General features: G+C 44.3%; 126 non-coding genes and 13 pseudogenes across 126 annotated transcripts; 31 read left to right on the top strand and 108 right to left on the bottom strand.

Moving 5' to 3' along the window:
* The first annotated feature begins 13,834 nt into the window (after positions 1 to 13,834).
* On the top strand, positions 13,835 to 13,998 carry LOC135027013 (U1 spliceosomal RNA). Its single transcript, XR_010223555.1, has one exon. It is a non-coding gene; the product is annotated as a U1 spliceosomal RNA (small nuclear RNA).
* A 152-nt stretch (positions 13,999 to 14,150) lies between these two features.
* On the top strand, positions 14,151 to 14,313 carry LOC135026980 (U1 spliceosomal RNA). The gene has a single exon (XR_010223529.1). It is a non-coding gene; the product is annotated as a U1 spliceosomal RNA (small nuclear RNA).
* A 674-nt stretch (positions 14,314 to 14,987) lies between these two features.
* Positions 14,988 to 15,151, top strand: LOC135027037 (U1 spliceosomal RNA). Its single transcript, XR_010223578.1, has one exon. It is a non-coding gene; the product is annotated as a U1 spliceosomal RNA (small nuclear RNA).
* Positions 15,152 to 15,302: 151 nt separating this feature from the next.
* LOC135026914 (U1 spliceosomal RNA) lies at positions 15,303 to 15,466 on the top strand. The gene has a single exon (XR_010223476.1). It is a non-coding gene; the product is annotated as a U1 spliceosomal RNA (small nuclear RNA).
* A 14,335-nt stretch (positions 15,467 to 29,801) lies between these two features.
* Positions 29,802 to 29,964, bottom strand: LOC135026975 (U1 spliceosomal RNA). Its single transcript, XR_010223525.1, has one exon. It is a non-coding gene; the product is annotated as a U1 spliceosomal RNA (small nuclear RNA).
* Positions 29,965 to 30,116: 152 nt separating this feature from the next.
* LOC135026900 (U1 spliceosomal RNA) lies at positions 30,117 to 30,280 on the bottom strand. Its single transcript, XR_010223462.1, has one exon. It is a non-coding gene; the product is annotated as a U1 spliceosomal RNA (small nuclear RNA).
* A 674-nt stretch (positions 30,281 to 30,954) lies between these two features.
* LOC135026916 (U1 spliceosomal RNA) lies at positions 30,955 to 31,117 on the bottom strand. Its single transcript, XR_010223477.1, has one exon. It is a non-coding gene; the product is annotated as a U1 spliceosomal RNA (small nuclear RNA).
* A 152-nt stretch (positions 31,118 to 31,269) lies between these two features.
* On the bottom strand, positions 31,270 to 31,433 carry LOC135027048 (U1 spliceosomal RNA). Its single transcript, XR_010223588.1, has one exon. It is a non-coding gene; the product is annotated as a U1 spliceosomal RNA (small nuclear RNA).
* Positions 31,434 to 32,107: 674 nt separating this feature from the next.
* LOC135026956 (U1 spliceosomal RNA) lies at positions 32,108 to 32,270 on the bottom strand. The gene has a single exon (XR_010223510.1). It is a non-coding gene; the product is annotated as a U1 spliceosomal RNA (small nuclear RNA).
* Positions 32,271 to 32,422: 152 nt separating this feature from the next.
* Positions 32,423 to 32,586, bottom strand: LOC135027046 (U1 spliceosomal RNA). The gene has a single exon (XR_010223586.1). It is a non-coding gene; the product is annotated as a U1 spliceosomal RNA (small nuclear RNA).
* Positions 32,587 to 33,260: 674 nt separating this feature from the next.
* On the bottom strand, positions 33,261 to 33,423 carry LOC135026922 (U1 spliceosomal RNA). The gene has a single exon (XR_010223483.1). It is a non-coding gene; the product is annotated as a U1 spliceosomal RNA (small nuclear RNA).
* A 149-nt stretch (positions 33,424 to 33,572) lies between these two features.
* On the bottom strand, positions 33,573 to 33,737 carry LOC135026976 (U1 spliceosomal RNA). Its single transcript, XR_010223526.1, has one exon. It is a non-coding gene; the product is annotated as a U1 spliceosomal RNA (small nuclear RNA).
* A 670-nt stretch (positions 33,738 to 34,407) lies between these two features.
* Positions 34,408 to 34,570, bottom strand: LOC135026906 (U1 spliceosomal RNA). The gene has a single exon (XR_010223468.1). It is a non-coding gene; the product is annotated as a U1 spliceosomal RNA (small nuclear RNA).
* A 152-nt stretch (positions 34,571 to 34,722) lies between these two features.
* LOC135027045 (U1 spliceosomal RNA) lies at positions 34,723 to 34,886 on the bottom strand. Its single transcript, XR_010223585.1, has one exon. It is a non-coding gene; the product is annotated as a U1 spliceosomal RNA (small nuclear RNA).
* A 972-nt stretch (positions 34,887 to 35,858) lies between these two features.
* Positions 35,859 to 36,022, bottom strand: LOC135026897 (U1 spliceosomal RNA). The gene has a single exon (XR_010223460.1). It is a non-coding gene; the product is annotated as a U1 spliceosomal RNA (small nuclear RNA).
* A 674-nt stretch (positions 36,023 to 36,696) lies between these two features.
* On the bottom strand, positions 36,697 to 36,859 carry LOC135026984 (U1 spliceosomal RNA). The gene has a single exon (XR_010223530.1). It is a non-coding gene; the product is annotated as a U1 spliceosomal RNA (small nuclear RNA).
* Positions 36,860 to 37,011: 152 nt separating this feature from the next.
* Positions 37,012 to 37,175, bottom strand: LOC135027022 (U1 spliceosomal RNA). The gene has a single exon (XR_010223564.1). It is a non-coding gene; the product is annotated as a U1 spliceosomal RNA (small nuclear RNA).
* Positions 37,176 to 37,845: 670 nt separating this feature from the next.
* Positions 37,846 to 38,008, bottom strand: LOC135026907 (U1 spliceosomal RNA). The gene has a single exon (XR_010223469.1). It is a non-coding gene; the product is annotated as a U1 spliceosomal RNA (small nuclear RNA).
* Positions 38,009 to 38,160: 152 nt separating this feature from the next.
* Positions 38,161 to 38,324, bottom strand: LOC135027017 (U1 spliceosomal RNA). The gene has a single exon (XR_010223559.1). It is a non-coding gene; the product is annotated as a U1 spliceosomal RNA (small nuclear RNA).
* Positions 38,325 to 38,998: 674 nt separating this feature from the next.
* Positions 38,999 to 39,161, bottom strand: LOC135026969 (U1 spliceosomal RNA). The gene has a single exon (XR_010223519.1). It is a non-coding gene; the product is annotated as a U1 spliceosomal RNA (small nuclear RNA).
* Positions 39,162 to 39,313: 152 nt separating this feature from the next.
* Positions 39,314 to 39,477, bottom strand: LOC135026891 (U1 spliceosomal RNA). The gene has a single exon (XR_010223454.1). It is a non-coding gene; the product is annotated as a U1 spliceosomal RNA (small nuclear RNA).
* A 671-nt stretch (positions 39,478 to 40,148) lies between these two features.
* On the bottom strand, positions 40,149 to 40,311 carry LOC135026985 (U1 spliceosomal RNA). The gene has a single exon (XR_010223531.1). It is a non-coding gene; the product is annotated as a U1 spliceosomal RNA (small nuclear RNA).
* Positions 40,312 to 40,463: 152 nt separating this feature from the next.
* LOC135026898 (U1 spliceosomal RNA) lies at positions 40,464 to 40,627 on the bottom strand. The gene has a single exon (XR_010223461.1). It is a non-coding gene; the product is annotated as a U1 spliceosomal RNA (small nuclear RNA).
* A 668-nt stretch (positions 40,628 to 41,295) lies between these two features.
* On the bottom strand, positions 41,296 to 41,459 carry LOC135026961 (U1 spliceosomal RNA). Its single transcript, XR_010223513.1, has one exon. It is a non-coding gene; the product is annotated as a U1 spliceosomal RNA (small nuclear RNA).
* Positions 41,460 to 41,611: 152 nt separating this feature from the next.
* LOC135026989 (U1 spliceosomal RNA) lies at positions 41,612 to 41,775 on the bottom strand. Its single transcript, XR_010223533.1, has one exon. It is a non-coding gene; the product is annotated as a U1 spliceosomal RNA (small nuclear RNA).
* Positions 41,776 to 42,445: 670 nt separating this feature from the next.
* On the bottom strand, positions 42,446 to 42,608 carry LOC135026968 (U1 spliceosomal RNA). Its single transcript, XR_010223518.1, has one exon. It is a non-coding gene; the product is annotated as a U1 spliceosomal RNA (small nuclear RNA).
* A 152-nt stretch (positions 42,609 to 42,760) lies between these two features.
* On the bottom strand, positions 42,761 to 42,924 carry LOC135026978 (U1 spliceosomal RNA). The gene has a single exon (XR_010223527.1). It is a non-coding gene; the product is annotated as a U1 spliceosomal RNA (small nuclear RNA).
* A 702-nt stretch (positions 42,925 to 43,626) lies between these two features.
* Positions 43,627 to 43,761, bottom strand: LOC135026977 (U1 spliceosomal RNA; annotated as a pseudogene).
* Positions 43,762 to 43,913: 152 nt separating this feature from the next.
* On the bottom strand, positions 43,914 to 44,077 carry LOC135027038 (U1 spliceosomal RNA). Its single transcript, XR_010223579.1, has one exon. It is a non-coding gene; the product is annotated as a U1 spliceosomal RNA (small nuclear RNA).
* A 3,025-nt stretch (positions 44,078 to 47,102) lies between these two features.
* Positions 47,103 to 47,266, top strand: LOC135026905 (U1 spliceosomal RNA). Its single transcript, XR_010223467.1, has one exon. It is a non-coding gene; the product is annotated as a U1 spliceosomal RNA (small nuclear RNA).
* Positions 47,267 to 47,418: 152 nt separating this feature from the next.
* LOC135026973 (U1 spliceosomal RNA) lies at positions 47,419 to 47,581 on the top strand. The gene has a single exon (XR_010223523.1). It is a non-coding gene; the product is annotated as a U1 spliceosomal RNA (small nuclear RNA).
* Positions 47,582 to 50,886: 3,305 nt separating this feature from the next.
* Positions 50,887 to 51,050, bottom strand: LOC135027016 (U1 spliceosomal RNA). Its single transcript, XR_010223558.1, has one exon. It is a non-coding gene; the product is annotated as a U1 spliceosomal RNA (small nuclear RNA).
* A 692-nt stretch (positions 51,051 to 51,742) lies between these two features.
* LOC135026938 (U1 spliceosomal RNA) lies at positions 51,743 to 51,884 on the bottom strand (annotated as a pseudogene).
* Positions 51,885 to 52,036: 152 nt separating this feature from the next.
* Positions 52,037 to 52,200, bottom strand: LOC135027014 (U1 spliceosomal RNA). The gene has a single exon (XR_010223556.1). It is a non-coding gene; the product is annotated as a U1 spliceosomal RNA (small nuclear RNA).
* Positions 52,201 to 52,892: 692 nt separating this feature from the next.
* On the bottom strand, positions 52,893 to 53,034 carry LOC135026937 (U1 spliceosomal RNA; annotated as a pseudogene).
* Positions 53,035 to 53,186: 152 nt separating this feature from the next.
* Positions 53,187 to 53,350, bottom strand: LOC135026944 (U1 spliceosomal RNA). The gene has a single exon (XR_010223500.1). It is a non-coding gene; the product is annotated as a U1 spliceosomal RNA (small nuclear RNA).
* Positions 53,351 to 60,093: 6,743 nt separating this feature from the next.
* On the bottom strand, positions 60,094 to 60,209 carry LOC135027011 (U5 spliceosomal RNA). The gene has a single exon (XR_010223553.1). It is a non-coding gene; the product is annotated as a U5 spliceosomal RNA (small nuclear RNA).
* Positions 60,210 to 60,484: 275 nt separating this feature from the next.
* Positions 60,485 to 60,600, bottom strand: LOC135026999 (U5 spliceosomal RNA). Its single transcript, XR_010223542.1, has one exon. It is a non-coding gene; the product is annotated as a U5 spliceosomal RNA (small nuclear RNA).
* A 274-nt stretch (positions 60,601 to 60,874) lies between these two features.
* LOC135026997 (U5 spliceosomal RNA) lies at positions 60,875 to 60,990 on the bottom strand. The gene has a single exon (XR_010223540.1). It is a non-coding gene; the product is annotated as a U5 spliceosomal RNA (small nuclear RNA).
* A 264-nt stretch (positions 60,991 to 61,254) lies between these two features.
* LOC135027006 (U5 spliceosomal RNA) lies at positions 61,255 to 61,370 on the bottom strand. The gene has a single exon (XR_010223549.1). It is a non-coding gene; the product is annotated as a U5 spliceosomal RNA (small nuclear RNA).
* Positions 61,371 to 61,640: 270 nt separating this feature from the next.
* On the bottom strand, positions 61,641 to 61,756 carry LOC135027003 (U5 spliceosomal RNA). Its single transcript, XR_010223546.1, has one exon. It is a non-coding gene; the product is annotated as a U5 spliceosomal RNA (small nuclear RNA).
* A 144-nt stretch (positions 61,757 to 61,900) lies between these two features.
* On the top strand, positions 61,901 to 62,028 carry LOC135026987 (U1 spliceosomal RNA; annotated as a pseudogene).
* Positions 62,029 to 62,620: 592 nt separating this feature from the next.
* LOC135026896 (U1 spliceosomal RNA) lies at positions 62,621 to 62,784 on the top strand. The gene has a single exon (XR_010223459.1). It is a non-coding gene; the product is annotated as a U1 spliceosomal RNA (small nuclear RNA).
* Positions 62,785 to 62,936: 152 nt separating this feature from the next.
* LOC135026963 (U1 spliceosomal RNA) lies at positions 62,937 to 63,099 on the top strand. The gene has a single exon (XR_010223515.1). It is a non-coding gene; the product is annotated as a U1 spliceosomal RNA (small nuclear RNA).
* A 9,746-nt stretch (positions 63,100 to 72,845) lies between these two features.
* Positions 72,846 to 73,009, bottom strand: LOC135027021 (U1 spliceosomal RNA). The gene has a single exon (XR_010223563.1). It is a non-coding gene; the product is annotated as a U1 spliceosomal RNA (small nuclear RNA).
* Positions 73,010 to 73,664: 655 nt separating this feature from the next.
* LOC135026962 (U1 spliceosomal RNA) lies at positions 73,665 to 73,827 on the bottom strand. The gene has a single exon (XR_010223514.1). It is a non-coding gene; the product is annotated as a U1 spliceosomal RNA (small nuclear RNA).
* Positions 73,828 to 73,979: 152 nt separating this feature from the next.
* LOC135026904 (U1 spliceosomal RNA) lies at positions 73,980 to 74,143 on the bottom strand. Its single transcript, XR_010223466.1, has one exon. It is a non-coding gene; the product is annotated as a U1 spliceosomal RNA (small nuclear RNA).
* A 674-nt stretch (positions 74,144 to 74,817) lies between these two features.
* Positions 74,818 to 74,980, bottom strand: LOC135026948 (U1 spliceosomal RNA). The gene has a single exon (XR_010223504.1). It is a non-coding gene; the product is annotated as a U1 spliceosomal RNA (small nuclear RNA).
* A 152-nt stretch (positions 74,981 to 75,132) lies between these two features.
* On the bottom strand, positions 75,133 to 75,296 carry LOC135027036 (U1 spliceosomal RNA). Its single transcript, XR_010223577.1, has one exon. It is a non-coding gene; the product is annotated as a U1 spliceosomal RNA (small nuclear RNA).
* A 659-nt stretch (positions 75,297 to 75,955) lies between these two features.
* LOC135026928 (U1 spliceosomal RNA) lies at positions 75,956 to 76,118 on the bottom strand. The gene has a single exon (XR_010223489.1). It is a non-coding gene; the product is annotated as a U1 spliceosomal RNA (small nuclear RNA).
* Positions 76,119 to 76,270: 152 nt separating this feature from the next.
* On the bottom strand, positions 76,271 to 76,434 carry LOC135027031 (U1 spliceosomal RNA). Its single transcript, XR_010223572.1, has one exon. It is a non-coding gene; the product is annotated as a U1 spliceosomal RNA (small nuclear RNA).
* A 655-nt stretch (positions 76,435 to 77,089) lies between these two features.
* On the bottom strand, positions 77,090 to 77,252 carry LOC135026971 (U1 spliceosomal RNA). The gene has a single exon (XR_010223521.1). It is a non-coding gene; the product is annotated as a U1 spliceosomal RNA (small nuclear RNA).
* Positions 77,253 to 77,404: 152 nt separating this feature from the next.
* LOC135026903 (U1 spliceosomal RNA) lies at positions 77,405 to 77,568 on the bottom strand. The gene has a single exon (XR_010223465.1). It is a non-coding gene; the product is annotated as a U1 spliceosomal RNA (small nuclear RNA).
* Positions 77,569 to 78,242: 674 nt separating this feature from the next.
* Positions 78,243 to 78,405, bottom strand: LOC135026947 (U1 spliceosomal RNA). Its single transcript, XR_010223503.1, has one exon. It is a non-coding gene; the product is annotated as a U1 spliceosomal RNA (small nuclear RNA).
* Positions 78,406 to 78,557: 152 nt separating this feature from the next.
* On the bottom strand, positions 78,558 to 78,721 carry LOC135027052 (U1 spliceosomal RNA). The gene has a single exon (XR_010223592.1). It is a non-coding gene; the product is annotated as a U1 spliceosomal RNA (small nuclear RNA).
* A 671-nt stretch (positions 78,722 to 79,392) lies between these two features.
* Positions 79,393 to 79,555, bottom strand: LOC135026949 (U1 spliceosomal RNA). Its single transcript, XR_010223505.1, has one exon. It is a non-coding gene; the product is annotated as a U1 spliceosomal RNA (small nuclear RNA).
* Positions 79,556 to 79,707: 152 nt separating this feature from the next.
* LOC135027034 (U1 spliceosomal RNA) lies at positions 79,708 to 79,871 on the bottom strand. Its single transcript, XR_010223575.1, has one exon. It is a non-coding gene; the product is annotated as a U1 spliceosomal RNA (small nuclear RNA).
* Positions 79,872 to 80,530: 659 nt separating this feature from the next.
* LOC135026930 (U1 spliceosomal RNA) lies at positions 80,531 to 80,693 on the bottom strand. Its single transcript, XR_010223491.1, has one exon. It is a non-coding gene; the product is annotated as a U1 spliceosomal RNA (small nuclear RNA).
* A 152-nt stretch (positions 80,694 to 80,845) lies between these two features.
* LOC135027030 (U1 spliceosomal RNA) lies at positions 80,846 to 81,009 on the bottom strand. Its single transcript, XR_010223571.1, has one exon. It is a non-coding gene; the product is annotated as a U1 spliceosomal RNA (small nuclear RNA).
* Positions 81,010 to 81,707: 698 nt separating this feature from the next.
* Positions 81,708 to 81,843, bottom strand: LOC135026981 (U1 spliceosomal RNA; annotated as a pseudogene).
* Positions 81,844 to 81,995: 152 nt separating this feature from the next.
* Positions 81,996 to 82,159, bottom strand: LOC135027040 (U1 spliceosomal RNA). Its single transcript, XR_010223581.1, has one exon. It is a non-coding gene; the product is annotated as a U1 spliceosomal RNA (small nuclear RNA).
* Positions 82,160 to 90,231: 8,072 nt separating this feature from the next.
* Positions 90,232 to 90,395, top strand: LOC135027047 (U1 spliceosomal RNA). The gene has a single exon (XR_010223587.1). It is a non-coding gene; the product is annotated as a U1 spliceosomal RNA (small nuclear RNA).
* Positions 90,396 to 90,547: 152 nt separating this feature from the next.
* LOC135026913 (U1 spliceosomal RNA) lies at positions 90,548 to 90,710 on the top strand. The gene has a single exon (XR_010223475.1). It is a non-coding gene; the product is annotated as a U1 spliceosomal RNA (small nuclear RNA).
* Positions 90,711 to 91,381: 671 nt separating this feature from the next.
* Positions 91,382 to 91,545, top strand: LOC135026908 (U1 spliceosomal RNA). The gene has a single exon (XR_010223470.1). It is a non-coding gene; the product is annotated as a U1 spliceosomal RNA (small nuclear RNA).
* Positions 91,546 to 91,697: 152 nt separating this feature from the next.
* LOC135026911 (U1 spliceosomal RNA) lies at positions 91,698 to 91,860 on the top strand. Its single transcript, XR_010223473.1, has one exon. It is a non-coding gene; the product is annotated as a U1 spliceosomal RNA (small nuclear RNA).
* Positions 91,861 to 92,533: 673 nt separating this feature from the next.
* Positions 92,534 to 92,697, top strand: LOC135027049 (U1 spliceosomal RNA). Its single transcript, XR_010223589.1, has one exon. It is a non-coding gene; the product is annotated as a U1 spliceosomal RNA (small nuclear RNA).
* A 152-nt stretch (positions 92,698 to 92,849) lies between these two features.
* LOC135026920 (U1 spliceosomal RNA) lies at positions 92,850 to 93,012 on the top strand. Its single transcript, XR_010223481.1, has one exon. It is a non-coding gene; the product is annotated as a U1 spliceosomal RNA (small nuclear RNA).
* Positions 93,013 to 96,299: 3,287 nt separating this feature from the next.
* On the bottom strand, positions 96,300 to 96,463 carry LOC135027015 (U1 spliceosomal RNA). Its single transcript, XR_010223557.1, has one exon. It is a non-coding gene; the product is annotated as a U1 spliceosomal RNA (small nuclear RNA).
* A 692-nt stretch (positions 96,464 to 97,155) lies between these two features.
* Positions 97,156 to 97,297, bottom strand: LOC135026954 (U1 spliceosomal RNA; annotated as a pseudogene).
* A 152-nt stretch (positions 97,298 to 97,449) lies between these two features.
* Positions 97,450 to 97,613, bottom strand: LOC135026921 (U1 spliceosomal RNA). The gene has a single exon (XR_010223482.1). It is a non-coding gene; the product is annotated as a U1 spliceosomal RNA (small nuclear RNA).
* Positions 97,614 to 98,305: 692 nt separating this feature from the next.
* On the bottom strand, positions 98,306 to 98,447 carry LOC135026936 (U1 spliceosomal RNA; annotated as a pseudogene).
* Positions 98,448 to 98,599: 152 nt separating this feature from the next.
* LOC135026933 (U1 spliceosomal RNA) lies at positions 98,600 to 98,763 on the bottom strand. Its single transcript, XR_010223493.1, has one exon. It is a non-coding gene; the product is annotated as a U1 spliceosomal RNA (small nuclear RNA).
* A 6,742-nt stretch (positions 98,764 to 105,505) lies between these two features.
* On the bottom strand, positions 105,506 to 105,622 carry LOC135027012 (U5 spliceosomal RNA). Its single transcript, XR_010223554.1, has one exon. It is a non-coding gene; the product is annotated as a U5 spliceosomal RNA (small nuclear RNA).
* Positions 105,623 to 105,897: 275 nt separating this feature from the next.
* LOC135026995 (U5 spliceosomal RNA) lies at positions 105,898 to 106,013 on the bottom strand. Its single transcript, XR_010223538.1, has one exon. It is a non-coding gene; the product is annotated as a U5 spliceosomal RNA (small nuclear RNA).
* A 274-nt stretch (positions 106,014 to 106,287) lies between these two features.
* LOC135027004 (U5 spliceosomal RNA) lies at positions 106,288 to 106,403 on the bottom strand. The gene has a single exon (XR_010223547.1). It is a non-coding gene; the product is annotated as a U5 spliceosomal RNA (small nuclear RNA).
* A 264-nt stretch (positions 106,404 to 106,667) lies between these two features.
* LOC135027005 (U5 spliceosomal RNA) lies at positions 106,668 to 106,783 on the bottom strand. Its single transcript, XR_010223548.1, has one exon. It is a non-coding gene; the product is annotated as a U5 spliceosomal RNA (small nuclear RNA).
* Positions 106,784 to 107,053: 270 nt separating this feature from the next.
* Positions 107,054 to 107,169, bottom strand: LOC135026991 (U5 spliceosomal RNA). Its single transcript, XR_010223535.1, has one exon. It is a non-coding gene; the product is annotated as a U5 spliceosomal RNA (small nuclear RNA).
* A 144-nt stretch (positions 107,170 to 107,313) lies between these two features.
* Positions 107,314 to 107,441, top strand: LOC135026986 (U1 spliceosomal RNA; annotated as a pseudogene).
* Positions 107,442 to 108,034: 593 nt separating this feature from the next.
* Positions 108,035 to 108,198, top strand: LOC135027023 (U1 spliceosomal RNA). The gene has a single exon (XR_010223565.1). It is a non-coding gene; the product is annotated as a U1 spliceosomal RNA (small nuclear RNA).
* A 152-nt stretch (positions 108,199 to 108,350) lies between these two features.
* LOC135026934 (U1 spliceosomal RNA) lies at positions 108,351 to 108,513 on the top strand. Its single transcript, XR_010223494.1, has one exon. It is a non-coding gene; the product is annotated as a U1 spliceosomal RNA (small nuclear RNA).
* A 675-nt stretch (positions 108,514 to 109,188) lies between these two features.
* Positions 109,189 to 109,352, top strand: LOC135026895 (U1 spliceosomal RNA). Its single transcript, XR_010223458.1, has one exon. It is a non-coding gene; the product is annotated as a U1 spliceosomal RNA (small nuclear RNA).
* Positions 109,353 to 109,504: 152 nt separating this feature from the next.
* On the top strand, positions 109,505 to 109,667 carry LOC135026979 (U1 spliceosomal RNA). Its single transcript, XR_010223528.1, has one exon. It is a non-coding gene; the product is annotated as a U1 spliceosomal RNA (small nuclear RNA).
* A 9,741-nt stretch (positions 109,668 to 119,408) lies between these two features.
* On the bottom strand, positions 119,409 to 119,572 carry LOC135027020 (U1 spliceosomal RNA). The gene has a single exon (XR_010223562.1). It is a non-coding gene; the product is annotated as a U1 spliceosomal RNA (small nuclear RNA).
* Positions 119,573 to 120,227: 655 nt separating this feature from the next.
* LOC135026941 (U1 spliceosomal RNA) lies at positions 120,228 to 120,390 on the bottom strand. Its single transcript, XR_010223497.1, has one exon. It is a non-coding gene; the product is annotated as a U1 spliceosomal RNA (small nuclear RNA).
* A 152-nt stretch (positions 120,391 to 120,542) lies between these two features.
* LOC135026902 (U1 spliceosomal RNA) lies at positions 120,543 to 120,706 on the bottom strand. Its single transcript, XR_010223464.1, has one exon. It is a non-coding gene; the product is annotated as a U1 spliceosomal RNA (small nuclear RNA).
* A 674-nt stretch (positions 120,707 to 121,380) lies between these two features.
* Positions 121,381 to 121,543, bottom strand: LOC135026946 (U1 spliceosomal RNA). Its single transcript, XR_010223502.1, has one exon. It is a non-coding gene; the product is annotated as a U1 spliceosomal RNA (small nuclear RNA).
* A 152-nt stretch (positions 121,544 to 121,695) lies between these two features.
* Positions 121,696 to 121,859, bottom strand: LOC135026894 (U1 spliceosomal RNA). Its single transcript, XR_010223457.1, has one exon. It is a non-coding gene; the product is annotated as a U1 spliceosomal RNA (small nuclear RNA).
* A 659-nt stretch (positions 121,860 to 122,518) lies between these two features.
* LOC135026927 (U1 spliceosomal RNA) lies at positions 122,519 to 122,681 on the bottom strand. The gene has a single exon (XR_010223488.1). It is a non-coding gene; the product is annotated as a U1 spliceosomal RNA (small nuclear RNA).
* Positions 122,682 to 122,833: 152 nt separating this feature from the next.
* Positions 122,834 to 122,997, bottom strand: LOC135027039 (U1 spliceosomal RNA). Its single transcript, XR_010223580.1, has one exon. It is a non-coding gene; the product is annotated as a U1 spliceosomal RNA (small nuclear RNA).
* A 671-nt stretch (positions 122,998 to 123,668) lies between these two features.
* Positions 123,669 to 123,831, bottom strand: LOC135026945 (U1 spliceosomal RNA). Its single transcript, XR_010223501.1, has one exon. It is a non-coding gene; the product is annotated as a U1 spliceosomal RNA (small nuclear RNA).
* Positions 123,832 to 123,983: 152 nt separating this feature from the next.
* On the bottom strand, positions 123,984 to 124,147 carry LOC135027033 (U1 spliceosomal RNA). The gene has a single exon (XR_010223574.1). It is a non-coding gene; the product is annotated as a U1 spliceosomal RNA (small nuclear RNA).
* Positions 124,148 to 124,806: 659 nt separating this feature from the next.
* Positions 124,807 to 124,969, bottom strand: LOC135026926 (U1 spliceosomal RNA). The gene has a single exon (XR_010223487.1). It is a non-coding gene; the product is annotated as a U1 spliceosomal RNA (small nuclear RNA).
* Positions 124,970 to 125,121: 152 nt separating this feature from the next.
* On the bottom strand, positions 125,122 to 125,285 carry LOC135027029 (U1 spliceosomal RNA). Its single transcript, XR_010223570.1, has one exon. It is a non-coding gene; the product is annotated as a U1 spliceosomal RNA (small nuclear RNA).
* Positions 125,286 to 125,957: 672 nt separating this feature from the next.
* Positions 125,958 to 126,120, bottom strand: LOC135026943 (U1 spliceosomal RNA). Its single transcript, XR_010223499.1, has one exon. It is a non-coding gene; the product is annotated as a U1 spliceosomal RNA (small nuclear RNA).
* Positions 126,121 to 126,272: 152 nt separating this feature from the next.
* Positions 126,273 to 126,436, bottom strand: LOC135027032 (U1 spliceosomal RNA). Its single transcript, XR_010223573.1, has one exon. It is a non-coding gene; the product is annotated as a U1 spliceosomal RNA (small nuclear RNA).
* A 659-nt stretch (positions 126,437 to 127,095) lies between these two features.
* On the bottom strand, positions 127,096 to 127,258 carry LOC135026942 (U1 spliceosomal RNA). Its single transcript, XR_010223498.1, has one exon. It is a non-coding gene; the product is annotated as a U1 spliceosomal RNA (small nuclear RNA).
* A 152-nt stretch (positions 127,259 to 127,410) lies between these two features.
* LOC135027028 (U1 spliceosomal RNA) lies at positions 127,411 to 127,574 on the bottom strand. Its single transcript, XR_010223569.1, has one exon. It is a non-coding gene; the product is annotated as a U1 spliceosomal RNA (small nuclear RNA).
* Positions 127,575 to 128,245: 671 nt separating this feature from the next.
* Positions 128,246 to 128,408, bottom strand: LOC135026974 (U1 spliceosomal RNA). Its single transcript, XR_010223524.1, has one exon. It is a non-coding gene; the product is annotated as a U1 spliceosomal RNA (small nuclear RNA).
* Positions 128,409 to 128,560: 152 nt separating this feature from the next.
* On the bottom strand, positions 128,561 to 128,724 carry LOC135027001 (U1 spliceosomal RNA). Its single transcript, XR_010223544.1, has one exon. It is a non-coding gene; the product is annotated as a U1 spliceosomal RNA (small nuclear RNA).
* A 7,553-nt stretch (positions 128,725 to 136,277) lies between these two features.
* LOC135027007 (U1 spliceosomal RNA) lies at positions 136,278 to 136,441 on the top strand. The gene has a single exon (XR_010223550.1). It is a non-coding gene; the product is annotated as a U1 spliceosomal RNA (small nuclear RNA).
* Positions 136,442 to 136,593: 152 nt separating this feature from the next.
* On the top strand, positions 136,594 to 136,756 carry LOC135026925 (U1 spliceosomal RNA). The gene has a single exon (XR_010223486.1). It is a non-coding gene; the product is annotated as a U1 spliceosomal RNA (small nuclear RNA).
* A 671-nt stretch (positions 136,757 to 137,427) lies between these two features.
* Positions 137,428 to 137,591, top strand: LOC135027050 (U1 spliceosomal RNA). Its single transcript, XR_010223590.1, has one exon. It is a non-coding gene; the product is annotated as a U1 spliceosomal RNA (small nuclear RNA).
* Positions 137,592 to 137,743: 152 nt separating this feature from the next.
* LOC135026960 (U1 spliceosomal RNA) lies at positions 137,744 to 137,906 on the top strand. Its single transcript, XR_010223512.1, has one exon. It is a non-coding gene; the product is annotated as a U1 spliceosomal RNA (small nuclear RNA).
* A 674-nt stretch (positions 137,907 to 138,580) lies between these two features.
* Positions 138,581 to 138,743, top strand: LOC135027051 (U1 spliceosomal RNA). The gene has a single exon (XR_010223591.1). It is a non-coding gene; the product is annotated as a U1 spliceosomal RNA (small nuclear RNA).
* Positions 138,744 to 147,986: 9,243 nt separating this feature from the next.
* Positions 147,987 to 148,149, bottom strand: LOC135026912 (U1 spliceosomal RNA). Its single transcript, XR_010223474.1, has one exon. It is a non-coding gene; the product is annotated as a U1 spliceosomal RNA (small nuclear RNA).
* Positions 148,150 to 148,301: 152 nt separating this feature from the next.
* On the bottom strand, positions 148,302 to 148,465 carry LOC135027024 (U1 spliceosomal RNA). Its single transcript, XR_010223566.1, has one exon. It is a non-coding gene; the product is annotated as a U1 spliceosomal RNA (small nuclear RNA).
* A 696-nt stretch (positions 148,466 to 149,161) lies between these two features.
* LOC135026935 (U1 spliceosomal RNA) lies at positions 149,162 to 149,303 on the bottom strand (annotated as a pseudogene).
* Positions 149,304 to 149,455: 152 nt separating this feature from the next.
* Positions 149,456 to 149,619, bottom strand: LOC135027044 (U1 spliceosomal RNA). Its single transcript, XR_010223584.1, has one exon. It is a non-coding gene; the product is annotated as a U1 spliceosomal RNA (small nuclear RNA).
* A 695-nt stretch (positions 149,620 to 150,314) lies between these two features.
* LOC135026964 (U1 spliceosomal RNA) lies at positions 150,315 to 150,456 on the bottom strand (annotated as a pseudogene).
* A 152-nt stretch (positions 150,457 to 150,608) lies between these two features.
* LOC135027042 (U1 spliceosomal RNA) lies at positions 150,609 to 150,772 on the bottom strand. Its single transcript, XR_010223582.1, has one exon. It is a non-coding gene; the product is annotated as a U1 spliceosomal RNA (small nuclear RNA).
* A 674-nt stretch (positions 150,773 to 151,446) lies between these two features.
* Positions 151,447 to 151,609, bottom strand: LOC135026939 (U1 spliceosomal RNA). The gene has a single exon (XR_010223495.1). It is a non-coding gene; the product is annotated as a U1 spliceosomal RNA (small nuclear RNA).
* Positions 151,610 to 151,760: 151 nt separating this feature from the next.
* Positions 151,761 to 151,924, bottom strand: LOC135027027 (U1 spliceosomal RNA). The gene has a single exon (XR_010223568.1). It is a non-coding gene; the product is annotated as a U1 spliceosomal RNA (small nuclear RNA).
* A 674-nt stretch (positions 151,925 to 152,598) lies between these two features.
* On the bottom strand, positions 152,599 to 152,761 carry LOC135026924 (U1 spliceosomal RNA). The gene has a single exon (XR_010223485.1). It is a non-coding gene; the product is annotated as a U1 spliceosomal RNA (small nuclear RNA).
* A 152-nt stretch (positions 152,762 to 152,913) lies between these two features.
* LOC135027026 (U1 spliceosomal RNA) lies at positions 152,914 to 153,077 on the bottom strand. The gene has a single exon (XR_010223567.1). It is a non-coding gene; the product is annotated as a U1 spliceosomal RNA (small nuclear RNA).
* A 672-nt stretch (positions 153,078 to 153,749) lies between these two features.
* Positions 153,750 to 153,912, bottom strand: LOC135026919 (U1 spliceosomal RNA). Its single transcript, XR_010223480.1, has one exon. It is a non-coding gene; the product is annotated as a U1 spliceosomal RNA (small nuclear RNA).
* A 152-nt stretch (positions 153,913 to 154,064) lies between these two features.
* LOC135026901 (U1 spliceosomal RNA) lies at positions 154,065 to 154,228 on the bottom strand. The gene has a single exon (XR_010223463.1). It is a non-coding gene; the product is annotated as a U1 spliceosomal RNA (small nuclear RNA).
* Positions 154,229 to 154,902: 674 nt separating this feature from the next.
* LOC135026918 (U1 spliceosomal RNA) lies at positions 154,903 to 155,065 on the bottom strand. Its single transcript, XR_010223479.1, has one exon. It is a non-coding gene; the product is annotated as a U1 spliceosomal RNA (small nuclear RNA).
* Positions 155,066 to 155,217: 152 nt separating this feature from the next.
* LOC135026893 (U1 spliceosomal RNA) lies at positions 155,218 to 155,381 on the bottom strand. Its single transcript, XR_010223456.1, has one exon. It is a non-coding gene; the product is annotated as a U1 spliceosomal RNA (small nuclear RNA).
* A 674-nt stretch (positions 155,382 to 156,055) lies between these two features.
* Positions 156,056 to 156,218, bottom strand: LOC135026940 (U1 spliceosomal RNA). Its single transcript, XR_010223496.1, has one exon. It is a non-coding gene; the product is annotated as a U1 spliceosomal RNA (small nuclear RNA).
* A 152-nt stretch (positions 156,219 to 156,370) lies between these two features.
* On the bottom strand, positions 156,371 to 156,535 carry LOC135027043 (U1 spliceosomal RNA). Its single transcript, XR_010223583.1, has one exon. It is a non-coding gene; the product is annotated as a U1 spliceosomal RNA (small nuclear RNA).
* Positions 156,536 to 157,206: 671 nt separating this feature from the next.
* LOC135026972 (U1 spliceosomal RNA) lies at positions 157,207 to 157,370 on the bottom strand. Its single transcript, XR_010223522.1, has one exon. It is a non-coding gene; the product is annotated as a U1 spliceosomal RNA (small nuclear RNA).
* A 152-nt stretch (positions 157,371 to 157,522) lies between these two features.
* LOC135027035 (U1 spliceosomal RNA) lies at positions 157,523 to 157,686 on the bottom strand. The gene has a single exon (XR_010223576.1). It is a non-coding gene; the product is annotated as a U1 spliceosomal RNA (small nuclear RNA).
* Positions 157,687 to 158,380: 694 nt separating this feature from the next.
* LOC135026959 (U1 spliceosomal RNA) lies at positions 158,381 to 158,522 on the bottom strand (annotated as a pseudogene).
* Positions 158,523 to 158,674: 152 nt separating this feature from the next.
* LOC135026909 (U1 spliceosomal RNA) lies at positions 158,675 to 158,838 on the bottom strand. Its single transcript, XR_010223471.1, has one exon. It is a non-coding gene; the product is annotated as a U1 spliceosomal RNA (small nuclear RNA).
* A 698-nt stretch (positions 158,839 to 159,536) lies between these two features.
* On the bottom strand, positions 159,537 to 159,672 carry LOC135026957 (U1 spliceosomal RNA; annotated as a pseudogene).
* Positions 159,673 to 159,824: 152 nt separating this feature from the next.
* On the bottom strand, positions 159,825 to 159,988 carry LOC135026966 (U1 spliceosomal RNA). The gene has a single exon (XR_010223517.1). It is a non-coding gene; the product is annotated as a U1 spliceosomal RNA (small nuclear RNA).
* Positions 159,989 to 160,603: 615 nt separating this feature from the next.
* LOC135026951 (U1 spliceosomal RNA) lies at positions 160,604 to 160,766 on the bottom strand. Its single transcript, XR_010223507.1, has one exon. It is a non-coding gene; the product is annotated as a U1 spliceosomal RNA (small nuclear RNA).
* Positions 160,767 to 160,918: 152 nt separating this feature from the next.
* LOC135026910 (U1 spliceosomal RNA) lies at positions 160,919 to 161,082 on the bottom strand. The gene has a single exon (XR_010223472.1). It is a non-coding gene; the product is annotated as a U1 spliceosomal RNA (small nuclear RNA).
* Positions 161,083 to 161,753: 671 nt separating this feature from the next.
* LOC135026958 (U1 spliceosomal RNA) lies at positions 161,754 to 161,916 on the bottom strand. Its single transcript, XR_010223511.1, has one exon. It is a non-coding gene; the product is annotated as a U1 spliceosomal RNA (small nuclear RNA).
* A 152-nt stretch (positions 161,917 to 162,068) lies between these two features.
* Positions 162,069 to 162,232, bottom strand: LOC135027019 (U1 spliceosomal RNA). Its single transcript, XR_010223561.1, has one exon. It is a non-coding gene; the product is annotated as a U1 spliceosomal RNA (small nuclear RNA).
* A 671-nt stretch (positions 162,233 to 162,903) lies between these two features.
* Positions 162,904 to 163,066, bottom strand: LOC135026970 (U1 spliceosomal RNA). Its single transcript, XR_010223520.1, has one exon. It is a non-coding gene; the product is annotated as a U1 spliceosomal RNA (small nuclear RNA).
* A 144-nt stretch (positions 163,067 to 163,210) lies between these two features.
* Positions 163,211 to 163,326, top strand: LOC135026996 (U5 spliceosomal RNA). Its single transcript, XR_010223539.1, has one exon. It is a non-coding gene; the product is annotated as a U5 spliceosomal RNA (small nuclear RNA).
* Positions 163,327 to 163,596: 270 nt separating this feature from the next.
* LOC135026998 (U5 spliceosomal RNA) lies at positions 163,597 to 163,712 on the top strand. The gene has a single exon (XR_010223541.1). It is a non-coding gene; the product is annotated as a U5 spliceosomal RNA (small nuclear RNA).
* A 286-nt stretch (positions 163,713 to 163,998) lies between these two features.
* On the top strand, positions 163,999 to 164,114 carry LOC135026994 (U5 spliceosomal RNA). Its single transcript, XR_010223537.1, has one exon. It is a non-coding gene; the product is annotated as a U5 spliceosomal RNA (small nuclear RNA).
* Positions 164,115 to 164,388: 274 nt separating this feature from the next.
* On the top strand, positions 164,389 to 164,504 carry LOC135027002 (U5 spliceosomal RNA). Its single transcript, XR_010223545.1, has one exon. It is a non-coding gene; the product is annotated as a U5 spliceosomal RNA (small nuclear RNA).
* Positions 164,505 to 164,765: 261 nt separating this feature from the next.
* LOC135027010 (U5 spliceosomal RNA) lies at positions 164,766 to 164,881 on the top strand. The gene has a single exon (XR_010223552.1). It is a non-coding gene; the product is annotated as a U5 spliceosomal RNA (small nuclear RNA).
* Positions 164,882 to 170,240: 5,359 nt separating this feature from the next.
* TRNAN-AUU (transfer RNA asparagine (anticodon AUU)) lies at positions 170,241 to 170,314 on the bottom strand. The gene has a single exon. It is a non-coding gene; the product is annotated as a tRNA-Asn (tRNA).
* Positions 170,315 to 191,251: 20,937 nt separating this feature from the next.
* Positions 191,252 to 191,430, top strand: LOC135026983 (U1 spliceosomal RNA; annotated as a pseudogene).
* A 3,251-nt stretch (positions 191,431 to 194,681) lies between these two features.
* LOC135026929 (U1 spliceosomal RNA) lies at positions 194,682 to 194,844 on the bottom strand. Its single transcript, XR_010223490.1, has one exon. It is a non-coding gene; the product is annotated as a U1 spliceosomal RNA (small nuclear RNA).
* Positions 194,845 to 247,532: the final 52,688 nt, after the last annotated feature.

The following is a 247,532-nucleotide window of genomic DNA, read 5'->3' as shown; positions in this document are numbered from 1 at the left end:
TTAATAGTATATTGACAGTATTGTTTTCTTTCAAAAATCCACTTAATTTTCTTTACCCTATTATTCAAATGGTAATTGACAAAAACAAACTACATTGTCACCAGAAGAGCAATACAAAATGTACAAGTGATATATTAAAATCATCTTTCCAGCTTGAATTTCAATGATGCATTGGGGCAACGATTTTGTGAGAAACCTCTTCACCCTTAAATAAAGATTTTCTTAATTCCTTACCTGTGTGCTAATTAGATATCACCTTGTTTTCACATTAAACAGACTTCCACATGAGAAAGCAGCAAGGATGCAGTGGCGTTAATGTTTCCTGGTGTCAACCTGTATTATTTCAGTAGATATTGAAATGAGGATGCATCTTGCTGCCTTTCCAATGAAGCATGTTTAATTTAGTAATAGGTGAAAAACCATCCCTACAAAGGTGTTAATCAGATACTTGGCTTTGTGGACTCTTTTCAGAGAACAAATTTGTTAGCATAAAAATAAAGCCAGAAAATGAAGAGCTGTTTAATCACTCAATTGGATTTATCTGCCAGCATATTTCTTTTTCTCTGCAACCCACTGCTAAATTGTGCTTCCTAGCTGTTTTTTTTATAAAATCACTTAATCAAATCTAACTCTGATTACATCAGAGTAGGCCAGGTACCCTACACCATAAGAGAGGGTTTGAAATTTTGACTTGTCTACTTAAATATCACCAAAATCTGATCACAAGGTCAATTACGTCCCTGGGTGGGATTGAACCACCAACTTTTTGGTTAATAGCCGTACACACTAACTGATTGCGCTACAGCGACACTTTGCAAAAGTACATACTGACAAAGGCTAATAAGCATTCATCTAGAACGTTTCCTAGAAAAACTTTAAATAGTCAATAATCTGGAGAGTTTTTGTAAGATGTTTCTTCCATCAACCAATGAAGAAACACATTGGTACTTTCCCATGATGAGTGAGTGCTTCAGGATCTCTTGCACTTACATGTGCAGCAGAGTACTGTAATGGAAGCATGCTGGGTCCATAACCCAGAGGTAGGCAGATTGAAATTATCCTCTGCTATATGCATTTTTTTTTTGTTAATTAAAGTAATCCAAAACTGGGATTGATATTTTTGCTCTTTTTATTTTACTTAAAGTACAATAACTTTTACCTTTTTAATTTGTTTTAATAGTATATAGACAGTATTGTTTTCTTTCAAAAATCCACTTAATTTTCTTTACCCGATTATTAAAATGGTAATTGACAAAAACAAACTACATTGTCACCAGAAGAGCAATACAAAATGTACAAGTGATATATTAAAATCATCTTTCCAGCTTGAATTTCAATGATGCATTGGGGCAACGATTTTGTGAGAAACATCTTACCATTAAATAAAGAATTTCTTAATTCCTTACCTGTGTGCTAATTAGATATCACCTTGTTTTCACATTAAACAGACTTCCACATGAGAAAGCAGCAAGGATGCAGTGGCGTTAATGTTTCCTGGTGTCAACCTGTATTATTTCAGTAGATCTTGAAATGAGGATGCATCTTGCTGCCTTTCCAATGAAGCATTTTTAATTTAGTAATAGGTGAAAAACCATCCCTACAAAGGTGTTAATCAGATACTTGTCTTTGTGGACTCTTTTCAGAGAACAAATTTGTTAGCATAAAAATAAAGTCAGAAAATGAAGAGCTGTTTAATCACTCAATTGGATTTTTCTGCCAGCATATTTCTTTTTCTCTGCAACCCACTGCTAAATTGTGCTTCCTAGCTGTTTTTTTTATAAAATCACTTAATCAAATCTAACTCTGATTACATCAGAGTAGGCCAGGTACCCTACACCATAAGAGAGGGTTTGAAATTTTGACTTGTCTACTTAAATATCACCAAAATCTGATCACAAGGTCAATTACGTCCCTGGGTGGGATTGAACCACCAACTTTTAGGTTAATAGCCGTACACACTAACTGATTGCGCTACAGCGACACTTTGCAAAAGTACATACTGACAAAGGCTAATAAGCATTCATCTAGAACGTTTCCTAGAAAAACTTTAAATAGTCAATAATCTGGAGAGTTTTTGTAAGATGTTTCTTCCATCAACCAATGAAGAAACACATTGGTACTTTCCCATGATGAGTGAGTGCTTCAGGATCTCTTGCACTTACATGTGCAGCAGAGTACTGTAATGGAAGCATGCTGGGTCCATAACCCAGAGGTAGGCAGATTGAAATTATCCTCTGCTATATGCATTTTTTTTTGTTAATTAAAGTAATCCAAAACTGGGATTGATATTTTTGCTCTTTTTATTTTACTTAAAGTACAATAACTTTTACCTTTTTAATTTGTTTTAATAGTATATAGACAGTATTGTTTTCTTTCAAAAATCCACTTAATTTTCTTTACCCGATTATTAAAATGGTAATTGACAAAAACAAACTACATTGTCACCAGAAGAGCAATACAAAATGTACAAGTGATATATTAAAATCATCTTTCCAGCTTGAATTTCAATGATGCATTGGGGCAACGATTTTGTGAGAAACATCTTACCATTAAATAAAGAATTTCTTAATTCCTTACCTGTGTGCTAATTAGATATCACCTTGTTTTCACATTAAACAGACTTCCACATGAGAAAGCAGCAAGGATGCAGTGGCGTTAATGTTTCCTGGTGTCAACCTGTATTATTTCAGTAGATCTTGAAATGAGGATGCATCTTGCTGCCTTTCCAATGAAGCATTTTTAATTTAGTAATAGGTGAAAAACCATCCCTACAAAGGTGTTAATCAGATACTTGTCTTTGTGGACTCTTTTCAGAGAACAAATTTGTTAGCATAAAAATAAAGTCAGAAAATGAAGAGCTGTTTAATCACTCAATTGGATTTTTCTGCCAGCATATTTCTTTTTCTCTGCAACCCACTGCTAAATTGTGCTTCCTAGCTGTTTTTTTTATAAAATCACTTAATCAAATCTAACTCTGATTACATCAGAGTAGGCCAGGTACCCTACACTATAAGAGAGGGTTTGAAATTTTGACTTGTCTACTTAAATATCACCAAAATCTGATCACAAGGTCAATTACGTCCCTGGGTGGGATTGAACCACCAACTTTTTGGTTAATAGCCGTACACACTAACTGATTGCGCTACAGCGACACTTTGCAAAAGTACATACTGACAAAGGCTAATAAGCATTCATCTAGAACGTTTCCTAGAAAAACTTTAAATAGTCAATAATCTGGAGAGTTTTTGTAAGATGTTTCTTCCATCAACCAATGAAGAAACACATTGGTACTTTCCCATGATGAGTGAGTGCTTCAGGATCTCTTGCACTTACATGTGCAGCAGAGTACTGTAATGGAAGCATGCTGGGTCCATAACCCAGAGGTAGGCAGATTGAAATTATCCTCTGCTATATGCATTTTTTTTTGTTAATTAAAGTAATCCAAAACTGGGATTGATATTTTTGCTCTTTTTATTTTACTTAAAGTACAATAACTTTTACCTTTTTAATTTGTTTTAATAGTATATAGACAGTATTGTTTTCTTTCAAAAATCCACTTAATTTTCTTTACCCGATTATTAAAATGGTAATTGACAAAAACAAACTACATTGTCACCAGAAGAGCAATACAAAATGTACAAGTGATATATTAAAATCATCTTTCCAGCTTGAATTTCAATGATGCATTGGGGCAACGATTTTGTGAGAAACATCTTACCCTTAAATAAAGATTTTCTTAATTCCTTACCTGTGTGCTAATTAGATATCACCTTGTTTTCACATTAAACAGACTTCCACATGAGAAAGCAGCAAGGATGCAGTGGCGTTAATGTTTCCTGGTGTCAACCTGTATTATTTCAGTAGATATTGAAATGAGGATGCATCTTGCTGCCTTTCCAATGAAGCAAGTTTAATTTAGTAATAGGTGAAAAACCATCCCTACAAAGATGTTAATCCGATACTTGGCTTTGTGGACACTTTTCAGAGAACAAATTAGTTAGCATAAAAATAAAGCCAGAAAATGAAGAGCTGTTTAATCACTCAATTGGATTTTTCTGCCAGCATATTTCATTTTCTCTGCAACCCACTGCTAAATTGTGCTTCCTAGCTGTTTTTTGATAAAATCACTTAATCAAATCTAACTCTGATTACATCAGAGTAGGCCAGGTACCCTACACCATAAGAGGGGGTTTGAAATTTTGACTTGTCTACTTAAAGATCACCAAAATCTGATGACAAGGTCAATAACATCCCTGGGTGGGATTGAACCACCAACCCTTTGGTTAATAACCAAACACACTAACCGATTGCACCACAGAGACACTTTGCAAAAGTATATACTGACAAAGGCTAATAAGCATTCATCTAGAACGTTTCCTAGAAAACTTTAAAAAGTCAATAATCTGGAGAGTTTTTGTAAGATGTTTCTTCCATCAACCAATGAAGAAACGCATTGGTACTTTCCCATGATGAGTGAGTGCTTCAGGATCTCTTGCACTTACATGTGCAGCAGAGTACTGCAATTGAAGCATGCTGGGCCCCTTAACCCAGAGGTAGGCAGATTGAAACTATCCTCTGCTATATGCATTTTTTTTTTGTTAATTAAAGTAATCCAAAACTGGGATTGATATTTTTGCTCTTTTATTTTTACTTAAAGTACAATAACTTTTACCATTTTAATTTGTTTTAATAGTATATTGACAGTATTGTTTTCTTTCAAAAATCCACTTAATTTTCTTTACCCTATTATTAAAATGGTAATTGACAAAAACAAACTACATTGTCACCAGAAGAGCAATACAAAATGTACAAGTGATATATTAAAATCATCTTTCCAGCTTGAATTTCAATGATGCATTGGGGCAACGATTTTGTGAGAAACATCTTCACCCTTAAATAAAGATTTTCTTAATTCCTTACCTGTGTGCTAATTAGATATCACCTTGTTTTCACATTAAACAGACTTCCACATGAGAAAGCAGCAAGGATGCAGTGGCGTTAATGTTTCCTGGTGTCAACCTGTATTATTTCAGTAGATATTGAAATGAGGATGCATCTTGCTGCCTTTCCAATGAAGCAAGTTTAATTTAGTAATAGGTGAAAAACCATCCCTACAAAGATGTTAATCAGATACTTGGCTTTGTGGACACTTTTCAGAGAACAAATTTGTTAGCATAAAAATAAAGCCAGAAAATGAAGAGCTGTTTAATCACTCAATTGGATTTTTTTGCCAGCATATTTCTTTTTCTCTGCAAACCACTGCTAAATTGTGCTTCCTAGCTGTTTTTATAAAATCACTGAATCAAATCTAACTCTGATTACATCAGAGAAGGCCAGGTACCCTACACCATAACAGGGGTTTTTGAAATTTTGACTTGTCTACTTAAAGATCACCAAAATCTGATAACAAGGTCAATTACATCCCTGGGTGGGATTGAACCACCAACCTTTTGGTTAATAGCCGTACACACTAACTGATTGCGCCACAGCGACACTTTGCAAAAGTACATACTGACAAAGGCTAATAAGCATTCATCTAGAACGTTTCCTAGAAAAACTTTAAATAGTCAATAATCTGGAGAGTTTTTGTAAGATGTTTCTTCCATCAACCAATGAAGAAACACATTGGTACTTTCCCATGATGAGTGAGTGCTTCAGGATCTCTTGCAATTACATGTGCAGCAGAGTACTGTAATGGAAGCATGCTGGGTCCATAGCCCAGAGGTAAGCAGATTGAAACTATCCTCTGCTAAATGCATTTTTTTTTGTTAATTCAAGTAATCCAAAACTGGGATTGATATTTTTGCTCTTTTATTTTTACTTAAAGTACAATAACTTTTACCATTTTCATTTGTTTTAGTGCAAATGGCATATCAGCAGTCAGCACTAACTGGTGACATGCCATTTGTACAAGTAAGCCATGTGTGACTAATATATAAACATGCTTTATTAAATAACACCTCAAACTATCATACCCAGGATTCAAACCTATAACCTGTTGAATTTTAATCAAACACCCTACCCATGGAGCTACTTGATCCTACATCTTTTCTAACCTCCAAAAACAGATTCAGTTGCATTTTCCAGCGTGTTTTGTTTGCGCCTTTGCAAATGTCTTACATCGACAAACTTATTTAGTACTATTTTGCAAACAGGGTTACATTGTCGCAACATTGTGTTCCCTAATTGCTTGATTTTTTAAATGCAACAATTGATAAAGACACCTGTTAATTGCTCTGTGGAGTCTTATTTTGTGTTTTGTGTTTAGTCTTTAGATCTGAATTTGAATGTACTTGTGAACTAACTTAATTTCCTACTTCTAAATTCATTCCTAAATTCACTACTTACATGAATCCTGTAGTTGGGCATTTTGGGACTTCGATTGTGGGCATTGTTTTGTGTCCAGACCAGCAGCAGGTGGTGTGCATTTGCTGGAAAGGCATCGAAGACCTCCGATATGCTGCATCTCCTGATGTGTGTCTCCCTCAAGTGGCTGTCAGCAAATGCCTGCTAGACACCCCATTCCAAGCTGATTGTGACATCATGGAACATGCATCATAGAACAGGCATGCTAAAACATGGGTCTTCAACCTGCGACCCTCCAGCTGCTGTGGAACTATACATCCCAGCATGCCCTGCCTCAGTTTTAGCATACCTTAATAGCAAAACTGTGGCAGGGCATGCTGGGATGTGTAGTTTCACAGAAGCTGGAGGGCCACAGGATGAAGACCCATGTGCTAGAGCCAAGCCGCAGGTACATTGAATGCTAGCAAGCTGAATATTTAAATCCTTTTTGTTCCGCAGCATTCCAATGCGGAAGATTCCATGGAACCAGAGATCCTTCCATTGAGAAGGACATGCTGCCTGGATGACTACACTGTGCAAATTAAATCACGGAGCCAGTTGGCTTGTGGGTGGCTCTGGTGACTGGGTGGTTGGGTGGGTGGTGTGTCGGAAGTGGAGCGCATGCAAATGATTGTGTATCATCCAGCTAGTGAGAGAGAAAACTCATGCAGGAGTGTGCCTGCTTGTCAGTGGGTTATGCACCTTGCCAGACGTTAAATCTACATAGAGCAGCTGGAGGGGACAAGAGCAGGTTTGCAAAATATAGATAGAAGAGCATATATGCTGGCGCATTCTCCATGATTGTGTCAGCTTATGTTTTGGTGCACTGCACTTTCCTCCACTAAGTTTTAGCCATTTTTGTTAAGCTCAAGTGTAGTTTCTTCTCGGCCTTTTGGCTGTGATCTTGTATCGTGGTTGAAGGGTCTGCTGGAGGGAGGGATTGTTTTCTTCATTGGCGAAAGACCAAAGATATTCCAGGATGGAAGGCTTGGGAACACTATCTGTTTTTCAGTTGTGGAAGAGCACAGAGGTCGGATTGGACTACATTCTATAGTAAAGGATATCTTTCTATTTATTGACCCTCCCCTTATATGTGTCTGTGTTACAATAAAGCTTCGGTTTTGTGAATCCCTCACCCTCTTACACTCCACACCCATAGCCTTATTAACTGTTGTATTATTGTATAGTTTAAATGTATAGTGCAGTTCATGATTTATAGTGTAGACTGGCCTGTGCTGTAGTTCTTGAACTGTACTATACCGTCAGCATTTGTATTGTGTTTTGGCTGTGCTGCAACACTGTATTTATGTGTGCAATGTTTATGTATGTTTTTTTTTATGTCAATAAAGACTGCTTTTTCAAGCCAATATCTGAAAACAATCAATGTTTATCTTTGATGGCAATAAAAGTGGTATGATATTTGATGCTTTTGAAATCCAATATCTGATATGTCCCCTATCTGGGAACCATATATTAAATGGCTTTTCAGAAAAGGGAGATGGGAGAAGAGCTTTCAGTACTTGTAGGACCGATGCACATAAAGAAGCAAAAAAACATACATAAACATTACACACATAAGTACCGCGTTGCGGCACAGCCAAAACACAATAGAAATGCTGACGGTATAGTACAGTTCAAGAACTACAGCACAGGCCAGCCTACACTATAAATCATGAACTGCACTATACATTTAAACTGTACAATAATACAACAGTTAATAAGGCTATGGGTGTGGAGTGTAAGAGGGTGAGGGAATCACAAGCCCGAAGCTTTATTGAAAGACTGACACATATAAGGGGAGGATTAATACATAGAAAGACATCCTTTACTATAGAATGTAGTTCAATCCGGTCTTTCAACTCTTCCACAATTGAAAAACGGATAGTGTTCCCAAGCCTTCCATCCTGGAATATCTTTGGTCTTTCGCCAATGAAGAAAGCAATCCCTCCCTCCAGCAGACCCTTCAACCACAATACAAGATCACAGCCAAAAGGCCGAGAAGCAACTACACTTGAGCTTAACAAAAATGGCTAAAACTTAGTGGAGGAAAGTGCAGTGCACCAAAACATAAGCTGACACAATCATGGAGAATGCGCCAGCATATATGCTCTTCTATCTATATTTTGCAAACCTGCTCTTGTCCCCTCCAGCTGCTCTATGTAGCTTTAACGTCTGGCAAGGTGCATAACCCACTGACAAGCAGGCACACTCCTGCATGAGTTTTCACTCTCACTAGCTGGATGATACACAATCATTTGCATGTGCTCCACCTCCGACACACCACCCACCCAACCACCCAGTCACCAGAGCCACCCACAAACCAACTGGCTCCGTGATTTAATTTGCACAGTGTAGTCATCCAGGCAGCATGTCCTTCTCAATGGAAGGATCTCTGGTTCCATGGAATCTTCCGCATTGGAATGCTGCGGAACAAAAAGGATTTAAATATTCAGCTTGCTAGCATTCAATGTACCTGCGGCTTGGCTCTAGCACATGGGTCTTCATCCTGTGGCCCTCCAGCTGCTGTGAAACTACACATCCCAGCATGCCCTGCCACAGTTTTGCTATAAGGTATGCTAAAACTAAGGCAGGGCATGCTGGGATGTGTAGTTCCACAGCAGTTGGAGGGTCGCAGGTTGAAGACCCATGTTTTAGCATGCCTGTTCTATGATGCATGTTCCGTGATGTCACAATCAGCTTGGAATGGGGTGTCTAGCAGGCATTTGCTGACAGCGCAACACGAAAAAAGAATGTGTGTGTCTGGCGCTAAGTTTTTCCCAACTGTAGCCTCTTAACATAGAGAACAACCCAAAGTAGGCTGCCTACACAAAATGGACCTGGAAATCCACTAAACATCAAATGTGTACCTAAAAAAAAATATGAGTGAAGGCGCACAATATGATAACCGACTGCTTCTTTGATACAATTTATCTAGTTTATTAAAATTACTGATTAAAAATCAATCTTATATAGACAGTAAGGCAAATTCATTAGCCAATAAATTTCATATTACCATAAAACAATAATTAAAACAATTACTCTATGAGCAAGCAAGTGTAAACTCCACACAGATTGCACTTTGATTCATATAGCTCCTTTAGAAAGCTTGCCACAGTTTTGCTATTAAGGTATGCTAAAACTGAGGCAGGGCATGCTGGGATGTATAGTTCCACAGCAGCTGGAGGGTCGCAGGTTGAAGACCCATGTTTTAGCATGCCTGTTCTATGATGCATGTTCCATGATGTCACAATCAGCTTGGAATGGGGTGTCTAGCAGGCATTTGCTGACAGCCACTTGAGGGAGACACACATCAGGAGATGCAGCATATCGGAGGTCTTCGATGCCTTTCCAGCAAATGCACACCACCTGCTGCTGGTCTGGACACAAAACAATGCCCACAATCGAAGTCCCAAAATGCCCAACTACAGGATTCATGTAAGTAGTGAATTTAGGAATGAATTTAGAAGTAGGAAATTAAGTTAGTTCACAAGTACATTCAAATTCAGATCTAAAGTCTAGGTAGGCCTCACGTCCTGGCAGCCGCCAGCATTTAAAAATGCCTTGATTAGAGGTACGGAATTAAATGTAGATAAGAAGTAGACACAAAATAAGACTCCGCAGAGCAGTTATCAGGTGTTTTTATCAATTGTTGCATTTAAAAAATCAAGCAATTAGGGAACACAATGTTGCAACAATGTAACCCTATTTGCAAAATAGTACTAAATAAGTTTGTCGATGTAAGACATTTGCAAAGGCGCATCCAAAACACGCTGGAAAATGCAACTGAATCTGTTTTTGGAGGCTAGAATAGGAAATGTGCATCGGTCCTACAAGTACTGAAAGCTCTTCTCCCATCTCCCTTTTCTGAAAAGCCATTTAATATATGGTTCCCAGATAGGGGACATATCAGATATTGCCTTTCAAAAGCAGCAAATATCATACCACTTCTATTGCCATCAAAGATAAACATTGATTGTTTTCAGATATTGGATTGAAAAAGCAGTCTTTATTGACATAAAGAAGCCATAAAACATACATAAACATTACACACATAAGTACTGTGTTGCAGCACAGCCAAAACACAATACAAATGCTGTCGGTATAGTACAGTTCAAGAACTACAGCACAGGTCAGCCTACACTATAAATCATGAACTGCACTATACATTTAAACAATACAATAGTTAATAAGGCTATGGGTGTGGAGTGTAAGAGGGTGACGGAATCACAAGCCCAAAGCTTTATTGAAAGACAGACACATATAAAGGGAGGATTAATAAATACAAAGATACCCTTTACTATAGAATGTAGTCCAATCCGGTCTTTCAACTCTTCCACAACTGAAAAACGGATAGTGTTCCCAAGCCTTCCATCCTGGAATATCTTCAGTCTCTCGCCAATGAAGAAAACAATCCCTCCAGCAGACTCTTCAACCACAATACAATATCACAGCCAAAAGAGCGAGAAGCAACTACACTTGCGTTTAAACAAAATGGCTAAAACTTAGTGGAGGAAAGTGCAGTGCACCAAAACATAAGCTGACACAATCATGAAGAATGCGCCAGCATATATGCTCTTCTGTCTATATTTTCCAAACCTGCTCTTGTCCCCTCCAGTTGCTCCATGTAGATTTGACGTCTGGCAAGGTGCATAACTCACTGACAAGCAGGCACACTCCTGCATGAGTTTTCTCTCTCACTAGCTGGATGATACACATTCATTTGCATGTGCTCCACCTCCGACACACCGCCCACCTAACCACCCAGTAACCAGAGCCACCCACAAGCCAACTGGCTCCGTGATTTAATTTGCACAGTGCAGTCATCCAGGCAGCATGTCCTTCTCAATGGAATAATCTCTGGTTCCATGGAATCTTCCACATTGGAATGCTGCGGAACAAAAAGGATTTAAACGTTCAGCTTGCTAGCATTCAATGTACCTGCGGTTTGGTTCTAGCACATGGGTCTTCATCCTGTGGCCCTCCAGCTGCTGTGAAACTACACATCCCAGCATGCCCTGCCACAGTTTTGCTATTAAGGTATGCTAAAACTGAGGCAGGGCATGCTGGGATATGTAGTTCCACAGCAGCTGGAGGGTCGCAGGTTGAAGACCCATGTTCTAGCATGCCTGTTCTATGATGCATGTTCCGTGATGTCACAATCAGCTTGGAATGGGGTGTCTAGCATGCATTTGCTGACTGCCACTTGAGGCAGACACACATCAGGAGATGCAGCATATCGGAGGTCTTCGATGCCTTTCCAGCAAATGCACACCACCAGCTGCTGGTCTGGACACAAAACAATGCCCACAATTGAAGGCTCAAAATGCCCAACTACAGGATTAATGTAAGTAGTGAATTTAGGAATGAGTTTAGAAGTAGGAAATTAAGTTAGTTCACAAGTACATTCAAATTCAGATCTAAAGACTAGGTAGGCCTCACGTCCTGGCAGCACCCAGCATTTAAAAATGCCTTGATTATAGGTAGGGAATTAAATGTAGATAAGAAGTAGACACAAAAGAAGACTCCACAGAGCAATTATCAGGTGTCTTTATCAATTTTTGCATTTAAAAAATCAAGCAATTAGGGAACACAATGTTGCGACAATGTAACCCTATTTGCAAAATAGTACTAAATAAGTTTGTCGATGTAAGACATTTGCAAAGGCGCAAACAAAACACGCTGGAAAATGCAACTGAATCTGTTTTTGGAGGTTAGAATAGATGCAGGATCAAGTAGCTCAATGGGTAGGGTGTTTGATTAGAATTTAACAGGTTATAGGTTTGAATCCTGGGTATGATAGTTTGAGGTGTTATTTAATAAAGTATGTTTATATATTAGTCACACATGGCTTACTTGTACAAATGGCACGTCACCAGTTAGTGCTGACTGCTGATATGCCATTTACACAAACATGCCATGTGTGACTGTATATGCATTTAAGGAGGGCACCCCTGCAATACCACAAACCATTGAGTGCCAAGTATACTAGATATATCTTCATATCTCATGTGCTTTCTCTGAGATCAATCTTGTTATGCCCCTTCCCCACAAGGCATGCGCCTTTTGTCCATATTGCAAAAATGGGGGGGAGGGCATATAATTCTCTGTCACAGGGCACCAAAAAGTCTAGTTATGGCTCTGGTATGCATTATGTAATCTGGCAGACCATCTCTCCAACACTGGCTGGTTGGAATAGAAATCCGGTTATCTATGTGAGCAAATGACCATCAACGATTTACTCTCAAACACTAAAAAATGGACAAAAATGGTCCCCTAAACAAATTGGTTAAATTTTGGGTTTAACCAATTTGTGTAATGACCATTTTTGACCACTTTTCTAGTGTTTGGGAGCAAATGGTTAATTGACATTTGCTCCTATACATTACCAGATTTTCATTCCATCCATCCAGACTGGATAGATAGCCTGACAGATAATTGTGTAGTGTACGCCCAGGATAACTGTTAGTCATGCTTTATTTTATGGCGGCACATAAATGGGTGGACAGATCCAGGGCAAGCACTGCCCACTCATGCATAGTTGTCAACTGATGTGAAGTTCCAGGGGGCAATCTCAGTTATAAAGAGAAGTATCTGGAAATTGTCCCTAGTTAAAAAAAAAAAAATTTGATCAACTCCATTTATTTAGTATGATATCCCAGGTGATAAGATGCCGGCAGTCAGAACAACATACTTTATTAAATAACACATCTCAAACTACCATACCCAGGATTCAAACCTATAACCTGTTGAATTCTAATCAAACACCCTACCTATTGAGCTATTTGATCCTGCATAAAAATTGTGAACATTATATGAAGCTATTGGTACTTTGCAAAAAAAAAGAATCAGCATTACAACGCAGCAGATCCATGCAGTTTGCAGCCACACACTACATGTATCTGCTCAGCCACAATGCTGATTATTTCTTCACAAAGTACAAGGTGAGCTCCAAACAGAATTCTCTAGCTTAGAATTATACCTTTCTTTGCCAAACCTAGAAGTCGGGCCCCCCACCCTGGGATCCCCCAGAGGGAGGCCTGCACCGTCATGCGGCAGGCTTGTCCGTTTTGGAAGCAGGCTGATGGGCAGCCCAGGATTGCTTCAGTCTGGGCTTGGCAGGTCTGGAAACATGAGCTTGCTTTGGGTATGCCTGACCTTGGGTACGCTTTACCTGGAGGATGAAAGGGCCAAGAAAAGTACTTTTAGCCTTCTGCGTGGTAGGAGTCATACTAGGTAGGCAAGCTGTTTTAGCAGTAGCCAGATCAGCTACAATCTTATTGAGGTCTTCTCCAAAAGGAGATTCAACTGAGGCAGCACAAGGGAACTCTCATCTGGGGACAACAACTGCAGGGAGAACACATATTTTCAGATGAACATGGTAGGGCAGAAGGCTGCCTAATACTGAAGCACCCCCAAACAACAAATCAAATGCAACTTACTTGACAGAGATGTGCCTGAGCAAGGGCCCTCCCCAGCCCTAGCCCAAATCATACTTATTTTGCATAGGAGATACCATGGTCATGAAGATTGTTCTCCCAGGGTTAGGTTCATTCATTGCATTCTGGGTATGCTGACCCCTGTGATTTCCCCAAATGTGGGAAACTCGACTGCATTATTTGTGGTAGTGGGGGACTGTGTTTGTGCTTTCCTCTGGTCAGCTCTGGTAAAAGTCAGATTTCTTTGTCTCAGATCTTCCTCTAGCCTTGTTCTTCTTTCGAGAGTTCCCTTGTGCTGCCTCAGTTGGATCTCCTTCACTTGACAGGGGGGTGCCCGAGCAGCGACCCTCCCCAGCTCTAGCCCAACTCCTACTTAGTTGCCAGGTGAGATACTATGATCATGAAGTTGCTTCTCCCAGGGCAAGGCTCACCCATTGCACTCTGGGTGTGCTGCCCCTGCGATTTCCCCAAATGTGGGAAACTTGACTGCATAATTTGAGTTTTCCCTGGTCGGCTCTCATGTAATTCAGATCTCTTTGTCTCAGGTCTCTCTCCAGCCTAGTTTGCTGTCTGGTTCCACTTCTTTTTTCTTGTGCCCCTCCCTTCTATACCCTTGTGCACTATCCTGACTTCTCCTCCCGTCTGCTTACTTTATGCCTCCCAATGCACAATGCAAACTACGGGTAGTGCTGCAGGGCCCACACCCTTTTACTTGCTTTACAGAGCAGCTCTGGAGCTGTTACAGTGCCCAGCTGCTGCAAGAAATCAGCTTGAATGCTTCAGGGGCTGGGGAATGGCCAACATGAGCCCCACACCGAAGGAGGGTGGGTGTGCTTAATGCGAACTAGGGGTCATCCAAGCACCACAAAAGGCCTCCATGCCCTGCACGCTCCTTTTCTCTTTTCATATGCAGACGAGGGTTGAAGCCAACTTTGACCCACTGCTTGGATGACATCACCATATTCAAATCCATCTGCTGCAGGCCATCCCCCAGGAATGCTTGCACTAGTTGTTGCATTTGGTTTGTTGTTTGGGGGTGCTTCAGTATTAGGCAGCCTTCTGCCACCCCATGTTCATCTGAAAATATGTGTTCTCCCTGCAGTTGTTGTCCCCAGATGAGAGTTCCCTTGTGCTGCCTCAGTTGAATCTCCTTTACTTGACAGAGATGTGCCTGAGCAGCGGCCCTCCCCAGCCCTATCCCAAATCATACTTATTTTGCATAGGAGATACTATTGTCATGAAGATTGTTCTCCCAGGGTGAGGTTCATTCATTGCATTCTGGGTATGCTGACCCCTGTGATTTCCCCAAATGTGGGAAACTCGACTGCATTATTTGTGGTAGTGGTGGACTGTGTTTGTGCTTTCCTCTGGTCAGCTCTGGTAAAAGTCAGATTTCTTTGTCTCAGATCTTCCTCTAGCCTTGTTCTTCTTTTGAGAGTTCCCTTGTGCTGCCTCAGTTGGATCTCCTTCACTTGAAAGGTAGTGCCCGAGCAGCGACCCTCCCCAGCTCTAGCCCAACTCCTACTAACCTGCCAGGTGAGATACTATGATCATGAAGGTGCTTCTCCCAGGGCAAGGCTCACCCATTGCACTCTGGGTGTGCTGCCCCTTGCGATTTCCCCAAATGTGGGAAACTTGACTGCATAATTTGTGTTTCCCCTGGACGGCTCTCGTATAATTCAGATCTCTTTGTCTCAGGTCTCTCTCCAGCCTAGTATGCTGTCTGTTTCCACTTCTCTTTTCTTGAGCCCATCCCTTCTATAACCTTGTGCACTATCCTGACTTCTCCTCCCGTCTGCTTACTTTGTGCCTTCCAATGCACAATGCAAACTACAGGTAGTGCTGCAGGGCCCACACCCTTTTACTTGCCTTACAGAGCAGCTCTGGAGCTGTTACAGTACCCAGCTGCTGCAAGAAATCAGCTTGAATGCTTTAGGGGCTGGGGCATGGCCAACATGAGCCCCACACCGAAGGAGGGTGGGGGTGTTTATTGCGAACTAGGGGTCATCCAAGCGTCGCAAAAGGCCGCCATGCCCTGCATATCCCTTTTCTCTTTTCATAAGCAGACGAGGGATGAAGCCAACTTTGACCCACTGCTTGGATGACATCACTTGCTGCCTTTCCAATGAAGCAAGTTTAATTTAGTAATAGGTGAAAAACCATCCCTACAAAGGTGTTAATCAGATACTTGGCTTTGTGGACACTTTTCAGAGAACAAATTTGTTAGCATAAAAATAAAGCCAGAAAATGAAGAGCTGTTTAATCACTCAATTGAATTTTTCTGCAAGCGTATTTCTTTTTCTCTGCAACCCACTGCTAAGTTGTGCTTCCTAGCTGTTCTTTTATAAAATCACTTAATCAAATCTAACTCTGATTACATCAGAGAAGGCCAGGTACCCTACACCATAAGAGGGGGTTTGAAATTTTGACTTGTCTACTTAAAGATCACCAAAATCTGATAACAAGGTAAATTACGTCCCTGGGTAGGATTGAACCACCAACCTTTTGGTTAATAACCGAACACGCTAACTGATTGCGCCACAGAGACACATTGCAAAAGCATATACTGACAAAGGCTAATAAGCATTCATCTAGAACGTTTCCTAGAAAAACTTTAAAAAGTCAATAATCTGGAGAGTTTTTGTAAGATGTTTCTTCCATCAACCAATGAAGAAACACATTGGTACTTTCCCATGATGAGTGAGTGCTTCAGGATCTCTTGCACTTACATGTGCAGCAGAGTACTGCAATGGAAGCATGCTGGGCCCATAACCCAGAGGTAGGCAGATTGAAACTATCCTCTGCTATATGCATTTTTTTTTTGTTAATTAAAGTAATCCAAAACTGGGATTGATATTTTTGCTCTTTTATTTTTACTTAAAGTACAATAACTTTTATTATTTTAATTTGTTTTAATAGTATATTGACAGTATTGTTTTCTTTCAAAAATCCACTTAATTTTCTTTACCCTATTATTCAAATGGTAATTGACAAAAACAAACTACATTGTCACCAGAAGAGCAATACAAAATGTACAAGTGATATATTAAAATCATCTTTCCAGCTTGAATTTCAATGATGCATTGGGGCAACGATTTTGTGAGAAACCTCTTCACCCTTAAATAAAGATTTTCTTAATTCCTTACCTGTGTGCTAATTAGATATCACCTTGTTTTCACATTAAACAGACTTCCACATGAGAAAGCAGCAAGGATGCAGTGGCGTTAATGTTTCCTGGTGTCAACCTGTATTATTTCAGTAGATATTGAAATGAGGATGCATCTTGCTGCCTTTCCAATGAAGCATGTTTAATTTAGTAATAGGTGAAAAACCATCCCTACAAAGGTGTTAATCAGATACTTGGCTTTGTGGACTCTTTTCAGAGAACAAATTTGTTAGCATAAAAATAAAGCCAGAAAATGAAGAGCTGTTTAATCACTCAATTGGATTTTTCTGCCAGCATATTTCTTTTTCTCTGCAACCCACTGCTAAATTGTGCTTCCTAGCTGTTTTTTTTATAAAATCACTTAATCAAATCTAACTGATTACATCAGAGTAGGCCAGGTACCCTACACCATAAGAGAGGGTTTGAAATTTTGACTTGTCTACTTAAATATCACCAAAATCTGATCACAAGGTCAATTACGTCCCTGGGTGGGATTGAACCACCAACTTTTTGGTTAATAGCCGTACACACTAACTGATTGCGCTACAGCGACACTTTGTGAAAGTACATACTGACAAAGGCTAATAAGCATTCATCTAGAACGTTTCCTAGAAAAACTTTAAATAGTCAATAATCTGGAGAGTTTTTGTAAGATGTTTCTTCCATCAACCAATGAAGAAACACATTGGTACTTTCCCATGATGAGTGAGTGCTTCAGGATCTCTTGCACTTACATGTGCAGCAGAGTACTCTAATGGAAGCATGCTGGGTCCATAACCCAGAGGTAGGCAGATTGAAATTATCCTCTGCTATATGCATTTTTTTTTGTTAATTAAAGTAATCCAAAACTGGGATTGATATTTTTGCTCTTTTTATTTTACTTAAAGTACAATAACTTTTACCTTTTTAATTTGTTTTAATAGTATATAGACAGTATTGTTTTCTTTCAAAAATCCACTTAATTTTCTTTACCCGATTATTAAAATGGTAATTGACAAAAACAAACTACATTGTCACCAGAAGAGCAATACAAAATGTACAAGTGATATATTAAAATCATCTTTCCAGCTTGAATTTCAATGATGCATTGGGGCAACGATTTTGTGAGAAACATCTTACCCTTAAATAAAGATTTTCTTAATTCCTTACCTGTGTGCTAATTAGATATCACCTTGTTTTCACATTAAACAGACTTCCACATGAGAAAACAGCAAGGATGCAGTGGCGTTAATGTTTCCTGGTGTCAACCTGTATTATTTCAGTAGATATTGAAATGAGGATGCATCTTGCTGCCTTTCCAATGAAGCAAGTTTAATTTAGTAATAGGTGAAAAACCATCCCTACAAAGATGTTAATCCGATACTTGGCTTTGTGGACACTTTTCAGAGAATAAATTAGTTAGCATAAAAATAAAGCCAGAAAATGAAGAGCTGTTTAATCACTCAATTGGATTTTTCTGCCAGCATATTTCATTTTCTCTGCAAACCACTGCTAAATTGTGCTTCCTAGCTGTTTTTTGATAAAATCACTTAATCAAATCTAACTCTGATTACATCAGAGTAGGCCAGGTAACCTACACCATAAGAGGGGGTTTGAAATTTTGACTTGTCTACTTAAAGATCACCAAAATCTGATGACAAGGTCAATAACATCCCTGGGTGGGATTGAACCACCAACCCTTTGGTTAATAACCAAACACACTAACCGATTGCACCACAGAGACACTTTGCAAAAGTACATACTGACAAAGGCTAATAAGCATTCATCTAGAACGTTTTCCTAGAAAACTTTAAAAAGTCAATAATCTGGAGAGTTTTTGTAAGATGTTTCTTCCATCAACCAATGAAGAAACACATTGGTACTTTCCCATGATGAGTGAGTGCTTCAGAATCTCTTGCACTTACATGTGCAGCAGAGTACTGCAATGGAAGCATGCTGGGCCCCTTAACCCAGAGGTAGGCAGATTGAAACTATCCTCTGCTATATGCATTTTTTTTTTGTTAATTAAAGTAATCCAAAACTGGGATTGATATTTTTGCTCTTTTATTTTTACTTAAAGTACAATAACTTTTACCATTTTAATTTGTTTTAATAGTATATTGACACTATTGTTTTCTTTCAAAAATCCACTTAATTTTCTTTACCCTATTATTAAAATGGTAATTGACAAAAACAAACTACATTGTCACCAGAAGAGCAATACAAAATGTACAAGTGATATATTAAAATCATCTTTCCAGCTTGAATTTCAATGATTCATTGGGGCAACGATTTTGTGAGAAACATCTTCACCCTTAAATAAAGATTTTCTTAATTCCTTACCTGTGTGCTAATTAGATATCACCTTGTTTTCACATTAAACAGACTTCCACATGAGAAAGCAGCAAGGATGCAGTGGCGTTAATGTTTCCTGGTGTCAACCTGTATTATTTCAGTAGATATTGAAATGAGGATGCATCTTGCTGCCTTTCCAATAAAGCAAGTTTAATTTAGCAATAGGTGAAAAACCATCCCTACAAAGATGTTAATCAGATACTTGGCTTTGTGGACACTTTTCAGAGAACAAATTTGTTAGCATAAAAATAAAGCCAGAAAATGAAGAGCTGTTTAATCACTCAATTGGATTTTTTTGCCAGCATATTTCTTTTTCTCTGCAAACCGCTGCTAAATTGTGCTTCCTAGCTGTTTTTATAAAATCACTGAATCAAATCTAACTCTGATTACATCAGAGAAGGCCAGGTACCCTACACCATAACAGGGGTTTTTGAAATTTTGACTTGTCTACTTAAAGATCACCAAAATCTGATAACAAGGTCAATTACATCCCTGGGTGGGATTGAACCACCAACCTTTTGGTTAATAGCCGTACACACTAACTGATTGCGCCACAGCGACACTTTGCAAAAGTACATACTGACAAAGGCTAATAAGCATTCATCTAGAACGTTTCCTAGAAAAACTTTAAATAGTCAATAATCTGGAGAGTTTTTGTAAGATGTTTCTTCCATCAACCAATGAAGAAACACATTGGTACTTTCCCATGATGAGTGAGTACTTCAGGATCTCTTGCAATTACATGTGCAGCAGAGTACTGTAATGGAAGCATGCTGGGTCCATAGCCCAGAGGTAGGCAGATTGAAACTATCCTCTGCTATATGCGTTTTTTTTTGTTAATTAAAGTAATCCAAAACTGGGATTGATATTTTTGCTCTTTTATTTTTACTTAAAGTACAATAACTTTTACCATTTTCATTTGTTTTAATAGTATATTGACAGTATTGTTTTCTTTCAAAAATCCACTTAATTTTCTTTACCCGATTATTAAAATGGTAATAGACAAAAACAAACTACATTGTCACCAGAAGAGCAATACAAAATGTACAAGTGATATATTAAAATCATCTTTCCAGCTTGAATTTCAATGATGCATCGGGGCAACGATTTTGTGAGAAACATCTTCACCCTTAAATAAAGATTTTCTTAATTCCTTACCTGTGTGCTAATTAGATATCACCTTGTTTTCACATTAAACAGACTTCCACATGAGAAAGCAGCAAGGATGCAGTGGCGTTAATGTTTCCTGGTGTCAACCTGTATTATTTCAGTAGATATTCAAATGAGGATGCATCTTGCTGCCTTTCCAATGAAGCAAGTTTAATTTAGTAATAGGTGAAAAACCATCCCTACAAAGGTGTTAATCAGAAACTTGGCTTTGTGGACACTTTTCAGAGAACAAATTTGTTAGCATAAAAATAAAGCCAGAAAATGAAGAGCTGTTTAATCACTCAATTGGATTTTTTTGCCAGCATATTTCTTTTTCTCAGCAACCCATTGCTAAATTGTGCTTCCTAGCTGTTTTTATAAAATCACTGAATCAAATCTAACTCTGATTACATCAGAGAAGGCCAGGTACCCTACACCATAAGAGGGGGTTTGAAATTTTTACTTGTCTACATAAAGATCACCAAAATCTGATAACAAGGTCAATTACATCCCTGGGTGGGATTGAACCACCAACCTTTTGGTTAATAGCCTTACACAGTAACTGATTGCGCCACAGCAACACTTTGCAAAAGTCCATACTGACAAAGGCTAATAAGCATTCATCTAGAACGATTCCTAGAAACATTTTAAAAAGTCAATAATGTGGAGAGTTTTTGTAAGATGTTTCTTCCATCAACCAATGAAGAAACACATTGGTACTTTCCCATGATGAGTGAGTGCTTCAGGATCTCTTGCACTTACATGTGCAGCAGAGTACTGTAATGGAAGCATGCTGGGTCCATAACCCAGAGGTAGGCAGATTGAAACTATCCTCTGCTATATGCATTTTTTTTTTGTTAATTAAAGTAATCCAAAACTGGGATTGATATTTTTGCTCTTTTATTTTTACTTAAAGTACAATAACTTTTACCATTTTAATTTGTTTTAATAGTATATTGACAGTATTGTTTTCTTTCAAAAATCCAATTAATTTTCTTTACCCGATTATTAAAATGGTAATTGACAAAAACAAACTACATTGTCACCAGAAGAGCAATACAAAATGTACAAATGATATATTAAAATCATCTTTCCAGCTTGAATTTAAATGATGCATTGGGGCAACGATTTTGTGAGAAACATCTTCACCCTTAAATAAAGATTTTCTTAATTCCTTACATGTGTGCTAATTAGATATCACCTTGTTTTCACATTAAACAGACTTCCACATGAGAAAGCAGCAAGGATGCAGTGGCGTTAATGTTTCCTGGTGTCAACCTGTATTATTTCAGTAGATATTGAAATGAGGATGCATCTTGTTGCCTTTCCAATGAAGCAAGTTTAATTTAGTAATAGGTGAAAAACCATCCCTACAAAGATGTTAATCAGATACTTGGCTTTGTGGACACTTTTCAGAGAACAAATTTGTTAGCATAAAAATAAAGCCAGAAAATGAAGAGCTATTTAATCACTCAATTGGATTTTTTTGCCAGCATATTTCTTTTTCTCTGCAACCCACTGCTAAATTGTGCTTCCTAGCTGTTTTTATAAAATCACTGAATCAAATCTAACTCTGATTACATCAGAGAAGGCCAGGTATCCTACACCATAACAGGGGTTTTCGAAATTTTGACTTGTCTACATAAAGATCACCAAAATCTGATAACGAGGTCAATTACGTCCCTGGGTGGGATTGAACCACCAACCTTTTGGTTAATAGCCTTACACAGTAACTGATTGCACCACAGCAACACTTTGCAAAAGTCTATACTGACAAAGGCTAATAAGCATTCATCTAGAACGATTCCTAGAAACATTTTAAAAAGTCAATAATGTGGAGAGTTTTTGTAAGATGTTTCTTCCATCAACCAATGAAGAAACACATTGGTACTTTCCCATGATGAGTGAGTGCTTCAGGATCTCTTGCACTTACATGTGCAGCAGAGTACTGTAATGGAAGCATGCTGGGTCCATAACCCAGAGGTAGGCAGATTGAAACTATCCTCTGCTATATGCATTTTTTTTTTGTTAATTAAAGTAATCCAAAACTGGGATTGATATTTTTGCTCTTTTATTTTTACTTAAAGTACAATAACTTTTACCATTTTAATTTGTTTTAATAGTATATTGACAATATTGTTTTCTTTCAAAAATCCACTTAATTTTCTTTACCCGATTATTAAAATGGTAATTGACAAAAACAAACTACATTATCACCAGAAGAGCAATATAAAATGTTCAAGTAATATATTAAAATCATCTTTCCAGCTTGGATTTCAATGATGCATTGGGGCAACGATTTTGTGAGAAACATCTTCACCCTTAAATAAAGATTTTCTTAATTCCTTACCTGTGTGCTAATTAGATATCACCTTGTTTTCACATTAAACAGACTTCCACATGAGAAAACAGCAAAGATGCAGTGGCGTTAATGTTTCATGGTGTCAACCTGTATTATTTCCGTAGATATTGAAATGAGGATGCATCTTGCTGCCTTTCCAATGAAGCAAGTTTAATTTAGTAATAGGTGAAAAACCATCCCTACAAAGATGTTAATCAGATACTTGGCTTTGTGGACACTTTTCAGAGAACAAATTTGTTATCATAAAAATAAAGCCAGAAAATGAAGAGCTGTTTAATCACTCAATTGGATTTTTCTGCCAGCATTTTTCTTTTTCTCTGCAACTCACTGCTAAATTGTGCTTCCTAGCTGTTTTTTTTATAAAATCACTTAATCAAATCTAACTCTGATTACATCAGAGAAGGCCAGGTACCCTACACCATAAGAGGGGGTTTGCAATTTTGACTTGTCTACTTAAATATCACCAAAATCTGATCACAAGGTCAATCACGTCCCTGGGTGGGATTGAACCACCAACCTTTTGATTAATAGCTGAACACACTAACCGATTGCGCCACAGACACACTTTGCAAAAAGTAAATACTGACAAAGACTAATAAGCATTCATCTAGAACGTTTCCTAGAAAAACTTTAAAAAGTCAATAATCTGGAGAGTTTTTGTAAGATGTTTCTTCCAGCAACCAATGAAGAAACACATTGGTACTTTCGCATGATGAGTGAGTGCTTCAGGATCTCTTGCACTTACATGTGCAGCAGAGTACTGTAATGGAAGCATGCTGGGTCCATAACCCAGAGGTAGGCAGATTGAAACTATCCTTTGCTATATGCATTTTTTTTTGTTCATTAAAGTAATCCAAAACTGGGATTGATATTTTAGCTTTTATTTTTACTTAAAGTACAATAACTTTTACCATTTTAATTTGTTTTAATAGTATATTGACAGTATTGTTTTCTTTCAAAAATCCACTTAATTTTCTTTACCCTATTATTAAAATGGTAATTGACAAAAACAAACTACATTGTCACCAGAAGAGCAATACAAAATGTACAAGTGATATATTAAAATCATCTTTCCAGCTTGAATTTCAATGATGCATTGGGGCAACGATTTTGTGAGAAACATCTTCACCCTTAAATAAAGATTTTCTTAATTCCTTACCTGTGTGCTAATTAGATATCACCTTGTTTTCACATTAAACAGACTTCCACATGAGAAAGCAGCAAGGATGCAGTGGCGTTAATGTTTCCTGGTGTCAACCTGTATTATTTCAGTAGATATTGAAATGAGGATGCATCTTGCTGCCTTTCCAATGAAGCAAGTTTAATTTAGTAATAGGTGAAAAACCATCCCTACAAAGATGTTAATCAGATATTTGGCTTTGTGGACACTTTTCAGAGAACAAATTTGTTAGCATAAAAGTAAAGCCAGAAAATGAAGAGCTGTTTAATCACTCAATTGGATTTTTTTGCCAGCATATTTCTTTTTCTCTGCAAACCACTGCTAAATTGTGCTTCCTAGCTGTTTTTATAAAATCACTGAATCAAATCTAACTCTGATTACATCAGAGAAGGCCAGGTACCCTACACCAGGCCTGGCCAACCTGTGGCTCTCCACATGTTGTGAAACTACACATCCCAGCATGCCCTGCTATCGTTTTAGCATTCCCTAATAGCAAAACTGTGGCAAGGCATGATGGGACTTGTAGTTTTACAACAGCTGGAGAGCCACAGGTTGGCCAGGCCTGCCCTACACCATAAGAGGGGTTTTTGAAATTTTGACTTGTCTACTTAAAGATCACCAAAATCTGATAACAAGGTCAATTACGTCCCTGGGTGGGATTGAACCACCAACCTTTTGGTTAATAGCCGTACACACTAACTGATTGCGCCACAGCGACACTTTGCAAAAGTATATACTGACAAAGGCTGATAAGCATTCATCTAGAACGTTTCCAAGAAAAACTTTAAATAGTCAATAATCTGGAGAGTTTTTGTAAGATGTTTCTTCCATCAACCAATGAAGAAACACATTGGTACTTTCCCATGATGAGTGAGTGCTTCAGGATCTCTTGCAATTACATGTGCAGCAGAGTACTGTAATGGAAGCATGCTGGGTCCATAGCCCAGAGGTAGGCAGATTGAAACTATCCTCTGCTATATGCATTTTTTTTTGTTAATTAAAGTAATCCAAAACTGGGATTGATATTTTTGCTCTTTTATTTTTACTTAAAGTACAATAACTTTTACCATTTTAATTTGTTTTAATAGTATATTGACAGTATTGTTTTCTTTCAAAAATCCACTTAATTTTCTTTACCCGATTATTAAAATGGTAATTGACAAAAATAAACTGATGAGGATACTACTGCAGTCTTTGTTTCGTCTGTACCCGCTGAAAGAGCAGCAAAAGGTGGAGATCTTGATGGGACAGTTGAAAGGGCTTGCACTTAGAGAGGTTACTTCCTGGCCTACTGAAGAGAAGAAGACTGTGGACCAGATCCTCAACAGGCTTGCTACCACATTTGACACAAGGACAGTGTCAGAACTTAAAATGCACTTCTTTGCTCGAAAGCAACAACCAGGAGAGTCACTACGGGGCTATGCCCTCAGCTTTCAGGAAGCACTCAGAGATGTTCAGCAAGCAGACCCTGAGGAAGTGCATGACAAAGAGAAAATGTAATTGGACCAGTTCACTGAAGGTGCAAGGGGCGAATTTGTAAAAACTCAGCTGCGACTATTGAGATTGCAGAAGCCTGGAAGCACATTCCTGGATTTTAAAGAGGCTGCGATTAAAGTTCTAGGCTCCAGTCTTACTTCAGGGGCTGTTCCACAAGAGTCTATTCCAGAGATGCCACGGTATCAAGAGAATTCTGATGCCCAGGAGTCAAGTTTTAAAGGAGCTACTTACCCACCTACAGTAAAAGGAGTGACAGTGCCATGTTCAAAGACATGCATATTTGACTCTTCTAGTGAGTTACGAAGTCTGCTGGCTGAACTGACACGTGGTGTGACAGAGATGCGCAGAGACCTGCAGATTCTGAAGAGACAGCAGGCACTGCTCCATGAAGAAATGGAATGGTGCCAGGAGAGGAGACCACTGAACAGTTCCCAATGGGACCTACATAGAAACAGGGAGACACTTTTTTCCAACCACTTTGCCTCCCAAAGGCGACCCATTTTTCAAAGCTGTGAAGGAAGCGGACAAATTAAGAGAGAATTTGAGCAGCCAGATCATTTAAACTCCAAATTCATGTGGTTAACCCGTTATGTTAGCCAATGCCCGGTGGTTCAAGTTTGCATCAATGGAGTCTCAATGCCCACTCTCTTAGACACTGGATCACAAGTGACCACAATACAAGCAACACAGTTTGAGCAGCATTGGACTGAGGAACAGATGTTTCCGTCAACTTCCACATTGATAAACCCGATTGCAAGCAATGGGCACTGCATCCCTTGCAAAGGATACTGGGAAGCTGAAATTCAAATCGGACGAACAGTGCTACCACAGCAAGGCATCACCACTGCCCAAGATGATGGATTGCCTCCAGTGATAGTGGGCATGAATGTGTTGCGGAACTGCTGTGAGGAGCTCGTAGCAGCACTCCAAGGAGAGTTTCAAACTGACAAGCTCCAGGAGAAACAAGGCCTTCAACCTGGGATAGCCAAACAAAAGGGAAGAATGATAACAGAATTATCTGTAAGAGAGGAACATGAAAAAAATAAGGCTAGCCAAATAATGATAGAAATGCCCATCTCCAGTGTCCAGATTATCCGAAAGAATGCTTCAATGTTAGGCATGAATAATATAGCATCCAGTTCTAGAAACTGTGAGCAACCTATTCAAGGAACCAGTTTTGACCACCTGCAAGATAAAAGTCAGATGATAAGACACCTCAAAGCCTTACTGAAGATTGGGAAATACCTGACCAAGCGACAAAGGCAAGAATCCTCGCCAGAACTCCTGAAGTTGTTGAGACAGCGAGAAAGGCTGTTTGAAGAGAAAGGACAGTTGGTTCGATGTAGTGTGGATCCTAATACTCATTATAGGATCAGTCAACTTGTAATTCCAAGACAAAGTGCTTGTTATGTGCTTGAAGAATATCACGACAAGTCAGGTCACCCTGGGTGCAAAAGGATGGAAACAAGCATCTGGAAAAAGTTCTTTTGGGTTGAAATGAGGGAAGACATCAAGAGATGGTGCCGAAACTGTCCAACCTGTTCTGTAAGAAGAACCTTGCTGCCTCTTTCTCTCCAGAATCCATTGTCCCAAACCAGCTGTGATACTGAATCCCAAGATGGAATGGAAGAGGCTCATAAAATGTATTTACAGCAGACTAAGGTGGTTTGTCACCGACAAGGAGGCAAGAAGACTAGGGCTTGCAAAACAGAAAACCACCATAGTCAGCTGCAGTTTTGTACAGCATGTCCCAAAGACAGTTTAGAAAGAGTTCAATACTCATCCATGGCAGGGGGGTTGAGGTTTCCTAGACAAACTTTTCAAGACCATATACTGTCCAGATTTCAACCGATTGCTCCAGGAGCATGTGTTAATGTACTATAGCACAAAAGGAATTATACCTATCAGATACTGATGTTAAAAATGTTGATAAATGTTAATGTTTCAGACATAATCTGTGTTCACTAATGAATGTGACTGGATATAGTGAGAAGTTTATATAGGGATAAAACCAAAATGCGTGAGGACACGCATGTTTTGGGGGGGGGGCACGTGTGATATCCCATAACAACAAGGACATTTTTGACAACAGTGTAGTTGCCTGTGCCATTTTAAATAAAGTTTATTTAAAAGAAAATTGAACAGCAGTTTGAGAAGTCAGTTGGAGCCATGGTGAGGAAAGAGCTGGCGACGCCATTACGCAGAGATGAGCAGCTGAGAGAGGGGAGACAAATAAGCTGAAAATTGCATGAGAGAGTAAGCAGTAGTGCAAAATACAGCAGTGGAAGTGCAGCAATTAACAAGTAAGAACGCCATGACACTCTCAGCCAAGAGAGTGCACAGCAAGTGTCAGAGACAGGAGAGTATAAAGCCTTTATACCAATGCTGACTGGCCTACATCTGAGGGGAAACTGCCTCAGAAACATCTATTGACTGGGTGAGATAAATCCATATTTATACTGAAACCTACTCCACTGCAAAGGACATTATCCTATATTTACTATACCTATGCAGCGATTTACATGGGAAGCAGCTCCAGTTTGTTTTAAACAATCATCTTTACTACACAGAGCTACAATATTTTGTTCACAGCTAAAGGAGACAATAGCTGCATATAACTATGTAACAACATAACCGGGCCCCAACGTGCACATAGAGACTCCCTGCAGTGACACCAATGTTATCTGGGACTTAAATATTGTCTGCATAAGTTGATTTCTATTACTAAGCAACATAGTATTAATCTCAGATTTAGTTATATTACCATTTGTGTAATGACTTAAAGTGTATATGGTGTCTGTGTTTAAGTTGCTTGAATCGAATCTTTCCCTTCCCTACTGTAATCAGTTCCTTTTCTGAGTTATGTGGTAAACCATTTATTCTTTCATACAAAGCCCTGCCTGCCTTTCTTTGTGTCTGGGGAAACCTTGCCTCTCTGCCAGGAATAGAGAAGAGCTGCTGCTGAAGGAGGAATAGTCCATCAAGGTATCCCTGACCTGTTCCACATAGTTTACACACTTGTTATACCGGGGTGTTACATTGTGTGTGACTGACCTTAGGAAGAAACCGGAGCCTCCGCTGCAGTGACCCAGCAACCAGGGCACGGGAGTATACAGTGCCGCTGGGAGTGATGAAGCTGCAGTAAAGATGTCTATTAGACCTAGCCTGCTGCAGCCCTTGTAGATTCTCATAAAAAAAGTTCTTCTTTTCTTGTCAAAATTAATAGCTAAGAATAGGCTGCTTGAGGCAGGCCCCTGTTAAGTGGCCTGCTACTGAAGGCAACAACTACAAACTGAGCTCCCTGTTCATGGAAGCGGGGTTATAGAGGAGAATGCGCTGAGCATCTTGGGAACAGTCAAAAGCTTTGAGCCGGTTGGTGCCTCAGATCAAGATCCTACTCTACACCCCAATGTGAATCCTTGTGGAGTCCAGTGTACCCCACAGAAGAAATTAATGTGTCACACCCATTGGCAGCAACCTTAGAATAGCTGCTGATGGGCACAATTGAGAAAGGAAGGGGGGGGGACATTTGAATCCAGCACATAGATGCAATTCAAATATGTAATTTGAACCTTCCTATTTTAAAATATAATGGATGAACCTCACCCTGTGAGAACAATCTTCATGATATAGAGATCTCATATGCAAAATAAGTATGAGTTGGGATAGGGCTGGGGAGGGTGGCTGCTCGGGCAGCCCCTCCCCCGTCAAGTTAAGGAGATTCAACTGAGGAAGCACAAGGGAACTCTCGTCTGGGGACAACAACTGCAGGGAGACCACATCTTTTCAGATGAACATGGGAGGGCGGAAGGCTGCCTAATACTGAAGCACCATCAAATATCAAACCATATGCAATAACTAGTACAAGCATTCCTGGGGGAAGGTCTGCAGGAGACGAATTTGCATACGGTGATGTCATCCAAGCAGTGGGCCAAAGTTGGCTGGAACCCTCATCTGCATATGAAAAGAGAAAAGGGTTATGCAGGGCATGGCGGCATTTTGCGGCGCTTGGATGACCCCTAGTTCGCATTAAACACCTCCACCCTCCTTCGGTGTGGGGCTCATGTTGACTATGCCCCAGCCCCTGAAGCATTCAAGCTGATTTCTTGCAGCAGCTGGGCACTGTAACAGCTCCAGAGCTGCTCTGTAAGGCAAATAAAAGGGTGTGGGCCCTGCAGCACTACCTGTAGTTCGCATTGTGCGTTGGAAGGCACAAAGTAAGCAGACGGGAGAAGTCAGGATAGTGCGCAAGGGCATAGAAGGGAGCGGCTCAAGAAAAGAGAAGTGGAAACAGACAGCAAACTAGGCTGGAGAGAGACCTGAGACAAAGAGATCTGAATTATACGAGAGCCGACCAGGGGAAACACAAATTATGCAGTCAAGTTTCCCACATTTGGGGAAATCGCAGGGGCAGCACAGCCAGAGTGCAATGGGTGAGCCTTGCCCTGGGAGAAGCACCTTCAAGATCATAGTATCTCACCTGGCAGGTAAATAGGAGTTGGGCTAGAGCTGGGGAGGGTCGCTGCTCGGGCACCCCCCTGTCAAGTGAAGGAGATCCAACTGAGGCAGCACAATGGAACTCTCGAAAGAAGAACAAGGCTAGAGGAAGATCTGAGACAAAGAAATCTGACTTTTACCAGAGCTGACCAGCGGAAAACACAAACACAGTCCCCCACTACCACAAATAATGCAGGCGAGTTTCCCACATTTGGGGAAATCACAGGGGTCAGCATACCCAGAATGCAATGAATGAACCTCACCCTGGGTGAACAATCTTCATGACCATGGTGTCTCCTATGCAAAATAAGTATGATTTGGGATAGGGCTGGGGAGGGCCGCTGCTCAGGCACATCTCTGTCAAGTAAAGGAAATTCAACTGAGGCAGCACAAGGGAACTCTCATCTGGGGACAACAACTGCAGGGAGAACACATATTTTCAGATGAACATGGGAGGGCAGAAGGCTGCCTAATACTGAAGCACCCCCAAACAACAAACCAAATGCAACAACTAGTGCAAGCATTCCTGGGGGAAGGCCTGCAGCAGATGGATTTGCATATGGTGATGTTATCCAAGCAGTGGGTCAAAGTTGGCTTCAACCCTCATCTGCATATGAAAAGAGAAAAGGGGCGTGCAGGGCATGGCGGCCTTTTGCGCTGCTTGGATGACCCCTAGATCGCATTAAACACCCCCACCCTCCTTTGGTGTGGGGCTCATGTTGGCCATGCCCCATCCCATGAAGCATTCAAGCTGATTTCTTGCAGCGGCTGGGCACTGTAACAGCTCCAGAGCTGCTCTGTAAGGCAAGTAAAAGGGTGTGGGCCCTGCAGCACTACCTGTAGTTTACATTGTGCATTGGAAGGCACAAAGTAAGCAGACGGGAGGAGAAGTCAGGATAGTGCACAAGGGTATAGAAGGGAGGGGCTCAAGAAAAGAGAAGTGGAAACAGACAGCAAACTAGGCTGGAGAGAGACCTGAGACAAAGAGATCTGAATTATACGAGAGCCGACCAGGGGAAACACAAATTATGCAGTCAAGTTTCCCACATTTGGGGAAATTGCAGGGGCAGCACACCCAGAGTGCAATGGGTGAGCCTTGCCCTGGGAGAAGCACCTTCATGATCATAGTATCTCACCTGGCAGGTAAGTAGGAGTTGGGCTAGAGCTGGGGAGGGTCGCTGCTCGGGCACCCCCCTGTCAAGTGAAGGAGATCTAACTGAGGCAGCACAAAGGAACTCTCGAAAGAAGAACAAGGCTAGAGGAAGATCTGAGACAAAGAAATCTGACTTTTACCAGAGCTGACCAGAGGAAAGCACAAACACAGTCCACCACTACCACAAATAATGCAGTCGAGTTTCCCACATTTGGGGAAATCACAGGGGTCAGCATACCCAGAGTGCAATGAATGAACCGCACCCTGGGAGAACAATCTTCATAACAATGGTATCTCCTATGCAAAATAAGTATGATTTGGGATATGGCTGGGGAGGGCCGCTGCTCAGGCACATCTCTGTCAAGTAAAGGAGATTCAACTGAGGCAGCACAAGGGAACTCTCATCTGGGGACAACAACTGCAGGGAGAACACATATTTTCAGATGAACATGGGAGGGCAGAAGGCTGCCTAATACTGAAGCACCCCCAAACAACAAACCAAATGCAACAACTAGTGCAAGCATTCCTGGGGGAAGGCCTGCAGCAGATAGATTTGCATATGGTGATGTCATCCAAGCAGTGGGTCAAAGTTGGCTTCAACCCTCGTCTGCATATGAAAAGAGAAAAGGGGCGTGCAGGGCATGGTGGCCTTTTGCGGCACTTGGCTGACCCCTAGTTTGCATTAAACACCTCCACCCTCCTTCGGTGTGGGGCTCATGTTGGCTATGCCCCAGCCCCTGAAGCATTCAAGCTGATTTCTTGCAGCAGCTGGGCACTGTAACAGCTCCAGAGCTGCTCTGTAAGGCAAGTAAAAGGGTGTGGGCCCTGCAGCACTACCTGTAGTTCGCATTGTGCGTTGGAAGGCACAAAGTAAGCAGAAAGGAGGAGAAGTCAGGATAGTGCGCAAGGGCATAGAAGGGAGCGGCTCAAGAAAAGAGAAGTGGAAACAGACAGCAAACTAGGCTGGAGAGAGACCTGAGACAAAGATATCTGAATTATACGAGACCTGACCAGGGGAAACACAAATTATGCAGTCAAGTTTCCCACATTTGGGGAAATCGCAGGAGCAGCACACCCAGAGTGCAATGGGTGAGCCTTGCCCTTGGAGAAGCACCTTCATGATCATAGTATCTCACCTGGCAGGTAAGTAGGAGTTGGGCTAGAGCTGGGGAGGGTCGCTGCTCGGGCACCCCCCTGTCAAGTGAAGGAGATCCAACTGAGGCAGCACAAAGGAACTCTCGAAAGAAGAACAAGGCTAGAGGAAGATCTGAGACAAAGAAATCTGACTTTTACCAGAGCTGACCAGAGGAAAGCACAAACACAGTCCACCACTACCACAAATAATGCAGTCGAGTTTCCCACATTTGGGGAAATCACAGGGGTCAGCATACCCAGAGTGCAATGAATGAACCGCACCCTGGGAGAACAATCTTCATAACAATGGTATCTCCTATGCAAAATAAGTATGATTTGGGATATGGCTGGGGAGGGCCGCTGCTCAGGCACATCTCTGTCAAGTAAAGGAGATTCAACTGAGGCAGCACAAGGGAACTCTCATCTGGGGACAACAACTGCAGGGAGAACACATATTTTCAGATGAACATGGGAGGGCAGAAGGCTGCCTAATACTGAAGCACCCCCAAACAACAAACCAAATGCAACAACTAGTGCAAGCATTCCTGGGGGAAGGCCTGCAGCAGATAGATTTGCATATGGTGATGTCATCCAAGCAGTGGGTCAAAGTTGGCTTCAACCCTCGTCTGCATATGAAAAGAGAAAAGGGGCGTGCAGGGCATGGTGGCCTTTTGCAGCACTTGGCTGACCCCTAGTTTGCATTAAACACCTCCACCCTCCTTCGGTGTGGGGCTCATGTTGGCTATGCCCCAGCCCCTGAAGCATTCAAGCTGATTTCTTGCAGCAGCTGGGCACTGTAACAGCTCCAGAGCTGCTCTGTAAGGCAAGTAAAAGGGTGTGGGCCCTGCAGCACTACCTGTAGTTCGCATTGTGCGTTGGAAGGCACAAAGTAAGCAGAAAGGAGGAGAAGTCAGGATAGTGCGCAAGGGCATAGAAGGGAGCGGCTCAAGAAAAGAGAAGTGGAAACAGACAGCAAACTAGGCTGGAGAGAGACCTGAGACAAAGAGATCTGAATTATACGAGACCTGACCAGGGGAAACACAAATTATGCAGTCAAGTTTCCCACATTTGGGGAAATCGCAGGGGCAGCACACCCAGAGTGCAATGGGTGAGCCTTGCCCTGGGAGAAGCACCTTCATGATCATAGTATCTCACCTGGCAGGTAAGTAGGAGTTGGGCTAGAGCTGGGGAGGGTCGCTGCTCGGGCACCCCCCTGTCAAGTGAAGGAGATCCAACTGAGGCAGCACAAGGAAACTCTCGAAAGAAGAACAAGGCTAGAGGAAGATCTGAAACAAAGAAATCTGACTTTTACCAGAGATCAGAGGAAAACACAAACACAGTCCCCCACTACCAACAAATAAAGCAGTCACGTTTCCCACATTTGGGGAAATCACAGGGGTCAGCATACCCAGAATTCAATGAATGAACCTCACCCTTGGAGAGTAATCTTCATGACCATGGTATCTCCTATGCAAAATAAGTATGATTTTGGATAGGGCTGGGGAGGGCCGCTGCTCATGCACATCTCTGTCAAGTAAAGGAGATTCAACTGAGGCAGCACAAGGGAACTCTCATCTGGGGACAACAACTGCAGGGAGAACACATATTTTCAGATGAACATGGGAGGGCAGAAGGCTGCCTAATACTGAAGCACCCCCAAACAACAAACCAAATGCAACAACTAGTGCAAGCATTCCTGGGGGAAGTTCTGCAGAAGACGGATTTGCATACGGTGATGTCATCCAAGCAGTGGGTCAAAGTTGGCTTCAACCCTCATCTGCATATGAAAAGAGAAAAGGGGCGTGCAGGGCATGGCGGCCTTTTGCGGTGCTTGGATGACCCCTAGTTCGCATTAAACACCCCACCCTCCTTTGGTGTGGGGCTCATGTTGGCCATGCCCCATCCCCTGAAGCATTCAAGCTGATTTATTGCAGCAGCTGGGCACTGTAACAGCTCCAGAGCAGCTCTGAACGGCAAGTAAAAGGGTGTGGGCCCTGCAGCACTACCTGTAGTTTGCATTGTGCATTGGAAGGCACAAAGTAAGCAGACGGGAGAAGTCAGGATAGTGCGCAAGGGCATAGAAGGGAGCGGCTCAAGAAAAGAGAAGTTGAAACAGACAGCAAACTAGGCTGGAGAGAGACCTGAGACAAAGAGATCTGAATTATACGAGAGCCGACCAGTGGAAACACAAATTATGCAGTCAAGTTTCCCACATTTGGGGAAATCGCAGGAGCAGCACACCCAGAGTGCAATGGGTGAGCCTTGCCCTGGGAGAAGCACCTACATGATCATAGTATCTCACCTGCCAGGTAAGTAGAAGTTGGGCTAGAGCTGGGGAGGGTCGCTGCTCGGGTACCCCCCTGTCAAGTGAAGGAGATCCAACTGAGGCAGCACAAGGGAACTCTCGAAAGAAGAACAAGGCTAAAGGAAGATCTGAGACAAAGAAATCTGACTTTTACCAGAGCTGACCAGAGGAAAGCACAAACACAGTCCCCCACTACCACAAATAAAGCAGTCGAGTTTCCCACATTTGGGGAAATCACAGGGGTCAGCATACCCAGAATGCAATGAATGAACCTCACCGTGGGAGAACAATCTTCATGACCATGGTATCTCCTATGCAAAATAAGTATGATTTGGGATAGGGCTGGGGAGGGCCGCTGCTCAGGCACATCTCTGTCAAGTAAAGGAGATTCAACTGAGGCAGCACAAGGGAACTCTCATCTGGGGACAACAACTGCAGGGAGAACACATATTTTCAGATGAACATGGGAGGGCAGAAGGCTGCCTAATACTGAAGCACCCCCAAACAACAAACCAAATGCATCAACTAGTGCAAGCATTCCTGGGGGTAGGCCTGCAGCAGATGGATTTGCATACGGTGATGTCATCCAAGCAGTGGGTCAAAGTTGGCTTCAACCCTCGTCTGCATATGAAAAGAGAAAAGGGGCGTGCAGGGCATGGCGGCCTTTTGCGGCGCTTGGATGACCCCTAGTTCGCATTAAACACCTCCACCCTCCTTCGGTGTGGGGCTCATGTTGGCTATGCCCCAGCCCCTGAAGCATTCAAGCTGATTTCTTGCAGCAGCTGGGCACTGTAACAGCTCCAGAGCTGCTCTGTACGGCAAGTAAAAGGGTGTGGGCCCTGCAGCACTACCTGTAGTTTGCATTGTGCATTGGAAGGCACAAAGTAAGCAGACAGGAGGAGAAGTCAGGATAGTGCACAAGGGTATAAAAGGGAGGGGCTCATGAAAAAAGAAGTGGAAACAGACAGCAAACTAAGCTGGAGAGAGACCTGAGACAAAGAGATCTGAATTATACGAGAGCCGACCAGGGGAAACACAAATTATGCAGTCAAGCTTCCCACATTTGGGGAAATCAGAGTGCAATGGGTGAGCCTTGCCCTGGGAGAAGCACCTTCATGATCATAGTATCTCACCTGGCAGGTAAGTAGGAGTTGGGCTAGAGCTGGGGAGGGTCGCTACTCGGGCACCCCCCTGTCAAGTGAAAGAGATCCAACTGAGGCAGCACAAGGAAACTCTCGAAAGAAGAACAAGGCTAGAGGAAGATCTGAGACAAATAAATCTGACTTTTACCAGAGCTGACCAGAGGAAAGCACAAACACAGTCCCCCACTACCACAAATAATGCAGTCGAGTTTCCCACATTTGGGGAAATCACAGGGGTCAGCATACCCAGAATGCAATGAATGAACCTCACCCTGGGAGAACAATCTTCATGACCATGGTATCTCCTATGCAAAATAAGTATGATTTGGGATAGGGCTGGGGAGGGCCGCTGCTCAGGCACATCTCTGTCAAGTAAAGGAGATTCAACTGAGGCAGCACAAGGGAACTCTCATCTGGGGACAACAACTGCAGGGAGAACACATATTTTCAGATGAACATGGGAGGGCAGAAGGCTGCCTAATACTGAAGCATCCCCAAACAACAAACCAAATGCAACAACTAGTGCAAGCATTCCTGGGGGAAGGCCTGCAGCAGATGGATTTGCATACGGTGATGTCATCCAAGCAGTGGGTCAAAGTTGGCTTCAACCCTCGTCTGCATATGAAAAGAGAAAAGGGGCGTGCAGGGCATGGCGGCCTTTTGCGGTGCTTGGATGACCCCTAGTTCACATTAAACACCTCCACCCTCCTTCGGTGTGGGGCTCATGTTGGCTGTGCCCCAGCCCCTGAAGCATTCAAGCTGATTTCTTGCAGTAGCTGGGCACTGTAACAGCTCCAGAGCTGCTCTGTACGGCAAGTAAAAGGGTGTGGGCCCTACAGCACTACCTGTAGTTTGCATTGTGCATTGGAAGGCACAAAGTAAGCAGACAGGAGGAGAAGTCAGGATAGTGCACAAGGGTATAAAAGGGAGGGGCTCATGAAAAAAGAAGTGGAAACAGACAGCAAACTAGGCTGGAGAGAGACCTGAGACAAAGAGATCTGAATTATACGAGAGCCGACCAGGGGAAACACAAATTATGCAGTCAAGCTTCCCACATTTGGGGAAATCGCAGGGGCACCACACCCAGAGTGCAATGGGTGAGCCTTGCCCTGGGAGAAGATCCTTCATGATCATAGTATCTCACCTGGCAAGTAAGTAGGAGTTGGGCTAGAGCTGGGGAGGGTCGCTGCTCGGGCACCCCCCTGTCAAGTTAAAGAGATCCAACTGAGGCAGCACAAGGGAACTCTCGAAAGAAGAACAAGGCTAGAGGAAGATCTGAGACAAAGAAATCTGACTTTTACCAGAGCTGTCCAGAGGAAAGCACAAACACAGTCCCCCACTACCACAAATAATGCAGTCGAGTTTCCCACATTTGGGGAAATCACAGGGGTCAGCATACCCAGAATGCAATGAATGAACCTCACCCTGGGAGAACAATCTTCATGACCATGGTATCGCCTATGCAAAATAAGTATGATTTGGGATAGGGTTGGGGAGGGCCGCTGCTCAGGCACATCTCTGTCAAGTAAAGGAGATTCAACTGAGGCAGCACAAGGGAACTCTCATCTGGGGACAACAACTGCAGGGAGAACACATATTTTCAGATAAACATGGGAGGGCAGAAGGCTGCCTAATACTGAAGCACCCCCAAACAACAAACCAAATGCAACAACTAGTACAAGCATTCCTGGGGAAGGCCTGCAGCAGATGGATTTGCATATAGTGATGTCATCCAAGCAGTGGGTCAAAGTTGGCTTCAACCCTCGTCTGCATATGAAAAGAGAAAAGGGGCGTGCAGGGCATGGCGGCCTTTTGCGGCGCTTGGATGACCCCTAGTTCGCATTAAACACCTCCACCCTCCTTCGGTGTGGGGCTCATGTTGGCTATGCCCCAGCCCCTGAAGCATTCAAGCTGATTTCTTGCAGCAGCTGGGCACTGTAACAGCTCCAGAGCTGCTCTGAACGGCAAGTAAAAGGGTGTGGGCCCTGCAGCACTACCTGTAGTTTGCATTGTGCATTGGAAGGCACAAAGTAAGCAGACGGGAGAAGTCAGGATAGTGCGCAAGGGCATAGAAGGGAGCGGCTCAAGAAAAGAGAAGTTGAAACAGACAGCAAACTAGGCTGGAGAGAGACCTGAGACAAAGAGATCTGAATTATACGAGAGCCGACCAGGGGAAGCACAAATTATGCAGTCAAGTTTCCCACATTTGGGGAAATCGCAGGAGCAGCACACCCAGAGTGCAATGGGTGAGCCTTGCCCTGGGAGAAGCACCTACATGATCATAGTATCTCACCTGCCAGGTAAGTAGAAGTTGGGCTAGAGCTGGGGAGGGTCGCTGCTCGGGTACCCCCCTGTCAAGTGAAGGAGATTCAACTGAGGCAGCACAAGGGAACTCTCGAAAGAAGAACAAGGCTAGAGGAAGATCTGAGACAAATAAATCTGACTTTTACCAGAGCTGACCAGAGGAAAGCACAAACACAGTCCCCCACTACCACAAATAATGCAGTCGAGTTTCCCACATTTGGGGAAATCACAGGGGTCAGCATACCCAGAATGCAATGAATGAACCCCACCCTGGGAGAACAATCTTCATGACCATGGTATTTCCTATGCAAAATAAGTATGATTTGGGATAGGGCTGGGGAGGGCCGCTGCTCAGGCACATCTCTGTCAAGTAAAGGAGATTCAACTGAGGCAGCACAAGGGAACTCTCATCTGGGGACAACAACTGCAGGGAGAACACATATTTTCAGATGAACATGGGAGGGCAGAAGGCTGCCTAATAATGAAGCACCCCCAAACAACAAACCAAATGCAACAACTAGTGCAAGCATTCCTGGGGGAAGGCCTGCAGCAGATGGATTTGCATACGGTGATGTCATCCAAGCAGTGGGTCAAAGTTGGCTTCAACCCTCGTCTGCATATGAAAAGAGAAAAGGGGCGTGCAGGGCATAGCGGCCTTTTGCGGCGCTTGGATGACCCCTAGTTCGCATTAAACACCTCCACCCTCCTTCGGTGTGGGGCTCATGTTGGCTATGCCCCAGCCCCTGAAGCATTCAAGCTGATTTCTTGCAGCAGCTGGGCACTGTAACAGCTCCAGAGCTGCTCTGTACGGCAAGTAAAAGGGTGTGGGCCCTGCAGCACTACCTGTAGTTTGCATTGTGCATTGGAAGGCACAAAATAAGCAGACAAGAGGAGAAGTCAGGATAGTGCACAAGGGTATAAAAGGGAGGGGCTCATGAAAAAAGAAGTGGAAACAGACAGCAAACTAGGCTGGAGAGAGACCTGAGACAAAGAGATCTGAATTATACGAGAGCCGACCAGGGGAAACACAAATTATGCAGTCAAGCTTCCCACATTTGGGGAAATCGCAGGGGCACCACACCCAGAGTGCAATGGGTGAGCCTTGCCCTGGGAGAAGCACCTTCATGATCATAGTATCTCACCTGGCAGGTAAGTAGGAGTTGGGCTAGAGCTGGGGAGGGTCGCTACTCGGGCACCCCCCTGTCAAGTGAAAGAGATCCAACTGAGGCAGCACAAGGGAACTCTCGAAAGAAGAACAAGGCTAGAGGAAGATCTGAGACAAAGAAATCTGACTTTTACCAGAGCTGACCAGAGGAAAGCACAAACGCAGTCCCCCACTACCACAAATAATGCAGTCGAGTTTCCCACATTTGGGGAAATCACAGGGGTCAGCATACCCAGAGTGCAATGAATGAACCTCACCCTGGGAGAACAATCTTCATGACCATGGTATCTCCTATGCAAAATAAGTATGATTTGGGATAGGGCTGGGGAGGGCCGCTGCTCAGGCACATCTCTGTCAAGTAAAGGAGATTCAACTGAGGCAACACAAGGGAACTCTCATCTGGGGACAACAACTGCAGGGAGAACACATATTTTCAGATGAACATGGGAGGGCAGAAGGCTGCCTAACACTGAAGCACCCCCAAACAACAAACCAAATGCAACTACTAGTGCAAGCATTCCTGGGGGAAGGCCTGCAGCAGATGGATTTGCATATGGTGATGTCATCCAAGCAGTGGGTCAAAGTTGGCTTCAACCCTCGTCTGCATATGAAAATAAAAAAGGGGTGTGCAGGGCATGGCGGCCTTTTGCGGCGCTTGGATGACCCCTAGTTTGCATTAAACACCTCCACCTTCCTTCGGTGTGGGGCTCATGTTGGCTATGCCCCAGCCCCTGAAGCATTCAAGCTGATTTCTTGCAGCAGCTGGGCACTGTAACAGCTCCAGAGCTGCTCTGTAAAGCAAGTAAAAGGGTGTGGGCCCTGCAGCACTACCTGTAGTTTGCATTGTGCGTTGGAAGGCACAAAGTAAGCAGACGGGAGAAGTCAGGATAGTGCACAAGGGCATAGAAGGGAGCGGCTCAAGAAAAGAGAAGTGGAAACAGACAGCAAACTAGGCTGGAGAGAGACCTGAGACAAAGAGATCTGAATTATACGAGAGCCGACCAGAGGAAACACAAATTATGTAATCAAGTGTCCCACATTTGGGGAAATCGTAGGAGCAGCACACCCAGAGTGCATTGGGTGAGCCTTGCCCTGGGAGAAGCACCTTCCTGATCATAGTATCTCACCTGGGAGGTAAGTAGGAGTTGGGCTAGAGCTGGGGAGGGTCGCTGTTCGGGCACCCCCCTGTCAAGTGAAGGAGATCCAACTGAGGCAGCACAAGGAAACTCTTGAAAAAAGAACAAGGCTAGAGGAAGATCTGAGACAAAGAAATCTGACTTTTACCAGAGCTGACCAGAGGAAAGCACAAACACAGTACCCCACTACCACAAATAATGCAGTCGAGTTTCCCACATTTGGGGAAATGACAGGGGTCAGCATACCCAGAATGCAATGAATGAACCTCACCCTGGGAGAACAATCTTCATGACAATGGTATCTCCTATGCAAAATAAGTATGATTTGGGATAGGGCTGGGGAGGGCCGCTGCTCAGGCACATCTCTGTCAAGTAAAGGAGATTCAACTGAGGCAGCACAAGGGAACTCTCATCTGGGGACAACAACTGCAGGGAGAACACATATTTTCAGATGAACATGGGAGAGCAGAAGGCTGCCTAATACTGAAGCACCCCCAAACAACAAACCAAATGCAACAACTAGTACAAGCATTCCTGGGAAAAGGTCTGCAGAAGACGGATTTGCATACGGTGATGTCATCCAAGCAGTGGGCCAAAGTTGGCTGGAACCCTCATCTGCATATGAAAAGAGAAAAGGGGTATGCAGGGCATGGCGGCCTTTTGCGGCGCTTGGATGACCCTTAGTTCGCATTAAACACCTCCACCCTCCATCGGTGTGGGGCTCATGTTGGCTATGCCCCAGCCCCTGAAGCATTCAAGCTGATTTCTTGCAGCAGCTGGGCACTGTAACAGCTCCAGAGCTGCTCTGTAAGGCAAGTAAAAGGGTGTTGGCCCTGCAGCACTACCTGTAGTTTGCATTGTGCGTTGGAAGGCACAAAGTAAGCAGACAGGAGAAGTCAGGAGAGTGCACAAGGGCAAGGGCAGGGGCTCAAGAAAAGAGAAGTGGAAACAGACAGCAAACTAGGCTGGAGAGAGACCTGAGACAAAGAGATCTGAATTATACGAGTAGCCGACCAGAGGAAACACAAATTATGTAGTCAAGTGTCCCACATTTGGGGAAATCGTAGGAGCAGCACACCCAGAGTGCAATGGGTGAGCCTTGCCCTGGGAGAAGCACCTTCCTGATCATAGTATCTCACCTGGCAGGTAAGTAGGAGTTGGGCTAGAGCTGGGGAGGGTCGCTGCTCGGGCACCCCCCTGTCAAGTGAAGGAAATCCAACTGAGGCAGCACAAGGAAACTCTCAAAAAAAGAACAAGGCTAGAGGAAGATCTGAGACAAAGAAATCTGACTTTTACCAGAGCTGACCAGAGGAAAGCACAAACACAGTCCCCCACTACCACAAATAATGCAGTCGAGTTTCCCACATTTGGGGAAATCACAGGGGTCAGCATACCCAGAATGCAATGAATGAACCTCACCCTGGAAGAACAATCTTCATGACCATGGTATCTCCTATGCAAAATAAGTATGATTTGGGATAGGGCTGGGGAGGGCCGCTGCTCAGGCACATCTCTGTCAAGTAAAGGAGATTCAACTGAGGCAGCACAAGAGAACTCTCATCTGGGGACAACAACTGCAGGGAGAACACATATTTTCAGATGAACATGGGAGAGCAGAAGGCTGCCTAATACAGAAGCACCCCAAACAACAAACCAAATGCAACAACTAGTACAAGCATTCCTGGGGGAAGGTCTGCAGAAGACGTATTTGCATACGGTGATGTCATCCAAGCAGTGGGCCAAAGTTGGCTGGAACCCTCATCTGCATATGAAAAGAGAAAAGGGGTATGCAGGGCATGGCGGCCTTTTGCGGCGCTTGGATGACCCTTAGTTCGCATTAAACACCTCCACCCTCCGTCGGTGTGGGGCTCATGTTGGCTATGCCCCAGCCCCTGAAGCATTCAAGCTGATTTCTTGCAGCAGCTGGGCACTGTAACAGCTCCAGAGCTGCTCTGAAAGGCAAGTAAAAGGGTGTGGGCCCTGCAGCACTACCTGTAGTTTGCATTGTGCGTTGGAAGGCACAAAGTAAGCAGACAGGAGAAGTCAGGAGAGTGCACAAGGGCATAGAAGGCAGCAGCTCAAGAAAAGAGAAGTGGAAACAGACAGCAAACTAGGCTGGAGAGAGACCTGAGACAAAGAGATCTGAATTATACGAGAGCCGACCAGGGGAAACACAAATTATGCAGTCAAGTTTCCCACATTTGGGGAAATCGCAGGAGCAGCACACCCAGAGTGCAATGGGTGAGCCTTGCCCTGGGAGAAGCACCTTCATGATCATAGTATCTCACCTGGCAGTTATGTAGGAGTTGGGCTAGAGCTGGGGAGGGTCGCTGCTCGGGTACCCCCCTGTCAAGTGAAGGAGATCAAACTGAGGCAGCACAATGGAACTCTCGAAAGAAGAACAAGGCTAGAGGAAGATCTGAGACAAAGAAATCTGACTTTTACCAGAGCTGACCAGAGGAAAACACAAACACAGTCCCCCACTACCACAAATAATGCAGTTGAGTTTCCCACATTTGGGGAAATCACAGGGGTCAGCATACCCAGAATGCAATGAATGAACCTCACCCTGGGAGAACAATCTTTATGACCATGGTATCTCCTATGCAAAATAAGTATGATTTGGGATAGGGCTGGGGAGGGCCGCTGCTCAGGCACATCTCTGTCAAGTAAAGGAGATTCAACTGAGGCAGCACAAGGGAACTCTCATCTGGGGACAACAACTGCCGGGAGAACACATATTTTCAGATGAACATGGGAGGGCAGAAGGCTGCCTAATACTGAAGCACCCCCAAACAACAAACCAAATGCAACAACTAGTACAAGCATTCCTGGGGGAAGGTCTGCAGAAGACGGATTTGCATACAGTGATGTCATCCAAGCAGTGGGCCAAAGTTGGCTGGAACCCTCATCTGCATATGAAAAGAGAAAAGGGGTATGCAGGGCATGGCGGCCTTTTGCGGCGCTTGGATGACCCTTAGTTCGCATTAAACACCCCCACCCTACTTCGGTGTGGGGCTCATGTTGGCCATGCCCCAGCCCCTGAAGCATTCAAGCTGATTTCTTGCAGCAGCTTGGCACTGTAACAGCTCCAGAGCTGCTCTGTAAGGCAAGTAAAAGGGTGTGGGCCCTGCAGCACTACCTGTAGTTTGCATTGTGCATCGGAAGGCACAAAGTAAGCAGACAGGAGGAGAAGTCAGGATAGTGCACAAGGGTATAGAAGGGAGGGGCTCAAGAAAAAAGAAGTGGAAACAGACAGCAAACTAGGCTGGAGAGAGACCTGAGACAAAGAGATCTGAATTATATGAGAGCCGACTAGGGGAAACACAAATTATGCAATCAAGTTTCCCATATTTGGGGAAATCGCAGGGGCAGCACACCCAGAGTGCAATGGGTGAGCCTTGCCCTGGGAGAAGCAACTTCATGATCATAGTATCTCACCTGGCAGGTAAGTAGGAGTTGGGCTAGAGCTGGGGAGGGTCGCTGCTCGGGCACCCCCCTGTCAAGTGAAGGAGATCCAACTGAGGCAGCACAAGGGAACTCTTGAAAGAAGAACAAGGCTAGAGGAAGATCTGAGACAAAGAAATCTGACTTTTACCAGAGCTGACCAGAGGAAAGCACAAACACAGTCCCCCACTACCACAAATAATGCAGTTGAGTTTCCCACATTTGGGGAAATCACAGAGGTCAGCATACCCAGAACGCAATGAATGAACCTAACCCTGGGAGAACAATCTTCATGACCATGGTATCTCCTATGCAAAATAAGTATGATTTGGGATAGGGCTGGGGAGGGCCGCTGCTCAGGCACATCTCTGTCAAGTAAAGGAGATTCAACTGAGGCAGCACAAGGGAACTCTCATCTGGGGACAACAACTGCAGGGAGAACACATATTTTCAGATGAACATGGGAGGGCAGAAGGCTGCCTAATACTGAAGCACCCCCAAACAACAAACCAAATGCAACAACTAGTGCAAGCATTCCTGGGGGAAGGCCTGCCGCAGATGGATTTGCATATGGTGATGTCATCCAAGCAGTGGGTCAAAGTTGGCTTCAACCCTCGTCTGCATATGAAAAGAGAAAAGGGGCATGCAGGGCATGGCGGCCTTTTGCGGCGCTTGGCTGACCCCTAGTTTGCATTAAACACCTCCACCCTCCGTCGGTGTGGGGCTCATGTTGGCTATGCCCCAGCCCCTGAAGCATTCAAGCTGATTTCTTGCTGCAGCTGGGCACTGTAACAGCTCCAGAGCTGCTCTATAAGGCAAGTAAAAGGGTGTGGGCCCTGCAGCACTACCTGTAGTTTGCATTGTGCGTTGGAAGGCACAAAGTAAGCAGATAGGAGAAGTCTGGAGAGTGCACAAGGGCATAGAAGGCAGCGGCTCAAGAAAAGAGAAGTGGAAACAGACAGCAAACTAGGCTGGAGAGAGACCTGAGACAAAGAGATCTGAATTATACGAGAGCCGACCAGGGGAAACACAAATTATGCAGTCAAGTTTCCCACAGGAGTATATAGGATACGACCCAGTGGTACCTGACGACATAGATACTAACAGCTATTTAATAACATTACGCTAGAAAGTGATTATTTGCAACATATATATCTATATAAACAACCCCGCCAGGGTTGTGCCTTCAAAAATAATCACACACGGACACGCTTTTTAAACCTTTTTTTCACATCTCTTTATTCTTCTTATGCACATGTATGTTAGTTCTGTGATTTTAACCTTTATGTTTCACTGCAGTTTGGGATAATAATATTAATATTTATCCAATTTTAATACATACTTAATAAAGGTTATATTTTATGATTCATTCATTCTGTCCAGTGCGTCAACAGTGCAGATTTCTTCTTGTTTTTTCTCCCAAATTCTATAACAATGACAGTAAATGTTGTTTCTTTTCAAACAGAACTTTCTTGACCATGCTTCTTGCTTGAAAGATCTGGGAGCACATGGAAAACAGTACAAACCATGCAGTATCACAAGAGCCTTTATTTGATATTTCATGAAGATAGAGCAGAATTGAGGACACGTCAACTATTTCTGCCGAAGGTGGTTCATCTTTCCACATGGTGCCTTTGGCCACTGACACCTTCGTTGAGTCAAAGTCTCTGGCTGTGGTCAGAACTTTGAAAATTTATGTCACCAGAACGGTTCAGATTAGGAAAACAGAGGCTCTGTTTGTCCTGTATGCTCCCAACAGGATTGGGTGTCCTGCTTCCATGTAGACAATTATGCGCTGGATCTGTGGTAAGATTCAGCATGCTCATTCCACGGCAGGATTGCCGTTACTGAATTAGGTGAAGACCCATTCTACTAGAAAGGTGGGTTCATCCTGGGCAGCTGGTCGGGGAGTCTCGGCATTGCAACTTTGCCGAGCAGCTATTTAGTAAACACTTTTGCTAAGTTTTACAAGTTTTAGAGTAAAGGAGATTCAACTGAGGCAGCACAAGGGAACTCTCATCTGGGGACAACAACTGCAGTGAGAACACATATTTTCAGATGAACATGGGAGGGCAGAAGGCTGCCTAATACTGAAGCACCCCCAAACAACAAACCAAATGCAACAACTAGTACAAGCATTCCTGGGGGAAGGTCTGCAGAAGACGGATATGCATATAGTGATGTCATCCAAGCAGTGGGCCAAAGTTGGCTGGAACCCTCATCTGCATATGAAAAGAGAAAAGGGGTATGCAGGGCATGGCGGCCTTTTGCGGCGCTTGGATGACCCTTAGTTCGCATTAAACACCCCCACCCTCCTTCGGTGTGGGGCTCATGTTGGCCATGCCCCAGCCCCTGAAGCATTCAAGCTGATTTCTTGCAGCAGCTTGGCACTGTAACAGCTCCAGAGCTGCTCTGTAAGGCAAGTAAAAGGGTGTGGGCCCTGCAGCACTACCTGTAGTTTGCATTGTGCATTGGAAGGCACAAAGTAAGCAGACAGGAGGAGAAGTCAGGATAGTCCACAAGGGTATAGAAGGGAGGGGCTCAAGAAAAAAGAAGTGGAAACAGACAGCAAACTAGGCTGGAGATAGACCTGAGACAAAGAGATCTGAATTATATGAGAGCCGACCAGGGGAAACACAAATTATGCAGTCAAGTTTCCCACATTTGGGGAAATCGCAGGGGCAGCACACCCAGGTGAGATACTATAATCAGGAAGGTGCTTCTATACCCTTGTGCACTATCCTGACTTCTATACCCTTGTGCACTATCCTGACTTCTCCTCCCGTCTGCTTACTTTGTGCCTTCCAATGCACAATGCAAACTACAGGTAGTGCTGCAGGGCCCACACCCTTTTACTTGCCTTACAGAGCAGCTCTGGAGCTGTTACAGTGCCCAGCTGCTGCAAGAAATCAGCTTGAATGCTTCATGGGATGGGGCATGGCCAACATGAGCCCCACACCAAAGGAGGGTGGGGGTGTTTAATGCGATCTAGGGGTCATCCAAGCACCACAAAAGGCCGCCATGCCCTGCACGCCCCTTTTCTCTTTTCATATGCAGATGAGGGTTGAAGCCAACTTTGACCCACTGCTTGGATAACATCACCATATGCAAATCCATCTGCTGCAGGCCTTCCCCCAGGAATGCTTGCACTAGTTGTTGCATTTGGTTTGTTGTTTGGGGGTGCTTCAGTATTAGGCAGCCTTCTGCCCTCCCATGTTCATCTGAAAATATGTGTTCTCCCTGCAGTTGTTGTCCCCATATGAGAGTTCCCTTGTGCTGCCTCAGTTGAATCTCCTTTACTTGACAGAGATGTGCCTGAGCAGCGGCCCTCCCCAGCCCTATCCCAAATCATACTTATTTTGCATAGGAGACACCATGGTCATGAAAATTGTTCACCCAGGGTGAGGTTCATTCATTGCATTCTGGGTATGCTGACCCCTGTGATTTACCCAAATGTGGGAAACTCGCCTGCATTATTTGTGGTAGTTGGGGACTGTGTTTGTGTTTTCCGCTGGTCAGCTCTGGTAAAAGTCAGATTTCTTTGTCTCAGATCTTCCTCTAGCCTTGTTCTTCTTTCGAGAGTTCCATTGTGCTGCCTCAGTTGGATCTCCTTCACTTGACAGGGGGGTGCCCGAGCAGCGACCCTCCCCAGCTCTAGCCCAACTCCTACTTACCTGCCAGGTGAGATACTATGATCTTGAAGGTGCTTCTCCCAGGGCAAGGCTCAACCATTGCACTCTGGGTGTGCTGCCCCTGCGATTTCCCCAAATATGGGAAACTTGACTGCATAATTTGTGTTTCCCCTGGTCGGCTCTCGTATAATTCAGATCTCTTTGTCTCAGGTCTCTCTCCAGCCTAGTTTGCTGTCTGTTTCCACTTCTCTTTTCTTGAGCCGCTCCCTTCTATGCCCTTGCGCACTATCCTGACTTCTCCCGTCTGCTTACTTTGTGCCTTCCAACGCACAATGCGAACTACAGGTAGTGCTGCAGGGCCCACACCCTTTTATTTGCCTTACAGAGCAGCTCTGGAGCTGTTACAGTGCCCAGCTGCTGCAAGAAATCAGCTTGAATGCTTCAGGGGCTGGGGCATAGCCAACATGAGCCCCACACCGAAGGAGGGTGGAGGTGTTTAATGCGAACTAGGGGTCATCCAAGCGCCGCAAAAGGCCGCCATGCCCTGCATAACCCTTTTCTCTTTTCATATGCAGATGAGGGTTCCAGCCAACTTTGGCCCACTGCTTGGATGACATCACCGTATGCAAATTCGTCTCCTGCAGACCTTCCCCCAGGAATGCTTGTACTAGTTATTGCATATGGTTTGATATTTGATGGTGCTTCAGTATTAGGCAGCCTTCCGCCCTCCCATGTTCATCTGAAAAAATGTGGTCTCCCTGCAGTTGTTGTCCCCAGACGAGAGTTCCCTTGTGCTTCCTCAGTTGAATCTCCTTAACTTGACGGGGGAGGGGCTTGCCCGAGCAGCCACCCTCCCCAGCCCTATCCCAACTCATACTTATTTTGCATATGAGATCTCTATATCATGAAGATTGTTATCACAGGGTGAAGTTCATCCATTATATTTTAAAATAGGAAGGTTCAAATTACATATTTGAATTGCATCTATGTGCTGGATTCAAATGTCCCCCCCCCCCTTCCTTTCTCAATTGTGCCCGTCAGCAGCTATTCTAAGGTTGCTGCCAATGGGTGTGACACATTAATTTCTTCTGTGGGGTACACTGGACTCCACAAGGATTCACATTGGGGTGTAGAGTAGGATCTTGATCTGAGGCACCAACCGGCTCAAAGCTTTTGACTGTTCCCAAGATGCTCAGCGCATTCTCCTCTATAACCCCGCTTCCATGAACAGGGAGCTCAGTTTGTAGTTGGTGCCTTCAGTAGCAGGCCACTTAACAGGGGCCTGCCTCAGGCAGCCTATTCTTAGCTATTAATTTTGACAAGAAAATAAGAACTTTTTTTATGAGAATCTACAAGGGCTGCAGCAGGCTAGGTCTAATAGACATCTTTACTGCAGCTTCATCACTCCCAGCGGCGCTGTATACTCCCGTGCCCTGGTTGCTGGGTCACTGCAGCGGAGGCTCCGGTTTCTTCCTAAGGTCAGTCACACACGCACCGCCCTTCCGGATCACGAGGCCGCTGATGAAGGGGAGCGTGGCCGTAGGGGGTGGACCGTGTGCGCACTGGCGTGGACACTGATTACTGGGCTGCCGCTCCACGAGCCACCAGGTACAGTTAAGGAGCACAGGTCTGGGGTTTTTTCTCCCATATTAAACCAATTTTGTACTGCCCGCAGCGCATTGTGATAGGTAATAGGGCCTGATTCAGGTTGGATTGCAATCACAGTAAGCGATCCAACTGCAAAAATTGCTAAGAGCATACGCATGTGCCTGCATTTTCTGCGGCACCCCGCAGAGAATGCGATCGCCTCTGCCTGTCAATCGGGGCAGGGGGGGAGAGGGGGGTCAGCAACACTCCATTTCCAAGTCAGGGATGGAGCGGTGCGGGGGCAAGGCTTCAAAATGGGGTCTGCAACGGAGGAGACACAGGGGGCGTGGTCACAGCGGCTGTATGACATCACATTCAGCCGCTGTGATCACAAAAATGGTGGCGGCTTCCTGCGCGCACATACAGTCTGCACCAGCAGGAGGCTACACCATTTTTTATGATCACGCTGAACTGCAGTGCGACTGCAATTACAGATTGGTCAAGAAGGGAGGCGTCATGCTGGGTGGCCATGTCCTGTCACTGTGCAGGAGCCAGCACCGCTCACACACTAGTCCCCGGGTGCAGCCCCCAACCCCCGGGACACCCGGAGCAACAAAATGTAGATTCAGGCCACCAGGCCACGCCCCTACCTATGAAACCATGCCTCCTTTTTACCATTGCGCTGCTTATCTGCGCGCACTGCATTACAATCTCCTTCGCCACCTCTCTGGGTGTCACCAGTGATAGTGACACCTCTGCCATGCTTGTAGCAGCTGGTCCTAAGATCTACGCCTCAAGCCCTGAGTGTTTGCCCTTGTGACTTGTTGATCATCATAGCGAAGCAGATGCTTACAGAAAACTGCAGGGGCTTAGATTGAAAATAAAAAAATATATGGGTATAAGGTAGAGAGGAGCGGGTTCGGTTCTCCGAGAACCGAATTCCCCACGAACTCCACGTGGTTTACACTGGTCCGAGGCAGGCTCGGTTGTTCCCGCCTGACTCGGAAAACCTGAACAAGGGAAAATGTCATCATCCCGCTGTCGGATTCTCGCGAGATTCGGATTTCATATAAAGAGCTGCGCGTTGCCGCCATTTTTACTCGTGCATTGAAGAGGGAGCGGAGAGGACGTGGCTATGTTCTCTCAGTGGAAATCTCAATATCAGTGCTCAGTATCAGTGGTTACTTATTGCTGCACAGTAATACTATTAGTGTGTCTCTCCTGCTCAGTGTCAGTTCTCAGTAGTATCCTCATCAGTGCTCAGTATCACTGCTCATTGTCTTGTGCTGCATTGTGGTGCTCAGCATACTACAGTACATTACTAATAGTCCAGTGCTGCATCTTGCTGCTCAGTGTCAGTTCTAGTATCCTCATCAGTGCTCACTATCACTGCTCATTACATTGTGGTGTTCTGTATACTACAGTAACATAGTAATATAGTAACATATAGTAATATAGTTTTTGAGGTTGAAAAGAGGCAAATTGCCCATCGTGTTCAACCTGTTTTAAGTTGTGATGATTCTACATACTTGCTGAATAATGTTTTATGACTAGTTAACTACTACAACTCATGTTACCCCCGGATTAACCATGTTGATATTTTAAGTATTATAACCTTGGATAGCTTTTTCATTCAGAAATGTATCCATTCCTTTTTTAAATCCAATTACAGAGTCCGCCATTACCACCTTCCCTGGCAGGGAATTCCACATCCTGATTGCCCTAACAGTGAAGATCATAGTATCTCACCTGGCAGGTAAGTAGGAGTTGGGCTAGAGCTGTGGAGGATTGCTGCTTGGGCACCCCCTGTCAAGTGAAGGAGATCCAACTGAGGCAGCACAAGGGAACTCTCGAAAGAAGAACAAGGCTAGAGGAAGATCTGAGACAAAGAAATCTGACTTTTACCAGAGCTGACCAGAGGAAAGCACAAACACAGTCCCCCACTACCACAAATAATGCAGTCGAGTTTCCCACATTTGGGGAAATCACAGGGGTCAGCATACCCAGAATGCAATGAATGAACCTCACCCTGGGAGAACAATCTTCATGACCAAGGTATCTCCTATGCAAAATAAGTATGATTTGGGATAGGGCTGGGGAGGGCCGCTGCTCAGGCACATCTCTGTCAAGTAAAGGAGATTCAACTGAGGCAGCACAAGGGAACTCTCATCTGGGGACAACAACTGCAGGGAGAACACATATTTTCAGATGAACATGGGAGGGCAGAAGGCTGCCTAAAACTGAAGCACCCCCAAACAACGAACCAAATGCAACTACTAGTGCAAGCATTCCTGGGGGAAGGCCTGCAGCAGATGGATTTGCATATGGTGATGTCATCCAAGCAGTGGGTCAAAGTTGGCTTCAACCCTCGTCTGCATATGAAAAGAAAAAAGGGGTGTGCAGGGCATGGCGGCCTTTTGCGGCGCTTGGATGACCCCTAGTTCGCATTAAACACCTCCACCCTCCTTCGGTGTGGGGCTCATGTTGGCTATGCCCCAGCCCCTGAAGCATTTAAGCTGATTTCTTGCAGCAGCTGGGCACTGTAACAGCTCCAGAGCTGCTCTGTAAAGCAAGTAAAAGGGTGTGGGCCCTGCAGCACTACCTGTAGTTTGCATTGTGCGTTGGAAGGCACAAAGTAAGCAGATGGGAGAAGTCAGGATAGTGCACAAGGGTATAGAAGGGAGGGGCTCAAGAAAAAAGAAGTGGAAACAGACAGCAAACTAGGCTGGAGAGAGACCTGAGACAAAGAGATCTGAATTATATGAGAGCCGACCAGGGGAAACACAAATTATGCAGTCAAGTTTCCCACATTTGGGGAAATCGCAGGGGCAGCACACCCAGAGTGCAATGGGTGAGCCTTGCCCTGGGAGAAGCATCTTCATGATCATAGTATCTCACCTGGCAGGTAAGTAGGAGTTGGGCTAGAGCTGGGGAGGGTCGCTGCTCGGGCACCCCCCTGTCAAGTGAAGGAGATCCAACTGAGGCAGCACAAGGGAACTCTCGAAAGAAGAACAAGGCTAGAGGAAGATCTGAGACAAAGAAATCTGACATTTACCAGAGCTGACCAGAGGAAAGCACAAACACAGTCCCCCACTACCACAAATAATGCAGTTGAGTTTCCCACATTTGGGGAAATCACAGGGGTCAGCATACCCAGAATGCAAAGAATGAACCTAACCCTGGGAGAACAATCTTCATGACCATGGTATCTCCTATGCAAAATAAGTATGATTTGGGATAGGGCTGGGGAGGGCCGCTGCTCAGGCACATCTCTGTCAAGTAAAGGAGATTCAACTGAGGCAGCACAAGGGAACTCTCATCTGGGGACAACAACTGCAGGGAGAACACATATTTTCAGATGAACATGGGAGGGCAGAAGGCTGCCTAATACTGAAGCACCCCCAAACAACAAACCAAATGCAACAACTAGTGCAAGCATTCCTGGGGGAAGGCCTGCAGCAGATGGATTTGAATATGGTGATGTCATCCAAGCAGTGGGTCAAAGTTGGCTTCAACCATCGTCTGCATATGAAAAGAATAAAGGGGTGTGCAGGGCATGGCGGCCTTTTGCGGCGCTTGGATGACCCCTAGTTCGCATTAAACACCTCCACCCTCCTTCGGTGTGGGGCTCATGTTGGCTATGCCCCAGCCCCTGAAGCATTCAAGCTGATTTCTTGCAGCAGCTGGGCACTGTAACAGCTCCAGAGCTGCTCTGTAAAGCAAGTAAAAGGGTGTGGGCCCTGCAGCACTACCTGTAGTTTGTATTGTGCGTTGGAAGGCACAAAGTAAGCAGACGGGAGAAGTCAGGATAGTGCACAAGGGTATAGAAGGGAGGGGCTCAAGAAAAAAGAAGTGGAAACAGACAGCAAACTAGGCTGGAGAGAGACCTGAGACAAAGAGATCTGAATTATATGAGAGCCGACCAGGGGAAACACAAATTATGCAGTCAAGTTTCCCACATTTGGGGAAATCGCAGGGGCAGCACACCCAGAGTGCAATGGGTGAGCCTTGCCCTGGGAGAAGCATCTTCATGATCATAGTATCTCACCTGGCAGGTAAGTAGGAGTTGGGCTAGAGCTGGGGAGGGTCGCTGCTCGGGCACCCCCCTGTCAAGTGAAGGAGATCCAACTGAGGCAGCACAAGGGAACTCTCGAAAGAAGAACAAGGCTAGAGGAAGATCTGAGACAAAGAAATCTGACTTTTACCAGAGCTGACCAGAGGAAAGCACAAACACAGTCCCCCACTACCACAAATAATGCAGTTGAGTTTCCCACATTTGGGGAAATCACAGGGGTCAGCATACCCAGAATGCAATGAATTAACCTAACCCTGGGAGAACAATCTTCATGACCATGGTATCTCCTATGCAAAATAAGTATGATTTGGGATAGGGCTGGGGAGGGCCGCTGCTCAGGCACATCTCTGTCAAGTAAAGGAGATTCAACTGAGGCAGCACAAGGGAACTCTCATCTGGGGACAACAACTGCAGGGAGAACACATATTTTCAGATGAACATGGGAGGGCAGAAGGCTGCCTAATACTGAAGCACCCCCAAACAACAAACCAAATGCAACAACTAGTGCAAGCATTCCTGGGGGAAGGCCTGCCGCAGATGGATTTGCATATGGTGATGTCATCCAAGCAGTGGGTCAAAGTTGGTTCAAACACCTTTGCAAAGTTCTATAAGTTTGATACCCTGGCTGAGGAGGACCTCCTGTTTGCTCAATCGGTGCTGCAAAGTCATCCGCACTCTCCTGCCCGTTTGGGAGCTTTGGTATAATCCCCATGGTCCTTACGGAGTCCCCAGCATCCTCTAGGACGTAAGAGAAAATAAGATTTTAAACCTACCGGTAAATCTTTTTCTCGTAGTCCGTAGAGGATGCTGGGTGCCCGTCCCAAGTGCGGTCTACTTCTGCAAGACTTGTATATAGTTATTGCTTACATAAGGGTTATATGTTAGTTTTCATCGGTCTTGGACTGATGCTATGTTGTTTTCATACTGTTAACTGGGTAGTATATCACAAGTTATACGGTGTGATTGGTGTGGCTGGTATGAATCTTGACCTTGGATTAACAAAAATCCTTTCCTCGTACTGTCCGTCTCCTCTGGGCACAGTTTCTCTAACTGAGGTATGGAGGAGGGGCATAGAGGGAGGAGCCAGTGCACACCCAGATCTAAAGTCTTTCTTAAAGTGCCCATGTCTGCTGCGGGGCCCGTCTATCCCCCATGGTCCTTACGGAGTCCCCATCATCCTCTACGGACTACGAGAGAAAAAAATTACCGGTAGGTTTAAAATGTTATTTTTTTCTCTGCAACCCACTGCTAAATTGTGCTTCCTAGCTGTTTTTTATAAAATCACTTAATTAAATCTAACTCTGATTACGTCAGAGAAGGCCAGGTACCCTACACCATAAGAGGGGGTTTGAAATTTTGACTTGTCTACTTAAAGATCACCAAAATCTGATGACAAGGTCAATTACATCCCTGGGTGGGATTGAACCACCAACCTTTTGGTTAATAGCCCATGTAAGTGCAAGAAATCCTGAAGCACTCACTCATCATGGGAAAGTACCAATGTGTTTCTTACAAAAATTCTCCAGATTATTGACTTTTTAAAGTTTTTCTAGGAAACGTTCTAGATGAATGCTTATTAGCCTTTGTCAGTATTGACTTGCGCAAGGTGTCTCTGTGGCGCAATCGGTTAGCATGTTTGGCTATTAACCAAAAGGTTGGTGGTTCAATCCCACCCAGGGATGTAATTGACCTTGTAATCAGATTTTGGTGATCTTTAAGTAGACAAGTCAAAATTTCAAAAACCCCCCTTATGGTGTAGGGTACCTGGCCTTCTCTGATGTAATCAGAGTTAGATTTGATTAAGTGATTTTATAAAAAAACAGCTAGGAAGCACAATTTAGCAGTGAGTTGCAGAGAAAAAAAATTATGCTGGCAGAAAAGTCCAATTGAGTGATTAAACAGCTCTTCATTTTCTGATTTTATGTTTATGCTAACAAATTTGCTCTCTGAAAAGTGTCCACAAAGCCAAGTCTCTGATTAACACCTTTGTAGGAATGGTTTTTCACCTATTACTGAATTAAACTTGCTTCATTGGAAAGGCATCAAAGATGCATCCTCATTTCAATGTCTACTGAAATAATACAGGTTGACACCAGGAAACGTCACTGCATCCTTGCTGCTTCCTCATGGGGAAGTCTGTTTAATGTGAAAACAAGGTGATATCTAATCAGCACACAGGTAAGGAATTAAGAAAATCTTTCTTTATGGGTGAAGATGTTTCTCACAAATTGTTGTCCCAATGCATCATTGAAATTCAAGATGGAAGATGATTTTCATATATCACTTGTACATTTTGCATTGCTCTTCTGGTGACAATGTAGTTTGTTTTTGTCAATTACCATTTCAGTAATAGGGTAAAGAAAATTAAGTGGATTTTTTAAAGAAAACAATGCTGTCAATATACTATTAAAACAAATTAAAATGATAAAAGTTATTGTACTTTAAGTAAAAATAAAAGTGCCAAAATATCAATCCCAGTTTTTGATTACTTTAATTATAAAAAAAAAAATGCACATAGCAGAGGATAGTTTCGATCAATCGACCTCTGGGTTATGGGCCCAGCATGCTTCCATTGCACTACTCTGCTGCTCATGGAAGTGTCAGAGATCCTGAAGACTAAATTGATTAAAGGCCTTAAAGTACTGGACTATAAGGAAAGACTTACTAGGCTGAATATTTATACACTAGAAAAGAGGTGCCTAAGAGGAGATATTATTAATATCTTCAAATATGTAAAGATACATAACAAAGAGTTATCAGAGGAATTATTTATTAAAAGAACACGTGGTCACTCGCTGCGACTGGAGGAAAGTTCAGAACGCAATGGAGGAAAGGTTTCTTCACTGTTAGGGCAATCAGGATGTGGAATTCCCTGCCAGGGAAGGTGGTAATGGCGGACTCTGTAATTGGATTTAAAAAAGGAATGGATACATTTCTGAATGAAAAAGCTATCCAAGGTTATAATACTTAAAATATCAACATGGTTAATCCGGGGGTAACATGAGTTATAGTAGCTAACTAGTCATAAAACATTATTCAGCAAGTATGTAGAATCATCACAACTTAAAACAGGTTGAACACGATGGGCAATTTGCCTCTATTCAACCTCAAAAACTATGTTACTATATTACTATGTTATTGTAGTATACAGAACACCACAATGCAATGAGCAGTGATAGTGAGCACTGATGAGGATACTAGAACTGACACTGAGCAGCAAGATGCAGCACTGGACTATTAGTAATGTACTGTATTATGCTGAGCAACACAATGCAGCACAAGACAATGAACAGTGATACTGAGCACTGATGAGGATACTACTGAGAACTGACACTGAGCAGGAGAGACACACTACTAGTATTACTGAGCAGCAATAAGTAACCACTGATACTGAGCACTGATATTGAGATTTCCACTGAGAGAACATAGCCACGTCCTCTCCGCTCTCTCTTCAATGCACGAGTAAAAATGGCAGCAACGCGCAGCTCTTTATATGGAATCCGAATCTCGCGAGAATCCGACAGCGGGATGATGACATTTTCCCTTGTTCAGGTTTTCCGAGTCAGGCGGGAACAACCGAGCCTGCCTCGGACCAGTGTAAACCACGTGGAGTTCGTGGGGAATTCGGTTCTCGGAGAACCGAACCCGCTCCTCTCTACCTTATACCCTATCAATTTTTTTATTTTCAATCTAAGCCCCTGCAGTTTTCTGTAAGCATCTGCTTCGCTATGATGATCAACAAGTCACAAGGGCAAACACTCAGGGTTTGAGGCGTAGATCTTAGGACCAGCTGCTACAAGCATGGCAGAGGTGTCACTATCACTGGTGACACCCAGAGAGGTGGCGAGGGAGATTGTAATGCAGTGCGCGCAGATAAGCAGTGCAATGGTAAAAAGGAGGCATGGTTTCATAGGTAGGGGCGTGGCCTGGTGGCCTGAATCTACATTTTGTTGCTCCGGGTGTCCCGGGGGTTGGGGGCTGCACCCGGGGACTAGTGTGTGAGTGGTGCTGGCTCCTGCAAAGTGACAGGGCATGGCCACCCAGCATGACGCCTCCCTTCTTGACCATGCTGTAATTGCAGTCGCACTGCAGTTCAGCGTGATCATAAAAAATGGTGTAGGCTCCTGCTGGTGCAGACTGTATGTGCGCGCAGGAAGCCGCCACCATTTTTGTGATCACAGCGGCTGAATGTGATGTCATACAGTCGCTGTGACCACGCCCCCTGTGTCTCCTCCGTTGCAGACCCCATTTTGAAGCCTTGCCCCCGCACCGCTCCATCCCTGACTTGGAAATGGAGTGTTGCTGACCCACCTCTCCCCCCCTTCCCCGCCCCGATTGACAGGCAGAGGCGATCACATTCTCTGCGGGGTGCCGCAGAAAATGCAGGCACATGCGTATGCTCTTAGCAATTTTTGCAGTTGGATCGCTTATTGTGATTGCAATCCAACCTGAATCAGGCCCTATTACCTATCACAATGCGCTGCGGGCAGTACAAAATTGGGTTAATATAGGAGAAAAACCCCCAGACCTGTGCTCCTTAACTGTACCTGGTGGCTAGTGGAGCGGCTGCCCAGTAATCAGTGTCCACCGCAGTGCGCACACGGCCCACCCCCTACGGCCTCGCTCCCCTTCAGCAGCGGCCTCGTGATCCGGAAGGGTGGTGTGTGTGTGACTGACCTTAGGATGAAACCGGAGCCTCCGCTGCAGTGACCCAGCAACCAGGGCACGGGAGTATACAGCGCCGCTGGGAGTGATGAAGCTGCAGTAAAGATGTCTATTAGACCTAGCCTGCTGCAGCCCTTGTAGATTCTCATAAAACAAGTTCTTCTTTTCTTGTCAAAATTAATAGCTAAGAATAGGCTGCCTGAGGCAGGCCCCTGTTAATTGGCCTGCTACTGAAGGCACCAACTACAAACTGAGCTCCCTGTTCATGGAAGCGGGGTTATAGAGGAGAATGCACTGAGCTTCTTGGGAACAGTCAAAAGCTTTGAGCCGGTTGGTGCCTCAGATCAAGATCCTACTCTACACCCCAATGTGAATCCTTGTGGAGTCCAGTGTACCCCACAGAAGAAATTAATGTGTCACACCCATTGGCAGCAACCTTAGAATAGCTGCTGACGGGCACAATTGAGAAAGGAAGGGGGGGGGGACATTTGAATCCAGCACATAGATGCAATTCAAATATGTAATTCGTACCTTCCTATTTTAAAATATAATGGATGAACCTCACCCTGTGAGAACAATCTTCATGATCAAGAGATCTCATATGCAAAATAAATATGAGTTGGGATAGGGCTGGGGAGGGCTGCTCGGGCAGCACCTCCCCCGTCAAGTTAAGGAGATTCAACTGAGGAAGCACAAGGGAACTCTCGTCTGGGGACAACAACTGCAGGGAGACCACATCTTTTCAGATGAACATGGGAGGGCGGAAGGCTGCCTAATACTGAAGCACCATATGCAACAACTAGTACAAGCATTCCTGGGGGAAGGTCTGCAGCAGTCGGATTTGCATACGGTGATGTTATCCAAGCAGTGGGCCAAAGTTGACTGGAACCCTCATCTGCATATGAAAAGAGAAAAGGGGCATGCAGGGCATGGCGGCCTTTTGCAGTGCTTGGATGACCCCTAGTTCACATTAAACACCCCCACCCTCCTTTGGTGTGGGGCTCATGTTGGCCATGCCCCATCCCCTGAAGCATTCAAGCTGATTTCTTGCAGCAGCTGGGCACTGTAACAGCTCCAGAGCTGTTCTGTAAGGCAAGTAAAAGGGTGTGGGCCCTGCAGCACCACCTGTAGTTCGCATTGTGCGTTGGAAGGCACAAAGTAAGCAGACGGGAGGAGAAGTCAGGATAGTGCGCAAGGGCATTCTTTTCTCTTAGTCCGTAGAGGATGCTGGGATCACATTAAGAACCATGGGGTATAGACGGGATCCGCAAGAGACATGGGCACTTTAAGACTTTCAAAGGGTGTGAACTGGCTCCTCCCTCTATGCCCCTCCTCCAGACTCCAGTTATAGGAACTGTGCCCAGGGAGACGGACATTTCGAGGAAAGGATTTATTGTTAAACTAAGGTGAGCATCTTACCAGCTCACACCTTAAACATGCCGCAGAACGTGGTATTCAACAGAACACAAGCCAACGGCATGAACAATTGCAGCAAAAAGCTGACCAGAACCATAACACAACATGTGTATAACCACAAGTAATAACTGCAGACACAGTATGGACTGGGACGGGTGCCCAGCATCCTCTACAGACTAAGAGAAAAGGATTTACCGGTAGGTATTAAAATCCTATTTTCTCATACGACCTAGAGGATGCTGGGGTCACATTAAGAACCATGGGGTTATACCAAAGCCCTTGAACGGGTGGGAGAGTGCGTACGACTCTGCAGCACCGAATGACCCAACTTAAGGTTATCATCAGCCAAGGTATCAAACTTGTAAAACTTAGCAAAAGTGTTTACTAAATAGCTGCTCGGCAAAGTTGCAATGCCGAGACTCCCCGACCAGCTGCCAAGGATGAACCCACCTTTCTAGTAGAATGGGTCTTCACCTACTTCAGTAACGGCAATCCTGCCGTGGAACGAGCATGCTGAATCTTACCACAGATCCAGCGCATAATGGTCTGCATGGAAGCAGGACACCAAATCCTGTTGGGAGCATACAGGACAAACAGAGCCTCTGTTTTCCTAATCTGAACCGTTCTGGTGACATACATTTTCAAAGTTCTGACCACAGCCAGAGACTTTGACTCAACGAAGGTGTCAGTGGCCAAAGGCACCATGTGGAAAGATGAACCACCTTCGGCAGAAATTGTTGACGTGTCCTCAATTCTGCTCTATCTTCATGAAAGATCAAATAAAGGCTCTTGTGATACTGCATGGTTTGTACTGTTTTCCATGTGCTCCCAGACCTTTAAGCAAGTAGCATGGTCAAGAAAGTTCTGTTTGAAAAGAAACAACATTTACTGTCATTGTTATGCAAATAAACTTACATTAAAGCTAACAAGAAAGCACACTCGTTCTGTCTTTAAACTGATAAAAGAAACCCCAATAATATGGGGCATGCAAAAATTGAGATAAAACTCAGTTTTGCTCCTCTCCACGGAAATCTTTAATAAAAGGCGAAATATTTGTTAGTTCTGAAGAGAAACCAGAGCATGACCAAGATTCCACCTGTCGCCTGAGTGCCATGCCAGCAGTTCTCATTCAGCTGAAAGTGAGCACCCAATTTGAATGAAAGAAAGCAGATTTCTCACCAGGCTTCCCCTTGCTATAAACATGGTTTGTACTCTTTTCCATGTGCTCCCAGATCTTTCAAGCAATTAGTGTGGTCAAGAAAGTTCTGTTTGAAAAGAAACAAACATTTACTGTCATTTCTATGCAAATGAGCTTACATTAAAGCACACTCGTTCTATCTTTAAACCGATAAAATAAAATCCCAATAAGATGGGGCATGCAAAAATTGAGATAAAACTCAGTTTTGCTCCTCTCCACGGAAATCTTTAGTAAAAGGCGAAAGATTTGTTCGTTCTGAAGAGAAACCAGAACATGACCAAGATTCCACCTGTCGCCTGAGTGCCATGCCAGCAGTCCTCATTCAGCTCAAAGTGAGCACCCAATTTGAAAGAAAGAAAGCAGATTTCTCACCAGGCTTCCCCTTGCTATAAACATGGTTTGTACTCTTTTCCATGTGCTCCCAGATCTTTCAAGCATTTAGTATAGTCAAGAAAGTTCTGTTTGAAAAGAAACAAACATTTACTGTCATTTCTATGCAAATGAGCTTACATTAAAGCACACTCGTTCTATCTTTAAACCGATAAAAGAAACCCCAATAAGACGGAGCATGCAAAAATTGAGATAAAACTCAGTTTTGCTCCTCTCCACGGAAATCTTTAGTAAAAGGCGAAAGATCTGTTCGTTTTGAAGAGAAACCAGAGTATGACTAAGATTCCACCTGTCGCCTGAGTGCCATGCCAGCAGTCCTCATTCAGCGCAAAGTGAGCACCCAATTTGAAAGAAAGAAAGCAGATTTCTCACCAGGCTTCCCCTTGCTATAAGCATGGTTTGTACTCTTTTCCATGTGCTCCCAGATCTTTCAAGCAATTAGAATGGTCAAGAAAGTTCTGCTTGAAAAGAAACAGACATTTATAGTCATTGTTATGCAAATAAACTTACATTAAAGCTAACAAGAAACTGATAAAAGAAACACCAATAATATGGGGCATGCAAAAATTGAGATAAAACTCAGTTTTGCTCCTCTCCACAGAAATCTTTAATAAAAGGCGAAAGATTTGTTCGTTCTGAAGAGAAACCAGAGCATGACCAAGATTCCACCTGTCGCCTAAATGCTGTGCCAGCAGTCCTCATTCAGATCAAAGTGAGCGCCCAACTTGAAAGTAAGCAGATTTCTCACCTGGCTTCTCCTTGCTATAAGCATGGTTTGTACTGTATTCCATGTGCTCCCAGATCTTTCAAGCAAGTAGCATGGTCAAGAAAGTTCTGTTTGAAAAGAAACAAACATTTACTGTCATTTCTATGCAAATGAGCTTACATTAAAGCACACTCATTCTATCTTTAAACCGATAAAAGAAACCCCAAAAAGATGGGGCATGCAAAAATTGAGATAAAACTCGGTTTTGCTCCTCTCCACGGAAATCTTTAATAAAAGGCGAAAGATTTGTTCGTTCTGAAGAGAAACCAGAGCATGACCAAGATTTTTATCTGAAAATATGTGTTCTCCCTGCAGTTGTTGTCCCCAGATGAGAGTTCCCTTGTGCTGCCTCAGTTGAATCTCCTTTACTTGACAGAGATGTGCCTGAGCAGCGGCCCTCCCCAGCCCTATCCCAAATCATACTTATTTTGCATAGGAGATACCATGGTCATGAAGATTGTTCTCCCAGGGTGAGGTTCATTCATTGCATTCTGGGTATGCTGACCCCTGTGATTTTCCCAAATGTGGGAAACTCGCTTTTATACCCTTGTGCACTATCCTGACTTCTCCGCCTGTCTGCTTACTTTGTGCCTTCCAATGCACAATGCAAACTACAGGTAGTGCTGCAGGGCCCACACCCTTTTACTTGCCTTACAGAGCAGCTCTGGAGCTGATACAGTGCCAAGCTGCTGCAAGAAATCAGCTTGAATGCTTCAGGGGATGGGGCATGGCCAACATGAGCCCCACACCGAAGGAGGGTGGGGGTGTTTAATGCGAACTAAGGGTCATCCAAGCGCCGCAAAAGGCAGCCATGCCCTGCATACCCCTTTTCTCTTTTCATATGCAGATGAGGGTTCCAGCCAACTTTGGCCCACTGCTTGGATGACATCACCGTATGCAAATCCGTCTTCTGCAGAACTTCCCCCAGGAATGCTTGCACTAGTTGTTGCATTTGGTTTGTTGTTTGGGGGTGCTTCAGTATTAGGCAGCCTTCTGCCCTCCCATGTTCATCTGAAAATATGTGTTCTCCCTGCAGTTGTTGTCCCCAGATGAGAGTTCCCTTGTGCTGCCTCAGTTGAATCTCCTTTACTTGACAGAGATGTGCCTGAGCAGCGGCCCTCCCAGCCCTATCCCAAATCATACTTATTTTGCATAGGAGACACCATGGTCATGAAGATTGTTCACCCAGGGTGAGGTTCATTCATTGCATTCTGGGTATGCTGACCCCTGTGATTTCCCCAAATGTGGGAAACTCGCCTGCATTTTTTGTGGTAGTGGGGGACTGTGTTTGTGTTTTCCTCTGGTCAGCTCTGGTAAAAGTCAGATTTCTTTGTCTCATATATTCCTCTAGCCTTGTTCTTCTTTCGAGAGTTCCCTTGTGCTGCCTCAGTTGGATCTCCTTCACTTGACAGGGGGGTGCCCGAGCAGTGACCCTCCCCAGCTCTAGCCCAACTCCTACTTACCTGCCAGGTGAGATACTATGATCATGAAGGTGCTTCTCCCAGGGCAAGGCTCACCCATTGCACTCTGGGTGTGCTGCTCCTGTGATTTCCCCAAATGTGGGAAACTTGATTGCATAATTTGTGTTTCCCCTGGTCGGCTCTCGTATAATTCAGATCTCTTTGTCTCAGGTCTCTCTCCAGCCTAGTTTGCTGTCTGTTTCCACTTCTCTTTTCTGGAGCCACTCCCTTCTATGCCCTTGCGCACTATCCTGACTTCTCCCGTCTGCTTACTTTGTGCCTTCCAACGCACAATGCGAACTACAGGTAGTGCTGCAGGGCCCACACCCTTTTAGTTGCCTTACAGAGCAGCTCAGGAGCTGTTACAGTGCCCAGCTGCTGCAAGAAATCAGCTTGAATGCTTCAGGGGCTGGGGCATAGCCAACATGAGCCCCACACCAAAGGAGGGTGGGGGTGTTTAATGCGAACTAGGGGTCATCCAAGCACCGCAAAAGGCCGCCATGCCCTGCATGCCCCTTTTCTCTTTTCATATGCAGATGAGGGTTCCAGCCAACTTTGGCCCACTGCTTGGATGACATCACCGTATGCAAATCCGTCTGCTGCAGACCTTCCCCCAGGAATGCTTGTACTAGTTGTTGCATATGGTTTGATATTTGATGGTGCTTCAGTATTAGGCAGCCTTCCGCCCTCCCATGTTCATCTGAAAAGATGTGGTCTCCCTGCAGTTGTTGTCCCCAGACGAGAGTTCCCTTGTGCTTCCTCAGTTGAATCTCCTTAACTTGATGGGGGAGGGGCTGCCCGAGCAGCCACCCTCCCCAGCCCTATCCCAACTCATACTTATTTTGCATATGAGATCTCTTGATCATGAAGATTGTTCTCACAGGGTGAAGTTCATCCATTATATTTTAAAATAGGAAGGTACAAATTACATATTTGAATTGCATCTATGTGCTGGATTCAAATGTCCCCCCCCCCCCTTCCTTTCTCAATTGTGCCCATCAGCAGCTATTCTAAGGTTGCTGCCAATGGGTGTGACACATTAATTTCTTCTGTGGGGTACACAGGACTCCACAAGGATTCACATTGGGGTGTAGAGTAGGATCTTGATCTGAGGCACCAACCGACTCAAAGCTTTTGACTGTTCCCAAGATGCTCAGCGCATCCTCCTCTATAACCCCGCTTCCATGAACAGGGAGCTCAGTTTGTAGTTGGTGCCTTCAGTAGCAGGCCACTTAACAGGGGCCTGCCTCAGGAAGCCAATTCTTAGCTATTCATTTTGACAAGAAAAGAAGAACTTGTTTTATGAGAATCTACAAGGGCTGCAGCAGGCTAGGTCTAATAGACATCTTTACTGCAGCTTCATCACTCCCAGCGGCGCTGTATACTCCCGTGCCCTGGTTGCTGGGTCACTGCAGCGGAGGCTCCGGTTTCTTCCTAAGGTCAGTCACACACACACCGCCCTTCCGGATCACGAGGCCGCTGATGAAGGGGAGCGTGGCCGTAGGGGGTGGACCGTGTGCGCACTGGCGTGGACACTGATTACTGGGCAGCCGCTCCACTAGCCACCAGGTACAGTTAAGGAGCACAGGTCTGGGGGTTTTTCTCCTATATTAAACCAATTTTGTACTGCCCGCAGCGCATTGTGATAGGTAATAGGGCCTGATTCAGGTTGGATTGCAATCACAATAAGTGATCCAACTGCAAAAATTGCTAAGAGCATACGCATGTGCCTGCATTTTCTGCGGCACCCCGCAGAGAATGCGATCGCCTCTGCCTGTCAATCGGGGCAGGGGGGGAGAGGGGGGTCAGCAACACTCCATTTCCAAGTCAGGGATGGAGCGGTGCGGGGGCAAGGCTTCAAAATGGGGTCTGCAATGGAGGAGACACAGGGGGCGTGGTCACAGCAGCTGTATGACATCACATTCAGCCGCTGTGATCACAAAAATGGTGGCGGCTTCCTGCGCGCACATACAGTCTGCACCAGCAGGAGGCTACACCATTTTTTATGATCACGCTGAACTGCAGTGCGACTGCAATTACAGCATGGTCAAGAAGGGAGGCGTCATGCTGGGTGGCCATAAGAGATGAGCGGGTTCGGTTCCTCGGAATCCGAACCCGCCCGAACTTCACCCTTTTTTGCTCGGGTCCGAGCAGACTCGGATCCTCTCGCCTTGCTCGGTTAACCCGAGCGCGCCCGAACGTCATCATCCCGCTGTCGGATTCTCACGAGACTTGGATTCTATTTAAGGAGCCGCGCGTCGCCGCCATTTTCACACGTGCATTGAGATTGATAGGGAGAGGACGTGGCTGGCGTCCTCTCCGTTTAGATTAGAAGATAGAGACGAGTGACATTTGATTTACTACTAATTTGGGGAGCAGTTGAACTTGTCAGGAGTACTCAGTAGTGCAGAGTTTTGCTGATAGTGACCACCAGTTTTATTATTTATAATCCGTTCTCTGCCTGAAAAAAAACGATACACATACCATATCTGTGCTCAGCCTCAGTGTGCTGCATGATATATCATCTATGTATATCTGACTGTGCTGAGTGCTCACTGCTCACACAGCTTAATTGTGGGGGAGACTGGGGAGCAGTTATAGCAGGAGTACAGTGCACACTTTTGCTGCCAGTGTGACCACCAGTATATTGTCTGCCTGAAAAAGTTAAACACTCCTGTGGTGTTTTTTTTTTATTCTATAAATGCATTCTGCTGACAGTGTCCAGCAGGTCCGTCATACATATATTATATAAATATTTACCTGCAGTAGTGTTATATTTTTTTTTTCATCTTTATCATCTCTATATTAGCAGACGCAGTACGGTAGTCCACGGCTGTGGCTATCTCTGTGTCGTCAGTGCTCGTCCATAATTGTATACCTACCTACCTGTGGTGGTTTTTTTTTTTCTATCTTCTTCATACTAGTAGTTTAGGAGTCTACTGACAGTGTCCACCAGGTCCATCATTATATTATATACCTACAGTAGTAATATATTTATTATATTATCTATACTAGCAGACGCAGTACGGTAGTCCACGGCTGTGGCTATCTCTGTGTCGTCAGTGCTCGTCCATAATTGTATACCTACCTACCTGTGGTGGGGTTTTTTTTTTATCTTCTTCATACTAGTAGTTTAGCAGTCTGCTGACAGTGTCCACCAGGTCCGTCATTATATTATATACCTACAGTAGTAATATATTTATTATATTATCTATACTAGCAGATGCAGTACGGTAGTCCACGGCTGTACCTACCTCTGTGTCGTCAGTGCTCGTCCATAATTGTATACCTACCTGTGGTGGGGTTTTTTTTTCTATCTTCTTCATACTAGTAGTTTAGGAGTCTGCTGACAGTGTCCACCAGGTCCGTCATTATATTATATACCTACAGTAGTAATATATTTAGTATATTATCTATACTAGCAGACGCAGTACGGTAGTCCACGGCTGTACCTACCTCTGTGTCGTCACTCGTCCATAATTGTATACCTAACTGTGGTGGGTTTTTTTTTCTATCTTCTTCATACTAGTAGTTTAGCAGTCTGCTGACAGTGTCCACCAGGTCCGTCATTATATTATATATACCTACAGTAGTTATATATATTTTTTTTTTATATCATTAATTATCATCTCTATACTAGCAGACGCAGTACGGTAGGCCACGGCTGTGGCTATCTCTGTGTCGTCAGTGCTCGTCCATAATTGTATACCTACCTACCTGTGGTGGAAGTTTTTTTCTATCTTCTTCATACTAGTAGTTTAGCAGTCTGCTGACAGTGTCCACCAGGTCCGTCATTATATTATATATACCTACAGTAGTTATATATATATTTTTTTTATATCATTAATTATCATCTCTATACTAGCAGACGCAGTACGGTAGTCCACGGCTGTAGCTACCTCTGTGTCGTCAGTCACTCGTCATCCATAAGTATACTAGTATCCATCCATCTCCATTGTTTACCTGAGGTGCCTTTTAGTTGTGCCTATTAAAATATGGAGAACAAAAATGTTGAGGTTCCAAAAATAGGGAAAGATCAAGATCCACTTCCACCTCGTGCTGAAGCTGCTGCCACTAGTCATGGCCGAGACGATGAAATTCCATCAACGTCGTCTGCCAAGGCCGATGCCCAATGTCATAGTACAGAGCATGTAAAATCCAAAACACAAAAGATCAGTAAAAAAATGACTCAAAAATCTAAATAAAAATCGTCGGAGGAGAAGCGTAAACTTGCCAATATGCCATTTACCACACGGAGTGGCAAGGAACGGCTGAGGCCCTGGCCTATCTTCATGGCTAGTGGTTCAGCTTCACATGAGGATGGAAGCACTCAGCCTCTCGCTAGAAAAATGAAAAGACTTAAGCTGGCAAAAGCACAGCAAAGAACTGTGCGTTCTTCAAAATCACAAATCCACAAGGAGAGTCCAATTGTGTCGGTTGCGATGCCTGACCTTCCCAACACTGGACGTGAAGAGCATGCACCTTCCACCATTTGCACGCCCCCTGCAAGTGCTGGAAGGAGCACCCGCAGTCCAGTTCCTGATAGTCAGATTGAAGATGTCAGTGTTGAAGTACACCAGGATGAGGAGAATATGGGTGTTGCTGGCGCTGGGGAGGAAATTGACAAGGAGGATTCTGATGGTGAGGTGGTTTGTTTAAGTCAGGCACCCGGCGAGACACCTGTTGTCCGTGGGAGGAATATGGCCATTGACATGCCTGGTGAAAATACCAAAAAAATCAGCTCTTCGGTGTGGAAGTATTTCAACAGAAATGCGGACAACAGGTGTCAAGCCGTGTGTTGCCTTTGTCAAGCTGTAATAAGTAGGGGTAAGGACGTTAACCACCTCGGAACATCCTCCCTTATACGTCACCTGCAGCGCATTCATCATAAGTCAGTGACAAGTTCAAAAACTTTGGGCGACAGCGGAAGCAGTCCACTGACCAGTAAATCCCTTCCTCTTGTAACCAAGCTCACGCAAACCACCCCACCAACTCCCTCAGTGTCAATTTCCTCCTTCCCCAGGAATGCCAATAGTCCTGCAGGCCATGTCACTGGCAATTCTGACGAGTTCTCTCCTGCCTGGGATTCCTCCGATGCATCCTTGAGTGTAACGCCTACTGCTGCTGGCGCTGCTGTTGTTGCTGCTGGGAGTCGATGGTCATCCCAGAGGGGAAGTCGTAAGACCACTTTTACTACTTCCACCAAGCAATTGACTGTCCAACAGTCCTTTGCGAGGAAGATGAAATATCACAGCAGTCATCCTGCTGCAAAGCGGATAACTGAGGCCTTGGCATCCTGGGCAGTGAGAAACGTGGTTCCGGTATCCATCATTACTTCAGAGCCAACTATAGACTTGATTGAGGTACTGTGTCCCCGGTACCAAATACTATCTAGGTTCCATTTCTCTAGGCAGGCGATACCGAAAATGTACACAGACCTCAGAAAAAGACTCACCAGTGTCCTAAAAAATGCAGTTGTACCCAATGTCCACTTAACCACGGACATGTGGACAAGTGGAGCAGGGCAGACTCAGGACTATATGACTGTGACAGCCCACTGGGTAGATGTATTGACTCCCGCCGCAAGAACAGCAGCGGCGGCACCAGTAGCAGCATCTCGCAAACGCCAACTCTTTCCTAGGCAGGCTACGCTTTGTATCACCGCTTTCCAGAATACGCACACAGATGAAAACCTCTTACGGCAACTGAGGAAGATCATCACAGAATGGCTTACCCCAATTGGACTCTCCTGTGGATTTGTGGCATCGGACAACGCCAGCAATATTGTGCGTGCATTATATCTGGGCAAATTCCAGCACGTCCCATGTTTTGCACATACCTTGAATTTGGTGGTGCAGAATTATTTAAAAAACGACAGGGGCGTGCAAGAGATGCTGTCGGTGGCCACAAGAATTGCGGGACACTTTCGGCGTACAGGCACCACGTACAGAAGACTGGAGCAACACCAAAAACGCCTGAACCTGCCCTGCCATCATCTGAAGCAAGAAGTGGAAACGAGGTGGAATTCAACCCTCTATATGCTTCAGAGGATGGAGGAGCAGCAAAAGGCCATTCAAGCCTATACATCTGACCACGATATAGGAGGTGGAATGCACCTGTCTCAAGCGCAGTGGAGAATGATTTCAACGTTGTGCAAGGTTCTGCAACCTTTTGAACTTGCCACACGTGAAGTCAGTTCAGACACTGCCAGCCTGAGTCAGGTCATTCCCGTCATCAGGCTTTTGCAGAAGAAGCTGGAGACATTGAAGGAGGAGCTAAGACAGAGCGATTCCGCTAGGCATGTGGGACTTGTGGATGGAGCCCTTCATTCGCTTAACCAGGATTCACGGGTGGTCAATCTGTTGAAATCAGAGCACTACATTTTGGCCACCGTGCTCGATCCTAGATTTAAAACCTACGTTGTATCTCTCTTTCCGGCAGACACAAGTCTGCAGGGGTTCAAAGACCTGCTGGTGAGAAAATTATCAAGTCAAGCGGAACTTGATCGGTCAACAGCTCCTCCTTCACAGTCTCCCGCAATTGGGGGTGCGAGGAAAAGGCTCAGAATTCCGAGCCCACCCGCTGGCGGTGATGCAGGGCAGTCTGGAGCGACTGCTGATGCTGACATCTGGTCCGGACTGAAGGACCTGCCAACGATTACGGACATGTCGTCTACTGTCACTGCATATGATTCTCTCACCATTGAAAGAATGGTGGAGGATTATATGAGTGACCGCATCCAAGTAGGCACGTCAGACAGTCCGTACGTATACTGGCAGGAAAAAGAGGCAATTTGGAGGCCCTTGCACAAACTGGCTTTATTCTACCTAAGTTGCCCTCCCACAAGTGTGTACTCCGAAAGAGTGTTTAGTGCCGCCGCTCACCTTGTCAGCAATCGGCGTACGAGGTTACTTCCAGAAAATGTGGAGAAGATGATGTTCATTAAAATGAATTATAATCAATTGCTCCGTGGAGACATTGACCAGCAGCAATTGCCTCCACAAAGTATACAGGGAGCTGAGATGGTGGATTCCAGTGGGGACGAATTGATAATCTGTGAGGAGGGGGATGTACACGGTGATGAATCGGAGGATGATGATGAGGTGGACATCTTGCCTCTATAGAGCCAGTTTGTGCAAGGAGAGATTTATTGCTTCTTTTTTGGTGGGGGTCCAAACCAACCCGTCATTTCAGTCACAGTCGTGTGGCAGACCCTGTCACTGAAATGATGGGTTGGTTAAAGTGTGCATGTCCTGTTTATACAACATAAGGGTGGGTGGGAGGGCCCAAGGCAATTCCACCTTGCACCTCTTTTTTCTTTTATTTTTCTTTGCGTCATGTGCTGTTTGGGGAGTGTTTTTTGGAAGGGCCATCCTGCGTGACACTGCAGTGCCACTCCTAGATGGGCCAGGTGTTTGTGTCGGCCACTTGGGTCGCTGAGCTTAGTCACACAGCTACCTCATTGCGCCTCTTTTTTTCTTTGCGTCATGTGCTGTTTGGGGAGTGTTTTTTGGAAGGGCCATCCTGCGTGACACTGCAGTGACACTCCTAGATGGGCCAGGTGTTTGTGTCGTCCACTTGGGTCGCTGAGCTTAGTCACACAGCTACCTCATTGCGCCACTTTTTTTCTTTGCGTCATGTGCTGTTTGGGGAGTGTTTTTTGGAAGGGCCATCCTGCGTGACACTGCAGTGCCACTCCTAGATGGGCCAGGTGTTTGTGTCGGCCACTTGGGTCGCTGAGCTTAGTCACACAGCTACCTCATTGCGCCTCTTTTTTTCTTTGCGTCATGTGCTGTTTGGGGAGTGTTTTTGGAAGGGCCATCCTGCGTGACACTGCAGTGCCACTCCTAGATGGGCCAGGTGTTTGTGTCGGCCACTTGGGTCGCTGAGCTTAGTCACACAGCTACCTCATTGCGCCTCTTTTTTTCTTTGCGTCATGTGCTGTTTGGGGAGTGTTTTTTGGAAGGGCCATCCTGCGTGACACTGCAGTGCCACTCCTAGATGGGCCAGGTGTTTGTGTCGGCCACTTGGGTCGCTGAGCTTAGTCACACAGCTACCTCATTGCGCCTCTTTTTTTCTTTGCGTCATGTGCTGTTTGGGGAGTGTTTTTTGGAAGGGCCATCATGCGTGACACTGCAGTGCCACTCCTAGATGGGCCAGGTGTTTGTGTCGGCCACTTGGGTCACTGAGCTTAGTCATCCAGCGACCTCGGTGCAAATTTTAGGACTAAAAATAATATTGTGAGGTGTGAGGTGTTAAGAATAGACTGAAAATTAGTGGAAATTATGGTTATTGAGGTTAATAATACTTTGGGATCAAAATGACTCCCAAATTCTATGATTTAAGCTGTTTTTTAGGGTTTTTTGAAAAAAACACCCGAATCCAAAACACACCCGAATCCGACAAAAAAAATTCGGTGAGGTTTAGCCAAAACGCGTTCGAACCCAAAACACGGCCGCGGAACCGAACCCAAAACCAAAACACAAAACCCGAAAAATTTCCGGTGCACATCTCTAGTGGCCATGCCATGTCACTGTGCAGGAGCCAGCACCACTCACACACTAGTCCCCGGTGCAGCCCCCAACCCCCGGGACACCCGGAGCAACAAAATGTAGATTCAGGCCACCAGGCCACGCCCCTACCTATGAAACCATGCCTCCTTTTTACCATTGCGCTGCTTATCTGCGCGCACTGCATTACAATCTCCCTCGCCACCTCTCTGGGTGTCACCAGTGATAGTGACACCTCTGCCATGCTTGTAGCAGCTGGTCCAAAGATCTACACCTCAAGCCCTGAGTGTTTGCCCTTGTGACTTGTTGATCATCATAGCAAAGCAGATGCTTACAGAAAACTGCAGGGGCTTAGATTGAAAATAAAAAAAATTGATGGGTATAAGGTAGAGAGGAGCGGGTTCGGTTCTCCGAGAACCGAATTCCCCACGAACCCCACGAACTCCTCCTCCGAGGCAGGCTCGGTTGTTCCCGCCTGACTCGGAAAACCTGAACAAGGGAAAATGTCATCATCCCGCTGTCGGATTCTCGCGAGATTCGGATTCCATATAAAGAGCTGCGCGTTGCCGCCATTTTTACTCGTGCATTGAAGAGAGAGCGGAGAGGACGTGGCTATGTTCTCTCAGTGGAAATCTCAATATCAGTGCTCAGTATCAGTGGATACTTATTGCTGCTCAGTAATACTAGTAGTGTGTCTCTCCTGCTCAGTGTCAGTTCTCAGTAGTATCCTCATCAGTGCTCAGTATCACTGCTCATTGTCTTGTGCTGCATTGTTGTGCTCAGCATACTACAGTACATTACTAATAGTCCAGTGCTGCATCTTGCTGCTCAGTGTCAGTTCTAGTATCCTCATCAGTGCTCACTATCACTGCTCATTGCATTGTGGTGTTCTGTATACTACAGTAACATAGTAATATAGTAACATATAGTAACATAGTTTTTGAGGTTGAATAGAGGCAAATTGCCCATCGTGTTCAACCTGTTTTAAGTTGTGATGATTCTACATACTTGCTGAATAATGTTTTATGACTAGTTAGCTACTACAACTCATGTTACCCCCGGATTAACCATGTTGATATTTTAAGTATTATAACCTTGGATAGCTTTTTCATTCAGAAATGTATCCATTCCTTTTTTAAATCCAATTACAGAGTCCGCCATTACCACCTTCCCTGGCAGGGAATTCCACATCCTGATTGCCCTAACAGTGAAGATCATAGTATCTCACCTGGCAGGTAAGTAGGAGTTGGGCCAGAGCTGTGGAGGATTGCTGCTCGGGCACCCCCTGTCAAATGAAGGAGATCCAACTGAGGCAGCACAAGGGAACTCTCGAAAGAAGAACAAGGCTAGAGGAAGATCTGAGACAAAGAAATCTGACTTTTACCAGAGCTGACCAGAGGAAAGCACAAACACAGTCCCCCACTACCACAAATAATGCAGTCGAGTTTCCCACATTTGGGGAAATCACAGGGGTCAGCATACCCAGAATGCAATGAATGAACCTCACCCTGGGAGAACAATCTTCATGACCATGGTATCGCCTATGCAAAATAAGTATGATTTGGGATAGGGCTGGGGAGGGCCGCTGCTCAGGCACATCTCTGTCAAGTAAAGGAGATTCAACTGAGGCAGCACAAGGGAACTCTCATCTGGGGACAACAACTGCAGGGAGAACACATATTTTCAGATGAACATGGGAGGGCAGAAGGCTGCCTAATACTGAAGCACCCCCAAACAACAAACCAAATGCAACAACTAGTACAAGCATTCCTGGGGGAAGTTCTGCAGAAGACGGATTTGCATACGGTGATGTCATCCAAGCAGTGGGCCAAAGTTGGCTGGATCCCTCATCTGCATATGAAAAGAGAAAAGGGGTATGCAGGGCATGGCGGCCTTTTGCGGCGCTTGGATGACCCTTAGTTCGCATTAAACACCCCCACCCTCCTTCGGTGTGGGGCTCATGTTGACAATGCCCCAGCCCCTGAAGCATTCAAGCTGATTTCTTACAGCAGCTTGGCACTGTAACAGCTCCAGAGCTGCTCTGTAAGGCAAGTAAAAGGGTGTGTAGTTTGCATTGTGCATTGGAAGGCACAAAGTAAGCAGACAGGAGGAGAAGTCAGGATAGTGCACAAGGGTATAAAAGGGAGGGGCTCAAGAAAAAAGAAGTGGAAACAGACAGCAAACTAGGCTGGAGAGAGACCTGAGACAAAGAGATCTGAATTATACGAGAGCCGACCAGGGGAAACACAAATTATGCAGTCAAGTTTCCCACATTTGGGGAAATCGCAGGGGCAGCACACCCAGAGTGCAATGGGTGAGCCTTGCCCTGGAAGATGCACCTTCATGATCATAGTATCTCACCTGGCAGGTAAGTAGGAGTTGGGCTTGAGCTGGGGAAGGTCGCTGCTCGGGCACCCCCCTGTCAAGTGAAGGAGATCCAACTGAGGCAGCACAAGGGAACTCTCGAAAGAAGAACAAGGCTAGAGGAAGATCTGAAACAAAGAAATCTGACTTTTACCAGAGCTGACCAGAGGAAAACACAAACACAGTCCCCCACTACCACAAATAATGCAGTCGAGTTACCCACATTTGGGGAAATCACAGGGGTCAGCATACCCAGAATGCAATGAATGAACCTCACCCTGGGAGAATAATCTTCATGACCATGGTATCTCATATGCAAAATAAGTATGATTTGGGATAGGGCTGGGGAGGGCCGCTGCTCAGGCACATCTCTGTCAAGTAAAGGAGATTCAACTGAGGCAGCACAAGGGAACTCTCATCTGGGGACAACAACTGCAGGGAGAACACATATTTTCAGATGAACATGGGAGGGCAGAAGGCTGCCTAATACTGAAGCACCCCCAAACAACAAACCAAATGCAACAACTAGTGCAAGCATTCCTGGGGGAAGGCCTGCCGCAGATGGATTTGCATATGGTGATGTCATCCAAGCAGTGGGTCAAAGTTGGCTTCAACCCTCGTCTGCATATGAAAAGAGAAAAGGGGCGTGCAGGGCATGGCGGCCTTTTGCGGTGCTTGGATGACCCTTAGTTTGCATGAAACACCCCCACCCTCCTTCGGTGTGGGTCTCATGTTGGCCATGCCCCAGCCCCTGAAGCATTCAAGCTGATTTCTTGCAGCAGCTTGGCACTGTAACAGCTCCAGAGCTGCTCTGTAAGGCAAGTAAAAGGGTGTGGGCCCTGCAGCACTACCTGTAGTTTGCATTGTGCATTGGAAGGCACAAAGTAAGCAGACAGGAGGAGAAGTCAGGATAGTGCACAAGGGTATAAAAGGGAGGGGCTCAAGAAAAAAGAAGTGGAAACAGACAGCAACCTAGGCTGTAGAGAGACCTGAGACAAAGAGATCTGAATTATACGAGAGCCGACCAGGGGAAACACAAATTCTGCAGTCAAGTTTCCCACATTTGGGGAAATCGCAGGGGCAGCACACCCAGAGTGCAATGGGTGAGCCTTGCCCTGGGAGAAGCACCTTCATGATCATAGTATCTCACCTGGCAGGTAAGTAGGAGTTGGGCTAGAGCTGGGGAGGGTCGCTGCTCGGGCACCCCCCTGTCAAGTGAAGGAGATCCAACTGAGGCAGCACAAGGGAACTCTCGAAAGAAGAACAAGGCTAGAGGAAGATCTGAGACAAAGAAATCTGACTTTTACCAGAGCTGACCAGAGGAAAACACAAACACAGTCCCCCACTACAACAAATAATGCAGTCGAGTTTCCCACATTTGGGGAAATCACAGGGGTCAGCATACCCAGAATGCAATGAATGAACCTCACCCTGGGAGAACAATCTTCATGACCATGGTATCTCCTATGCAAAATAAGTATGATTTGGGATAGGGCTGGGGAGGGCCGCTGCTCAGGCACATCTCTGTCAAGTAAAGGAGATTCAACTGAGGCAGCACAAGGGAACTCTCATCTGGGGACAACAACTGCAGGGAGAACACATATTTTCAGATGAACATGGGAGGGCAGAAGGCTGCCTAATACTGAAGCACCCCCAAACAACAAACCAAATGCAACAACTAGTGCAAGCATTCCTGGGGGAAGGCCTGCAGCAGATGGATTTGCATATGGTGATGTCATCCAAGCAGTGGGTCAAAGTTGGCTTCAACCCTCGTCTGCATATGAAAAGAGAAAAGGGGCGTGCAGGGCATGGCGGCCTTTTGCGGCGCTTGGATGACCCCTAGTTCGCATTAAACACCTCCACCCTCCTTCGGTGTGGGGCTCATGTTGGCTATGCCACAGCCCCTGAAGCATACAAGCTGATTTCTTGCAGCAGCTGGGCACTGTAACAGCTCCAGAGCTGCTCTGTACGGCAAGTAAAAGGGTGTGGGCCCTGCAGCACTACCTGTAGTTTGGAAGGCACAAAGTAAGCAGACGGGAGAAGTCAGGATAGTGCGCAAGGGCATAGAAGGGAGCAGCTCAAGAAAAGAGAAGTGGAAACAGACAGCAAACTAGGCTGGAGAGAGACCTGAGACAAAGAGATCTGAATTATACGAGAGCCGACCAGGGGAAACACAAATTATGCAGTCAAGTTTCCCACATTTGGGGAAATCGCAGGAGCAGCACACCCAGAGTGCAATGGGTGAGCCTTGCCCTGGGAGAAGCACCTTCATGATCATAGTATCTCACCTGGCAGGTAAGTAGGATTTGGGCTAGAGCTGGGGAGGGTCGCTGCTCGGGTACCCCCCTGTCAAGTGAAGGAGATCCAACTGAGGCAGCACAAGGGAACTCTCGAAAGAAGAACAAGGCTAGAGGAAGATCTGAGACAAAGAAATCTGACTTTTACCAGAGCTGACCAGAGGAAAGCACAAACACAGTCCCCCACTACCACAAATAATGCAGTCGAGTTTCCCACATTTGGGGAAATCACAGGGGTCAGCATACCCAGAATGCAATGAATGAACCTCACCCTGGGAAAACAATCTTCATGACCATGGTATCGCCTATGCAAAATAAGTATGATTTGGGATAGGGCTGGGGAGGGCCGCTGCTCAGGCACATCTCTGTCAAGTAAAGGAGATTCAACTGAGGCAGCACAAGGGAACTCTCATCTGGGGACAACAACTGCAGGGAGAACACATATTTTCAGATGAACACGGGAGGGCAGAAGGCTGCCTAATACTGAAGCACCCCCAAACAACAAACCAAATGCAACAACTAGTACAAGCATTCCTGGGGGAAGTTCTGCAGAAGACGGATTTGCATACGGTGATGTCATCCAAGCAGTGGGCCAAAGTTGGCTGGATCCCTCATCTGCATATGAAAAGAGAAAAGGGGTATGCAGGGCATGGCGGCCTTTTGCGGCGCTTGGATGACCCTTAGTTCGCATTAAACACCCCCACCCTCCTTCGGTGTGGGGCTCATGTTGACAATGCCCCAGCCCCTGAAGCATTCAAGCTGATTTCTTACAGCAGCTTGGCACTGTAACAGCTCCAGAGCTGCTCTGTAAGGCAAGTAAAAGGGTGTGTAGTTTGCATTGTGCATTGGAAGGCACAAAGTAAGCAGACAGGAGGAGAAGTCAGGATAGTGCACAAGGGTATAAAAGGGAGGGGCTCAAGAAAAAAGAAGTGGAAACAGACAGCAAACTAGGCTGGAGAGAGACCTGAGACAAAGAGATCTGAATTATACGAGAGCCGACCAGGGGAAACACAAATTATGCAGTCAAGTTTCCCACATTTGGGGAAATCGCAGGGGCAGCACACCCAGAGTGCAATGGGTGAGCCTTGCCCTGGAAGATGCACTTTCATGATCATAGTATCTCACCTGGCAGGTAAGTAGGAGTTGGGCTTGAGCTGGGGAAGGTCGCTGCTCGGGCACCCCCCTGTCAAGTGAAGGAGATCCAACTGAGGCAGCACAAGGGAACTCTCGAAAGAAGAACAAGGCTAGAGGAAGATCTGAAACAAAGAAATCTGACTTTTACCAGAGCTGACCAGAGGAAAACACAAACACAGTCCCCCACTACCACAAATAATGCAGTCGAGTTACCCACATTTGGGGAAATCACAGGGGTCAGCATACCCAGAATGCAATGAATGAACCTCACCCTGGGAGAATAATCTTCATGACCATGGTATCTCATATGCAAAATAAGTATGATTTGGGATAGGGCTGGGGAGGGCCGCTGCTCAGGCACATCTCTGTCAAGTTAAGGAGATTCAACTGAGGCAGCACAAGGGAACTCTCATCTGGGGACAACAACTGCAGGGAGAACACATATTTTCAGATGAACATGGGAGGGCAGAAGGCTGCCTAATACTGAAGCACCCCCAAACAACAAACCAAATGCAACAACTAGTGCAAGCATTCCTGGGGGAAGGCCTGCCGCAGATGGATTTGCATATGGTGATGTCATCCAAGCAGTGGGTCAAAGTTGGCTTCAACCCTCGTCTGCATATGAAAAGAGAAAAGGGGCGTGCAGGGCATGGCGGCCTTTTGCGGTGCTTGGATGACCCTTAGTTTGCATGAAACACCCCCACCCTCCTTTGGTGTGGGTCTCATGTTGGCCATGCCCCAGCCCCTGAAGCATTCAAGCTGATTTCTTGCAGCAGCTTGGCACTGTAACAGCTCCAGAGCTGCTCTGTAAGGCAAGTAAAAGGGTGTGGGCCCTGCAGCACTACCTGTAGTTTGCATTGTGCATTGGAAGGCACAAAGTAAGCAGACAGGAGGAGAAGTCAGGATAGTGCACAAGGGTATAAAAGGGAGGGGCTCAAGAAAAAAGAAGTGGAAACAGACAGCAAACTAGGCTGTAGAGAGACCTGAGACAAAGAGATCTGAATTATACGAGAGCCGACCAGGGGAAACACAAATTCTGCAGTCAAGTTTCCCACATTTGGGGAAATCGCAGGGGCAGCACACCCAGAGTGCAATGGGTGAGCCTTGCCCTGGGAGAAGCACCTTCATGATCATAGTATCTCACCTGGCAGGTAAGTAGGAGTTGGGCTAGAGCTGGGGAGGGTCGCTGCTCGGGCACCCCCCTGTCAAGTGAAGGAGATCCAACTGAGGCAGCACAAGGGAACTCTCGAAAGAAGAACAAGGCTAGAGGAAGATCTGAGACAAAGAAATCTGACTTTTACCAGAGCTGACCAGAGGAAAACACAAACACAGTCCCCCACTACAACAAATAATGCAGTCGAGTTTCCCACATTTGGGGAAATCACAGGGGTCAGCATACCCAGAATGCAATGAATGAACCTCACCCTGGGAAAACAATCTTCATGACCATGGTATCGCCTATGCAAAATAAGTATGATTTGGGATAGGGCTGGGGAGGGCCGCTGCTCAGGCACATCTCTGTCAAGTAAAGGAGATTCAACTGAGGCAGCACAAGGGAACTCTCATCTGGGGACAACAACTGCAGGGAGAACACATATTTTCAGATGAACATGGGAGGGCAGAAGGCTGCCTAATACTGAAGCACCCCCAAACAACAAACCAAATGCAACAACTAGTGCAAGCATTCCTGGGGGAAGGCCTGCAGCAGATGGATTTGCATATGGTGATGTCATCCAAGCAGTGGGTCAAAGTTGGCTTCAACCCTCGTCTGCATATGAAAAGAGAAAAGGGGCGTGCAGGGCATGGCGGCCTTTTGCGGCGCTTGGATGACCCCTAGTTCGCATTAAACACCTCCACCCTCCTTCGGTGTGGGGCTCATGTTGGCTATGCCTCAGCCCCTGAAGCATTCAAGCTGATTTCTTGCAGTAGCTGGGCTCTGTAACAGCTCCAGAGCTGCTCTGTACGGCAAGTAAAAGGGTGTGGGCCCTGCAGCACTACCTGTAGTTTGCATTGTGCATTGGAAGGCACAAAGTAAGCAGACGGGAGAAGTAAGGATAGTGCGCAAGGGCATAGAAGGGAGCGGCTCAAGAAAAGAGAAGTGGAAACAGACAGCAAACTAGGCTGGAGAGAGACCTGAGACAAAGAGATCTGAATTACATGATAGCCGACCAGGGAACACTCAAATTATGCAGTCAAGTTTCCCACATTTGGGGAAATCGCAGGGGCAGCACACCCAGAGTGCAATGGGTGAGCCTTGCCCTGGGAGAAGCACCTTCATGATCATAGTATCTCACCTGGCAGGTAAGTAGGAGTTGGGCTAGAGCTGGGGAGGGTCGCTGCTCGGGCACCCCCCTGTCAAGTGAAGGAGATCCAACTGAGGCAGCACAAGGGAACTCTCGAAAGAAGAACAAGGCTAGAGGAAGATCTGAGACAAAGAAATCTGACTTTTACCAGAGCTGACCAGAGGAAAACACAAACACAGTCCCCCACTACAACAAATAATGCAGTCGAGTTTCCCACATTTGGGGAAATCACAGGGGTCAGCATACCCAGAATGCAATGAATGAACCTCACCCTGGGAGAACAATCTTCATGACCATGGTATCTCCTATGCAAAATAAGTATGATTTGGGATAGGGCTGGGGAGGGCCGCTGCTCAGGCACATCTCTGTCAAGTAAAGGAGATTCAACTGAGGCAGCACAAGGGAACTCTCATCTGGGGACAACAACTGCAGGGAGAACACATATTTTCAGATGAACATGGGAGGGCAGAAGGCTGCCTAATACTGAAGCACCCCCAAACAACAAACCAAATGCAACAACTAGTGCAAGCATTCCTGGGGGAAGGCCTGCAGCAGATGGATTTGCATATGGTGATGTCATCCAAGCAGTGGGTCAAAGTTGGCTTCAACCCTCGTCTGCATATGAAAAGAGAAAAGGGGCGTGCAGGGCATGGCGGCCTTTTGCGGCGCTTGGATGACCCCTAGTTCGCATTAAACACCTCCACCCTCCTTCGGTGTGGGGCTCATGTTGGCTATGCCACAGCCCCTGAAGCATACAAGCTGATTTCTTACAGCAGCTGGGCACTGTAACAGCTCCAGAGCTGCTCTGTACGGCAAGTAAAAGGGTGTGGGCCCTGCAGCACTACCTGTAGTTTGGAAGGCACAAAGTAAGCAAACGGGAGAAGTCAGGATAGTGCGCAAGGGCATAGAAGGGAGCAGCTCAAGAAAAGAGAAGTGGAAACAGACAGCAAACTAGGCTGGAGAGAGACCTGAGACAAAGAGATCTGAATTATACGAGAGCCGACCAGGGGAAACACAAATTATGCAGTCAAGTTTCCCACATTTGGGGAAATCGCAGGAGCAGCACACCCAGAGTGCAATGGGTGAGCTTTGCCCTGGGAGAAGCACCTTCATGATCATAGTATCTCACCTGGCAGGTAAGTAGGATTTGGGCTAGAGCTGGGGAGGGTCGCTGCTCGGGTACCCCCCTGTCAAGTGAAGGAGATCCAACTGAGGCAGCACAAGGGAACTCTCGAAAGAAGAACAAGGCTAGAGGAAGATCTGAGACAAAGAAATCTGACTTTTACCAGAGCTGACCAGAGGAAAGCACAAACACAGTCCCCCACTACCACAAATAATGCAGTCGAGTTTCCCACATTTGGGGAAATCACAGGGGTCAGCATACCCAGAATGCAATGAATGAACCTCACCCTGGGAAAACAATCTTCATGACCATGGTATCGCCTATGCAAAATAAGTATGATTTGGGATAGGGCTGGGGAGGGCCGCTGCTCAGGCACATCTCTGTCAAGTAAAGGAGATTCAACTGAGGCAGCACAAGGGAACTCTCATCTGGGGACAACAACTGCAGGGAGAACACATATTTTCAGATGAACATGGGAGGGCAGAAGGCTGCCTAATACTGAAGCACCCCCAAACAACAAACCAAATGCAACAACTAGTGCAAGCATTCCTGGGGGAAGGCCTGCAGCAGATGGATTTGCATATGGTGATGTCATCCAAGCAGTGGGTCAAAGTTGGCTTCAACCCTCGTCTGCATGTGAAAAGAGAAAAGGGGCGTGCAGGGCATGGCGGCCATTTGCGGCGCTTGGATGACCCCTAGTTCGCATTAAACACCTCCACCCTCCTTCGGTGTGGGGCTCATGTTGGCTATGCCTCAGCCCCTGAAGCATTCAAGCTGATTTCTTGCAGTAGCTGGGCTCTGTAACAGCTCCAGAGCTGCTCTGTACGGCAAGTAAAAGGGTGTGGGCCCTGCAGCACTACCTGTAGTTTGCATTGTGCATTGGAAGGCACAAAGTAAGCAGACGGGAGAAGTAAGGATAGTGCGCAAGGGCATAGAAGGGAGCGGCTCAAGAAAAGAGAAGTGGAAACAGACAGCAAACTAGGCTGGAGAGAGACCTGAGACAAAGAGATCTGAATTAAATGAGAGCCGACCAGGGAACACTCAAATTATGCAGTCAAGTTTCCCACATTTGGGGAAATCGCAGGGGCAGCACACCCAGAGTGCAATGGGTGAGCCTTGCCCTGGGAGAAGCAACTTCATGATCATAGTATCTCACCTGGCTGGTAAGTAGGAGTTGGGCTAGAGCTTGGGAGGGTCGCTGCTCGGGCACCCCCCTGTCAAGTGAAGGAGATCCAACTGAGGCAGCACAAGGGAACTCTCGAAAGAAGAACAAGGCTAGAGGAAGATCTGAGACAAAGAAATATGACTTTTACCAGAGCTGACCAGAGGAAAGCACAAACACAGTCCCCCACTACCACAAATAATGCAGTCGAGTTTCCCACATTTGGGGAAATTACAGGGGTCAGCATACCCAGAATGCAATGAATGAACCTAACCCTGGGAGAACAATCTTCATGACCATGGTATCTCCTATGCAAAATAAGTATGATTTGGGATAGGGCTGGGGAGGGCCGTTGCTCAGGCACATCTCTGTCAAGTAAGTTGCATTTGATTTGTTGTTTGGGGGTGCTTCAGTATTAGGCAGCCTTCTGCCCTACCATGTTCATCTGAAAATATGTGTTCTCCCTGCAGTTGTTGTCCCCAGATGAGAGTTCCCTTGTGCTGCCTCAGTTGAATCTCCTTTTGGAGAAGACCTCAATAAGATTGTAGCTGATCTGGCTACTGCTAAAACAGCTTGCCTACCTAGTATGACTCCTACCACGCAGAAGGCTAAAAGTACTTTTCTTGGCCCTTTCATCTTCCAGGTAAAGCGTACCCAAGGTCAGGCATACCCAAAGCAAGCTCATGTTTCCAGACCTGCCAAGCCCAGACTGAAGCAATCCTGGGCTGCCCATCAGCCTGCTTCCAAAACGGACAAGCCTGCCGCATGACGGTGCAGGCCTCCCTCTGGGGGATCCCAGGGTGGGGGGCCCGACTTCTAGGTTTGGCAAAGAAAGGTATAATTCTAAGCTAGAGAATTCTGTTTGGAGCTCACCTTGCACTTTGTGAAGAAATAATCAGCATTGTGGCTGAGCAGATACATGTAGTGTGTGGCTGCAAACTGCATGGATCTGCTGCGTTGTAATGCTGATTCTTTTTTTTTGCAAAGTACCAATAGCTTCATATAATGTTCACAATTTTTATGCAGGATCAAATAGCTCAATAGGTAGGGTGTTTGATTAGAATTCAACAGGTTATAGGTTTGAATCCTGGGTATGGTAGTTTGAGATGTGTTATTTAATAAAGTATGTTGTTCTGACTGCTGGCATCCTATCACCTGGGATATCATACTAAATAAATGGAGGTGATCAAATTTTTTTTTTTAACTAGGGACAATTTCCAGATACTTCTCTTTATAACTGAGATTGCCCCCTGGAACTTCACATCAGTTGACAACTATGCATGAGTGGGCAGTGCTTGCCCTGGATCTGCCCACCCATTTATGTGCCGTCATAAAATAAAGCATGACTGACAGTTATCCTGGGCGTACACTACACAATTATCTGTCAGGCTATCTATCCAGTCTGGATGGATGGAATGAAAATCTGGTAATGTATTGGAGCAAATGTCAATTAGCCATTTGCTCCCAAACACTAGAAAAGTGGTCAAAAATGGTCATTACACAAATTGGTTAAACCCAAAATTTAACCAATTTGTTTAGGGGACCATTTTTGTCCATTTTTTAGTGTTTGAGAGTAAATCGTTGATGGTCATTTGCTCACATAGATAACCGGATTTCTATTCCAACCAGCCAGTGTTGGAGAGATGGTCTGCCAGATTACATAATGCATACCAGAGCCATAACTAGACTTTTTGGTTCCCTGTGACAGAGAATTATATGCCCCCCCCCCTCCCTCCCTCCCTCCCTCCCCCCCCATTTTTTCAATATGGACAAAAGGTGCATGCCTTGTGGGGAAGGGGCATAACAAGATTGGTCTCAGAGAAAGCACATGAGATATGAAGATATATCTAGTATACTTGACACTCAATGGTTTGTGGTATTGCCGGGGTGCCCTCCTTAAATGCATATACAGTCACACATGGCATGTTTGTGTAAATGGCATATCAGCAGTCAGCACTAACTGGTGACATGCCATTTGTACAAGTAAGCCATGTGTGACTAATATATACAAACATACACCTCAAACTATCATACCCAGGATTCAAACCTATAACCTGTTGAATTCTAATCAAACACCCTGCCCATTGAGCTACTTGATCCTGCATTTATTCTAACCTCCAAAAACAGATTCAGTTGCATTTTCCAGCGTGTATTGTTTGCGCCTTTGCAAATGTCTTACATCGACAAACTTATTTAGTACTATTTTGCAAATAGGGTTACATTGTCGCAACATTGTGTTCCCTAATTGCTTGAATTTTTAAATGCAAAAATTGATAAAGACACCTGATAATTGCTCTGTGGAGTCTTATTTTGTGTCTACTTCTTATCTACATTTAATTCCCTACCTCTAATCAAGGCATTTTTAAATGCTGGGCGCTGCCAGGACGTGAGGCCTACCTAGTCTTTAGATCTGAATTTGAATGTACTTGTGAACTAACTTAATTTCCTACTTCTAAATTCATTCCTAAATTCACTACTTACATTAATCCTGTAGTTGGGCATTTTGAGCCTTCAATTGTGGGCATTGTTTTGTGTCCAGACCAGCAGCTGGTGGTGTGCATTTGCTGGAAAGGCATCGAAGACTTCCGATATGCTGCATCTCCTGATGTGTGTCTGCCTCAAGTGGCTGTCAGCAAATGCATGCTAGACACCCCATTCCAAGCTGATTGTGACATCACGGAACATGCATCATAGAACAGGCATGCTAGAACATGGGTCTTCAACCTGCGACCCTCCAGCTGCTGTGGAACTACATATCCCAGCATGCCCTGCCTCAGTTTTAGCATACCTTAATAGCAAAACTGTGGCAGGGCATGCTGGGATGTGTAGTTTCACAGCAGCTGGAGGGCCACAGGATGAAGACCCATGTGCTAGAACCAAACCGCAGGTACATTGAATGCTAGCAAGCTGAATGTTTAAATCCTTTTTGTTCCGCAGCATTCCAATGCGGAAGATTCCATGGAACCAGAGATTATTCCATTGAGAAGGACATGCTGCCTGGATGACTGCACTGTGCAAATTAAATCACGGAGCTAGTTGGCTTGTGGGTGGCTCTGGTGACTGGGTGGTTGGGTGGGCGGTATGTCGGAGGTGGAGCACATGCAAATGAATGTGTATCATCCAGCTAGTGAGAGAGAAAACTAATGCAGGAGTGTGCCTGCTTGTCAGTGAGTTATGCACCTTGCCAGACGTCAAATCTACATGGAGCAACTGGAGGGGACAAGAGCAGGTTTGGAAAATATAGACAGAAGAGCATATATGCTGGCGCATTCTCCATGATTGTGTCAGCTTATGTTTTGGTGCACTGCACTTTCCTCCACTAAGTTTTAGCCATTTTGTTTAAACGCAAGTGTAGTTGCTTCTCGCTCTTTTGGCTGTGATATTGTATCGTGGTTGAAGAGTCTGCTGGAGGGATTGTTTTCTTCATTGGCGAGAGACTGAAGATATTCCAGGATGGAAGGCTTGGGAACACTATCTGTTTTTCAGTTGTGGAAGAGTTGAAAGACCGGATTGGACTACATTCTATAGTAAAGGGTATTTTTGTATTTATTAATCCTCCCTTTATATGTGTCTGTCTTTCAATAAAGCTTTGGGCTTGTGATTCCGTCACCCTCTTACACTCCACACCCATAGCCTTATTAACTATTGTATTGTTTAAATGTATAGTGCAGTTCATGATTTATAGTGTAGGCTGGCCTGTGCTGTAGTTCTTGAACTGTACTATACCGACAGCATTTGTATTGTGTTTTGGCTGTGCTGCAACACAGTACTTATGTGTGTAATGTTTATGTATGTTTTTTTTGCTTCTTTATGTCAATAAAGACTGCTTTTTCAATCCAATATCTGAAAACAATCAATGTTTATCTTTGATGGCAATAGAAGTGGTATGATATTTGCTGCTTTTGAAAGGCAATATCTGATATGTCCCCTATCTGGGAACCATATATTAAATGGCTTTTCAGAAAAGGGAGATGGGAGAAGAGCTTTCAGTACTTGTAGGACCGATGCACATTTCCTATTCTAGCCTCCAAAAACAGATTCAGTTGCATTTTCCAGCGTGTTTTGGATGCGCCTTTGCAAATGTTTTACATCGACAAACTTATTTAGTACTATTTTGCAAATAGGGTTACATTGTTGCAACATTGTGTTCCCTAATTGCTTGATTTTTTAAATGCAACAATTGATAAAAACACCTGATAACTGCTCTGCGGAGTCTTATTTTGTGTCTACTTCTTATCTACATTTAATTCCGTACCTCTAATCAAGGCATTTTTAAATGCTGGCGGCTGCCAGGACGTGAGGCCTACCTAGACTTTAGATCTGAATTTGAATGTACTTGTGAACTAACTTAATTTCCTACTTCTAAATTCATTCCTAAATTCACTACTTACATGAATCCTGTAGTTGGGCATTTTGGGACTTCGATTGTGGGCATTGTTTTGTGTCCAGACCAGCAGCAGGTGGTGTGCATTTGCTGGAAAGGCATCGAAGACCTCCGATATGCTGCATCTCCTGATGTGTGTCTCCCTCAAGTGGCTGTCAGCAAATGCCTGCTAGACACCCCATTCCAAGCTGATTGTGACATCACGGAACATGCATCATAGAACAGGCATGCTAAAACATGGGTCTTCAACCTGCGACCCTCCAGCTGCTGTGGAACTACACATCCCAGCATGCCCTGCCTCAGTTTTAGCATACCTTAATAGCAAAACTGTGGCTGGGCATGCTGGGATGTGTAGTTTCACAGCAGCTGGAGGGCCACAGGATGAAGACCCATGTGCTAGAGCCAAGCCACAGGTACATTGAATGCTAGCAAGCTGAATATTTAAATCCTTTTTGTTCCGCAGCATTCCAATGCGGAAGATTCCATGGAACCAGAGATCCTTCCATTGAGAAGGACATGCTGCCTGGATGACTACACTGTGCAAATTAAATCACGGAGCCAGTTGGTTTGTGGGTGGCTCTGGTGACTGGGTGGTTGGGTGGGTGGTGTGTCAGAGGTGGAGCACATGCAAATGATTGTGTATCATCCAGCTAGTGAGAGAGAAAACTCATGCAGGAGTGTGCCTGCTTGTCAGTGGGTTATGCACCTTGCCAGACGTTAAATCTACATAGAGCAGCTGGAGGGGACAAGAGCAGGTTTGCAAAATATAGATAGAAGAGCATATATGCTGGCGCATTCTCCATGATTGTGTCAGCTTATGTTTTGGTGCACTGCACTTTCCTCCACTAAGTTTTAGCCATTTTTGTTAAGCTCAAGTGTAGTTGCTTCTCGGCCTTTTGGCTGTGATCTTGTATTGTGGTTGAAGGGTCTGCTGGAGGGAGGGATTGCTTTCTTCATTGGCGAAAGACCAAAGATATTCCAGGATGGAAGGCTTGGGAACACTATCCGTTTTTCAATTGTGGAAGAGTTGAAAGACCGGATTGGACTACATTCTATAGTAAAGGATATCTTTCTATTTATTAATCCTCCCCTTATATGTGTCAGTCTTTCAATAAAGCTTCGGGCTTGTGATTCCCTCACCCTCTTACACTCCACACCCATAGCCTTATTAACTGTTGTATTATTGTACAGTTTAAATGTATAGTGCAGTTCATGATTTATAGTGTAGGCTGGCCTGTGCTGTAGTTCTTGAACTGTACTATACCGTCAGCATTTGTATTGTGTTTTGGCTGTGCCGCAACGCGGTACTTATGTGTGTAATGTTTATGTATGTTTTTTTGCTTCTTTATGTGCATCGGTCCTACAAGTACTGAAAGCTCTTCTCCCATCTCCCTTTTCTGAAAAGCCATTTAATATATGGGCCCTCATTCCGAGTTGTTCGCTCGCAAGGCGAATGTAGCAGAGTTACACACGCTAAGCCGCCGCCTACTGGGAGTGAATCTTAGCTTCTTAAAATTGCGACCGACGTACGCGCAATATTGCGATTACAAACGAGTTAGCAGTTTCTGAGTAGCTTCAGACTTACTCTGCCTGTGCGATCAGTTCAGTGCTTTTCGTTCCTGGCTGACGTCATAAACACACCCAGCGTTCGCCCAGGCACTCCCACCGTTTCTCCGGCCACTCCTGCGTTTTTTCCGGAAACTGTAGCGTTTCCAGCCACACGCCCCTAAAACGCCGTGCATCCGCCCAGTAACACCCATTTCCTGTCAATCACAATGCGAACGTCGGAGCGATGAAAATGCCGTGAGTAAACTTACTTTCTTCATAGTAAAGTTACTTGGCGCAGTCGCAGTGCGAACATTGCGCATGCGCACTAAGAGAATTCTCACTGCGATGCGATGAAAATCTCCGAGCGAACAACTCGGAATGAGGGCCCTGGTTCCCAGATAGGGGACATATCAGATATTGGATTTCAAAAGCATCAAATATCATACCACTTTTATTGCCATCAAAGATAAACATTGATTGTTTTCAGATATTGGCTTGAAAAAGCAGTCTTTATTGACATAAAAAAAACATACATAAACATTACACACATAAATACAGTGTTGCAGCACAGCCAAAACACAATACAAATGCTGACGGTATAGTACAGTTCAAGAACTACAGCACAGGCCAGCCTACACTATAAATCATGAACTGCACTATACATTTAAACTATACAATAATACAACAGTTAATAAGGCTATGGGTGTGGAGTGTAAGAGGGTGAGGGATTCACAAAACCGAAGCTTTATTGTAACACAGACACATATAAGGGGAGGGTCAATAAATAGAAAGATATCCTTTACTATAGAATGTAGTCCAATCCGACCTCTGTGCTCTTCCACAACTGAAAAACAGATAGTGTTCCCAAGCCTTCCATCCTGGAATATCTTTGGTCTTTCGCCAATGAAGAAAACAATCCCTCCCTCCAGCAGACCCTTCAACCACGATACAAGATCACAGCCAAAAGGCCGAGAAGCAACTACACTTGAGCTTAACAAAAATGGCTAAAACTTAGTGGAGGAAAGTGCAGTGCACCAAAACATAAGCTGACACAATCATGGAGAATGCGCCAGCATATATGCTCTTCTATCTATATTTTGCAAACCTGCTCTTGTCCCCTCCAGCTGCTCTATGTAGATTTAACGTCTGGCAAGGTGCATAACCCACTGACAAGCAGGCACACTCCTGCATGAGTTTTCTCTCTCACTAGCTGGATGATACACAATCATTTGCATGTGCTCCACCTCCGACACACCACCCACCCAACCACCCAGCTCTAGCTGGCTTGGCTCTAGCACATGGGTCTTCATCCTGTGGCCCTCCAGCTGCTGTGAAACTACACATCCCAGCATGCCCTGCCACAGTTTTGCTATTAAGGTATGCTAAAACTGAGGCAGGGCATGCTGGGATGTGTAGTTCCACAGCAGCTGGAGGGTCGCAGGTTGAAGACCCATGTTTTAGCATGCCTGTTCTATGATGCATGTCTAGCAGGCATTTGCTGACTGTCACTTGAGGGAGACACACATCAGGAGATGCAGCATATCGGAGGTCTTCGATGCCTTTCCAGCAAATGCACACCACCTGCTGCTGGTCTGGACACAAAACAATGCCCACAATCGAAGTCCCAAAATGCCCAACTACAGGATTCATGTAAGTAGTGAATTTAGGAATGAATTTAGAAGTAGGAAATTAAGTTAGTTCACAAGTACATTCAAATTCAGATCTAAAGACTAAACACAAAACACAAAATAAGACTCCACAGAGCAATTATCAGGTGTCTTTATCAATTGTTGCATTTAAAAAATCAAGCAATTAGGGAACACAATGTTGCGACAATCTAACCCTATTTGCAAAATAGTACTAAATAAGTTTGTCGATGTAAGACATTTGCAAAGGCGCAAACAAAACACGCTGGAAAATGCAACTGAATCTGTTTTTGGAGGTTAGAATAGATGCAGGATCAAGTAGCTCAATGGGTAGGGTGTTTGATTAGAATTCAACAGGTTATAGGTTTGAATCCTGGGTATGATAGTTTGAGGTGTTATTTAATAAAGCATGTTTATATATTAGTCACACATGGCTTACTTGTACAAATGGCATGTCACCAGTTAGTGCTGACTGCTGATATGCCATTTGCACAAACATGCCATGTGTGACTGTATATGCATTTAAGGAGTGCACCCCGGCAATACCACAAACCATTGAGTGCCAAGTATACTAGATATATCTTCATATCTCATGTGCTTTCTCTGAGACCAATCTTGTTATGCCCCTTCCCCAGAAGGCATGCACCTTTTGTCCATATTGCAAAAATGGGGAGGGGGGGGGCATATAATTATCTGTCACAGGGCACCAAAAAGTCTAGTTATGGCTCTGGTATGCATTATGTAATCTGGCAGACCATCTCTCCTTTACTTGACAGAGATGTGCCTGAGCAGCGGCCCTCCCCAGCCCTATCCCAAATCATACTTATTTTGCATAGGAGATACCATGGTCATGAAGATTGTTCTCCCAGGGTGAGGTTCATTCATTGCATTCTGGGTATGCTGACCCCTGTGATTTCCCCAAATGTGGGAAACTCGACTGCATTATTTGTGGTAGTGGGGGACTGTGTTTGTGCTTTCCTCTGGTCAGCTCTGGTAAAAGTCAGATTTCTTTGTCTCAGATCTTCCTCTAGCCTTGTTCTTCTTTCGAGAATTCCCTTGTGCTGCCTCAGTTGGATCTCCTTCACTTGACAGGGGGGTACCCGAGCAGCGACCCTCCCCAGCTCTAGCCCAACTCCTACTTACCTGCCAGGTGAGATACTATGATCATGAAGGTGCTTCTCCCAGGGCAAGGCTCACCCATTGCACTCTGGGTGTGCTGCTCCTGCGATTTCCCCAAATGTGGGAAACTTGACTGCATAATTTGTGTTTCCCCTGGTCGGCTCTCGTATAAATCAGATCTCTTTGTCTCAGGTCTCTCTCCAGCCTAGTTTGCTGTCTGTTTCCACTTCTCTTTTCTTGAGCCGCTCCCTTCTATGCCCTTGCGCACTATCCTTACTTCTCCCGTCTGCTTACTTTGTGCCTTCCAAAGCACAATGCAAACTACAGGTAGTGCTGCAGGGCCCACACCCTTTTACTTGCCGTACAGAGCAGCTCTAGAGCTGTTACAGTGCCCAGCTGCTGCAAGAAATCAGCTTGTATGCTTCAGGGGCTGGGGCATAGCCAACATGAGCCCCACACCGAAGGAGGGTGGAGGTGTTTAATGCGAACTAGGGGTCATCCAAGCACCGCAAAAGGCCGCCATGCCCTGCACGCCCCTTTTCTCTTTTCATATGCAGACGAGGGTTGAAGCCAACTTTGACCCACTGCTTGGATGACATCACCATATGCAAATCCATCTGCTGCAGGCCTTCCCCCAGGAATGCTTGCACTAGTTGTTGCATTTGGTTTGTTGTTTGGGGGTGCTTCAGTATTAGGCAGCCTTCTGCCCTCCCATGTTCATCTGAAAATATGTGTTCTCCCTGCAGTTGTTGTCCCCAGATGAGAGTTCCCTTGTGCTGCCTCAGTTGAATCTCCTTTACTTGACAGAGATGTGCCTGAGCAGCGGCCCTCCCCAGCCCTATCCCAAATCATACTTATTTTGCATAGGCGATACCATGGTCATGAAGATTGTTCTCCAAGGCTGAGGTTCATTCATTGCATTCTGGGTATGCTGACCCCTGTGATTTCCCCAAATGTGGGAAACTTGACTGCATTATTTGTTGTAGTGGGGGACTGTGTTTGTGTTTTCCTCTGGTCAGCTCTGGTAAAAGTCACATTTTTTTGTCTCAGATCTTCCTCTAGCCTTGTTCTTCTTTCGAGAGTTCCCTTGTGCTGCCTCAGTTGGATCTCCTTCACTTGACAGGGGGGTGCCCGAGCAGCGACCCTCCCAAGCTCTAGCCCAACTCCTACTTACCTGCCAGGTGAGATACTATGATCATGAAGGTGCTTCTCCCAGGGCAAGGCTCACCCATTGCACTCTGGGTGTGCTGCCCCTGCGATTTCCCCAAATGTGGGAAACTTGACTGCAGAATTTGTGTTTCCCCTGGTCGGCTCTCGTGTAATTCAGATCTCTTTGTCTCAGGTCTCTCTCCAGCCTAGTTTGCTGTCTGTTTCCACTTCTTTTTTCTTGAGCCCCTCCCTTTTATACCCTTGTGCACTATCCTGACTTCTCCTCCTGTCTGCTTACTTTGTGCCTTCCAATGCACAATGCAAACTACAGGTAGTGCTGCAGGGCCCACAACCTTTTACTTGCCTTACAGAGCAGCTCTGGAGCTGTTACAGTGCCAAGCTGCCGCAAGAAATCAGCTTGAATGCTTCAGGGGCTGGGGCATGGCCAACATGAGACCCACACCGAAGGAGGGTGGGGGTGTTTAATGCAAACTAAGGGTCATCCAAGCGCCGCAAAAGGCCGCCATGCCCTGCACGCCCCTTTTCTCTTTTCATATGCAGACGAGGGTTGAAGCCAACTTTGACCCACTGCTTGGATGACATCACCATATAAAAATCCATCTGCGGCAGGCCTTCCCCAGGAATGCTTGCACTAGTTGTTGCATTTGGTTTGTTGTTTGGGGGTGCTTCAGTATTAGGCAGCCTTCTGCCCTCCCATGTTCATCTGAAAATATGTGTTCTCCCTGCAGTTGTTGTCCCCAGATGAGAGTTCCCTTGTGCTGCCTCAGTTGAATCTCCTTTACTTGACAGAGATGTGCCTGAGCAGCGGCCCTCCCCAGCCCTATTCCAAATCATACTTATTTTGCATAGGAGATACCATGGTCATGAAGATTATTCTCCCAGGGTGAGGTTCATTCATTGCATTCTGGGTATGCTGACCCCTGTGATTTCCCCAAATGTGGGTAACTCGACTGCATTATTTGTGGTAGTGGGGGACTGTGTTTGTGTTTTCCTCTGGTCAGCTCTGGTAAAAGTCAGATTTCTTTGTCTCAGATCTTCCTCTAGCCTTGTTCTTCTTTCGAGAGTTCCCTTGTGCTGCCTCAGTTGGATCTCCTTCACTTGACAGGGGGGTGCCCGAGCAGCGACCCTCCCCAGCTCAAGCCCAACTCCTACTTACCTGCCAGGTGAGATACTATGATCATGAAGGTGCTTCTCCCAGGGCAAGGCTCACCCATTGCACTCTGGGTGTGCTGCCCCTGCGATTTCCCCAAATGTGGGAAACTTGACTGCATAATTTGTGTTTCCCCTGGTCGGCTCTCGTATAATTCAGATCTCTTTGTCTCAGGTCTCTCTCCAGCCTAGTTTGCTGTCTGTTTCCACTTCTTTTTTCTTCAGCCCCTCCCTTTTATACCCTTGTGCACTATCCTGACTTCTCCTCCTGTCTGCTTACTTTGTGCCTTCCAATGCACAATGCAAACTACACACCCTTTTACTTGCCTTACAGAGCAGCTCTGGAGCTGTTACAGTGCCAAGCTGCTGCAAGAAATCAGCTTGAATGCTTCAGGGGATGGGGCATGGCCAACATGAGCCCCACACCAAAGGAGGGTGGGGGTGTTTAATGCGAACTAGGGGTCATCCAAGCACTGCAAAAGGCCGCCATGCCCTGCATGCCCCTTTTCTCTTTTCATATGCAAATGAGGGTTCCAGCCAACTTTGGCCCACTGCTTGGATGACATCACCGTATGCAAATCCGTCTTCTGCAGACCTTCCCCCAGGAATGCTTGTACTAGTTGTTGCATATGGTTTGATATTTGATGGTGCTTCAGTATTAGGCAGCCTTCCGCCCTCCCATGTTCATCTGAAAAGATGTGGTCTCCCTGCAGTTGTTGTCCCCAGACGAGAGTTCCCTTGTGCTTCCTCAGTTGAATCTCCTTAACTTGACGGGGGAGGGGCTGCCCGAGCAGCCACCCTCCCCAGCCCTATCCCAACTCATACTTATTTTGCATATGAGATCTCTTGATCATGAAGATTGTTCTCACAGGGTGAGGTTCATCCATTATATTTTAAAATAGGAAGGTACAAATTACATATTTGAATTGCATTTATGTGCTGGATTCAAATGTCCCCCCCCCCTTCCTTTCTCAATTGTGCCCGTCAGCAGCTATTCTAAGGTTGCTGCCAATGGGTGTGACACATTAATTTCTTCTGTGGGGTACACAGGACTCCACAAGGATTCACATTGGGGTGTAGAGTAGGATCTTGATCTGAGGCACCAACCGGCTCAAAGCTTTTGACTGTTCCCAAGATGCTCAGCGCATCCTCCTCTATAACCCCGCTTCCATGAACAGGGAGCTCAGTTTGTAGTTGGTGCCTTCAGTAGCAGGCCACTTAACAGGGGCCTGCCTCAGGCAGCCTATTCTTAGCTATTAATTTTGACAAGAAAAGAAGAACTTGTTTTATGAGAATCTACAAGGGCTGCAGCAGGCTAGGTCTAATAGACATCTTTACTGCAGCTTCATCACTCCCAGCGGCGCTGTATACTCCCGTGCCCTGGTTGCTGGGTCACTGCAGCGGAGGCTCCGGTTTCTTCCTAAGGTCAGTCACACACGCACCGCCCTTCCGGATCACGAGGCCGCTGATGAAGGGGAGCGTGGCCGTAGGGGGTGGACCGTGTGTGCACTGGCGTGGACACTGATTACTGGGCAGCCGCTCCACGAGCCACCAGGTACAGTTAAGGAGCACAGGTCTGGGGTTTTTTCTCCCATATTAAACCAATTTTGTACTGCCCGCAGCGCATTGTGATAGGTAATAGGGCCTGATTCAGGTTGGATTGCAATCACAGTAAGCGATCCAACTGCAAAAATTGCTAAGAGCATACGCATGTGCCTGCATTTTCTGCGGCACCCCGCAGAGAATGCGATCGCCTCTGCCTGTCAATCGGGGCAGGGGGGGAGAGGGGGGTCAGCAACACTCCATTTCCAAGTCAGGGATGGAGCGGTGCGGGGGCAAGGCTTCAAAATGGGGTCTGCAACGGAGGAGACACAGGGGGCGTGGTCACAGCGGCTGTATGACATCACATTCAGCCGCTGTGATCACAAAAATGGTGGCGGCTTCCTGCGCGCACATACAGTCTGCACCAGCAGGAGGCTACACCATTTTTTATGATCACGCTGAACTGCAGTGCGACTGCAATTACATATTGGTCAAGAAGGGAGGCGTCATGCTGGGTGGCCATGTCCTGTCACTGTGCAGGAGCCAGCACCGCTCACACACTAGTCCCCGGGTGAAGCCCCCAACCCCCGGGACACCCGGAGCAACAAAATGTAGATTCAGGCCACCAGGCCACGCCCCTACCTATGAAACCATGCCTCCTTTTTACCATTGCGCTGCTTATCTGCGCGCACTGCATTACAATCTCCTTCGCCACCTCTCTGGGTGTCACCAGTGATAGTGACACCTCTGCCATGCTTGTAGCAGCTGGTCCTAAGATCTACGCCTCAAGCCCTGAGTGTTTGCCCTTGTGACTTGTTGATCATCATAGCGAAGCAGATGCTTACAGAAAACTGCAGGGGCTTAGATTGAAAATAAAAAAATATATGGGTATAAGGTAGAGAGGAGCGGGTTCGGTTCTCCGAGAACCGAATTCCCCACGAACTCCACGTGGTTTACACTGGTCCGAGGCAGGCTCGGTTGTTCCCGCCTGACTCGGAAAACCTGAACAAGGGAAAATGTCATCATCCCGCTGTCGGATTCTCGCGAGATTCGGATTTCATATAAAGAGCTGCGCGTTGCCGCCATTTTTACTCGTGCATTGAAGAGGGAGCGGAGAGGACGTGGCTATGTTCTCTCAGTGGAAATCTCAATATCAGTGCTCAGTATCAGTGGTTACTTATTGCTGCTCAGTAATACTAGTAGTGTGTCTCTCCTGCTCAGTGTCAGTTCTCAGTAGTATCCTCATCAGTGCTCAGTATCACTGCTCATTGTCTTGTGCTGCATTGTGGTGCTCAGCATACTACAGTACATTACTAATAGTCCAGTGCTGCATCTTGCTGCTCAGTGTCAGTTCTAGTATCCTCATCAGTGCTCACTATCACTGCTCATTACATTGTGGTGTTCTGTATACTACAGTAACATAGTAATATAGTAACATATAGTAATATAGTTTTTGAGGTTGAAAAGAGGCAAATTGCCCATCGTGTTCAACCTGTTTTAAGTTGTGATGATTCTACATACTTGCTGAATAATGTTTTATGACTAGTTAACTACTACAACTCATGTTACCCCCGGATTAACCATGTTGATATTTTAAGTATTATAACCTTGGATAGCTTTTTCATTCAGAAATGTATCCATTCCTTTTTTAAATCCAATTACAGAGTCCGCCATTACCACCTTCCCTGGCAGGGAATTCCACATCCTGATTGCCCTAACAGTGAAGATCATAGTATCTCACCTGGCAGGTAAGTAGGAGTTGGGCTAGAGCTGTGGAGGATTGCTGCTTGGGCACCCCCTGTCAAGTGAAGGAGATCCAACTGAGGCAGCACAAGGGAACTCTCGAAAGAAGAACAAGGCTAGAGGAAGATCTAAGACAAAGAAATCTGACTTTTACCAGAGCTGACCAGAGGAAAGCACAAACACAGTCCCCCACTACCACAAATAATGCAGTCGAGTTTCCCACATTTGGGGAAATCACAGGGGTCAGCATACCCAGAATGCAATGAATGAACCTCACCCTGGGAGAACAATCTTCATGACCAAGGTATCTCCTATGCAAAATAAGTATGATTTGGGATAGGGCTGGGGAGGGCCACTGCTCAGGCACATCTCTGTCAAGTAAAGGAGATTCAACTGAGGCAGCACAAGGGAACTCTCATCTGGGGACAACAACTGCAGGGAGAACACATATTTTCAGATGAACATGGGAGGGCAGAAGGCTGCCTAAAACTGAAGCACCCCCAAACAACGAACCAAATGCAACAACTAGTGCAAGCATTCCTGGGGGAAGGCCTGCAGCAGATGGATTTGCATATGGTGATGTCATCCAAGCAGTGGGTCAAAGTTGGCTTCAACCCTCGTCTGCATATGAAAAGAAAAAAGGGGTGTGCAGGGCATGGCGGCCTTTTGCGGCGCTTGGATGACCCCTAGTTCGCATTAAACACCTCCACCCTCCTTCGGTGTGGGGCTCATGTTGGCTATGCCCCAGCCCCTGAAGCATTCAAGCTGATTTCTTGCAGCAGCTGGGCACTGTAACAGCTCCAGAGCTGCTCTGTAAAGCAAGTAAAAGGGTGTGGGCCCTGCAGCACTACCTGTAGTTTGCATTGTGCGTTGGAAGGCACAAAGTAAGCAGACGGGAGAAGTCAGGATAGTGCACAAGGGTATAGAAGGGAGGGGCTCAAGAAAAAAGAAGTGGAAACAGACAGCAAACTAGGCTGGAGAGAGACCTGAGACAAAGAGATCTGAATTATATGAGAGCCGACCAGGGGAAACACAAATTAAGCAGTCAAGTTTCCCACATTTGGGGAAATCGCAGGGGCAGCACACCCAGAGTGCAATGGGTGAGCCTTGCCCTGGGAGAAGCATCTTCATGATCATAGTATCTCACCTGGCAGGTAAGTAGGAGTTGGGCTAGAGCTGGGGAGGGTCGCTGCTCGGGCACCCCCCTGTCAAGTGAAGGAGATCCAACTGAGGCAGCACAAGGGAACTCTCGAAAGAAGAACAAGGCTAGAGGAAGATCTGAGACAAAGAAATCTGACTTTTACCAGAGCTGACCAGAGGAAAGCACAAACACAGTCCCCCACTACCACAAATAATGCAGTTGAGTTTCCCACATTTGGGGAAATCACAGGGGTCAGCATACCCAGAATGCAATGAATGAACCTAACCCTGGGAGAACAATCTTCATGACCATGGTATCTCCTATGCAAAATAAGTATGATTTGGGATAGGGCTGGGGAGGGCCGCTGCTCAGGCACATCTCTGTCAAGTAAAGGAGATTCAACTGAGGCAGCACAAGGGAACTCTCATCTGGGGACAACAACTGCAGGGAGAACACATATTTTCAGATGAACATGGGAGGGCAGAAGGCTGCCTAATACTGAAGCACCCCCAAACAACAAACCAAATGCAACAACTAGTGCAAGCATTCCTGGGGGAAGGCCTGCAGCAGATGGATTTGAATATGGTGATGTCATCCAAGCAGTGGGTCAAAGTTGGCTTCAACCCTCGTCTGCATATGAAAAGAATAAAGGGGTGTGCAGGGCATGGCGGCCTTTTGCGGCGCTTGGATGACCCCTAGTTCGCATTAAACACCTCCACCCTCCTTCGGTGTGGGGCTCATGTTGGCTATGCCCCAGCCCCTGAAGCATTCAGGCTGATTTCTTGCAGCAGCTGGGCACTGTAACAGCTCCAGAGCTGCTCTGTAAAGCAAGTAAAAGGGTGTGGGCCCTGCAGCACTACCTGTAGTTTGTATTGTGCGTTGGAAGGCACAAAGTAAGCAGACGGGAGAAGTCAGGATAGTGCACAAGGGTATAGAAGGGAGGGGCTCAAGAAAAAAGAAGTGGAAACAGACAGCAAACTAGGCTGGAGAGAGACCTGAGACAAAGAGATCTGAATTATATGAGAGCCGACCAGGGGAAACACAAATTATGCAGTCAAGTTTCCCACATTTGGGGAAATCGCAGGGGCAGCACACCCAGAGTGCAATGGGTGAGCCTTGCCCTGGGAGAAGCATCTTCATGATCATAGTATCTCACCTGGCAGGTAAGTAGGAGTTGGGCTAGAGCTGGGGAGGGTCGCTGCTCGGGCACCCCCCTGTCAAGTGAAGGAGATCCAACTGAGGCAGCACAAGGGAACTCTCGAAAGAAGAACAAGGCTAGAGGAAGATCTGAGACAAAGAAATCTGACTTTTACCAGAGCTGACCAGAGGAAAGCACAAACACAGTCCCCCACTACCACAAATAATGCAGTTGAGTTTCCCACATTTGGGGAAATCACAGGGGTCAGCATACCCAGAATGCAATGAATTAACCTAACCCTGGGAGAACAATCTTCATGACCATGGTATCTCCTATGCAAAATAAGTATGATTTGGGATAGGGCTGGGGAGGGCCGCTGCTCAGGCACATCTCTGTCAAGTAAAGGAGATTCAACTGAGGCAGCACAAGGGAACTCTCATCTGGGGACAACAACTGCAGGGAGAACACATATTTTCAGATGAACATGGGAGGGCAGAAGGCTGCCTAATACTGAAGCACCCCCAAACAACAAACCAAATGCAACAACTAGTGCAAGCATTCCTGGGGGAAGGCCTGCCGCAGATGGATTTGCATATGGTGATGTCATCCAAGCAGTGGGTCAAAGTTGGTTCAAACACCTTTGCAAAGTTCTATAAGTTTGATACCCTGGCTGAGGAGGACCTCCTGTTTGCTCAATCGGTGCTGCAAAGTCATCCGCACTCTCCTGCCCGTTTGGGAGCTTTGGTATAATCCCCATGGTCCTTTCGGAGTCCCCAGCATCCTCTAGGACGTAAGAGAAAATAAGATTTTAAACCTACCGGTAAATCTTTTTCTCGTAGTCCGTAGAGGATGCTGGGTGCCCGTCCCAAGTGCGGTCTACTTCTGCAAGACTTGTATATAGTTATTGCTTACATAAGGGTTATATGTTAGTTTTCATCGGTCTTGGACTGATGCTATGTTGTTTTCATACTGTTAACTGGGTAGTATATCACAAGTTATACGGTGTGATTGGTGTGGCTGGTATGAATCTTGACCTTGGATTAACAAAAATCCTTTCCTCGTACTGTCCGTCTCCTCTGGGCACAGTTTCTCTAACTGAGGTATGGAGGAGGGGCATAGAGGGAGGAGCCAGTGCACACCCAGATCTAAAGTCTTTCTTAAAGTGCCCATGTCTGCTGCGGAGCCCGTCTATCCCCCATGGTCCTTACGGAGTCCCCATCATCCTCTACGGACTACGAGAAAAAAAAATTACCGGTAGGTTTAAAATGTTATTTTTTTCTCTGCAACCCACTGCTAAATTGTGCTTCCTAGCTGTTTTTTATAAAATCACTTAATTAAATCTAACTCTGATTACGTCAGAGAAGGCCAGGTACCCTACACCATAAGAGGGGGTTTGAAATTTTGACTTGTCTACTTAAAGATCACCAAAATCTGATGACAAGGTCAATTACATCCCTGGGTGGGATTGAACCACCAACCTTTTGGTTAATAGCCCATGTAAGTGCAAGAAATCCTGAAGCACTCACTCATCATGGGAAAGTACCAATGTGTTTCTTACAAAAATTCTCCAGATTATTGACTTTTTAAAGTTTTTCTAGGAAACGTTCTAGATGAATGCTTATTAGCCTTTGTCAGTATTGACTTTCGCAAGGTGTCTCTGTGGCGCAATCGGTTAGCATGTTTGGCTATTAACCAAAAGGTTGGTGGTTCAATCCCACCCAGGGATGTAATTGACCTTGTAATCAGATTTTGGTGATCTTTAAGTAGACAAGTCAAAATTTCAGAAACCTCCCTTATGGTGTAGGGTACCTGGCCTTCTCTGATGTAATCAGAGTTAGATTTGATTAAGTGATTTTATAAAAAAACAGCTAGGAAGCACAATTTAGCAGTGAGTTGCAGAGAAAAAAAATTATGCTGGCAGAAAAGTCCAATTGAGTGATTAAACAGCTCTTCATTTTCTGATTTTATGTTTATGCTAACAAATTTGCTCTCTGAAAAGTGTCCACAAAGCCAAGTCTCTGATTAACACCTTTGTAGGAATGGTTTTTCACCTATTACTGAATTAAACTTGCTTCATTGGAAAGGCATCAAAGATGCATCCTCATTTCAATGTCTACTGAAATAATACAGGTTGACACCAGGAAACGTCACTGCATCCTTGCTGCTTCCTCATGGGGAAGTCTGTTTAATGTGAAAACAAGGTGATATCTAATCAGCACACAGGTAAGGAATTAAGAAAATCTTTCTTTATGGGTGAAGATGTTTCTCACAAATTGTTGTCCCAATGCATCATTGAAATTCAAGATGGAAGATGATTTTCATATATCACTTGTACATTTTGCATTGCTCTTCTGGTGACAATGTAGTTTGTTTTTGTCAATTACCATTTCAGTAATAGGGTAAAGAAAATTAAGAGAATTTTTTAAAGAAAACAATGCTGTCAATATACTATTAAAACAAATTAAAATGATAAAAGTTATTGTACTTTAAGTAAAAATAAAAGTGCCAAAATATCAATCCCAGTTTTTGATTACTTTAATTATAAAAAAAAAATGCACATAGCAGAGGATAGTTTCGATCAATCGACCTCTGGGTTATGGGCCCAGCATGCTTCCATTGCACTACTCTGCTGCTCATGGAAGTGTCAGAGATCCTGAAGACTAAATTGATTAAAGGCCTAAAAGTACTGGACTATAAGGAAAGACTTACTAGGCTGAATATTTATACACTAGAAAAGAGGTGCCTAAGAGGAGATATTATTAATATCTTCAAATATGTAAAGATACATAACAAAGAGTTATCAGAGGAATTATTTATTAAAAGAACACGTGGTCACTCGCTGCGACTGGAGGAAAGTTCAGAACGCAATGGAGGAAAGGGTTCTTCACTGTTAGGGCAATCAGGATGTGGAATTCCCTGCCAGGGAAGGTGGTAATGGCGGACTCTGTAATTGGATTTAAAAAAGGAATGGATACATTTCTGAATGAAAAAGCTATCCAAGGTTATAATACTTAAAATATCAACATGGTTAATCCGGGGGTAACATGAGTTATAGTAGCTAACTAGTCATAAAACATTATTCAGCAAGTATGTAGAATCATCACAACTTAAAACAGGTTGAACACGATGGGCAATTTGCCTCTATTCAACCTCAAAAACTATGTTACTATATTACTATGTTATTGTAGTATACAGAACACCACAATGCAATGAGCAGTGATAGTGAGCACTGATGAGGATACTAGAACTGACACTGAGCAGCAAGATGCAGCACTGGACTATTAGTAATGTACTGTAGTATGCTGAGCAACACAATGCAGCACAAGACAATGAACAGTGATACTGAGCACTGATGAGGATACTACTGAGAACTGACACTGAGCAGGAGAGACACACTACTAGTATTACTGAGCAGCAATAAGTAACCACTGATACTGAGCACTGATATTGAGATTTCCACTGAGAGAACATAGCCACGTCCTCTCCGCTCTCTCTTCAATGCACGAGTAAAAATGGCAGCAACGCGCAGCTCTTTATATGGAATCCGAATCTCGCGAGAATCCGACAGCGGGATGATGACATTTTCCCTTGTTCAGGTTTTCCGAGTCAGGCGGGAACAACCGAGCCTGCCTCGGACCAGTGTAAACCACGTGGAGTTCGTGGGGAATTCGGTTCTCGGAGAACCGAACCCGCTCCTCTCTACCTTATACCCTATCAATTTTTTTATTTTCAATCTAAGCTCCTGCAGTTTTCTGTAAGCATCTGCTTCGCTATGATGATCAACAAGTCACAAGGGCAAACACTCAGGGTTTGAGGCGTAGATCTTAGGACCAGCTGCTACAAGCATGGCAGAGGTGTCACTATCACTGGTGACACCCAGAGAGGTGGCGAGGGAGATTGTAATGCAGTGCGCGCAGATAAGCAGTGCAATGGTAAAAAGGAGGCATGGTTTCATAGGTAGGGGCGTGGCCTGGTGGCCTGAATCTACATTTTGTTGCTCCGGGTGTCCCGGGGGTTGGGGGCTGCACCCGGGGACTAGTGTGTGAGCGGTGCTGGCTCCTGCAAAGTGACAGGGCATGGCCACCCAGCATGACGCCTCCCTTCTTGACCATGCTGTAATTGCAGTCGCACTGCAGTTCAGCGTGATCATAAAAAATGGTGTAGGCTCCTGCTGGTGCAGACTGTATGTGCGCGCAGGAAGCCGCCACCATTTTTGTGATCACAGCGGCTGAATGTGATGTCATACAGTCGCTGTGACCACGCCCCCTGTGTCTCCTCCGTTGCAGACCCCATTTTGAAGCCTTGCCCCCGCACCGCTCCATCCCTGACTTGGAAATGGAGTGTTGCTGACCCACCTCTCCCCCCCTTCCCCGCCCCGATTGACAGGCAGAGGCGATCACATTCTCTGCGGGGTGCCGCAGAAAATGCAGGCACATGCGTATGCTCTTAGCAATTTTTGCAGTTGGATCGCTTATTGTGATTGCAATCCAACCTGAATCAGGCCCTATTACCTATCACAGTGCGCTGCGGGCAGTACAAAATTGGGTTAATATAGGAGAAAACCCCCCAGACCTGTGCTCCTTAACTGTACCTGGTGGCTAGTGGAGCGGCTGCCCAGTAATCAGTGTCCACCGCAGTGCGCACACGGCCCACCCCCTACGGCCTCGCTCCCCTTCAGCAGCGGCCTCGTGATCCGGAAGGGTGGTGTGTGTGTGACTGACCTTAGGATGAAACCGGAGCCTCCGCTGCAGTGACCCAGCAACCAGGGCACGGGAGTATACAGCGCCGCTGGGAGTGATGAAGCTGCAGTAAAGATGTCTATTAGACCTAGCCTGCTGCAGCCCTTGTAGATTCTCATAAAACAAGTTCTTCTTTTCTTGTCAAAATTAATAGCTAAGAATAGGCTGCCTGAGGCAGGCCCCTGTTAATTGGCCTGCTACTGAAGGCACCAACTACAAACTGAGCTCCCTGTTCATGGAAGCGGGGTTATAGAGGAGAATGCACTGAGCTTCTTGGGAACAGTCAAAAGCTTTGAGCCGGTTGGTGCCTCAGATCAAGATCCTACTCTACACCCCAATGTGAATCCTTGTGGAGTCCAGTGTACCCCACAGAAGAAATTAATGTGTCACACCCATTGGCAGCAACCTTAGAATAGCTGCTGACGGGCACAATTGAGAAAGGAAGGGGGGGGGGACATTTGAATCCAGCACATAGATGCAATTCAAATATGTAATTCGTACCTTCCTATTTTAAAATATAATGGATGAACCTCACCCTGTGAGAACAATCTTCATGATCAAGAGATCTCATATGCAAAATAAATATGAGTTGGGATAGGGCTGGGGAGGGCTGCTCGGGCAGCACCTCCCCCGTCAAGTTAAGGAGATTCAACTGAGGAAGCACAAGGGAACTCTCGTCTGGGGACAACAACTGCAGGGAGACCACATCTTTTCAGATGAACATGGGAGGGCGGAAGGCTGCCTAATACTGAAGCACCATATGCAACAACTAGTACAAGCATTCCTGGGGGAAGGTCTGCAGCAGACGGATTTGCATACGGTGATGTTATCCAAGCAGTGGGCCAAAGTTGACTGGAACCCTCATCTGCATATGAAAAGAGAAAAGGGGCATGCAGGGCATGGCGGCCTTTTGCAGTGCTTGGATGACCCCTAGTTCACATTAAACACCCCCACCCTCCTTTGGTGTGGGGCTCATGTTGGCCATGCCCCATCCCCTGAAGCATTCAAGCTGATTTCTTGCAGCAGCTGGGCACTGTAACAGCTCCAGAGCTGTTCTGTAAGGCAAGTAAAAGGGTGTGGGCCCTGCAGCACCACCTGTAGTTCGCATTGTGCGTTGGAAGGCACAAAGTAAGCAGACGGGAGGAGAAGTCAGGATAGTGCGCAAGGGCATTCTTTTCTCTTAGTCCGTAGAGGATGCTGGGGTCACATTAAGAACCATGGGGTATAGACGGGATCCGCAAGAGACATGGGCACTTTAAGACTTTCAAAGGGTGTGAACTGGCTCCTCCCTCTATGCCCCTCCTCCAGACTCCAGTTATAGGAACTGTGCCCAGGGAGACGGACATTTCGAGGAAAGGATTTATTGTTAAACTAAGGTGAGCATCTTACCAGCTCACACCTTAAACATGCCGCAGAACGTGGCATTCAACAGAACACAAGCCAACGGCATGAACAATTGCAGCAAAAAGCTGACCAGAACCATAACACAACATGTGTATAACCACAAGTAATAACTGCAGACACAGTATGGACTGGGACGGGTGCCCAGCATCCTCTACAGACTAAGAGAAAAGGATTTACCGGTAGGTATTAAAATCCTATTTTCTCATACGACCTAGAGGATGCTGGGGTCACATTAAGAACCATGGGGTTATACCAAAGCTCTTGAACGGGTGGGAGAGTGCGTACGACTCTGCAGCACCGAATGACCCAACTTAAGGTTATCATCAGCCAAGGTATCAAACTTGTAAAACTTAGCAAAAGTGTTTACTAAATAGCTGCTCGGCAAAGTTGCAATGCCGAGACTCCCCGACCAGCTGCCAAGGATGAACCCACCTTTCTAGTAGAATGGGTCTTCACCTACTTCAGTAACGGCAATCCTGCCGTGGAACGAGCATGCTGAATCTTACCACAGATCCAGCGCATAATGGTCTGCATGGAAGCAGGACACCAAATCTTGTTGGGAGCATACAGGACAAACAGAGCCTCTGTTTTCCTAATCTGAACCGTTCTGGTGACATACATTTTCAAAGTTCTGACCACAGCCAGAGACTTTGACTCAACGAAGGTGTCAGTGGCCAAAGGCACCATGTGGAAAGATGAACCACCTTCGGCAGAAATTGTTGACGTGTCCTCAATTCTGCTCTATCTTCATGAAAGATCAAATAAAGGCTCTTGTGATACTGCATGGTTTGTACTGTTTTCCATGTGCTCCCAGACCTTTAAGCAAGTAGCATGGTCAAGAAAGTTCTGTTTGAAAAGAAACAACATTTACTGTCATTGTTATGCAAATAAACTTACATTAAAGCTAACAAGAAAGCACACTCGTTCTGTCTTTAAACTGATAAAAGAAACCCCAATAATATGGGGCATGCAAAAAATTGAGATAAAACTCAGTTTTGCTCCTCTCCACGGAAATCTTTAATAAAAGGCGAAATATTTGTTAGTTCTGAAGAGAAACCAGAGCATGACCAAGATTCCACCTGTCGCCTGAGTGCCATGCCAGCAGTTCTCATTCAGCTGAAAGTGAGCACCCAATTTGAATGAAAGAAAGCAGATTTCTCACCAGGCTTCCCCTTGCTATAAACATGGTTTGTACTCTTTTCCATGTGCTCCCAGATCTTTCAAGCAATTAGTGTGGTCAAGAAAGTTCTGTTTGAAAAGAAACAAACATTTACTGTCATTTCTATGCAAATGAGCTTACATTAAAGCACACTCGTTCTATCTTTAAACCGATAAAATAAAACCCCAATAAGATGGGGCATGCAAAAATTGAGATAAAACTCAGTTTTGCTCCTCTCCACGGAAATCTTTAGTAAAAGGCGAAAGATTTGTTCGTTCTGAAGAGAAACCAGAACATGACCAAGATTCCACCTGTCGCCTGAGTGCCATGCCAGCAGTCCTCATTCAGCTCAAAGTGAGCACCCAATTTGAAAGAAAGAAAGCAGATTTCTCACCAGGCTTCCCCTTGCTATAAACATGGTTTGTACTCTTTTCCATGTGCTCCCAGATCTTTCAAGCATTTAGTATAGTCAAGAAAGTTCTGTTTGAAAAGAAACAAACATTTACTGTCATTTCTATGCAAATGAGCTTACATTAAAGCACACTCGTTCTATCTTTAAACCGATAAAAGAAACCCCAATAAGACGGAGCATGCAAAAATTGAGATAAAACTCAGTTTTGCTCCTCTCCACGGAAATCTTTAGTAAAAGGCGAAAGATCTGTTTGTTTTGAAGAGAAACCAGAGTATGACCAAGATTCCACCTGTCGCCTGAGTGCCATGCCAGCAGTCCTCATTCAGCGCAAAGTGAGCACCCAATTTGAAAGAAAGAAAGCAGATTTCTCACCAGGCTTCCCCTTGCTATAAGCATGGTTTGTACTCTTTTCCATGTGCTCCCAGATCTTTCAAGCAATTAGAATGGTCAAGAAAGTTCTGCTTGAAAAGAAACAGACATTTATAGTCATTGTTATGCAAATAAACTTACATTAAAGCTAACAAGAAACTGATAAAAGAAACCCCAATAATATGGGGCATGCAAAAATTGAGATAAAACTCAGTTTTGCTCCTCTCCACAGAAATCTTTAATAAAAGGCGAAAGATTTGTTCGTTCTGAAGAGAAACCAGAGCATGACCAAGATTCCACCTGTCGCCTAAATGCTGTGCCAGCAGTCCTCATTCAGATCAAAGTGAGCGCCCAACTTGAAAGTAAGCAGATTTCTCACCTGGCTTCTCCTTGCTATAAGCATGGTTTGTACTGTATTCCATGTGCTCCCAGATCTTTCAAGCAAGTAGCATGGTCAAGAAAGTTCTGTTTGAAAAGAAACAAACATTTACTGTCATTTCTATGCAAATGAGCTTACATTAAAGCACACTCATTCTATCTTTAAACCGATAAAAGAAACCCCAAAAAGATGGGGCATGCAAAAATTGAGATAAAACTCGGTTTTGCTCCTCTCCACGGAAATCTTTAGTAAAAGGCGAAAGATTTGTTCGTTCTGAAGAGAAACCAGAGCATGACCAAGATTTTTATCTGAAAATATGTGTTCTCCCTGCAGTTGTTGTCCCCAGATGAGAGTTCCCTTGTGCTGCCTCAGTTGAATCTCCTTTACTTGACAGAGATGTGCCTGAGCAGCGGCCCTCCCCAGCCCTATCCCAAATCATACTTATTTTGCATAGGAGATACCATGGTCATGAAGATTGTTCTCCCAGGGTGAGGTTCATTCATTGCATTCTGGGTATGCTGACCCCTGTGATTTTCCCAAATGTGGGAAACTCGCTTTTATACCCTTGTGCACTATCCTGACTTCTCCTCCTGTCTGCTTACTTTGTGCCTTCCAATGCACAATGCAAACTACAGGTAGTGCTGCAGGGCCCACACCCTTTTACTTGCCTTACAGAGCAGCTCTGGAGCTGATACAGTGCCAAGCTGCTGCAAGAAATCAGCTTGAATGCTTCAGGGGATGGGGCATGGCCAACATGAGCCCCACACCGAAGGAGGGTGGGGGTGTTTAATGCAAACTAAGGGTCATCCAAGCGCCGCAAAAGGCCGCCATGCCCTGCATACCCCTTTTCTCTTTTCATATGCAGATGAGGGTTCCAGCCAACTTTGGCCCTCTGCTTGGATGACATCACCGTATGCAAATCCGTCTTCTGCAGAACTTCCCCCAGGAATGCTTGCACTAGTTGTTGCATTTGGTTTGTTGTTTGGGGGTGCTTCAGTATTAGGCAGCCTTCTGCCCTCCCATGTTCATCTGAAAATATGTGTTCTCCCTGCAGTTGTTGTCCCCAGATGAGAGTTCCCTTGTGCTGCCTCAGTTGAATCTCCTTTACTTGACAGAGATGTGCATGAGCAGCGGCCCTCCCCAGCCCTATCCCAAATCATACTTATTTTGCATAGGAGATACCATGGTCATGAAGATTGTTCTCCCAGGGTGAGGTTCATTCATTGCATTTTGGGTATGCTGACCCCTGTGATTTACCCAAATGTGGGAAACTCGACTGCATTATTTGTGGTAGTGGGGGACTGTGTTTGTGCTTTCCTCTGGTCAGCTCTGTTAAAACTCAGATTTCTTTGTCTCAGATTTTCCTCTAGCCTTGTTCTTCTTTCGAGAGTTCCCTTGTGCTGCCTCAGGTGGATCTCCTTCACTTGACAGGGGGGTGCCCGAGCAGCGACCCTCCCCAGCTCTAGCCCAACTCCTACTTACCTGCCAGGTGAGATACTATGATCAGGAAGGTGCTTCTCCCAGGGCAAGGCTCACCCATTGCACTCTGGGTGTGCTGCTCCTACGATTTCCCCAAATGTGGGACACTTGACTGCATAATTTGTGTTTCCTCTGGTCGGCTCTCGTATAATTCAGATCTCTTTGTCTCAGGTCTTTCTCCAGCCTAGTTTGCTGTCTGTTTCCACTTCTTTTATCTTGAGCCCCTCCCTTCTATACCCTTGTGCACTATCCTGACTTCTCCTCCCGTCTGCTTACTTTGTGCCTTCCAATGCACAATGCAAACTACAGGTAGTGCTGCAGGGCCCACACAATCTTTTACTTGCCTTAAAGAGCAGCTCTGGAGCTGTTACAGTGCCCTGCTGCTGCAAGAAATCAGCTTGAATGCTTCAGGGGATGGGGCATGGCCAACATGAGCCCCACACCAAAGGTGGGTGGGGGTGTTTAATGCGAACTAGGGGTAATCCAAGCACCGCAAAAGGCCGCCATGCCCTGCACGCCCCTTTTCTCTTTTCATATGCAGATGAGGGTTGAAGCCAACTTTGACCCACTGCTTGGATGACATCACCATATGCAAATCCATCTGCTGCAGGCCTTGCCCCAGGAATGCTTGCACTAGTTGTTGCATTTGGTTTGTTGTTTGGGGGTGCTTCAGTATTAGGCAGCCTTCTGCCCTCCCATGTTCATCTGAAAATATGTGTTCTCCCTGCAGTTGTTGTCCCCAGATGAGAGTTCCCTTGTGCTGCCTCAGTTGAATCTCCTTTACTTGACAGAGATGTGCCTGAGCAGCGGCCCTCCCCGCCCTATCCCAAATCATACTTATTTTGCATAGGAGACACCATGGTCATGAAGATTGTTCACCCAGGGTGAGGTTCATTCATTGCATTCTGGGTATGCTGACCCCTGTGATTTCCCCAAATGTGGGAAACTCGCCTGCATTTTTTGTGGTAGTGGGGGACTGTGTTTGTGTTTTCCTCTGGTCAGCTCTGGTAAAAGTCAGATTTCTTTGTCTCATATATTCCTCTAGCCTTGTTCTTCTTTCGAGAGTTCCCTTGTGCTGCCTCAGTTGGATCTCCTTCACTTGACAGGGGGGTGCCCGAGCAGTGACCCTCCCCAGCTCTAGCCCAACTCCTACTTACCTGCCAGGTGAGATACTATGATCATGAAGGTGCTTCTCCCAGGGCAAGGCTCACCCATTGCACTCTGGGTGTGCTGCTCCTGTGATTTCCCCAAATGTGGGAACCTTGATTGCATAATTTGTGTTTCCCCTGGTCGGCTCTCGTATAATTCAGATCTCTTTGTCTCAGGTCTCTCTCCAGCCTAGTTTGCTGTCTGTTTCCACTTCTCTTTTCTGGAGCCACTCCCTTCTATGCCCTTGCGCACTATCCTGACTTCTCCCGTCTGCTTACTTTGTGCCTTCCAACGCACAATGCGAACTACAGGTGGTGCTGCAGGGCCCACACCCTTTTAGTTGCCTTACAGAGCAGCTCTGGAGCTGTTACAGTGCCCAGCTGCTGCAAGAAATCAGCTTGAATGCTTCAGGGGCTGGGGCATAGCCAACATGAGCCCCACACCAAAGGAGGGTGGGGGTGTTTAATGCGAACTAGGGGTCATCCAAGCACCGCAAAAGGCCGCCATGCCCTGCATGCCCCTTTTCTCTTTTCATATGCAGATGAGGGTTCCAGCCAACTTTGGCCCACTGCTTGGATGACATCACCGTATGCAAATCCGTCTGCTGCAGACCTTCCCCCAGGAATGCTTGTACTAGTTGTTGCATATGGTTTGATATTTGATGGTGCTTCAGTATTAGGCAGCCTTCCGCCCTCCCATGTTCATCTGAAAAGATGTGGTCTCCCTGCAGTTGTTGTCCCCAGACGAGAGTTCCCTTGTGCTTCCTCAGTTGAATCTCCTTAACTTGATGGGGGAGGGGCTGCCCGAGCAGCCACCCTCCCCAGCCCTATCCCAACTCATACTTATTTTGCATATGAGATCTCTTGATCATGAAGATTGTTCTCACAGGGTGAAGTTCATCCATTATATTTTAAAATAGGAAGGTACAAATTACATATTTGAATTGCATCTATGTGCTGGATTCAAATGTCCCCCCCTTCCTTTCTCAATTGTGCCCATCAGCAGCTATTCTAAGGTTGCTGCCAATGGGTGTGACACATTAATTTCTTCTGTGGGGTACACAGGACTCCACAAGGATTCACATTGGGGTGTAGAGTAGGATCTTGATCTGAGGCACCAACCGACTCAAAGCTTTTGACTGTTCCCAAGATGCTCAGCGCATCCTCCTCTATAACCCCGCTTCCATGAACAGGGAGCTCAGTTTGTAGTTGGTGCCTTCAGTAGCAGGCCACTTAACAGGGGCCTGCCTCAGGAAGCCAATTCTTAGCTATTCATTTTGACAAGAAAAGAAGAACTTGTTTTATGAGACTCTACAAGGGCTGCAGCAGGCTAGGTCTAATAGACATCTTTACTGCAGCTTCATCACTCCCAGCGGCGCTGTATACTCCCGTGCCCTGGTTGCTGGGTCACTGCAGCGGAGGCTCCGGTTTCTTCCTAAGGTCAGCCACACACACACCGCCCTTCCGGATCACGAGGCCGCTGATGAAGGGGAGCGTGGCCGTAGGGGGTGGACCGTGTGCGCACTGGCGTGGACACTGATTACTGGGCAGCCGCTCCACTAGCCACCAGGTACAGTTAAGGAGCACAGGTCTGGGGGTTTTTCTCCTATATTAAACCAATTTTGTACTGCCCGCAGCGCATTGTGATAGGTAATAGGGCCTGATTCAGGTTGGATTGCAATCACAATAAGTGATCCAACTGCAAAAATTGCTAAGAGCATACGCATGTGCCTGCATTTTCTGCGGCACCCCGCAGAGAATGCGATCGCCTCTGCCTGTCAATCGGAGCAGGGGGGGAGAGGGGGGTCAGCAACACTCCATTTCCATGTCAGGGATGGAGCGGTGCGGGGGCAAGGCTTCAAAATGGGGTCTGCAATGGAGGAGACACAGGGGGCGTGGTCACAGCAGCTGTATGACATCACATTCAGCCGCTGTGATCACAAAAATGGTGGCGGCTTCCTGCGCGCACATACAGTCTGCACCAGCAGGAGGCTACACCATTTTTTATGATCACGCTGAACTGCAGTGCGACTGCAATTACAGCATGGTCAAGAAGGGAGGCGTCATGCTGGGTGGCCATAAGAGATGAGCGGGTTCGGTTCCTCGGAATCCGAACCCGCCCGAACTTCACCCTTTTTTGCTCGGGTCCGAGCAGACTCGGATCCTCTCGCCTTGCTCGGTTAACCCGAGCGCGCCCGAACGTCATCATCCCGCTGTCGGATTCTCACGAGACTTGGATTCTATATAAGGAGCCGCGCGTCGCCGCCATTTTCACACGTGCATTGAGATTGATAGGGAGAGGACGTGGCTGGCGTCCTCTCCGTTTAGATTAGAAGATAGAGACGAGTGACATTTGATTTACTACTAATTTGGGGAGCAGTTGAACTTGTCAGGAGTACTCAGTAGTGCAGAGTTTTGCTGATAGTGACCACCAGTTTTATTATTTATAATCCGTTCTCTGCCTGAAAAAAAACGATACACATACCATATCTGTGCTCAGCCTCAGTGTGCTGCATGATATATCATCTATGTATATCTGACTGTGCTGAGTGCTCACTGCTCACACAGCTTAATTGTGGGGGAGACTGGGGAGCAGTTATAGCAGGAGTACAGTGCACACTTTTGCTGCCAGTGTGACCACCAGTATATTGTCTGCCTGAAAAAGTTAAACACTCCTGTGGTGTTTTTTTTTTATTCTATAAATGCATTCTGCTGACAGTGTCCAGCAGGTCCGTCATACATATATTATATAAATATTTACCTGCAGTAGTGTTATATTTTTTTTTTCATCTTTATCATCTCTATATTAGCAGACGCAGTACGGTAGTCCACGGCTGTGGCTATCTCTGTGTCGTCAGTGCTCGTCCATAATTGTATACCTACCTACCTGTGGTGGGGTTTTTTTTTCTATCTTCTTCATACTAGTAGTTTAGGAGTCTACTGACAGTGTCCACCAGGTCCATCATTATATTATATACCTACAGTAGTAATATATTTATTATATTATCTATACTAGCAGACGCAGTACGGTAGTCCACGGCTGTGGCTATCTCTGTGTCGTCAGTGCTCATCCATAATTGTATACCTAACTACCTGTGGTGGGGTTTTTTTTTTATCTTCTTCATACTAGTAGTTTAGCAGTCTGCTGACAGTGTCCACCAGGTCCGTCATTATATTATATACCTACAGTAGTAATATATTTATTATATTATCTATACTAGCAGATGCAGTACGGTAGTCCACGGCTGTACCTACCTCTGTGTCGTCAGTGCTCGTCCATAATTGTATACCTACCTGTGGTGGGGGTTTTTTTTCTATCTTCTTCATACTAGTAGTTTAGGAGTCTGCTGACAGTGTCCACCAGGTCCGTCATTATATTATATACCTACAGTAGTAATATATTTAGTATATTATCTATACTAGCAGACGCAGTACGGTAGTCCACGGCTGTACCTACCTCTGTGTCGTCACTCGTCCATAATTGTATACCTAACTGTGGTGGGTTTTTTTTTCTATCTTCTTCATACTAGTAGTTTAGCAGTCTGCTAACAGTGTCGACCAGGTCCGTCATTATATTATATATACCTACAGTAGTTATATATATTTTTTTTTATATCATTAATTATCATCTCTATACTAGCAGACGCAGTACGGTAGGCCACGGCTGTGGCCATCTCTGTGTCGTCAGTGCTCGTCCATAATTGTATACCTACCTACCTGTGGTGGAAGTTTTTTTCTATCTTCTTCATACTAGTAGTTTAGCAGTCTGCTGACAGTGTCCACCAGGTCCGTCATTATATTATATATACCTACAGTAGTTATATATATATTTTTTTTTATATCATTAATTATCATCTCTATACTAGCAGACGCAGTACGGTAGTCCACGGCTGTAGCTACCTCTGTGTCGTCAGTCACTCGTCATCCATAAGTATACTAGTATCCATCCATCTCCATTGTTTACCTGAGGTGCCTTTTAGTTGTGCCTATTAAAATATGGAGAACAAAAATGTTGAGGTTCCAAAAATAGGGAAAGATCAAGATCCACTTCCACCTCGTGCTGAAGCTGCTGCCACTAGTCATGGCCGAGACGATGAAATTCCATCAACGTCGTCTGCCAAGGCCGATGCCCAATGTCATAGTACAGAGCATGTAAAATCCAAAACACAAAAGATCAGTAAAAAAATGACTCAAAAATCTAAATAAAAATCGTCGGAGGAGAAGCGTAAACTTGCCAATATGCCATTTACCACACGGAGTGGCAAGGAACGGCTGAGGCCCTGGCCTATGTTCATGGCTAGTGGTTCAGCTTCACATGAGGATGGAAGCACTCAGTCTCTCGCTAGAAAAATGAAAAGACTTAAGCTGGCAAAAGCACAGCAAAGAACTGTGCGTTCTTCAAAATCACAAATCCACAAGGAGAGTCCAATTGTGTCGGTTGCGATGCCTGACCTTCCCAACACTGGACGTGAAGAGCATGCACCTTCCACCATTTGCACGCCCCCTGCAAGTGCTGGAAGGAGCACCCGCAGTCCAGTTCCTGATAGTCAGATTGAAGATGTCAGTGTTGAAGTACACCAGGATGAGGAGAATATGGGTGTTGCTGGCGCTGGGGAGGAAATTGACTAGGAGGATTCTGATGGTGAGGTGGTTTGTTTAAGTCAGGCACCCGGCGAGACACCTGTTGTCCGTGGGAGGAATATGGCCATTGACATGCCTGGTGAAAATACCAAAAAAATCAGCTCTTCGGTGTGGAAGTATTTCAACAGAAATGCGGACAACAGGTGTCAAGCCGTGTGTTGCCTTTGTCAAGCTGTAATAAGTAGGGGTAAGGACGTTAACCACCTCGGAACATCCTCCCTTATACGTCACCTGCAGCGCATTCATCATAAGTCAGTGACAAGTTCAAAAACTTTGGGCGACAGCGGAAGCAGTCCACTGACCAGTAAATCCCTTCCTCTTGTAACCAAGCTCACGCAAACCACCCCACCAACTCCCTCAGTGTCAATTTCCTCCTTCCCCAGGAATGCCAATAGTCCTGCAGGCCATGTCACTGGCAATTCTGACGAGTTCTCTCCTGCCTGGGATTCCTCCGATGCATCCTTGAGTGTAACGCCTACTGCTGCTGGCGCTGCTGTTGTTGCTGCTGGGAGTCGATGGTCATCCCAGAGGGGAAGTCGTAAGACCACTTTTACTACTTCCACCAAGCAATTGACTGTCCAACAGTCCTTTGCGAGGAAGATGAAATATCACAGCAGTCATCCTGCTGCAAAGCGGATAACTGAGGCCTTGGCATCCTGGGCAGTGAGAAACGTGGTTCCGGTATCCATCATTACTTCAGAGCCAACTATAGACTTGATTGAGGTACTGTGTCCCCGGTACCAAATACTATCTAGGTTCCATTTCTCTAGGCAGGCGATACCGAAAATGTACACAGACCTCAGAAAAAGACTCACCAGTGTCCTAAAAAATGCAGTTGTACCCAATGTCCACTTAACCACGGACATGTGGACAAGTGGAGCAGGGCAGACTCAGGACTATATGACTGTGACAGCCCACTGGGTAGATGTATTGACTCCCGCCGCAAGAACAGCAGCGGCGGCACCAGTAGCAGCATCTCGCAAACGCCAACTCTTTCCTAGGCAGGCTACGCTTTGTATCACCGCTTTCCAGAATACGCACACAGATGAAAACCTCTTACGGCAACTGAGGAAGATCATCACAGAATGGCTTACCCCAATTGGACTCTCCTGTGGATTTGTGGCATCGGACAACGCCAGCAATATTGTGCGTGCATTATATCTGGGCAAATTCCAGCACGTCCCATGTTTTGCACATACCTTGAATTTGGTGGTGCAGAATTATTTAAAAAACGACAGGGGCGTGCAAGAGATGCTGTCGGTGGCCACAAGAATTGCGGGACACTTTCGGCGTACAGGCACCACGTACAGAAGACTGGAGCAACACCAAAAACGCCTGAACCTGCCCTGCCATCATCTGAAGCAAGAAGTGGAAACGAGGTGGAATTCAACCCTCTATATGCTTCAGAGGATGGAGGAGCAGCAAAAGGCCATTCAAGCCTATACATCTGACCACGATATAGGAGGTGGAATGCACCTGTCTCAAGCGCAGTGGAGAATGATTTCAACGTTGTGCAAGGTTCTGCAACCTTTTGAACTTGCCACACGTGAAGTCAGTTCAGACACTGCCAGCCTGAGTCAGGTCATTCCCGTCATCAGGCTTTTGCAGAAGAAGCTGGAGACATTGAAGGAGGAGCTAAGACAGAGCGATTCCGCTAGGCATGTGGGACTTGTGGATGGAGCCCTTCATTCGCTTAACCAGGATTCACGGGTGGTCAATCTGTTGAAATCAGAGCACTACATTTTGGCCACCGTGCTCGATCCTAGATTTAAAACCTACGTTGTATCTCTCTTTCCGGCAGACACAAGTCTGCAGGGGTTCAAAGACCTGCTGGTGAGAAAATTATCAAGTCAAGCGGAACTTGATCGGTCAACAGCTCCTCCTTCACATTCTCCCGCAATTGGGGGTGCGAGGAAAAGGCTCAGAATTCCGAGCCCACCCGCTGGCGGTGATGCAGGGCAGTCTGGAGCGACTGCTGATGCTGACATCTGGTCCGGACTGAAGGACCTGCCAACGATTACGGACATGTCGTCTACTGTCACTGCATATGATTCTCTCACCATTGAAAGAATGGTGGAGGATTATATGAGTGACCGCATCCAAGTAGGCACGTCAGACAGTCCGTACGTATACTGGCAGGAAAAAGAGGCAATTTGGAGGCCCTTGCACAAACTGGCTTTATTCTACCTAAGTTGCCCTCCCACAAGTGTGTACTCCGAAAGAGTGTTTAGTGCCGCCGCTCACCTTGTCAGCAATCGGCGTACGAGGTTACTTCCAGAAAATGTGGAGAAGATGATGTTCATTAAAATGAATTATAATCAATTGCTCCGTGGAGACATTGACCAGCAGCAATTGCCTCCACAAAGTATACAGGGAGCTGAGATGGTGGATTCCAGTGGGGACGAATTGATAATCTGTGAGGAGGGGGATGTACACGGTGATGAATCGGAGGATGATGATGAGGTGGACATCTTGCCTCTATAGAGCCAGTTTGTGCAAGGAGAGATTTATTGCTTCTTTTTTGGTGGGGGTCCAAACCAACCCGTCATTTCAGTCACAGTCGTGTGGCAGACCCTGTCACTGAAATGATGGGTTGGTTAAAGTGTGCATGTCCTGTTTATACAACATAAGGGTGGGTGGGAGGGCCCAAGGCAATTCCACCTTGCACCTCTTTTTTCTTTTATTTTTCTTTGCGTCATGTGCTGTTTGGGGAGTGTTTTTTGGAAGGGCCATCCTGCGTGACACTGCAGTGCCACTCCTAGATGGGCCAGGTGTTTGTGTCGGCCACTTGGGTCGCTGAGCTTAGTCACACAGCTACCTCATTGCGCCTCTTTTTTTCTTTGCGTCATGTGCTGTTTGGGGAGTGTTTTTTGGAAGGGCCATCCTGCGTGACACTGCAGTGACACTCCTAGATGGGCCAGGTGTTTGTGTCGTCCACTTGGGTCGCTGAGCTTAGTCACACAGCTACCTCATTGCGCCACTTTTTTTCTTTGCGTCATGTGCTGTTTGGGGAGTGTTTTTTGGAAGGGCCATCCTGCGTGACACTGCAGTGCCACTCCTAGATGGGCCAGGTGTTTGTGTCGGCCACTTGGGTCGCTGAGCTTAGTCACACAGCTACCTCATTGCGCCTCTTTTTTTCTTTGCGTCATGTGCTGTTTGGGGAGTGTTTTTGGAAGGGCCATCCTGCGTGACACTGCAGTGCCACTCCTAGATGGGCCAGGTGTTTGTGTCGGCCACTTGGGTCGCTGAGCTTAGTCACACAGCTACCTCATTGCGCCTCTTTTTTTCTTTGCGTCATGTGCTGTTTGGGGAGTGTTTTTTGGAAGGGCCATCCTGCGTGACACTGCAGTGCCACTCCTAGATGGGCCAGGTGTTTGTGTCGGCCACTTGGGTCGCTGAGCTTAGTCACACAGCTACCTCATTGCGCCTCTTTTTTTCTTTGCGTCATGTGCTGTTTGGGGAGTGTTTTTTGGAAGGGCCATCATGCGTGACACTGCAGTGCCACTCCTAGATGGGCCAGGTGTTTGTGTCGGCCACTTGGGTCACTGAGCTTAGTCATCCAGCGACCTCGGTGCAAATTTTAGGACTAAAAATAATATTGTGAGGTGTGAGGTGTTAAGAATAGACTGAAAATTAGTGGAAATTATGGTTATTGAGGTTAATAATACTTTGGGATCAAAATGACTCCCAAATTCTATGATTTAAGCTGTTTTTTAGGGTTTTTTGAAAAAAACACCCGAATCCAAAACACACCCGAATCCGACAAAAAAAATTCGGTGAGGTTTAGCCAAAACGCGTTCAAACCCAAAACACGGCCGCGGAACCGAACCCAAAACCAAAACACAAAACCCGAAAAATTTCCGGTGCACATCTCTAGTGGCCATGCCATGTCACTGTGCAGGAGCCAGCACCGCTCACACACTAGTCCCCGGTGCAGCCCCCAACCCCCGGGACACCCGGAGCAACAAAATGTAGATTCAGGCCACCAGGCCACGCCCCTACCTATGAAACCATGCCTCCTTTTTACCATTGCGCTGCTTATCTGCGCGCACTGCATTACAATCTCCCTCGCCACCTCTCTGGGTGTCACCAGTGATAGTGACACCTCTGCCATGCTTGTAGCAGCTGGTCCTAAGATCTACGCCTCAAGCCCTGAGTGTTTGCCCTTGTGACTTGTTGATCATCATAGCAAAGCAGATGCTTACAGAAAACTGCAGGGGCTTAGATTGAAAATAAAAAAAATTGATGGGTATAAGGTAGAGAGGAGCGGGTTCGGTTCTCCGAGAACCGAATTCCCCACGAACCCCACGAACTCCTCCTCCGAGGCAGGCTCGGTTGTTCCCGCCTGACTCGGAAAACCTGAACAAGGGAAAATGTCATCATCCCGCTGTCGGATTCTCGCGAGATTCGGATTCCATATAAAGAGCTGCGCGTTGCCGCCATTTTTACTCGTGCATTGAAGAGAGAGCGGAGAGGACGTGGCTATGTTCTCTCAGTGGAAATCTCAATATCAGTGCTCAGTATCAGTGGATACTTATTGCTGCTCAGTAATACTAGTAGTGTGTCTCTCCTGCTCAGTGTCAGTTCTCAGTAGTATCCTCATCAGTGCTCAGTATCACTGCTCATTGTCTTGTGCTGCATTGTTGTGCTCAGCATACTACAGTACATTACTAATAGTCCAGTGCTGCATCTTGCTGCTCAGTGTCAGTTCTAGTATCCTCATCAGTGCTCACTATCACTGCTCATTGCATTGTGGTGTTCTGTATACTACAGTAACATAGTAATATAGTAACATATAGTAACATAGTTTTTGAGGTTGAATAGAGGCAAATTGCCCATCGTGTTCAACCTGTTTTAAGTTGTGATGATTCTACATACTTGCTGAATAATGTTTTATGACTAGTTAGCTACTACAACTCATGTTACCCCCGGATTAACCATGTTGATATTTTAAGTATTATAACCTTGGATAGCTTTTTCATTCAGAAATGTATCCATTCCTTTTTTAAATCCAATTACAGAGTCCGCCATTACCACCTTCCCTGGCAGGGAATTCCACATCCTGATTGCCCTAACAGTGAAGATCATAGTATCTCACCTGGCAGGTAAGTAGGAGTTGGGCCAGAGCTGTGGAGGATTGCTGCTCGGGCACCCCCTGTCAAATGAAGGAGATCCAACTGAGGCAGCACAAGGGAACTCTCGAAAGAAGAACAAGGCTAGAGGAAGATCTGAGACAAAGAAATCTGACTTTTACCAGAGCTGACCAGAGGAAAGCACAAACACAGTCCCCCACTACCACAAATAATGCAGTCGAGTTTCCCACATTTGGGGAAATCACAGGGGTCAGCATACCCAGAATGCAATGAATGAACCTCACCCTGGGAGAACAATCTTCATGACCATGGTATCGCCTATGCAAAATAAGTATGATTTGGGATAGGGCTGGGGAGGGCCGCTGCTCAGGCACATCTCTGTCAAGTAAAGGAGATTCAACTGAGGCAGCACAAGGGAACTCTCATCTGGGGACAACAACTGCAGGGAGAACACATATTTTCAGATGAACATGGGAGGGCAGAAGGCTGCCTAATACTGAAGCACCCCCAAACAACAAACCAAATGCAACAACTAGTACAAGCATTCCTGGGGGAAGTTCTGCAGAAGACGGATTTGCATACGGTGATGTCATCCAAGCAGTGGGCCAAAGTTGGCTGGATCCCTCATCTGCATATGAAAAGAGAAAAGGGGTATGCAGGGCATGGCGGCCTTTTGCGGCGCTTGGATGACCCTTAGTTCGCATTAAACACCCCCACCCTCCTTCGGTGTGGGGCTCATGTTGACAATGCCCCAGCCCCTGAAGCATTCAAGCTGATTTCTTACAGCAGCTTGGCACTGTAACAGCTCCAGAGCTGCTCTGTAAGGCAAGTAAAAGGGTGTGTAGTTTGCATTGTGCATTGGAAGGCACAAAGTAAGCAGACAGGAGGAGAAGTCAGGATAGTGCACAAGGGTATAAAAGGGAGGGGCTCAAGAAAAAAGAAGTGGAAACAGACAGCAAACTAGGCTGGAGAGAGACCTGAGACAAAGAGATCTGAATTATACGAGAGCCGACCAGGGGAAACACAAATTATGCAGTCAAGTTTCCCACATTTGGGGAAATCGCAGGGGCAGCACACCCAGAGTGCAATGGGTGAGCCTTGCCCTGGAAGAAGCACCTTCATGATCATAGTATCTCACCTGGCAGGTAAGTAGGAGTTGGGCTTGAGCTGGGGAGGGTCGCTGCTCGGGCACCCCCCTGTCAAGTGAAGGAGATCCAACTGAGGCAGCACAAGGGAACTCTCGAAAGAAGAACAAGGCTAGAGGAAGATCTGAAACAAAGAAATCTGACTTTTACCAGAGCTGACCAGAGGAAAACACAAACACAGTCCCCCACTACCACAAATAATGCAGTCGAGTTACCCACATTTGGGGAAATCACAGGGGTCAGCATACCCAGAATGCAATGAATGAACCTCACCCTGGGAGAATAATCTTCATGACCATGGTATCTCATATGCAAAATAAGTATGATTTGGGATAGGGCTGGGGAGGGCCGCTGCTCAGGCACATCTCTGTCAAGTAAAGGAGATTCAACTGAGGCAGCACAAGGGAACTCTCATCTGGGGACAACAACTGCAGGGAGAACACATATTTTCAGATGAACATGGGAGGGCAGAAGGCTGCCTAATACTGAAGCACCCCCAAACAACAAACCAAATGCAACAACTAGTGCAAGCATTCCTGGGGGAAGGCCTGCCGCAGATGGATTTGCATATGGTCATGTCATCCAAGCAGTGGGTCAAAGTTGGCTTCAACCCTCGTCTGCATATGAAAAGAGAAAAGGGGCGTGCAGGGCATGGCGGCCTTTTGCGGTGCTTGGATGACACTTAGTTTGCATGAAACACCCCCACCCTCCTTCGGTGTGGGTCTCATGTTGGCCATGCCCCAGCCCCTGAAGCATTCAAGCTGATTTCTTGCAGCAGCTTGGCACTGTAACAGCTCCAGAGCTGCTCTGTAAGGCAAGTAAAAGGGTGTGGGCCCTGCAGCACTACCTGTAGTTTGCATTGTGCATTGGAAGGCACAAAGTAAGCAGACAGGAGGAGAAGTCAGGATAGTGCACAAGGGTATAAAAGGGAGGGGCTCAAGAAAAAAGAAGTGGAAACAGACAGCAAACTAGGCTGTAGAGAGACCTGAGACAAAGAGATCTGAATTATACGAGAGCCGACCAGGGGAAACACAAATTCTGCAGTCAAGTTTCCCACATTTGGGGAAATCGCAGGGGCAGCACACCCAGAGTGCAATGGGTGAGCCTTGCCCTGGGAGAAGCACCTTCATGATCATAGTATCTCACCTGGCAGGTAAGTAGGAGTTGGGCTAGAGCTGGGGAGGGTCGCTGCTCGGGCACCCCCCTGTCAAGTGAAGGAGATCCAACTGAGGCAGCACAAGGGAACTCTCGAAAGAAGAACAAGGCTAGAGGAAGATCTGAGACAAAGAAATCTGACTTTTACCAGAGCTGACCAGAGGAAAACACAAACACAGTCCCCCACTACAACAAATAATGCAGTCGAGTTTCCCACATTTGGGGAAATCACAGGGGTCAGCATACCCAGAATGCAATGAATGAACCTCACCCTGCGAGAACAATCTTCATGACCATGGTATCTCCTATGCAAAATAAGTATGATTTGGGATAGGGCTGGGGAGGGCCGCTGCTCAGGCACATCTCTGTCAAGTAAAGGAGATTCAACTGAGGCAGCACAAGGGAACTCTCATCTGGGGACAACAACTGCAGGGAGAACACATATTTTCAGATGAACATGGGAGGGCAGAAGGCTGCCTAATACTGAAGCACCCCCAAACAACAAACCAAATGCAACAACTAGTGCAAGCATTCCTGGGGGAAGGCCTGCAGCAGATGGATTTGCATATGGTGATGTCATCCAAGCAGTGGGTCAAAGTTGGCTTCAACCCTCGTCTGCATATGAAAAGAGAAAAGGGGCGTGCAGGGCATGGCGGCCTTTTGCGGCGCTTGGATGACCCCTAGTTCGCATTAAACACCTCCACCCTCCTTCGGTGTGGGGCTCATGTTGGCTATGCCACAGCCCCTGAAGCATACAAGCTGATTTCTTGCAGCAGCTGGGCACTGTAACAGCTCCAGAGCTGCTCTGTACGGCAAGTAAAAGGGTGTGGGCCCTGCAGCACTACCTGTAGTTTGGAAGGCACAAAGTAAGCAGACGGGAGAAGTCAGGATAGTGCGCAAGGGCATAGAAGAAAGCAGCTCAAGAAAAGAGAAGTGGAAACAGACAGCAAACTAGGCTGGAGAGAGACCTGAGACAAAGAGATCTGAATTATACGAGAGCCGACCAGGGGAAACACAAATTATGCAGTCAAGTTTCCCACATTTGGGGAAATCGCAGGAGCAGCACACCCAGAGTGCAATGGGTGAGCCTTGCCCTGGGAGAAGCACCTTCATGATCATAGTATCTCACCTGGCAGGTAAGTAGGATTTGGGCTAGAGCTGGGGAGGGTCGCTGCTCGGGTACCCCCCTGTCAAGTGAAGGAGATCCAACTGAGGCAGCACAAGGGAACTCTCGAAAGAAGAACAAGGCTAGAGGAAGATCTGAGACAAAGAAATCTGACTTTTACCAGAGCTGACCAGAGGAAAGCACAAACACAGTCCCCCACTACAACAAATAATGCAGTCGAGTTTCCCACATTTGGGGAAATCACAGGGGTCAGCATACCCAGAATGCAATGAATGAACCTCACCCTGGGAAAACAATCTTCATGACCATGGTATCGCCTATGCAAAATAAGTATGATTTGGGATAGGGCTGGGGAGGGCCGCTGCTCAGGCACATCTCTGTCAAGTAAAGGAGATTCAACTGAGGCAGCACAAGGGAACTCTCATCTGGGGACAACAACTGCAGGGAGAACACATATTTTCAGATGAACATGGGAGGGCAGAAGGCTGCCTAATACTGAAGCACCCCCAAACAACAAACCAAATGCAACAACTAGTGCAAGCATTCCTGGGGGAAGGCCTGCAGCAGATGGATTTGCATATGGTGATGTCATCCAAGCAGTGGGTCAAAGTTGGCTTCAACCCTCGTCTGCATGTGAAAAGAGAAAAGGGGCGTGCAGGGCATGGCGGCCTTTTGCGGCGCTTGGATGACCCCTAGTTCGCATTAAACACCTCCACCCTCCTTCGGTGTGGGGCTCATGTTGGCTATGCCTCAGCCCCTGAAGCATTCAAGCTGATTTCTTGCAGTAGCTGGGCTCTGTAACAGCTCCAGAGCTGCTCTGTACGGCAAGTAAAAGGGTGTGGGCCCTGCAGCACTACCTGTAGTTTGCATTGTGCATTGGAAGGCACAAAGTAAGCAGACGGGAGAAGTAAGGATAGTGCGCAAGGGCATAGAAGGGAGCGGCTCAAGAAAAGAGAAGTGGAAACAGACAGCAAACTAGGCTGGAGAGAGACCTGAGACAAAGAGATCTGAATTACATGAGAGCCGACCAGGGAACACTCAAATTATGCAGTCAAGTTTCCCACATTTGGGGAAATCGCAGGGGCAGCACACCCAGAGTGCAATGGGTGAGCCTTGCCCTGGGAGAAGCACCTTCATGATCATAGTATCTCACCTGGCAGGTAAGTAGGAGTTGGGCTAGAGCTGGGGAGGGTCGCTGCTCGGGCACCCCCCTGTCAAGTGAAGGAGATCCAACTGAGGCAGCACAAGGGAACTCTCGAAAGAAGAACAAGGCTAGAGGAAGATCTGAGACAAAGAAATCTGACTTTTACCAGAGCTGACCAGAGGAAAACACAAACACAGTCCCCCACTACAACAAATAATGCAGTCGAGTTTCCCACATTTGGGGAAATCACAGGGGTCAGCATACCCAGAATGCAATGAATGAACCTCACCCTGGGAGAACAATCTTCATGACCATGGTATCTCCTATGCAAAATAAGTATGATTTGGGATAGGGCTGGGGAGGGCCGCTGCTCAGGCACATCTCTGTCAAGTAAAGGAGATTCAACTGAGGCAGCACAAGGGAACTCTCATCTGGGGACAACAACTGCAGGGAGAACACATATTTTCAGATGAACATGGGAGGGCAGAAGGCTGCCTAATACTGAAGCACCCCCAAACAACAAACCAAATGCAACAACTAGTGCAAGCATTCCTGGGGGAAGGCCTGCAGCAGATGGATTTGCATATGGTGATGTCATCCAAGCAGTGGGTCAAAGTTGGCTTCAACCCTCGTCTGCATATGAAAAGAGAAAAGGGGCGTGCAGGGCATGGCGGCCTTTTGCGGCGCTTGGATGACCCCTAGTTCGCATTAAACACCTCCACCCTCCTTCGGTGTGGGGCTCATGTTGGCTATGCCACAGCCCCTGAAGCATACAAGCTGATTTCTTGCAGCAGCTGGGCACTGTAACAGCTCCAGAGCTGCTCTGTACGGCAAGTAAAAGGGTGTGGGCCCTGCAGCACTACCTGTAGTTTGGAAGGCACAAAGTAAGCAGACGGGAGAAGTCAGGATAGTGCGCAAGGGCATAGAAGGGAGCAGCTCAAGAAAAGAGAAGTGGAAACAGACAGCAAACTAGGCTGGAGAGAGACCTGAGACAAAGAGATCTGAATTATACGAGAGCCGACCAGGGGAAACACAAATTATGCAGTCAAGTTTCCCACATTTGGGGAAATCGCAGGAGCAGCACACCCAGAGTGCAATGGGTGAGCCTTGCCCTGGGAGAAGCACCTTCATGATCATAGTATCTCACCTGGCAGGTAAGTAGGATTTGGGCTAGAGCTGGGGAGGGTCGCTGCTCGGGTACCCCCCTGTCAAGTGAAGGAGATCCAACTGAGGCAGCACAAGGGAACTCTCGAAAGAAGAACAAGGCTAGAGGAAGATCTGAGACAAAGAAATCTGACTTTTACCAGAGCTGACCAGAGGAAAGCACAAACACAGTCCCCCACTACCACAAATAATGCAGTCGAGTTTCCCACATTTGGGGAAATCACAGGGGTCAGCATACCCAGAATGCAATGAATGAACCTCACCCTGGGAAAACAATCTTCATGACCATGGTATCGCCTATGCAAAATAAGTATGATTTGGGATAGGGCTGGGGAGGGCCGCTGCTCAGGCACATCTCTGTCAAGTAAAGGAGATTCAACTGAGGCAGCACAAGGGAACTCTCATCTGGGGACAACAACTGCAGGGAGAACACATATTTTCAGATGAACATGGGAGGGCAGAAGGCTGCCTAATACTGAAGCAGCCACCAAACAACAAACCAAATGCAACAACTAGTGCAAGCATTCCTGGGGGAAGGCCTGCAGCAGATGGATTTGCATATGGTGATGTCATCCAAGCAGTGGGTCAAAGTTGGCTTCAACCCTCGTCTGCATGTGAAAAGAGAAAAGGGGCGTGCAGGGCATGGCGGCCTTTTGCGGCGCTTGGATGACCCCTAGTTCGCATTAAACACCTCCACCCTCCTTCGGTGTGGGGCTCATGTTGGCTATGCCTCAGCCCCTGAAGCATTCAAGCTGATTTCTTGCAGTAGCTGGGCTCTGTAACAGCTCCAGAGCTGCTCTGTACGGCAAGTAAAAGGGTGTGGGCCCTGCAGCACTACCTGTAGTTTGCATTGTGCATTGGAAGGCACAAAGTAAGCAGACGGGAGAAGTAAGGATAGTGCGCAAGGGCATAGAAGGGAGCGGCTCAAGAAAAGAGAAGTGGAAACAGACAGCAAACTAGGCTGGAGAGAGACCTGAGACAAAGAGATCTGAATTACATGAGAGCCGACCAGGGAACACTCAAATTATGCAGTCAAGTTTCCCACATTTGGGGAAATCGCAGGGGCAGCACACCCAGAGTGCAATGGGTGAGCCTTGCCCTGGGAGAAGCACCTTCATGATCATAGTATCTCACCTGGCAGGTAAGTAGGAGTTGGGCTAGAGCTGGGGAGGGTCGCTGCTCGGGCACCCCCCTGTCAAGTGAAGGAGATCCAACTGAGGCAGCACAAGGGAACTCTCGAAAGAAGAACAAGGCTAGAGGAAGATCTGAGACAAAGAAATCTGACTTTTACCAGAGCTGACCAGAGGAAAACACAAACACAGTCCCCCACTACAACAAATAATGCAGTCGAGTTTCCCACATTTGGGGAAATCACAGGGGTCAGCATACCCAGAATGCAATGAATGAACCTCACCCTGGGAGAACAATCTTCATGACCATGGTATCTCCTATGCAAAATAAGTATGATTTGGGATAGGGCTGGGGAGGGCCGCTGCTCAGGCACATCTCTGTCAAGTAAAGGAGATTCAACTGAGGCAGCACAAGGGAACTCTCATCTGGGGACAACAACTGCAGGGAGAACACATATTTTCAGCTGAACATGGGAGGGCAGAAGGCTGCCTAATACTGAAGCACCCCCAAACAACAAACCAAATGCAACAACTAGTGCAAGCATTCCTGGGGGAAGGCCTGCAGCAGATGGATTTGCATATGGTGATGTCATCCAAGCAGTGGGTCAAAGTTGGCTTCAACCCTCGTCTGCATATGAAAAGAGAAAAGGGGCGTGCAGGGCATGGCGGCCTTTTGCGGCGCTTGGATGACCCCTAGTTCGCATTAAACACCTCCACCCTCCTTCGGTGTGGGGCTCATGTTGGCTATGCCACAGCCCCTGAAGCATACAAGCTGATTTCTTGCAGCAGCTGGGCACTGTAACAGCTCCAGAGCTGCTCTGTACGGCAAGTAAAAGGGTGTGGGCCCTGCAGCACTACCTGTAGTTTGGAAGGCACAAAGTAAGCAGACGGGAGAAGTCAGGATAGTGCGCAAGGGCATAGAAGGGAGCAGCTCAAGAAAAGAGAAGTGGAAACAGACAGCAAACTAGGCTGGAGAGAGACCTGAGACAAAGAGATCTGAATTATACGAGAGCCGACCAGGGGAAACACAAATTATGCAGTCAAGTTTCCCACATTTGGGGAAATCACAGGAGCAGCACACCCAGAGTGCAATGGGTGAGCCTTGCCCTGGGAGAAGCACCTTCATGATCATAGTATCTCACCTGGCAGGTAAGTAGGATTTGGGCTAGAGCTGGGGAGGGTCGCTGCTCGGGTACCCCCCTGTCAAGTGAAGGAGATCCAACTGAGGCAGCACAAGGGAACTCTCGAAAGAAGAACAAGGCTAGAGGAAGATCTGAGACAAAGAAATCTGACTTTTACCAGAGCTGACCAGAGGAAAGCACAAACACAGTCCCCCACTACCACAAATAATGCAGTCGAGTTTCCCACATTTGGGGAAATCACAGGGGTCAGCATACCCAGAATGCAATGAATGAACCTCACCCTGGGAAAACAATCTTCATGACCATGGTATCGCCTATGCAAAATAAGTATGATTTGGGATAGGGCTGGGGAGGGCCGCTGCTCAGGCACATCTCTGTCAAGTAAAGGAGATTCAACTGAGGCAGCACAAGGGAACTCTCATCTGGGGACAACAACTGCAGGGAGAACACATATTTTCAGATGAACATGGGAGGGCAGAAGGCTGCCTAAAACTGAAGCACCCCCAAACAACAAACCAAATGCAACAACTAGTGCAAGCATTCCTGGGGGAAGGCCTGCAGCAGATGGATTTGCATATGGTGATGTCATCCAAGCAGTGGGTCAAAGTTGGCTTCAACCCTCGTCTGCATGTGAAAAGAGAAAAGGGGCGTGCAGGGCATGGCGGCCTTTTGCGGCGCTTGGATGACCCCTAGTTCGCATTAAACACCTCCACCCTCCTTCGGTGTGGGGCTCATGTTGGCTATGCCTCAGCCCCTGAAGCATTCAAGCTGATTTCTTGCAGTAGCTGGGCTCTGTAACAGCTCCAGAGCTGCTCTGTACGGCAAGTAAAAGGGTGTGGGCCCTGCAGCACTACCTGTAGTTTGCATTGTGCATTGGAAGGCACAAAGTAAGCAGACGGGAGAAGTAAGGATAGTGCGCAAGGGCATAGAAGGGAGCGGCTCAAGAAAAGAGAAGTGGAAACAGACAGCAAACTAGGCTGGAGAGAGACCTGAGACAAAGAGATCTGAATTACATGAGAGCCGACCAGGGAACACTCAAATTATGCAGTCAAGTTTCCCACATTTGGGGAAATCGCAGGGGCAGCACACCCAGAGTGCAATGGGTGAGCCTTGCCCTGGGAGAAGCAACTTCATGATCATAGTATCTCACCTGGCTGGTAAGTAGGAGTTGGGCTAGAGCTTGGGAGGGTCGCTGCTCGGGCACCCCCCTGTCAAGTGAAGGAGATCCAACTGAGGCAGCACAAGGGAACTCTCGAAAGAAGAACAAGGCTAGAGGAAGATCTGAGACAAAGAAATATGACTTTTACCAGAGCTGACCAGAGGAAAGCACAAACACAGTCCCCCACTACCACAAATAATGCAGTCGAGTTTCCCACATTTGGGGAAATCACAGGGGTCAGCATACCCAGAATGCAATGAATGAACCTAACCCTGGGAGAACAATCTTCATGACCATGGTATCTCCTATGCAAAATAAGTATGATTTGGGATAGGGCTGGGGAGGGCCGTTGCTCAGGCACATCTCTGTCAAGTAAGTTGCATTTGATTTGTTGTTTGGGGGTGCTTCAGTATTAGGCAGCCTTCTGCCCTACCATGTTCATCTGAAAATATGTGTTCTCCCTGCAGTTGTTGTCCCCAGATGAGAGTTCCCTTGTGCTGCCTCAGTTGAATCTCCTTTTGGAGAAGACCTCAATAAGATTGTAGCTGATCTGGCTACTGCTAAAACAGCTTGCCTACCTAGTATGACTCCTACCACGCAGAAGGCTAAAAGTACTTTTCTTGGCCCTTTCATCTTCCAGGTAAAGCGTACCCAAGGTCAGGCATACCCAAAGCAAGCTCATGTTTCCAGACCTGCCAAGCCCAGACTGAAGCAATCCTGGGCTGCCCATCAGCCTGCTTCCAAAACGGACAAGCCTGCCGCATGACGGTGCAGGCCTCCCTCTGGGGGATCCCAGGGTGGGGGGCCCGACTTCTAGGTTTGGCAAAGAAAGGTATAATTCTAAGCTAGAGAATTCTGTTTGGAGCTCACCTTGCACTTTGTGAAGAAATAATCAGCATTGTGGCTGAGCAGATACATGTAGTGTGTGGCTGCAAACTGCATGGATCTGCTGCGTTGTAATGCTGATTCTTTTTTTTTTTGCAAAGTACCAATAGCTTCATATAATGTTCACAATTTTTATGCAGGATCAAATAGCTCAATAGGTAGGGTGTTTGATTAGAATTCAACAGGTTATAGGTTTGAATCCTGGGTATGGTAGTTTGAGATGTGTTATTTAATAAAGTATGTTGTTCTGACTGCTGGCATCCTATCACCTGGGATATCATACTAAATAAATGGAGGTGATCAAATTTTTTTTTTTAACTAGGGACAATTTCCAGATACTTCTCTTTATAACTGAGATTGCCCCCTGGAACTTCACATCAGTTGACAACTATGCATGAGTGGGCAGTGCTTGCCCTGGATCTGCCCACCCATTTATGTGCCGTCATAAAATAAAGCATGACTGACAGTTATCCTGGGCGTACACTACACAATTATCTGTCAGGCTATCTATCCAGTCTGGATGGATGGAATGAAAATCTGGTAATGTATTGGAGCAAATGTCAATTAGCCATTTGCTCCCAAACACTAGAAAAGTGGTCAAAAATGGTCATTACACAAATTGGTTAAACCCAAAATTTAACCAATTTGTTTAGGGGACCATTTTTGTCCATTTTTTAGTGTTTGAGAGTAAATCGTTGATGGTCATTTGCTCACATAGATAACCGGATTTCTATTCCAACCAGCCAGTGTTGGAGAGATGGTCTGCCAGATTACATAATGCATACCAGAGCCATAACTAGACTTTTTGGATCCCTGTGACAGAGAATTATATGCCCCCCCCCCTCCCTCCCTCCCTCCCTCCCCATTTTTTCAATATGGACAAAAGGTGCATGCCTTGTGGGGAAGGGGCATAACAAGATTGGTCTCAGAGAAAGCACATGAGATATGAAGATATATCTAGTATACTTGACACTCAATGGTTTGTGGTATTGCCGGGGTGCCCTCCTTAAATGCATATACAGTCACACATGGCATGTTTGTGTAAATGGCATATCAGCAGTCAGCACTAACTGGTGACATGCCATTTGTACAAGTAAGCCATGTGTGACTAATATATACAAACATACACCTCAAACTATCATACCCAGGATTCAAACCTATAACCTGTTGAATTCTAATCAAACACCCTGCCCATTGAGCTACTTGATCCTGCATTTATTCTAACCTCCAAAAACAGATTCAGTTGCATTTTCCAGCGTGTATTGTTTGCGCCTTTGCAAATGTCTTACATCGACAAACTTATTTAGTACTATTTTGCAAATAGGGTTACATTGTCGCAACATTGTGTTCCCTAATTGCTTGAATTTTTAAATGCAAAAATTGATAAAGACACCTGATAATTGCTCTGTGGAGTCTTATTTTGTGTCTACTTCTTATCTACATTTAATTCCCTACCTCTAATCAAGGCATTTTTAAATGCTGGGCGCTGCCAGGACGTGAGGCCTACCTAGTCTTTAGATCTGAATTTGAATGTACTTGTGAACTAACTTAATTTCCTACTTCTAAATTCATTCCTAAATTCACTACTTACATTAATCCTGTAGTTGGGCATTTTGAGCCTTCAATTGTGGGCATTGTTTTGTGTCCAGACCAGCAGCTGGTGGTGTGCATTTGCTGGAAAGGCATCGAAGACCTCCGATATGCTGCATCTCCTGATGTGTGTCTGCCTCAAGTGGCTGTCAGCAAATGCATGCTAGACACCCCATTCCAAGCTGATTGTGACATCACGGAACATGCATCATAGAACAGGCATGCTAGAACATGGGTCTTCAACCTGCGACCCTCCAGCTGCTGTGGAACTACATATCCCAGCATGCCCTGCCTCAGTTTTAGCATACCTTAATAGCAAAACTGTGGCAGGGCATGCTGGGATGTGTAGTTTCACAGCAGCTGGAGGGCCACAGGATGAAGACCCATGTGCTAGAACCAAACCGCAGGTACATTGAATGCTAGCAAGCTGAATGTTTAAATCCTTTTTGTTCCGCAGCATTCCAATGCGGAAGATTCCATGGAACCAGAGATTATTCCATTGAGAAGGACATGCTGCCTGGATGACTGCACTGTGCAAATTAAATCACGGAGCTAGTTGGCTTGTGGGTGGCTCTGGTGACTGGGTGGTTGGGTGGGCGGTATATCGGAGGTGGAGCACATGCAAATGAATGTGTATCATCCAGCTAGTGAGAGAGAAAACTAATGCAGGAGTGTGCCTGTTTGTCAGTGAGTTATGCACCTTGCCAGACGTCAAATCTACATGGAGCAACTGGAGGGGACAAGAGCAGGTTTGGAAAATATAGACAGAAGAGCATATATGCTGGCGCATTCTCCATGATTGTGTCAGCTTATGTTTTGGTGCACTGCACTTTCCTCCACTAAGTTTTAGCCATTTTGTTTAAACGCAAGTGTAGTTGCTTCTCGCTCTTTTGGCTGTGATATTGTATCGTGGTTGAAGAGTCTGCTGGAGGGATTGTTTTCTTCATTGGCGAGAGACTGAAGATATTCCAGGATGGAAGGCTTGGGAACACTATCTGTTTTTCAGTTGTGGAAGAGTTGAAAGACCGGATTGGACTACATTCTATAGTAAAGGGTATTTTTGTATTTATTAATCCTCCCTTTATATGTGTCTGTCTTTCAATAAAGCTTTGGGCTTGTGATTCCGTCACCCTCTTACACTCCACACCCATAGCCTTATTAACTATTGTATTGTTTAAATGTATAGTGCAGTTCATGATTTATAGTGTAGGCTGGCCTGTGCTGTAGTTCTTGAACTGTACTATACCGACAGCATTTGTATTGTGTTTTGGCTGTGCTGCAACACAGTACTTATGTGTGTAATGTTTATGTATGTTTTTTTTGCTTCTTTATGTCAATAAAGACTGCTTTTTCAATCCAATATCTGAAAACAATCAATGTTTATCTTTGATGGCAATAGAAGTGGTATGATATTTGCTGCTTTTGAAAGGCAATATCTGATATGTCCCCTATCTGGGAACCATATATTAAATGGCTTTTCAGAAAAGGGAGATGGGAGAAGAGCTTTCAGTACTTGTAGGACCGATGCACATTTCCTATTCAAGCCTCCAAAAACAGATTCAGTTGCATTTTCCAGCGTGTTTTGGATGCGCCTTTGCAAATGTCTTACATCGACAAACTTATTTAGTACTATTTTGCAAATAGGGTTACATTGTTGCAACATTGTGTTCCCTAATTGCTTGATTTTTTAAATGCAACAATTGATAAAAACACCTGATAACTGCTCTGCGGAGTCTTATTTTGTGTCTACTTCTTATCTACATTTAATTCCGTACCTCTAATCAAGGCATTTTTAAATGCTGGCGGCTGCCAGGACGTGAGGCCTACCTAGACTTTAGATCTGAATTTGAATGTACTTGTGAACTAACTTAATTTCCTACTTCTAAATTCATTCCTAAATTCACTACTTACATGAATCCTGTAGTTGGGCATTTTGGGACTTCGATTGTGGGCATTGTTTTGTGTCCAGACCAGCAGCAGGTGGTGTGCATTTGCTGGAAAGGCATCGAAGACCTCCGATATGCTGCATCTCCTGATGTGTGTCTCCCTCAAGTGGCTGTCAGCAAATGCCTGCTAGACACCCCATTCCAAGCTGATTGTGACATCACCGAACATGCATCATAGAACAGGCATGCTAAAACATGGGTCTTCAACCTGCGACCCTCCAGCTGCTGTGGAACTACACATCCCAGCATGCCCTGCCTCAGTTTTAGCATACCTTAATAGCAAAACTGTGGCTGGGCATGCTGGGATGTGTAGTTTCACAGCAGCTGGAGGGCCACAGGATGAAGACCCATGTGCTAGAGCCAAGCCACAGGTACATTGAATGCTAGCAAGCTGAATATTTAAATCCTTTTTGTTCCGCAGCATTCCAATGCGGAAGATTCCATGGAACCAGAGATCCTTCCATTGAGAAGGACATGCTGCCTGGATGACTACACTGTGCAAATTAAATCACGGAGCCAGTTGGTTTGTGGGTGGCTCTGGTGACTGGGTGGTTGGGTGGGTGGTGTGTCGGAGGTGGAGCACATGCAAATGATTGTGTATCATCCAGCTAGTGAGAGAGAAAACTCATGCAGGAGTGTGCCTGCTTGTCAGTGGGTTATGCACCTTGCCAGACGTTAAATCTACATAGAGCAGCTGGAGGGGACAAGAGCAGGTTTGCAAAATATAGATAGAAGAGCATATATGCTGGCGCATTCTCCATGATTGTGTCAGCTTATGTTTTGGTGCACTGCACTTTCCTCCACTAAGTTTTAGCCATTTTTGTTAAGCTCAAGTGTAGTTGCTTCTCGGCCTTTTGGCTGTGATCTTGTATTGTGGTTGAAGGGTCTGCTGGAGGGAGGGATTGCTTTCTTCATTGGCGAAAGACCAAAGATATTCCAGGATGGAAGGCTTGGGAACACTATCCGTTTTTCAATTGTGGAAGAGTTGAAAGACCGGATTGGACTACATTCTGTAGTAAAGGATGTCTTTCTATTTATTAATCCTCCCCTTATATGTGTCAGTCTTTCAATAAAGCTTCGGGCTTGTGATTCCCTCACCCTCTTACACTCCACACCCATAGCCTTATTAACTGTTGTATTATTGTACAGTTTAAATGTATAGTGCAGTTCATGATTTATAGTGTAGGCTGGCCTGTGCTGTAGTTCTTGAACTGTACTATACCGTCAGCATTTCTATTGTGTTTTGGCTGTGCCGCAACGCGGGTACTTATGTGTGTAATGTTTATGTATGTTTTTTTGCTTCTTTATGTGCATCGGTCCTACAAGTACTGAAAGCTCTTCTCCCATCTCCCTTTTCTGAAAAGCCATTTAATATATGGTTCCCAGATAGGGGACATATCAGATATTGGATTTCAAAAGCATCAAATATCATACCACTTTTATTGCCATCAAAGATAAACATTGATTGTTTTCAGATATTGGCTTGAAAAAGCAGTCTTTATTGGCATAAAAAAAAAACATACATAAACATTACACACATAAATACAGTGTTGCAGCACAGCCAAAACACAATACAAATGCTGACGGTATAGTACAGTTCAAGAACTACAGCACAGGCCAGCCTACACTATAAATCATGAACTGCACTATACATTTAAACTATACAATAATACAACAGTTAATAAGGCTATGGGTGTGGAGTGTAAGAGGGTGAGGGATTCACAAAACCGAAGCTTTATTGTAACACAGACACATATAAGGGGAGGGTCAATAAATAGAAAGATATCCTTTACTATAGAATGTAGTCCAATCCGACCTCTGTGCTCTTCCACAACTGAAAAACAGATAGTGTTCCCAAGCCTTCCATCCTGGAATATCTTTGGTCTTTCGCCAATGAAGAAAACAATCCCTCCCTCCAGCAGACCCTTCAACCACGATACAAGATCACAGCCAAAAGGCAGAGAAGCAACTACACTTGAGCTTAACAAAAATGGCTAAAACTTAGTGGAGGAAAGTGCAGTGCACCAAAACATAAGCTGACACAATCATGGAGAATGCGCCAGCATATATGCTCTTCTATCTATATTTTGCAAACCTGCTCTTGTCCCCTCCAGCTGCTCTATGTAGATTTAACGTCTGGCAAGGTGCATAACCCACTGACAAGCAGGCACACTCCTGCATGAGTTTTCTCTCTCACTAGCTGGATGATACACAATCATTTGCATGTGCTCCACCTCCGACACACCACCCACCCAACCACCCAGCTCTAGCTGGCTTGGCTCTAGCACATGGGTCTTCATCCTGTGGCCCTCCAGCTGCTGTGAAACTACACATCCCAGCATGCCCTGCCACAGTTTTGCTATTAAGGTATGCTAAAACTGAGGCAGGGCATGCTGGGATGTGTAGTTCCACAGCAGCTGGAGGGTCGCAGGTTGAAGACCCATGTTTTAGCATGCCTGTTCTATGATGCATGTCTAGCAGGCATTTGCTGACAGCCACTTGAGGGAGACACACATCAGGAGATGCAGCATATCGGAGGTCTTCGATGCCTTTCCAGCAAATGCACACCACCTGCTGCTGGTCTGGACACAAAACAATGCCCACAATCGAAGTCCCAAAATGCCCAACTACAGGATTCATGTAAGTAGTGAATTTAGGAATGAATTTAGAAGTAGGAAATTAAGTTAGTTCACAAGTACATTCAAATTCAGATCTAAAGACTAAACACAAAACACAAAATAAGACTCCACAGAGCAATTATCAGGTGTCTTTATCAATTGTTGCATTTAAAAAATCAAGCAATTAGGGAACACAATGTTGCGACAATCTAACCCTATTTGCAAAATAGTACTAAATAAGTTTGTCGATGTAAGACATTTGCAAAGGCGCAAACAAAACACGCTGGAAGATGCAACTGAATCTGTTTTTGGAGGTTAGAATAGATGCAGGATCAAGTAGCTCAATGGGTAGGGTGTTTGATTAGAATTCAACAGGTTATAGGTTTGAATCCTGGGTATGATAGTTTGAGGTGTTATTTAATAAAGCATGTTTATATATTAGTCACACATGGCTTACTTGTACAAATGGCATGTCACCAGTTAGTGCTGACTGCTGATATGCCATTTGCACAAACATGCCATGTGTGACTGTATATGCATTTAAGGAGTGCACCCCGGCAATACCACAAACCATTGAGTGCCAAGTATACTAGATATATCTTCATATCTCATGTGCTTTCTCTGAGACCAATCTTGTTATGCCCCTTCCCCAGAAGGCATGCACCTTTTGTCCATATTGCAAAAATGGGGAGGGGGGGGCATATAATTATCTGTCACAGGGCACCAAAAAGTCTAGTTATGGCTCTGGTATGCATTATGTAATCTGGCAGACCATCTCTCCTTTACTTGACAGAGATGTGCCTGAGCAGCGGCCCTCCCCAGCCCTATCCCAAATCATACTTATTTTGCATAGGAGATACCATGGTCATGAAGATTGTTCTCCCAGGGTGAGGTTCATTCATTGCATTCTGGGTATGCTGACCCCTGTGATTTCCCCAAATGTGGGAAACTCGACTGCATTATTTGTGGTAGTGGAGGACTGTGTTTGTGCTTTCCTCTGGTCAGCTCTGGTAAAAGTCAGATTTCTTTGTCTCAGATCTTCCTCTAGCCTTGTTCTTCTTTCGAGAATTCCCTTGTGCTGCCTCAGTTGGATCTCCTTCACTTGACTGGGGGGTACCCGAGCAGCGACCCTCCCCAGCTCTAGCCCAACTCCTACTTACCTGCCAGGTGAGATACTATGATCATGAAGGTGCTTCTCCCAGGGCAAGGCTCACCCATTGCACTCTGGGTGTGCTGCTCCTGCGATTTCCCCAAATGTGGGAAACTTGACTGCATAATTTGTGTTTCCCCTGGTCGGCTCTCGTATAATTCAGATCTCTTTGTCTCAGGTCTCTCTCCAGCCTAGTTTGCTGTCTGTTTCCACTTCTCTTTTCTTGAGCCGCTCCCTTCTATGCCCTTGCGCACTATCCTTACTTCTCCCGTCTGCTTACTTTGTGCCTTCCAAAGCACAATGCAAACTACAGGTAGTGCTGCAGGGCCCACACCCTTTTACTTGCCGTACAGAGCAGCTCTAGAGCTGTTACAGTGCCCAGCTGCTGCAAGAAATCAGCTTGTATGCTTCAGGGGCTGGGGCATAGCCAACATGAGCCCCACACCGAAGGAGGGTGGAGGTGTTTAATGCGAACTAGGGGTCATCCAAGCGCCGCAAAAGGCCGCCATGCCCTGCACGCCCCTTTTCTCTTTTCATATGCAGACGAGGGTTGAAGCCAACTTTGACCCACTGCTTGGATGACATCACCATATGCAAATCCATCTGCTGCAGGCCTTCCCCCAGGAATGCTTGCACTAGTTGTTGCATTTGGTTTGTTGTTTGGGGGTGCTTCAGTATTAGGCAGCCTTCTGCCCTCCCATGTTCATCTGAAAATATGTGTTCTCCCTGCAGTTGTTGTCCCCAGATGAGAGTTCCCTTGTGCTGCCTCAGTTGAATCTCCATTACTTGACAGAGATGTGCCTGAGCAGCGGCCCTCCCCAGCCCTATCCCAAATCATACTTATTTTGCATAGGCGATACCATGGTCATGAAGATTGTTCTCCCAGGGTGAGGTTCATTCATTGCATTCTGGGTATGCTGACCCCTGTGATTTCCCCAAATGTGGGAAACTCGACTGCATTATTTGTTGTAGTGGGGGACTGTGTTTGTGTTTTCCTCTGGTCAGCTCTGGTAAAAGTCAGATTTCTTTGTCTCAGATCTTCCTCTAGCCTTGTTCTTCTTTCGAGAGTTCCCTTGTGCTGCCTCAGTTGGATCTCCTTCACTTGACAGGGGGGTGCCCGAGCAGCGACCCTCCCCAGCTCTAGCCCAACTCCTACTTACCTGCCAGGTGAGATACTATGATCATGAAGGTGCTTCTCCCAGGGCAAGGCTCACCCATTGTACTCTGGGTGTGCTGCCCCTGCGATTTCCCCAAATGTGGGAAACTTGACTGCAGAATTTGTGTTTCCCCTGGTCAGCTCTCGTATAATTCAGATCTCTTTGTCTCAGGTCTCTCTCCAGCCTAGTTTGCTGTCTGTTTCCACTTCTTTTTTCTTGAGCCCCTCCCTTTTATACCCTTGTGCACTATCCTGACTTCTCCTCCTGTCTGCTTACTTTGTGCCTTCCAATGCACAATGCAAACTACAGGTAGTGCTGCAGGGCCAACACCCTTTTACTTGCCTTACAGAGCAGCTCTGGAGCTGTTACAGTGCCAAGCTGCTGTAAGAAATAAGCTTGAATGCTTCAGAGGCTGGGGCATTGTCAACATGAGCCCCACACCAAAGGAGGGTGGAGGTGTTTAATGCGAACTAGGGGTCATCCAAGCGCCGCAAAAGGCCGCCATGCCCTGCACGCCCCTTTTCTCTTTTCATATGCAGATGAGGGTTCCAGCCAACTTTGGCCCACTGCTTGGATGACATCACCATATGCAAATCCGTCTTCTGCAGAACTTCCCCCAGGAATGCTTGTACTAGTTGTTGCATTTGGTTTGTTGTTTGGGGGTGCTTCAGTATTAGGCAGCCTTCTGCCCTCCCATGTTCATCTGAAAATATGTGTTCTCCCTGCAGTTGTTGTCCCCAGATGAGAGTTCCCTTGTGCTGCCTCAGTTGAATCTCCTATACTTGACAGAGATGTGCCTGAGCAGCGGCCCTCCCCAGCCCTATCCCAAATCATACTTATTTTGCATAGGCGATACCATGGTCATGAAGATTGTTCTCCCAGGGTGAGGTTCATTCATTGCATTCTGGGTATGCTGACCCCTGTGATTTCCAAAATGTGGGAAACTCGACTGCATTATTTGTGGTAGTGGGGGACTGTGTTTGTGCTTTCCTCTGGTCAGCTCTGGTAAAAGTCAGATTTCTTTGTCTCAGATCTTCCTCTAGCCTTGTTCTTCTTTCGAGAGTTCCCTTGTGCTGCCTCAGTTGGATCTCCTTCACTTCACAGGGGGTGCCCGAGCAGCAATCCTCCACAGCTCTGGCCCAACTCCTACTTACCTGCCAGGTGAGATACTATGATCTTCACTGTTAGGGCAATCAGGATGTGGAATTCCCTGCCAGGGAAGGTGGTAATGGCGGACTCTGTAATTGGATTTAAAAAAGGAATGGATACATTTCTGAATGAAAAAGCTATCCAAGTTTATAATACTTAAAATATCAACATGGTTAATCCGGGGGTAACATGAGTTGTAGTAGCTAACTAGTCATAATACATTATTAAGCAAGTATGTAGAATCATCACAACTTAAAACAGGTTGAACACGATGGGCAATTTGCCTCTATTCAACCTCAAAAACTATGTTACTATATGTTACTATATTACTATGTTACTGTAGTATACAGAACACCACAATGCAATGAGCAGTGATAGTGAGCACTGATGAGGATACTAGAACTGACACTGAGCAGCAAGATGCAGCACTGGACTATTAGTAATGTACTGTAGTATGCTGAGCACAACAATGCAGCACAAGACAATGAGCAGTGATACTGAGCACTGATGAGGATACTACTGAGAACTGACACTGAGCAGGAGAGACACACTACTAGTATGACTGAGCAGCAATAAGTATCCACTGATACTGAGCACTGATATTGAGATTTCCACTGAGAGAACATAGCCACGTCCTCTCCGCTCTCTCTTCAATGCACGAGTAAAAATGGCGGCAACGCGCAGCTCTTTATATGGAATCCGAATCTCGCGAGAATCCGACAGCGGGATGATGACATTTTCCCTTGTTCATAGAATTTGGGAGTCATTTTGATCCCAAAGTATTATTAACCTCAATAACCATAATTTCCACTCATTTTCAGTCTATTCTTAACACCTTACACCTCACAATATTATTTTTAGTCCTAAAATTTGCACCGAGGTCGCTGGATGACTAAGCTCAGCGACCCAAGTGGCCGACACAAACACCTGGCCCATCTAGGAGTGGCACTGCAGTGTCACGCAGGATAGCCCTTCCAAAAAACACTCCCCAAACAGCACATGACGCAAAGAAAAAAAGAGGCGCAATGAGGTAGCTGTGTGACTAAGCTCAGCGACCCAAGTGGCCGACACAAACACCTGGCCCATCTAGGAGTGGCACTGCAGTGTCACGCAGGATGGCCCTTCCAAAAAACACTCCCCAAACAGCACATGACGCAAAGAAAAAAAGAGGCGCAATGAGGTAGCTGTGTGACTAAGCTCAGCGACCCAAGTGGCCGACACAAACACCTGGCCCATCTAGGAGTGGCACTGCAGTGTCACGCAGGATGGCCCTTCCAAAAACACTCCCCAAACAGCACATGACGCAAAGAAAAAAAGAGGCGCAATGAGGTAGCTGTGTGACTAAGCTCAGCGACCCAAGTGGCCGACACAAACACCTGGCCCATCTAGGAGTGGCACTGCAGTGTCACGCAGGATGGCCCTTCCAAAAAACACTCCCCAAACAGCACATGACGCAAAGAAAAAAAGAGGCGCAATGAGGTAGCTGTGTGACTAAGCTCAGCGACCCAAGTGGCCGACACAAACACCTGGCCCATCTAGGAGTGTCACTGCAGTGTCACGCAGGATGGCCCTTCCAAAAAACACTCCCCAAACAGCACATGACGCAAAGAAAAAAAGAGGCGCAATGAGGTAGCTGTGTGACTAAGCTCAGCGACCCAAGTGGCCGACACAAACACCTGGCCCATCTAGGAGTGGCACTGCAGTGTCACGCAGGATGGCCCTTCCAAAAAACACTCCCCAAACAGCACATGACGCAAAGAAAAATGAAAGAAAAAAGAGGTGCAAGATGGAATTGTCCTTGGGCCCTCCCACCCACCCTTATGTTGTATAAACAGGACATGCACACTTTAACCAACCCATCATTTCAGTGACAGGGTCTGCCACACGACTGTGACTGAAATGACGGGTTGGTTTGGACCCCCACCAAAAAAGAAGCAATTAATCTCTCCTTGCACAAACTGGCTCTACAGAGGCAAGATGTCCACCTCATCATCATCCTCCGATTCATCACCGTGTACATCCCCCTCCTCACAGATTATCAATTCGTCCCCACTGGAATCTACCATCTCAGCTCCCTGTGTACTTTGTGGAGGCAATTGCTGCTGGTCAATGTCTCCACGGAGCAATTGATTATAATTCATTTTAATGAACATCATCTTCTCCACATTTTCTGGAAGTAACCTCGTACGCCGATTGCTGACAAGGTGAGCGGCGGCACTAAACACTCTTTCGGAGTACTACTTGTGGGAGGGCAACTTAGGTAGAATAAAGCCAGTTTGTGCAAGGGCCTCCAAATTGCCTCTTTTTCCTGCCAGTATACGTACGGACTGTCTGACGTGCCTACTTGGATGCGGTCACTCATATAATCCTCCACCATTCTTTCAATGGTGAGAGAATCATATGCAGTGACAGTAGACGTCATGTCCGTAATCGTTGGCAGGTCCTTCAGTCCGGACCAGATGTCAGCATCAGCAGTCGCTCCAGACTGCCCTGCATCACCGCCAGCGGGTGGACTCGGAATTCTGAGCCTTTTCCTCGCACCCCCAATTGCGGGAGAATGTGAAGGAGGAGCTGTTGACCGATCAAGTTCCACTTGACTTGATAATTTTCTCACCAGCAGGTCTTTGAACCCCTGCAGACTTGTGTCTGCCGGAAAGAGAGATACAACGTAGGTTTTAAATCTAGGATCGAGCACGGTGGCCAAAATGTAGTGCTCTGATTTCAACAGATTGACCACCCGTGAATCCTGGTTAAGCGAATGAAGGGCTCCATCCACAAGTCCCACATGCCTAGCGGAATCGCTCTGTCTTAGCTCCTCCTTCAATGTCTCCAGCTTCTTCTGCAAAAGCCTGATGACGGGAATGACCTGACTCAGGCTGGCAGTGTCTGAACTGACTTCACGTGTGGCAAGTTCAAAAGGTTGCAGAACCTTGCACAACGTTGAAATCATTCTCCACTGCGCTTGAGACAGGTGCATTCCACCTCCTATATCGTGGTTAGATGTATAGGCTTGAATGGCCTTTTGCTGCTCCTCCATCCTCTGAAGCATATAGAGGGTTGAATTCCACCTCGTTACCACTTCTTGCTTCAGATGATGGCAGGGCAGGTTCAGGCGTTTTTGGTGTTGCTCCAGTCTTCTGTACGTGGTGCCTGTACGCCGAAAGTGTCCCGCAATTCTTCTGGCCACCGACAGCATCTCTTGCACACCCCTGTCGTTTTTTAAATAATTCTGCACCACCAAATTCAAGGTATGTGCAAAACATGGGACGTGCTGGAATTTGCCCAGATATAATGCACGCACAATATTGCTGGCGCTGTCCGATGCCACAAATCCACAGGAGAGTCCAATTGGGGTAAGCCATTTTGCGATGATCTTCCTCAGTTGCCGTAAGAGGTTTTCAGCTGTGTGCGTATTCTGGAAAGCGGTGATACAAAGCGTAGCCTGCCTAGGAAAGAGTTGGCGTTTGCGAGATGCTGCTACTGGTGCCGCCGCTGCTGTTCTTGCGGCGGGAGTCAATACATCTACCCAGTGGGCTGTCACAGTCATATAGTCCTGAGTCTGCCCTGCCCCACTTGTCCACATGTCCGTGGTTAAGTGGACATTGGGTACAACTGCATTTTTTAGGACACTGGTGAGTCTTTTTCTGAGGTCTGTGTACATTTTCGGTATCGCCTGCCTAGAGAAATGGAACCTAGATGGTATTTGGTACCGGGGACACAGTACCTCAATCAAGTCTATAGTTGGCTCTGAAGTAATGATGGATACCGGAACCACGTTTCTCACCGCCCAGGATGCCAAGGCCTCAGTTATCCGCTTTGCAGCAGGATGACTGCTGTGATATTTCATCTTCCTTGCAAAGGACTGTTGGACAGTCAATCGCTTGGTGGAAGTAGTAAAAGTGGTCTTACGACTTCCCCTCTGGGATGACCATCGACTCCCAGCAGCAACAACAGCAGCGCCAGCAGCAGTAGGCGTTACACTCAAGGATGCATCGGAGGAATCCCAGGCAGGAGAGAACTCGTCAGAATTGCCAGTGACATGGCCTGCAGGACTATTGGCATTCCTGGGGAAGGAGGAAATTGACACTGAGGGAGTTGGTGGGGTGGTTTGCGTGAGCTTGGTTACAAGAGGAAGGGATTTACTGGTCAGTGGACTGCTTCCGCTGTCGCCTAAAGTTTTTGAACTTGTCACTGACTTATGATGAATGCGCTGCAGGTGACGTATAAGGGAGGATGTTCCGAGGTGGTTAACGTCCTTACCCCTACTTATTACAGCTTGACAAAGGCAACACACGGCTTGACACCTGTTGTTCGCATTTCTGTTGAAATACTTCCACACCGAAGAGCATTTTTTTTTGGTATTTTCACCAGGCATGTCAATGGCCATATTCCTCCCACGGACAACAGGTGTCTCCCCGGGTGCCTGACTTAAACAAACCACCTCACCTCCCCAGCGCCAGCAACACCCATATCCTCCTCATCCTGGTGTACTTCAACACTGACATCTTCAATCTGACTATCAGGAACTGGACTGCGGGTGCTCCTTCCAGCACTTGCAGGGGGTGTGCAAATGGTGGAAGGTGCATGCTCTTCACGTCCAGTGTTGGGAAGGTCAGGCATCGCAACTGACACAATTGGACTCTCCTTGTGGATTTGTGATTTTGAAGAACGCACAGTTCTTTGCTGTGCTTTTGCCAGCTTAAGTCTTTTCATTTTTCTAGCGAGAGGCTGAGTGCTTCCATCCTCATGTGAAGCTGAACCACTAGCCATGAACATAGGCCAGGGCCTCAGCCGTTCCTTGCCACTCCGTGTGGTAAATGGCATATTGGCAAGTTTACGCTTCTCCTCCGACGATTTTTATTTAGATTTTTGAGTCCTTTTTTTACTGATCTTTTGTGTTTTGAATTTTACATGCTCTGTACTATGACATTGGGCATCGGCCTCGGCAGACGACGTTGATGGAATTTCATCGTCTCGGCCATGACTAGTGGCAGCAGCTTCAGCACGAGGTGGAAGTGGATCTTGATCTTTCCCTATTTTTGGAACCTCAACATTTTTGTTCTCCATATTTTAATAGGCACAACTAAAAGGCACCTCAGGTAAACAATGGAGATGGATGGATACTAGTATACTTATGGATGACGAGTGACTGACGACACAGAGGTAGCTACAGCCGTGGACTACCGTACTGCGTCTGCTAGTATAGAGATGATAATTAATGATATAAAAAAAATATATATATAACTACTGTAGGTATATATTATATAATGACGGACCTGGTGGACACTGTCAGCAGACTGCTAAACTACTAGTATGAAGAAGATAGAAAAAAAACTTCACCACAGGTAGGTATACAATTATGGACGAGTGACGACACAGAGGTAGGTACAGCCGTGGACTACCGTACTGCGTCTGCTAGTATAGATAATATACTAAATATATTACTACTGTAGGTATATAATATAATGACGGACCTGGTGGACACTGTCAGCAGACTCCTAAACTACTAGTATGAAGAAGATAGAAAAAAAACCCCACCACAGGTAGGTAGGTATACAATTATGGACGAGCACTGACGACACAGAGATAGCCACAGCCGTGGCCTACCGTACTGCGTCTGCTAGCATAGATAATATACTAAATATATTACTACTGTAGGTATATAATATAATGACGGACCTGGTGGACACTGTCAGCAGACTGCTAAACTACTAGTATGAAGAAGATAGAAAAAAAAAACCCACCACAGGTAGGTATACAATTATGGACGAGTGACGACACAGAGGTAGGTACAGCCGTGGACTACAGTACTGCGTCTGCTAGTATAGATAATATACTAAATATATTACTACTGTAGGTATATAATATAATGACGGACCTGGTGGACACTGTCAGCAGACTCCTAAACTACTAGTATGAAGAAGATAGAAAAAAAAACCCCACCACAGTTAGGTATACAATTATGGACGAGTGACGACACAGAGGTAGGTACAGCCGTGGACTACCGTACTGCGTCTGCTAGTATAGATAATATACTAAATATATTACTACTGTAGGTATATAATATAATGACGGACCTGGTGGACACTGTCAGCAGACTCCTAAACTACTAGTATGAAGAAGATAGAAAAAAAAACCCCACCACAGGTAGGTATACAATTATGGACGAGCACTGACGACACAGAGATAGCCACAGCCGTGGACTACCGTACTGCGTCTGCTAGTATAGATAATATAATAAATATATTACTACTGTAGGTATATAATATAATGATGGACCTGGTGGACACTGTCAGCAGACTCCTAAACTACTAGTATGAAGAAGATAGAAAAAAAAAACCCACCACAGGTAGGTAGGTATACAATTATGGACGAGCACTGACGACACAGAGATAGCCACAGCCGTGGACTACCGTACTGCGTCTGCTAATATAGAGATGATAAAGATGATAGAGATGAAAAAAAAATATAACACTACTGCAGGTAAATATTTATATAATATAATGTATGACGGACCTGCTGGACACTGTCAGCAGAATGCGTTTATAGAATAAAAAAAAAAAACACCACAGGAGTGTTTAACTTTTTCAGGCAGACAATATACTGGTGGTCACACTGGCAGCAAAAGTGTGCACTGTACTCCTGCTATAACTGCTCCCCAGTCTCCCCCACAATTAAGCTGTGTGAGCAGTGAGTACTCAGCACAGTCAGATATACATAGATGATATATCATGCAGCACACTGAGGCTGAGCACATATATGGTATGTGTATCGTTTTTTTTCAGGCAGAGAACGGATTATAAATAATAAAACTGGTGGTCACTATCAGCAAAACTCTGCACTACTGAGTACTCCTGACAAGTTCAACTGCTCCCCAAATTAGTAGTAAATCAAATGTCACTCGTCTCTATCTTCTAATCTAAACGGAGAGGACGCCAGCCACGTCCTCTCCCTATCAATCTCAATGCACGTGTGAAAATGGCGGCGACGCGCGGCTCCTTATATAGAATCCGAGTCTCGTGAGAATCCGACAGCGGGATGATGACGTTCGGGCGCGCTCGGGTTAACCGAGCAAGGCGGGAGGATCCGAGTCTGCTCGGACCCGTGCAAAAAAGGGTGAAGTTCGGGCGGGTTCGGATTCCGAGGAACCGAACCCGCTCATCTCTAATGGCCACCCAGCATGACGCCTCCCTTCTTGACCATGCTGTAATTGCAGTCGCACTGCAGTTCAGCGTGATCATAAAAAATGGTGTAGCCTCCTGCTGGTGCAGACTGTATGTGCGCGCAGGAAGCCGCCACCATTTTTGTGATCACAGCGGCTGAATGTGATGTCATACAGCCGCTGTGACCACGCCCCCTGTGTCTCCTCCATTGCAGACCCCATTTTGAAGCCTTGCCCCCGCACCGCTCCATCCCTGACTTGGAAATGGAGTGTTGCTGACCCCCCTCTCCCCCCCTGCCCCGATTGACAGGCAGAGGCGATCGCATTCTCTGCGGGGTGCCGCAGAAAATGCAGGCACATGCGTATGCTCTTAGCAATTTTTGCAGTTGGATCGCTTATTGTGATTGCAATCCAACCTGAATCAGGCCCTATTACCTATCACAATGCGCTGCGGGCAGTACAAAATTGGTTTAATATAGGAGAAAAACCCCCAGACCTGTGCTCCTTAACTGTACCTGGTGGCTAGTGGAGCGGCTGCCCAGTAATCAGTGTCCACGCCAGTGCGCACACGGTCCACCCCCTACGGCCACGCTCCCCTTCATCAGCGGCCTCGTGATCCGGAAGGGCGGTGTGTGTGTGACTGACCTTAGGAAGAAACCGGAGCCTCCGCTGCAGTGACCCAGCAACCAGGGCACGGGAGTATACAGCGCCGCTGGGAGTGATGAAGCTGCAGTAAAGATGTCTATTAGACCTAGCCTGCTGCAGCCCTTGTAGATTCTCATAAAACAAGTTCTTCTTTTCTTGTCAAAATTAATAGCTAAGAATAGGCTGCCTGAGGCAGGCCCCTGTTAAGTGGCCTGCTACTGAAGGCACCAACTACAAACTGAGCTCCCTGTTCATGGAAGCGGGGTTATAGAGGAGAATGCACTGAGCTTCTTGGGAACAGTCAAAAGCTTTGAGCCGGTTGGTGCCTCAGATCAAGATCCTACTCTACACCCCAATGTGAATCCTTGTGGAGTCCAGTGTACCCCACAGAAGAAATTAATGTGTCACACCCATTGGCAGCAACCTTAGAATAGCTGCTGACGGGCACAATTGAGAAAGGAAGGGGGGGGACACATTTGAATCCAACACATAGATGCAATTCAAATATGTAATTTGTACCTTCCTATTTTAAAATATAATGGATGAACCTCACCCTGTGAGAACAATCTTCATGATCAAGAGATCTCATTTGCAAAATAAGTATGAGTTGGGATAGGGCTGGGGAGGGTGGCTGCTCGGGCAGCCCCTCCCCCGTCAAGTTAAGGAGATTCAACTGAGGAAGCACAAGGGAACTCTCGTCTGGGGACAACAACTGCAGGGAGACCACATCTTTTCAGATGAACATGGGAGGGCGGAAGGCTGCCTAATACTGAAGCACCATCAAATATCAAACCATATGCAACAACTAGTACAAGCATTCCTGGGGGAAGGTCTGCAGAAGACGGATTTGCATACGGTGATGTCATCCAAGCAGTGGGCCAAAGTTGGCTGGAACCCTCATCTGCATATGAAAAGAGAAAAGGGGCATGCAGGGCATGGCGGCCTTTTGCGGTGCTTGGATGACCCTTAGTTCGCATTAAACACCCCCACCCTCCTTTTGTGTGGGGCTCATGTTGGCTCTGCCCCAGCCCCTGAAGCATTCAAGCTGATTTCTTGCAGCAGCTGGGCACTGTAACAGCTCCAGAGCTGCTCTGTAAGGCAACTAAAAGGGTGTGGGCCCTGCAGCACTACCTGTAGTTCGCATTGTGCGTTTGAAGGCACAAAGTAAGCAGACAGGAGGATAAGTCAGGATAGTGCGCAAGGGCATAGAAGGGAGCGGCTCAAGAAAAGAGAAGTGGAAACAGACAGCAAACTAGGCTGGAGAGAGACCTGAGACAAAGAGATCTGAATAATACGAGAGCCGACCAGGGGAAACACAAATTATGCAGTCAAGTTTCCCACATTTGGGGAAATCGCAGGGGCAGCACACCCAGAGTGCAATGGGTGAGCCTTGCCCTGGGAGAAGCACCTTCATGATCATAGTATCTCACCTGGCAGGTAAGTAGGAGTTGGGCTAGAGCTGGGGAGGGTCGCTGCTCGGGTACCCCCCTGTAAAGTGAAGGAGATCCAACTGAGGCAGCACAAGGGAACTCTCGAAAGAAGAACAAGGCTAGAGGAAAATCTGAGACAAAGAAATCTGACTTTTACCAGAGCTGACCAGAGGAAAGCACAAACACAGTCCCCCACTACCACAAATAATGCAGTAAAGTTTCCCACATTTGGGGAAATCACAGGGGTCAGCATACCCAAAATGCAATGAATGAACCTCACCCTGGGAGAACAATCTTCATGACCATGGTATCTCCTATGCAAAATAAGTATGATTTGGAATAGGGCTGGGGAGGGCCGCTGCTCATGCACATCTCTGTCAAGTAAAGGAGATTCGACTGAGGCAGCACAAGGGAACTCTCATCTGGGGACAACAACTGCAGGGAGAACACATATTTTCAGATGAACATGGGAGGGCAGAAGGCTTGCATAATACTGAAGCACCCCCAAACAACAAACCAAATGCAACAACTAGTGCAAGCATTCCTGGGGGAAGTTCTGCAGAAGACGGATTTGCATACTTTGATGTCATCCAAGCAGTGGGTCAAAGTTGGCTTCAACCCTCATCTGCATATGAAAAGAGAAAAGGGGCGTGCAGGGCATGGCGGCCTTTTGCGGTGCTTGGATGACCCCTAGTTCGCATTAAACACCTCCACCCTCCTTTGGTGTGGGGCTCATGTTGGCCATGCCCCATCCCCTGAAGCATTCAAGCTGATTTCTTGCAGCAGCTGGGCACTGTAACAGCTCCAGAGCTGCTCTGTAAGGCAAGTAAAAGGGTGTGGGCCCTGCAGCACTACCTGTAGTTTGCATTGTACATTGGAAGGCACAAAGTAAGCAGACGGGAGCAGAAGTCAGGATAGTGCACAAGGGTATAGAAGGGAGGGGCTCAAGAAAAAAGAAGTGGAAACAGACAGCAAACTAGGCTGGAGAGAGACCTGAGACAAAGAGATCTGAATTATATGAGAGCCGACCAGGGGAAACACAAATTATGCAGTCAAGTTTCCCACATTTGGGGAAATCGCAGGGGCAGCACACCCAGAGTGCAATGGGTGAGCCTTGCCCTGGGAGAAGCACCTTCATGATCATAGTATCTCACCTGGCAGGTAAGTAGGAGTTGGGCTAGAGCTGGGGAGGGTCGCTGCTCGGGCACCCCCCTGTCAAGTGAAGGAGATCCAACTGAGGCAGCACAAGGGAACTCTTGAAAGAAGAACAAGGCTAGAGGAAGATCTGAAACAAAGAAATCTGACTTTTACCAGAGCTGACCAGAGGAAAACACAAACACAGTCCCCCACTACCACAAATAAAGCAGTCGAGTTTCCCACATTTGGGGAAATCACAGGGGTCAGCATACCCAGAATGCAATGAATGAACCTCACCCTGGGAGAATAATCTTCATGACCATGGTATCTCCTATGCAAAATAAGTATGATTTGGGATAGGGCTGGGGAGGGCCGCTGCTCAGGCACATCTCTGTCAAGTAAAGGAGATTCAAATGAGGCAGCACAAGGGAACTCTCATCTGGGGACAACAACTGCAGGGAGAACATATATTTTCAGATGAACATGGGAGGGCAGAAGGCTGCCTAATACTGAAGCACCCCCAAACAACAAACCAAATGCAACAACTAGTGCAAGCAATCCTGGGGGAAGGCCTGCCGCAGATGGATTTGCATATGGTGATGTCATCCAAGCAGTGGGTCAAAGTTGGCTTCAACCCTCGTCTGCATATGAAAACAGAAAAGGGGCGTGCAGGGCATGGTGGCCTTTTGCGGCGCTTGTCTGACCCCTAGTTTGCATTAAACACCTCCACCCTCCTTCGGTGTGGGGCTCATGTTGGCTATGCCCCAGCCCCTGAAGCATTCAAGCTGATTTCTTGCAGCAGCTGGGCACTGTAACAGCTCCAGAGCTGCTCTGTAAGGCAAGTAAAAGGGTGTGGGCCCTGCAGCACTACCTGTAGTTTGCATTGTGCATTGGAAGGCACAAAGTAAGCAGACGGGAGGAGAAGTCAGGATAGTGCACAAGGGTATAGATGGGAGGGGCTCAAGAAAAAAGAAGTGGAAACAGACAGCAAACTAGGCTGGAGAGAGACCTGAGACAAAGAGATCTAAATTATACGAGAGCCGACCAGGGGAAACACAAATTATGCAGTCAAGTTTCCCACATTTCGGGAAATCGCAGGGGCAGCACACCCAGAGTGCAATGGGTGGGCCTTGCCCTGGGAGAAGCACCTTCATGATCATAGTATCTCACCTGGCAGGTAAGTAGGAGTTGGGCTAGAGCTGGGGAGGGTCGCTGCTCGGGCACCCCCCTGTCAAGTGAAGGAGATCCAACTGAGGCAGCACAAGGGAACTCTCGAAAGAAGAACAAGGCTAGAGGAAGATCTGAAACAAAGAAATCTGACTTTTACCAGAGCTGACCAGAGGAAAACACAAACACAGTCCCCCACTACCACAAATAAAGCAGTCGAGTTTCCCACATTTGGGGAAATCACAGAGGTCAGCATACCCAGAATGCAATGAATGAACCTCACCCTGGGAGAACAATCTTCATGACCATGGTATCTCCTATGCAAAATAAGTATGATTTGGAATAGGGCTGGGGAGGGCCGCTGCTCATGCACATCTCTGTCAAGTAAAGGAGATTCAACTGAGGCAGCACAAGGGAACTCTCATCTGGGGACAACAACTGCAGGGAGAACACATATTTTCAGATGAACATTGGAGGGCAGAAGGCTGCCTAATACTGAAGCACCCCCAAACAACAAACCAAATGCAACAACTAGTACAAGCATTCCTGGGGGAAGTTCTGCAGAAGACGGATTTGCATATGGTGATGTCATCCAAGCAGTGGGTCAAAGTTGGCTTCAACCCTCATCTGCATATGAAAAGAGAAAAGGGGCGTGCAGGGCATGGCGGCCTTTTGCGGTGCTTGGATGACCCCTTTTTCGCATTAAACACCCCCACCCTCCTTTGGTGTGGGGCTCATGTTGGCCATGCCCCATCCCCTGAAGCATTCAAGATGATTTCTTGCAGCAGCTGGGCACTGTAACAGCTCCAGAGCTGCTCTGTAAGGCAAGTAAAAGGGTGTGGGCCCTGCTGCACTACCTGTAGTTTGCATTGTGCATTGGAAGGCACAAAGTAAGCAGACGGGAGGAGAAGTCAGGATAGTGCGCAAGGGCATAGAAGGGAGCGGCTCAAGAAAAGAGAAGTGGAACCAGACAGCAAACTAGGCTGAAGAGAGACCTGAGACAAAGAGATCTGAATTATACGAGAGCCGACCAGGGGAAACACAAATTATGCAGTCAAGTTTCCCACATTTAGGGAAAACGCAGGAGCAGCACACCCAGAGTGCAATGGGTGAGCCTTGCCCTGGGAGAAGCACCTACATGATCATAGTATCTCACCTGCCAGGTAAGTAGAAGTTGGGCTAGAGCTGGGGAGGGTCGCTGCTCGGGTACCCCCCTGTCAAGTGAAGGAGATCCAACTGAGGCAGCACAAGGGACTCTCGAAAGAAGAACAAGGCTAGAGGAAGATCTGAGACAAAGAAATCTGACTTTTACCAGAGCTGACCAGAGGAAAGCACAAACACAGTCCGCTACTACCACAAATAATGCAGTCGAGTTTCCCACATTTGGGGAAATCACAGGGGTCAGCATACCCTGAATGCAATGAATGAACCTCACCCTGGGAGAACAATCTTCATGACCATGGTATCTCCTATGCAAAATAAGTATGATTTGGGATAGGGCTGGGGAGGGCCGCTGCTCAGGCACATCTCTGTCAAGTAAAGGAGATTCAACTGAGGCAGCACAAGGGAACTCTCATCTGGGGACAACAACTGCAGGGAGAACACATATTTTCAGAAGAACATGGGAGGGCAGAAGGCTGCCTAATACTGAAGCACCCCCAAACAACAAACCAAATGCAACAACTAGTGCAAGCATTCCTGGGGGAAGGCCTGCAGCAGATGGATTTGCATATGGTGATGTCATCCAAGCAGTGGGTCAAAGTTGGCTTCAACCCTCGTCTGCATATGAAAAGAGAAAAGGGGCGTGCAGGGCATGGCGGCCTTTTGCGGCGCTTGGATGACCCCTAGTTCGCATTAAACACCTCCACCCTCCTTCGGTGTGGGGCTCATGTTGGCTATGCCCCAGCCCCTGAAGCATTCAAGCTGATTTCTTGCAGCATCTGGGCACTGTAACAGCTCCAGAGCTGCTCTGTAAGGCAAGTAAAAGGGTGTGGGCCCTGCAGCACTACCTGTAGTTCGCATTGTGCTTTGGAAGGCACAAAGTAAGCAGAGAGGAGGAGAAGTCAGGATAGTGCGCAAGGGCATAGAAGAGAGCGGCTCAAGAAAAGAGAAGTGGAAACAGACAGCAAACTAGGCTGGAGAGAGACCTGAGACAAAGAGATCTGAATTATACGAGAGCCGACCAGGGGAAACACAAATTATGCAGTCAAGTTTCCCACATTTGGGGAAATCGCAGGAGCAGCACACCCAGAGTGCAATGGGTGAGCCTTGCCCTGGGAGAAGCACCTTCATGATCATAGTATCTCACCTGGCAGGTAAGTAGGATTTGGGCTAGAGCTGGGGAGGGTCGCTGCTCGGGTACCCCCCTGTCAAGTGAAGGAGATCCAACTGAGGCAGCACAAGGGAACTCTCGAAAGAAGAACAAGGCTAGAGTAAAATATGAGACAAAGAAATCTGACTTTTACCAGAGCTGACCAGAGGAAAGCACAAACACAGTCCCCCACTACCACAAATAATGCAGTCAAGTTTCCCACATTTGGGGAAATCACAGGGGTCAGCATACCCAAAATGCAATGAATGAACCTCACCCTGAGAGAACAATCTTCATGACCATGGTATCTCCTATGCAAAATAAGTATGATGGAATAGGGCTGGGGAGGGCCGCTGCTCATGCACATCTCTGTCAAGTAAAGGAGATTCAACTGAGGCAGCACAAGGGAACTCTCATCTGGGGACAACAACTGCAGGGAGAACACATATTTTTAGATGAACATGGGAGGGCAGAAGGCTGCCTAATACTGAAGCACCCCCAAACAACAAACCAAATGCAACAACTAGTGCAAGCATTCCTGGGGGAAGTTCTGCAGAAGACGGATTTGCATACGGTGATGTCATCCAAGCAGTTGGTCAAAGTTGGCTTCAACCCTCATCTGCATATGAAAAGAGAAAAGGGGCGTGCAGGGCATGGCGGCCTTTTGCGGTGCTTGGATGACCCCTAGTTTGCATTAAACACCTCCACCCTCCTTTGGTGTGGGGCTCATGTTGGCCATGCCCCATCCCCTGAAGCATTCAAGCAGATTTCTTGCAGCAGCTGGGCACTGTAACAGCTCCAGAGCTGCTCTGTAAGGCAAGTAAAAGGGTGTGGGCCCTGCAGTACTACCTGTAGTTTGCATTGTGCATTGGAAGGCACAAAGTAAGCAGACGGGAGGAGAAGTCAGGATAGTGCACAAGGGTATAGAAGGGAGCGGCTGAAGAAAAGAGAAGTGGAAACAGACAGCAAACTAGGCTGTAGAGAGATCTGAGACAAAGAGATCTGAATTATACGAGAGCCGACCAGGGGAAACACAAATTATGCAGTCAAGTTTCCCACATTTGGGGAAATCGCAGGGGCAGCACACCCAGAGTGCAATGGGTGAGCCTTGCCCTGGGAGAAGCACCTTCATGATCATAGTATCTCACCTGGCAGGTAAGTAGGAGTTGGGCTAGAGCTGGGGAGGGTCGCTGCTCGGGCACCCCCCTGTTAAGTGAAGGAGATCCAACTGAGGCAGCACAAGTGAACTCTCGAAAGAAGAACAAGGCTAAAGGAAAATCTGAGACAAAGAAATCTGACTTTTACCAGAGCTGACCAGAAGAAATCACAAACACAGCCTCCCACTACCACAAATAATGCAGTCAAGTTTCCCACATTTGGGGAAATCACAGGGGTCAGCATACCCAAAATGCAATGAATGAACCTCACCCTGGGAGAAAAATCTTCATGACCATGGTATCTCCTATGCAAAATAAGTATGATTTGGAATAGGGCTGGGGAGGGCCGCTGCTCATGCACATCTCTATCAAGTAAAGGAGATTCAACTGAGGCAGCACAAGGGAACTCTCATCTGGGGACAACAACTGCAGGGAGAACACATATTTTCAGATGAACATGGGAGGGCAGAAGGCTGCCTAATACTGAAGCACCCCCAAACAACAAACCAAATGCAACAACTAGTGCAAGCATTCCTGGGGGAAGGCCTGCCGCAGATGGATTTGCATATGGTGATGTCATCCAAGCAGTGGGTCAAAGTTGGCTTCAACCCTCGTCTGCATATGAAAAGAGAAAAGGGGCGTGCAGGGCATGGTGGCCTTTTGCGGCGCTTGGCTGACCCCTAGTTTGCATTAAACACCTCCACCCTCCTTTGGTGTGGGGCTCATGTTGGCTATGCCCCAGCCCCTGAAGCATTCAAGCTGATTTCTTGCAGCAGCTGGGCACTGTAACAGCTCCAGAGCTGCTCTGTAAGGCAAGTAAAAGGGTGTGGGCCCTGCAGCACTACCTGTAGTTCGCATTGTGCGTTGGAAGGCACAAAGTAAGCAGACAGGAGGAGAAGTCAGGATAGTGCGCAAGGGCATAGAAGGGAGCGGCTCAAGAAAAGAGAAGTGGAAACAGACAGCAAACTAGGCTGGAGAGAGACCTGAGACAAAGAGATCTGAATTATACGAGAGCCGACCAGGGGAAACACAAATTATGCAGTCAAGTTTCCCACATTTGGGGAAATCGCAGGGGCAGCACACCCAGAGTGCAATGGGTGAGCCTTGCCCTGGGAGAAGCACCTTCATGATCATAGTATCTCACCTGGCAGGTAAGTAGGAGTTGGGCTAGAGCTGGGGAGGGTCTCTGCTCGGGCACCCCCCTGTCAAGTGAAGGAGATCCAACTGAGGCAGCACAAGGGAACTCTCGAAAGAAGAACAAGGCTAGAGGAAGATCTGAAACAAAGAAATCTGACTTTTACCAGAGCTGACCAGAGGAAAACACAAACACAGTCCCCCACTACCACAAATAAAGCAGTCAAGTTTCCCACATTTGGGGAAATCACAGGGGTCAGCATACCCAGAATGCAATGAATGAACCTCACCCTGGGAGAATAATCTTCATGACCATGGTATCTCCTATGCAAAATAAGTATGATTTGGGATAGAGCTGGGGAGGGCCGCTGCTCAGGCACATCTCTGTCAAGTTAAGGAGATTCAACTGAGGCAGCACAAGGGAACTCTCATCTGGGGACAACAACTGCAGGGAGAACACATATTTTCAGATGAACATGGGAGGGCAGAAGGCTGCCTAATACTGAAGCACCCCCAAACAACAAACCAAATGCAACAACTAGTGCAAGCATTCCTGGGGGAAGGCCTGCCGCAGATGGATTTGCATATGGTGATGTCATCCAAGCAGTGGGTCAAAGTTGGCTTCAACCCTCGTCTGCATATGAAAACAGAAAAGGGGCGTGCAGGGCATGGTGGCCTTTTGCGGCGCTTGTCTGACCCCTAGTTTGCATTAAACACCTCCACCCTCCTTCGGTGTGGGGCTCATGTTGGCTATGCCCCAGCCCCTGAAGCATTCAAGCTGATTTCTTGCAGCAGCTGGGCACTGTAACAGCTCCAGAGCTGCTCTGTAAGGCAAGTAAAAGGGTGTGGGCCCTGCAGCACTACCTGTAGTTTGCATTGTGCATTGGAAGGCACAAAGTAAGCAGACGGGAGGAGAAGTCAGGATAGTGCACAAGGGTATAGAAGGGAGCGGCTGAAGAAAAGAGAAGTGGAAACAGACAGCAAACTAGGCTGGAGAGAGACCTGAGACAAAGAGATCTGAATTATACGAGAGCCGACCAGGGGAAACACAAATTATGCAGTCAAGTTTCCCACATTTGGGGAAATCGCAGGAGCAGCACACCCAGAGTACAATGGGTGAGCCTTGCCCTGGGAGAAGCACCTTCATGATCATAGTATCTCACCTGGCAGGTAAGTAGGAGTTGGGCTAGAGCTGGGGAGGGTCGCTGTTCAGGCACCCCCCTGCCAAGTGAAGGAGATCCAACTGAGGCAGCACAAGGAAACTCTCGAAAAAAGAACAAGGCTAGAGGAAGATCTGAGACAAAGAAATCTGACTTTTACCAGAGCTGACCAGAGGAAAGCACAAACACAGTCCCCCACTACCACAAATAATGCAGTCGAGTTTCCCACATTTGGTGGAAATCACAGGGGTCAGCATACCCAGAATGCAATGAATGAACCTCACCCTGGGAGAACAATCTTCATGATAATGGTATCTCCTATGCAAAATAAGTATGATTTGGGATAGGGCTGGGGAGGGCCGCTGCTCAGGCACATCTCTGTCAAGTAAAGGAGATTCAACTGAGGCAGCACAAGGGAACTCTCATCTGGGGACAACAACTGCAGGGAGAACACATATTTTCAGATGAAAATGGGAGAGCAGAAGGCTGCCTAATACTGAAGCACACCCAAACAACAAAACAAATGCAACAACTAGTACAAGCATTCCTGGGAAAAGGTCTGCAGAAGACGGATTTGCATACGGTGATGTCATCCAAGCAGTGGGCCAAAGTTGGCTGGAACCCTCATCTGCATATGAAAAGAGAAAAGGGTTATGCAGGGCATGGCGGCCTTTTGCGGTGCTTGGATGACCCTTAGTTCGCATTAAACACCTCCACCCTCCGTCGGTGTGGGGCTCATGTTGGCTATGCCCCAGCCCCTGAAGCATTCAAGCTGATTTCTTGCAGCAGCTGGGCACTGTAACAGCTCCAGAGCTGCTCTGTAAGGCAAGTAAAAGGGTGTTGGCCCTGCAGCACTACCTGTAGTTTGCATTGTGCGTTGGAAGGCACAAAGTAAGCAGACAGGAGAAGTCAGGAGAGTGCACAAGGGCATAGAAGGCAGGGGCTCAAGAAAAGAGAAGTGGAAACAGACAGCAAACTAGGCTAAAGAGAGACCTGAGACAAAGAGATCTGAATTATACGAGTAGCCGACCAGAGGAAACACAAATTATGCAATCAAGTGTCCCACATTTGTGGAAATCGTAGGAGCAGCACACCCAGAGTGCAATGGGTGAGCCTTGCCCTGGGAGAAGCACCTTCCTGATCATAGTATCTCACCTGGCAGGTAAGTAGGAGTTGGGCTTGAGCTGGGGAGGGTCGCTGCTCGGGCACCCCCCTGTCAAGTGAAGGAGATCCAACTGAGGCAGCACAAGGAAACTCTCAAAAAAAGAACAAGGCTAGAGGAAGATCTGAGACAAAGAAATCTGACTTTTACCAGAGCTGACCAGAGGAAAGCACAAACACAGTCCCCCACTACCACAAATAATGCAGTCGAGTTTCCCACATTTGGGGAAATCACAGGGGTCAGCATACCCAGAATGCAATGAATGAACCTCACCCTGGGAGAACAATCTTCATGACCATGGTATCTCCTATGCAAAATAAGTATGATTTGGGATAGGGCTGGGGAGGGCCGCTGCTCAGGCACATCTCTGTCAAGTAAAGGAGATTCAACTGAGGCAGCACAAGGGAACTCTCATCTGGGGACAACAACTGCAGGGAGAACACATATTTTCAGATAACCATGGGAGAGCAGAAGGCTGCCTAATACTGAAGCACCCCAAACAACAAACCAAATGCAACAACTAGTACAAGCATTCCTGGGGGAAGGTCTGCAGAAGACGGATTTGCATACGGTGATGTCATCCAAGCAGTGGGCCAAAGTTGGCTGGAACCCTCATCTGCATATGAAAAGAGAAAAGGGGTATGCAGGGCATGGTGGCCTTTTGCGGCGCTTGGATGACCCTTAGTTCGCATTAAACACCTCCACCCTCCGTCGGTGTGGGGCTCATGTTGGCTATGCCCCAGCCCCTGAAGCATTCAAGCTGATTTCTTGCAGCAGCTGGGCACTGTAACAGCTCCAGAGCTGCTCTGAAAGGCATGTAAAAGGGTGTGGGCCCTGCAGCACTACCTGTAGTTTGCATTGTGCGTTGGAAGGCACAAAGTAAGCAGACAGGAGGAGAAGTCATTAGAGTCCACAAGGGTATAGAAGGGAGGGGCTCAAGAAAAAAGAAGTGGAAACAGACAGCAAACTAGGCTGGAGAGAGACCTGAGACAAAGAGATCTGAATTATATGAGAGCCGACCAGGGGAAACACAAATTATGCAGTCAAGTTTCCCACATTTGGGGAAATCGCAGGGGCAGCACACCCAGAGTGCAATGGGTGAGCCTTGCCCTGGGAGAAGCACCTACATGATCATAGTATCTCACCTGGCAGGTAAGTAGGAGTTGGGCTAGAGCTGGGGAGGGTCGCTGCTCGGGCACCCCCCTGTCAAGTGAAGGAGATCCAACTGAGGCAGCACAAGGGAACTCTCGAAAGAAGAACAAGGCTAGAGGAAGATCTGAGACAAAGAAATCTGACTTTTACCAGAGCTGACCAGAGGAAAGCACAAACACAGTCCCCCACTACCACAAATAATGCAGTTGAGTTTCCCACATTTGGGGAAATCACAGGGGTCAGCATACCCAGAATGCAATGAATGAACCTAACCCTGGGAGAACAATCTTCATGACCATGGTATCTCCTATGCAAAATAAGTATGATTTGGGATAGGGCTGGGGAGGGCCGCTGCTCAGGCACATCTCTGTCAAGTAAAGGAGATTCAACTGAGGCAGCACAAGGGAACTCTCATCTGGGGACAACAACTGCAGGGAGAACACATATTTTCAGATGAACATGGGAGGGCAGAAGGCTGCCTAATACTGAAGCACCCCCAAACAACAAACCAAATGCAACAACTAGTAAAAGCATTCCTGGGAGAAGGTCTGCAGAAGACGGATTTGCATACGGTGATGTCATCCAAGCAGTGGGCCAAAGTTGGCTGGAACCCTCATCTGCATATGAAAAGAGAAAAGGGTTATGCAGGGCATGGCGGCCTTTTGCGGTGCTTGGATGACCCCTAGTTCGCATTAAACACCTCCATTCTCCTTCGGTGTGGGGCTCATGTTGGCTATGCCCCAGCCCCTGAAGTATTCAAGCTGATTTCTTGCAGCAGCTGGGCACTGTAACAGCTCCAGAGCTGCTCTGTAAGGCAAGTAAAAGGGTGTGGGCCCTGCAGCACTACCTGTAGTTCGCATTGTGCGTTGGAAGGCACAAAGTAAGCAGACAGGAGAAGTCAGGAGAGTGCACAAGGGCATAGAAGGCAGGGGCTCAAGAAAAGAGAAGTGGAAACAGACAGCAAACTAGGCTGGAGAGAGACCTGAGACAAAGAGTTCTGAATTATACGAGAGATGACCAAGGGAAACACAAATTATGCAGTCAAGTTTCCCACATTTGGGGAAATCGCAGGGGCAGCACAACCAGAGTGCAATGGGTGAGCCTTACCCTGGGAGAAGCACCTTCATGATCATAGTATCTCACCTGGCAGGTAAGTAGGAGTTGGGCTAGAGCTGGGGAGGGTCGCTGCTCGGGCACCCCCCTCTCAAGTGAAAGAGATCCAACTGAGGCAGCACAAGGGAACTCTCGAAAGAAGAACAAGGCTAGAGGAAGATCTGATATAAAGAAATCTGATTTTTACCAGAGCTGACCAGAGGAAAGCACAAACACAGTCCCCCACTACCACAAATAATGCAGTCGAGTTTCCCACATTTGGGGAAATCACAGGGGTCAGCATACCCAAAATGCAATGAATGAACCTCACCCTCGGAGAACAATCTTCATGACCATGGTATCTCCTATGCAAAATAAGTATGATTTGGGATAGGGCTGGGGAGGGCCGCTGCTCAGGCACATCTCTGTCAAGTAAAGGAGATTCAACTGAGGCAGCACAAGGGAACTCCCATCTGGGGACAACAACTGCAGGGAGAACACATATTTTCAGATGAACATGGGAGGGCAGAAGGCTGCCTAATACTGAAGCACCCCCAAACAACAAACCAAATGCAACAACTAGTACAAGCATTCCTGGGGGAAGTTCTGCAGAAGACGGATTTGCATACGGTGATGTCATCCAAGCAGTGGGCCAAAGTTGGCTGGAACCCTCATCTGCATATGAAAAGAGAAAAGGGGTATGCAGGGCATGGCGGCCTTTTGCGGCGCTTGGATGACCCTTAGTTCGCATTAAACATCCCCACCCTCCTTCGGTGTGGGGCTCATGTTTGCTATGCCCCAGCCCCTGAAGCATTCAAGCTGATTTCTTGCAGCAGCTGGGCACTGTAACAGCTCCAGAGCTGCTCTGTACGGCAAGTAAAAGGGTGTGGGCCCTGCAGCACTACCTGTAGTTTGCATTGTGCATTGGAAGGCACTTAAGAAAAGAGAAGTGGAAACAGACAGCAAACTAGGCTGGAGAGAGACCTGAGACAAAGAGATCTGAATTATACGAGAGCCGACCAGGGGAAACACAAATTATGCAGTCAAGTTTCCCACATTTGGGGAAATCGCAGGAGCAGCACACCCAGAGTGCAATGGGTGAGCCTTGCCCTGGGAGAAGCACCTACGTGATCATAGTATCTCACCTGGCAGGTAAGTAGGAGTTGGGCTAGAGCTGGGGAGGGTCGCTGCTCGGGTACCCCCCTGTCAAGTGAAGGAGATCCAACTGAGGCAGCACAAGGGAATTCTCGAAAGAAGAACAAGGCTAGAGGAAGATCTGAAACAAAGAAATCTGACTTTTACCAGAGCTGACCAGAGGAAAACACAAACACAGTCCCCCACTACCACAAATAATGCTGTCGAGTTTCCCACATTTGGGGAAATCACAGGGGTCAGCATACCCAGAATGCAATAAATGAACCTCACACTGGGAGAATAATCTTCATGACCATGGTCTCTCCTATGCAAAATAAGTATGATTTGGGATAGGGCTGGGGAGGGCCGCTGCTCAGGCACATCTCTTTCAAGTAAAGGAGATTCAACTGAGGCAGCACAAGGGAACTCTCATCTGGGGACAACAACTGCAGGGAGAACACATATTTTCAGATGAACATGGGAGGGCAGAAGGCTGCCTAATACTGAAGCACCCCCAAACAACAAACCAAATGCAACAACTAGTGCAAGCATTCCTGGGGGAAGGCCTGCAGCAGATGGATTTGCATATGGTGATGCCATCCAAGCAGTGGGTCAAAGTTGGCTTCAACCCTCGTCTGCATATGAAAAGAGAAAAGGGGCGTGCAGGGCATGGCGGCCTTTTGCGGCGCTTGGATGACCCCTAGTTCGCATTACACACCTCCACCCTCCTTCGGTGTGGGGCTCATGTTGGCTATGCCCCAGCCCCTGAAGCATTCAAGCTGATTTCTTGCAGCAGCTGGGCACTGTAACTGCTCCAGAGCTGCTCTGTAAGGCAAGTAAAAGGGTGTGGGCCCTGCAGCACTACCTGTAGTTTGCATTGTGCGTTGGAAGGCACGAAGTAAGCAGACGGGAGAAGTCAGGATAGTGCGCAAGGGCATAGAAGGGAGCGGCTCAAGAAAAGAGAAGTGGAAACAGACAGCAAACTAGGCTGGAGAGAGACCTGAGACAAAGAGATCTGAATTATACGAGAGATGACCAAGGGAAACACAAATTATGCAGTCAAGTTTCCCACATTTGGGGAAATCGCAGGGGCAGCACAACCAGAGTGCAATGGGTGAGCCTTGCCCTGGGAGAAGCACCTTCATGATCATAGTATCTCACCTGGCAGGTAAGTAGGAGTTGGGCTAGAGCTGGGGAGGGTCGCTGCTCGGGCACCCCCCTCTCAAGTGAAAGAGATCCAACTGAGGCAGCACAAGGGAACTCTCGAAAGAAGAACAAGGCTAGAGGAAGATCTGATATAAAGAAATCTGATTTTTACCAGAGCTGACCAGAGGAAAGCACAAACACAGTCCCCCACTACCACAAATAATGCAGTCGAGTTTCCCACATTTGGGGAAATCACAGGGGTCAGCATACCCAGAATGCAATGAATGAACCTCACCCTGGGAGAACAATCTTCATGACCATGGTATCGCCTATGCAAAATAAGTATGATTTGGGATAGGGCTGGGGAGGGCCGCTGCTCAGGCACATCTCTGTCAAGTAAAGGAGATTCAACTGAGGCAGCACAAGGGAACTCTCATCTGGGGACAACAACTGCAGGGAGAACACATATTTTCAGATGAACATGGGAGGGCAGAAGGCTGCCTAATACTGAAGCACCCCCAAACAACAAACCAAATGCAACAACTAGTGCAAGCATTCCTGAGGGAAGGCCTGCAGTAGATGGATTTGCATATGGTGATGTCATCCAAACAGTGGGTCAAAGTTGGCTTCAACCCTCGTCTGCATATGAAAAGAGACAAGGGGCGTGCAGGGCATGGCGGCCTTTTGCGGCGCTTGGATGACCCCTAGTTCGCATTACACACCTCCACCCTCCTTCGGTGTGGGGCTCATGTTGGCTATGCCCCAGCCCCTGAAGCATTCAAGCTGATTTCTTGCAGCAGCTGGGCACTGTAACTGCTCCAGAGACGCTCTGTAAGGCAAGTAAAAGGGTGTGGGCCCTGCAGCACTACCTGTAGTTTGCATTGTGCGTTGGAAGGCACGAAGTAAGCAGACGGGAGAAGTCAGGATAGTGCGCAAGGGCATAGAAGGGAGCGGCTCAAGAAAAGAGAAGTGGAAACAGACAGCAAACTAGGCTGGAGAGAGACCTGAGACAAAGAGATCTGAATTATACGAGAGCCGACCAGGGGAAACACAAATTATGCAGTCAAGTTTCCCACATTTGGGGAAAACGCAGAAGCAGCACACCCAGAGTGCAATGGGTGAGCCTTGCCCTGGGAGAAGCACCTTCATGATCATAGTATCTCACCTGGCAGGTAAGTAGGAGTTGGGCTAGAGCTGGGGAGGGTCGCTGCTCGAGCATCCCCCTGTCAAGTAAAGGAGATTCAACTGAGGCAGCACAAGGGAACTCTCATCTGGGGACAACAACTGCAGGGAGAACACATATTTTCAGATAAAAATCTTGGTCATGCTCTGGTTTCTCTTCAGAACGAACAAATCTTTCGCCTTTTACTAAAGATTTCCGTGGAGAGGAGCAAAACCGAGTTTTATCTCAATTTTTGCATGCCTCATCTTTTTGGGGTTTCTTTTATCGGTTTAAAGATAGAATGAGTGTGCTTTAATGTAAGCTCATTTGCATAGAAATGACAGTAAATGTTTGTTTCTTTTCAAACAGAACTTTCTTGACCATGCTACTTGCTTGAAAGATCTGGGAGCACATGGAATACAGTACAAACCATGCTTATAGCAAGGAGAAGACAGGTGAGAAATCTGCTTTCTTTCAAATTGGGCGCTCACTTTGATCTGAATGAGGACTGCTGGCACGGCACTCAGGCGACAGGTGGAATCTTGGTCATGCTCTGGTTTCTCTGCAGAACGAACAAATCTTTCGCCTTTTACTAAAGATTTCCGTGGAGAGGAGCAAAACTGAGTTTTATCTCAATTTTTGCATGCCCCATATTATTGGGGTTTCTTTTATCGGATTAAAGACAGAACGAGTGTGCTTTCTTGTTAGCTTTAATGTAAGTTTATTTGCATAACAATGACAATAAATGTTTGTTTCTTTTCAAGCAGAACTTTCTTGACCATACTAATTGCTTGAAAGATCTGGGAGCACATGGAAAAGAGTACAAACCATGCTTATAGCAAGGGGAAGCCTGGAGAGAAATCTGCTTTCTTTCTTTCAAATTGGGTGCTCACTTTGAGCTGAATGAGGACTGCTGGCATGGCACTCAGGCAACAGGTGGAATCTTGGTCATGCTCTGGTTTCTCTTCAGAACGAACAAATCTTTCGCCTTTTACTAAAGATTTCCGTGGAGAGGAGCAAAACTGAGTTTTATCTCAATTTTTGCATGCCCCGTCTTATTGGGGTTTCTTTTATCAGTTTAAAGATAGAACGAGTGTGCTTTAATGTAAGCTCATTTGCATAGAAATGACAGTAAATGTTTGTTTCTTTTCAAACAGAACTTTCTTGACTATACTAATTGCTTGAAAGATCTGGGAGCACATGGAAAAGAGTACAAACCATGTTTATAGCAAGGGGAAGCCTGGTGAGAAATCTGCTTTCTTTCTTTCAAATTGGGTGCTCACTTTGAGCTGAATGAGGACTGCTGGCATGGCACTCAGGCGACAGGTAGAATCTTGGTCATGCTGTGGTTTCTCTTCAGAACGAACAAATCTTTCGCCTTTTACTAAAGATTTCCGTGGAGAGGAGCAAAACTGAGTTTTATCTCAATTTTTGCATGCCCCATCTTATTGGGGTTTTATTTTATCGGTTTAAAGATAGAACGAGTGTTCTTTAATGTAAGCTCATTTGCATAGAAATGACAGTAAATGTTTGTTTCTTTTCAAACAGAACTAATTGTTTGAAAGATCTGGGAGCACATGGAAAAGAGTACAAACCATGTTTATAGCAAGGGGAAGCCTGGTGAGAAATCTGCTTTCTTTCATTCAAATTGGGTGCTCACTTTGAGCTGAATGAGAACTGCTGGCATGGCACTCAGGCGACAGGTGGAATCTTGGTCATGCTCTGGTTTCTCTTCAGAACTAACAAATATTTCGCCTTTTATTAAAGATTTCCGTGGAGAGGAGCAAAACTGAGTTTTATCTCAATTTTTGCATGCCCCATATTATTGGGGTTTCTTTTATCAGTTTAAAGACAGAACGAGTGGGCTTTCTTGTTAGCTTTAATGTAAGTTTATTTGCATAACAATGACAGTAAATGTTTGTTTCTTTTCAAACAGAACTTTCTTGACCATGCTACTTGCTTGAAAGATCTGGGAGCACATGGAAAACAGTACAAACCATGCAGTATCACAAGAGCCTTTATTTGATCTTTCATGAAGATAGAGCAGAATTGAGGACACGTCAACAATTTCTGCCAAAGGTGGTTCATCTTTCCACATGGTGCCTTTGGCCACTGACACCTTCGTTGAGTCAAAGTCTCTGGCTGTGGTCAGAACTTTGAAAATTTATGTCACCAGAACGGTTCAGATTAGGAAAACAGAGGCTCTGTTTGTCTTGTATGCTCCCAACAGGATTGGGTGTCCTGCTTCCTTGCAGACCATTATGCGCTGAATCTGTGGTAAGATTCAGCATGCTCATTCCACGGCAGGATTGCCGTTACTGAATTAGGTGAAGACCCATTCTACTAGAAAGGTGGGTTCATCCTGGGCAGCTGGTCGGGGAGTCTCAGCATTGCAACTTTGCCGAGCAGCTATTTAGTAAACACTTTTGCTAAGTTTTACAAGTTTGATACCTTGGCTGATGATAACCTCAAGTTGGGTCATTCGGTGCTGCAGAGTCGTACGCACTCTCCCACCCGTTCAAGAGCTTTGGTATAACCCCATGGTTCTTAATGTGACCCCAGCATCCTCTAGGTCGTATGAGAAAATAGGATTTTAATACCTACCGGTAAATCCTTTTCTCTTAGTACGTAGAGGATGCTGGGCACCCGTCCCAGTCCATACTGTGTCTGCAGTTATTACTTGTGGTTATACACATGTTGTGTTACGGTTCTGGTCAGCTTTTTGCTGCAATTGTTCATGCCGTTGGCTTGTGTTCTGTTGAATGCCACGTTCTGTGGCATGCTTAAGGTGTGAGCTGGTAAGATGCTCACCTTAGTTTAACAATAAATCCTTTCCTCGAAATGTCCGTCTCCCTGGGCACAGTTCCTATAACTGGAGTCTGGAGGAGGGGCATAGAGGGAGGAGCCAGTTCACACCCTTTGAAAGTCTTAAAGTGCCCATGTCTCTTGCGGATCCCGTCTATACCCCATGGTTCTTAATGTGACCCCAGCATCCTTTACGGACTAAGAGAAAAGGATGCCCTTGTGTACTATCCTGACTTCTCCTCCCGTCTGCTTACTTTGTGCCTTCCAACGCACAATGCGAACTACAGGTGGTGCTGCAGGGCCCACACCCTTTTACTTGCCTTACAGAGCAGCTCTGGAGCTGTTACAGTGCCCAGCTGCTGCAAGAAATCAGCATGAATGCTTCAGGGGATGGGGCATGGCCAACATGAGCCCCACACCAAAGGAGGGTGGGGGTGTTTAATGCGAACTAGGGGTCATCCAAGCACTGCAAAAGGCCGCCATGCCCTGCATGCCCCTTTTCTCTTTTTATATGCAGATGAGGGTTCCAGCCAACTTTGGCCCACTGCTTGGATGACATCACCGTATGCAAATCCGTCTGCTGCAGACCTTCCCCCAGGAATGCTTGTACTAGTTGTTGGATATGGTTTGATATTTGATGGTGCTTCAGTATTAGGCAGCCTTCCGCCCTCCCATGTTCATCTGAAAAGATGTGGTCTCCCTGCAGTTGTTGTCCCCAGACGAGAGTTCCCTTGTGCTTCCTCAGTTGAATCTCCTTAACTTGACGGGGGAGGTGCTGCCCGAGCAGCCCTCCCCAGCCCTATCCCAACTCATACTTATTTTACATATTAGATCTCTTGATCATGAAGATTGTTCTCACAGGGTGAGGTTCATCCATTATATTTTAAAATAGGAAGGTACAAATTACATATTTGAATTGCATCTATTTGCTGGATTCAAATGCCCCCCCCCCCTTCCTTTCTCAATTGTGCCCGTCAGCAGCTATTCTAAGGTTGCTGCCAATGGGTGTGACACATTAATTTCTTCTGTGGGGTACACTGGACTCCACAAGGATTCACATTGGGGTGTAGAGTAGGATCTTGATCTGAGGCACCAACCGGCTCAAAGCTTTTGACTGTTCCCAAGATGCTCAGCGCATCCTCCTCTATAACCCCGCTTCCATGAACAGGGAGCTCAGTTTGTAGTTGGTGCCTTCAGTAGCAGGCCACTTAACAGGGGCCTGCCTCAGGCAGCCTATTCTTAGCTATTAATTTTGACAAGAAAAGAAGAACTTGTTTTATGAGAATCTACAAGGGCTGCAGCAGGCTAGGTCTAATAGACATCTTTACTGCAGCTTCATCACTCCCAGCGGCGCTGTATACTCCCGTGCCCTGGTTGCTGGGTCACTGCAGCGGAGGCTCCGGTTTCTTCCTAAGGTCAGTCACACACACACCGCCCTTCCGGATCACGAGGCCGCTGATTAAGGGGAGCGTGGCCGTAGGGGGTGGGCCGTGTGCGCACTGGGGTGGACACTGATTACTGGGCAGCCGCTCCACTAGCCACCAGGTACAGTTAAGGAGCACAGGTCTGGGGGTTTTTCTCCTATATTAACCCAATTTTGTACTGCCCGCAGCGCATTGTGATAGGTAATAGGGCCTGATTCAGGTTGGATTGCAATCACAATAAGCGATCCAACTGCAAAAATTGCTAAGAGCATACGCATGTGCCTGCATGCGATCGCCTCTGCCTGTCAATCGGGGCAGGGGGGGAGAGTGGGGTCAGCAACACTCCATTTCCAAGTCAGGGATGGAGCAGTGCGGGGGCAAGGCTTCAAAATGGGGTCTGCAATGGAGGAGACACAGGGGGCGTGGTCACAGCGGCTGTATGACATCACATTCAGCCGCTGTGATCACAAAAATGGTGGCGGCTTCCTGCGCGCACATACAGTCTGCACCAGCAGGAGGCTACACCATTGTTTATGATCACGCTGAACTGCAGTGCGACTGCAATTACAGCATGGTAAAAAAGGGAGGTGTCATACTGGGTGGCCATGCCCTGTCACTGTGCAGGAGCCAGCACCGCTTACACACTAGTCCCCGGGTGCAGCCCCCAACCCCCGGGACACCCGGAGCAACAAAATGTAGATTCAGGCCACCAGGCCACGCCCCTACCTATGAAATCATGCCTCCTTTTTACCATTGCGCTGCTTATTTGCACGCACTGCATTACAATCTCCCTCGCCACCTCTCTGGGTGTCACCAGTGATAGTGACACCTCTGCCATGCTTGTAGCAGCTGGTCCAAAGATCTATGCCTCAAGCCCTGAGTGTTTGCCCTTGTGACTTGTTGATCATCATAGCGAAGCAGATGCTTACAGAAAACTGCAGGGGCTTAGATTGAAAATAAAAAAAATTGATGGGTATAAGGTAGAGAGGAGCGGGTTCGGTTCTCCGAGAACCGAATTCCCCACGAACTCCACGTGGTTTACACTGGTCTGAGGCAGGCTCGGTTGTTCCCGCCTGACTCGGAAAACCTGAACAAGGGAAAATGTCATCATCCCGCTGTCGGATTCTCGCGAGATTCGGATATTATATATAGAGCTGCGCGTTGCCGCCATTTTTACTCGTGCATTGAAGAGAGAGCGGAGAGGACGTGGCTATGTTCTCTCAGTGGATATCTCAATATCAGTGCTCAGTATCAGTGGTTACTTATTGCTGCTCAGTAATACTAGTAGTGTGTCTCTCCTGCTCAGTGTCAGTTCTCAGTAGTATCCTCATCAGTGCTCAGTATCACTGCTCATTGTCTTGTGCTGCATTGTGGTGCTCAGCATACTACAGTACATTACTAATAGTCCAGTGCTGCATCTTGCTGCTCAGTGTCAGTTCTAGTATCCTCATCAGTGCTCACTATCACTGCTCATTGCATTGTGGTGTTCTGTATACTACAGTAATATAGTAACATATAGTAACATAGTTTTTGAGGTTGAATAGAGGCAAATTGCCCATCGTGTTCAACCTGTTTTAAGTTGTGATGATTCTACATACTTGCTGAATAATGTTTTATGACTAGTTAGCTACTATAACTCATGTTACCCCCGGATTAACCATGTTGATATTTTAAGTATTATAACCTTGGATAGCTTTTTCATTCAGAAATGTATCCATTCCTTTTTTAAATCCAATTACAGAGTCCGCCATTACCACCTTCCCTGGCAGGGAATTCCACATCCTGATTGCCCTAACAGTGAAGAACCCTTTCCTCCATTGCATTCTGAACTTTCCTCCAGTCGCAGCGAGTGACCACGTGTTCTTTTAATAAATAATTCCTCTGATAACTCTTTGTTATGTATCTTTACATATTTGAAGATATTAATAATATCTCCTCTTAGGCACCTCTTTTCTAGTGTATACATATTCAGCCTAGTAAGTCTTTCCTTATAGTCCAGTACTTTTAGGCCTTTAATCAATTTAGTCTTCAGGATCTCTCGGACTTCCATGAGCAGCAGAGTAGTGCAATGGAAGGATGCTGGGCCCATAACCCAGAGGTCGATTAATCGAAACTATCCTCTGCTATGTGCATTTTTTTTTTATAATTAAAGTAATCAAAAACTGGGATTGATATTTTGGCTCTTTTATTTTTACTTAAAGTACAATAACTTTTATCATTTTAATTTGTTTTAATAGTATATTATCAGCATTGTTTTCTTTAAAAAATCCACTTAATATTCTTTACCCTATTCCTGAAATGGTAATTGACAAAAACAAACTACATTGTCACCAGAAGAGCAATGCAAAATGTACAAGTGATATATTAAAATCATCTTCCATCTTGAATTTCAATGATGCATTGGGACAACAATTTTGTGAGAAACATCTTCACCCATAAAGAAAGATTTTCTTAATTCCTTATCTGTGTGCTGATTAGATATTACCTTGTTTTCACATTAAACAGACTTCCACATGAGAAAGCAGCAAGGATGCAGTAACGTTTATGTTTCCTGGTGTCAACCTGTATTATTTCAGTAGACATTGAAATGAGGATGCATCTTGCTGCCTTTCCAATGTAGCAAGTTTAATTCAGTAATAGGTGAAAAAACATTCCTACAAAGGTGTTAATAAGAGACTTGGCTTTGTGGACACTTTTCAGAGAGCAAATTTGTTAGCATAAAAATAAAGTCAGAAAATGAAGAGCTGTTTAATCACTCAATTGGACTTTTCTGCCAGCATAATTTTTTTTTCTCTGCAACCCACTGCTAAATTGTGCTTCCTAGCTGTTTTTTATAAAATAACTTAATCAAATCTAACTCTGATTACATCAGAGAAGGCCAGGTACCCTACACCATAAGAGGGGGTTTGAAATTTTGACTTGTCTACTTAAAGATCACCAAAATCTGATCACAAGGTCAATTACATCCCTGGGTGGGATTGAACCACCAATCTTTTGGTTAATAGCCAAACATGCTAACCGATTGCACCACAGAGACACCTCGTAAAAGTATATACTGACAAAGGCTAATAAGCATTCATCTAGAACGTTTCCTAGAAAAACTTTAAAAAGTCAATAATCTGGAGAGTTTTTGTAAGAAACACATTGGTACTTTCCCATGATGAGTGAGTGCTTCAGGATCTCTTGCACTTACATGAGCAGCAGAGTACTGCAACGGAAGCATGCTGGGCCCATAACCCAGAGGTAGGCAGATTGAAACTATCCTCTGCTATATGCATTGTTTTTTGTTAATTAAAGTAATCCAAAACTGGGATTGATATTTTGGCTCTTTTATTTTTACTTAAAGTACAATAACTTTTACCATTTTAATTTGTTTTAATAGTATATTGACAGTATTGTTTTCTTTAAAAAATCCACTTAATTTTCTTTACCCTATTATTAAAATGGTAATGGACAAAAACAAACTACTTTCTCAACAGAAGAGCAGTACAAAATGTACAAGTGATATATTAAAATCATCTTTCCAGCTTGAATTTCAATGATGCTTTGGTGCAACAATTTTGTGAGAAACATCTTCACCCATAAAGAAAGATTTTCTTAATTCCTTACCTGTGTGCTGATTAGATATCACCTTGTTTTCACATTAAACAGACTTCCCCATGAGGAAGCAGCAAGGATGCAGTGACGTTTATGTTTCCTGGTGTCAACCTGTATTATTTCAGTAGACATTGAAATGAGGATGCATCTTGCTGCCTTTCCAATGAAGCAAGTTTAATTCAGTAATAGGTGAAAAACCATTCCTACAAAGGTGTTAATCAGAGACTTGGCTTTGTGGACACTTTTCAGAGAGCAAATTTGTTAGCATAAACATAAAATCAGAAAATGAAGAGCTGTTTCGTCACTAAATTGGACTTTTCTGCCAGCATAATTTTTTTTCTCTGCAACCCACTGCTAAATTGTGCTTCCTAGCTGTTTTTTTATAAAATCACTTAATCAAATCTAACTCTGATAACATCAGAGAAGGCCAGGTACCCTACACCATAAGAGGGGGTTTGAATTTTTGACTTGTCTATTTAAAGATCACCAAAATCTGATTACAAGGTCAATTACATCCCTGGGTGGGATTGCACCACCAACCTTTTGGTTAATAGCCAAACATGCTAACCGATTGCGCCACATAGACACCTTGCAAAAGTAGATACTGACAAAGGCTAATAAGCATTTATCTAGAACGTTTCCTAGAAAAACTTTAAAAAGTCAATAATCTGGAGAATTTTTGTAAGAAACACATTGGTACTTTCCCATGATGAGTGAGTGCTTCAGGATCTCTTTCACTTACATGGGCTATTAACCAAAAGGTTGGTGGTTCAATCCCACCCAGGGATGTAATTGACCTTGTGATCAGATTTTGGTGATCTTTAAGTAGACAAGTCAAAATTTCAAACCCCCTCTTATGGTGTAGGGTACCTGGCCTTCTCTGACGTAATCAGAGTTAGATTTAATTAAGTGATTTTATAAAAAACAGCTAGGAAGCACAATTTAGCAGTGGGTTGCAGAGAAAAAAATAACATTTTAAACCTACCGGTAAATTTTTTTTCTCGTAGTCCGTAGAGGATGATGGGGACTCCGTAAGGACCATGGGGGATAGACGGGCTCCGCAGCAGACATGGGCACTTTAAGAAAGACTTTAGATCTGGGTGTGCACTGGCTCCTCCCTCTATGCCCCTCCTCCATACCTCAGTTAGAGAAACTGTGCCCAGAGGAGACGGACAGTACGAGGAAATGATTTTTGTTAATCCAAGGTCAAGATTCATACCAGCCACACCAATCACACCGTATAACTTGTGATATACAACCCAGTTAACAGTATGAAAACAACATAGCATCAGTCCAAGACCGATGAAAACTAACATATAACCCTTATGTAAGCAATAACTATATACAAGTCTTGCAGAAGTAGTCCGCACTTGGGACGGGCACCCAGCATCCTCTACGGACTACGAGAAAAAGATTTACCGGTAGGTTTAAAATCTTATTTTCTCTTACGTCCTAGAGGATGCTGGGGACTCCGTAAGGACCATGGGGATTATACCAAAGCTCCCAAACGGGCTCCTGCGGATGACTCTGCAGCACCGATTGAGCAAACAGGAGGTCCTCCTCAGCCAGGGTATCAAACTTATAGAACTTTGCAAAGGTGTTTGAACCCGACCAAGTAGCAGCTCGGCACAGCTGTAGTGCCGAGACCCCTCGGGCAGCTGCCCAAGAAGAGCCCACCTTCCTAGTGGAATGGGCCTTGACTGAATTAGGCAACGGCAATCCCGCCATAGAATGCGCCTGCTGAATCGTGTTACAGATCCAGAGAGCAATAGTCTGATTTGAAGCAGGGGTGCCAATCTTGTTGGCTGCATACAGGACAAACAGTGCTTCTGTTTTTCTGACTCTAGCCGTTCTGGCCACGTAAATTTTCAAAGCCCTGACCACATCAAGGGACTCGGAATCCTCCAAGTCACGCGTAGCCACAGGCACCACAATAGGTTGGTTCATATGAAAGGATGAGTCCACTTTTAGCAGGAATTGAGGACGGGTCTGCAATTCCGCTCTATCCATATGGAAAACCAGATAGGGGATTTTATGTGATAAAGCTGCTAATTCCGACACTCACCTAGCGGAAGCCAAGGCTAATAACATGACCACCTTCCAAGTGAGATATTTAAACTCCACCATTTTAAGTGGTTCAAACCATAACCTTAACACCACGTTAAGGTCCCAAGGGACCACCGGAGGTACAAAAGGAGGCTGAATATGCAGTACTCCCTTCACAAAAGTTTGTACGTACTTCAGGAAGAGAGGCCAATTCCTTTTGAAAGAAAATGGATAAGGCCAAAATCTGAACCTTAATAGAGCCTTATTTTAGGCCCAAATTCACTCCAGTTTGTAGGAAGTGAAGGAAGTGGCCCAGGTGGAATTCTTACGTATGAGCATTCCTGGCCTCACACAAAGAAACATATTTTCGCCATATACAGTGATAATGTTTAGATGTCACGTCCTTCCTAGCCTTTATTAGCGTAGGAATGACCTCATCTGGAATACCCTTTTCCGCTAGGATCCGGCGTTCAACCGCCATGCCGTCAAACGCAGCCGCGGTAAGTCTTGGAACAGACAGGGCCCCTGTTGCAACAGGTCCTGTCTTAGAGGAAGTGGCCACGGATCTTCTGTGAGCATTTCCTGCAGATCTGGATACCAGGTCCTTCGCGGCCAATCTGGAACAATGAGAATTGTTCTTACTCCTCTTTTTCTTACTATTATCAACACCTTGGGTATGAGAGGTAGAGGAGGAAATACATAGACCGACCGGAACACCCACGGTGTCACTAGGGCGTCTACAGCTACTGCCCGAGGGTCTCTTTACCTGGTGCAATACCTCTGTAGCTTTTTGTTGAGGCGGGACGCCATCATGTCTATCTGGAACAGTCCCCACCGACTTGCAATCTGTGCGAAGACTTCCTGATGGAGTCCCCACTCTCCTGGATGTAGGTCGTGTCTGCTGAGGAAGTCTGCATCCCAGTTGTCCACTCCCGGAATGAACACTGCTGACAGTGCGCTTTGATAAAGCTAAATATTTATCTTATTTAAAACCCTTTGTGAGGTCTAAGAACACTGTACGCTATTTGCGTATGGAGTACCGTAAGGGTACGCTCGTTGCGTAACAATCGCTTAGCCGTGGTCGAGACGCTCAAGCGTCACGTTCGCTCATGGCCAAGAGATCACAGGCAGGCACGCTATTGGCTGCTGACTAACGTAATGGTTCGCTATAGCGTAACGGACGCTGTATCGGGAGCGGGCTGCTCGAGCGATACAGACGCTCACGAGAATACGCTGTTGGTATCGGGCACACTTATAGGTGAGCGACTACCGTAATGCTACGCTATCAGCGTAGCGGATGCTCGAGACCACGAGGAGATCACGAGCGGCGCCGACGCTCACAATGTTAAACCTTTATGTCTAAACCACAAACAATGTAATTTGCTGTAAAACCTTAGTGTAGAGATAGGGTGTAAATGCAACACTGTATAACCTTATTAACTCAAAAGCTGTTCGAGCGTCACCGACGCTCTGAGAATACTTAACACTATAAGAAATACACAAATACCGTGCTTAGGGTCCAACGCCTAATATATATATTATGAATGTTATACTTGCAAAAGAATTAATACAATACAAGTCATACACTACAATATAACATAGACTAACTAACCAGGTAACTACACAGTAAATACAATACAAGTACGTTTAAGAGAAAATGAGAGAAAGAGAAGAGAGAGAGAGAAAGATATGGCCCATAATAACAAGAAAAGACAATATGATTACGGAGAAAACTTACGCACAAAGGAAACGATCGCATGCGCCTCTGGACATCCAGCTCCCGATTTTCAGCAATGATAACCGATGAAGAGTGAGTGCTGGATGTGATCGGCCTGTCTATTTATGCCCCACACACAATACAATTCAATGGTCCCTACAATCTCATTGTTCATTGGACACAGGAATTCGTCTTCGCATTATAACAAAAGGTCATAGGTTGATTCATACAGGTGGGCTGTGACTATTTCCAACAGCTCAGGTGGGAGGGAAACTGGGTTTCCCGCCGCATGGATAAGTAAGTGCAAATACAGTAAATGTTCATAAACTTCTTATGTCCATAACTATTCGCACGAGCGATTGATCCGCTTCAAACCAACACCGGAATATTGCTAATTAAATACTCTTCCGATGGATACTAAACACCACTGTATTACTCCTGTCTGACCCTTCGTATCAAACAATGAGGGATCTCTCTGTCCAGGAACATACTACATTAACTAAACTTTCAGAATCTATCAAAGGGACCATAATCTACAAAATGCATTATATGGTGAAAATATGTAACGAAAGAGTCGCCCGCTAGACGCACACAATCTCTACCGTAAATGTGCATACCGTGCGCCTGCGGGTGCCCGCAACAGCGAGTATGCGCACGCACGGGAGAGCGCACGCATGCGCAGCAGGGACACATATGAGGTGCAAATATGGCAGTGTGCATCGTGATATTTTTCTGACTTTGACAGTCCACCCTTTGGCAGTCAACAATAACTGCCACTTCCTAAAACATTTCAAAAAGAGAAAAATATATGTCAGGGGTTAATACATTTACATGGTTGGGTAGGGGAGGAGAGGAGAAGGTAGGAAAAGGGTATGACCTAGTGAGATAGCAGAAGCATGTGTGTATGAATCCATGTTTGGGGGGTCATGTATCATCGTGCCGTACGTGTTTTAAATCAAGCTTCGAGGTATTGCGAAGTATACATTTGAATTCCTTCTTATCCCGTGGTACGGGTCTGTGGATGGGCTGTCAAACTTTACCGAGCTTTTTTCGGATTTTGGTTGTAACAAAAATGGGGAGCACATTTTAGTTGATGATACATGAATGGGGGAATATGTGATTGCTGATATCTGTGCCTGTATTCCCTATACTATGTGTGTAATTACCTGAAGGTTGTAGAGATGAAGAAAATACATAATTACGGTAAATGCAGTGGTATTCTATGTCAGGTTAATGAACATTCGTCGATTGAGGTCTTGTTTGGTGTCTGTTGAATGCAGCCTTCTTTGTGCTTTTGCCCATAAGGTGCGAGCAAAAAGCTTTGTCAATGTCCATAGATTTACAAAAGTGTTGGGCTAGCGTAATTTTAAAATTTCTAGGGAAACTGGGGATCTATGGCATAGTTCATCAAAAATCTGTGTATAAGGTTGTCAAAACTTCTTCTTTAATCCATCTGTTGTCTGTATATCGGCTCATCAAATTCCTCGTCCAAGTGGGTCTTTTTACCTCAGAGGAAAACGGAAAAACAGGTGAAAGAAACGGACCGTAGAAATCGCATTACAATTCCCTCACTCCTTAAACTCATCACCCTGGTACTTCGTTTGCACTTCGTTAAAGCCTGACCGCATCTAAATATCAAGCCAATCGTTATGATAACACCTAAGATACATAGGAGAAACTTCCCTACATCCGTTATAACTCCTTGAGCCCATTCTCCTAAACCGGAGAACCAATTTCGCGGGTTCAACCATGACACCCAACTAGTCAGCTCATTACTCACAGCAGCAAGGGTGAGATTGTGTCTCCTGCGAAATTCCCACTTCAATTGGAGAATATCGTCCATCTTTTGGTCTATGACCTCGACCGGGTCCTCGGTACTATTCGTTATATATGTGCAGCATTTCACGCCGTACTGCGTTGCCAGTGTGACACAATATTCACCTGTTACTGCTGTGAGATAATTGAGAATCATTCTATGCTGAACTAGTTCTGTTTTATAAGCTTGAAGTTCTCTTCCAGTATACCTAAACGTGTCATCATACATTTCTGTGATATTGTCTAACAAATTTGCGAGCGCAGATATGTATTTATAATTCAACACTCCTCTGGCGGTGCGAGTGAGGTCTAACGCAAGTAGAAACTGAATCCCGGTGGATTCATGGATCATGTCAGAGGCCGGGTGCTCTGTTCTTTCTATCAGGTGCCGTTTAACTACGTGCTCGTAATGGGTGTGAGTATAAGGAGTTTGGGCAACACGGTGTATGTCTTTCATTTTGGCATGTGATACAGTCATTACCTCAGGCAATACTTTTCCAATATAACACAATCCTTCAGAGTTTGGGGCAAGCCACTTATACGCCTTCCTCCCGCATATGAAATATGCATCATCGGGGAGAACATATGGGACGGAGTAGGACATAACCATATTACACATTTTCCATGTGAAATCTCCTAACCCTAATTCTCCCATCTGTCTAGTACACGTATCAGCTTGTACGATATGTGCACAGTATCCTGGTGATACCTCTCCAACTCTCGTAATCCTACTTCCTAGGGTATACCTATACCGGAAAGATTTTCCTCTACTGGCTATGTGGCGTATAAGCTCTGTATCTGTCGGCATTCTATCTGCTCTATATGAAAAGGTCATGGTTTGGTTACTCCATGACACTTCCCAATTTCCCGGCTTTCGGGGATTGGAAATGTTAAAACATATGAGGGATCTATCCACATGATATTGGTGGAGCTTCAAACTAGGAGGACTGGAGATATTAAACCTCCTGTCCACCGGTCTCCCACCACTTAGCTCAAGTACCTCCCCTATCGTTAAAGGAAATGGTACTAGTCCTGATTTGCTATGACCTTGAGGTACTTGAGAGCATACCCAACAATCTGTTTGATTTAACACGCTACCCACTAAGGAGTGATAGTCACTCAAGGGATGCCGGTCCATGTGGATATTAAAACTGGATTGGCATTTCTTAATGCACCCATCCTCGACTACGTTGTCACAGAGCCTACAGATACAGTTTTCTTCAGCTAACAATCCTTCACAATTCCTTCTATTGTCAATGCTATCGGATCGTTTTCTGATACTCGCCTTTGCTTGTTGATTATGTTGTTCTCGGAAAACTACGCCTCCATCTCTGTCATCAGAACCCATTCCAGAACCTCTCTCGACCTCCATGGTACTCTCGCCGGAACAGACTGCTCTGGTCAACATCATGGTCAACAGGAAAATCCGGATCACAGTCTCTTGGGGCAAGTCCATCTTATAGGAGGAAACGAAGAAGAATGAGAAGGGGGGAAAATAATTTGAGGGAGAGGGGATGGGAAGTTGGAGAAAAACAATAAAAGGGAACAGGGAATCGACAACTGCTTTTGATCTTGTGATTTTCAATGCTCAGGTGCCGCCTCAGTCCTCCTGGAACAGACACTCCAGTGATACAACGTCCTCTACCGTCTGTTCCTTATCACGGGACCTCTCTGGATCAGCAACCTTCTTACAATGGGACGAATGAACCCAAGTCTCTCTCTCGGCAACTTTCAATGCTGTAGTGCTAGTCAATAAGACTTGGTATGGTCCTTCCCATCTGTCAATAAGGCAACCTGAGCGTAGAAAATTTCGTATCATTACATACTCCCCAGGTTCAATGTCATGACAATTACTATCTGGTAAATCAGGAATCACCAACTTCAAATTATTATTTTGATTCCTTAGCTGTTTACTCATATTAACCAGGTACTTTACAGTCACTTCATTGTTACACTTCAAATCATCCTGAGGGTTAATCATAACATGCGGTTGTCGACCAAACAAGATTTCAAAAGGGGACAGATTAAGAGGGGACCTGGGAGTGGTTCTGATGCTGTACAGTACAATGGGTAAAGCTTCTTGCCATGTCAATCCTGTTTCTGCCATAACTTTGCTCAAATTATTTTTAATAGTGCTATTCACTCTTTCCACCTTCGCACTCGCCTGTGGACGGTATGGAGTGTGCAGCTTGCTATCAATTCCCATCAACTTACACATTCCTTGAAAGACATCACCTGTAAAATGGGTACCCCTATCACTTTCGATAATTCTAGGGATACCATATCTACATACAAATTCCTGCACAATTTTCTTAGCAGTAAACATAGCGGTATTTGTGGCCGCCGGGAATGCTTCAACCCAATTTGAGAACACATCTATACAAACAAGTACATATTTCAAATTTCGACAAGGGGGTAATTGAATGAAGTCAATCTGTATTGCCTGGAAAGGACCGCCTGCAGGTGGGATATGAGATGGTTCTGTTGGTATTGCCTTTCCGATATTCTTTCTCAAACAGGTAAGGCATGACATTGCTCTCTTACTTGCATGAGATGAAAATCCTGGGGCGCACCAATATGCTCTTACCAACTTGCACTTTCCTTCCTTGCCCAGATGAGTCAGCCCGTGAGCTGCCTCAGCTAAACATGGAAGATATGCTCTGGGGGCCACCGGTTTACCTTGTCCATCCGTCCAGAGTCCTGAGGACTCCTGGCCATATCCCTTCGCCTTCCAGACTGCCTTTTCCTGTGTGGAACACAAATTTTGCATTTCACACAACTTCTGTGTGTTGATGGTATTAAATACCATCAGTTGTGTGGTGTCTGTCTGTCTGGGGGTACCAGCTGCTAACTTAGCTGCTTCGTCTGCTCGGCTGTTACCAAGTGATACTGGGTCCTGGCTATATGTGTGTGCTTTACACTTGATAACAGCCACTCTGTCGGGTTCCTGTATCGCTGTTAGAAGCCTTTTGATGTGAGCTGCATGCGCTACCGGTGTACCAGCTGCCGTCATGAAATTTCTGAGGCGCCATAGGGCTCCGAAATCATGGACTACCCCGAATGCGTATCTAGAGTCGGTGTAGATATTGGCTGATTTGCCCTTAGCCAATTCACATGCTCTGGTTAGGGCGACCAGTTCAGCAACCTGGGCTGAGTGAGGTGGGCCTAGCGGTTCCGCTTCTATGGTGCCTTGGTCATCTACGACTGCGTATCCAGTACACAAGTCTCCCGAGTCTGACTGTCTGTGACAACTACCGTCCGTGTAGAAAGTTAGATCTACATTTTTCAGCGGGTTGTCACTGATGTCAGGCCTTGCGGTAAAATTTTGGGTCAAATATTCCATACAATCATGTGTGTCCTCCTGTGTGTTAAATTCTCCTTCCCCACCACTCTCATCCTCCACCCTTTGTGCCTGTCCAGGCACACCTGGGAGATATGTTGCAGGATTTAATGCACTGCATCTCCTTATGGTGATGTTTACGGGGGCCATTAGTGCCAATTCCCATCTTGTAAACCGCGCTGATGAGACGTGCCTGGTTTGGGCAGAATTTAGCAAGGCTGACACTGCATGTGGTGTATGAATTGTGAGGTTGTGACCTAGCACTACATCTTCGCTTTTCGTTACTAGCAATGCTATCGTAGCGACGCTTCGCAAGCATGTGGGGAGGGATCGCGCTACCGTGTCTAGCTGAGCGCTGTAGTATGCTACTGGCCTGCTGGCATCACCGTGCTTTTGGGTTAAGACGCCTGCCGTGCAACCAGCACTTTCTGTTCCGTACAGCTCAAAGGGTTTCCCATAGTCTGGCATACCTAATGCTGGTGCCTGCGTTAGGCACTGTTTAAGTCTCTCAAATGCCATCTCGGACTCGTCTGTATGCGAAATCCGATCAGGTTTGTTTGAGGAGACCATCTCCTGCAGAGGTAACGCTAGAATGGAAAACCCTGGGATCCAGTTACGGCAATACCCACACATTCCTAAAAATGTTCTGATCTGTTGCTGGGTTTTTGGCAGAGTCATGTCTCTAATTGCTTGAATTCTATCAGTGGTCAGGTGTCTCAGTCCTTGTGTTAGACAGTGTCCCAAATATTTTACCTTAGTTTGGCATAATTGCAACTTGTCTTTGGAAACCTTGTGTCCTGTGTCTGAAAGATGAAACAGGAGCTGTTTCGTATCCTTCAGGGATGCTTCCAATGAATCAGAACACAGTAGTAGATCATCCACGTACTGTATTAATACTGATCCACTCTCTGGTTGGAAAGACTGTAAACAATCATGCAAAGCCTGGGAAAATATACTTGGACTGTCTATGAAACCTTGTGGTAATCGAGTCCATGTGTATTGGACTCCTCTGTATGTGAATGCAAACAAATATTGGCTGTCAGGGTGCAGAGGTACCGAAAAGAAAGCGGAGCAGAGGTCAATAACAGTGAAAAATTTCGCAGTGGGAGGGATTTGCATAAGGATGACAGCTGGATTTGGCACTACGGGGAACTGACTCTCAACTATTTTGTTGATCCCCCTTAGATCCTGCACTAGCCGGTAACCCCTCCCCCCACTCTTTTTCACAGGGAAGATGGGACTATTGGCAGTGCTGGACGTTCTTACCAGAATACCCTGTTGTAGCAAGCGCTCTATTACGGGATACACTCCTAACTCCACCTCTGGCTTCAGAGGGTACTGTGGGATTTTTGGAGCTATCCTACCATCTTTTACTTGTACAACTACTGGAGCTACGTTTGCCATTAATCCAGTGTCCTGTCCATCTTTAGTCCAAAGTGACTCTGGTATCTGGGATGTCATTTCTTCTACTTGGGATGGAGTCCTATTTGTCATAATGGTATGTGACATTAATTTTGATGGGGAGTCTAACATGTCTCGCACTTCCTGAGCGTGATTCTCAGGTATGTCCAAGAATACACCTTCAGGAGTACAATAAATGACGCACCCCATTTTACACAATAAGTCTCTTCCCAGGAGATTAGTCGGTGCCGATGCAGCCAGCAAAAAGGAATGCTTGGTATGTAAAGGCCCTACTGTAATCTCGGCTGGTTTGCTAACAGGGTAATGCTGGACTACTCCCGTTACCCCTATGGCTGGAATTGTCTTACCAGTGGTTCTCATGCCCACTGTCGAATTTATCACTGATTTGGCCGCCCCTGTGTCTACAAGAAAGTTTAATGATTTACCAGCTACATTGATTGCAATTTAAGGTTCACTCCCAAGGCTTGCAATCAATTTTACTGGCTGCAGATTACAGGTATGGCCACACCCCTATTGGGTATGGTGACCTCCCTGAATCCCGCTGGCAGCAACTACTTGTGAAGGGGTTAAATGGGAACTGCCAGGAGTTTGCCAGTCTCTGTTCGGGGGGTATCTTTTTGTTTCTCCTGCATGTGGCTCATAACTCCGTCTCTGCGGACCTTGCTCCCAATGTCGTGTGTCGTGTCGTTGTCTAGGGGGTTGGTAAGATCTTTGCGAATTTTTCGCTCTACAGTCTCGTGCTATGTGTCCCTGTTTATGACAAAAATAACATGTTACCACATTTGACTTACCCACAGGGTTTGGTGATATAAACACAGGCTGTTTTGTGGTCAGGGCCTGTATACTTACTGACATTAACTTATCACCTTGCGACTCCCTGTGTCTGGTGATATTCCGGTCGTGATCAATAGCAGCCTCTCTCAAAGTAGCCACTGACAGACCTCGCCAACATGGTTGCGTGGTCTGTACCCTTGTCTTTAATGCTTCTTTTAAACCATCCATTAGCACAGATACTGCTACTTCTTGATGGTTTGCATTGGTCCTAATGTCCTCTATGCCAGTGTACTTTGCCATTTCTAATAATGCCCGGTGAAAATAATCAGCAGCTGTTTCTGTCTCTTTTTGTTTAATGGAAAAAATTCTATTCCATTTGGCTACAGCTGGGAAATACTCCTTTAACTGTAAATTTATTCTTTTTACGTTATCTTTGTTGTACACATCTGTAAGAGGTACATCCAGATCCAATCCACAGTCAGCTAAAAATTGAGCTGAGTCGACATTGGAGGGTAAACATGCCCTCAGCAATATCTGCCAGTCTTTGTTATTGGGCTCTAAAGTGTTTCCTAGGTCTCTGATGTATTTTTGGCTAGCAACTAAGTCTTTTCTGGGGTCAGGGAATTCAGACACTATGGTCCTTAATTCCATTCTGGAAAATGGGCTATACATGGCAATGTTCCTGATAGGAGTGACTCCTGATGTGTCAGTTTTCCCATTTGGAACAGCTATTACCCTAACAGGATTAAGTCTACTAACATCATTCTGTGTAGATTCTACAGCCTGTGGTGAAATGGTTTCAGCATAGTGTAAGGTGCCGTACTTACCCGTTGATACGACCTCACCTGTCCCTCCGCTAGGGGGCTTTGTTACTAATCTTATGGGCTGGGCCGTGCCTACTGTCGTTTCTGATATAGTGGCTGCTAGAGAGAGCGCCGATATTGTTGCCGATTCGTCCTCTTGATCACACTCCTGGGGAAAGTTCAAAACAGGGTACAACTTGCACGGGTTAATACTTGCATTGGTTAACTTATTAACATTATCCTTAACATTTATACAGTTGCTAAGTGCCTGTTTGTTACCCCCTGATGCGTCATTCTCCGCAACCAATTTCTCTCCTGATATGTATGGTGGCGGCGGGGCCATGGCTATCAGTTTCCTGATAGGGCCAGATCCCGCCGCCAGAGCCAATCCTCTCTGTATTTCACCCTCCTGTTGCCATAGCTGCAAATAATCATAATGTTGGATTCGTCTCTTTGTTGATTTAATGAGACATATCCTCCTCCTTAAATTCATTAACACTTCTGGGCTGAAGCTACCTACTCTTGGGAATTTCTCCCCGTCATGTACTGTCATTCTCTCCCATTCATCACATAAAATTTCTGTATGTAAACCATATTTTTCACACATTACATACCTTGCCGACCCGACTTGTCGGTTTACTGAATCAACCCGAACCGAGGTTGATCGCCCCCTTCCTGAACAGCTGGCCCCCATAATTTGCAGGTGTTGCTTGCTCTACCTCTGACCTTTATCTCAGGGTCTTCAGCGAACCCTTACAAAAAACCAAAATATTAAAAGATAGGTTGACGGTGAAGTTTACCGAGCACCTCACTCACTCGTCCACGCCGACCAATACGCCCACACACTGATATAGTGCTGGCGTACTCGACCCAGGGCCCCTATGAACCTCTATTTACTGGAACATGCGAGAGATATCCGAAGAACACTTACTCTTTCCAGTAACTATTGGTTGTTGGACAATTCCTGAGTGACCAGCGAACTTCCCTTCAGAAAATAAAAAATTACACAAATCACGTCAGAATATACAAATAGTTTTATGACCGGGTTTGTACACAAATGGTACTGGTCAGACTAACTTAATGCACACAATTACGTGCGGTACAATCGTTCAGCACATAAGCAACTAATCTTATGTACGGAGCGACCAGTGGAATCGACATTCAGCAGCTGCGAATTCCTTCAGCCTGAGCTTTTTATGGCCTATATGGGTGTCGCACCAACCCTTCTTGGTGTTGTGCCTTGTCTCTATAGCGGACTTCCTTGTCTGCTGTACTTGGACCTCCTGGTCTGTTATGCGACCTCCTGGTCTGACCTCCTGGTCTGTTACAGTATGACCTCCTGGTCTGCTACACTCTAATGCTCAAATTTTATGTTTAACCAGAGATGCCTCCCTAGCCACCACGTATGTCACTTACACGTATGTACTTCACGAGAACTCGATGATTTCTGTGGTTCAATCCCCAAAATTGTAAAAACAAACACTCACTCACCACATACACACTTTTGTTTCTATTTCTGCGCAGAAATTTTTCTTTAGACCAGATGTGTTGTAAATTTGGAGAAGGATCTGTTAATTTAAATTTCGGATTTAAAATAGATTTGCGCTATTTATCGCCTGTTGCGCTATTTATCGCTTGTTGCGCTATTTATCGCCTGTTGCGCTATTTATCGCTTATTGCGCTATTTATCGCTTATTGTGCTATTTAAAAATCAACACTATCGTGTGATTTGAGTTACGTGGGCGTACCCAGACGCTCCGTTGCGTAATTTACGCTGCGTGCGTCGGCCTTTGCGTACGCGAGTCTCAGCCTTTTGTTAGAGACACGTGTATACAAAACCAATGTCCACCGTAACACAACTAACACGTTTTATCAATGTAGATGATCCTCGATCGTCTACCGTGCAACACACCAATCTCTCCTTTTACCTTTAGGTAGAGCTGCGTGTGTGCTTTACACTTTATCCCTTAACGCATTACTTTTACACTTTAACTATGAAATAGCGACAAATCTCTCTTAGCACGTTTTATCAATTATAAAATGGCAAACAGGAGAGTGATATATGAAAATACATGAATGAAAAAGAAATGCAGATATGCGTGTGTGCGTACGCAAGATAGAAATAAACAGTTTTAAAAGACACTAGTGTGTTGTTCTTACCTCCGGTTCCCGGATTCCTTCAGCACCCTTTACTAAGCGAAACAGACGCTTATCCCGTCAGCACTGCGAAGAAAATGATCTCCCGCCCTTTGCTGATGGATAATGTCTGCTGAAATTACCTAGCAGAGATATGTGAAGGACAGGACGAGCCGCCAATTGATAAAGCTAAATATTTATCTTATTTAAAACCCTTTGTGAGGTCTAAGAACACTGTACGCTATTTGCGTATGGAGTACCGTAAGGGTACGCTCGTTGCGTAACAATCGCTTAGCCGTGGTCGAGACGCTCAAGCGTCACGTTCGCTCACGGCCAAGAGATCACAGGCAGGCACGCTATTGGCTGCTGACTAACGTAATGGTTCGCTATAGCGTAACGGACGCTGTATCGGGAGCGGGCTGCTCGAGCGATACAGACGCTCACGAGAATACGCTGTTGGTATCGGGCACACTTATAGGTGAGCGACTACCGTAATGCTACGCTATCAGCGTAGCGGACGCTCGAGACCACGAGGAGATCACGAGCGGCGCCGACGCTCACAATGTTAAACCTTTATGTCTAAACCACAAACAATGTAATTTGCTGTAAAACCTTAGTGTAGAGATAGGGTGTAAATGCAACACTGTATAACCTTATTAACTCAAAAGCTGTTCGAGCGTCACCGACGCTCTGAGAATACTTAACACTATAAGAAATACACAAATACCGTGCTTAGGGTCCAACGCCTAATATATATATTATGAATGTTATACTTGCAAAAGAATTAATACAATACAAGTCATACACTACAATATAACATAGACTAACTAACCAGGTAACTACACAGTAAATACAATACAAGTACGTTTAAGAGAAAATGAGAGAAAGAGAAGAGAGAGAGAGAAAGATATGGCCCATAATAACAAGAAAAGACAATATGATTACGGAGAAAACTTACGCACAAAGGAAACGATCGCATGCGCCTCTGGACATCCAGCTCCCGATTTTCAGCAATGATAACCGATGAAGAGTGAGTGCTGGATGTGATCGGCCTGTCTATTTATGCCCCACACACAATACAATTCAATGGTCCCTACAATCTCATTGTTCATTGGACACAGGAATTCGTCTTCGCATTATAACAAAAGGTCATAGGTTGATTCATACAGGTGGGCTGTGACTATTTCCAACAGCTCAGGTGGGAGGGAAACTGGGTTTCCCGCCGCATGGATAAGTAAGTGCAAATACAGTAAATGTTCATAAACTTCTTATGTCCATAACTATTCGCACGAGCGATTGATCCGCTTCAAACCAACACCGGAATATTGCTAATTAAATACTCTTCCGATGGATACTAAACACCACTGTATTACTCCTGTCTGACCCTTCGTATCAAACAATGAGGGATCTCTCTGTCCAGGAACATACTACATTAACTAAACTTTCAGAATCTATCAAAGGGACCATAATCTACAAAATGCATTATATGGTGAAAATATGTAACGAAAGAGTCGCCCGCTAGACGCACACAATCTCTACCGTAAATGCGCATACCGTGCGCCTGCGGGTGCCCGCAACAGCGAGTATGCGCACGCACGGGAGAGCGCACGCATGCGCAGCAGGGACACATATGAGGTGCAAATATGGCAGTGTGCATCGTGATATTTTTCTGACTTTGACAGCTTACATGATTCTCCGCCCAGCGAAGAATTCTGGTGGCTTCCGCCATCGCCACTCTGCTCCTTGTGCCGCCTTGGCGGTTTACATGAACTACTGCGGTGACGTTGTCTGACTGGATCAGAACTGGTTGGTCGCGAAGTAAGGTCTCCGCTTGACATAGGGCGTTGTATATGGCCCTTTGCTCCAGGATGTTGATGTGAAGACAAGTCTCCTGACTTGACCAAAGACCTTGGAAATTTCTTCCCTGTGTGGCTGCTCCCCAACCTCGGAGGCTCGCGTTCGTGGTCACCAGGATCCAGTCCTGAATGCCGAACCTGCGGCCCTCTGGAAGGTGAGCACTCTGCAGCCACCACATTAGAGATACCCTGGCCCTGGGGGACAGGGTGATCAACTGATGAATCTGTAGATGTGACCCGGACCACTTGTCCAGTAGGTCCCATTGCAAGATCCTCGCATGGAACCTGCCGAAGGGAATGGCCTCGTATGATGCCACCATCATTCCCAGGACTCGAGTGCAGTGATGCACTGACACCTGTTTTGGTTTCAATAGGTTCCTGACCAGAGTCATGAGTTCCTGGGCCTTTTCTATCGGAAGATAAACCCTTTTCTGGTCCGTATCCAGAATAATGCCCAAGCAAAGTCAGACGAGTCGTAGGAACCAACTGCGACTTCGGGATATTGAGAATCCAGCCGTGTTGCTGTAACACCTTCAGTGAAAGTTATACGCTGTTCAGCAACTGCTCTCTTGATCTCGCTTTTATGAGGAGATCGTTCAAGTACGGGATAATTGTGACACCTTGCTTTCGCAGGAGCACCATAATTTCCGTCATTACCTTGGTGAAAATTCTCGGAGAAAATTCTGGAGAGACCAAACGGCAACGTCTGAAATTGGTAATGACAATACTGTACCGCAAATCTTAGGTACGCCTGATGAGGTGGATAAATGAGTACATGAAGGTATGCATCCTTTATGTCCAGAGATATCATAAAATCCCCCCCTTCTAGGCTGGCGATGACCGCTCTTAGCGATTCCATCTTGAACTTGAACCTTTTCAAGTATAGGTTCAGGGATTTTAAATTTAATATGGGTCTGACCAAACCGTCCGGTTTTGGGACTACAAACAGGGTCGAATAATTTCCCTTTCCTTGTTGAAGCAGGGGAACCTTGACCACCACCTGTTGAAGATACAATTTGTGAATTGCATTTAACACTATCTCCCTTTCCTGGGGAGAAGATGGTAGGGCCGATTTGAAAAACCGGCGAGGAGGCACCTCTTCGAATTTAAGCTTGTAACCCTGAGAAACAATTTCTATTGCCTAGGGATCCACCTGCGAATGAACCCAGATGTGGCTGAAAACTCGAAGACGTGCCCCCAACTGGGCGGACTCCTTTAGCGGAGCCCCAGCGTCATGCGGTGGATTTTGTAGAGGCCGGGGAGGACTTCTGTTCCTGGGAACTAGCTGTGTTGTGCAGCTTCTTCCCTCTGCCCTTACCTCTGGCAAGAAAGGACACACCTCGTACTTTCTTGTTTCTCTGTGATCGAAAGGACTGCATTTGATAATGTGGTGCTTTCTTAGGCTGTGAGGGAATATAAGGCAAAAAATTTGATTTACCAGCTGTAGCTGTGGAGACTAGGTCCGAGAGACCTTCCCCAAACAATTCCTCACCCCTGTAAGGTAAAACCTCCATATGCCTTTTTGAGTCGGCATCACCTGTCCATTGCCGGGTCCATAGGACTCGTCTATCAGAAATCGACATAGCGTTTATTCTAGAACCCAGTAGACTAATGTCACTTTGAGCATCTCTCATATATAGGACAGCATCTTTTATATGCCCTATGGTCAATAACATAGCATCCTTATCTAGGGTCTCAATCTCTGCTGATAAGGTATCTGTCCATGCTGCCACCGCGCTACAACCCCGGCCGACGCAATTGCCGGTCTGAGTAAGGTACCAGAATGTGTGTAAATGGACTTTAGGGTAACCTCCTGCTTGCGGTCAGCATGGTCCCTGATGGTAGCCGTATCCTGGGATGGCAGCGCTACCTTTTTGGATAAGCGTGTCAATGCTTTATCCACCCTAGGGGAGGATTCCCACCGTATCCTGTCCATTGGCGGGAAAGGATACGCCATAAGAATCCTTTTGGGAATCTGCAGCTTTTTGTCTGGAGATTCTCAAGCTTTTTCACATAATTCGTTCAACTCATGTGAGGGGGGAAAGGTTATCTCAGGTTTCTTTCCCTTATACATGTGTACCCTCGTGTCAGGGACAGGGGACTCTGTGATGTGCAAAACATCTTTTATTGCAATAATCATATATCGAATACATTTAGCCAATTTTGGCTGTAACTTTGCATCATCGTAGTCGACACTGGAGTCAGAATCCGTGTCGGTATCTGTGTCAACTATTTGGGATAGTGGGCGCTTTTGAGACCCCGAAGGTCCCTGCGACATAGGGACAGGCATGGGTTGACTCCCTGACTGTTCCCTAGCTTCAGCTTTGTCTAATCTCTTGTGTAATAAGTTTACATTAGCACTTAAAACATTTCACATATCCATTCAGTCAGGTGTCGGCGTTGTCGATGGAGACACCACATTAATTTGCTCCTGCTCCTCTCTAGGAGAGCCTTCTACCTCAGACATGTCGACACACGTGTACCGACACACCATACACTCAGGGAATCCTCTTATCTGAGGACAGTTCCCCAACAAGGCCCTTTGGAGAGACAGAGAGAGAGAGTATGCCAGCACACACCCCAGCGCTATATGACCCAGGAAAAAAACACAATAATTTTATGTTTACCCAGTAGCGCTGTATTTCCATATATATATGCGCCTAATTATGTGCCCCCCTCTTCTTTAAGACCCTCTTTCTACCGTGGTATAAGCAGGGGAGAGTCCGTGGAGCTTCCCCTCAGCGGTGCTGTGGAGAAAATGGTGAGTGCTGAGGGAGAAGCCCCACCCCCTCAGCGACGGGCTTCTGTCCCGCTCAAATATAGTAAAAAAATGGCGGGGGCTCTTATATATATATATACAGTGCCTAGCTGCATATATATTTATTTTGCCAAAGAGAGGTCTATATTGCTGCCCAGGGCGTCCCCCCTGAGCCCTTCACCCTTACACTGACTGCCGTGTGTGAGGTGTATGGGAGCAATTGAGCACAGCTTTACTGCTGTGCGTTACCTCAGTGAAGATCATGAAGTCTTCCGCCGCCTCTGAAGTCTTCTTTTCTTCTCATACTCACCCGGCTTCTATCTTCCGGCTCTGCGAGGGGGACGGCGGCGCGGCTCTGGGACGGACGGCGAGGGTGAGACCTGCGTACCGATCCCTCTGGAGCTAATGCTGTACAGTAGCCTAAGAAGCAGAGCCTATCAACTCACAGAAGTAGGTGTGCATCTCTCCCCTCCGCCCCTCGATGCAGGGAGTCTGTTGCCAGCAGGCTCCCTGAAAATAAAAAAATCTAACAAATATACTTTCTGTCAGGAAACTCAGGAGAGCTCCCTGAAAAGCACCCAGTCTCCTCTGGGCACAGTAGTAAACTGAGGTCTGGAGGAGGGGCATAGAGGGAGGAGCCAGTGCACACCCAGATCTAAAGTCTTTCTTTAAGTGCCCATGTCTCCTGCGGAGCCCGTCTATCCCCCATGGTCCTTACGGAGTCCCCAGCATCCTCTGGGACGTAAGAGAAAAATTATGCTGGCAGAAAAATCCAATTGAGTGATTAAACAGCTCCAGAGCTGCTCTGTAAGGCAAGTAAAAGGGTGTGGGCCCTGCAGCACTACCTGTAGTTTGCATTGTGCATTGGAAGCCTAGTTTGCTGTCTGTTTCCACTTCTTTTTTCTTGAGCCCCTCCCGTCTATACCCTTGTGCACTATCCTGACTTCTCCTCCTGTCTGCTTACTTTGTGCCTTCCAATGCACAATGCAAACTACAGGTAGTGCTGCAGGGCCCACACCCTTTTACTTGCCTTACAGAGCAGCTCTTGAGCTGTTACAGTGCCCAGCTGCTGCAAGAAATCAGCGTGAATGCTTCAGGGGCTGGGGCATGGCCAACATGAGCCCCACACCGAAGGAGGGTGGGGGTGTTTAATGCGAACTAGGGGTCTCGCACAATGCGAACTACAGGTAGTGCTGCAGGGCCCACACCCTTTTACTTGCCTTACAGAGCAGCTCTGGAGCTGTTACAGTGCCCAGCTGCTGCAAGAAATCAGCTTGAATGCTTCAGGGGCTGGGGCATAGCCAACATGAGCCCCACACCGACGGAGGGTGGAGGTGTTTAATGCGAACTAGGGGTCATCCAAGTGCCGCAAAAGGCCGCCATGCCCTGCACGCCCCTTTTCTCTTTTCATATGCAGACGAGGGTTGAAGCCAACTTTGACCCACTGCTTGGATGACATCGCCATATGCAAATCCATCTGCTGCAGGCCTTCCCCCAGGAATGCTTGCACTAGTTGTTGCATTTGGTTTGTTGTTTGGGGGTGCTTCAGTATTAGGCAGCCTTCTGCCCTCCCATGTTCATCTGAAAATATGTGTTCTCCCTGCAGTTGTTGTCCCCAGATGAGAGTTCCCTTGTGCTGCCTCAGTTGAATCTCCTTTACTTGACAGAGATGTGCCTGAGCAGCGGCCCTCCCCAGCCCTATCCCAAATCATACTTATTTTGCATAGGAGATACCATGGTCATGAAGACTGTTCTCCCAGGGTGCGGTTCATTCATTGCATTCTGGGTATGCTGACCCCTGTGATTTCCCCAAATGTGGGAAACTCGACTGCATTATTTAATGCGAACTAGGGGTCATCCAAGCACCGCAAAAGGCCGCCATGCCCTGCATACCCCTTTTCTCTTTTCATAAGCAGACGAGGTTTGAAGCCAACTTTGACCCACTGCTTGGATGACATCACTTGCTGCCTTTCCAATGAAGCAAGTTTAATTTAATAATAGGTGAAAAACCATCCCTACAAAGGTGTTAATCAGATACTTGGCTTTGTGGACACTTTTCAGAGCACAAATTTGTTAGCATAAAAATAAAGCCAGAAAATGAAGAGCTGTTTAATCACTCAATTGGATTTTTCTGCCAGCATATTTCTTTTTCTCTGCAACCCACTGCTAAATTGTGCTTCGTGGCTGTTTTTTTTATAAAATCACTTAATCAAATCTAACTCTGATTACATCAGAGAAGGCCAGGTACCCTACACCATAAGAGGTGGTTTGAAATTTTTACTTGTCTACTTAAAGATCACCAAAATCTGATAACGAGGTCAATTACGTCCCTAGGTGGGATTGAACCACCAACCTTTTGGTTAACAACTGAACACGCTAACTGTTTGCGCCTCAGAGACACTTTGCGAAAGTACATACTGACAAAGGTTAATAAGCATTCATCTAGAACGTTTCCTAGAAAAACTTTAAAAAGTCAATAATCTGGAGAGTTTTTGTAAGATGTTCCTTCCATCAACCAATGAAGAAACACATTGGTACTTTCCCATGATGAGTGAGTGCTTCAGGATCTCTTGCACTTACATGTGCAGCAAAGGACTACAATGGAAGCATGCTGGGCCTATAACCCAGAGGTAGGCAGATTGCAACTGTCCTCTGCTATATGCATTTTTTTTGTTAATTAAAGTAATCCAAAACTGGGATTGATATTTTGGCTCTTTTATTTTTACTTAAAGTACAATAACTTTTACCGTTTTAATTTGTTTTAATAGTATATTGACAGTATTGTTTTCTTTCAAAAATCCACTTAATTTTCTTTACCCTATTATTAAAATGGTAATTGACAAAAACAAACTACATTGTCACCAGAAGAGCAATACAAAATGTACAAGTGATATATTAAAATCATCTTTTCAGCTTGAATTTCAATGATGCATTGAGGTAACGATTTTGTGAGAAACATCTTCACCCTTAAATAAAGATTTTCTTAATTCCCTACCTGTGTGCTAATTAGATATCACCTTGTTTTCACATTAAACAGACTTCCACATGAGAAAGCAGCAAGGATGCAGTGGCGTTAATGTTTCCTGGTGTCAACCTGTATTATTTCAGTAGACATTGAAATGAGGATGCATCTTGCTGCCTTTCCAATGAAGCAAGTTTAATTTAGTAATAGGTTAAAAACCATGCCTACAAAGGTGTTAATCAGAGACTTGGCTTTGTGGACACTTTTCAGAGAACAAATTTGTTAGCATAAAAATAAAGCCAGAAAATGAAGAGCTGTTTAATCACTCAATTGGATTTTTCTGCCAGCATTTTTCTTTTTCTCTGCAACCCACTGCTAAATTGTGCTTCCTAGCTGTTTTTTTATAAAATCACTTAATCAAATCTAACTCTGATTACATCAGAGAAGGCCAGGTACCCTACACCATAAGAGGGGGTTTGAAATTTTGACTTGTCTACTTAAAGATCACCAAAATCTGATAACAAGGTCAATTACGTCCCTGGGTGGGATTGAACCACCAACCTTTTGGTTAATAGCCTTATACACTAACTGATTGCGCCACAGCGACACTTTTCAAAAGTACATACTGACAAAGGCTAATAAGCATTCATCTAGAACGTTTCCTAGAAACATTTTAAAAAGTCAATAATGTGGAGAGTTTTTGTAAGATGTTTCTTCCATCAACCAATGAAGAAACACATTGGTACTTTCCTATAATGAGTGAGTGCTTCAGGATCTCTTGCACTTACATGTGCAGCAGAGTACTGTAATGGAAGCATGCTGGGTCCATAACCCAGAGGTAGGCAGATTGAAACTATCCTCTGCTATATGCATTGTTTTTGTTAATTAAAGTAATCCAAAACTGGGATTGATATTTTTGCTCTTTTATTTTTACTTAAAGTACAATAACTTTTACCATTTTAATTTGTTTTAATAGTATATTGACAGTATTGTTTTCTTTCAAAAATCCAACTAATTTTCTTTACCCGATTATTAAAATGGTAATTGACAAAAACAATCTACATTGTCACCAGAAGAGCAGTACAAAATGTACAAGTGATATATTAAAATCATCTTTCCAGCTTGAATTTCAATGATGCCTTGGTGCAACAATTTTGTGAGAAACATCTTCACCCATAAAGAAAGATTTTCTTAATTCCTTACCTGTGTGCTGATTAGATATCACCTTGTTTTCACATTAAACAGACTTCCCCATGAGGAAGCAGCAAGGATGCAGTGACGTTTATGTTTCCTGGTGTCAACCTGTATTATTTCAGTAGACATTGAAATGAGGATGCATCTTGCTGCCTTTCCAATGAAGCAAGTTTAATTCAGTAATAGGTGAAAAACCATTCCTACAAAGGTGTTAATCAGAGACTTGGCTTTGTGGACACTTTTCAGAGAGCAAATTTGTTAGCATAAACATAAAATCAGAAAATGAAGAGCTGTTTAATCACTCAATTGGACTTTTCTGCCAGCATAATTTTTTTTCTCTGCAACCCACTGCTAAATTGTGCTTCCTAGCTGTTTTTTATAAAATCACTTAATCAAATCTAATTCTGATTACATCAGAGAAGGCCGGGTACCCTACACCATAAGAGGGGGTTTGAAATTTTGACTTGTCTACTTAAAGATCACCAAAATCTGATAACAAGGTCTATTACGTCCCTGGGTGGGATTGAATCACCAACCTTTAGGTTAATAGCCATACACACTAACTGATTGCGCCACAGCAACACTTTGCGAAAGTACATACTGACAAAGGCTAATAAGCATTCATCTAGAACGTTTCCTAGAAAAACTTTAAAAAGTCAATAATCTGGAGAATTTTTGTAAGAAACACATTGGTACATTCCCATGATGAGTGAGTGCTTCAGGATCTCTTGCACTTACATAGGCTATTAACCAAAAGGTTCCCACCCAGTGATGTAATTGACCTTGTGATCAGATTTTGGTGATCTTTAAGTAGACAAGTCAAAATTTCAAACCCCCTCTTATGGTGTAGGGTACCTAGCCTTCTCTGACGTAATCAGAGTTAGATTTAATTAAGGTGCGCAAGGGCATAGAAGGGAGCGGTTTAAGAAAAGAGAAGTGGAAACAGACAGCAAACTAGGCTGGAGAGAGACCTGAGACAAAGAGATCTGAATTATACGAGAGCCGACCAGGGGAAACACAAATTATGCAGTCAAGTTTCCCACATTTGGGGAAATCGCAGGAGCAGCACACCCAGAGTGCAATGGGTGAGCCTTTCCCTGGGAGAAGCACCTTCATGATCATAGTATCTCACCTGGCAGGTAAGTAGGAGTTGGGCTAGTGCTGGGGAGGGTCGCTGCTCGGGTACCCCCCTGTCAAGTGAAGGAGATCCAACTGAGGCAGCACAAGGGAACTCTCGAAAGAAGAACAAGGCTAGAGGAAGATCTGAGACAAAGAAATCTGACTTTTACCAGAGCTGACCAGAGGAAAGCACAAACACAGTCCCCCACTACCACCAGGAAACATTAACGCCACTGCATCCTTGCTGCTTTCTCATGTGGAAGTCTATTTAATGTGAAAACAAGGTGATATCTAATTAGCACACAAAAAAGAAAATTAAGTGAATTTTTGAAAGAAAACAATACTGTCAATATACTATTAAAACAAATTAAAATGGTAAAAGTTATTGTACTTTAAGTAAAAATAAAAGAGCAAAAATATCAATCCCAGTTTTGGATTACTTTAATTAACAAAAAAAATGCATATAGCAGAGGATAGTTTCAATCTTTCTACCTCTGGGTTATGGGCCCAGCATGCTTCCATTGCAGTACTCTGCTGCACATGTAAGTGCAAGAGATCCTGAAGCACTCACTCATCATGGGAAAGTACCAATGTGTTTCTTCATTGGTTGATGGCAGAAACATCTTACAAAAACACTCCAGATTATTGACTTTTTAAAGTTTTTCTAGGAAACGTTCTAGATGATTGTTTATTAGCCTTTGTCAGTATGTAATTTTGCAAAGTGTCGCTGTGGCGCAATCAGTTAGTGTGTATGGCTATTAACCAAAAGGTTGGTGGTTCAATCCCACCCAGGGATGTAATTGACTTTGTTATCAGATTTTGGTGATCTTTAAGTAGACAAGTCAAAATTTCAAACCCCCTGTTATGGTGTTAGGTATTTAGACTTCTCTGATGTAATCAGAGTTAGATTTGATTCAGTGATTTTATAAAAACAGCTAGGAAGCACAATTTAGCAGTGGGTTGCAGAGAAAAAGAAATATGCTGGCAAAAAAATCCAATTGAGTGATTAAACAGCTCTTGGATGGTTTTTCACCTATTACTAAATTAAACTTGCTTCATTGGAAAGGCAGCAAGATGCATCCTCATTTCAATATCTACTGAAATAATACAGGTTGACACCAGGAAACATTAACGCCACTGCATCCTTGCTGCTTTCTCATGTGGAAGTCTGTTTAATGTGAAAACAAGGTGATATCTAATTAGCACACAGGTAAGGAATTAAGAAAATCTTTATTAAAGGGTGAAGATGTTTCTCACAAAATCGTTGCCCCAATGCATCATTGAAATTCAAGCTGGAAAGATGATTTTAATATATCACTTGTACATTTTGTATTGCTCTTCTGGTGACAATGTAGTTTGTTTTTGTCAATTACCATTTTAATAATCGGGTAAAGAAAATTAATTGGATTTTTGAAAGAAAACAATACTGTCAATATACTATTAAAACAAATTAAAATGGTAAAAGTTATTGTACTTTAAGTAAAAATAAAAGAGCAAAAATATCAATCCCAGTTTTGGATTACTTTAATTAACAAAAAAAAATGCATATAGCAGAGGATAGTTTCAATCTGCCTACCTCTGGGTTATGGACCCAGCATGCTTCCATTACAGTACTCTGCTGCACATGTAAGTGCAAGAGGTCCTGAAGCACTCACTTATCATGGGAAAGTTCCAATGTGTTTCTTCATTGGTTGATGGAAGAAACATCTTACAAAAACTCTCCAGATTATTGACTTTTTAAAGTTTTTCTAGGAAACGTTCTAGATGAATGCTTATTAGCCTTTGTCAGTATGTAAGTTTGCAAAGTGTCTCTGTGGCGCAATTGGTTAGTGTGTTTGGTTATTAATCAAAGGGTTGGTGGTTCAATCCCACCCAGGGATGTAATTGACCTTGTTATCAGATTTTGGTGATCTTTAAGTAGACAAGTCAAAATTTCAAACCCCCTCTTATGGTGTAGGGTACCTGGCCTTCTCTGATGTAATCAGAGTTAGATTTGATTAAGTGATTTTATAAAAAAAACAGCTAGGAAGCACAATTTAGCAGTGGGTTGCAGAGAAAAAGAAATATGCTGGCAGAAAAATCCAATTGAGTGATTAAACAGCTCTTCATTTTCTGGCTTTATTTTTATGCTAACTAATTTGTTCTCTGAAAAGTGTCCACAAAGCCAAGTATCTGATTAACATCTTTGTAGGGATGGTTTTTCACCTATTACTAAATTAAACTTGCTTCATTGGAAAGGCAGCAAGATGCATCCTCATTTCAATATCTACGGAAATAATACAGGTTGACACCAGGAAACATTAACGCCACTGCATCTTTGCTGTTTTCTCATGTGGAAGTCTGTTTAATGTGAAAACAAGGTGATATCTAATTAGCACACAGGTAAGGAATTAAGAAAATCTTTATTTAAGGGTGAAGATGTTTCTCACAAAATCGTTGCCCCAATGCATCATTGAAATTCAAGCTGGAAAGATGATTTTAATATATCACTTGTACATTTTGTATTGCTCTTCTGGTGACAATGTAGTTTGTTTTTGTCAATTACCATTTTAATAATCGGGTAAAGAAAATTAATTGGATTTTTGAAAGAAAACAATACTGTCAATATACTATTAAAACAAATTAAAATGGTAAAAGTTATTGTACTTTAAGTAAAAATAAAAGAGCACAAATATCAATCCCAGTTTTGGATTACTTTAATTAACAAAAAAAATGCATATAGCAGAGGATAGTTTCAATCTGCCTACCTCTGGGTTATGGACCCAGCATGCTTCCATTACAGTACTCTGCTGCACATGTAAGTGCAAGAGATCCTGAAGCACTCACTCCTCATGGGAAAGTACCAATGTGTTTCTTCATTGGTTGATGGAAGAAACATCTTACAAAAACTCTCCAGATTATTGACTATTTAAAGTTTTTATAGGAAACGTTCTAGATGAATGCTTATTAGCCTTTGTCAGTAAGTACTTTTGCAAAGTGTCGCTGTGGCGCAATCAGTTAGTGTGTACGGCTATTAACCAAAAGGTTGGTGGTTCAATCCCACCCAGGGACGTAATTGACCTTGTTATCAGATTTTGTTGATCTTTAAGTAGACAAGTCAAAATTTCGAAAACCCCTGTTATGGTGTAGGGTACCTGGCCTTCTCTGATGTAATCAGAGTTAGATTTGATTCAGTGATTTTATAAAAACAGCTAGGAAGCACAATTTAGCAGTGGGTTGCAGAGAAAAAGAAATATGCTGGCAAAAAAATCCAATTGAGTGATTAAACAGCTCTTAATTTTCTGGCTTTATTTTTATGCTAACAAATTTGTTCTCTGAAAAGTGTCCACAAAGCCAAGTATCTGATTAACATCTTTGTAGGGATGGTTTTTCACCTATTACTAAATTAAACTTGCTTCATTGGAAAGGCAGCAAGATGCATCCTCATTTTAATATCTACTGAAATAATACAGGTTGACACCAGGAAACATTAATGCCACTGCATCCTTGCTACTTTCTCATGTGGAAGTCTGTTTAATGTGAAAACAAGGTGATATCTAATTAGCACACAGGTAAGGAATTAAGAAAATCTTTATTTAAGGGTGAAGATGTTTCTCACAAAATCGTTGCCCCAATGCATCATTGAAATTCAAGCTGGAAGATGATTTTAATATATCACTTGTACATTTTGTATTGCTCTTCTGGTGACAATGTAGTTTGCTTTTGTCAATTACCATTTTAATAATCGGGTAAAGAAAATTAATTGGATTTTTGAAAGAAAACAATACTGTCAATATACTATTAAAACAAATTAAAATGGTAAAAGTTAATGTACTTTAAGTAAAAATAAAAGAGCAAAAATATCAATCCCAGTTTTGGATTACTTTAATTAACAAAAAAAAATGCATATAGCAGAGGACAGTTTCAATCTGCCTACCTCTGGGTTATGGACCCAGCATGCTTCCATTACAGTACTCTGCTGCACATGTAAGTGCAAGAGATCCTGAAGCACTCACTCATCATGGGAAAGTACCAATGTGTTTCTTCATTGGTTGATGGAAGAAACATCTTACAAAAACTCTCCACATTATTGACTTTTTAAAATGTTTCTAGGAATCGTTCTAGATGAATGCTTATTAGCCTTTGTCAGTAAGTACTTTTGCAAAGTGTCACTGTGGCGCAATCAGTTAGTGTGTAAGGCTATTAACCAAAAAGTTGGTGGTTCAATCCCACCCAGGGACTTAATTGACCTTGTTATCAGATTTTGGTGATCTTTAAGTAGACAAGTCAAAATTTCAAACCCCCTGTTATGGTGCAGGGTACCTGGCCTTCTCTGATGTAATCAGAGTTAGATTTGATTCAGTGATTTTATAAAAACAGCTAGGAAGCACAATTTAGCAGTGGGTTGCAGAGAAAAATAAATATGCTGGCAGAAAAATCCAATTGAGTGATTAAACAGCTCTTCATTTTCTGGCTTTATTTTTATGCTAACTAATTTGTTCTCTGAAAAGTGTCCACAAAGCCAAGTATCTGATTAACATATTTGTAGGGATGGTTTTTCACCTATTACTAAATTAAACTTGCTTCATTGGAAAGGCAGCAAGATGCATCCTCATTTCAATATCTACTGAAATAATACAGGTTGACACCAGGAAACATTAACGCCACTGCATCCTTGCTGCTTTCTCATGTGGAAGTCTGTTTAATGTGAAAACAAGGTGATATCTAATTAGCACACAGGTAAGGAATTAAGAAAATCTTTATTTAAGGGTGAAGATGTTTCTCACAAAATCGTTGCCCCAATGCATCATTGAAATTCAAGCTGGAAAGATGATTTTAATATATCACTTGTACATTTTGTATTGCTCTTCTGGTGACAATGTAGTTTGTTTTTGTCAATTACCATTTTAATAATCGGGTAAAGAAAATTAATTGGATTTTTGAAAGAAAACAATACTGTCAATATACTATTAAAACAAATTAAAATGGTAAAAGTTATTGTACTTTAAGTAAAAATAAAAGCTAAAATATCAATCCCAGTTTTGGATTACTTTAATGAACAAAAAAAAAATGCATATAGCAAAGGATAGTTTCAATCTGCCTACCTCTGGGTTATGGGCCCAGCATGCTTTCATTGCAGTACTCTGCTGCACATGTAAGTGCAAGAGATCCTGAAGCACTCACTCATCATGCGAAAGTACCAATGTGTTTCTTCATTGGTTGCTGGAAGAAACATCTTACAAAAACTCTCCAGATTATTGATTTTTTAAAGTTTTTCTAGGAAACGTTCTAGATGAATGCTTATTAGTCTTTGTCAGTATGTACTTTTTGCAAAGTGTCTCTGTGGTGCAATCGGTTAGTGTGTTCAGCTATTAATCAAAAGGTTGGTGGTTCAATCCCACCCAGGGACATAATTGATCTTGTGATCAGATTTTGGTGATATTTAAGTAGACAAGTCAAAATTGCAAACCCCCTCTTATGGTGTAGGGTACCTGGCCTTCTCTGATGTAATCAGAGTTAGATTTGATTAAGTGATTTTATAAAAAAACAGCTAGGAAGCACAATTTAGCAGTGGGTTGCAGAGAAAAAGAAATATGCTGGCAGAAAAATCCAATTGAGTGATTAAACAGCTCTTCATTTTCTGGCTTTATTTTTATGCTAACTAATTTGTTCTCTGAAAAGTGTCCACAAAGCCAAGTGTCTGATTAACATCTTTGTAGGGATGGTTTTTCACCTATTACTAAATTAAACTTGCTTCATTGGAAAGGCAGCAAGATGCATCCTCATTTCAATATCTACGGAAATAATACAGATTGACACCAGGAAACATTAACGCCACTGCATCTTTGCTGTTTTCTCATGTGGAAGTCTGTTTAATGTGAAAACAAGGTGATATCTAATTAGCACACAGGTAAGGAATTAAGAAAATCTTTATTTAAGGGTGAAGATGTTTCTCACAAAATCGTTGCCCCAATGCATCATTGAAATTCAAGCTGGAAAGATGATTTTAATATATCACTTGTACATTTTGTATTGCTCTTCTGGTGACAATGTAGTTTGTTTTTGTCAATTACCATTTTAATAATCGGGTAAAGAAAATTAATTGGATTTTTGAAAGAAAACAATACTGTCAATATACTATTAAAACAAATTAAAATGGTAAAAGTTATTGTACTTTAAGTAAAAATAAAAGAGCACAAATATCAATCCCAGTTTTGGATTACTTTAATTAACAAAAAAAATGCATATAGCAGAGGATAGTTTCAATCTGCCTACCTCTGGGTTATGGACCCAGCATGCTTCCATTACAGTACTCTGCTGCACATGTAAGTGCAAGAGATCCTGAAGCACTCACTCATCATGGGAAAGTACCAATGTGTTTCTTCATTGGTTGATGGAAGAAACATCTTACAAAAACTCTCCAGATTATTGACTATTTAAAGTTTTTATAGGAAACGTTCTAGATGAATGCTTATTAGCCTTTGTCAGTAAGTACTTTTGCAAAGTGTCGCTGTGGCGCAATCAGTTAGTGTGTACGGCTATTAACCAAAATGTTGGTGGTTCAATCCCACCCAGGGACGTAATTGACCTTGTTATCAGATTTTGTTGATCTTTAAGTAGACAAGTCAAAATTTCGAAAACCCCTGTTATGGTGTAGGGTACCTGGCCTTCTCTGATGTAATCAGAGTTAGATTTGATTCAGTGATTTTATAAAAACAGCTAGGAAGCACAATTTAGCAGTGGGTTGCAGAGAAAAAGAAATATGCTGGCAAAAAAATCCAATTGAGTGATTAAACAGCTCTTCATTTTCTGGCTTTATTTTTATGCTAACAAATTTGTTCTCTGAAAAGTGTCCACAAAGCCAAGTATCTGATTAACATCTTTGTAGGGATGGTTTTTCACCTATTACTAAATTAAACTTGCTTCATTGGAAAGGCAGCAAGATGCATCCTCATTTCAATATCTACTGAAATAATACAGGTTGACACCAGGAAACATTAACGCCACGGCATCCTTGCTGCTTTCTCATGTGGAAGTCTATTTAATGTGAAAACAAGGTGATATCTAATTAGCACACAGGTAAGGAATTAAGAAAATCTTTATTTAAGGGTGAAGATGTTTCTCACAAAATCGTTGCCCCAATGCATCATTGAAATTCAAGCTGGAAAGATGATTTTAATATATCACTTGTACATTTTGTATTGCTCTTCTGGTGACAATGTAGTTTGCTTTTGTCAATTACCATTTTAATAATCGGGTAAAGAAAATTAATTGGATTTTTGAAAGAAAACAATACTGTCAATATACTATTAAAACAAATTAAAATGTTAAAGTTAATGTACTTTAAGTAAAAATAAAAGAGCAAAAATATCAATCCCAGTTTTGGATTACTTTAATTAACAAAAAAAAATGCATATAGCAGAGGATAGTTTCAATCTGCCTACCTCTGGGTTATGGACCCAGCATGCTTCCATTACAGTACTCTGCTGCACATGTAAGTGCAAGAGATCCTGAAGCACTCACTCATCATGGGAAAGTACCAATGTGTTTCTTCATTGGTTGATGGAAGAAACATCTTACAAAAACTCTCCACATTATTGACTTTTTAAAATGTTTCTAGGAATCGTTCTAGATGAATGCTTATTAGCCTTTGTCAGTAAGTACTTTTGCAAAGTGTCACTGTGGCGCAATCAGTTAGTGTGTAAGGCTATTAACCAAAAAGTTGGTGGTTCAATCCCACCCAGAAACTTAATTGACCTTGTTATCAGATTTTGGTGATCTTTAAGTAGACAAGTCAAAATTTCAAACCCCCTGTTATGGTGTAGGGTACCTGGCCTTCTCTGATGTAATCAGAGTTAGATTTGATTCAGTGATTTTATAAAAACAGCTAGGAAGCACAATTTAGCAGTGGGTTGCAGAGAAAAAGAAATATGCTGGCAGAAAAATCCAATTGAGTGATTAAACAGCTCTTCATTTTCTGGCTTTATTTTTATGCTAACTAATTTGTTCTCTGAAAAGTGTCCACAAAGCCAAGTATCTGATTAACATATTTGTAGGGATGGTTTTTCACCTATTACTAAATTAAACTTGCTTCATTGGAAAGGCAGCAAGATGCATCCTCATTTCAATATCTACTGAAATAATACAGGTTGACACCAGGAAACATTAACGCCACTGCATCCTTGCTGCTTTCTCATGTGGAAGTCTGTTTAATGTGAAAACAAGGTGATATCTAATTAGCACACAGGTAAGGAATTAAGAAAATCTTTATTTAAGGGTGAAGATGTTTCTCACAAAATCGTTGCCCCAATGCATCATTGAAATTCAAGCTGGAAAGATGATTTTAATATATCACTTGTACATTTTGTATTGCTCTTCTGGTGACAATGTAGTTTGTTTTTGTCAATTACCATTTGAATAATAGGGTAAAGAAAATTAAGTGGATTTTTGAAAGAAAACAATACTGTCAATATACTATTAAAACAAATTAAAATGGTAAAAGTTATTGTACTTTAAGTAAAAATAAAAGCTAAAATATCAATCCCAGTTTTGGATTACTTTAATGAACAAAAGAAAAAAATGCATATAGCAAAGGATAGTTTCAATCTGCCTACCTCTGGGTTATGGGCCCAGCATGCTTTCATTGCAGTACTCTGCTGCACATGTAAGTGCAAGAGATCCTGAAGCACTCACTCATCATGCGAAAGTACCAATGTGTTTCTTCATTGGTTGCTGGAAGAAACATCTTACAAAAACTCTCCAGATTATTGATTTTTTAAAGTTTTTCTAGGAAACGTTCTAGATGAATGCTTATTAGTCTTTGTCAGTATGTACTTTTTGCAAAGTGTCTCTGTGGCGCAATCGGTTAGTGTGTTCAGCTATTAATCAAAAGGTTGGTGGTTCAATCCCACCCAGGGACATAATTGATCTTGTGATCAGATTTTGGTGATATTTAAGTAGACAAGTCAAAATTGCAAACCCCCTCTTATGGTGTAGGGTACCTGGCCTTCTCTGATGTAATCAGAGTTAGATTTGATTAAGTGATTTTATAAAAAAACAGCTAGGAAGCACAATTTAGCAGTGGGTTGCAGAGAAAAAGAAAAATGCTGGCAGAAAAATCCAATTGAGTGATTAAACAGCTCTTCATTTTCTGGCTTTATTTTTTATGATAACAAATTTGTTCTCTGAAAAGTGTCCACAAAGCCAAGTATCTGATTCACATCTTTGTAGGGATGTTTTTTCACCTATTACTAAATTAAACTTGCTTCATTGGAAAGGCAGCAAGATGCATCCTCATTTCAATATCTACGGAAATAATACAGGTTGACACCAGGAAACATTAACGCCACTGCATCTTTGCTGTTTTCTCATGTGGAAGTCTGTTTAATGTGAAAACAAGGTGATATCTAATTAGCACACAGGTAAGGAATTAAGAAAATCTTTATTTAAGGGTGAAGATGTTTCTCACAAAATCGTTGCCCCAATGCATCATTGAAATTCAAGCTGGAAAGATGATTTTAATATATCACTTGTACATTTTGTATTGCTCTTCTGGTGACAATGTAGTTTGTTTTTGTCAATTACCATTTTAATAATCGGGTAAAGAAAATTAATTGGATTTTTGAAAGAAAACAATACTGTCAATATACTATTAAAACAAATTAAAATGGTAAAAGTTATTGTACTTTAAGTAAAAATAAAAGCTAAAATATCAATCCCAGTTTTGGATTACTTTAATGAACAAAAGAAAAAAATGCATATAGCAAAGGATAGTTTCAATCTGCCTACCTCTGGGTTATGGGCCCAGCATGCTTTCATTGCAGTACTCTGCTGCACATGTAAGTGCAAGAGATCCTGAAGCACTCACTCATCATGCGAAAGTACCAATGTGTTTCTTCATTGGTTGCTGGAAGAAACATCTTACAAAAACTCTCCAGATTATTGATTTTTTAAAGTTTTTCTAGGAAACGTTCTAGATGAATGCTTATTAGTCTTTGTCAGTATGTACTTTTTGCAAAGTGTCTCTGTGGCGCAATCGGTTAGTGTGTTCAGCTATTAATCAAAAGGTTGGTGGTTCAATCCCACCCAGGGACATAATTGATCTTGTGATCAGATTTTGGTGATATTTAAGTAGACAAGTCAAAATTGCAAACCCCCTCTTATGGTGTAGGGTACCTGGCCTTCTCTGATGTAATCAGAGTTAGATTTGATTAAGTGATTTTATAAAAAAACAGCTAGGAAGCACAATTTAGCAGTGGGTTGCAGAGAAAAAGAAAAATGCTGGCAGAAAAATCCAATTGAGTGATTAAACAGCTCTTCATTTTCTGGCTTTATTTTTTATGATAACAAATTTGTTCTCTGAAAAGTGTCCACAAAGCCAAGTATCTGATTCACATCTTTGTAGGGATGTTTTTTCACCTATTACTAAATTAAACTTGCTTCATTGGAAAGGCAGCAAGATGCATCCTCATTTCAATATCTACGGAAATAATACAGGTTGACACCAGGAAACATTAACGCCACTGCATCTTTGCTGTTTTCTCATGTGGAAGTCTGTTTAATGTGAAAACAAGGTGATATCTAATTAGCACACAGGTAAGGAATTAAGAAAATCTTTATTTAAGGGTGAAGATGTTTCTCACAAAATCGTTGCCCCAATGCATCATTGAAATTCAAGCTGGAAAGATGATTTTAATATATCACTTGTACATTTTGTATTGCTCTTCTGGTGACAATGTAGTTTGTTTTTGTCAATTACCATTTTAATAATCGGGTAAAGAAAATTAATTGGATTTTTGAAAGAAAACAATACTGTCAATATACTATTAAAACAAATTAAAATGGTAAAAGTTATTGTACTTTAAGTAAAAATAAAAGAGCAAAAATATCAATCCCAGTTTTGGATTACTTTAATTAACAAAAAAAAATGCATATAGCAGAGGATAGTTTCAATCTGCCTACCTCTGGGTTATGGACCCAGCATGCTTCCATTAGAGTACTCTGCTGCACATGTAAGTGCAAGAGATCCTGAAGCACTCACTCATCATGGGAAAGTACCAATGTGTTTCTTCATTGGTTGATGGAAGAAACATCTTACAAAAACTCTCCACATTATTGACTTTTTAAAATGTTTCTAGGAATCGTTCTAGATGAATGCTTATTAGCCTTTGTCAGTATGTACTTTCACAAAGTGTCGCTGTGGCGCAATCAGTTAGTGTGTAAGGCTATTAACCAAAAGGTTGGTGGTTCAATCCCACCCAGGGACTTAATGGACATTGTTATCAGATTTTGGTGATCTTTAAGTAGACAAGTCAAAATTTCAAACCCCCTGTTATGGTGTAGGGTACCTGGCCTTCTCTGATGTAATCAGAGTTAGATTTGATTAAGTGATTTTATAAAAAAACAGCTAGGAAGCACAATTTAGCAGTGGGTTGCAGAGAAAAAGAAAAATGCTGGCAGAAAAATCCAATTGAGTGATTAAACAGCTCTTCATTTTCTGGCTTTATTTTTATGATAACAAATTTGTTCTCTGAAAAGTGTCCACAAAGCCAAGTATCTGATTAACATCTTTGTAGGGATGGTTTTTCACCTATTACTAAATTAAACTTGCTTCATTGGAAAGGCAGCAAGATGCATCCTCATTTCAATATCTACGGAAATAATACAGGTTGACACCAGGAAACATTAACGCCACTGCATCTTTGCTGTTTTCTCATGTGGAAGTCTGTTTAATGTGAAAACAAGGTGATATCTAATTAGCACACAGGTAAGGAATTAAGAAAATCTTTATTTAAGGGTGAAGATGTTTCTCACAAAATCGTTGCCCCAATGCATCATTGAAATTCAAGCTGGAAAGATGATTTTAATATATCACTTGTACATTTTGTATTGCTCTTCTGGTGACAATGTAGTTTGTTTTTGTCAATTACCATTTTAATAATCGGGTAAAGAAAATTAAGTGGATTTTTGAAAGAAAACAATACTGTCAATATACTATTAAAACAAATTAAAATGGTAAAAGTTATTGTACTTTAAGTAAAAATAAAAGAGCAAAAATATCAATCCCAGTTTTGGATTACTTTAATTAACAAAAAAAAATGCATATAGCAGAGGATAGTTTCAATCTGCCTACCTCTGGGTTATGGACCCAGCATGCTTCCATTACAGTACTCTGCTGCACATGTAAGTGCAAAAGATCCTGAAGCACTCACTCATCATCTGAAAGTACCAATGTGTTTCTTCATTGGTTGATGGAAGAAACATCTTACAAAAACTCTCCACATTATTGACTTTTTAAAATGTTTCTAGGAATCGTTCTAGATGAATGCTTATTAGCCTTTGTCAGTATGTACTTTTGCAAAGTGTCGCTGTGGCGCAATCAGTTAGTGTGTAAGGCTATTAACCAAAAGGTTGGTGGTTCAATCCCACCCAGGGACTTAATTGACCTTGTTATCAGATTTTGGTGATCTTTAAGTAGACAAGTCAAAATTTCAAACCCCCTGTTATGGTGTAGGGTACCTGGCCTTCTCTGATGTAGTTAGATTTGATTCAGTGATTTTATAAAAACAGCTAGGAAGCACAATTTAGCAGTGGGTTGCAGAGAAAAAGAAATATGCTGGCAGAAAAATCCAATTGAGTTATTAAACAGCTCTTCATTTTCTGGCTTTATTTTTATGCTAACTAATTTGTTCTCTGAAAAGTGTCCACAAAGCCAAGTATCTGATTAACATATTTGTAGGGATGGTTTTTCATCTATTACTAAATTAAACTTGCTTCATTGGAAAGGCAGCAAGACGCATCCTCATTTCAATATCTACTGAAATAATACAGGTTGACACCAGGAAACATTAACGCCACTGCATCCTTGCTGCTTTCTCATGTGGAAGTCTGTTTAATGTAAAAACAAGGTGATATCTAATTAGCACACAGGTAAGGAATTAAGAAAATCTTTATTTAAGGGTGAAGATGTTTCTCACAAAATCGTTGCCCCAATGCATCATTGAAATTCAAGCTGGAAAGATGATTTTAATGTATCACTTGTACATTTTGTATTGCTCTTCTGGTGACAATGTAGTTTGTTTTTGTCAATTACCATTTTAATAATAGGGTAAAGAAAATTAAGTGGATTTTTGAAAGAAAACAATACTGTCAATATACTATTAAAACAAATTAAAATGGTAAAAGTTATTGTACTTTAAGTAAAAATAAAAGCTAAAATATCAATCCCAGTTTTGGATCATTTTAATGAACAAAAAAAAAATGCATATAGCAAAGGATAGTTTCAATCTGCTACCTCTGGGTTATGGGCCCAGCATGCTTCCATTGCAGTACTCTGCTGCACATTTAAGTGCAAGAGATCCTGAAGCACTCACTCATCATGCGAAAGTACCAATGTGTTTCTTCATTGGTTGCTGGAAGAAACATCTTACAAAAACTCTCCAGATTATTGACTTTTTAAAGTTTTTCTAGGAAACGTTCTAGATGAATGCTTATTAGTCTTTGTCAGTATGGACTTTTTGCAAAGTGTCTCTGTGGCGCAATCTGTTAGTGTGTTCAGCTATTAATCAAAAGGTTGGTGGTTCAATCCCACCCAGGGACGTAATTGACCTTGTTATCAGATTTTGGTGATATTTAAGCAGACAAGTCAAAATTGCAAACCTTCTCTTATGGTGTAGGGTACCTGGCCTTCTCTGATGTAATCAGAGTTAGATTTGATTAAGTGATTTTATAAAAAAAACAGCTAGGAAGCACAATTTAGCAGTGGGTTGCAGAGAAAAAGAAAAATGCTGGCAGAAAAATCCAATTGAGTGATTAAACAGCTCTTCATTTTCTGGCTTTATTTTTATGATAACAAATTTGTTCTCTGAAAAGTGTCCACAAAGCCAAGTATCTGATTAACATCTTTGTAGGGATGGTTTTTCACCTATTACTAAATTAAACTTGCTTCATTAAAAAGGCAGCAAGATGCATCCTCATTTCAATATCTACAGAAATAATACAGGTTGACACCAGGAAACATTAACACCACTGCATCTTTGCTGTTTTCTCATGTGGAAGTCTGTTTAATGTGAAAACAAGGTGATATCTAATTAGCACACAGGTAAGGAATTAAGAAAATCTTTATTTAAGGGTGAAGATGTTTCTCACAAAATCGTTGCCCCAATGCATCATTGAAATTCAAGCTGGAAAGATGATTTTAATATATCACTTGTACATTTTGTATTGCTCTTCTGGTGACAATGTAGTTTGTTTTTGTCAATTACCATTTTAATAATCGGGTAAAGAAAATTAATTGGATTTTTGAAAGAAAACAATACTGTCAATATACTATTAAAACAAATTAAAATGGTAAAAGTTATTGTACTTTAAGTAAAAATAAAAGCTAAAATATCAATCCCAGTTTTGGATTACTTTAATGAACAAAAAAAAATGCATATAGCAAAGGATAGTTTCAATCTGCCTACCTCTGGGTTATGGGCCCAGCATGCTTCCAGTGCAGTACTCTGCTGCACATGTAAGTGCAAGAGATCCTGAAGCACTCACTCATCATGCGAAAGTACCAATGTGTTTCTTCATTGGTTGCTGGAAGAAACATCTTACAAAAACTCTCCAGATTATTGACTTTTTAAAGTTTTTCTAGGAAACGTTCTAGATGAATGCTTATTAGTCTTTGTCAGTATGTACTTTTTGCAAAGTGTCTCTGTGGCGCAATCGGTTAGTGTGTTCAGCTATTAATCAAAAGGTTGGTGGTTCAATCCCACCCAGGGACGTAATTGACCTTGTGATCAGATTTTGGTAATATTTAAGTAGACAAGTCAAAATTGCAAAACCCCTCTTATGGTGTAGGGTACCTGGCCTTCTCTGATGTAATCAGAGTTAGATTTGATTAAGTGATTTTATAAAAAAAACAGCTAGGAAGCACAATTTAGCAGTGGGTTGCAGAGAAAAAGAAAAATGCTGGCAGAAAAATCCAATTGAGTGATTAAACAGCTCTTCATTTTCTGGCTTTATTTTTATGATAACAAATTTGTTCTCTGAAAAGTGTCCACAAAGCCAAGTATCTGATTAACATCTTTGTAGGGATGGTTTTTCACCTATTACTAAATTAAACTTGCTTCATTGGAAAGGCAGCAAGATGCATCCTCATTTCAATATCTACGGAAATAATACAGGTTGACACCAGGAAACCATAACGCCACTGCATCTTTGCTGTTTTCTCATGTGGAAGTCTGTTTAATGTGAAAACAAAGTGATATCTAATTAGCACACAGGTAAGGAATTAAGAAAATCTTTATTTAAGGGTGAAGATGTTTCTCACAAAATCGTTGCCCCAATGCATCATTGAAATTCAAGCTGGAAAGATGATTTTAATATATCACTTGTACATTTTGTATTGCTCTTCTGGTGACAATGTAGTTTGTTTTTGTCAATTACCATTTTAATAATCGGGTAAAGAAAATTAATTGGATTTTTGAAAGAAAACAATACTGTCAATATACTATTAAAACAAATTAAAATGGTAAAAGTTATTGTACTTTAAGTAAAAATAAAAGAGCAAAAATATCAATCCCAGTTTTGGATTACTTTAATTAACAAAAAAAAATGCATATAGCAGAGGATAGTTTCAATCTGCCTACCTCTGGGTTATGGACCCAGCATGCTTTCATAACAGTACTCTGCTGCACATGTAAGTGCAAGAGATCCTGAAGCACTCACTCATCATGGGAAAGTACCAATGTGTTTCTTCATTGGTTGATGGAAGAAACATCTTACAAAAACTCTCCAGATTATTGACTATTTAAAGTTTTTATAGGAAACGTTCTAGATGAATGCTTATTAGCCTTTGTCAGTATGTACTTTTGCAAAGTGTCGCTGTGGCGCAATCAGTTAGTGTGTACAGCTATTAACCAAAAGGTTGGTGGTTCAATCCCACCCAGGGACATAATTGACCTTGTTATCAGATTTTGTTGATCTTTAAGTAGACAAGTCAAAATTTCGAAAACCCCTGTTATGGTGTAGGGTACCTGGCCTTCTCTGATGTAATCAGAGTTAGATTTGATTCAGTGATTTTATAAAAACAGCTAGGAAGCACAATTTAGCAGTGGGTTGCAGAGAAAAAGAAATATGCTGGCAAAAAAATCCAATTGAGTGATTAAACAGCTCTTCATTTTCTGGCTTTATTTTTATGCTAACAAATTTGTTCTCTGAAAAGTGTCCACAAAGCCAAGTCTCTGATTAACACCTTTGTAGGGATGGTTTTTCACCTATTACTAAATTAAACTTGCTTCATTGGAAAGGCAGCAAGATGCATCCTCATTTCAATATCTACTGAAATAATACAGGTTGACACCAGGAAACATTAACGCCACTGCATCCTTGCTGCTTTCTCATGTGGAAGTCTGTTTAATGTGAAAACAAGGTGATATCTAATTAGCACACAGGTAAGGAATTAAGAAAATCTTTATATAAGGGTGAAGATGTTTCTCACAAAATCGTTGCCCCAATGCATCATTGAAATTCAAGCTGGAAAGATGATTTTAATATATCACTTGTACATTTTGTATTGCTCTTCTGGTGACAATGTAGTTTGTTTTTGTCAGTTACCATTTTAATAATCGGGTAAAGAAAATTAATTGGATTTTTGAAAGAAAACAATACTGTCAATATACTATTAAAACAAATTAAAATGGTAAAAGTTATTGTACTTTAAGTAAAAATAAAAGCTAAAATATCAATCCCAGTTTTGGATTACTTTAATGAACAAAAAAAAATGCATATAGCAGAGGATAGTTTCAATCTGCCTACCTCTGGGTTATGGACCCAGCATGCTTCCATTACAGTACTCTGCTGCACATGTAAGTGCAAAAGATCCTGAAGCACTCACTCGTCATGGGAAAGTACCAATGTGTTTCTTCATTGGTTGATGGAAGTAACATCTTACAAAAACTCTCCACATTATTGACTTTTTAAAATGTTTCTAGGAATCGTTCTAGATGAATGCTTATTAGCCTTTGTCAGTATGTACTTTTGCAAAGTGTCGCTGTGGCGCAATCAGTTAGTGTGTAAGGCTATTAACCAAAAGGTTGGTGGTTCAATCCCACCCAGGGACTTAATTGACCTTGTTATCAGATTTTGGTGATCTTTAAGTAGACAAGTCAAAATTTCAAACCCCCTGTTATGGTGTAGGGTACCTGGCCTTCTCTGATGTAGTTAGATTTGATTCAGTGATTTTATAAAAACAGCTAGGAAGCACAATTTAGCAGTGGGTTGCAGAGAAAAAGAAATATGCTGGCAGAAAAATCCAATTGAGTGATTAAACAGCTCTTCATTTTCTGGCTTTATTTTTATGCTAACTAATTTGTTCTCTGAAAAGTGTCCACAAAGCCAAGTATCTGATTAACATATTTGTAGGGATGGTTTTTCATCTATTACTAAATTAAACTTGCTTCATTGGAAAGGCAGCAAGATGCATCCTCATTTCAATATCTACTGAAATAATACAGGTTGACACCAGGAAACATTAACGCCACTGCATCCTTGCTGCTTTCTCATGTGGAAGTCTGTTTAATGTGAAAACAAGGTGATATCTAATTAGCACACAGGTAAGGAATAAAGAAAATCTTTATTTAAGGGTGAAGATGTTTCTCACAAAATCGTTGCCCCAATGCATCATTGAAATTCAAGCTGGAAAGATGATTTTAATATATCACTTGTACATTTTGTATTGCTCTTCTGGTGACAATGTAGTTTGTTTTTGTCAATTACCATTTTAATAATCGGGTAAAGAAAATTAATTGGATTTTTGAAAGAAAACAATACTGTCAATATACTATTAAAACAAATTAAAATGGTAAAAGTTATTGTACTTTAAGTAAAAATAAAAGCTAAAATATCAATCCCAGTTTTGGATTACTTTAATGAACAAAAAAAAATGCATATAGCAAAGGATAGTTTCAATCTGCCTACCTCTGGGTTATGGGCCCAGCATGCTTCCAGTGAAGTACTCTGCTGCACATGTAAGTGCAAGAGATCCTGAAGCACTCACTCATCATGCGAAAGTACCAATGTGTTTCTTCATTGGTTGCTGGAAGAAACATCTTACAAAAACTCTCCAGATTATTGACTTTTTAAAGTTTTTCTAGGAAACGTTCTAGATGAATGCTTATTAGTCTTTGTCAGTATGTACTTTTTGCAAAGTGTCTCTGTGGCGCAATCGGTTAGTGTGTTCAGCTATTAATCAAAAGGTTGGTGGTTCAATCCCACCCAGGGACGTAATTGACCTTGTGATCAGATTTTGGTAATATTTAAGTAGACAAGTCAAAATTGCAAAACCCTCTTATGGTGTAGGGTACCTGGCCTTATCTGATGTAATCAGAGTTAGATTTGATTAAGTGATTTTATAAAAAAAACAGCTAGGAAGCACAATTTAGCAGTGGGTTGCAGAGAAAAAGAAAAATGCTGGCAGAAAAATCCAATTGAGTGATTAAACAGCTCTTCATTTTCTAGCTTTATTTTTATGATAACAAATTTGTTCTCTGAAAAGTGTCCACAAAGCCAAGTATCTGATTAACATCTTTGTAGGGATGGTTTTTCACCTATTACTAAATTAAACTTGCTTCATTGGAAAGGCAGCAAGATGCATCCTCATTTCAATATCTACGGAAATAATACAGGTTGACACCAGGAAACATTAACGCCACTGCATCTTTGCTGTTTTCTCATGTGGAAGTCTGTTTAATGTGAAAACAAAGTGATATCTAATTAGCACACAGGTAAGGAATTAAGAAAATCTTTATTTAAGGGTGAAGATGTTTCTCACAAAATCGTTGCCCCAATGCATCATTGAAATTCAAGCTGGAAAGATGATTTTAATATATCACTTGTACATTTTGTATTGCTCTTCTGGTGACAATGTAGTTTGTTTTTGTCAATTACCATTTTAATAATCGGGTAAAGAAAATTAATTGGATTTTTGAAAGAAAACAATACTGTCAATATACTATTAAAACAAATTAAAATGGTAAAAGTTATTGTACTTTAAGTAAAAATAAAAGAGCAAAAATATCAATCCCAGTTTTGGATTACTTTAATTAACAAAAAAAAAATGCATATAGCAGAGGATAGTTTCAATCTGCCTACCTCTGGGTTATGGACCCAGCATGCTTTCATAACAGTACTCTGCTGCACATGTAAGTGCAAGAGATCCTGAAGCACTCACTCATCATGGGAAAGTACCAATGTGTTTCTTCATTGGTTGATGGAAGAAACATCTTACAAAAACTCTCCAGATTATTGACTATTTAAAGTTTTTATAGGAAACGTTCTAGATGAATGCTTATTAGCCTTTGTCAGTATGTACTTTTGCAAAGTGTCGCTGTGGCGCAATCAGTTAGTGTGTACAGCTATTAACCAAAAGGTTGGTGGTTCAATCCCACCCAGGGACATAATTGACCTTGTTATCAGATTTTGTTGATCTTTAAGTAGACAAGTCAAAATTTCGAAAACCCCTGTTATGGTGTAGGGTACCTGGCCTTCTCTGATGTAATCAGAGTTAGATTTGATTCAGTGATTTTATAAAAACAGCTAGGAAGCACAATTTAGCAGTGGGTTGCAGAGAAAAAGAAATATGCTGGCAAAAAAATCCAATTGAGTGATTTAACAGCTCTTCATTTTCTGGCTTTATTTGTATGCTAACAAATTTGTTCTCTGAAAAGTGTCCACAAAGCCAAGTCTCTGATTAACACCTTTGTAGGGATGGTTTTTCACCTATTACTAAATTAAACTTGCTTCATTGGAAAGGCAGCAAGATGCATCCTCATTTCAATATCTACTGAAATAATACAGGTTGACACCAGGAAACATTAACGCCACTGCATCCTTGCTGCTTTCTCATGTGGAAGTCTGTTTAATGTGAAAACAAGGTGATATCTAATTAGCACACAGGTAAGGAATTAAGAAAATCTTTATTTAAGGGTGAAGATGTTTCTCACAAAATCGTTGCCCCAATGCATCATTGAAATTCAAGCTGGAAAGATGATTTTAATATATCACTTGTACATTTTGTATTGCTCTTCTGGTGACAATGTAGTTTGTTTTTGTCAGTTACCATTTTAATAATCGGGTAAAGAAAATTAATTGGATTTTTGAAAGAAAACAATACTGTCAATATACTATTAAAACAAATTAAAATGGTAAAAGTTATTGTACTTTAAGTAAAAATAAAAGCTAAAATATCAATCCCAGTTTTGGATTACTTTAATGAACAAAAAAAATGCATATAGCAGAGGATAGTTTCAATCTACCTACCTCTGGGTTATGGACCCAGCATGCTTCCATTACAGTACTCTGCTGCACATGTAAGTGCAAAAGATCCTGAAGCACTCACTCGTCATGGGAAAGTACCAATATGTTTCTTAATTTGTTGATGGAAGTAACATCTTACAAAAACTCTCCACATTATTGACTTTTTAAAATGTTTCTAGGAATCGTTCTAGATGAATGCTTATTAGCCTTTGTCAGTATGTACTTTTGCAAAGTGTCGCTGTGGCGCAATCAGTTAGTGTGTAAGGCTATTAACCAAATGGTTGGTGGTTCAATCCCACCCAGGGACTTAATTGACCTTGTTATCAGATTTTGGTGATCTTTAAGTAGACAAGTCAAAATTTCAAACCCCCTGTTATGGTGTAGGGTACCTGGCCTTCTCTGATGTAGTTAGATTTGATAGCCCTGAATTTTCCAATGCGTAGCTCTTTGCAAAAGAGAGATATTGGCAAGGAAAAGCTGTCTTGTACCTTTGCATTTTTCTCCCAAACGAAGGACACTAGAAAGAAAATTTTAAAGCCTCCTGTTAGGCCATCATCTACACGACATAGCCCTGAATTTTCCAATGCGCAGCTCTTTGCAAAAGAGATATATTGGCATTGAAAAGCTGTCTTGTACCATTGACTTTTTCTCCCAAACGAAGGACACTAGAAAGAAAATTTTAAAGCCTCCTGTTAGGCCATCATCTACACGACATAGCCCTGAATTTTCCAATGCGTAGCTCTTTGCAAAAGAGAGATATCGGCAAGGAAAAGCTGTATTGTACCTTTGCATTTTTCTCCCAAACGAAAGACACTAGAATGAAAATGTTAAAGCCTCCTGTTTGTGCTTCATCTACACGTTATAGCCCTGCATTTTCCAATGCCTATCTCTTTGCAAAAGAGAGTTATCGGCAAGGAAAAGCAGCATTGTACCTTTGCATTTTTCTCCCAAACGAAAGAAACTAGAAAGAAAATTTTAAAGCCTCCTGTTAGTGCTTCATCTACACGTTATAGCCCTGCATTTTCCAATGCCTAGCTCTTTGCAAAAGAGAGATATTGGCAAGGAAAAGCTGTATTGTACCTTTGCATTTTTCTCCCAAACGAAAGACACTAGAATGAAAATTTTAAAGCCTCCTGTTAGTGCTTCATCTACACGTTATAGCCCTGAATTTTCCAATGCTTATCTCTTTGCAAAGGAGAGATATCGGCAAGGAAAAGCAGCATTGTACTTTTGCATTTTTCTCCCAAACGAAGGACACTAGAAAGAAAATTTTAAAGCCTCCTGTTAGGCCATCATCTACACGACATAGCCCTGAATTTTCCAATGCGCAGCTCTTTGCAAAAGAGAGATATTAGCAAGGAAAAGCTGTCTTGTACCTTTGCATTTTTCTCCCAAACGAAGGTCACTAGAAAGAAAATTTTAAAGCCTCCTGTTAGGCCATCATCTACACGACATAGCCCTGAATTTTCCAATGCGTAGCTCTTTGCAAAAGAGAGATATTGGCAAGGAAAAGCTGTCTTGTACCTTTGCATTTTTCACCCAAACGAAGGACACTAGAAAGAAAATTTTAAAGCCTCCTGTTAGGCCATCATCTACACGACATAGCCCTGAATTTTCCAATGCGTAGCTCTTTGCAAAAGAGAGATATTGGCAAGGAAAAGCTGTCTTGTACCTTTGCATTTTTCTCCCAAACGAAGGACACTAGAAAGAAAATTTTAAAGCCTCCTGTTAGGCCATCATCTACACGACATAGCCCTGAATTTTCCAATCCGTAGCTCTTTGCAAAAGAGAGATATTGGCAAGGAAAAGCTGTCTTGTACCTTTGCATTTTTCTCCCAAACGAAGGACACTAGAAAGAAAATTTTAAAGCCTCCTGTTAGGCCATCATCTACACGACATAGCCCTGAATTTTCCAATGCGCAGCTCTTTGCAAAAGAGAGATATTGGCAAGGAAAAGCTGTCTTGTACCTTTGCATTTTTCTCCCAAACGAAGGTCACTAGAAAGAAAATTTTAAAGCCTCCTGTTAGGCCATCATCTACACGACATAGCCCTGAATTTTCCAATGCGTAGCTCTTTGCAAAAGAGAGATATTGGCAAGGAAAAGCTGTCTTGTACCTTTGCATTTTTCTCCCAAACGAAGGACACTAGAAAGAAAATTTTAAAGCCTCCTGTTAGGCCATCATCTACACGACATAGCCCTGAATTTTCCAATGCGCAGCTCTTTGCAAAAGAGAGATATTGGCAAGGAAAAGCTGTCTTGTACCATTGCATTTTTCTCCCAAACGAAGGACACTAGAAAGAAAATTTTAAAGCCTCCTGTTAGGCCATCATCTACACGACATAGCCCTGAATTTTCCAATGCGCAGCTCTTTGCAAAAGAGAGATATTGGCAAGGAAAAGCTGTCTTGTACCTTTGCATTTTTCTCCCAAACGAAGGTCACTAGAAAGAAAATTTTAAAGCCTCCTGTTAGGCCATTATCTACACGACATAGCCCTGAATTTTCCAATGAGTAGCTCTTTGCAAAAGAGAGATATTGGCAAGGAAAAGCTGTCTTGTACCTTTGCATTTTTCTCCCAAACGAAGGACACTAGAAAGAAAATTTTAAAGCCTCCTGTTAGGCCATCATCTACACGACATAGCCCTGAATTTTCCAATGCGCAGCTCTTTGCAAAAGAGAGATATTAGCAAGGAAAAGCTGTCTTGTACCTTTGCATTTTTCTCCCAAACGAAGGTCACTAGAAAGAAAATTTTAAAGCCTCCTGTTAGGCCATCATCTACACGACATAGCCCTGAATTTTCCAATGCGTAGCTCTTTGCAAAAGAGAGATATTGGCAAGGAAAAGCTGTCTTGTACCTTTGCATTTTTCTCCCAAACGAAGGACACTAGAAAGAAAATTTTAAAGCCTCCTGTTATGCCATCATCTACACGACATAGCCCTGAATTTTCCAATGCGTAGCTCTTTGCAAAAGAGAGATATTGGCAAGGAAAAGCTGTCTTGTACCTTTGCATTTTTCTCCCAAACGAAGGACACTAGAAAGAAAATCTTAAAGCCTCCTGTTAGGCCATCATCTACACGACATAGCCCTGAATTTTCCAATGCGCAGCTCTTTGCAAAAGAGAGATATTGGCAAGGAAAAGCTGTCTTGTACCATTGCATTTTTCTCCCAAACGAAGGACACTAGAAAGAAAATTTTAAAGCCTCCTGTTAGGCCATCATCTACACGACATAGCCCTGAATTTTCCAATGCGCAGCTCTTTGCAAAAGAGAGATATTAGCAAGGAAAAGCTGTCTTGTACCTTTGCATTTTTCTCCCAAACGAAGGTCACTAGAAAGAAAATTTTAAAGCCTCCTGTTAGGCCATCATCTACACGACATAGCCCTGAATTTTCCAATGCGTAGCTCTTTGCAAAAGAGAGATATTGGCAAGGAAAAGCTGTCTTGTACCTTTGCATTTTTCTCCCAAACGAAGGACACTAGAAAGAAAATTGTAAAGCCTCCTGTTAGGCCATCATCTACACGACATAGCCCTGAATTTTCCAATGCGTAGCTCTTTGCAAAAGAGAGATATTGGCAAGGAAAAGCTGTCTTGTACCTTTGCATTTTTCTCCCAAACGAAGGACACTAGAAAGAAAATTTTAAAGCCTCCTGTTAGGCCATCATCTACACGACATAGCACTGCATTTTCCAATGCGCAGCTCTTTGCAAAAGAGAGATATTGGCAAGGAAAAGCTGTCTTGTACCATTGCATTTTTCTCCCAAACGAAGGACACTAGAAAGAAAATTTTAAAGCCTCCTGTTACGCCATCATCTACACGACATAGCCCTGAATTTTCCAATGCGTAGCTCTTTGCAAAAGAGAGATATTGGCAAGGAAAAGCTGTCTTGTACCTTTGCATTTTTCTCCCAAACGAAGGACACTAGAAAGAAAATTTTAAAGCCTCCTGTTAGGCCATCATCTACACGACATAGCCCTGAATTTTCCAATCCGTAGCTCTTTGCAAAAGAGAGATATTGGCAAGGAAAAGCTGTCTTGTACCTTTGCATTTTTCTCCCAAACGAAGGACACTAGAAAGAAAATTTTAAAGCCTCCTGTTAGGCCATCATCTACACGACATAGCCCTGAATTTTCCAATGCGCAGCTCTTTGCAAAAGAGAGATATTGGCAAGGAAAAGCTGTCTTGTACCTTTGCATTTTTCTCCCAAACGAAGGTCACTAGAAAGAAAATTTTAAAGCCTCCTGTTAGGCCATCATCTACACGACATAGCCCTGAATTTTCCAATGCGTAGCTCTTTGCAAAAGAGAGATATTGGCAAGGAAAAGCTGTCTTGTACCTTTGCATTTTTCTCCCAAACGAAGGACACTAGAAAGAAAATTTTAAAGCCTCCTGTTAGGCCATCATCTACACGACATAGCCCTGAATTTTCCAATGCGCAGCTCTTTGCAAAAGAGAGATATTGGCAAGGAAAAGCTGTCTTGTACCATTGCATTTTTCTCCCAAACGAAGGACACTAGAAAGAAAATTGTAAAGCCTCCTGTTAGGCCATCATCTACACGACATAGCCCTGAATTTTCCAATGCGCAGCTCTTTGCAAAAGAGAGATATTAGCAAGGAAAAGCTGTCTTGTACCTTTGCATTTTTCTCCCAAACGAAGGTCACTAGAAAGAAAATTTTAAAGCCTCCTGTTAGGCCATCATCTACACGACATAGCCCTGAATTTTCCAATGCGTAGCTCTTTGCAAAAGAGAGATATTGGCAAGGAAAAGCTGTCTTGTACCTTTGCATTTTTCTCCCAAACGAAGGACACTAGAAAGAAAATTTTAAAGCCTCCTGTTATGCCATCATCTACACGACATAGCCCTGAATTTTCCAATGCGTAGCTCTTTGCAAAAGAGAGATACTGGCAAGGAAAAGCTGTCTTGTACCTTTGCATTTTTCTCCCAAACGAAGGACACTAGAAAGAAAATCTTAAAGCCTCCTGTTAGGCCATCATCTACACGACATAGCCCTGAATTTTCCAATGCGCAGCTCTTTGCAAAAGAGAGATATTGGCAAGGAAAAGCTGTCTTGTACCATTGCATTTTTCTCCCAAACGAAGGACACTAGAAAGAAAATTTTAAAGCCTCCTGTTAGGCCATCATCTACACGACATAGCCCTGAATTTTCCAATGCGCAGCTCTTTGCAAAAGAGAGATATTAGCAAGGAAAAGCTGTCTTGTACCTTTGCATTTTTCTCCCAAACGAAGGTCACTAGAAAGAAAATTTTAAAGCCTCCTGTTAGGCCATCATCTACACGACATAGCCCTGAATTTTCCAATGCGTAGCTCTTTGCAAAAGAGAGATATTGGCAAGGAAAAGCTGTCTTGTACCTTTGCATTTTTCTCCCAAACGAAGGACACTAGAAAGAAAATTGTAAAGCCTCCTGTTAGGCCATCATCTACACGACATAGCCCTGAATTTTCCAATGCGTAGCTCTTTGCAAAAGAGAGATATTGGCAAGGAAAAGCTGTCTTGTACCTTTGCATTTTTCTCCCAAACGAAGGACACTAGAAAGAAAATTTTAAAGCCTCCTGTTAGGCCATCATCTACACGACATAGCACTGCATTTTCCAATGCGCAGCTCTTTGCAAAAGAGAGATATTGGCAAGGAAAAGCTGTCTTGTACCATTGCATTTTTCTCCCAAACGAAGGACACTAGAAAGAAAATTTTAAAGCCTCCTGTTACGCCATCATCTACACGACATAGCCCTGAATTTTCCAATGCGTAGCTCTTTGCAAAAGAGAGATATTGGCAAGGAAAAGCTGTCTTGTACCTTTGCATTTTTCTCCCAAACGAAGGACACTAGAAAGAAAATTTTAAAGCCTCCTGTTAGGCCATCATCTACACGACATAGCCCTGAATTTTCCAATCCGTAGCTCTTTGCAAAAGAGAGATATTGGCAAGGAAAAGCTGTCTTGTACCTTTGCATTTTTCTCCCAAACGAAGGACACTAGAAAGAAAATTTTAAAGCCTCCTGTTAGGCCATCATCTACACGACATAGCCCTGAATTTTCCAATGCGCAGCTCTTTGCAAAAGAGAGATATTGGCAAGGAAAAGCTGTCTTGTACCTTTGCATTTTTCTCCCAAACGAAGGTCACTAGAAAGAAAATTTTAAAGCCTCCTGTTAGGCCATCATCTACACGACATAGCCCTGAATTTTCCAATGCGTAGCTCTTTGCAAAAGAGAGATATTGGCAAGGAAAAGCTGTCTTGTACCTTTGCATTTTTCTCCCAAACGAAGGACACTAGAAAGAAAATTTTAAAGCCTCCTGTTAGGCCATCATCTACACGACATAGCCCTGAATTTTCCAATGCGCAGCTCTTTGCAAAAGAGAGATATTGGCAAGGAAAAGCTGTCTTGTACCATTGCATTTTTCTCCCAAACGAAGGACACTAGAAAGAAAATTGTAAAGCCTCCTGTTAGGCCATCATCTACACGACATAGCCCTGAATTTTCCAATGCGCAGCTCTTTGCAAAAGAGAGATATTGGCAAGGAAAAGCTGTCTTGTACCTTTGCATTTTTCTCCCAAACGAAGGTCACTAGAAAGAAAATTTTAAAGCCTCCTGTTAGGCCATCATCTACACGACATAGCCCTGAATTTTCCAATGAGTAGCTCTTTGCAAAAGAGAGATATTGGCAAGGAAAAGCTGTCTTGTACCTTTGCATTTTTCTCCCAAACGAAGGACACTAGAAAGAAAATTTTAATGCGTATCATCTACACGACATAGCCCTGAATTTTCCAATGCGCAGCTCTTTGCAAAAGAGAGATATTAGCAAGGAAAAGCTGTCTTGTACCTTTGCATTTTTCTCCCAAACGAAGGTCACTAGAAAGAAAATTTTAAAGCCTCCTGTTAGGCCATCATCTACACGACATAGCCCTGAATTTTCCAATGCGTAGCTCTTTGCAAAAGAGAGATATTGGCAAGGAAAAGCTGTCTTGTACCTTTGCATTTTTCTCCCAAACGAAGGACACTAGAAAGAAAATTTTAAAGCCTCCTGTTAGGCCATCATCTACACGACATAGCCCTGAATTTTCCAATGCGTAGCTCTTTGCAAAAGAGAGATATTGGCAAGGAAAAGCTGTCTTGTACCTTTGCATTTTTCTCCCAAACGAAGGACACTAGAAAGAAAATTTTAAAGCCTCCTGTTAGGCCATCATCTACACGACATAGCCCTGAATTTTCCAATGCGCAGCTCTTTGCAAAAGAGAGATATTGGCAAGGAAAAGCTGTCTTGTACCATTGCATTTTTCTCCCAAACGAAGGACACTAGAAAGAAAATTTTAAAGCCTCCTGTTAGGCCATCATCTACACGACATAGCCCTGAATTTTCCAATGCGCAGCTCTTTGCAAAAGAGATATATTGGCAAGGAAAAGCTGTCTTGTACCTTTGCATTTTTCTCCCAAACGAAGGACACTAGAAAGAAAATTTTAAAGCCTCCTGTTAGGCCATCATCTACACGACATAGCCCTGAATTTTCCAATGCGCAGCTCTTTGCAAAAGAGAGATATTGGCAAGGAAAAGCTGTCTTGTACCTTTGCATTTTTCTCCCAAACGAAGGTCACTAGAAAGAAAATTTTAAAGCCTCCTGTTAGGCCATCATCTACACGACATAGCCCTGAATTTTCCAATGCGTAGCTCTTTGCAAAAGAGAGATATTGGCAAGGAAAAGCTGTCTTGTACCTTTGCATTTTTCTCCCAAACGAAGGACACTAGAAAGAAAATTTTAAAGCCTCCTGTTAGGCCATCATCTACACGACATAGCCCTGAATTTTCCAATGCGCAGCTCTTTGCAAAAGAGAGATATTGGCAAGGAAAAGCTGTCTTGTACCATTGCATTTTTCTCCCAAACGAAGGACACTAGAAAGAAAATTGTAAAGCCTCCTGTTAGGCCATCATCTACACGACATAGCCCTGAATTTTCCAATGCGCAGCTCTTTGCAAAAGAGAGATATTGGCAAGGAAAAGCTGTCTTGTACCTTTGCATTTTTCTCCCAAACGAAGGTCACTAGAAAGAAAATTTTAAAGCCTCCTGTTAGGCCATCATCTACACGACATAGCCCTGAATTTTCCAATGAGTAGCTCTTTGCAAAAGAGAGATATTGGCAAGGAAAAGCTGTCTTGTACCTTTGCATTTTTCTCCCAAACGAAGGACACTAGAAAGAAAATTTTAAAGCCTCCTGTTAGGCAATCATCTACACGACATAGCCCTGAATTTTCCAATGCGCAGCTCTTTGCAAAAGAGAGATATTAGCAAGGAAAAGCTGTCTTGTACCTTTGCATTTTTCTCCCAAACGAAGGTCACTAGAAAGAAAATTTTAAAGCCTCCTGTTAGGCCATCATCTACACGACATAGCCCTGAATTTTCCAATGCGTAGCTCTTTGCAAAAGAGAGATATTGGCAAGGAAAAGCTGTCTTGTACCTTTGCATTTTTCTCCCAAACGAAGGACACTAGAAAGAAAATTTTAAAGCCTCCTGTTAGGCCATCATCTACACGACATAGCCCTGAATTTTCCAATGCGTAGCTCTTTGCAAAAGAGAGATATTGGCAAGGAAAAGCTGTCTTGTACCTTTGCATTTTTCTCCCAAACGAAGGACACTAGAAAGAAAATTTTAAAGCCTCCTGTTAGGCCATCATCTACACGACATAGCCCTGAATTTTCCAATGCGCAGCTCTTTGCAAAAGAGAGATATTGGCAAGGAAAAGCTGTCTTGTACCATTGCATTTTTCTCCCAAACGAAGGACACTAGAAAGAAAATTTTAAAGCCTCCTGTTAGGCCATCATCTACACGACATAGCCCTGAATTTTCCAATGCGCAGCTCTTTGCAAAAGAGATATATTGGCAAGGAAAAGCTGTCTTGTACCTTTGCATTTTTCTCCCAAACGAAGGACACTAGAAAGAAAATTTTAAAGCCTCCTGTTAGGCCATCATCTACACGACATAGCCCTGAATTTTCCAATGCGTAGCTCTTTGCAAAAGAGAGATATTGGCAAGGAAAAGCTGTCTTGTACCTTTGCATTTTTCTCCCAAACGAAGGACACTAGAAAGAAAATTTTAAAGCCTCCTGTTAGGCCATCATCTACACGACATAGCCCTGAATTTTCCAATGCGCAGCTCTTTGCACAAGAGAGATATTGGCAAGGAAAAGCTGTCTTGTACCATTGCATTTTTCTCCCAAACGAAGGACACTAAAAAGAACATTTTAAAGCCTCCTGTTAGGCCATCATCTACACGACATAGCCCTGAATTTTCCAATGCGCAGCTCTTTGCAAAAGAGAGATATTGGCAAAGAAAAGCTGTCTTGTACCTTTGCATTTTTCTCCCAAACGAAGGTCACTAGAAAGAAAATTTTAAAGCCTCCTGTTAGGCCATCATCTACACGACATAGCCCTGAATTTTCCAATGCGTAGCTCTTTGCAAAAGAGAGATATTGGCAAGGAAAAGCTGTCTTGTACCTTTGCATTTTTCTCCCAAACGAAGGACACTAGAAAGAAAATTTTAAAGCCTCCTGTTAGGCCATCATCTACACGACATAGCCCTGAATTTTCCAATGAGTAGCTCTTTGCAAAAGAGAGATATTGGCAAGGAAAAGCTGTCTTGTACCTTTGCATTTTTCTCCCAAACGAAGGACACTAGAAAGAAAATTTTAAAGCCTCCTGTTAGGCCATCATCTACACGACATAGCCCTGAATTTTCCAATGCGCAGCTCTTTGCAAAAGAGAGATATTAGCAAGGAAAAGCTGTCTTGTACCTTTGCATTTTTCTCCCAAACGAAGGTCACTAGAAAGAAAATTTTAAAGCCTCCTGTTAGGCCATCATCTACACGACATAGCCCTGAATTTTCCAATGCGTAGCTCTTTGCAAAAGAGAGATATTGGCAAGGAAAAGCTGTCTTGTACCTTTGCATTTTTCTCCCAAACGAAGGACACTAGAAAGAAAATTTTAAAGCCTCCTGTTAGGCCATCATCTACACGACATAGCCCTGAATTTTCCAATGCGTAGCTCTTTGCAAAAGAGAGATATTGGCAAGGAAAAGCTGTCTTGTACCTTTGCATTTTTCTCCCAAACGAAGGACACTAGAAAGAAAATTTTAAAGCCTCCTGTTAGGCCATCATCTACACGACATAGCCCTGAATTTTCCAATGCGCAGCTCTTTGCAAAAGAGAGATATTGGCAAGGAAAAGCTGTCTTGTACCATTGCATTTTTCTCCCAAACGAAGGACACTAGAAAGAAAATTTTAAAGCCTCCTGTTAGGCCATCATCTACACGACATAGCCCTGAATTTTCCAATGCGCAGCTCTTTGCAAAAGAGAGATATTAGCAAGGAAAAGCTGTCTTGTACCTTTGCATTTTTCTCCCAAACGAAGGTCACTAGAAAGAAAATTTTAAAGCCTCCTGTTAGGCCATCATCTACACGACATAGCCCTGAATTTTCCAATGCGTAGCTCTTTGCAAAAGAGAGATATTGGCAAGGAAAAGCTGTCTTGTACCTTTGCATTTTTCTCCCAAACGAAGGACACTAGAAAGAAAATTTTAAAGCCTCCTGTTAGGCCATCATCTACACGACATAGCCCTGAATTTTCCAATGCGTAGCTCTTTGCAAAAGAGAGATATTGGCAAGGAAAAGCTGTCTTGTACCTTTGCATTTTTCTCCCAAACGAAGGACACTAGAAAGAAAATTTTAAAGCCTCCTGTTAGGCCATCATCTACACGACATAGCCCTGAATTTTCCAATGCGCAGCTCTTTGCAAAAGAGAGATATTGGCAAGGAAAAGCTGTCTTGTACCATTGCATTTTTCTCCCAAACGAAGGTCACTAGAAAGAAAATTTTAAAGCCTCCTGTTATGCCATCATCTACACGACATAGCCCTGAATTTTCCAATGCGTAGCTCTTTGCAAAAGAGAGATATTGGCAAGGAAAAGCTGTCTTGTACCTTTGCATTTTTCTCCCAAACGAAGGACACTAGAAAGAAAATTTTAAAGCCTCCTGTTAGGCCATCATCTACACGACATAGCCCTGAATTTTCCAATGCGCAGCTCTTTGCAAAAGAGAGATATTGGCAAGGAAAAGCTGTCTTGTACCATTGCATTTTTCTCCCAAACGAAGGACACTAGAAAGAACATTTTAAAGCCTCCTGTTAGGCCATCATCTACACGACATAGCCCTGAATTTTCCAATGCGCAGCTCTTTGCAAAAGAGAGATATTGGCAAGGAAAAGCTGTCTTGTACCTTTGCATTTTTCTCCCAAACGAAGGTCACTAGAAAGAAAATTTTAAAGCCTCCTGTTAGGCCATCATCTACACGACATAGCCCTGAATTTTCCAATGAGTAGCTCTTTGCAAAAGAGAGATATTGGCAAGGAAAAGCTGTCTTGTACCTTTGCATTTTTCTCCCAAACGAAGGACACTAGAAAGAAAATTTTAAAGCCTCCTGTTAGGCCATCATCTACACGACATAGCCCTGAATTTTCCAATGCGCAGCTCTTTGCAAAAGAGAGATATTAGCAAGGAAAAGCTGTCTTGTACCTTTGCATTTTTCTCCCAAACGAAGGTCACTAGAAAGAAAATTTTAAAGCCTCCTGTTAGGCCATCATCTACACGACATAGCCCTGAATTTTCCAATGCGCAGCTCTTTGCAAAAGAGAGATATTGGCAAGGAAAAGCTGTCTTGTACCATTGCATTTTTCTCCCAAACGAAGGACACTAGAAAGAAAATTGTAAAGCCTCCTGTTAGGCCATCATCTACACGACATAGCCCTGAATTTTCCAATGCGCAGCTCTTTGCAAAAGAGAGATATTGGCAAGGAAAAGCTGTCTTGTACCTTTGCATTTTTCTCCCAAACGAAGGTCACTAGAAAGAAAATTTTAAAGCCTCCTGTTAGGCCATCATCTACACGACATAGCCCTGAATTTTCCAATGAGTAGCTCTTTGCAAAAGAGAGATATTGGCAAGGAAAAGCTGTCTTGTACCTTTGCATTTTTCTCCCAAACGAAGGACACTAGAAAGAAAATTTTAAAGCCTCCTGTTAGGCAATCATCTACACGACATAGCCCTGAATTTTCCAATGCGCAGCTCTTTGCAAAAGAGAGATATTAGCAAGGAAAAGCTGTCTTGTACCTTTGCATTTTTCTCCCAAACGAAGGTCACTAGAAAGAAAATTTTAAAGCCTCCTGTTAGGCCATCATCTACACGACATAGCCCTGAATTTTCCAATGCGTAGCTCTTTGCAAAAGAGAGATATTGGCAAGGAAAAGCTGTCTTGTACCTTTGCATTTTTCTCCCAAACGAAGGACACTAGAAAGAAAATTTTAAAGCCTCCTGTTAGGCCATCATCTACACGACATAGCCCTGAATTTTCCAATGCGTAGCTCTTTGCAAAAGAGAGATATTGGCAAGGAAAAGCTGTCTTGTACCTTTGCATTTTTCTCCCAAACGAAGGACACTAGAAAGAAAATTTTAAAGCCTCCTGTTAGGCCATCATCTACACGACATAGCCCTGAATTTTCCAATGCGCAGCTCTTTGCAAAAGAGAGATATTGGCAAGGAAAAGCTGTCTTGTACCATTGCATTTTTCTCCCAAACGAAGGACACTAGAAAGAAAATTTTAAAGCCTCCTGTTAGGCCATCATCTACACGACATAGCCCTGAATTTTCCAATGCGCAGCTCTTTGCAAAAGAGATATATTGGCAAGGAAAAGCTGTCTTGTACCTTTGCATTTTTCTCCCAAACGAAGGACACTAGAAAGAAAATTTTAAAGCCTCCTGTTAGGCCATCATCTACACGACATAGCCCTGAATTTTCCAATGCGTAGCTCTTTGCAAAAGAGAGATATTGGCAAGGAAAAGCTGTCTTGTACCTTTGCATTTTTCTCCCAAACGAAGGACACTAGAAAGAAAATTTTAAAGCCTCCTGTTAGGCCATCATCTACACGACATAGCCCTGAATTTTCCAATGCGCAGCTCTTTGCACAAGAGAGATATTGGCAAGGAAAAGCTGTCTTGTACCATTGCATTTTTCTCCCAAACGAAGGACACTAAAAAGAACATTTTAAAGCCTCCTGTTAGGCCATCATCTACACGACATAGCCCTGAATTTTCCAATGCGCAGCTCTTTGCAAAAGAGAGATATTGGCAAAGAAAAGCTGTCTTGTACCTTTGCATTTTTCTCCCAAACGAAGGTCACTAGAAAGAAAATTTTAAAGCCTCCTGTTAGGCCATCATCTACACGACATAGCCCTGAATTTTCCAATGCGTAGCTCTTTGCAAAAGAGAGATATTGGCAAGGAAAAGCTGTCTTGTACCTTTGCATTTTTCTCCCAAACGAAGGACACTAGAAAGAAAATTTTAAAGCCTCCTGTTAGGCCATCATCTACACGACATAGCCCTGAATTTTCCAATGAGTAGCTCTTTGCAAAAGAGAGATATTGGCAAGGAAAAGCTGTCTTGTACCTTTGCATTTTTCTCCCAAACGAAGGACACTAGAAAGAAAATTTTAAAGCCTCCTGTTAGGCCATCATCTACACGACATAGCCCTGAATTTTCCAATGCGCAGCTCTTTGCAAAAGAGAGATATTAGCAAGGAAAAGCTGTCTTGTACCTTTGCATTTTTCTCCCAAACGAAGGTCACTAGAAAGAAAATTTTAAAGCCTCCTGTTAGGCCATCATCTACACGACCTAGCCCTGAATTTTCCAATGCGTAGCTCTTTGCAAAAGAGAGATATTGGCAAGGAAAAGCTGTCTTGTACCTTTGCATTTTTCTCCCAAACGAAGGACACTAGAAAGAAAATTTTAAAGCCACCTGTTAGGCCATCATCTACACGACATAGCCCTGAATTTTCCAATGCGTAGCTCTTTGCAAAAGAGAGATATTGGCAAGGAAAAGCTGTCTTGTACCTTTGCATTTTTCTCCCAAACGAAGGACACTAGAAAGAAAATTTTAAAGCCTCCTGTTAGGCCATCATCTACACGACATAGCCCTGAATTTTCCAATGCGCAGCTCTTTGCAAAAGAGAGATATTGGCAAGGAAAAGCTGTCTTGTACCATTGCATTTTTCTCCCAAACGAAGGACACTAGAAAGAACATTTTAAAGCCTCCTGTTAGGCCATCATCTACACGACATAGCCCTGAATTTTCCAATGCGCAGCTCTTTGCAAAAGAGAGATATTGGCAAGGAAAAGCTGTCTTGTACCTTTGCATTTTTCTCCCAAACGAAGGTCACTAGAAAGAAAATTTTAAAGCCTCCTGTTAGGCCATCATCTACACGACATAGCCCTGAATTTTCCAATGAGTAGCTCTTTGCAAAAGAGAGATATTGGCAAGGAAAAGCTGTCTTGTACCTTTGCATTTTTCTCCCAAACGAAGGACACTAGAAAGAAAATTTTAAAGCCTCCTGTTAGGCCATCATCTACACGACATAGCCCTGAATTTTCCAATGCGCAGCTCTTTGCAAAAGAGAGATATTAGCAAGGAAAAGCTGTCTTGTACCTTTGCATTTTTCTCCCAAACGAAGGTCACTAGAAAGAAAATTTTAAAGCCTCCTGTTAGGCCATCATCTACACGACATAGCCCTGAATTTTCCAATGCGCAGCTCTTTGCAAAAGAGAGATATTGGCAAGGAAAAGCTGTCTTGTACCATTGCATTTTTCTCCCAAACGAAGGACACTAGAAAGAAAATTGTAAAGCCTCCTGTTAGGCCATCATCTACACGACATAGCCCTGAATTTTCCAATGCGCAGCTCTTTGCAAAAGAGAGATATTGGCAAGGAAAAGCTGTCTTGTACCTTTGCATTTTTCTCCCAAACGAAGGTCACTAGAAAGAAAATTTTAAAGCCTCCTGTTAGGCCATCATCTACACGACATAGCCCTGAATTTTCCAATGAGTAGCTCTTTGCAAAAGAGAGATATTGGCAAGGAAAAGCTGTCTTGTACCTTTGCATTTTTCTCCCAAACGAAGGACACTAGAAAGAAAATTTTAAAGCCTCCTGTTAGGCAATCATCTACACGACATAGCCCTGAATTTTCCAATGCGCAGCTCTTTGCAAAAGAGAGATATTAGCAAGGAAAAGCTGTCTTGTACCTTTGCATTTTTCTCCCAAACGAAGGTCACTAGAAAGAAAATTTTAAAGCCTCCTGTTAGGCCATCATCTACACGACATAGCCCTGAATTTTCCAATGCGTAGCTCTTTGCAAAAGAGAGATATTGGCAAGGAAAAGCTGTCTTGTACCTTTGCATTTTTCTCCCAAACGAAGGACACTAGAAAGAAAATTTTAAAGCCTCCTGTTAGGCCATCATCTACACGACATAGCCCTGAATTTTCCAATGCGTAGCTCTTTGCAAAAGAGAGATATTGGCAAGGAAAAGCTGTCTTGTACCTTTGCATTTTTCTCCCAAACGAAGGACACTAGAAAGAAAATTTTAAAGCCTCCTGTTAGGCCATCATCTACACGACATAGCCCTGAATTTTCCAATGAGTAGCTCTTTGCAAAAGAGAGATATTGGCAAGGAAAAGCTGTCTTGTACCTTTGCATTTTTCTCCCAAACGAAGGACACTAGAAAGAAAATTTTAAAGCCTCCTGTTAGGCCATCATCTACACGACATAGCCCTGAATTTTCCAATGCGCAGCTCTTTGCAAAAGAGAGATATTAGCAAGGAAAAGCTGTCTTGTACCTTTGCATTTTTCTCCCAAACGAAGGTCACTAGAAAGAAAATTTTAAAGCCTCCTGTTAGGCCATCATCTACACGACCTAGCCCTGAATTTTCCAATGCGTAGCTCTTTGCAAAAGAGAGATATTGGCAAGGAAAAGCTGTCTTGTACCTTTGCATTTTTCTCCCAAACGAAGGACACTAGAAAGAAAATTTTAAAGCCACCTGTTAGGCCATCATCTACACGACATAGCCCTGAATTTTCCAATGCGTAGCTCTTTGCAAAAGAGAGATATTGGCAAGGAAAAGCTGTCTTGTACCTTTGCATTTTTCTCCCAAACGAAGGACACTAGAAAGAAAATTTTAAAGCCTCCTGTTAGGCCATCATCTACACGACATAGCCCTGAATTTTCCAATGCGCAGCTCTTTGCAAAAGAGAGATATTGGCAAGGAAAAGCTGTCTTGTACCATTGCATTTTTCTCCCAAACGAAGGACACTAGAAAGAACATTTTAAAGCCTCCTGTTAGGCCATCATCTACACGACATAGCCCTGAATTTTCCAATGCGCAGCTCTTTGCAAAAGAGAGATATTGGCAAGGAAAAGCTGTCTTGTACCTTTGCATTTTTCTCCCAAACGAAGGTCACTAGAAAGAAAATTTTAAAGCCTCCTGTTAGGCCATCATCTACACGACATAGCCCTGAATTTTCCAATGAGTAGCTCTTTGCAAAAGAGAGATATTGGCAAGGAAAAGCTGTCTTGTACCTTTGCATTTTTCTCCCAAACGAAGGACACTAGAAAGAAAATTTTAAAGCCTCCTGTTAGGCCATCATCTACACGACATAGCCCTGAATTTTCCAATGCGCAGCTCTTTGCAAAAGAGAGATATTAGCAAGGAAAAGCTGTCTTGTACCTTTGCATTTTTCTCCCAAACGAAGGTCACTAGAAAGAAAATTTTAAAGCCTCCTGTTAGGCCATCATCTACACGACATAGCCCTGAATTTTCCAATGCGCAGCTCTTTGCAAAAGAGAGATATTGGCAAGGAAAAGCTGTCTTGTACCATTGCATTTTTCTCCCAAACGAAGGACACTAGAAAGAAAATTGTAAAGCCTCCTGTTAGGCCATCATCTACACGACATAGCCCTGAATTTTCCAATGCGCAGCTCTTTGCAAAAGAGAGATATTGGCAAGGAAAAGCTGTCTTGTACCTTTGCATTTTTCTCCCAAACGAAGGTCACTAGAAAGAAAATTTTAAAGCCTCCTGTTAGGCCATCATCTACACGACATAGCCCTGAATTTTCCAATGAGTAGCTCTTTGCAAAAGAGAGATATTGGCAAGGAAAAGCTGTCTTGTACCTTTGCATTTTTCTCCCAAACGAAGGACACTAGAAAGAAAATTTTAAAGCCTCCTGTTAGGCAATCATCTACACGACATAGCCCTGAATTTTCCAATGCGCAGCTCTTTGCAAAAGAGAGATATTAGCAAGGAAAAGCTGTCTTGTACCTTTGCATTTTTCTCCCAAACGAAGGTCACTAGAAAGAAAATTTTAAAGCCTCCTGTTAGGCCATCATCTACACGACATAGCCCTGAATTTTCCAATGCGTAGCTCTTTGCAAAAGAGAGATATTGGCAAGGAAAAGCTGTCTTGTACCTTTGCATTTTTCTCCCAAACGAAGGACACTAGAAAGAAAATTTTAAAGCCTCCTGTTAGGCCATCATCTACACGACATAGCCCTGAATTTTCCAATGCGTAGCTCTTTGCAAAAGAGAGATATTGGCAAGGAAAAGCTGTCTTGTACCTTTGCATTTTTCTCCCAAACGAAGGACACTAGAAAGAAAATTTTAAAGCCTCCTGTTAGGCCATCATCTACACGACATAGCCCTGAATTTTCCAATGCGCAGCTCTTTGCAAAAGAGAGATATTGGCAAGGAAAAGCTGTCTTGTACCATTGCATTTTTCTCCCAAACGAAGGACACTAGAAAGAAAATTTTAAAGCCTCCTGTTAGGCCATCATCTACACGACATAGCCCTGAATTTTCCAATGCGCAGCTCTTTGCAAAAGAGATATATTGGCAAGGAAAAGCTGTCTTGTACCTTTGCATTTTTCTCCCAAACGAAGGACACTAGAAAGAAAATTTTAAAGCCTCCTGTTAGGCCATCATCTACACGACATAGCCCTGAATTTTCCAATGCGTAGCTCTTTGCAAAAGAGAGATATTGGCAAGGAAAAGCTGTCTTGTACCTTTGCATTTTTCTCCCAAACGAAGGACACTAGAAAGAAAATTTTAAAGCCTCCTGTTAGGCCATCATCTACACGACATAGCCCTGAATTTTCCAATGCGCAGCTCTTTGCACAAGAGAGATATTGGCAAGGAAAAGCTGTCTTGTACCATTGCATTTTTCTCCCAAACGAAGGACACTAAAAAGAACATTTTAAAGCCTCCTGTTAGGCCATCATCTACACGACATAGCCCTGAATTTTCCAATGCGCAGCTCTTTGCAAAAGAGAGATATTGGCAAAGAAAAGCTGTCTTGTACCTTTGCATTTTTCTCCCAAACGAAGGTCACTAGAAAGAAAATTTTAAAGCCTCCTGTTAGGCCATCATCTACACGACATAGCCCTGAATTTTCCAATGCGTAGCTCTTTGCAAAAGAGAGATATTGGCAAGGAAAAGCTGTCTTGTACCTTTGCATTTTTCTCCCAAACGAAGGACACTAGAAAGAAAATTTTAAAGCCTCCTGTTAGGCCATCATCTACACGACATAGCCCTGAATTTTCCAATGAGTAGCTCTTTGCAAAAGAGAGATATTGGCAAGGAAAAGCTGTCTTGTACCTTTGCATTTTTCTCCCAAACGAAGGACACTAGAAAGAAAATTTTAAAGCCTCCTGTTAGGCCATCATCTACACGACATAGCCCTGAATTTTCCAATGCGCAGCTCTTTGCAAAAGAGAGATATTAGCAAGGAAAAGCTGTCTTGTACCTTTGCATTTTTCTCCCAAACGAAGGTCACTAGAAAGAAAATTTTAAAGCCTCCTGTTAGGCCATCATCTACACGACCTAGCCCTGAATTTTCCAATGCGTAGCTCTTTGCAAAAGAGAGATATTGGCAAGGAAAAGCTGTCTTGTACCTTTGCATTTTTCTCCCAAACGAAGGACACTAGAAAGAAAATTTTAAAGCCACCTGTTAGGCCATCATCTACACGACATAGCCCTGAATTTTCCAATGCGTAGCTCTTTGCAAAAGAGAGATATTGGCAAGGAAAAGCTGTCTTGTACCTTTGCATTTTTCTCCCAAACGAAGGACACTAGAAAGAAAATTTTAAAGCCTCCTGTTAGGCCATCATCTACACGACATAGCCCTGAATTTTCCAATGCGCAGCTCTTTGCAAAAGAGAGATATTGGCAAGGAAAAGCTGTCTTGTACCATTGCATTTTTCTCCCAAACGAAGGACACTAGAAAGAAAATTTTAAAGCCTCCTGTTAGGCCATCATCTACACGACATAGCCCTGAATTTTCCAATGCGCAGCTCTTTGCAAAAGAGAGATATTAGCAAGGAAAAGCTGTCTTGTACCTTTGCATTTTTCTCCCAAACGAAGGTCACTAGAAAGAAAATTTTAAAGCCTCCTGTTAGGCCATCATCTACACGACATAGCCCTGAATTTTCCAATGCGTAGCTCTTTGCAAAAGAGAGATATTGGCAAGGAAAAGCTGTCTTGTACCTTTGCATTTTTCTCCCAAACGAAGGACACTAGAAAGAAAATTTTAAAGCCTCCTGTTAGGCCATCATCTACACGACATAGCCCTGAATTTTCCAATGCGTAGCTCTTTGCAAAAGAGAGATATTGGCAAGGAAAAGCTGTCTTGTACCTTTGCATTTTTCTCCCAAACGAAGGACACTAGAAAGAAAATTTTAAAGCCTCCTGTTAGGCCATCATCTACACGACATAGCCCTGAATTTTCCAATGCGCAGCTCTTTGCAAAAGAGAGATATTGGCAAGGAAAAGCTGTCTTGTACCATTGCATTTTTCTCCCAAACGAAGGTCACTAGAAAGAAAATTTTAAAGCCTCCTGTTATGCCATCATCTACACGACATAGCCCTGAATTTTCCAATGCGTAGCTCTTTGCAAAAGAGAGATATTGGCAAGGAAAAGCTGTCTTGTACCTTTGCATTTTTCTCCCAAACGAAGGACACTAGAAAGAAAATTTTAAAGCCTCCTGTTAGGCCATCATCTACACGACATAGCCCTGAATTTTCCAATGCGCAGCTCTTTGCAAAAGAGAGATATTGGCAAGGAAAAGCTGTCTTGTACCATTGCATTTTTCTCCCAAACGAAGGACACTAGAAAGAACATTTTAAAGCCTCCTGTTAGGCCATCATCTACACGACATAGCCCTGAATTTTCCAATGCGCAGCTCTTTGCAAAAGAGAGATATTGGCAAGGAAAAGCTGTCTTGTACCTTTGCATTTTTCTCCCAAACGAAGGTCACTAGAAAGAAAATTTTAAAGCCTCCTGTTAGGCCATCATCTACACGACATAGCCCTGAATTTTCCAATGAGTAGCTCTTTGCAAAAGAGAGATATTGGCAAGGAAAAGCTGTCTTGTACCTTCGCATTTTTCTCCCAAACGAAGGACACTAGAAAGAAAATTTTAAAGCCTCCTGTTAGGCCATCATCTACACGACATAGCCCTGAATTTTCCAATGCGCAGCTCTTTGCAAAAGAGAGATATTAGCAAGGAAAAGCTGTCTTGTACCTTTGCATTTTTCTCCCAAACGAAGGTCACTAGAAAGAAAATTTTAAAGCTTCCTGTTAGGCCATCATCTACACGACATAGCCCTGAATTTTCCAATGCGTAGCTCTTTGCAAAAGAGAGATATTGGCAAGGAAAAGCTGTCTTGTACCTTTGCATTTTTCTCCCAAACGAAGGACACTAGAAAGAAAATTTTAAAGCCTCCTGTTAGGCCATCATCTACACGACATAGCCCTGAATTTTCCAATGCGTAGCTCTTTGCAAAAGAGAGATATTGGCAAGGAAAAGCTGTCTTGTACCTTTGCATTTTTCTCCCAAACGAAGGACACTAGAAAGAAAATTTTAAAGCCTCCTGTTAGGCCATCATCTACACGACATAGCCCTGAATTTTCCAATGCGCAGCTCTTTGCAAAAGAGAGATATTGGCAAGGAAAAGCTGTCTTGTACCATTGCATTTTTCTCCCAAACGAAGGACACTAGAAAGAAAATTTTAAAGCCTCCTGTTAGGCCATCATCTACACGACATAGCCCTGAATTTTCCAATGCGCAGCTCTTTGCAAAAGAGAGATATTAGCAAGGAAAAGCTGTCTTGTACCTTTGCATTTTTCTCCCAAACGAAGGTCACTAGAAAGAAAATTTTAAAGCCTCCTGTTAGGCCATCATCTACACGACATAGCCCTGAATTTTCCAATGCGTAGCTCTTTGCAAAAGAGAGATATTGGCAAGGAAAAGCTGTCTTGTACCTTTGCATTTTTCTCCCAAACGAAGGACACTAGAAAGAAAATTTTAAAGCCTCCTGTTAGGCCATCATCTACACGACATAGCCCTGAATTTTCCAATGCGTAGCTCTTTGCAAAAGAGAGATATTGGCAAGGAAAAGCTGTCTTGTACCTTTGCATTTTTCTCCCAAACGAAGGACACTAGAAAGAAAATTTTAAAGCCTCCTGTTAGGCCATCATCTACACGATATAGCTTTGAATTTTCCAATGCGCAGCTCTTTGCAAAAGAGAGATATTGGCAAGGAAAAGCTGTCTTGCACCATTGCATTTTTCTCCCAAACGAAGGACACTAGAAAGAAAATTTTAAAGCCTCCTGTTAGGCCATCATCTACACGACATAGCCCTGAATTTTCCAATGCGTAGCTCTTTGCAAAAGAGAGATATTGGCAAGGAAAAGCTGTCTTGTACCTTTGCATTTTTCTCCCAAACGAAGGACACTAGAAAGAAAATTTTAAAGCCTCCTGTTAGGCCATCATCTACACGACATAGCCCTGAATTTTCCAATGCGCAGCTCTTTGCAAAAGAGAGATATTGGCAAGGAAAAGCTGTCTTGTACCATTGCATTTTTCTCCCAAACGAAGGACACTAGAAAGAAAATTTTAAAGCCTCCTGTTAGGCCATCATCTACACGACATAGCCCTGAATTTTCCAATGCGTAGCTCTTTGCAAAAGAGAGATATTGGCAAGGAAAAGCTGTCTTGTACCTTTGCATTTTTCTCCCAAACGAAGGACACTAGAAAGAAAATTTTATAGCCTCCTGTTAGGCCATCATCTACACGACATAGCCCTGAATTTTCCAATCCGTAGCTCTTTGCAAAAGAGAGATATTGGCAAGGAAAAGCTGTCTTGTACCTTTGCATTTTTCTCCCAAACGAAGGACACTAGAAAGAAAATTTTAAAGCCTCCTGTTAGGCCATCATCTACACGACATAGCCCTGAATTTTCCAATGCGCAGCTCTTTGCAAAAGAGATATATTGGCAAGGAAAAGCTGTCTTGTACCATTGCATTTTTCTCCCAAACGAAGGACACTAGAAAGAAAATTTTAAAGCCTCCTGTTAGGCCATCATCTACACTACATAGCCCTGAATTTTCCAATGCGTAGCTCTTTGCAAAAGAGAGATATTGGCAAGGAAAAGCTGTCTTGTACCTTTGCATTTTTCTCCCAAACGAAGGACACTAGAAAGACAATTTTAAAGCCTCCTGTTAGGCCATCATCTACACGACATAGCCCTGAATTTTCCAATGCGCAGCTCTTTGCAAAAGAGAGATATTGGCAAGGAAAAGCTGTCTTGTACCATTGCATTTTTCTCCCAAACGAAGGACACTAGAAAGAACATTTTAAAGCCTCCTGTTAGGCCATCATCTACACGACATAGCCCTGAATTTTCCAATGCGCAGCTCTTTGCAAAAGAGAGATATTGGCAAGGAAAAGCTGTCTTGTACCTTTGCATTTTTCTCCCAAACGAAGGTCACTAGAAAGAAAATTTTAAAGCCTCCTGTTAGGCCATCATCTACACGACATAGCCCTGAATTTTCCAATGCGTAGCTCTTTGCAAAAGAGAGATATTGGCAAGGAAAAGCTGTCTTGTACCTTTGCATTTTTCTCCCAAACGAAGGACACTAGAAAGAAAATTTTAAAGCCTCCTGTTAGGCCATCATCTACACGACATAGCCCTGAATTTTCCAATGCGCAGCTCTTTGCAAAAGAGAGATATTGGCAAGGAAAAGCTGTCTTGTACCATTGCATTTTTCTCCCAAACGAAGGACACTAGAAAGAAAATTTTAAAGCCTCCTGTTAGGCCATCATCTACACGACATAGCCCTGAATTTTCCAATGCGCAGCTCTTTGCAAAAGAGAGATATTGGCAAGGAAAAGCTGTCTTGTACCTTTGCATTTTTCTCCCAAACGAAGGTCACTAGAAAGAAAATTTTAAAGCCTCCTGTTAGGCCATCATCTACACGACATAGCCCTGAATTTTCCAATGAGTAGCTCTTTGCAAAAGAGAGATATTGGCAAGGAAAAGCTGTCTTGTACCTTTGCATTTTTCTCCCAAACGAAGGACACTAGAAAGAAAATTTTAAAGCCTCCTGTTAGGCCATCATCTACACGACATAGCCCTGAATTTTCCAATGCGCAGCTCTTTGCAAAAGAGAGATATTAGCAAGGAAAAGCTGTCTTGTACCTTTGCATTTTTCTCCCAAACGAAGGTCACTAGAAAGAAATTTTTAAAGCCTCCTGTTAGGCCATCATCTACACGACATAGCCCTGAATTTTCCAATGCGTAGCTCTTTGCAAAAAAGAGATATTGGCAAGGAAAAGCTGTCTTGTACCTTTGCATTTTTCTCCCAAACGAAGGACACTAGAAAGAAAATTTTAAAGCCTCCTGTTAGGCCATCATCTACACGACATAGCCCTGAATTTTCCAATGCGTAGCTCTTTGCAAAAGAGAGATATTGGCAAGGAAAAGCTGTCTTGTACCTTTGCATTTTTCTCCCAAACGAAGGACACTAGAAAGAAAATTTTAAAGCCTCCTGTTAGGCCATCATCTACACGACATAGCCCTGAATTTTCCAATGCGCAGCTCTTTGCAAAAGAGAGATATTAGCAAGGAAAAGCTTTCTTGTACCTTTGCATTTTTCTCCCAAACGAAGGTCACTAGAAAGAAAATTTTAAAGCCTCCTGTTAGGCCATCATCTACACGACATAGCCCTGAATTTTCCAATGCGCAGCTCTTTGCAAAAGAGAGATATTGGCAAGGAAAAGCTGTTTTGTACCTTTGCATTTTTCTCCCAAACGAAGGTCACTAGAAAGAAAATTTTAAAGCCTCCTGTTAGGCCATCATCTACACGACATAGCCCTGAATTTTCCAATGAGTAGCTCTTTGCAAAAGAGAGATATTGGCAAGGAAAAGCTGTCTTGTACCTTTGCATTTTTCTCCCAAACGAAGGACACTAGAAAGAAAATTTTAAAGCCTCCTGTTAGGCCATCATCTACACGACATAGCCCTGAATTTTCCAATGCGCAGCTCTTTGCAAAAGAGAGATATTAGCAAGGAAAAGCTGTCTTGTACATTTGCATTTTTCTCCCAAACGAAGGTCACTAGAAAGAAAATTTTAAAGCCTCCTGTTAGGCCATCATCTACACGACATAGCACTGAATTTTCCAATGCGTAGCTCTTTGCAAAAAAGAGATATTGGCAAGGAAAAGCTGTCTTGTACCTTTGCATTTTTCTCCCAAACGAAGGACACTAGAAAGAAAATTTTAAAGCCTCCTGTTAGGCCATCATCTACACGACATAGCCCTGAATTTTCCAATGCGTAGCTCTTTGCAAAAGAGAGATATTGGCAAGGAAAAGCTGTCTTGTACCTTTGCATTTTTCTCCCAAACGAAGGTCACTAGAAAGAAAATTTTAAAGCCTCCTGTTAGGCCATCATCTACACGACATAGCCCTGAATTTTCCAATGCGTAGCTCTTTGCAAAAAAGAGATATTGGCAAGGAAAAGCTGTCTTGTACCTTTGCATTTTTCTCCCAAACGAAGGACACTAGAAAGAAAATTTTAAAGCCTCCTGTTAGGCCATCATCTACACGACATAGCCCTGAATTTTCCAATGCGTAGCTCTTTGCAAAAGAGAGATATTGGCAAGGAAAAGCTGTCTTGTACCTTTGCATTTTTCTCCCAAACGAAGGACACTAGAAAGAAAATTTTAAAGCCTCCTGTTAGGCCATCATCTACACGACATAGCCCTGAATTTTCCAATGCGCAGCTCTTTGCAAAAGAGAGATATTAGCAAGGAAAAGCTTTCTTGTACCTTTGCATTTTTCTCCCAAACGAAGGTCACTAGAAAGAAAATTTTAAAGCCTCCTGTTAGGCCATCATCTACACGACATAGCCCTGAATTTTCCAATGCGCAGCTCTTTGCAAAAGAGAGATATTGGCAAGGAAAAGCTGTTTTGTACCTTTGCATTTTTCTCCCAAACGAAGGTCACTAGAAAGAAAATTTTAAAGCCTCCTGTTAGGCCATCATCTACACGACATAGCCCTGAATTTTCCAATGAGTAGCTCTTTGCAAAAGAGAGATATTGGCAAGGAAAAGCTGTCTTGTACCTTTGCATTTTTCTCCCAAACGAAGGACACTAGAAAGAAAATTTTAAAGCCTCCTGTTAGGCCATCATCTACACGACATAGCCCTGAATTTTCCAATGCGCAGCTCTTTGCAAAAGAGAGATATTAGCAAGGAAAAGCTGTCTTGTACATTTGCATTTTTCTCCCAAACGAAGGTCACTAGAAAGAAAATTTTAAAGCCTCCTGTTAGGCCATCATCTACACGACATAGCACTGAATTTTCCAATGCGTAGCTCTTTGCAAAAAAGAGATATTGGCAAGGAAAAGCTGTCTTGTACCTTTGCATTTTTCTCCCAAACGAAGGACACTAGAAAGAAAATTTTAAAGCCTCCTGTTAGGCCATCATCTACACGACATAGCCCTGAATTTTCCAATGCGTAGCTCTTTGCAAAAGAGAGATATTGGCAAGGAAAAGCTGTCTTGTACCTTTGCATTTTTCTCCCAAACGAAGGACACTAGAAAGAAAATTTTAAAGCCTCCTGTTAGGCCATCATCTACACGACATAGCCCTGAATTTTCCAATGCGCAGCTCTTTGCAAAAGAGAGATATTGGCAAGGAAAAGCTGTCTTGTACCATTGCATTTTTCTCCCAAACGAAGGACACTAGAAAGAAAATTTTAAAGCCTCCTGTTAGGCCATCATCTACACGACATAGCCCTGAATTTTCCAATGCGCAGCTCTTTGCAAAAGAGAGATATTAGCAAGGAAAAGCTTTCTTGTACCTTTGCATTTTTCTCCCAAACGAAGGTCACTAGAAAGAAAATTTTAAAGCCTCCTGTTAGGCCATCATCTACACGACATAGCCCTGAATTTTCCAATGCGTAGCTCTTTGCAAAAGAGAGATATTGGCAAGGAAAAGCTGTCTTGTACCTTTGCATTTTTCTCCCAAACGAAGGACACTAGAAAGAAAATTTTAAAGCCTCCTGTTAGGCCATCATCTACACGACATAGCCCTGAATTTTCCAATGCGCAGCTCTTTGCAAAAGAGAGATATTGGCAAGGAAAAGCTGTCTTGTACCATTGCATTTTTCTCTCAAACGAAGGACACTAGAAAGAAAATTTTAAAGCCTCCTGTTAGGCCATCATCTACACGACATAGCCCTGAATTTTCCAATGCGTAGCTCTTTGCAAAAGAGAGATATTGGCAAGGAAAAGCTGTCTTGTACCTTTGCATTTTTCTCCCAAACGAAGGACACTAGAAAGAAAATTTTAAAGCCTCCTGTTAGGCCATCATCTACACGACATAGCCCTGAATTTTCCAATGCGCAGCTCTTTGCAAAAGAGAGATATTGGCAAGGAAAAGCTGTCTTGTACCATTGCATTTTTCTCTCAAACGAAGGACACTAGAAAGAAAATTTTAAAGCCTCCTGTTAGGCCATCATCTACACGACATAGCCCTGAATTTTCCAATGCGTAGCTCTTTGCAAAAGAGAGATATTGGCAAGGAAAAGCTGTCTTGTACCTTTGCATTTTTCTCCCAAACGAAGGACACTAGAAAGAAAATTTTAAAGCCTCCTGTTAGGCCATCATCTACACGACATAGCCCTGAATTTTCCAATGCGCAGCTCTTTGCAAAAGAGAGATATTGGCAAGGAAAAGCTGTCTTGTACCATTGCATTTTTCTCCCAAACGAAGGACACTAGAAAGAACATTTTAAAGCCTCCTGTTAGGCCATCATCTACACGTCATAGCCCTGAATTTTCCAATGCGCAGCTCTTTGCAAAAGAGAGATATTGGCAAGGAAAAGCTGTCTTGTACCTTTGCATTTTTCTCCCAAACGAAGGTCACTAGAAAGATAATTTTAAAGCCTCCTGTTAGGCCATCATCTACACGACATAGCCCTGAATTTTCCAATGCGTAGCTCTTTGCAAAAGAGAGATATTGGCAAGGAAAAGCTGTCTTGTACCTTTGCATTTTTCTCCCAAACGAAGGACACTAGAAATAAAATTTTAAAGCCTCCTGTTAGGCCATCATCTACACGACATAGCCCTGAATTTTCCAATGCGCAGCTCTTTGCAAAAGAGAGATATTGGCAAGGAAAAGCTGTCTTGTACCATTGCATTTTTCTCCCAAACGAAGGACACTAGAAAGAACATTTTAAAGCCTCCTGTTAGGCCATCATCTACACGACATAGCCCTGAATTTTCCAATGCGCAGCTCTTTGCAAAAGAGAGATATTGGCAAGGAAAAGCTGTCTTGTACCTTTGCATTTTTCTCCCAAACGAAGGTCACTAGAAAGATAATTTTAAAGCCTCCTGTTAGGCCATCATCTACACGACATAGCCCTGAATTTTCCAATGCGTAGCTCTTTGCAAAAGAGAGATATTGGCAAGGAAAAGCTGTCTTGTACCTTTGCATTTTTCTCCCAAACGAAGGACACTAGAAAGAAAATTTTAAAGCCTCCTGTTAGGCCATCATCTACACGACAGAGCCCTGAATTTTCCAATGCGCAGCTCTTTGCAAAAGAGAGATATTGGCAAGGAAAAGCTGTCTTGTACCATTGCATTTTTCTCCCAAACGAAGGACACTAGAAAGAAAATTTTAAAGCCTCCTGTTAGGCCATCATCTACACGACATAGCCCTGAATTTTCCAATGCGTAGCTCTTTGCAAAAGAGAGATATTGGCAAGGAAAAGCTGTCTTGTACCTTTGCATTTTTCTCCCAAACGAAGGACACTAGAAAGAAAATTTTAAAGCCTCCTGTTAGGCCATCATCTACACGACATAGCCCTGAATTTTCCAATGCGCAGCTCTTTGCAAAAGAGAGATATTGGCAAGGAAAAGCTGTCTTGTACCATTGCATTTTTCTCCTAAACGAAGGACACTAGAAAGAAAAATTTAAAGCCTCCTGTTAGGCCATCATCTACACGACATAGCCCTGAATTTTCCAATGCGCAGCTCTTTGCAAAAGAGAGATATTGGCAAGGAAAAGCTGTCTTGTACCATTGCATTTTTCTCCCAAACGAAGGACACTAGAAAGAAAATTTTAAAGCCTCCTGTTAGGCCATCATCTACACGACATAGCCCTGAATTTTCCAATGCGTAGCTCTTTGCAAAAGAGAGATATTGGCAAGGAAAAGCTGTCTTGTACCTTTGCATTTTTCTCCCAAACGAAGGACACTAGAAAGAAAATTTTAAAGCCTCCTGTTAGGCCATCATCTACACGACATAGCCCTGAATTTTCCAATGCGCAGCTCTTTGCAAAAGAGAGATATTGGCAAGGAAAAGCTGTCTTGTACCATTGCATTTTTCTCTCAAACGAAGGACACTAGAAAGAAAATTTTAAAGCCTCCTGTTAGGCCATCATCTACACGACATAGCCCTGAATTTTCCAATGCGTAGCTCTTTGCAAAAGAGAGATATTGGCAAGGAAAAGCTGTCTTGTACCTTTGCATTTTTCTCCCAAACGAAGGACACTAGAAAGAAAATTTTAAAGCCTCCTGTTAGGCCATCATCTACACGACATAGCCCTGAATTTTCCAATGCGCAGCTCTTTGCAAAAGAGAGATATTGGCAAGGAAAAGCTGTCTTGTACCATTGCATTTTTCTCCCAAACGAAGGACACTAGAAAGAACATTTTAAAGCCTCCTGTTAGGCCATCATCTACACGACATAGCCCTGAATTTTCCAATGCGCAGCTCTTTGCAAAAGAGAGATATTGGCAAGGAAAAGCTGTCTTGTACCTTTGCATTTTTCTCCCAAACGAAGGTCACTAGAAAGATAATTTTAAAGCCTCCTGTTAGGCCATCATCTACACGACATAGCCCTGAATTTTCCAATGCGTAGCTCTTTGCAAAAGAGAGATATTGGCAAGGAAAAGCTGTCTTGTACCTTTGCATTTTTCTCCCAAACGAAGGACACTAGAAAGAAAATTTTAAAGCCTCCTGTTAGGCCATCATCTACACGACATAGCCCTGAATTTTCCAATGCGCAGCTCTTTGCAAAAGAGAGATATTGGCAAGGAAAAGCTGTCTTGTACCATTGCATTTTTCTCCCAAACGAAGGACACTAGAAAGAACATTTTAAAGCCTCCTGTTAGGCCATCATCTACACGACATAGCCCTGAATTTTCCAATGCGCAGCTCTTTGCAAAAGAGAGATATTGGCAAGGAAAAGCTGTCTTGTACCTTTGCATTTTTCTCCCAAACGAAGGTCACTAGAAAGATAATTTTAAAGCCTCCTGTTAGGCCATCATCTACACGACATAGCCCTGAATTTTCCAATGCGTAGCTCTTTGCAAAAGAGAGATATTGGCAAGGAAAAGCTGTCTTGTACCTTTGCATTTTTCTCCCAAACGAAGGACAATAGAAAGAAAATTTTAAAGCCTCCTGTTAGGCCATCATCTACACGACATAGCCCTGAATTTTCCAATGCGCAGCTCTTTGCAAAAGAGAGATATTGGCAAGGAAAAGCTGTCTTGTACCATTGCATTTTTCTCCCAAACGAAGGACACTAGAAAGAAAATTTTAAAGCCTCCTGTTAGGCCATCATCTACACGACATAGCCCTGAATTTTCCAATGCGTAGCTCTTTGCAAAAGAGAGATATTGGCAAGGAAAAGCTGTCTTGTACCTTTGCATTTTTCTCCCAAACGAAGGACACTAGAAAGAAAATTTTAAAGCCTCCTGTTAGGCCATCATCTACACGACATAGCCCTGAATTTTCCAATGCGCAGCTCTTTGCAAAAGAGAGATATTGGCAAGGAAAAGCTGTCTTGTACCATTGCATTTTTCTCCTAAACGAAGGACACTAGAAAGAAAAATTTAAAGCCTCCTGTTAGGCCATCATCTACACGACATAGCCCTGAATTTTCCAATGCGCAGCTCTTTGCAAAAGAGAGATATTGGCAAGGAAAAGCTGTCTTGTACCATTGCATTTTTCTCCCAAACGAAGGACACTAGAAAGAAAATTTTAAAGCCTCCTGTTAGGCCATCATCTACACGACATAGCCCTGAATTTTCCAATGCGTAGCTCTTTGCAAAAGAGAGATATTGGCAAGGAAAAGCTGTCTTGTACCTTTGCATTTTTCTCCCAAACGAAGGACACTAGAAAGAAAATTTTAAAGCCTCCTGTTAAGCCATCATCTACACGACATAGCCCTGAATTTTCCAATGCGCAGCTCTTTGCAAAAGAGAGATATTGGCAAGGAAAAGCTGTCTTGTACCATTGCATTTTTCTCCCAAACGAAGGACACTAGAAAGAACATTTTAAAGCCTCCTGTTAGGCCATCATCTACACTACATAGCCCTGAATTTTCCAATGCGCAGCTCTTTGCAAAAGAGAGATATTGGCAAGGAAAAGCTGTCTTGTACCTTTGCATTTTTCTCCCAAACGAAGGTCACTAGAAAGAAAATTTTAAAGCCTCCTGTTAGGCCATCATCTACACGACATAGCCCTGAATTTTCCAATGCGTAGCTCTTTGCAAAAGAGAGATATTGGCAAGGAAAAGCTGTCTTGTACCTTTGCATTTTTCTCCCAAACGAAGGACACTAGAAAGAAAATTTTAAAGCCTCCTGTTAGGCCATCATCTACACGACATAGCCCTGAATTTTCCAATGCGCAGCTCTTTGCAAAAGAGAGATATTGGCAAGGAAAAGCTGTCTTGTACCTTTGCATTTTTCTCCCAAACGAAGGTCACTAGAAAGATAATTTTAAAGCCTCCTGTTAGGCCATCATCTACACGACATAGCCCTGAATTTTCCAATGCATAGCTCTTTGCAAAAGAGAGATATTGGCAAGGAAAAGCTGTCTTGTACCTTTGCATTTTTCTCCCAAACGAAGGACACTAGAAAGAAAATTTTAAAGCCTCCTGTTAGGCCATCATCTACACGACATAGCCCTGAATTTTCCAATGCGCAGCTCTTTGCAAAAGAGAGATATTGGCAAGGAAAAGCTGTCTTGTACCTTTGCATTTTTCTCCCAAACGAAGGACACTAGAAAGAAAATTTTAAAGCCTCCTGTTAGGCCATCATCTACACGACATAGCCCTGAATTTTCCAATGCGCAGCTCTTTGCAAAAGAGAGATATTGGCAAGGAAAAGCTGTCTTGTACCATTGCATTTTTCTCCCAAACGAAGGACACTAGAAAGAAAATTTTAAAGCCTCCTGTTAGGCCATCATCTACACGACATAGCCCTGAATTTTCCAATGCGTAGCTCTTTGCAAAAGAGAGATATTGGCAAGGAAAAGCTGTCTTGTACCATTGCATTTTTCTCCCAAACGAAGGACACTAGAAAGAACATTTTAAAGCCTCCTGTTAGGCCATCATCTACACGACATAGCCCTGAATTTTCCAATGCGCAGCTCTTTGCAAAAGAGAGATATTGGCAAGGAAAAGCTGTCTTGTACCTTTGCATTTTTCTCCCAAACGAAGGTCACTAGAAAGAAAATTTTAAAGCCTCCTGTTAGGCCATCATCTACACGACATAGCCCTGAATTTTCCAATGCGTAGCTCTTTGCAAAAGAGAGATATTGGCAAGGAAAAGCTGTCTTGTACCTTTGCATTTTTCTCCCAAACGAAGGACACTAGAAAGAAAATTTTAAAGCCTCCTGTTAGGCCATCATCTACACGACATAGCCCTGAATTTTCCAATGCGTAGCTCTTTGCAAAAGAGAGATATTGGCAAGGAAAAGCTGTCTTGTACCTTTGCATTTTTCTCCCAAACGAAGGTCACTAGAAAGAAAATTTTAAAGCCTCCTGTTAGGCCATCATCTACACGACATAGCCCTGAATTTTCCAATGCGTAGCTCTTTGCAAAAAAGAGATATTGGCAAGGAAAAGCTGTCTTGTACCTTTGCATTTTTCTCCCAAACGAAGGACACTAGAAAGAAAATTTTAAAGCCTCCTGTTAGGCCATCATCTACACGACATAGCCCTGAATTTTCCAATGCGTAGCTCTTTGCAAAAGAGAGATATTGGCAAGGAAAAGCTGTCTTGTACCTTTGCATTTTTCTCCCAAACGAAGGACACTAGAAAGAAAATTTTAAAGCCTCGTACAAGACAGCTTTTCCTTGCCAATATATCTCTTTTGCAAAGAGCTGCGCATTGGAAAATTCAGGGCTATGTCGTGTAGATG

The sequence above is a fragment of the Pseudophryne corroboree genome, unplaced genomic scaffold (assembly GCF_028390025.1).
Source record: "Pseudophryne corroboree isolate aPseCor3 unplaced genomic scaffold, aPseCor3.hap2 scaffold_451, whole genome shotgun sequence".
Taxonomy (NCBI): Eukaryota; Metazoa; Chordata; class Amphibia; order Anura; family Myobatrachidae; genus Pseudophryne; species Pseudophryne corroboree.
This window is presented reverse-complemented; position numbering and strand designations above follow the sequence as displayed.